Genomic DNA, 288358 nt, shown 5'->3' with positions numbered 1-288358 from the left:
ACCTGGAAGACTACCTGGTCCCAGTCATGTACACAGTCCAAAGAGAATGCTTCTTTCTGTGTCTACAGAGCTTTTCTGTCCCGTCCTTACCTGGGTCTAGGACTAATTTAACTAAACCTAAAGGATTATTGGGGAACCTTCAGGTTCCTTGAATATGGAGTGGTTCTCCACCCATCTCTGGAGGCATTAGTATAGCATAATCCTTGTGCTTCTGTTTGTCCATCCGTATAATTTTGAAGATAACTTTATTTATCCGACTGATTTTAGTTCATTCAGAAGCTGACAGAAGAGTTGTGGTTCCAACTCAACTGTTTCAATGTTAAGTAGGAATGGTCAACGTTGGCACATTTCTTCATCAAGAATTGCAGAGCTGGCCCTGTATAATGAATAATACAACAGGTAAGGAGAACTCACGCAAATTGTTGGTTTAAGTACCAGTACGCTGTCTGTTTTAAACTGTAAATACCAATACACAAGTTTTTTTGGTGTATAGAACTGTAAGTGACCAAAATGGAAATCATATTCAAAGTATACTGTATGGTATAAAACACAAGACGTTTAACAAAGTTAAACAATGGAAGAAAGGTTCATTGAGTATATTTTAAGGAAAGGCTGGACCCTCATAACATGCTTTCTTTGTTCGTAAGGATGATCTCTGCCAAGTTTTCTAATAAATTTCTTTGGTTTTACAGTCTGCCGCAGAGCCCAGACACGCAGGGTGGGGCAGGTAAGCTCTTCACTAATATACTGGGCTGGAACGCAGACCGTTCCGTGTGGAATTAAATCTACTACGTGAGAAGTGCCCTGGGAGATGTGTGCTGGAACAGTCCTCGGCCAGCCCTGGCGAAAGCGAAGAAACAATGTCAGAATGCTACGCCTGCAATGGAAACTGGCCACTGGCTGGGCATTCACAATAGAAATAGTCATCCTTGGTAAATGAATGGGCATGATGAGATGACACAACTGTCCCTACCTGGATAATATTATAATGAAAAGGACAGTTTAATGCCCCAAGCAGCCGCGACAAAGTGGAATGCCTCTCCTCCCACCGCTCCAACCCGTAATCAACGTTGCAGCTAGATTATTCTTCATCTGCCACTCTTCTGTGGCAATCGCTCCACTGGCTCCCCATACTCTTCAGAGTCAAATTCAAACTCCTGACCTACAGAGCCTTTAACAACTCTTCATCCACTTACTTCACTACCCTCCTATCCAAACACACCACTAACCTCCCTCTTCACCTCCTATCCAAACACCACTAACCTCCCTCTTCGTTTCTTTAACGACCTTTGTCTCTCTTCTGCGATCATTACTTCTTCCCGCTCCCATATTCTGGATTTCACCCATGCCAAACCGCTTCTGTGGAATTCCCTTCCTCCGCCATGTTTTTTGAGAAACGTACAACCTTTTTTCCTAACACTCTCAGCCAGCAACCTTCTCAAGGCAACAAACTCTACAAATCACCCTGACTCGACCAACTCATCCCCATCCAGTCATCTCCTATTGTTTCACTTCCCCTCAACCACCGACTAGATTGTAAGCTCACAAGAGGACCCTCTTCTCCTTTTGTACCAGTCTGTCATTGCTTGTGATTTAAAATGTATCCTACCAACTTTGATCGTAAAGCGCTATGGAATTTGCTGGCACTTTATAAATAAATGTAAAGTAATTACAATACATGCTGAAGTGAAAAGCTTCAGCTCCAGAGCTGCAGCTCCCCGTTTCCTCCATTGTACGATGAATCTTGGCACCGATTGCTTGTTTGAAGCAATCAATGGCAGGAAAACTCTACAACTGAAATCAATTGTGACATTCGCCTCTCCAGCGATGGAGCTGACGGGCAGTGAACATATCACACGTCTGAACACAACTCCTGCATGGAAATATTTGAGTTAAAAAGGGAAGGGTAATTTATGTAAAGCTACTTTGTGCGGGAAAGCAAGAGGTCAGGGTAGGCGAGTAAATACATAGATATCACGCGATTCAAGAACTGAAGGGAAACAATAACTAAAATGTCAAAGAGTGTTGAGATGTGCAATAAAGGCGTGATGAAACAGAATGCGGAGGGAATGACGGACTGTCTCGTGTCCAGATCACCACACCTTGTAATTTAGGAAGAAATTGTTCGTATGAAACGCAGGAATGTGTTGGGTGTGACCCTTTAGCGGTTTAGTAGTTCGAGTAATGTGGAGACCTTTGTTCCCACAGTGTACATTCCCAGTTACGGACTGGGCTAAGGAGAACGAGGCTGCAAGTCTGGTCCTGTCCCGGTAGAATGTTTGAAGAAAAGCTTTTCTTTCTTCTTAGGAAGTCTGCTCATGCACCCAGTGAGAACCAATGCATTTCTAAGTCATCTAGCACTCAACTGGTTAATTAGGGTGTACATCATGCAGTTCTTAGAATCCTGAGTGTTATGGGTATAAATTTTAACCTAGTAAGCCTTACAGACGTACAATATAACGCTCACAATATTTGCCGGGGGCTCTGTGAGAAATTAGCATATGATTGAGTATAATCCATTGTTCTGATTTACAAAAAAAATCACAACTTTGTCTTCTTTTAATAGTAATCTGGATAAAAGACTAGATGTATGTTGGGGTTTTCCTTTAAGATTTATGAATATGCCCCCGAGAGAAATGTTAAAACTCCTGTTTATGTTGCTCAAAAAAACCCCAAAAAACTACCAATTGTCCCAGATCTGCCTGGACAGTCCTGGATCGGGACACATCTCACCATCATGGCTAATTCTACTGATTTCTTGCTTCTTCTGGATCAGAGGAGTATTTACCTTGCCTAGGGCATCTGCAGAGCACCAGCTTATGGTGTCACAGCGATATCGGAATATGATGTGCGGTGTCTTATACAGCAGTCTATGGAAGCTGCGCCCAACTTATATTAATAATGTAAGTTGGGGAGATCTCCCTTGTAACTGGCCCATTTAGCAGCAACATAGGGGCTGATCTAGAAGACGATGTACCCCCCAGTTTTGGGTCGGGAGGACCCCCCTGGCCCGGCCACCCTAGTTATCCTAGGTCACAATACCTTGCTGTTTTTCAGGTACATATCCATGGCTTCTAACAACATTATTAGCTTCCATGCCCCAGCCCAAGCCATGCTATGGATTTGGGCTCCCAGAGGTTACAGCTACACCGGGGTAATTGTTGGCTCGATACAGGCAGGTATTATAAATATTTAGAAATGAATAGTTGGCCAGACCAGGTTTGGAATAAGACGAACACTAATGTTTAGTCAAAGGAGAAAGAAGCAGGGTAAAGAACATGGAGGACAAATGTTTATCTTGCCCCATAATATAACTAACCCGGAAAACATGACAGGACAAGTTACTGTTTATAATCTATATTGTTCTATTATGTAATCCACTTTGACCCATTCTTCCTTATATCTTGCACAACACTTGTCAACGTGGACAGAGAACGCTATGATTACGTGGCGTTGGAAAATCCCTTCAGGCTGGAGGGATGATAGGCCCAAACCCATTTTATAAAAGCTGACACTATACTATAAATGTTATATACTACATACCATAAATAATCCTATAAATATTACGATGTGCTAATTATAATCTGCAGAATGTGGCATTGCTATATAAAATCAATAAATAATAATTGTGATGAAGCAAATATTACTTTGAGAGCCTTAGGAAAATCGCCATATTGCCCATTTGTTCCTTCCGCCAGACTGGCAGCCCTAAGACAAATACACCTCTAGTTGCATTTCCTGAGTCTTTGATTCATTTTCAGGTTTAAAACATGGCCTCATATATCATAGCGTAACAATCTATCTATGACCCGTACATTGTAATGGAAGCACCAGCAGCTTCCCCATGCTGTGCTTTAATGAGGGACCAGCAGAGAGATGCTTTAGAGAGACAAAATTAACCAAAATGTGCATGACCTTCTGTTACTGTTAAAACTGCTTGTCTTCTCTTTTTTATTTACATTAAAATCCCCTTCGCATTATGACACTGCCTTCACAGTTTAGTCATTTTCAGGTTTTCCATCTGTTCAGATAGTTGGGGAGTGACATTTTCTTATCTCATTCTTTTTCTGAATTTTTACATAAAATGCAAGTTTGCAAAAAAAAAAAAAAAAAATTGTTTTGAGAGTAAACCTTTTGATTGACAGAGGAACTAATAAATTATCAGGAGGCATCGTAATTGAAAAGGTGTTGAACGTTTTTTGTAGGGTATTTGTCATATTACTGCCTGTTAAGCTCTTTAAGAAGATATTGGATGCGGATGGTGTATATAGATTCAGCTCCTAGTAATCTTAGGGTGTTATAAATACCATAATGCATAATACACATACATGGGAACTTCCCAGAGCAGGGCACCCGGAGCGCTCCCTTTTCTGGTGGGAGTGGTTTTGTGAAGGGGTGGGGTTAGTCAGGCAATCAGTATTTAAGGAGTGGGGGCAGTGGGTATGGCCAAACACCAATCCCCTGGCAGGAAAAAGAAGAAGCTCGGACACTTAGAGACCTGGTGAAACAGAGGTTCTCCAGCAGGCTCCGGGTCAAACTCCTTCCTAACTCCTCTAAGGAGCGGGGAAAGGGCAGCTCTGGGCAGACAGCCCTGTGAAGAGCGCTTTCCCTAGATACCCTCAGCTTTCTCTGTATTGTGAAGATTCCATTAACATGTAGATCTTTAATAACGGGTAAATGTGATTGTTTTTAATTGTTGAGTATTCAATCTAAATTTCTGCCTGAACTTATAATTCTATCGCTTTATCATAACGTTTAGCCCATTCCGGCCGCGTTCACATGAGTTTTAATTTACCATACATTAAATATTGAACGATGATGGGTCTCGGCATCTTAGGTACATTTAAAAAAAAAAAAGAAGTACTGCCAGATCATCGTGAAGAAAGCACCCATGCTAAATCTAACAAATCAAAGAATAGATTTGATTTCAAAAGATTAATTGCAATCATTAATCCTCTTTTGTAATTTTTCACTCCATTTAACTGATACACAGTACATTAAACGGGCATTAACAAAGTAATTAGCCGCTTTGCAATCTGGCCAAACGATCCAACTAAAATAATTTTGTACTGTATTTTGTTAAACTCAGCAGGTATTTAATTTAAATTTTTTCTATTTTTTTTAAATTATGTATCAACTGATTTAAATAATATTTAAATAATAACTGGTAGAGTATACTAATGCTTATTTTCGACTAAACATCAACAAATGTCATGAAAATTAACAGATTGTATTATTTCTGGTTTTGTTCACGACAAGGTGCACTATACCTCCATAACCATAACCCTTGTTTAATCAAATCAATTTTTATTTAAAATAATTATTTTAGAATTTGTTTACATATTTCCAATTTTTAATTGGTGTAACATATTAATTAATCTAAAGTACAAACCTCCCTTCTTTTGCCCCAGTTAGCTGCACTCCCATGAATTCCCATGACATTTTGTGTTGTATTCAAGGAGTTTGAATATGTTTTCAAAATGTCCAATTTAATTGTGTATCTTAGTGACCAGGAGATCCGGCAGAAGAGTAGTTTATGCTGGACGTGTTCTACGGATCCTTTAATTAGTTACATAGTTACATAGGCTGAGAAAAGACATGCGTCCATCAAGTTCAGCCTTTCCTATATCTGTTAATTTGTTGCTGTTGATCCAAAAGAAGGCAAAAAAAACCCAGTTTGGCTCTTTCCGATTTTGCACTACCCAGGGAAAAATTCCTTCTTGAATTTTTCTATTATCCATAATTCTTTCTGGGAACTGATAGTAATTTTTTTGTAATAAGTGCAATCCATGATGCTTCCAGAATGTAGTCATCCATGTCCATGACTACTACAACTTTTTGTTTGCTGGCTTGATTGTGATGTGATGGTTGTTCCTTAGAGTGGATCTGGCCTTCTATTCCTGGAGGTGAGATTTCTTTCTTGTATCTCTGACTAGTATTGGGTTAGTATTGGGTTCGGGGGTGGTGTCTAGTCTGAAGACGTTTTGAGCGTCTTGTGTTGTATGGAGCATTGAATGTTTGTTGAAGATTGAGCCTTTCAGACATACTCTCTTGAAGTGATCTTCTAGTAATCTCACAGCACTTTATCCATTACAGATGGTGATAGTGTTTGACCAGATGATCTTGAAGGTTTATGTATGCTCTGTGTGGGGTTCCATGGTCAGTGTTTTTTTATTAATTTATGCTTGGTATATAAGCAAAGCCATAGTTTTTAAGTGCTATGAATTTCTGATCTAAGTTGGTTTCCTGTTTCAGTTTGTTTAGTAGGTCCTGGATCTTCAAGACAAATGCTTTATTGGAGTAGATCAAATGCATAAAGGGGTTTCTTAATTGCTCATCAGACCCTTTTCCATAGGTGTTCTGCATGAGTAGGGTTATATGTTGTCCTTTGAGAGTTGTAGATTTGTACTTCTTTAGATATGACGTTCTGTCTCTTGGATAAGCCCAAAACGTAGATCACGGTCTAGCTTGGCCTCCTTTCTTTGCAGCTGGCTTACTTGCCATGTAACGTGGCAGACTGCAGTATTGTCCATCTAATTAAGGAAAAGCGATATTGCATATTAGCCCAAGAAAAAAACTTTAGTTGAACTTGATACCTTTTTTCATGTCAACAAAATGTCCCAAAAGCTTACGTACGTTTATACATTTTATGTATAAAATGTCGGCCAAATTAAAGTTACCACTATAGACTCCATTTTCTCTTGGGTAAGAGGTGGTAAGAGGAAGAATGCTCAGAGCTAAGCATCTCCTGGGACTCGCCAGAATCCAAACTAGCGAGGGACCCCTCTAATAGACCCCTGCAACAGCACAGACCTTGATTTTACAGCTCCCTGGGCCAGTGAGGGGGTATCAGAGAATGTCCCCAACTGGCCCATGATCACCACTGACCGCGGAATATAGGGACATTGTAACTGTGCTTAGAAAAATTCCATGGAAGCATGTTGAATAAATGTATTATGACCTTACTATAAAGATGTAATATTTCCTATATAATATACAGGGTAACAGCTATAACATAACTCAACTATTTCATGTTAAAAAAACAACTTATTCTGTCATTGGGCCAATTAATCGCATTAAACCTTCGGATACATTGACAGGCACTGCAGATTTCTATGGAGACCTAGACAAGTAATAAGGGATCTTACTCATTGAATCACCAACTGCTGATAAAGGTCTTCTCCAAACACGATGACAACTTTATTATTTGCCTAGTGTGTCATCCACCAAAACATTGTGTTCTCCCCAAACGACAACCATCTCTTGCTAACATATATTTATTGTGCTTGTTTTCTAGTGCAGCTTTCTGAATATAACTACATACTGAATATATGTGGGATTTCGTTTATGGAAAGTCACTGAATCTCAGATTATATCCTGATACAAAATATTCAAAGAGATTTTAGGACATATAAAAGTTGATTCGGTGCAAAGTTTAAAAAAAAGCATATATCCCAAGTGTCCCGGTTCAGGAAAGACAAGCCTCTTTGAGATCCGTATGACTCTGTCCCTCTTTCTTCCCCTGATGTCCGCCTTTTCTATTATCTCAGAACGTTATCACTGGGCTCTACGGCCATAAAAGTCACAATATTATGTGCAGAAACAGCAAACATGGTACATAAATTATATTGTGTTAATAAAACACATTAGTGTTAATCTCTTGCCATCTGTTATGTCTATGCTTAAATATGCAGGTATTCTATAACTATAATTATATAGACTAGAGTACTAATTATTGTCACGTAACGATATTTCTTTAGTTTTCGTGTTTTGAAGCCTACAGTGCAGCATAAAAACTTTATAAATCAAACCTCCCGAGAGTAAAAGGCCCTTCGGGCCTGTAGAATTTTTTTTTTTTTTTTTTTTTAAGCCGGGCTAATAAAAATAATCATACGTTTGCCTCAACTTACCAGACTGACCTACATAATTGCAAAACAATTTCTATAAATGGAAAATCTGCTAGTTTAAGAATCAAGACAGAGATTTTTTTTTACTTTGCAACATCTGCGTCCAGAGGGCAGGAAAAGCAGTGTTTGGACTGGCCTTTTTCCATACCTTTTCTTTTTAAAAGCTGTCTAAAGCAAAGCGAGTTACATAAACATGCCTCCTCCTTCCATAAATTGGCTGCAGTTCTCGAACAATAGGGTTACTGTGGAGAGCAAAACCGCAGACTTATCCCCACAAATATCGGTCAAGTTGCCAAACAGAACTAAGGAATCATTCTTTGAAAACTCCAGAAAGGAAATCCACAGTTTTAAGGCGAGACCTTTACTGCTACGCTTGGACGGGTCCTCTTGTGATTTCTTCTTCTCTGGTTTAATCCTTTCGTTGCCGTAAAGGGCAAAGCGTTGCTCATCCGTCATGGCGCACTAAGGGGTTAATGTTTAAATACGAGGGCTAATGACTCCTCGATGGACTGCTAATCCTCCTAATGGGTTCTCAGTTTAGGGCTAACTTGGAAAAAAAAGTGAACTTAATAAAATGCTACTGAACTGTTTAACTTTCTGCAAAGTGCATTAAGATCCGCACTTTCCGTAATGTTTGGCATTGCTATATCGAGAGCCTTTTCCAAAGGACCTAAATAAAAGTAGATGCTAGAGGTTTTTCTGCCGCAATACTTTTGTTTTGTTCTGCCTATTCCCACTGTGTTATCCCCCAATTTAGCCCTTTTCGTTAGATTTTTTTCTCCCTCTTCGATATATTTTTGCTTCCTTTTTTCATCATTTTTTATTCCGCAGCCTCTCTACACCAGCAGGATCTATGGATATTAATGTTAATGACACCTGTGTTTAGTTCTCATTTGTCTAACCATCAAACTAATAGCAAAAAAAAAAAAAAACATATGAATTAGGGCTGGACTGGAACCTCACCAATCTTTTTATTATTAGTGTCATAAAAAAATAGTGTGCTGTATACAGTAGACTTGTGCATTTGTTTTCATACAAACCTTTATTTTTAACAAAAACTTCCTGTTTTGTGTGTTCGCATGAATCAAAAGAGTGATCTTTGACAAGACTGACAAAAAACTGACGGGGAAACCTTTTTATTTTAAGTTTTTATAATATTGCGGTGGAAATCCAGTCCTGCTCCACGGGGCTGCGTGTGCCTATCATCTGCCAGGCCCGGTGCTCTGCTGCTGCTGCTGCTGCACTTCTTTGACCGTCCTTACTCTAGGAGAAGCTTTTTAAAACATTTCTATAATGAAAGGTGAGTCCAGAAGGTGTCGGGGATCGTCCCCTTTTGGAAAAGCCACCTGAATGTTTTTCCTAATCCAAAAAGGCCCGCAAATTTTGTCCGAGCTGAATGGCTGGGAAAGGAAATATGTTGCCCGAAAATGAATGCGGCAAAAACAAAACAAAAATGTTATCCAAAGTGACTTTTCTCATCGCGCGCAAGTCTAGTATACTATAGTGGGGTTTATGCTGGAGAATATATATATAATTTTGTTTTTCATGTTACTTTCTCTTTAAGGACAGCAGCCAATAAATGACATATGTGTGGCTGCGGGCTGGATACATGGACACACACACACGCACACTATACTCTTTCAGAGCACAGGACTGCATCTGCTACATGAGTGAGTAACGAGTGAGAAGTTACCATGTTCTGTATCGGATTGTCAATGTTTCTTACACATTGCTACATTTTAAGCAGTTTTAATCCTTTTTGTTTATTTAAGCATTACAAAACATCCAGCATTTCAAATTTGGATCCCTTATGAATCCGCGACCAACTATTTTAATCCGAAATGGAACCTCTCTTAAGAAACAACATTCTGATTACTGCTAGATGACATGGTTTTTTTTTAAAACATTTTTTATTGAAAACTTTACATGGGAAAACAATCCCGACTTTGTATTGCAGAGATATGCCTGAAGATTTGAATGGAGGCAAATGATGGCTGGCGTGTTCCTTTATATATTTATATTTGAAGAAATAATATTTCAAATAGTAGATTCATCCTAAATAAAAGGTAGTTTGGCAAAAAAACAAACCCAATATAACTGATGATTTATTGAAATCTAAATACGGGATCATTTGCTTTCCAAAAATAACCATGAATAACATTATCCTACTTTACCTCCCAAGATTGTTCAAAAACATAAAGTGTTTCCTTCAGTCGATTTGAGTCACAAAATACTAAATGCTGTTAGACATTCCAAAACAAGCTTTTCCGACTGACGAAAGGAGGCAAGAAGGGGTAGAAGCGACATGCGTCATAATGCGGTCAAAGAAAAAATGAAAATGTTATCATTACAGTAAAGAAAATTATGCGCTGGCTGTATTTTCCATTATTATTTTTAGATTTAGATTGTTTGTAGTTCTAAATAAAGCTTGTTTTGTAATGACAGCCTAGAATTAGATGTGGCCATGTCAACCAACAGAAGACACGGCAATTAACCTCCTTAAGAAGCCAGAAAAAGTTTTAAAAAAATGTTTGGTTAATATTTGCAAATGTGGCAAGCGGGAATACCCTGAAGAAAGAAGGAAAGACCCACCATATTATTATTATTTGCAAACATGTTGAAGGGTTTAGAAAATAAAACTCTAGTCTAGTGCTTGGTTCACTGAAGTCACCGGCAAGAGGACAGAAGATGCTTATCACAAAACAATATATACAAAAATGTATGGCTTATATTTAGAAAGAAGGTGCAATGTCTGAAGGATAATGTATATCAAAACGGGCTAAAAGCCATTACTATATACAAATTGGAACCTAAATCCAATACTTGTGAAATTTTCTAAAGTAAAATATAGCAGAATGCTCTCCGGTGTGTGGTAAATGCTTAATGAAGATCTTAAGCAAGAGACTGCGAGAAGACCAAGGTGAAGTTCTTCGGCAACTCCTTGGCCAACAATGGCCAAGCCTCTAGGTTGGTGGGCTTTGGATGACTCGCTTAGTCAGGCAAAGTGAGCCCAAACTATAAAAACTAGCCAGAGGACAAATTGTACTGCAAATGCTCTCCAACAATAGACATTTCAAGTTTGGTACATCATAAATAAATATCATATTTGCTGGAAGCTCCATTTATAGATAAAAAAAAGTGGAAACAAGGAGTGCCAAAGGGCGAGCATTTGGTGACCTTATGTCTCCGCCGGTGAAATGTGGGTGAAGTATGATGTGAGGTCTACAGATCCTCTGGTGTCCTGGCATCTAAAGCCATGGTAGAAGTTGGTTTATATGGCAAAAGGTAGATATGACAGACTGTAAATGCCCTGAAGTAACGGGGGGTATGGGATGCCGGGGGCATTCGGCTAATATAAGGAAACACTTTTCTAGATATGTCGGTCCATTAATCGGAATTTGATACAGTGCTGGACATTGCGAATTATATAATCATCTCCCATGTGTTTAAATGTTTTTGGCATTAGACATTTCTTGAAAACAAAAGCATGTTACACCCACATTCTAGAAGAATCCATCCCTCGGGCTATTTGACTATTACAGCTGTGTCTGGCCAAAGACGCCAACCACACCCAGGTATAACAGAAACCAGGATTTACAAAGACGATCGACAGAAAACACACGCTAAGTGGGGCTCTCCATGCGAAAAAGTGACTAATTTCCCTAAAGAGAAGCTACAAGCGGCATCATTTGGCATTCTCACAATAAGGTTCTCATGATAGAACGTACTGTGCAAACATTTTGTCAGATATAACGACTGTCTATCAGACTGTTTATCAGATTTAGATCAGAGTTTAGTGACGTATCCCGGCCTAGGCTGACTAGGCCTAATGCATTAGGGCAAGAGGAACGGAATTCCCACTGCTGCCAAATCGGGGGCAGATTGTCCTCTTGGGTGATCCTGCTGTTCCATTTACACAATGGAGGCTGCTCAGACTAAGCACAACCTCATAGACTGCATTAGGAAGCCCCGTGCGCCTTTAACACCAAACACCGAGATATGACATCATTTTTAATGTGCGACTTTTAATGTGGTGCAGATGCCGAATGAGGAGGGGGTTGCTGGGGGTTCTGGATGTATGGCTCCTAAAATGGCTTTAAAGGTATGGTGGATGGTAAAGTCAGCATGGGTTAAAATTAGTTCTGAATACCCAAAAAAAGGTGGAGTTTAGGTGACATTTCAGATTGTTGGCGCTATATAAATAAAAGAAAATAATAATAATAAGGAATGCAGCACAGCAAGCAGAACCGTTTTTGAGAACAGAATTTAGTAGTAACAGTAGTAGACGTATCATTTCACTGTAATGCAGAATCAGCCTGGATATCTCAATTCTGCACTAATACAATTACCTAAGTCCGGTCCAAGAAATATCTGTCCAAGAAACTGTGTAATCTCACATATATTCAAATATCTCAATGTGCAAAGTATTTATATCCTTACAGGAACATAAAAAGTCAATTAAGACTTTTGAAGGGGGGATTGCTCTACTGGGAAAAATATTTTTCCCAGTATTATCTGTAGGTTTTTAAATACAGACAAGCGAGAGTCTTAAAAATAAAAAAATAAAAACACTTGGTCTCCATCGTTTCATTTAGATAAAACTTTGTAACTCTATTATTCACTTGTGTATCGAGAAATATGATATGAACCACATCTGCTATTACAATTATTGTGGAAAAATGATCTCTATTATGCAAACTTGCTTCAAATATTCCCCAAAAGATCCCAGCGCCAGACAAAAGTAAGTGTCAACTCAAGTGTGCATGGAGCGCTGACAAAATAACCAAAGAGATTCTGAAAGTCCGTTTACTATGTTATGCTTCGGTTGAATGAATCAGCAATTGCATCTCTTTTGACTTATCTTTGAATGATGAGATATGGAGAGAACATCACAAGACTAGGAGAAACGCCAGGTGGATGACCTAAAAAAGTGTTCATATCTAACACATTTGATTTGTAATGGGAAGGGACTTGGAACCCAGTAGCCATGGGTGGTCTAAAATGCTAGTAATTACAATTTATGAATGGCGGTGTTAGTGGCCAACTCTCTTCCTTAGAGATAAAACAGCTTATTCTCCTAATCTAGATCTTGGGCAACCATGACAAGTTGTGTTGGTCATGATGCTAGCAGGACATCTTTTTGGCCTGAGATGTTCAGAGGAATGTTGCCAGCTCTCTTATCTAACATAGTCATACAATATACGGTACATTGACACATTAAGACTATTAAACACATATAGTGCATTAGAAGAGATTCTAACAATCAGAAGGAGATGGTGGAAATTCACTGTAGTTCCCTTGAAACAAGCAATCAAGAGGAATTTAAACAGAATGCAGGTGGATAATTATCTGGAAAAACATAATTTTTACACTGTCACGAACGATGTAGGGGTACCTTTTATTAATACATCCATTATAGTTTATGATTTATTTGGGGTTCAGAGGGACCTCTGCAGTAAGATTAACACGTGCTTTAAGTAGCTACGAAAGGTTAAGTTAGGTCCCTATATTTTTTGCTGCCAAATTTCATGCCTGCCCAAATCTTCAGTCCAGGCTCTGAGTCACCGTCTCAAATCAATACAACCAGCTGGACCTCGTAGAACCTTGCACTGTGGGAAAGTATGGATCAAAATGTCTTCCATTGTTCCAGGGTAATTTTATACCGCGTGTTTAATATCCTCAACAATTCACAGAATTCTCAGAATCATCTGTCAGCCCTGGGAAATACAAAACTAAATGTAAAATTATCATAGCAAGTGTTACAAAGGAAAGACATGAATTGACCATTGTGTACGTTGGTATCTTAGACAGAAAGGTTCTTTTTTTGTATTTGTGCCGATTTTTATTTGTCATTTGTGATAAAAAAATAAATTGCAAAAAACACTTGCGTATATCTTATACCAGAATGCATATACATATTTTACCAAGAAATTTGTTGAGCATCCTCCAAAGGAATTGTATAATTGTATTTTGTATTTCTTCTGAAAATATGTGTATAGGAGAGAATATGGCAACAGGTTATAGTTGGCTAAACCTGCTTGATTCAAAGCAGTGGAAGGAAACTTTTCCAATGCAAAAAATAGAAGTCTGGGATCTTCCTCTGAGGTCTCCTTTGCCTCGTCTATGTTGAGGACAATGGGCGCACACCCAGATTGGTAGACAGCCCTACTCATGGGCTCGGCTGGTCCTCAGTGGGAAGAAAAGTGTGACAGACCCAAATGCCACCGCTCAACTGGAGATCAAAATACTCCACTTGAGGCTCTTTAATCAACTGCGATATCCAGAATCTGCTGGGCTAATAAGGATCACATTATTTCCAAAAATCAATTTTGATGAAAACTGCTACGTGTGGGGCAATCAGCAGGAACATTCCATTGGTTTCCAACATTCCATTGCTCTAGATTAGGCACCGTGGCCCAAGAAATGTCTATTTGGCCCTGGGGCAAAAGAAATATCTTAACAAATATGGCTTATATTATTTTTTTTTTACAAATGTAGGGTGGTAACCAAGAGCTTCAATAACTCATCTAAACGTTGAATAGTGCTAACAGCGGTTAAAAGATTCCATTCCCTAAGAATCTCCAAATAATTCATGAAAAAAGCTACATTGTAATCCAGGCCTGGACTGGTCATCTGGCACCTGGGGGCAAATGCCAGCGTCAAACACTCAGCGTGCAATCAGAGACTGGATATCCTGGATATTGCTACGGTTTCAGTTTCACGTGGCCATTGGCCGCACTTATCTCATCATCAGTTTCTGTCCTTAAAGTGCCAGGGCCGACCCTGTATAGCTTCTGTCATCAATTAAACAGAAACTAAAACTATTCAATGGGGTTAGAAATAAGAACTCAGGCCAAGGGGTAGTCATTTGAATAGTTAAGCTTTGATTTCTCATTCATATAAACTTTGTTTATGATACATACTAGAGCTGTTGGCCTCCAGATATGAATTAAAGGGGTGCTGACAGTTTAATTCAAAATAGCCCCATAATCTGCTGTACTTGGAAGAACCAAAAACATATATTAAGCAAGTCTACTTCAAGCTGAGCTCTCAAATTTGAGAATGACTGACTTGTTTAACTGTTTGTGAACAAGTAAAATCATGTTTTTTAGTAAATGTCAGGGGTCTGAGGCCTGACCTCAAAGCATTAAGCACACTCGTCCTGTCCAAGGCGTCAACAGTGTCCTGGAGGGATGGTGCTGTTCTGGACTCTCAGAAAGTACTGTATTAATGTATATAGATCACTGATAAAGTATAAAGCACAGGGCTGTGGCATGAACCAGTTAAGCTCTGTATACCATAACTGAACCTACCCTTTGGGGGACAGATGGACTAAACAATGTATTGTCCTTACATCTGGAACACAAATGGTTGTTATTCAACACAGCAGAAGAATGATAAAAGAAAAAAAAGAGGCTAACACAGAAAGGGAGTTGAAACCTGCATGGGGTAGGCATACGGCTGTACTCAAGCGAAAACAAGACCAAGGACTGGTTAAGGTTTGAGTCTTTAAAGCAGGAAAAAGTGGGGAGATGAGATGGGCCGAATGGTTCTTATCTGCCGTCACGTTCCATGTGTTCGATGTTTCTAAAACGTGCAACATCCAGCTCCAATAGAACCTTTTAAAGGCTGAAGCTCACGCACTTCTTCTGAAGGAGAACTGTTGTTACTTGAAGCCGTTGGCAGGGATACCCAGTTGGTAAAAACATCTGTACAATTTCAAGTGTAAAACTCCCATTATTTTCTTTTTAACTTTTGTTTTGAGGAATTAAAAACCAGATGAATACATCTAGCAGTAAGGTGGATGCTCTAACCCCAGTTCTGAGCATGTTCTGTCTGGTCTAGGTCTTCGCCGGTCCTTCACGGGGTGTGGTGGGACATTCCAGTGGTTTAGGAGGAACTGATCTGTTCTCTGGATTCTATAAAGTAAACTTTGTTCTTCGAATGAACCATTATGTTCTGGATGCTGATTTGTTACTTTTAATGGGAAATTTATGAGCAGGTAGAAATAAGTTTACAGTTATTCCTCTGTTGAGACGTTGATGATATATGTCTAATAGTCCTGTCTATATTAAGGTGTTTACCATGTTTGCTTGGATGGTTTAATTTAAAACATGAAATTGTAATAGTGGGTAATATCCCGACGTTATTATGTTGTTTACCATAATGAGTGTTATATCTGGGGATATTTTAAATGATCTGAAACTGGCACTCTTTAAAAGATTTTATGTAAGAAATAATCATGCTAATTGGTTATAATAATATATCTTTTAAAGTAATTCTGACTTCCCTATATGACTATGGCTTCAGCTTGATGACAGGCTTTTGTGGGTTGCAGTGTTACTTAGGAATATTAATATCGGAACATAATCTGGATGAATATGTATGTATATATATATATATATATATATATATATATATATATATATATATACACACACACACATATATCTACACATATATATACATATATATAACTATAACTATTATAACAAAGCAGTTGGTGAGAATAGTGAGTCTTGAGTGAGACCTTATTTTGTGAGCATGGTTTTGGCTTTCTCCCACAGTGAGATTATCTCACATTATAACTCAACCATGTCTTAAGATGCCATTTAACCTTATCCAACATGTCTGATCCTCTTCGGGATTGACAGATTTCCACTGTGACACACTACACTCCATATTAAATTTCAGAGCAGCCTCTGCAACTTAGGTCTGGGATATTACCATGAATTATACAACGTCTGAGATATTAAGAGTATGAGTATTCTATTTTGCTGTAACGTTTGACAAATGATGAAGGTTTTTGAAAATGGAATTTTCCTGTTCCCAAGTAGGAAAATCATCTGTTCCCACAAGGTCATCCACTTTGACTCAATGGTCTAGTTCAGAGATGGGACCTGTCCTGTAGGGGAATTAAATTATTATTATTGTTATATATTATTATTATTATTATTATTTATATATGTATACAGTACTTCTAAGAGAATATTCAAAAACTAGAACTGGCAATTTACTAATATAACCTGGACAGATTATGACGCTTCCCCAATGACAGAATGTTGAAGCTGTTGGAACCTTAACAAAGAATGCTGTCCGTGCCTTCATCCATGCAGTCACCCGCGGGCATCTAAAAGCTGTACATCTGCTAGCCAGATATGGACCACCTAATCAAGCCAGTGGGGAAAACAGCTTGGGAAATAGGGGATATCCAAGGGGTTCCTCATAAGACAGTGTTTGAACCTAGAATATTGTTAACCTTTAAGGGATGAAACCATACAAGTACCCGCCATTGATGTTTCCAAAGACCCAGAGAATTTCCTTAATAAATGATTGTTTACAAAGTAACAAAACAAGGCACTGTATTTTTTTAAAGAAGGAATGCAAAATCTACAGCACTCTTCTTGGTTCTTGTAGTATAATTGAAACCAGCTTACCTTTCCGAGTATAACAAGCCATCATGGAAAATGGTATTAGAATTAGCTTTTATGCCTTTCCAAGGGTATACATACCACATTTCCTTTCACCACCCCATATCAATAATACAAAACAAATGTTAGAAAGAAGAAAGATTACAGTGGTTACCAGAAGAGTGCATCTGGTTTAAATCTTGTAATGCGAAGGATTAAATGGAACCAAGATGCTGTAATAACCGTATTAACCCCTATCGCTGCCAGAGTTATCAACAAGACATTATCCTCTTCTTTGTAAAAGCTTCCATATGCATCATGACTACATTGTAAATTGGAGTTGTACTGGAGAAATAAAAAAACCCCTTAAAGGTGAGGATGAGGTATGATACTTTTGAAAGTGTTGACATCAGAAAGAAGGGTGATGATATCATTGCATCATAACGCATCACTGAAAATGAAGACCCAGAATTCCTCACTTCACTTTCCAGGTGTTTGTTCCTTTACACAAATGACGCATTGCTTTGATAATAAACAAAACATGAATCAATAGAAAATCACTGGAAATCACAATGATTAAAGACTAATATCTGCCATGTTAGGACAGCGCATGCACAAAAGGGATAAGAACCCAGCACTTACTATGTATTTATTCTGCAATTACCAACATAGGAGTAAACTGGGGTTTCTTCTTTAGACCTACAGTGAGCTGGAGTGGAATTACATTTTATTTATATTTCCATATTTGTATTGTTTCAATATCATAAAGTCACACAAAGGTATGGTCCACTAGACTAGGCTAGACGTCATAACACATTCTCACAGTTTCCTTGCCTTGTCAGATTCTTATTTAGGTGCAAGTAGCTTCTTTTTAATGCATTTTAAACATCTGTGTAGAAAATGGATCTAAAAGTCCAATAGTCAGCAACCTCGTCCTGGGGATGCGTAAATAATGTTGGGATTGCATATGTAAGTTAAAGCTTTTTTAAGAACATGTCCTTAAATTGGCATATTATAGACAAATTTTGGCAAGGCTAATGACGTAGTCACAACCACTCATCTTGCCTAATTCCCTTAAAAGTACCACTTGGGGCCTAGCGTGCTTTATAGCAATAGTTCTCAAGCATTTTCCAACGGTACCTAATTTTGCCCATCAACTACCCATATGTGCAACTTTTCTCATCATAGGAATTGTAGTTCAACAACTGTAGAAACATTCCCCTCCCACATCGTATGCTCCTAAAGGGTTAAGACGATCATGGCCTTAGATTAAAAAGACATATGAAGAAAGGAGCTCACAACACGATTTTCTTTTATTACCGTTGCTACAGCAATACGTGGCCACGACATAAAACACCTCGAATGATTTTTCCAGATGCTTGATCCTAGTTTACCACTTTACGTGTTTTACTGGAAAAACGATCAATTTAAAGTTTACAAACAGTGAGCTAGACACCACCTTTGGAAATGAAATACAAGTTATCTGCAAGAAAAAGCAGATGAGGAAAAATAATAATCAATGACAGCATCTGAGGGAATGCGGGCAACGGATTTACCGGATTAAAGAACCCTGCAATTTATCTATAGACGCAGTAGTAGTAATGCACAAAAAAAACTAAAAACATTTATGGATTACTTAATGATTACAAAAAAAGTTCTGAGTAAGGACTGAGCATGCAATGGAATTTAGAGGATATCCACAATCTCACTCTTCCGAGACAACCCTCACCAAAATGACATCCGATCTCCCCACCACTATGATAGTCTTCAACACGGTTGACCATCCCATTCCTCTTCATTCTCACAGCATCCATGACATCTCCTTCTCTGATAATCTGTAACACCCGATGGACTCACAATACAGGAACCTGGAAGCCAGGTACAGACAGGGCCACAAGATACGTCTAGAGACCAGCAGACAAAATTGTGGTCAGAACAAGCCAGGGTCAACAACAGGAGAATCTGGGAAATATAATACGTCAGCCAAAACGTGCAAGGAACTATCTCAGGAAAATCAGAAATGTTAGAATGTTTAAATAGCGCTCCTAATCAAAAACCCCGCCTCTGCGGAACGATAGGAACGATGCGTGGAACGCATTTGGAGCCGGTCCCTTTAAGAAGGGGTTGTATGGAACCTGTGGCTGCCATATTTCATGCCACAGGAACATTAGACATGTGTATGCATGCGCCCACCGTCTTCACCATCCTCAGATGTCTTCGGGGGACACAGAGAGCTTGTCTGGCAGCGCTGGCAGTTTGGGGGGTAAGTGTAGTGACAAAATCCTGACTCGCAGTGCCTTGAACTGCACTGCACCCCAATATTTCTGCTCATATCTCCAAATACCCCCCCAACTAGCCTCTTTGCTTTTCCCACAACTGTCCCTCCTCTTCCATTCTAACCTGTTCCCACACGTGTCTTCAAGATTATACTTGTGTTGTAGTTATTTTCTGGCATCCCCTACCCCAGACTCTGAGCCTCCCCACAATGTATTCTAACAAAGTATATAATATACCTTTCCAACACCCTCAACTTTTATCCTGAAGAACCCATCGTTCCTACCACCTTCCAGATCTCCACACCACTGACTTCTCTGCATCACTCTCCCTATTATTAAAGCTGCGTCCCTCCTTCCATCTGGATCTGTTACAAAAATGATGAAAAAGAAGACAACTAGACTGGGGCGATTCAAAATAAAGCCCCTGGGTACTGAAGGTACATGTATACTGGTGGACTTTCACCCTACATCTTGTTCCTATGTTGGTCTACATGTTATGGTTCTGGTTCTTAGCAGTTTTTGTAACTGGAGATTATCTTATCAGACAAGCAAGAACATGTATAAATACACAATGGAAATTCAGAATCCTGACCCAACTGTGCTGCATAATTCTTAACCAAAACCGCCAAATTACCAGAGGTAGAGCTCCATTCATTGGATTGGACCAACTGGCTTTGAGTATAGCAGTTGGTTACCGAGGTCTTGAGGGAAGCCTTTGATTTCCAGGTTGGGGGGGAATGGTTTTAAGCTGTCCCCACCTCCCCTCTGATTCTTCTCCCTTTCTATCCCCTTTTCCCACCTACCAATCCCTCCAACTGGCTTAATGTATTGGACAATGCCAGGTATTTTTCCGTGTTTAGCCAAAGATAAGGAAATATTAGTCCTTTAATAAATAGGATGGGTGTAGGGGCCAGCATGTAAATAATATGGGCTCTGCTCCAGGCACCATAGGGTTACTCTGGTACTTGATAAAGCTATCACGGGCTATAACATTCTTCTCATTCCATGGGTGGAAATTATTGCCTTAAAAAAAGAGAAACTTTTATGAAATTGGTATGCATTTTGTTTTAATATCCCCAAAACTAGACAGTGTTTTGTATAGTGGGTCTGATTTTCTTTGTCACTGAAACAATTACTTGTCTAAAAGCCATCTTTGAAAGCTGTGTTTCTGTTAAATAGAAACCTTGAGCTTCATGTTTTCTTAAAATAAGTGTTTTTTTTTTTTGTGCATTTTGCCAAATTTTTATGCTGTGGAAGATTGATGGGTTATTTTTGCAATTTGGAGATATTTCAACGAGAAGGGCTTACAAAGCATTTTTAAAGGGGAAGTCCCATTAAATAAAAATGTTTTTCTTCTTGAGCAAAAAATATAGTTCTCTATACAGTAATTTCCATTAATGTATTAATTAATACCACTTTGATCAGCTTCATCCATGCTATGAAGTTCTGGGTTAATTCTTCCAATTCCCATTGATGGTAGCAGGAGTGATTCCCTAGGATGAATTCCGTTTGCCTCCACAGTTAAATGAAATAAACAGAACCCCCTTATGGAGGGTCTGGTCTGCAGGGCCTAGCATAACCAGGTCCGGACTGGCCATCTGGCCAACCGACAAATGCCTAGTGGGCTCTGGCTTTCAATGCCCCATACTCACCACATCTGCTGCACCAGTGGCACATAGGGTGCCGCAGCGTGTATGAGCATAAAAACGTAACATGTGGCTGTGCATATCAGGCTGTCGGCCACACTTACGCCATCCGGCAGCTTCTGATCTTAAAGTGCCAGCCTGGCCCTTACTAGAAGCAGTGCTGCTGAATTCTTGCTGACTTGAACCAAGATGGCAAATGGAGCCCCAAAAATGTATAATATCATAACATGGCTTACTAATTAAATTAGTCATTAGTTTGATTCCAAGCCATTTCAAAATCGTTTTCTTGACTATTTTACCTGCTATATACAGGACGGAAATTGGTATCAGGTTTTCGAAAGCAGCTTCGGTGCCCCTCGAAAGGCATCTTCTACTGGTAAGAAAGTTCAGTGAGAAGTGATCTTTAAACAACTAAGCTGAGCACCAACTCACTTGTGAGTCTGATTGTTGCTATTTCTTTGATTTGGGATTTTTCTCATCCTTTTCATACCGTGGGAAGAAATTGTCTGGATTTTGATTAAGAGAAAGCTATATTTTCTAATTCTTCTTGAAAGATAAAGTGCCACGACGATGCACTTCTCCATCTGTAACACATCCATCACTCTCGCTTCCAACCGTATATTGATTGCTGTTCTATGCATAAAGTTACAAAACCAAGCATTTACGTATTTAATAGGCGATGCATCCAGTAAGACGGTCATGACTCTAATTGTAGCCTTCCAGATTTATTTTGGATAACAGCAAATGTGAGAGGTGGCAATGATGTAACAAGGGAATACTCACAGGATTGACTTGTGACCGTAAGGGTTAAACGACCGAAGCCCCGGTCACCACCCAGGGAGACAGCTGCTTCCAGCTGGGGGTCATATCACAGAAATCAGATCTGGGGCCAGAATTCTGGTCTCCTGCCAGAGAAAGCTACTTCCCCTGTCCCCACTGAGACGGAATGAAAGCCAGACCACAGGGATATAATGGGAAAAGGAGCTATATTCAACCCAAAAATGCACTAACATAACCTCCTCATCTCGAAAATCTGAAACCGCAGGAGTATTTTCCACTGCGCTCACATGTTTACTTTCAATACATTTTTTTCACTGACCGTTAACTATTATTTGCCTGGTAGTCTATGTAGGAGAATACAGATGCATTTGCATTAAAATACGTTTTAGGAAATTATTTAATTTAATTAACCAGCCCAGATTTTGGTCCTCACAAATGTACTATCGGGTTACAGTTTAGTCCGGTACACCTCAAGAAGCAGAGCGGCGGGTCACTGGTATAGCGCTCTTAAGCAGTTCAAGGACCAGGTTGGTATATATATATATATATTTGTCCTGTATGTGGCTCTCCATAGCTATATACTGTATCAGGGAACTTGAGTTTCCGAAGGCTTTGTAAGTCGGGGCCGATTACCAGACCGTTGCGTCAGTTTTTTACCTTTGTTTGTGCCAACTCTACTTTCTGATCCCGCTAACTCCTGCCCATTTCAAGTCTTGGGATAACTATGGGGGTTGGAGAGGGTACTGGACTCCCAGATGGTTCACACCATTGTGACACTTCTACCTGGTGGTCTAACAGAGAGATCTATGTCTCATTTGACATAAGCTTTTCCTTATTGACACCCTATCATGGATTCACGACATCAGGTAATGACATCATAATCCAGAACCTATGTCCATAGTAATGCACCAAGACTACTAATGTTATGGAAGGAAAAAAATCACAACATAACATATAGAGCATGTAACCCCCACATTATTATGTGTGCCCAATTGTAACTCTAGGTGTGCAATTTAGTGACCCCTTTAAAATCCATACTAACCCTTTTCTGAAAAAGAAGATTGCACACTAAACTCTTTTTTTCAGAACTAAGCAATCTAATTCCTTTTGCACAAATAAAAGTGATAATTAACTGCTCAGATGCCCTCTGAAATTATAATGAATAGTGATGATGTAATGCTAGTACACTTGTAGCGTGGTTACCTTTTTTTTTACCATCATATTTGTGTTAAACGGGTCAAATTGTCACTGGTATACTGTGTTGTTACTTCCCTGTGCATAAGAATCTGCACACCCCAGTGTTTCCTATTGCTTTCCCATAGCATTTTTAGTGGTCACAGTCTGGAACCTCGGACTGCATATTTGAGTTTAGGCAGGGAGTTGAAATCTAAACGATGCATTTTCCACCATCATTAACACCAAATTATGGTTTGGATGGCTCGAGACTCACAATCACATTTAGGGGTTTAGTAAGGAAGCAACCATCATCACTTTTAACACTGATTTAGGTTTAGATGGGTCCAGTGATGTATTAACCTCTGACACTCAACCAGGGTTGAGCCTAGGGTTAGTGGCACCTAGAATGCAGTGTTTTTTTTTGGTGCGCCCCCTCCCGTAAATACCATACATTTACTCATTCATACACACACTCACTCTCCCAGGCTCATCCCTGACATCATACTTTGGCACATACACACATAATACACTAACACCATATGTTCACACAACAAACACCATGTTCACATACACACACACACACCTCCTCTTTCCCTCTGCCTCTGTTTCCTCTCTCTCCTTCTCTTCCCCTCTCCCTTCTCCAGTGCAGCTCACACAGCTCTCTCTCTGACCACATTGTGCGAGCTACTACTACTACTACTACTACTACTACTGCAGGGTCACATAACCAGCCTACTGGGTGCCTCTGTAGTCATGGCGCCTGGGTTACATGTTTCTCCTGTACCGGCTGTAGCGCATCCATCCACTCTGCCTCTTATGGCCGCTTAACCTTGGATACAGAATGCCATGGAGCCTGTGCTAGCTCGCCACAGTCCTCCATAAAATGGCTGTTTGGGGACACCGGAGATCTCCTTTGTCATAGGCCCATTGAGCAGTGGCCCGATCGTCCAATGGGTGATCTTCCCTTAGTTGTGCTGCAGAGGGATTGCCCCTGAATCTGCACCCTAGAGTCATAGTCCCATCCCTATTATGATATTGCAGCTTCAGTCCTTGCTAAACCCATCATAAGGATGTAAACATGTCTAAAAATAATTAATAGGGCTGAAAATGAGATTCCCTGGTGAAAAATAAAATGACATTTGTGCTACTTGTATTTAGCATGCTACAAATATCTCCCAGCCAATCATCTGCAAAAAAATACTTTTTATTTGAGTTAGAAAAATGGTGCATTACAATACAACGTGATTAAACAATACACCGACACAAAGAAGACGTCTCATTCAAAAGGCTTCTCCAAGAATAACGATTTTGTCAGCCGCAAATATAAAAATTTCGCATTATTACGGGTAATAGAGTTTACTTGATGAAAATTAGGCAAATTCTGAATGGTTCCTCCTGCCCAAAACAATTACCTAATCACGCTAAAGACTTTCCTCACAAATATGCAGAATGTTTTTGGTAAACAATTACACCTTAATGGGAAAAATTAGAGAATATTGTGTTACAGAGAAATAATGATGGGTCAGGAAAAAGATCCATTAAATAAAAAAAGGGCTCAATACATTTGTTGAGATGTATTATAAAGTCATGTCAAGGTTTAAGCGATAGTGTGTTGGATTGGGTTATGTATTAAAAGAGTTTCTGGCGCATCATTTAAAAAGTTGTCTTATCACCATGGCAACCAATAGAATGGTCCAATGAGCAGGAACATTCCATTGTACCAGTCTAATTTGTCATACTTAATTTAATTCAACTGAAATTGATCTATTGGTCTGATTATTATTATTATTGGACAAATGGGAAAATCTAAATGGATTAAAAATGAAAACCTATATTAAGTAAAGTTTAGAATTATGAGCCACGCATTTGTTTTATCGGTTAGTAAATGTGGAGGATAAATAAAACTACATAGCAATATTCACTTCCCCTGTATAACTGGGTACGTAGTGTGCGGCGTTTAATATCCTAAGCTTCTGATCGCCAGCAACTAAATTCAATAATAAATGGGAAAACAAGCACTCCGTATCTTCAAACGGTGCATTAATGATATTGTCATATACTACATGTTTAATACCAAACGGCACAAACGTTTGGGGCATCCTGGTCCTCTTTCATTGATTTAAGGAACTGAGTGTGTCGCATGAAAAAAATATGCTTTTACTCAGCTAATATGTCTATAGGGAAAAGAAAAGATGTCGGTGCGCTAAGCTAGTCTCAGGCTCAAATAATACAAATGTATAATATGAGGCCTACCAAACAGTGTGAGCATGCTGCAAATACAGTGTGTTGGCTGTACAATGTATACAAAAAACAAAATACTGTTTACTCCCCCAACACATTAATAAGGTTTTGGTAGCAGTATAAACTGCTTTGTGTGCCCACTATGTAGGAGGTGAGAGTAGGATCTCACCCTATTGAGAGTGCGCCTTGACGTGGCGGGTGAGCTTAATTATGCTTTGGCCAATTCATATAACCAAAACCTCTCATTTATATTATGTTTATATATTTGTTGCCAACTTTATTAGGGTGAGAAGCGCAGACAGTATTTTGTTTTTTGTATAATATGTCTATATATCTATAAGTTTTCACATGGTAACGGTTCTTCCAATAGCATCCCAATACTGTATGTCAACTAGAAGATATTAATTGGTAAATAGGTCTATATAACACATAAGCACATGTTTTTGTAAATTAAAGGGACAGTCAGGTCATCATCTGCACTTTAATGCATATTGTTACACATTTTTGTGGTGTCCTCTTTGCAAGTTATACACAGTACTTACCGCCAGGCAGCTCCAGTACTGGCAAAGTCAATGCCCCATTGGGGGTCTAATAAGACCCTCCATGCGCATTTACGGAAAGCAGCCAATCAGTGGTGTGGAATTTGTGGACACAGAAGAGGCAGAGGGCTGAAGCCTCTACTAAGTAAGGTAAGGTAAGTAATGTACATTTTTTGTTTAGGAGTCTCTCTGCGACACGGGAGTGTCCCTTTAATGTTATATTTCATCTGCCCTCTCGCAAAACAAACCACACATGTATGAAAAGAGCTTCGGGACACTAACTCAATTAATTTAATGAACCAGATAATAAAAAATACAAAATAGCAGTGATACCAAATAACATTTCATGGAAAAAAATGCTACTAGCATATAAAGTATGTATTTTTTTCTTATAAAACATATTTATTTAATACACATCTTACAAACCAAGTTGTTTTTGGAAATCACATATGCACCCGTTATGTACTTTTTAAACCACATACTTATTATTTAATGACTTACAAAGGATATCCACTTATTTTTCCTATGTATAGCAGAAGGAGACCAAATTGTAAAGCTTTATGGTTTCTGGCCACAGCCTTGTTAGATGTTTAGGCAACAGCTCTTACATTGCCATGGTTTATGGCCAAAGTTAGCAAAGCACGGTTTACCCGAGAAAATTGTCCCATAAAATCATCATCACAACGCAACATTTAAAAAGTATTTGCTCAAAATAATGTATAATGTATAATAGGCTGAGGTATATATTATTTTATATTATAATATATAATATTATATAATATTATTAATATTACCAGGGGTTTGTAATAATATAATATTAATTGTTTTATGTTCAAAATCTCACAATATTAAATGAAAAACTTAAGGTTAAGGTAAAACGGTCACTTAAATAATGCATTCATCACAATATGTCCAGCAAACATTTGGAGCTCCTAGAAAAGGAGTCATCAGAGGAGAAAAGATTGATAGAAGTATTTGGGCCCTAAATAGGGACACTGTATGTACCGGTAGTTGGGCTATATGTTCCTGATGTAATTCAAGTTATTGTAACAGAATAACAAGATGGGAATGAAAATTGTGAAAATTAAATTCCTCTGTTGAAATGTTCCAAATAATGAAAGAGTCAAGTTTAGCCATTTATAATGCATTACCTGCAAATTAGAAATGCTTTACATTTTGCCAAATATTTAAATCCATTAATCCGTCCACATATGGCAGGAACATATCTTTCTGCAGAAATTTAGCCATACATTAACTGCCGTGGGAGAAAAAAATACAAAAAGTATTTTTTGTATAAATATATTTTAAATGACTTACCGATGGACATTATTTAAAGAGACCACCTTATTTTATAGCAACTGCTTTTAGTAATTTAAAAAAAATTGTCACATGCTATAGCCATACGTGTAGATGCATGTGAGACTATCATGGAGTTAGTATTGAAAATTGTGTTGTCTGGCTTTTGGAATTTTACCTCAAATCAGCAAGGTCAAAGCTTGAACTTAATGGCTTGAAAAAATGGCAAACAAATACATAAAACAGCTTCCAAAAAATATTCCAGGAACTTTATGCAGGGCCAGAATGGGGAAGAAAAGGCCATCAGGCGCCGAATGTCATACATGCAGCCACTGGCTGGATATGCGCTGGCACACACTCCACTACGGGAAGAGACCTGTGATGGCCAGTCTGGCTTGTTTAACAATCCCCAGACTGGTGGGCAATGCTGAGAGGCATGTTCCGTAATCCATCATCACAAGGTTCCGAAACAAAGCGTGTTATTCTAATCTAAAAATTTAATGGAAAGTAGGACTCTGGAAACTGTATAAAACAAGTCGACAGAAGAACACAAACACAGGGATTAAGAGACGAAGGTTAGAAATTAACGTTTTGGCAAAGATTAAATCAGTAAACCTCTTTGTGTTCTGGGTTTAAATTGCTGATGCGAACTGAAGAGATAAACAAGATGTCCAATTGATATATTACCACTAAAATTAAAAAGCTCTTCAGCTACTGATGTATCTGTATTTGTTAACGTACATTTGTTATGTCACCAAGTACAATGCCAAGCGTCTGACCAAGTGGTGTAAAGCTCTGGAGCGGTAGAAATCCCGGTGAGTTTGGTGAGGAAGAACTTGAATTGTCACATAAAGCCCTGACCTCAACCCCGCCGAGCACCTTTCGGATGAATTGGAACGGAGATTGCGAGCCAGGCCTTCTCGTCTAACATCAGTGCCTGACCTCACAAATGCTCTACTGGATGAATGGGAAGAAAATTTCCACAGAAACTCTCCAAAATCTTGAAGAAAGCCTTCCCAGAAGAGTGGAAGCTGCTATACCTCCAAAGGGGGGGGGCTACATATTAATGTCTATTATACATCGATCAGCCATAACCACTGACAGGTGAAGTGAATAACACTGATAGTGTACATTTCGTTGATGTGTTAGAAGCAAGAAAAATGGAGGGCGGTTGGGACAACCTAGGTCTGGGGGGAAACAGTTAGTGAACCTCATACAAAATGGTTCCCCTTTATATACCTATCACTCTTAACCCCCACCCACAACAACCTGAACCAATCAATTCAAATGACTCCTTCAAGCCCACCCACTTGCTCTATCAAGGCCCTAAGCTACGCTGCTCCTTGGGCTTCATAATTTGTGATTTGGATCATAATTATTAAAATGGGTGAAAGAAAAAAATCTTATAATTTAAAACCGTTAGAGATAAAGTAGATTGGATTTACACTAGACTTGTGCCTTCGTTTTTGTATGAACTTTAGTTTTAATGAAAAATTCACTGTACCTGTACTTTGTGAACAAGTTAATTTTTCTTTATCTTTCTATCATGCCATCTATTATTATTCATTGATAAATACATATTGGTGGGAAAATAATATGTAAAATATATAATATTGGGGAAATTAGTCCTGCTCCACGGGGCTGCATGTGCCGGTGTCTGCCTGCCCAGGCCCAGTGCTCTACTACTCCTGCTGCACCTCTTTAATCGTCCTTACTCTAGGGGAACATTTTTTTTTTAAAGTTCTATAATGAAAGAGGAGTCCAGAAGGTGTCAGGGAGCTCCTCCTTTGGTAGAGCTCCCTGAATGTCGTTCCGAATCCGGAAAGGCCCCCCCGATTTTGTCCGAGCCAAACGGCTGGGAAATTAAATTCGCCGTGAAAACGAAAATGTGAAAACGAACCGACAATTTTGTCCAAAACGGTTTTGCTTGCCATGCACAAATGTAATTTACACTGGACACAAAGAACTACATCGATGTACATTATAGAAAATGTACAATATTTTAAATGTGAAAATTTGGGGAAATACAGGCTGCGTGTCAAACATTTCACTTTTGATGAATTGTTTTCTCTTGGGTTATGATACATAGATGGAGCTGGCGGAAGTCACTGGTGACGGCACAGGGTACATATAATTGGCACGCTGATTGCCGAGCATTAATCATTTGCAGGTTGATTGTTTTCCCGGCTTTAATCATATCAATAACATGAAGCGAACGGATTGCTGAACGGCAGTCATAAGCCACGCATGGAGACGTTTTTGATGGATCAGCCAGCACGGGGTTGATGCTGATTATGGCTTCACATTGCGAGGAACGTGAACAATAGGACACTCGTCCCTTGAATCTGCAGGTGCATCTGCCACCTGCTTCCAGAAAGGATCTCCATCTATTGCACGTCGCTCACACCTACGTAGTGTGTCGGAAGCAGCTAAAATCTCACATTTGTGCCTTTTTTTTTAAACACTGTAGGTGCAATAATACTCAGTCCCATAATATGCTGTCTATGCCTATGGCCCATCTGGTCCTAACTTTGGCACTTTTACCTATTGTGTAATACACCCTAACTCACTCTAGATTGTAAGCTCCTTTGAGCAGCCTCACCTGTTTCTGTATGTCATATTGTCATGTTACATACGACTGGTTATGTCTACCCATTGTACAGCGCTACGGAATTTGATGGCGCTATATAAAACAATACATAATAAAATAATAATAATAATGTAAATGCTTTCTGCATGCATATCATATGTTGTATTATACAAGAACCCATCCTATACCCAAGTTTTTACTGTATTTGCAGAATTCTGAGCTGCCTTTCTTATACCCCTTCCTCTAACATTCTAAGTCTATTGACAAACTTTCATATATGGCTGACATAAATGGAAGAAACTCTTTAATAATAATAAATACATATTTTTTCGTGATTTTAATGCGACCGAAACCAATCCTACCAAGTACTCCTTTTTTGAGGGGCAAATTTCCCTTTACTCGTATTTCATAACATGATTTTATTCTATTTCATTTGCATAATTTAATTCCTAAACTAATGTTCTGCTTTGTCTATACATATTGGTAATTTCAGGAACATTATACTTAGAAAACATTATGAGCTCCTGGAAATGATGGACCATCAAGGGAAGAAAGAGGGCTGGTCGCCATGAGATATTTATTTAAAATGTGCAATTTCTGTATTTTCTTGAAGAAAAATGAGTGCATAGATCGCAGGAAACATAGTGATCCCTGGTTATCCTACCCAAGGGTTGGCCATTAGTAAAGCCCCCATCTTTGGCTGTTTTGAAATATTGGAAGTTACATAGAAGCCACTTAGTTTAGAAAGGCATAGAAAGTTGATATGTTGGATATAGCAAGGTAATTTTCCCTCTACAAAAATAAAATGCTTGTGATTGCACATTTATATTCCTAGAGCTCGGAGCAAAATTGCCGTTCTTTCACCTAAAAAGTGTAATTTCACTCCTTAGCAAGTGACGGTATTTACTCGCTACGAGGCCTTGTGACAATCGCACCTATTCGAAAACATTTTTTTCGCATCCAAGAAGAACAGAAAAAAATATGCCAGGCTACAATGTCTTATTAATGAAAAGAATAGGGACAGTTTCATTGACCGTAAACTGTAAACAACCGACAGCCTCCTCTGATGTTTGCAGGCATCAAGTGGACTTGTTATAATTTGAGCTTTTATTTTTTTTTACTTCAAATTGTTTCATTGTATCGGGGAAACACATTTAGAGAATACTTTATCATCATTAGAAGCGGACTAGACAGGTCTGGTATGGCAGGAGTAAAGCCCAGGCCATGTCAAGTTTAGTTAGACATCCTCCTGATGACATGTTCCTCATGGCCAAAATTGGAAAAGGTGGAGGCATTTTTAACCGGCTCGGCTTGTTTCCTCTCCTTCCGATGTGTTCAGGCTCACACTAGTAAAGCCAGCTCTATAAGAGATGTGGCTGGTTAGCAAAATCCTGCCTTCCCACCAAAGCAGGGATCTCGATAAGGCACACTAAATGTATCTCAAAAGCGCCATATTCAAGGTCAAGGTGTTTCATTTAGCATAAAATGAATGGAATATAAAGGGTGTCACACTTGGAAGGGCCCTGGAACATGTGTGGAGAAACAACATTTATTGTGGGGAATAAGGGAGAGAGATGATGTCCATTGAATGCTTCTTTTTTCCTACTCGTGTATCCACTTTCTTTATCCTGTGCATTCTCTCTCCTCTATGTTCTTTTCCCTTCTTTACTTTCCCACTTTTCTCCTATCCTCTATTCTATCTCATTTGTTATTCTTCACGCCCCTCTCATTTCTCTCTTCTCTTCTTTCTCGTTTGCATGCCTCCCTTCCCACCCTGATGTCTGTCTTTTCAGAATGTTTGGTGAGTTTAAGTGTTCTACTTTCCTAAAAGTGCCACTCCATGGCCATGTGAAATGTTGTGAGGCATGTAAATTGATATATTGTAACCTGCAGGTACCAGCAGAATAAAATACACTCGTCCATATGGTCACGGCAAAACCCATTCCTGCTCTCAATTCTAAAGTCTTCAGCGTTACCAACACACCGTAAGGATTCCAGGAGGCGACCAGTAGATAATTGTCACAAAGTATTTTGCATTTTGATGCTTTACCCATTGGGCCAGTCTACCGAGACATGGTTACTTATTAATGTTTTGTATTTGTCATTTATGAACCATACTACCATCTGCTGGTAGTTAGCAGGGCAATTTTATACTATTCCTAGATTTAGGAGACATGACATCATGAAGTTTTTCATATCATGCATGCGTTATCTACTGGTGTCTGCTGCCATCAGTAACACACAGTCAATACGAGCTTGATCTTTCAGACCTGTGATGAGGAACATTTTGCCCTTAGCGTTGCTGCCTGCTGGTGTCCTGAAGATGAATTATTATTATTATATTATTATGTTTTATTAATATAGCACCAACATTTCCCACAGCACTTCTTACAGTCCATACATTTAAAGGGTCTGAAACTGCCAGACTAAAGTAAACCGATACATTAGGTGTTTATTGTAGACTTGTGCATTCGTCTTCGGGCGAACATGAAAACGAACACGAAGAGTGCGTTTTCGTGTTCGTTCCGAAGACATGAAGAAGAGAAGACAGTGCAGGTAAAACGTAGGCGAAGACGAAGACTCACACACGAAGAATCTTCGCCTTCGTCTACTAATCTACCCGGTCCCTCCCCCATCTAATTTACCTTATCTTCACAGCATCGCGGGAGTTGACTGAAGTGGAAATCAGAAGGTTCGTCGTCAGGGGTTACAGGGCAGTGTGAGTGAGCCTATTGGTCACCTGCAGGGTCTTCCTCTGGCATCAAACAATTGGTTGATGCCAGAGGAAGACCCTGCAGGTGACCAATAGGCTCACTTGCACAGCCTTTTTAATTCCTGATTTCCGCTCTCGTTAACCCCTGCAATGCTGCGTTGGATAACGGGAGCAGAAATCTGTAGGGTAAAGGGCTGTGCAAGCGACCAATAGGCTCACTCGCACGGCCCCTTACCACTAGTTGCTAGGCAGAAAAAAAAAAAAGCAACCTGGGACCCTGCTGCACCAGTTAACTTAAAAGTCCGTGCCAGTGACCAACAAAGTCACTGGTACGGACATTTAACTGACACAGCAGGGACACCAGTGGTCTCCCCACTGTGTCAGTTAAATGTCAGTGCCAGCGACCAACAAAGTCGCCGGTACGGACATTTAACTTAGCATAAATAACTTACTATAACTTCGGACAGAATGCTGCCCTCTGTTGGTTTTTCATTAAGTAGCATATGTTTGAAATCCAAAGTTATTATGCTACTCAACGTAAAACCAACAGAGGGCAGCATTCTGTCCGATGATATATCAGCCATATGTGGCAGTGTGTTCATTTTCATTTATTAATTATTTAAATAAAATATATTTCCATGATCCGCTGGTCTCCCCGCTGCAACAGTTAAATGTCCGCACTCGCGGACATTAATTTTGTCGAACTTCCAAACTCTTTTTTTCTATTTATTTTGGGGTTTTTTTGTATTAAACTGTTAGACGAAAGGATCATGGGAATAAATGCAAATGAGCACACTGCCACATATGGCTTATATATCTTTGGACAGAATGCTGCCCTCTGTTGGTTTTACGTCGAGTAGCAGAATAACTTTGGATTTCAAACATATGCTACTTAATGTAAAACCAACAGAGGGCAGCATTCTGTCCAAAGATATATAAGCCATATGGGGCCGTGTGCTCATTTGCATTTATTCCCATGATCCTTTCGTCTAACAGTTTAATACAAAAAAACCCAAAATAAATAGAAAAAAAGAGTTTGTAAGTTCGACAAAATTAATGTCCGCGAGTGCGGACATTTAACTGTTGCAGTGGGGAGACCAGCGGATCATGGAAATATATTTTATTTAAATAATTAATAAATGAAAATTAACACACTGCCACATATGGCTGATATATCATCGGACAGAATGCTGCCCTCTGTTGGTTTTACATTGAGTAGCAGAATATTCTGCCCGAGAATATATTAGCTATATATGGTACTGTGATCATTGGTCGACAGCAGGAGGCCCCCTGCTGGCGACCAATGGAGTTGCTGATAGACACATTTAAAGTACTGGCGCCAGAGCCGCGTTAACCCCGTATTAACCCCTTAACCGGAAAAAACGAAGAAAAAACGAATATTCGCCCGAAGAGAAGACAGGAACGGGCGAATATTCGCGGAATACGAAGATTTTTTTTTCCCCGAAGACGAGCACGAAGACGAACACGAAGAGCCCCCTGGTGCCCAAGTCTAGTTTATTGTTCAATACCAAACGTATTCAATGCTTTGCTCATTAAGTATGTATTTTATGCATATTTTAGATATATTAGGTGCAAATATATGTCCTCTAGCCACATGCCATAAAACAAAAGAGCCCCCCCCCCCCCCTTTGGCCACTTGAAATTTTTGGAGGTATGCACTTGATTTTCTTGTATGCATCATGAAACTAGATGAAAAGGCTAGCTGGCGAAAACTTTTGCTGGCCAGCTTGGCTGAATTGTGCAGGCGGCAGCACACATGATTTCAAAGCACATGACATATCTTGGGAATTTCCAAGTATGTTGGAAAACTGTTGATTTCTAAATTTATTATTGCATGTAATGATGATTAAAACACATTAATATTTCTGAACTACGACTAAATCAGAATTATTAGCCCAAAAAGAATGACTCTGATCATGACATCTTCTTGCAAACTGCACCATTCAGCTTGTTGCTATAGTGATAAAACAACTTTTTATAATCTCTTTTTATACTTAACCCCCAATTTTTCCCCAAGCAAAACGATCAGTCTCTGGTGGCCTCTAGTGGCAGTCCAGGGGAGTGCAGAAAAGGCCAAACTAATATAGTCTTCAGTTGAAGTTGACACCGTTTAATGGACTAAAGCAGAAAAGGTTTTTGGGACCTCAGAGGTCTTTTCTTCAAACAATGTTTATGTAACATCTGTTTCTGATACTGACCCAATAAAAGTTATTGACTTCTAAAGACTTTATCTTCTGCTGGGCTAAGAGAATGTAAGCTCCTTTGAGCAGGGCCCTCCTTACCTTTCGTTTCTGTAAAGTCCACGTTATGTGATGCTACTTGTCATGCCCTGTTTAACCATTGTCCAGCGCTACAGAATATGATGGTGCTACATGAATCTATACTGATAAATAATAATAATATGGCTATAGCCATTTTTCTTATCACAAGCTTTTTATAATATGCTCCAGAGATGTCTTTATCTTCCACGCCGGCATACCTGGGAACTCACCGGGTGTCTCCCAACCTCCATAGTGTAAACGGGCCCGGTCCAGCGGAACACCAGGGGGCCCTGATTACCTGAGAGGAAATAATAGGATTAGTAGAAAAGTAGTTTAACCTCTGGGAGAAAAGCTGCAACAAATCTATTAAATAAATAAATAAATAATAATAATAATAATAATAAAATATATATATTTATTAGCATTTACACCTCGTATATGCATCGCAGGGATATAAATGCACGCTGAAGGAGCGAATTGTCCAATCAGAAAGAGCCGGTTAGCAAATTGTTTGAAACGAACCAATCAGAAGCTGCAAGACAAGTGACCATACAGTGATTTTCAATGAATGGACTTTCACTACACATGCGGCCGCCTCTCACACAAACCTGATGCGTTGTTTACATAGTCTGAGCAGTTACCCACAGGACAAATGGCCAATCACCTGTCCCGGACAGCTCTGACGTGTCCTAAGACCAATCAGACATACAGGAGGAGGCTGGACTAAGGATCTGTGCGGGTAGGTGGCCTGCATGGAATGTGTTCTGTGATTGGAATGATCAGGATAGAGATCGATAGGGTGAAGGGAACGGGGTCTGAAAACGTTTTCCCGCCTGTGTGAATTGGTTCGGTATCCGGGACTTTCACTGCTGGGGGTGGAGAATGAAATGTGATCTATTAACCCTTATATTCCCGCTTCTAGCACTGGAATCACTGCAATGCAATGCAACAATCCTGAATGCCCGCAGAAACCCCTGTGTGATCAGTGACTAGCATATGATGTTTATATTATTATTAATAAGGGGCATTTCAGAAACCATATAATAAAGCGCAGTATACATGAATACATTATATACATTGTATCTTGTAAATCTCTCAATAAGGGGAAACATGATAAACATGGTATTTGTTTAGGAAGTATATAGAGCAGACATTATGGGTGACCACACTGACCATGTTTTTCAGTACACACATACATTTTACATGTTGCTGACCAGCACATGTAAAGAGCTTCTCTTCTGTGTGTGGAATATAAATATATATATATATACACACATACTCCAGGGCACAGCGATTTACACGTGCTGCTCAGCGATAGAAGATAAGTCCTGGAAAACATGGCTGGTGTAGACAACTTGGACCAGTGTCCTGGATAAATGGCGGAATGTTCTATGATGGCTACTTTCTGCTGTTGCTAACCACCTATAGTGCTTTCCTACAGAAGAAAATGAATTACTGAATCAAGTTTATACATCCCTCATAGCGAAGCACGTTGTAGGTGTTGGTGAGCAACCGGTCAAATGAGATGTGCCCTGGAGAACCAGTCAGTATGGCAACCCTTGCAGACATGGAGGCCGCCATTGTTCATAGTCATGTTATACATTCCCTAACCAAGCACAACGTTGTGCAGATGGTTAATGACAATTCTTGTGAAGTCCTTTCATCCGCAGACTTTAATTTGTCAAAGGGTCCTTCTGGGTGTTTTACATGGCAGGTCAGTACTTGCGGTGTTAGGCTAGTAGATTGAGATGGGGTAACAGAGCTAGTATTGTTGGTTTGTAGCTTAAATTTTGATACTAGAAATAAAAATGATGGGGGCTTATGGTATTGATGGGAGCTTATGGTATTTAAGAAAGGCTCCTCTAGTAAATGGGAATTTGTCTCGTAGCCAAGCTTGGAGGATCAGAGAGCATGGTTGTGTGGCACTGAGAGTGGAGTTACGTTTATTCTGGCTTGGCCCAAGATGGGAAGAACACAAGTTGAACCAAACTAACCCTTCACTCTTCTCCAAGATCTGGCAGGCAGGTTGGCTTGTGTGGCTTGATGAGGATGGGCCCAGTGTCCGGCCCAGTTGTGCCACATCACTTGCTGTCTTGCCCATCTCTGTGGATTTTTTCTCCATGCTACTCCTGCTGAAGAATATACCTTTACAATTGTCTGTTGTCAATTGTCGGTTCATGTTTGTTTCCCAGCCCCTGTAGAGATGTTTGAGTATCAAACCAAAGCTCATCTATGCCAAAGATGCTGTCCTTGAAGTCAAGTATGTCAGGAGACCTTCATCTGACATCATCAAAGCGGTGAAATTCGGCCAAAAATTACAAATTAAAGGTAAGATTGTTTTTAGCATATCAGTGGGGTTTCTATAAATACTGCTCCCCCGGTTTTATTGAAATATATCCGATACGTAGTGAAACGAGGCAGTTGTGCATCGTGATCTTGGCTGTAGGGCAGGTGGACAGGGCTGACGTCCCGAGGCTACCGTGTGACAGTACTTGGCAGAATAAGTAGAGACAGCTTGGGTTGCTTTGCATGCTAACAGTATAATAGGACAGGACAGCTGAATTTCAGCACTTTATTGCTCTTTGTATCATTTTTGATATAAATGGTATAGATGCGCTAAATTTTACTCTACTTCTAAGCCTCCAAATCTTCTATAAGAAGCACCCAAGGAGTGCACATACCTTAAGCCGAGGAACTCTGGTTCAGATGCATATTGTAAGGGTTAAAATTATCTATGGGAATTAAATTGCTGGTTTCTAGTCTCAATTACTTGCTTGATTTATTCTCATGGGAGTGAAGGCAGTTATATTGATGTATAGATCTGTCAGCAGTAACATGGAAAGATCTGATCACCATATACCGATCCGGTGTTGTTATGGCGGGGGGGAGTATAGGAAATTTATACATGTCACCCCTTTTAGTTACAGATGAGAGCAGCTGGTAATTTACTGAAAAATAATAACCCACAAAGCCACGGCATCAATAAGACCGATCTTAACCTTGTGCCTTTTGTTAACACACCTGTTTTTATGCCTAAAATTTGTGACATAGAGAACACACGCCACCAAAATAAGGAAAATTGAATACAAAAACCCAAATGGTTAAAGAAATAAAATAAAGAGGATTCCCTGGATGTAATAAATTGGGTAATTAAGCTGCTGGTCTCTGGGCTGCGGTGATATCACACTGAAAGGAATCAAATATCCAAAAAGACGGAGCTAGCATTACTCAATGTCACAATATATTTATATAAAAATACATTTTATTTAATACATAATAAATCAAGATCAATAAACACAATGGAGATATATACCAGAAAATAATACAATATACAGTCTATTTTATATAAATATATTGTGGCATTGAGTATTTTTTCTTTATACACCTGTTTATATATCATATATCAGCACCTGGTGATCGAGACAGGTGTAGAAACCGTACAACCACCACACAGGGTTACTAAATCTCTTATATACCTGGAAAATTAATAGGAGAGCGGAATACCTGAAAATCACGTATAGATATGGATGTACAGGGGGAAAATGATCACCTTTATTCAAATTTAGGATCCCCCCCATTTTTGTAATGAATTGTGTTATATTGTTGGATAAAGCGTCATCCTCATGCAGATTAGTGCATTACGAGAGTAATAGTTCTGCCCCATCTGGATTAAAGAAAAATGCCACAGTCATGGCAACAATGAATGCGGCCAGCGCTGGAAAAATCCCAGGAAACAGATGGTCATGGCTCACAATTTTGAGAACTTGGGAGGTAGAGTGTCACAAACCGCCAGCGCTACCGTGATCCCGAATCCAATGTTCTCAAATCCTGCGGAGGCAGAGCTCAGCGGGACAGAGTGACCAAATTGGGACCACAGAAAGCGGGGCAGTTGGAAGGCATACATATGTACTAATGTCCGTGTGAGGGCTGTGGGTATCCCTTTAATCATTTTATATTTTAACATAGCCAGAAGTGGGTGAAATTTTTAGAAATACTAATAAAAAACCCATGGTGAATATTTTCCACAAATATTTATTTTGTGTCACCCATGATACCTAAGCGTGTCTGTGTAGGGCCAGACCACAATAAGATGTTCTCTATGATCCATACCGCTTGGAGATTCCCATTCCGTGTCCAGTAATGAAAATACAAACACCATAAAGGTATACTGTATCCATGATCTCTTCTTCTCATTTATTATTATTATTTATTGTTTTATATAGCGCCATCAAATTCCGTAGCGCTTATTCCTTTAGTCTTTTTTTTTCCAAGTGGGGGATACATATCTAAGAATATTATTGAAAAAATGGAGATAAACATCCCAAAACCATTTCATTTATTCTCCATTTCTCCGCTTTATATGATTACTGTATTTATTTAGTCTGAAAGGTGCTTACAGACATCTCGACACTAGGTGGCACCAGAGAGTTATAACATCAGCAGTGATGTCAACTCATTTATATTGTAACATTTCCAAATGCTCTTAACATTTTCAGGGTTAATGACATTTATTAAAGTTCCATTAACCCCCAGAAGACACACTTAAGAGGAGTAATGTTTATTTAATTGCTGTATTATTTTAAGCACACATAGCTTTATCGGTAATTCCTACTCTCATAGTTTAGGAGCGAAAGCATTTTCTGAGCTTCAGTTTGCTGATTCAAGGGAGCTGGAGGCCTTATTTTAATCTTAAGCGTCCCTCTTTAACACAGACGGAACGTCATGGATGTAAGCGGAGGCTTAGATCTAATGTAAGTAGGTCTTACTTTACTGAGAGGGTTGTAGATAAGTGTTACAGCCTTCCAGCAGAAGTGGTAGAGGTTAATTAACAAGGACCAAGTAAGGTTTACTGCAGGAAAACAAGGAGATTAGATGGGCTGAATGGTTAAATTTCTATGTTTCTATTATATTTTCTGTGACCGTAAAAAAACCCATCAATTATCCCAGAAGGGGAGACACAGATGTCACTCCCTCTCCCGGTGAGTATTTTAGTACATTCGTTATATTCCGGCATAGGTTTTGCAGCGCTGGGCTCTTCTTATTTGTGGATCTGTTTGCTGCGTGCGAACTCTCTGTATTCCCCGCTCCGCGTGGATCGTCCGTGAGATTCTTTTCTCGTTAAGTCCGGCTGACGAACGCACCCAGCGCTGTGTGTTTACTCGTCCGATCCTTTAATGGTTTTGGAGAAGCTGCAGTAATTAGCGACTGTTTTAGATGATCAGAGCTCTCGGTGTTTGTTACTTTGCAACCAAACGTTTAAAGGGCCATTCTGTCCGCGGCAGCCTCACCAACAAAGAATGCATATCAAAAGCCTTTAAAATCATTAGAAAAAAGTACTTTAAGTGACGCCATGGCGCAAACGCCTCCTCCATTGTCTGATATTTTATGCCACTGATTGGCTGCCCAAAGCAGCATTGAAATCGGTACGAGTGCTTGCTGCGCATGCGCACTGGGGATCATAGTAGACCCCGTATAACGCTCACTGAGCCATTGCTGGAGCTGACTAGCAGTGAGTATACCACGTGGTAGGAGATGTGTTCAGCGCATGCACCTGTACTGGGGACCCCAGTTAAAGAGAGCAATCACCCGTCATTTGCTTTAAAGTGCCTCTGATGGATGGATTGTCCCTTTAATCCAAGCTAACCTTTCCCCTCCAGCACTCCCCAGCCTCATCGAAAGCCGCTTCATGTATATTCTATAAAGGGAATAAAAGAACCTCAGCCTTGACAATACTGGTATACATTCAATTACATATAATATGTACGATAACAACAAAGCAGGCACTTGGAGTACCTGCCCGTATTATTCCTACGGCCTGTCTCTGCCACGGGTGTCACCGTATCCTGAAAACTAATATCCCGTTAATTTGAAGGAAAATAAGTCTTAAATTGCCAATAAAAAGCATTAGAACGTGTAGCGCGTTGTGTAACATTTTTATTGATATAAAATATGCATTTTCCGTTCAAATGGCAAAGACCAGAGACCTTAGCAGATCTGTGATTATATTTCTATGAAGCTTTTTCAGTTTCTATGGCAACAACCTATGAGTCTCTGCCTTTGTGTCACATGATAATTCAGAGTTCCTGTCAAAAATAATAAAAGGCAAGATTTAAGATGATTGGAAAAAAAATCTCCCCACCCTTACAAAGACCGCCTGAACCAATCGGCAGCAGTCAGCGACTTTATGATGGGGTAGAGATGATGTAATAGGGAAGGACAACAGTTCCCATAGACATTAGGTTTGTTAATATATAAATATTACTTATTTTAATATGTATACACTGTTACAAGGGTATTCTTTAGAATATAGCAGGACTGTGCAAATTTGTGCAGATTTTAGGAGTCAGAAATAGGTTCACCCATGGAAATCACTATAAAATGGCACAAAGGTTAAGAGCCAGATCTAAAATCTAGGAACCATGGCCACCTGGCTCTGACTACCTGCTCCAAGATCAAATTATTATTAACATGGTAGTCACACTAATGGGTTGAGTTGGGTTAAAGTGGATCACTGTGTATGATACGCTCTACAGTGTAATAAATCCACATGGAGTTTTACTGGATCCCATGTTAGAAATAATGAACCTTTCATAAATGACTAAAGGACTTAGTGCTCTATTATAATCAGGACCTGGCATGAAACAAAACTTGATGTGGTGGTCTTATGAGAAGAGGGGAGAATGATACCCCTTTAATCCACACAGGCAGGCTGTACTCCCTTTCATGTTTCTGAACATTGTAACGGCGACATTGGCCTGACTGCAGAGACCATTTATTCTGAGTTTTTGTTTCGGCTGTGTGAAGGATGGGTCCCAGTTTTTATGTCGTGGGTCTCTTCTCACAAAATGGACATTGCCATCGGGTTGCCTGCATTTATGGGAAATTGCAAATCCTGTCACTTGGTAGTTGGTGGTATATGTTCCTCAGTCAGGACTGTCTCTGCCAGATTGGGACTGTTGGTATAGTGCGAGCCCTTGTTATGTTGACCTTGTGGGTTTTTTCTCTGTAGGCAGCAGCCAGTTGGCTAGAAGTATTTAAACGTTTCAGGGCTGCTGATGGGTACACCTGGCTTGGGAAACGGTTCCACCAGCAATGAGCATACCTGGGAACTTACCTGGAAGGTCAGCCAGAGCGCTACCTCTTCTGTGGGAGTGGCTTTGTGTGAACACATGGCTAGGTGGAGGTGGGGCTATCATACATTGAGGTTGGGCTAGCAGCACAAGTAGGCGGGGTCCTTCCTTAAATTATGGAATAGGAGGCCGCTCCCTGGCCTGGAGAAACAAGAAGGTGACCCGGAGACCTGTGGAAACAGCTCTTCACCTGGAGACTCCGGGTCAAACCCAGATGGTTCCCAGGTATGGTAATGAGTGTTAGCTGCCTCTGCCTATGACGCTATGTACCAAGGGACACTACAACAAATGTTCTTTTCCCATTGATGACATTAATAATTTGAGATTAATTTTAGCTGTTTTAATAAAAATGTTGCTTGAAGGAAGGTTGCACATCATTTATGAAAAGGAGTTCTGTTCTATTAATACCTCACACTATAATGATTCTCTTTGGCCAGGAATAACTCTTTCTAATTTGCATCTCCCTTATTTGAAACTCTCCACGAAGACCCAGCATGAGCCTCGGGAGAGATTGTGTCACTTTTCAGACCTGGATAAACCCCCCACTTACTTTATTTTCCTCTTCTATAATTCTGTTTATTTTCACTGTCACCTGCCGTATTGTGTTTCCTACCCATCAGTCCTCCTGCTGTTACATCCCACTCATGTCATCCCACTGTTTTATTCTTTATCACACCTACACATTTTTTTTCCAGTTGGTTCGTACAAATCTATAAACCTTTCCCTCGTCCCCCCCTTGCCGTCATCTTTAGCCGATTTTCCATCTTGCAGGGCAGATTCAATAACATTCAATTGCCGTTTGGTCGTTCTCTGTTTCATCCACTGGTGCAGTTTAACACCTTAGTTTCACAAAGCTGTACTCTAGAATTACACCTGCCAAATGCTATACACATCTGGAAACGCGTCAGCAGTCCAGAGGAGAGGGGTCTTTTCTTAAGATGATTGGCTGGATTGGAAGTGTGATTGGTGCCCGCCAACAAAGTTAGTAGGCTCTGCCGCCAACCAAAAAAGTTAAAAAGGCTGAGATAACATGGCGTACACCCCAGCATTTCACTTGTGCAAATCGGGACACCTGGAGGAACTGGCCCCAGAATTGGTTGGGGCCACCTCCGAAGTGGCCACCAGCATCCTTACAGAATAGCCACCATATGGTGCTCAGTGTCACCACATCAGCTTGGAGGTGCAGCAGCGCAGACCTCCATTTATTTTACACCTCCCTGGGTCAGTTAGGGAAGGTAAGACGATCTTCCAAAATAGCCCATGCTCCCCCTGCCAGCAAAATCAGGATTGTTCCGCTAAAAATGGGACTGATGGGATTAGTATCGACTTAATCCTGTGTAGAAAATAAAGCAATTTTACAATTCTAGACCAAAGACGATTATCTTTCTGTTACTTGATTTTCCCCCCAGATGCAGCCTCTACAGTATTCATGGCCGACACTAAGACTCAAAGGGGCACTCCAGCCATCGCATGCACTTTAATGCGTATGATAGATGTGTGGTCCCTTTAAATGTTTGTGTGGTTTGTTTTGCAAATGCCGAGGGGGATTTTTGCAGAATGTCTTCCAAGAAATGCATTCACTAATCACAAAAACTAGCTTCACAATCAGCAGAGGCCCACGGGTAGACTATTAATCACATGAAACATTGAAATAAACGATAAAGTTACTATTTATGAGACTTTTCCCACAAATATTTCATATATAGTCTTACACCTGTAGAACAATTACTAAAGTATATAAAGTTGTGGTTGGAAGTTCACATTAAATGTTGCTATCAAGTCTCAGGGATACAGAGTATATGTCAGGCACCTCTGGCTCTCATCTCCACTTAAATTCCAAACCATGGACCTCAGAGTATCTACCTGCAGATTATATTATTTTTGCTTCTCTCGTTGTTATGTCATCATTATAAAGATGACATATAATATGTTTCAAATATTTACACCCCTCTGCGAATCTGGGGTGCAAAATTGTAGGCAAAAGAAAACAAATCACAGCCTTGAAGAAAACCATGACCTGACATGACAGAGGCCTTCATGGTGGAAGTATTGCTTACTTTGAGCTCAGTGCCGCGGTTTTCATAGAGTTTGATGTGTTGCAATTGCCCATAGGCACGTCCAGATTTCTTCACAAAGGGCCAGTCTGACCTGGACTGGGCCAATCTCTTTGTGAGAAAATTTGGACCGGGCCAGGTGGGTGGGAAAGCAGTGGAGGAAGACAATGTTATGTGACCCTTCATTAATAGCGATGCTGCTGGTGAGATAAAGGATTTAGGTGGTGAGGGAGGAAGTAAGTATGTGTGTATGTATGTTAGAATGAGTATAAATATGTGTGTGTGTTAGCATAAATGTGTTTGTGAGAGGGAGTGTGTATTAACGAGTAAATGTAAGTGTGTGAGTGTGTAGGTTTTGTAAGTGTGAGAGTGTAAATATGAGTGTCAGTGTGTATATGAGGTATTGAGGGGGGGCAGGGGCAAATGGGGCCACTTGTCTTCACCTACCGGCCAGGGCCAAAAGGTGCCAGGCTCCCTGGTTCCTAACTTGTCACCTGTGTAACCCATTCTTGCGTAGGCCTCAGAATCAGAGATGGGTAAATTGTATGTTCCCACTTTGACTTGGTGAATGTTCTGTCATATAGTTCAGTGAATGGCTGTAACGTTGAGTTACTTTGTAACAGGTGAAAACATCATGAAAGCAGTTCGACTGTCACGTTGGGAGTTCAATATTTATCTCCTTCTTTCGATTGTGATCCATGCATATTCATTTTATGAGGTCTACCGAACCTCCCAAGGTAAGATACATTTTGTTTAATCCTTGAAGACAGGGATTTGATTTATTATATTTTAATTGTTTAGTTTACAGATTGTATGCAAAGGAGATTCGCTTAAAATAGTCAGATTGGCTCCTACATAATATCTTCCACCCAAATATGAATTGTTTACAGACTAGTGAGTCTCTTTTTGGAATCCTGATATACACCTGTCTGGCTAAACCCAGCAACATCCAGACATTTTGAACAACATCCTAAACAACATTTTAATGTTCTTACAGCTCCATAGCTGTTTATCACCAAAGCCACATACACGGCTGGTCACTCTTCTATGGACACCTCCTGCTTATTTCTGTTGAATTTGGTTAAATCTTAACACATATACTAAGACTGTTACATTTTTTTCACAGAACATGAAGAGGAGCTTGAGTCTGAATTTGATCTGGAAACGGATTCCTATTTCTGGGGCTTTAAAAAGGTGAGTCTGGGAAATTGTATCTGGTCATCATCATCAATCCATGTGTGTGTAAAACCTTCTATAACCAGCAGCCAACCTTATATTTTATATCTGAGTTTAGGCTCATCTTCTTGTATCCTACAATAGGGCATACTAATGTTAATTACCATGTAATCTCTACCTTAAGGGGACATCCCCTTACACATCTTAAAGGGAATTTCAATTCAGAAAGTGTGAGTCCTGACCACTGAAAAGGAAGACTGCCTGGGAGAGCATGTCTGGATCCTTCTCTCTCGCACGTTCTCCTTTCATTGATTGGTATCAGTTACCCCTCTCTTCTTCTCCCACCCTTACAAAAAATACTGCAGTTTTTCTGAAGTAATACTGCAGTTTTTTGGACATGAAAAAACTGCAATACTGCACTTTTACTGCATTTGTACTTCACTGTACTGCAGTTTTACTGCACATTTACTGCACTTTTTTTTTATATTGCAAACCTACAGTTGTACTTCAATGTACTGTAGCTTTATTGCATTTGTACTTCCGTACAAAAATAACTGCAGTAAAACTGCAGTACAGTGAAGTACAAATGCAGTAAATGTGCAGTAATACTGTGGTAAAAGTGCAGTATTGCAGTTTTTTCATGTCCAAAAAACTGCAGTATTACTTCAGAAAAACTGCAGTATTTTTTTTGTAAGACAGGGCTCGACAAATCCCAGACGCCAGGTCGCCAGGTCGACAGAGAATTTTGTCCTGGCACCTAGGTTTTGTCAGCCTCTTACATCCAGAAAAAATTGTGGATGTAAGAGGCTGAGTCACCACACGGGGGCGCTGCTGCTGTCTGCCCAGGAGTCTGGGCAGACAGCACAGCCACACAGAGCCCGCCCCCGAGCCTGAGATCACTCCCACGGAGTGATCCTGTAGGCTGAAAACACGGTTGCTGGAAAACCAGCAATCGTGTTTTCAGCTGCCACAGGCATCTTCAGGGAAGGGGGTTGTGTGTTGATTGGGCCCCCACACAAGTGTGGGGACCTGACCCAACACCCCCCTGCTGCCTGATCGCTCCATGAGAGCGACAGTGCAGCGTTAACCCCTTCAATGTCGCGGCATTTAGGGGTTAATTCCCGTTTTGTACGGGGCTCTGCTGCTGGTGGTCTGCCTGGAAGCCCAGGCAGACCAGCAACAGCAAAAACGAGACCCCACAAGCCCTTTGATGATTCCTGTAGGCATGGAAGCCTACAGTCGTCATCAAAGAGACTCCCCCTGCAATGGCTGGCCTATAGACCAGCAATTGAGTCCCAGCTGCCAGAGGCAGCTTCAGGGACAGGGAAGAGGCAGCTTCAGGGACAGGGGAGAGGCTTCTTCGGTCTCCACATGAGTGTGGAGAGCAGCCCCAACACCCCCCCCTGCTGCCTGATCGCTCCATGAGAGCGACAGTGCAGCGTTAACCCCTTCAATGCCACAATTGTGTATGACACATTCGTGGCATTGCAGGGGTTAACATTTGTCCCCACAAGCTTGTGGGGACTAAATATCAGTCAATGCTGTGCTCCAATGGAACATCAGCATCGAAAGAAAAAAAAATAAAAAAACAGCACTGACCTGAAAGTCCAGTGTGCTTCCAGGTCAAATGCTGTGAGTTTAGTAAGTGGGCTGATGATGATCAGATCACTCCTGACCAACTGTTGGTTTTAAAAAAATCCTGGCTCCTAACTTTTTTACCTGGCGCCTAGATTCACAACAAATTTGTCAAGCCCTGTTGTAAGGGCATAGCTCTTTGTCTCCTGCCACATTGTACCAGCCTTCCCCCCTGGCTTCATGTACCCTCCATTTAAACTTGAAGCTTTTGATCCTTACCCTGAGGTCCTTTTACACACTTCTTTTAAATATACTCTCTTCCTTTATCTTGTTTATTGACCTTTATACCCGCCAATGATGCGCTTTTTATTGGTAATATTGATTAGCCTTCATTTTTTGTTCTATTGTAAATGGGTAATCTAAGCCAAATACCTGCAGATAGCGATTGGCACGGTAAATGACATGAAGGGTTGGTAGTCAGTTGTACACTTCTCTAGATTAACCCCTGAATGTCAGCTTGTAGTACCAGCGAGGTGCTAATCGTTTAATGACAGCTCCCCTAATTAGACTTAATATACCTCTTGTGAATGAAGCCGTACACGTTTTAACTTCCCGTTACTGTACACAGCAGGGAGTTCCGCCACGCAGGCCGCACTGTGTCTGAAACAACGGCTTTATGATGAAGGTTACGGGTTACTTAGATCCATTGCCTTCTGCTAATGAAATTAAACCGGCTGAACAGTTTCCAGAATCTTATTAAACAGGTGAAATGTCAACCGCAGAGCTGCAGCTCGAAGTAATACGCTGGCAGGAGAGAATATAACATTTCCACCGTTTGTCCGTGTCGTTTGACGGGGTATGGTAATAAACTGACGAAAACTGAAAATACGTTGCCGTCAGTGGGAGTTAAAAGCTAGGGCCATGTCTGCTCAATGCAAATAAGATCTACTGTGCTTCTTGTGGTTTAAAGAGATTGTTCCTCATAGAATCCCACAACGTTCACGCTCTTCTCATCAACTCAGCTTAAAGGAGGATCGTATAGTTAGTAACTAGAATAGTAAAAAAATAAAATAAATAAATATTATTATTAATTACCCACATGGACCCTCTGACCAGTGAAGGGTCGTGTGGAGAGGGGTTTTATTAGATAACAGGACGTCGCTAGCTTTCCCTTCAGCTCGGAGTAAGTACGAGTTTGTAGTAGAGAATATCACCAAAACATCACAAATAACATAAAAAATCCTATTTTCTTGAAAACCTTGCTGTATTACATGCATTTTCCCAAGCGTTCCCTGTAAGTGATAATAAAGCTGGACATATGGTGGGTAGTTTAGGGAAACCAAGTCTTTGGACTGCAGAGCACTTGAGCTGGACATGTCTATGAGAACTCGATGCTCTCGGGTTGATACTGAGTGGGCTATATCCGTTTTCTTCCTTCCCGTTTTAAAAGGCTGTTCCACTTAATCAAAATATATTATCTTTCTAGTATATCAAGCAAATAAACCTTAGCAGATTGGTCATGTTATCCTTTGCTCTGGAGGGTTAACACACAACCTTTTCAGGTCCTATGGCAACAACCTACCAGTGCCTGCTATTGTGTCACATGACAATTAAGTGCTCCCGTCAAAAATCATTCAATTTGACGTGATTAAAGAATTATTTCTAGGTAGGGCTTGGATATTCAGCAGCACCGGAATGATGGAAATACCAGGGAATTGAGTGGGGTTGTGCGCCTTGGAATGGTCCACGCCAATCAGTGTCTTCCTGGCCATATTAGTATCTCTTTAGACTCTTCCTGCTGGTCTAGAAGCGGAAGTAGAAGTTGTTCTTCTGTGCCCATTGAAAGGAATTCTTTACTAATAAATTTGTAATTAATAATATATTTTTTGGTTTGTTCTGCGTGGTGAGCCCCGGCACTGGATTGCAGGTTTCTCATGGTGTCACGTTTTGTTTTTTTGTTCAGGATTCTACAGACTTTGAGTGGAATTTCTGGATGGAATGGGCTCGCTGGCCCTTAATATGGCTTATGTTGGGACATGTGGTGGTTTCACAGTTTGCCAGAATATACTTTAAAGAGGTAAATGCCTTTTGAGATTTCCATAGACACTTGATGTGTATCAATAGTATTTTAAATGTACAGCTTGTCGTGGCATAAGTTATAGATTAATTACCCTTTCATTTGAGTGACCCATCATCCAGTCATTCAAAGGACAATCTAGCGTGCAGACCCACCAATGAAGAATGCATGTAAGAGTACTCTACCATTGTACAGCGCTGGGGAATATGATGGGGCCATATAAAACAATAAATAAAAATAACTAAATAATAAAACTTTAATATGCATTCTTTAACCTGTGTGACAAAGTAAAAATACAATTACACAAGCATGTTTGTGTGTGGGGGTCTAATTAGACCTCCTGGACCTCTTAGGAGGGTTCTACTTATTCCTTTCATGCATTTCCAAGGGGGGAGAAAATGATAAATTAAAGGGGACACTCAACTGTCATACGCATTACAGTGACTGTAGCTGTTACACCAAACATGGCTTTCATACATACATGAACTCTCACATGTACACTTAATAATGCTAGAGTTCTTACATTAGGGGCTCAGTGATGGTTCCTGCGTACTGTTTGTGGGGCGAGACTCATTTCTGAACTGATTTCTTTTAATCTACATAAAACGTATGCATTTAGGAGCTAGGCAAGTGACATTTTCATACACTTGTACATGATTTACACCGAAAAAGGTTGGGTGCCAGTTATGGTAAATTTGTCAGCGATGACTCTAGGGAACGTTAAGTATAGAAAATTAGTTGAAGCAAGACTAAAACCTTTCATTGCAATTACTGTAAAGTAAAAAGGTATTCATGAGATAATTTTTTAGATGAAAGTAAGATTATATTTAGGAGCGCACATCTCAGATCTCTTTAAAGAATTTAAGTAAACCCAACTTTGCTAAAACAGCGGGAATAGATTTCGGTAACAGGTATGCAGCTGCGGTTTAGATTTAGCATTCGCTTTCACATGAATGGTAAACACGGAACAATTCAAAGGTTAATTGAAAACAAGAAAAAACAATTTAAAAAAAAATGAACAAGCAGAACGTAAAATAATTATTAGAGAAGACATTATTAGGAGAGAGACGGAAATATGTCGGCACAGCACCCACAGTTATCCCGGCATATGTCATTTGTCAGGTACTCATCTTTTTTAATGGGATTAGCAGACTTTAGATGCATAGTGCGGATTTGATGAGCTGCGTGATCAAGGCTTTTTAGCTTCGTCTAACACTGTGCTGGGAAGCAGCTGTGAAGACGGGACACGATTCACTCCCCTGAGGATATGTTATCATCCATTGATAAAACCTAACGCTGAGTATCCCCTGGGGAAGAGGAAAGGCACGACGGGGTCCACCTGTTCGCTTTCTCTACCTTACTTTTGTAAAACCCTTTTTTTTTATGCTGAAAATGTATTTTTGAAGCATTCACAGCTTTCACGCTTTAATGGGAAACAGCAGCCATCATGTGCAGTTTAATGCGCGTGATCGCTGAGTGGTCTCTTTGGTGCCCCCCCCTGCAAATACATGGAGGGATCTTGCATATGTTTGGCCCCAAAAAATTTTTATAATTACTTCCAGCCATCTCCAATGGATTGAGACGAGACCCCCTGTGTGCGAGCACAGAACGTGCTTCTATTAATTTAAATGGGAACACTTTCCTGCCTGTGATTGGTTGTTGCAAGCAGCCAATCAGTGGCTCAAATCATTGCACTACGGAGGAGGCAGGGAGCTGCAGTTCTGGAGCTGAAGCTTTTAACTAAGATAAGCACTTTATTATGCATTCTTGTTTGGTGAGGCTGCCCATGACATTAAACTGTCAATTTAAGTGGCAAAAGCGTGGCTTGTCACTACCTAGTGATATCATGTTTGGAACTCTCCTTAAAATATGATATGTGCTTACAATTATTATTATCATAGTCTTAAAAAATTAAATTATTAAAAAAGTAATACAATTCCTAATTTTTTGGTAATCCATTACTAGTTATTTTGGCATTGATTGGCTCGATTTATTGGATGACACTTTAAACTGCAAGATCTAATGGGAAAGTACTCAGCACTCCTGTATTCTAGAATGTGATGGATGCTATGATTACTTTAACTTTTCAACAAGGTTCCGAGGGTTGGTTATCTTCATAAGCAGCTCTTTGCCGGAGGGCAAGATTATAGAAGAGCATTTCACAGCGGTCAGAAGTTTCAGCATTTACATTGTAGTTTCTTTAAATCCTGTTTTTTGCACTTTGATGTCTTATGTATGAAAAGATCAAAGTGAAAATGAACGGAGTTCTTTGCTACGTTCCAATGAGGACTGTAGGAGTTCTGAGGTTAACCAAGAATTTAAGTAGACGTTATACCTGAGACTTAATACAGTCATAGGACTTCACTGCTTATAATGAATCTGGTGTTTTTGGAGGGTACATCCTTGGAGAACAGGCTTCTGGAATAGAAGAAGATCTGACATCCCCCAAAAAACATCTTTCCTAGTTAATAGTTACTGTAGCGGGAGACCAAGCATTAGGTAGGAAGCCGATTAGTTGACTACATGAGTGTAAGGTTTTTATTAATAAGGAACTCTTCTAGAATAGATGATTTCCGCAGATCACTTGAATGGATATATGGATTGGGTGTCCCTGTTTCTCAATTTTTTCAAGTTTTACAATTAAAGTAAGATTTTTGTTTGTTTTTCTTACAGTACCGTCCTTTTTTCTTAATGCTGTATGGGATGGCAGCCTGCTGGTTTGTTTTGGGCACCAACGGCCTGGCAATGATTCTCCTGAATATATACATATCCTACCAGGCGGCAAAGCTGAAGACCCCGCTCATAACGTGGATAAGCTCCATGTTTATGCTTTTCATTATGCATAACCAGTCTGTGGAAAATATCCAGGTAACATACACTAGGGTCAAACGGTGAAAATAAATAGTCTCTATTCTTCATGTAAGTTACACCAAATATTGTTTTGCTGTCTCAACGTTATCACTCCACTCTGCAACTTAACAATACATGAGACATAAATAGGGAAGCGTAATCATGCAGATCACCTAAACAGAAATGTATAATAGCTTTTTGTATGATATACGCATACGATGGGTTTTTGATATGAAGGAACGCTAATGGATAGAGCTTTTCCAGTGGCTGTGCTCACCGCTATTGGAGACTGACCGATATTGGTTATCACGGCTGCTGGCAAAGCCCTCTCCATCGCCATTCCATGTGTCCCAGCAGGCTGACTGAGTCTGAGTGCCGGGATATGACATCATGTCCCGATACTCCGATGCTGGCAGTGTGTCAGGCTTGCGAGGGACAGGAGAGCGGATCCCCCACCGGCCGCTGGTTCACAAGTTATGAGCCTCCTGCTGAGCCTACAAAGTTTGGGAGGGGGTCCGAAATGTAGATGTGTATGTGAGGCATGGAGTACATTTTAAATCTGTGAGTATGTACATGTATGTGCAAATGTGTGTATGTTGAAGAAATAACATATGAAGCTGGGGGTTAGGATACACAAGTACTTCACCTAAAAAATTGAGTGTAACGTCACACCTGCGTATTATTCACAGGTGCGTACTATACACAGGTGCGTACTATACACAGGTGCGTACTATACACAGGTGCGTACTATACACAGTTGTATCTTTTTCTCTCCTCCTTCCAGCGTTCCTGGTACAGCAGTGAGAATGAATACTACCTGCTTGTGTTCACCCTGACCGTCCGGTGTTTATACTACACAAGTTTCAGTCTGGAATACTGTACTCACCAGCAGAGCGAGCGCGAGAGCTACACCTTCTCCTCCATGCTGGTCTATGCCTTTTATTATCCCGTGTTTCACAACGGCCCAGTTATAACCTACAACGAATTCACTAAGCAGGTATGTAGGCCGTGGTGGATGTTTGTGTTAACGTGCATTTTTGACAATATTACTTATTACGCTGATGAAAATAGCAATTCTGTGGATTCTGCATGATAGCTCATCGTATGATGTCATGTCAGGTATCATGAAGTGCGTCACTTCCCCGGATCCTACGCACTGCAGTTCAGTACAGAGGATAATCCCATTTATATAGTATATTAAAGTCAGCGATGTATGTAATAATCCCACTTTCTAGATATAGCAATTAACAATTACAATGATTGGAAGCTATAAGGTAAGGGCAGTTGTAAAAAAAAATGTAAATGTTGACATAATAGTTCCCCTTCAAGGCCAGAAAAAGGTTTTTGAAGAGATAAATAAGCATCTTTTTGTCCTGTTAGTAACTTGGATCAGATTGATTTCCATACACAATATGAATGTGATACACGGTAGATTGGAAGGTCTCCAAAGTGTTCTTTTTCATGTTGTGTTTGCAATGTAATGTGCGTAAAACCTTCGTGCGGTTTAGAATGAAATCCATTAAAGAAATTAAAATTAAAAGTGCAGTTACGTCAAATAGCACGCCGGGTATTTGTTTGACAGTTTACCTGTAGTCTTTACTATTCAAAGTCCAAAGCGGACCATTGTTCACAGAGTAAAATATGCCTGCGTCGGCTTTCAAGACCTCATGTCCCCTCTTTAATGTGCATGTGAAGAAGGTCTCAAAGGCTTTGACTGTAGCTTACCCTACAAACCTTGGTCCTCTGAAAGATGTCCCAGTCTGCTTTGGACTCTGTTCTCAGGCGCCTTTACTGAGAGATCCATTTTTGTGCCTGCCAGTAATGCTTGTAGTATGAGACAGTTATAGGAACGTCTGTCCAAATAAATCACATCCCTTTCTTTAATAAGTCTCTTAATGATTTACGAACATCAGCCTGGGTTAGGCGTTCTGCAAATACAGAAAGTCCAACACGTTAATCGTTCCTCAGTCACGTGTTTTAGTACGCAGTATAATTACATCACCAGTAGACTTGTGCATTCAGATTCTGCCGACTGCTTTCATGTCCCCGTCTCCTCTTCCGTAGCTCTGCTTCTTCTCTCGTCCGCCTTCTTTCTTCCGCCCCGCTGTCCGCTTCACCAGAGCGCTTCCGCAAAAGGGTGGAGCCACCTCGCGCACCACGGGGGCAGCCTTTCCCCCATTCCACCAATCGGGGGGAGAGTGTGCGCGGAGGCAAGAGTGGACTTTTGCAGATCCGCTATGGGGAAGTCTGGGCGATGGAGGGGAGGGCGGGGAGAAGTAGATGAAGAAAGAAGACAGGCAGGAGGAGAAGCAGAGCTGCAGAAAAGAAGACAGGGACACCTAAGCGGTCGGCGGAGAAGGTAGGGAGACATTGAAAGTGTGAGAGAATGTATAATAAGAGAGTGAGTGAATGTATTTTGCGAAAGTCCAGATCTACATATGCAGGCGCTACATAAGTCTGGGTCCATCTGTGGCCCACGAGTATACAGACCGTATTAGCTTTTTTCTCCTATTGTAGTGACTAGGAGAGACGCCGCTATTCCGAATATCCAGCATTTGATCAGCCATACAGTTACGCTGTTAATTGCAGTCATTTTAAAATGACTTTGATACAAAGTTCGAAAGCAGATATCATTTGCCTTGTTTTATAGAAAAAAAGGATTAATCATTCCTAACTAACATGCAGCAGAGCAATTACAATACATGAGACCTTTGTGGTAACAGAAGGAATTCCATTTACATTCATAGCAAATGTTCTGTCTGAGCTCCGAGGTCTGCATATGATTTCCATGATGCAGTTTGATCCCCGGATTAGTGTTTACATAAAAAGAATTGAAATGTCATTTTTTGTGTTAATGAAGGTTATAATTATAAAACCTGCCACCCCCGTCTGAGACACAGCAGTCTTTGTTCTATATACTTTACTCCTGCAGCGTTTCGGGTTAATATATTATATTAGATATGGAAATATTCTTGTATTTATTTCTTGCAGATGTGACTGGTATAAGAGAAATATTAAAATTTATGTTTTCATGGCGTCCCATCTGCAAATCTGCAGAACCCCCCCCCCATGTGCGTTTGCCCATGAAGGAGATGAGCTCGGCTGCACAATTGGGCTCAGGGACGGCTGTGGAAATGGGGGTCTTGCTCATGCGTAGAAAATGCTCCCATCAATTTCAGTGGGAGTGCTTTCCCTCTTCTGATTGGCTGCTTCAAGCAGCCAATTGGGGGGCAAGCATCATCAGTTTGTAGAGGAGGAGGGCAGCTACGCGATCAGCCCCCCCCCAGCTTGAATGCATAGCCCACCCTGGGAAGTTCTGCATTTCTTACAATGCCGTGTAGCCCATAAGCCTTACCTTCAGAAGGAATTGTAAAATGGCCTATGTGAAGGAATTTTGATAATGCTGCCAATAATTGAAACAAGTCATGAAGGTTTTACACCTAATGATGGTGTGTGTATAATCGCTGTACGTTACACATGTAAGCACACTGCCTATTAGAAGTCGTCACACACTACGGTTATCATTAATTTATCCATTCAGCTGGCTATGTCCAAGCATATGCCATCCTTCTTCACGGTGAACAGACAGACACAAACTATAGAGAATGTTACTGAATTTAAGTTGTGCCATCACATAAATGACGGCCTGAGCCAAGCACTTCTGTATCGGCTGGCATTACTGCATGAGTTATATATTATAACATACCGGTGTTATGGTTTGTGTTTCCAGTTGCAGAATAAAGATACCAGTTGGCCAGGTCCTAATATTCTAAGATTAATCCTGGATATATTCCGCTTATTACTATGGTGGTGGCTGGCAGAGTCGATGCTTCACCTGATGTACATGCATGCGATGTTCAGCAGCTACCAGCTCCTTGAACGAGTCTCCTACTGGACCTTGGGTGAGTTTTATTCCAGTTCATTTAATTCTTACATTTTTTATGCGCAAGTAATTGTATCACAGTTTGTATCACTAGAGGTAACATGAATTACAGGGTTGGTGAAGCAGATGTGCCGCTGTGTTATATTCCATAGATTTTTCCCTTTTAAACCCCTTAATAACAATTGACGGTCCAGGCATGCAGGGCCGGCCGAAGACTTAACGCCGCCTGGGGCGAAGTTTAAAACGTCGCCCCCCCCGCCGACGCCGGGGGGGGGGGGCGGCATTTTAAACTTCGCCGACGCCATTATCTACCCCCGCCCCCCCCCCGGTACTTACCTTTAAACAGTCCTGCGGCGAGTCTCCCTGCTCTGCCACGGTGCCGGCTTGTAATGCTGAGCGCCGGAAATTGACGTCACTTCCGGCGCTCTGCATTACAAGCCGGCACCGGGACCGAACAGGGAGACTCGCCGCAGAGGAGAGAGAAAGAGGGGCGCCGAGCGGGTAAGCGAAAACTACTCGGTGCCCCTCTCTCTCTCCTCCGCTTCAAAAAAAAAAGCGCTTGGGGCGGCAAAGTGCCGCCCCTTCTAAAGTGCCGCCTGGGGCAATTGCCCCAGTCTGCCCCATTATAGGGCCGGCCCTGCAGGCATGTCACCTAAAAACAAAGGGTTAACGACAATTGATGTGCCAGGACCGTCATGACTTCAAACAGGTGCAATCTACGTAATGCCTCGAGCTTCAGCGCAGAAATGTTAAAACAGCCATTGTCACGAAGGGTACAAAAAATAAAATCAGCCATTGTCACGAAGGGGTTAAATAACGTGGAAACATTACAACGTTTCACTGAAATGATTAGGAAATAAAGGAAAAGATGGCAGCTATCCTGGACGTACTTGTATCAATCATACATCCTGCTTCTGTTGAGTAACATGACCGTGACATAAGATTCGTCAGCGCGAGGCGCTCTCACACCTAACAAAAAGGTCTACAAATGAAAAGAAAATTCAGATACGTCGGAGGTTATTTTTAAAAACGTATTTTGTTGTAAGATTTGGAACGCCGGCCTTATCACCATAGCAACCAGTGGCATTGTCCAGTCAGCTGATTCCAGTGGTCACTGTCATATTATAAAGCCATTGTTTTCAGTATTCCATCTCTAATTCACTTTTTTTAATCTGGGTGTTTTCCCAAATGTATATATTTAACCCAATTTTACTTAAATTTGCTTATACAAATGATCATTTACAAATGATGTTTTATAATTGTTACATCCCTTTATGGTGTCCTTTAATTTAAATGGGTGGTTTATTGCCCGTGGCGCCACTATGGAAAAATTCATATTAAAATACTCCGTGAGTACTTTCATTCTCCCAAAACAAAACATAACAAATTAAAGTAGTGACGGGACAAAGTAGCTGCAGCCCTGCTGCTGCAGTTGTCCTCCTCCTTTGTGGTCCCACTGTCCTCACCACTGATTGGCTGTTTAAAGCAGGGTTACATAGTCACTGACCTTCGATGACCCCAGTCACCCTCTTTTGTGACGTCTCTTGTACTAACCTGTCCTTAAAGCATCACAGATAGAGGACAAATGGTAATTTATTATAGTTTTAAAATGAATATCCTAAAGCCGGATGATTCTGGTGCCCGCTGAAAAGTAATGATGGTGTATTCATACATTAGAGACCCACTCGATCAGCGGCACTGACTCCGTAGCGTTGGGGGCTAGCTGGTAACCGCCGTAGGAAGATGCAGGACTGATTGATGCTTTAAGAAACAGGACAAAAGCCAAAGGGATCAGATGAATTGTTGACATTTTATGTTGTTGTAATCAATGCTCTTCATTCTTTCTTAGCAAGTGAAATTGATCTTGAGAATGTAATTATTTTTTTTGTGGGGGGGGTGCATCTCTGCCACTGCAGTGTCCCCTCTTTACCTAAAGGGGGCAGCAGTGTTATCAAAATGACACTCGAATACCGAATAATACACTCTCTCCGATCGTCGGCTTCTGAACGTGTGACATTTTCTGTATATTTATTATGTAGTAATGAGCTTTATTTTTTATGTGAACAATTTTATCTGAATATTATCTCGGCTTACATGATTATTCCTCCCCATCAAGTTCCCTTGTATTGAATCTTAATTAGTTAATAATTAGTTAATAATGTTTTTAAGCCAAATACCTCCCAAAGAGTTACACAGGAAGCAAGGGCTCTATAAAGTTTTAAAGAGACACTCCAGCCGTCATATGCACTTTAATGGCGAGGCTGCCAAGGGCATTAAACTGCCCCTTTAATACAGTAAATGAATGATGCTTAAGCTGAGTAGATGAGAACTCCTTTAAATCAGTATCTCATTACAAGCCGCTTAGTTCTAATGCACAGTCTACAAAGTAACAATGTGAGAATAACATAAATGACACATATTAGTGCATTGGGATTCTTACAAAGTTACCAAATGTTGGTACATTCAGTGATGCATACGAAGCCCCGAAAACTAAACCAGACCCCCCCACGAATCAGACGAAAATGAATTAGGTCTTTTTTCAACCTTATTTACTATGTTACTATGTAACGCCAACTTGCGCCCAGAACCCGATTGACCTGATTCTGGATTTAGGTTACGTTTCTGGGCTTTCCTTTGGCTTGGAGCTTGGACTGCTTCTTGCTTTGACCCGGCCTGTCCCTGACTCCTGGCTGACACCGCTCTGCATTTGAGCTGATCCACTTGACACGTAAGGCTGACATCACACATGAGCATTAACACAGAACTCACATCAGAAGAGTCACTGCAGGGCACGCGTGACTCTCCCAGTTCCTTTATTCATCATCCTTTACAACTATGTATTCCAATCATTCCTATTCTTAATCCTATACACACTGATGGAGCTTCTTGGTTGTCGGTGAACTCTAGACCGCAGTATGACTGCGTACAAACAGCATGGGACGTGGCTGTCTCTGTGTACCTGCTCCGAGCGCTCTACTACGTCAGCGAATGATTGGGTAAAGACGAGGAGACATTCCTGATTGACAAGTTGCTCGGATCCCATCAGGCACAAATTACCAAGTACTGACGAATGCAGAGGCAGCAATTAATATTCTCTGTTTCAACGTCTTTCTGATAAAAATCAAAACGGTGTAACTGAAACCAGATGCACGGCTGGGTGTGAGCAATTCTGCGTGAGCAGAACAGAATTGCTTGCTTTCTTTCTTGCAAAGCAGACAAATCTGTTGGAAATTTGTACTACTTTACTTTAGCAAGAGGGTGGTAGTTAAGCGAAACAGCCTCCCAGCAGGGGTGATAGAGGATAATACAGTGAGGAAATTTAGTCATGTGTGGCATAGGCATATGGCTTCGCTGAATATAAGACAAGACCATGGATTCATTAAGGTTTGAGTCTTAACATCAAGAAAATGGGCAGGGTAGATGGGCTGAATGGTTTTTATCTGTATGATTTTCTTTCATACCCTTGCTTTTCCCCCGAGAGACTTTGCTTGTACAAAATTTCTTTAGGGCTATTTAATAGAAAAAATATTTTAGCGTATGGGCAATGACTGTCAGATTAATCATTTTTCAGCCCTATGTAATGGATTGCCAGGGCTTTGGCAGGCTGACCACTTGTTCCTGTAATGAAGTCCTACCATCCAGTGATTAAAATCCACAATTATCTTCAGTTTTTCATGAAGTGTCACCTCTCTGTACATACCGCCCGAGTGCCACGGGCCAGAAATGTAATAGTAGTTTAGGAAGAACTACTGAAATAAATGCTGAGTCTGTAATATTATATTTTCATTCACTCACAATTGGACCCAGCATAAAAGCAACTATCTGTTGTTGTTGTATTTAATATTCTGTATGTCAGTTGTTCACATATAACACTTAATTTAATATAAGAAAAAAAACTATTAAAATGTAAACAAAAATTATGTGTGGCAATTGAATACATATAAAAAGCGACAAGTAACAAAAAGGAGTCACTCCAACCCTCCCACTTGGCCACATTAGCCCAGTTTAATGCTGTCCGCATACCCTGTGAGGACAGCTCAGTCCAAACTTGAGGATTGGACAAAAACCTTTGTCTAGCTACCTAGAAAAAATGAATAGAGAACATCTAATAGAGTCTATGGTTTTACAAATCAGGACATAATAGCAATCATATGTTCCTTAGGATGTCTAAAAATTAGGTAAATGCAACTGCAGATGAAAAACAAGAACACACGACATATTACACCATGATTTATTCAACAAACATAAAGCCAAAATGGAGAAGCCATGTGTAAAAAACTAAATACACCCTTACTGCTTCCAAAGCTTGTAGAACCACCTTAAGCAGCAATAACTTTAAGTAATTGTTTTCTGTGTGGAGGAATTTTGGCCCAACGTTGCTTAGGTTCACTGAGGTTTGCGGGCATTTGTTTATGCACAGCTCTCTTAAGTTTGCACTGCAGCATTTTAATCAGGTTGAGGTCTGGACTTTCACTCGCCCATTGCAGCACCTTGTTTTTTTATTTTTCAGCCATTCTTTTGTAAATTTTCTGGTGTATTTGGGATCATTGTTTTGTTGTATGACCCAATTTCGACCAAGCTCTACCTGTCGGACAGATGGCCTCACATTGGACTCTAGAATACTTTGGTACATGGAGGAGTTCATGGTTGACTCAATAACTGCAAGGTTCCCAGGTCCTGTAGCTGCAAAACAAGCCCAAATCATCACCCCTTCACCACCGTGCTTGACAGTTGGTATGAGGTGTGCTGATATTCTGTGGTTGGTTTTCGCCAAATGTGGGACTGTGCATTATGACCAAACATCTCCACTTGGTCTCATCTGTCAAAAGGAAACTGTTCAAGAAGTCTTTTGTAGAAGACATTGTTCCAGAAGTGGTTTGTTCAGAAGCAACTTTGCAAACCTAAGCCGCGCTGCGTGAAGGGCTGTAAGTATTGTGGATTCTTTAAAAAATAATCTGGATAGCGTTGGGCAACAAAGGATATTTAGGGATGTACATTCTCATACAAAACAATGTGGATCCAGGGTTTATGAGGTCATGAAGGCATTTTTAACACCTACTGGGCAAAACTGTCTAAAATAGTTTTTTGCCTTTATTATCTTCAATGCAAGTAGTGATACCTTGGGGGGAGTAGGGCTTCCGGATCTGGCGGTGCTTTGCGGGACCTCGCGGATGCGGAGGTAAGTCCTGACACATACTCCCCAGTATTGCCCCATCCTGAATATTAATAACCATATTAAATTCTGCGAATTAGAGTTATTTAACGGAAACAACACAAGGTCAGAAGGCTTTTAATTATACTTTTGTTGAACACTTTCCATATAAAATATAAAAACTTCACCAGTTCCAGGAGGCACATGGTTTTAATGTCGTTTTCAGCAAACTGGACAGTCTTTGCCCCGTGCGGAATCTGTTTAGAGGCTATACATGTCTTTCTCGTGTACTTTTTATCCTTTCCACTGACTCATTGCTGTCGCTAGTAGCTCTTTTTATGTGACGTTTTTCCAGACCCAGGAGTATCCTCGTTAAGGGTAACCGAGCCAACGATATAAAATGAGCTACAAATTCAATACCCTCTGATGGTAGACAGTTACAAATCTATGTTTATTTTTCAATTAACTCTAAGTGCCAAAAAGTATATTTTACCTCTTGCCAAATTTCAGAACTATGTACAACCTGGCAGGAGAATGCCATGAATTTGTATTTGGCTTAGTTAAATATCACAAGTATTAACTCTGCCAGGCAGAAATTGAAAGCAGTATTAAGAACCATAAAATGCTGCAACCTATGACCTGTCTTAATGTGAATATACGATGTTACGTACTGCGCTTCATAGGTTGAAAAAAGACCTAAGTCCATCAAGTTCAACCCTTCTACCTAACCTTTCTATTCTTGATCCAAAAGAAGGCAAAAAACCCTAATTAAGCTACTTCGAATTCTGCCATTAGGGGAAAAAAAATCCTTTTTGACTCCAAGAGGCAATCGGATTTCTCCTTGGATCAAGAAGCTCTTAAATATTAATGTTATTCTATTTATACTTTGTGGAAGTTATTTATTTTGTGTTTTTTATCACAAAAATTGCACTTCAGGTATGGATTTACAGCTCCTGGCACTGTCAAACAAGACCCCAATATGTGTTCAGCAACATCTCCCGAGTACAGTTATACCCCTCATGCATGGGTGTGTCTGGTGTTTGGGGGCTAAAAGGCCACATTTGGGAAGTGCCCTTTTTTTCCCGTTTTGGTCATTCTGTTCCTTTGCCCTATCTTTGAACCCGGCCTCTCCAATTTACCCCATCAAACCTTACATTTTTTTTTTTAAATTAGACTGTATTTCATTAATTAAGTGGGACAGATGTTATTGAGATATATATATTCTTTCTTGCTTATGTTACGAAGCCTTCTTGACATTGTCCCAACATGAGAAAAGATTAGAGACTCGATGAGCTGCAGCTGTAGCAGGAGACTATTTGGGTTGGCTTAGAAAAGAGGTGTCTAAAAGGCGATAGACGTGACAAAATAGCGTGTGCGTATCAGTCTAAAAATAAAAGTACAGCCTATCCAAGATCATGCTACTAAGAGAGCAAGGCTTGAGGTTTATTCACTAAAAGGACAGTTGGCAGGAGAGATGAGGTTTCTGCTCCCTCACTTCATTAGTCATTGTGAAGGGCCAAGTTCCTCCATTAAGAAGGGCTGAGAAAGCATAATATATAATTCAGTGGGTGATGAGACTGGAGAAATCTTACTGATTTATACATTATACAGGACCTGCTAATTGGGGTTGGCTCTTCATAATGTATAGTGAAGTCAAGGAACAGAAATTTCTTGCACGCTTGAAATGTGACACATTATATATAATAACCGACCGTTTGTAATGTTCCGTAATCGGGATTAAACTATTTTTAGTTTTTTCTATTCCGTATTTATAGGTATTATAATGTATATATTTTATATAGATATATATATATGTGTGTATGGATGTATAATTCATTTACTAATATCTCAGATTACGAGAATAAAGATTGGGGCATATAGTTGAAGAAGCCATTGTTTTATGAAGCATATTCTGAAGATCAATCTAAATGGTAATGAAATGCAAACACAGCCATTCATTTGACTTTTTATATGTTTCTTTTCTTCCAGCGTCATTATGATAAGAAGTAAATGCTAAAATGTTTGGTAGCTGATATGCTTTGATAAACCCGGGGTTCTAAACATAAATCAGAAAAACCTAATGACATTTCGCCGAACGCATACTGTGCATCTGAGCCGAGGAAGGCAAATATTAGTCTAGAACTTTGCCAACATCTTTCTAATACTGTATGCGCGGCACGCTAAACATCTGCACGCTTTCTGCGTCCTTTTTATGGTCTTTTATGGACCGTTTATACTGTAGCCTTTCAACTTTTTGTGACTTATAGGGATCCTGTTACCGTTACATTTTTTTATAAATGTAGCACAAACCTATTCCGTAAGGCTGTACAAACAGATGATAGACAAAGGATGACCTGCTCTTACAGATGTTAACGGTGCGCTCGTAGGCTGTTTTACTTGTTTTGATCTGTGTTTCACCGAGTAACGCTGCTCAATTTACTTGGTGTTGTGATGCAGGACATTTAGACGATGATGTTGTTCATGTGTCCTCAGTTGTGTCCTCATGTGTCCTTTTTCCCCTCTAGCAGCCGGGTTCAACAAAAATCAACTAAATTATAGGGAAGAGTCTAATGAAGCCAAGTTGGGTATTTAAAAACGAAACAAAACAGGGATATGATTGTGTCAGAGAAGAAGAAGTGGAATGCTCAGGCAAGGAAGAAACCCTGATCTCCTATGTACCTCTCCCGGTGCAAAAAACATGGGACGTACTCTTACGTCCTCTGTCATCTAGGGATGTTGTAGTGAAAGTAAATGGGAATACGTTCTGTACATGTGCTTGGTGGGTCTCAATAGACCCCCTGGAACTTTGTGCAGATGAGCGAACCCATCCGAGCACATGTCCTGCAAGCCTAGGAGCTGGAGGTGGGAGAAAGCGGGCAAGGTAATTAAAATCGTAATCCAAACCGGCTCTTGTACCCGTTTTTGGAAATATGTTTTTCTAGGATGATCATATTTATTTTTGTTACCAAACCATATAGTCAGTGTTCATTATACATTTTTTGTGTTCTTTGAGAGAAGTTGATCGTAATAGATGCTTGGAATAGAATGGAATACCTTTTATTGCAATAAATCTTTGTAAATCATTTGATAACGTGGAGCTACATGAAGTAATTGTGGGGGTCTTCTTTGCTTCCAGGTGGTCTCGCTTTGGCTCAAGTTTTATTTTTTTACGTCAAGTACCTTGTCTTGTATGGAGCCCCAGCTCTCGTTATGCTGTCCGATGGACTCAATCCTCCCGCATTGCCCCGGTGTGTCAGCTCCATGTACAGTTTCAGTGGGATATGGAGGTGAGTAATGCACGATCTTCTAAAAGATGCTTAAAAAAAACCCAACTTTAAAAAACAAATACAAATGAAAAAATATTCATAAAGAAAGGTCTATGAAGTGAGCTAAGGCTCCTAATCATGTTGGCTCGTAAATCTGTCTGTTTGGCTTCTATGTTCTGTACACACTGTGTATTTTACGCGCTGGGTTAGTCATAATAGGCTGTTTAAGATGATCTGTCACCTCAACATAAAAAAATAATAAAAACCCCTACATTTACCAGTTCTGCATAGCAGATAAAACCCTTTTCCTGGTGTTTGTAGGTTAAAATAGTAAAAAAAAATGAATGTGTTAGAAACCCACCCTATGTGTGTTCCATGGTCAGCTATACTAATGTTCTGTTCTCAGGTTCTGCATAATTATTCCTCCTCATTAAGTTATCAGTCCCATAGAGTTAGATTGATGCTTGCTGCTGATTGGGTGAGGGGGAGGGAGAGATCCTCGGGATAAGAAATGGATTAGGTAATGCTGGCTCTGCCACAGGCTGCTGCCGATCTCAGCGTCTTAATACCTGCAATAAACTTACACTGATTGACAGTCAGAAAGAACACTCTTAACATGAATATATTTATTACATATTTAAGGTTTTTCTTTCTGGAAGACACATTCAGATAAATACATTTTCTGCTCCTTTACTGCTGTTATTACTGAAATATAGAGATCCTGTGCATTTCATACACTGAGGGGGGCAGTGCCGGGGGGGGGTCTATAAATGGGGAATAAACAGTTGTAGCGTATCGGCAAACCGTAACCTCCCAGTAAGACATTAGTTTATAACGTCAGTGCGGTAGTTTACAAAGTTATAGTAAAGAATGTCAAGTGATCTGCAGAGTGTTCCTCCTTGAGTTGTCCTGTGCTCTGCAGAGTGTTCCTCCTTGAGTTGTCTTGTGCTCTGCAGAGTGCTGCTCCTTGAGTTGCCCTGTGTTCTGCAGAGTGTTCCTCCTTGAGTTGCTCTGTGCTCTGCAGAGTGTTCCTCCTTGAGATGTCCTGTGCTCTGCAGAGTGTTCCTCCTTGAGTTGTCCTGTGTTTTGCAGAGTGTTCCTCCTTGAGTTGTCCTGTGCTCTTGTGCTCTGCAGAGTGTTCCTCCTTGAGTTGCTCTGTGCTCTGCAGAGTGTTCCTCCTTGAGATGTCCTGTGCTCTGCAGAGTGTTCCTCCTTGAGTTGTCCTGTGTTTTGCAGAGTGTTCCTCCTTGAGTTGTCCTGTGCTCTGCAGAGTGTTCCTCCTTGAGATGTCCTGTGCTCTGCAGAGTGTTCCTCCTTGAGCTGTCCTGTGTTCTGCAGAGTGTTCCTCCTTGAGCTGTCCTGTGTTCTGCAGAGTGTTCCTACTTGAGATGTCCTATGCTCTGCAGAGTGTTCCTCTTTGAGTTGTCCTGTGTGAAGGGAGACAGGACAGTTTGTGGAAGAGTTGTGGTTTTTCACGCTATCGCTTCACTATTCATTACGATGGTCCAAACCCGGCATGTTTCTCCATTATGAAGGGCTGAACTAGCCATGTATAAAGTATTATTTAATGTTTAAAGAAACTTTGGAAGACTCACTAATTTAACTATACATTATACAGGGCCAGCGAAGCTCATCCTGCAGCAGAAGCTCCCTGGGGTTGGACCATCATAATGTATGGTGAGATGAAATGCAGCTCTCCTGTAAACTCACCTGATTAACAAGAGTGTTTAGGGACCTAACAATTCTGGATTCGTCTGTAAATCCAGTTTGATAATAGATCCATCTGTGCGTTAGGTGTTTGTATGAGTGCCACCTGCGCTTAGTCCTCATGTGTATATATATATTCTGAGCCCATTTTTGTCCTTGAGCTTCCCAGCATGGCGATCACTCTAGATGACAATTTCTGACCCTGAACCGCACCCGCTTTACAGTAAATCCTTCCCTAATTCACTTTTGTTTTCTGATGACACCGCGCTTGTAGATTCACAGACGGCCTGTATTAAAAACCGCAGTATCCTTGATTGGGAAAACTCATTAGTCTCTGAGCTCTCCAGTCCGCATGTTGTAATAAATGTAGTCTTCTGTTGGTTTGCGACCTTCCCTGACTTTACACATCAAGCTCTTCTAGTTAATTGCTCGGTTTAATGGCTCACATGAAAAAAAAACATGACATGCATCCTATAGGGAGGTCAAAGGTTAAGCACGACCGATAGGGTTACTGTTTTTGTAATTGATTGCCTATAGCAAACACCGTCAGCGTGCATATTAATTTTGCTGGGGTAAGAGTATATTTAAAATGTTTATGTTGCATGTTTTAGAAGCTTATGTGGTCCGCTGCAGACGTATATGTATATATACAGTAATGACAGGCCCACGATCAGGGAGTACACAGGGTATAGTTGTTTCGGTCCTGGGACGTATTGACCATGACATTTTGGTGCACCCTACCTGATGATCTTCCATGGCCACCTTCATTGTGTTCTACCTTTTCTCCACGGAAATTGATACCACAAGGAAGGATAGCAAGAGAACAAACAAGGACTGGGGCTGAGAGGTAAAAAAAAGTGGTAGAGGACTAACAAGAAACATGGAAGGGGGCAAGAGGCTAAAAGAGATGGAGGACAGAAGTGGACAGGTAGGGACAATTAGGACTAGGTGACAGATACAGGAAGGGATATGGGGTAAGAGGGCGAAAAAAGGAACCAGGGGGCTAAATAAAAACAATGGACGGTGGAGACATGGGGTGAAAAATGAGAAGGGTAACGGAAGGAACCTAAAGAAAGAAATGCAGCTGAACAGGTGGGGGAAGCAGGACAATATCTTTACTTGACCTTAAAATTTAACTGAGGGTTCCTCTGATGCTGTTTATAAGAATGCGGTTTGTTTCAAAATAAAGAGATGTTTCTGGCAGCGAAATGTAATTGTAAAGAATGTATACTTTATCCTAAATAAATCTTATTACTGTTAGTGCATTGAAGAAATGAATATTGTTACTCTGGGAAGTCTGCATAATAACTCAATATTAAAATAATAATCCCACATCATTCGGCACCAGTACATTCTCTCACATCACTGATATCTTGAAAACTAATAGTGACGGCCGCCTCGTATAGCCAAAAGCACTTAATGTGAATATGAAACCCTAATGGAGAGTTAATTGGATGTAATGTAATGTGAATCAACTCACAGAGGGCATCGGGGACTAGCACTTCTTCTGCATTAACCACTGAAACAGTTAATTTACCCCATATAATCAACATGGTAAGTGTAAGATGCGGTAATTAATGATTAATTTATAAAGAAAATATTTTACCGGGAAGAATACATTTTATTTTAAGTATGTTCTCGATGTGTGTGTATGTCAAGCTTTGTTAGGAACGCTCCAGGTTTGACCCAGAGTCTCCAGATGAAGCGCTTCTTCTACGGGTCACCTTCCTCTCGGCAGGGGAGCAGCGCTTGGACTCGCCCACTCCCTGCCCATCTCCCCTCCTACTCTCAGCCTAATTAAGGCTGCCTGAGCTAACCACGCCCATGTGTGTGGCTGGACCCATCCCACATGCTAGCCCCTCCCCTTTACCAAACCACTACTGCCCAAGGGAGAAGTCTGTGTGAAGTTTGCAGATATGATGTCAGATATTAATGGATAATAATTATATACGGTGACAGAGTTGTGCGCCATCATTCATGATGTAGAGCATTCTCAAGGATCTGGTTTGGAACCCTTCTTGAAGAATGTTACGCTTATTGATACATTTCCCTATGCCTTTCAATGTGAATGCATATCCTACTGCATTTGTTTTACTCCAAGTTTCCTTTATTCATGTGTCTCCTAGCGTTTAAACACACAGGTCATCGTGCAGAAGTCTTTCATAGTTAACACCAGTAATGATGCAGGATTTAGAACCTTGGCACGAGGTTTAATGTGAAGCAGGGATCTTATTAGACCACCAGCTGCCAGAATATATTCAATCTGCGTGTATTATATAGAAACTATTCAATGGTGGTGCCACTTGGTGGCTTTCAGTGTATTGGTGCAATGCTGGATGCAGAGGCGTATATAGGGTATGGCAGCCATGGCACGTGCCATGGGCGCCATCTCAAGGGGGCACCGGTGAGCGGCTTTTAAATGCCGCTCACCGGCATTTTTTTTTGACGCGGAGGAGAGAGACCGCTCGGCGCCCCTCATTCTCCTCCACGAGCCCTCTACCCCCGTCACGGTGCCGGCATTTCATGCAGAGCGCCGCAATATGCCGGCATATTGCGGCGCTCTGCATGAAATGCCGGCACCAGCGAGCGGCTTTTAAACACTGATGCGGAGGAGAGAGAGGGGCGCCTGGCAACCGCTCGGCGCCCCTCGTTCTCCCCCGCATCAAAAAAAGAAGACGGCGTTTAAAAGCCGCTCGCTGGTGCCCGCTGCTTCACTGCTGGGCGCCGAAATATGACGTCATATTACGGCGCTCAGCAGTGAAGCAGCGGGCACCAGCGAGCGGTGCAGGAAGACAGAAGCATCGTCCTCCCGTCACTGAAGGTGAGAGAGGAGGGGGGGGAGCGAGGGGTTAGAAAGTGATAAGGGAGGGAGGAAGGGAGGGTTGGGGGTTAGAAAGTGATGAGGGAGGTAGGGAGTTAAAAAGTGATGGGGAAGGGAGGGAGTTAAAAAGTGATGAGGGAGGGGGTTAAAAAGTGATGAGGGAGGGAGGGGGTTAAAAAGTGATGAGGGAGGGAGGGGGTTAAAAAGTGATGAGGGAGGGGGTTAAAAAGTAATAGGGGAGGGAGAGGGGGTAGATATAAGTAAAGAGTGTGCATTAATGTGTGGATGCATTGAGTGAATGAGGGAGAGCATGAGTTAATATGTGAATGTATTGTCTGAATGAGGGAGAGCATGAGTTAATATGTGAATGTATTGTCTGAATGAGGGAGAGCATGAGTTAATGTGTGGATGAATTGTCTGAATGAGGGAGAGCATGAGTTAATGTGTGGATGAATTGTCTGAATGAGGGAGAGCATGAGTTAATGTGTGGATGCATTGAGTGAATGAGGGAGAGCATGAGTTAATGTGTGGATGAATTGTCTGAATGAGGGAGAGCATGAGTTAATGTGTGGATGCATTGAGTGAATGAGGGAGAGCATGAGTTAATGTGTGGATGAGTTGTCTGAATTAAAGTGTGAATTAGTGAGTGACTGTAAAAGTGTTTGTGTATCATAGATGTATAATTGTGGAAGGGCAAAGATGGCACTAGCAGGAGGTTTGGGCCTTGGGGACCAAGATGGCACAGGCAGGGTGTATATGGGACAAAGATGGCACTGGCCGGACTGTTTGGGGACAAAGTTGACTTGTGCTGGGCTATTTGGGGACAAAGATTGCACATCTTATGTGTGTAATCTGGGTGCTGGTCAGGTTCTATGTGGGCAGTGTGGACTCCAGGGCTGGCTTTGGGGGGTGCAACCTGTGATCTATGCCTGTAATTTAGGGGGTTTTAAATATACCTTTAATGCCGTGTTTTAATGTGAATTCCAATTGATCTTTACCTGCAAAGCTGGGTTTTTGTGTTATTCTGCAGATATCTGCTATGCTATGTTTCCATACATTATTTATGTGTACCTGCAAATACAGGGTTAATATGTCTTATTCAGTTGATCTATACCTGCGATGCTACGTTTCATATATTATTATTGTATACCTGCAAATACAGGACTTGTATGTCTGATTCTGTTTATTTGATATATACCTTCAGTGCTGAGATCACAAGTGAATTTCAAGTGATCTGGGTTTCTGTGTTGATCTATACCCGCTATCGGCAGCAGGGACTAATATATATATATATATATATATATATATATATATATATATATATATATATATATATATATATATGGGCAGCAGGGGCTAGTAAATGGGTTTTAGATATTTGGACAGGGGCGCAATTTCAGTGCTTGCCATAGGCGCTATTTTCAGTAGATACGCCCCTGGCTGGATGTGCAAAGAACCTAACTGAGGATCTGAGATTCTTCTGAAAACTTGGCTTCTGCTTTGTCATCTATCAATTTTGTAACATTCATCAATCAACTCTTAATTACACAGTAAAAAAATATTGGGAAGAACTGAGTTTTTCCCTTGAGGAACTTGCATTCTACTGAAATTTGTCACCGGTCATTGAAATCCACCGGGAACTTTTAGAAACAAAAAATTTAGTTTACGGATAGCTACATTGTGACAGTTAATAAAATCTTATAATATTTTAGTTAATTCTTCTTGGAAACAAACAAACATGCCGTAAAAGCTGATCAAGGACACCGTAGGCCTAGCATTGGTTATTTTTACATATTATCTTGTGACTTCCCGTAACTCATTTATTTCTTTATTTATGGGTAACACTGCAAATAAAAAAATGCAGACAGAGCTGGAAGGAGACATAGAGGAGTAAAATCCAAACAACAATAAAATGAAGAATAAAGAAAAATTTTAAAATCAAAAGGCAGCTAAATTAGAATAGTCATTGAAATAGCCATCAGAATATACCAATGGCAGCGTCTCATCTGCCATAAAACAGACTGATAAAACCAAAATATACTCAATCCTTGTAAGTTTTTATTTATCTAAGCTGGGTGTGAGGGGCAATCACGACCATTTATCCAGTGACCAACGAGGCAAACCACATTTGATTCACCAATCTTTGTCTTGGTTATTCTTGGAGGATGTTCTGGTATAATAATAATAATAATAAAAAAAAAATAAGATGAGTACAATACAAACTTGCATTTATCAGAAAAAAACAAATAATAAAACCTGGTAAGGATCCCTGGTTGCGTTGACCCTTTATCTAGCTTGTAGGTTAAAGTCAGAACCGTAACTAGGGGTCTTGGCACCTGAGGCAGGGGTGGAGGTCACATCAGCTTCTCGAAGCGGAATGGGGTGCAAGAACGATGCGGCTGGGCTTCGCAAGATTACCCCTCACCTTGCGGCCACAGGGGACGTACCTCCTCTTGCCCCATGGAAATGACCTCCCGGTTAACCTCTGTGTGTGTATTTTCCTGTCCCTGCGCCTTTTTTCTTCTTCTTCAAACATTACGAGAAGCATCTGAACGGTTGTGCTAGTATAAGGTTTTGGAATGCTTTTAAACCGCGAGCGCCAATTTCCAGCTGTGTGAGATAGGAATATAAAACGTTTATGTGAGCAGCCCAGCTGTGCATCAGGTGGATGCAGCAGCTAAAAGGTAGAGCTTATTAATGGGACGATAAGGAAGTTTGTGTCAAAGTAAAATGTTCTCGAAGCAATCTATTTTACTGTCTTGATATCCCTCACAGCTGGTGCCCTTTATGAAGGCATGGAAATGCATGTGAATTTAAGTGGGAAAGGATATTTCTTGTGAACTACATTTCCCAGCATGCATAAAATTACCTCGTGTTTTACTGTACATTTGACCTGCCGTGATGCTGTTAAAATGGGTTTTAAAACAAGCAGTCGTGAAGAAGCAGGTCAGAGGCTGAGTATCTGAAATCAGTGCCACTCAATTATCTAAGTAGGCAGGAGGGGGAAGCTAAAGCGCCTCATTTTCTGCCTTGAGTAGCAGAAGAATTTGCTCACAAATTTGCACGAATGAATGCCCTGCTAGATGCGCCCCAGGCCACTTTAAGTGCTATTAGTATGGAGTGGAAGTATCAAGAAATAACAGCTCAGCCACAAAGCGCTAGATCACGAACACTCACAGAATCTGGGTTTGGCGGATGCCAGGAGAACGCTACCTACTGGAATGCATGGCGGCTGCTGTAACGTTTGCTGGAGGAGGGATAACGGTGGGTGGCTGTTTTTCAGGGTTTGGGCCCCTTACTTCCCGTGAAAGGTAATATTAATTACAAAACACAGATATTTTGGACAATGCTATGCTTCCAACTTGGTGGCACCAGGTTGGGGAAGACCCTTTTCTATTCCAGCATGACTGTGCAAAGCGAGCTCCATAAAGACATGGATAGATGTGGTTGGTGTGGAAGAAGTTTACTCGACTTAACAGTCTCCTGACATTAACCCCATCGAACACCTTTGGGATGAACTGGAACAGAGATTGTGAGGCGGGCGTCTCGTCCAACATCAGTGCCTGACCTCACAAACGCTCTACTGGATGAATGGGCAAAAATTCCCACAGAAACACCCCAAAATCTTATGGAAAGCTCATACAGGTGAAATAATGGGGGGTATGTGTTTTTTTTTTGTATTTTCACCACTATATCATGTTATGCGATGCATGGTTTTGCCCTAAACCCTAAGTGTTACCGTAGCAAAGCTAAAAAAAAAAACCCTGTCCTGACGGAGATAAATGGGATGATTGAGAAAAAAGGCCGCTTAGAGTAAAATGTGCTTAGAAACAAGCTCTGTGATGTGATAGCAGATTAATGTAGAGGTATTTAGACAATCATTTAATTGGGGACGCTTCCTAGGAGGAGAAATTGGGACAGATGGCTCATTTTCTAACTTGTTTAACTCCTTAAAACCTTCATGACTTTCTATATTGATGTTAGAATATCATGAATAAAGTAGCAGTGTGGGTTACCCACCCCAGGCCTGAGGACTCGGGCAATGACTTCCCTGTGCAGTCCTAAGAAACATGGAAAGGTTGGTGACAAAAACATTGATAATGAATGTTACGGCTCCCTTTGCCAGGGACTGGTGACCATCTAGATTTATGCTAAGTGTCCAAATGCTCCTAGTGAAATACTCTGGCTTGTCTTCTCTCCAAAATTATATACTTATTGTACTATACTATGTATTGTGAGCTGGGGGGCCGCTAAACAGTCCCAAATGAGACATAGGCGTCACAAAATAAAATAAGAACATTTCAAATTTGGTAAAAGGAAAGGACATGTTCCATTTTGTGCCCTGTGACTCCCAAAAAACATTAAAAAAAAAAACTGTTGTTTTTTTTAAAATTCAAGACTCTAACATTAATATATTTTGTGGTATTTTGGTCAACTGAACTGGTATTGAGACATTTATCATAGCAAAAAAAGTACATTTTTCCCCCCCCTCCAATTTTCATTAATTTGATGTATCTTAAATACTAAATATTTGACTATACATCTAAAAACTGTGTCAAAAGAAATTTCTATCTGTCCTTAAAAACAATATATAATTTGTTTGGATGCGTGTAAAATTTAAAAAGGAGAATCATGGCTAAAAAAAAATGCAAAAAAAAGCCCTAGGGTTTTTAGGCACAAGATCCCCTCAGTAAAGAAGGGGTTAAAGCGTATGCACCAGTTTGAAAAATGTGTGCTTTTTATTTAAGTTTGGGTCTGGAATGCTTTTTTAGAACCTAGTGGGAGGCATTGATTCCACACTTTGGTGCCGGCCTTCCCTGATCGCCCGGCGATTCATAATTCAGCGATCGGCAGCGTGCGACCAGGACATTTCCGAGCGCTTATTAGTATTCAGCAGTGTGATCAGAGCAAGAGGACGGCCGAATCCCTGTAAGGGCCGCAGGGCCGCTGTTTCATACATGTCAGCTCCTTCTTTTTTTCCCCTACTTCTAGTTGAGATCTTCTTAACCCTTTCAGCTCTTGACTTAGTGTTGCTGGCGGCACTTGAAAAAGTGTTAACGGGTTCACCGCTTTATACACCGTTACCCATTTAAAACTTGAAAAAGCATTTTTATAATACGCATGAGTGCGATACATTTTCAAATAATAAATATTTTACATCAGCGCTTCTTAGATTTACAGAGTGCCGGAGTCATCCGCGTTCTCTCTCTCTCTTGGTATGCAGATAATGCTTTCTGTGTTAACAGGCAGTTTTTAGAGCAGAAAATGACACAATTGCAAATTACGGTGAAATTACATGTGAGTCTCCAACAAATGAGTAAGAGCATTTTTGATGAATTTGTGTATGTGAGAAAAATTCTGATTATATCCAGATATTTAGAGTTAATTTTCATAGTTTTATTTCTGCAGACTGAGGAATAATTTTTTTTTTTTTTTTTTTTTTTTTTTTTACTAAATTTAATTCTGTATTTTACTTAGCCCCTCATACAAGTGCCAACGGCTTCTATAACCAGTCAATGGCCCGGATGTTTATGACTTTATCAGATCATTACAGCCATTACAGCCATTATTCCTCGGGGCTCTGAGGCAGGGCCCGAGGGGTAAAGATATGAGATGGACACCCTCTTGTGAAGGGTAGAGTGATGGGAGTGATGAAGAGCCTCTGTACGCCTATGAAGAGATTCCATTAAAAACCAGCCGTTTCCAGCTACAATAGTCATTTACAACATTAACCCCATCTGTGCTGGATTTCTGATCCATGTCATGTTATTTTAATGTTTTCTTTCAAAAACAAGGACATTTCTAAGTGACCCCAAACGGAAGTGTATTGGAGAGGGCCTAAATACATTAGTAGTGTATGTCCCATAGGATTGAGGTAGAAGCTGCAGCGTTGAACACCTGGTCTGCCCAGTAAGCATCCCCAAACAGAGAGAGAGGGCCACAGAACCCTCACAATCTTTTATAATAATAATAATTTTATCCCCCAATCCAGCTGTATGTTAAAAATGGGGCGGCTGTTGGCTGTCTTGCTTTGTTTAGTTTAATTATGATTGTAGATCTCGGTCTAGGATCATCACGTCCTACACATGGGCCCTTTGGAGGTTTGTTGACTATACATTTCATGGACTATTTTGTAGTTGTTTAGGTAAAACCCAAATACTTATTTTGTGTATTAAATATTATTCATTCAATTTTAGGCTAATCAGAAGCAAATTCTTGAAGAGCTATTAATCTGTAAGTGCATTCATATCCATGCATCTGGGGCCTTTTTTTCCAACTAAAATCATATTTTGTTTATTTGGTTCATTGCTTCAAGAGCCATCAAAGTAATAGAATATCCCTTGGCTACTTGTGAATTATGGGTCAATTTCAATTATCCTGAAAGCCTTACATATCCTTGTCTGTGCACCTTCTGAATGATGATACCTTTCTGCTCTTACATTTTAAACATATGAATCACTGGTCCCCGGGGGGCTTCTATCTTCTATTTGTGCCGTGCCGTTTATTGGACGCTTCACCACGGAGTAGATTAGGACCTTTTCTCTTAGACCTGAAAATATGACAGTCCCAGGAGTGACAAAGCAACATTTAGAATAGCAGACTATGTAACCTGCCTGCGGGAGAAGCGAGGAGAGACCACCAAAGCATTATATACTGCAGACTAACGATGCTGTGCGCCGTCATACGGACAGATCGAAATATTTACAAGAGAGGAGAAAGGTGGCATGTAGATTTATGCATTCCTAAATAAAGGGCAACTAAATATTAACTGACGGACTATAAAAACTGCTGGATAATTACCATAACGGTGATATCTATAGCCGGACTGAAGATGACAAGCGACCCTAGCTGACGTTTCAGCTAGAAATTTCCTTGTTTTCCATGAAAACAGTTAAGTGACCCTAAACTAGTGTACATCATATATGAAAGAGAAACTTCCACACTTCAGTCCCTTAGTGTATATTTAATTTTTGTAAATACTTATTTACTGAGTTATATAGTGACATCATACTCTACAACACTGCATGCATTTAATATATATATATATCTCAAATAACAGATGGAATAAGTATCTTGTGATAATACCTTTTTTATTGGACTAACAGAATTTTGGAATGACAAGCTTTCGGGAGCTCTTCTCCCTTTCTCTAAGACATTTCTGAGCCTATGATTGGTGTCGGCCAAGCAAAGCGACATTTAGGGCAGGACTCGGTTGCTAAGCAGCCCTGTTAAATGTATTTACCTTCTAATAATGTATTTATGAGACAGGGAAATAACATTTCTGCAGATTGTCCTTCTCGTGTACATGATACAGCACTTATCTAGTGATTTTTATGATGCACGCTAGGTGGGACAGCTTCTTTAACCTCTGATTCTTAATTGCAAAGACCATTGTCGCTGATAATGCCCACCAAACATAAAATTAACCCTTCAAAGGAGGACTGGCACCTTCTGACATGGGGGTATATAAAGCCCCCTGTACCTTATAATTATCGTAAACACGCCTCACTCGCTAACGTGTCTTCAGAAGCAGCTCACGCGTGTTAGAGCTTCTATGCTACCACCACAGCGGGGCCATTGCCCCTGCACCTTCTCCACCCGGGACATCCCACCCCTGAAACCACCATAGTGCTGTTAAAATGTACTCTGCATCTGCTCTTCCCTTACAATTATAAAAAGAAAAGTTTTTAAATACCTAGTTAAAATGGAGTTTAACGTTTAGCTGTACCAAGAGCAATATACAATAGAAAAGAAGGAATAGGGAATGGTGGAATGAAACTGCACTGAGCTAAAGCTGTGTCCTTTATATGTAAATATTTCACAAAAGGCTAAATATTGTTATTACTATGAATCATAAAAATTGTAATAATACTGCAAAAGCCATATTTTCAATGGAAGCGTGTAGGAGGAAATATAATGTAGGGTGATTGCTTCCAGCGGCTTTTAAAACATTTAAAGCCCAAGTGTGTGAGCCATGGAATTTTTAGACCTGCCCGATCACCCTCGCCAGTCACCGGTTATACGAAGGGCCATGAATCATCTAAATGAACCACCCCATGAAACCAGAAAACAATATAATTATTAAGGAAAAACGTTAACTTTCTGCATTCTCCATTGATGAGTATTCACGCCGCCGGACTGTCGGTAATAAAAAGATCTTGATTGTTGAAAAATGGGAGTTTTCTGATTTAACCGTCTTTGTTCTATATACAGCATAATCAACTGGTAGGATTTTAGCGGTATTAGAGGGAAATAGAAACATAGAAAGTGACGGCAGATAAGAACCAGTAGGCCCATCCAGTCTGCCCAACCTCTGAGTACTTTCCTTTAGTACTTGCCCTTATCCTATATCTAGCTTGGCCTTATGCCTATCCCATGCTTGCTTTACTGTATTAACATCTACCACTTCCGCTGGAAGGCTATTCCATGCGTCCACTACCCTTTCCGTAAAGTAATATTTTCTGATGTTACCATTAAACCTTTGCCCCTCTAGTTTATGGTTGTGCCCTCTTGTTGTGGTAGTATTTCTCCTTTTAAATAAACTCTCTTCCTTTACCTTGTTGATTCCCTTTAAGTATTTAAATGTTTCTATCATATCCCCCCTGTCCCGTCTTTTTTCCAGGCTATATAGGTTAAGATCCTTTAACCTGTCCTGGTAGGGTTTATCTTGTAATCCATAAACCATTTTAGTAGCCCTTCTCAGAACTTTCTCCAACATATCTATATCCTTCTGGAGATCCGGTCTCTGGTTCTGTACACAATACTCCAAGTGAGGTCTCACCAGTCCTCTGTACAAATGTTCTAAGGGGTGATTAGTTAGAGAGAACTCTCTAACTAATGATAAATGATATTTTATCATGATGATTTTTTTTGCAGGGTGTCTTGATCTAGACCCTTGAATGAACTTAATAAGCCCATTCATTTTTTGTCGTGTGGTTCTTATTTTATGTATCTGTAAATTGACAGCTGTTAGGGATATTAATGAGACAAAATAGGCAAAACCAATATTTTATCACACACGCAAAATAACGACGCTACCAAATATTGTAGTACCACATCCACAATATTAATTTAAGGAGATACCTTATATTTTATCTCCGATCCTAAATTCTTTCAGATCGCCGAAAATTATAATTCAAATCCGATATATATCACCAAGATAGTCAATCAAAAATATTTATTGTAAATACAATTTATAAAATCTATATATGAGTCACACAGTGCATAATATAAAACACAAAGTTCTTAAAACATGTCAAAAATGAATCAATTCAAATACAGTATATTATCGATAGTTATCAATATGAATTGGTATTTTATGAGTCTACCACATAATTAATTTCCAGTCTACTCAGCAACCAAAATTGATAGTAATCAGGGCAGTAATAAAGATATCACTATCTCTCTAATATTAGTTCAACTAATATAACAAATTAAAATAATTTAATTGTGTCTAAGAGTATTAGTGAAGTTCCTAATAGATGCAAATAATGTCAAACTTCATCTACAGGTAAAAATACCTTTTCATTATTGTCATTATCACGGGTTATAAACTGCAGTCTCACAAGCCGTCATATACAATAATGCAATATAGTACTTCCCAGAAACAGGGAATTCTATATGAAGAAGACAAAATTTATCTCTATTCAGAATAATAAAACAATTATAATTACCACCACTTGTTACTGTTGTCCCACCGATCTTTGTAGAAATTAATCCAGGTTCATTGGCAAGAAATTAAGTGGAAAGAATATCACTTGCTACAAATTATATAGGTTAGAACTCAAAGTAACTCTTAAGAGTGAAATATGGTGCCAGAATATTAAGATTCCAATTCTCTGGGGTAAATTTGGTGAATAAGTCCGTCCGGGTCTGTCTATTTCAGGGTGCGATCTTTTTAAGGTCGTTTTTTTTTTTTATTTTTTTTAAAGACATAAGCTTTTAAAGACAGGGCTTATTATCATAGCCTCCACCTCTTGATTGGAATTCTCCAATCATAACGGTGGGTTTTACCCATTATAATTAGGATTTCTACTCATATTTACACCGTTGTAATTTCTTAATTTACCTGTGAGAGACGCTCTGGTCTAAGAATTAACTTAAAACCATTACATATGTGTTTGGAATTTATCCTTGGTCACCCTAAGCGCCAAATGTTACTTCCTAGATAGTAACTCAGGTCTTGGTAGTCTTCCCATGTATCCCCCATTCCAAGTTACATTCCTAAGGATATGCAGTGTCTACTCCTTAACTTTCTCATGGAAGATAACATTAATTGTATCATATATACGCTGAAACATCATTATACGTGAATACTTCTTTGTTCTCGATTATAGAGGGAACAAGGACAAAAAGAAATAATCACTACATGATTAAGTAAAATAAAATGGCTCTGACTCCATTTTGTGCTCATGTAAAATACAGAATATATGGAATACATGTTTTCTATCATAAAATATCTGACACAGCAGAGGAATAGAAAAACTACAGATAACAAAAACAGGTTCTAGAAATTGTATTTACAGTCTTAAAAGAAAATTGTAACATAGAAAAAGCAGATCACCTGGGGGGATGGTGTGTTATTGTTCAAAAAAGAAAAGTTTAAAAGCCTATTAAAGGCAAATGTATTGATATAATTTTCTTTGAATTGCCTAAATTATCCAAAAAAAATTTCTTTAAATTGCTGAATATTTTTTTAGATCCCTAACTTTGGGGTATAGGCATGCAAGCTTGTTTGAACCTTTTTTTGAAAACTCGCTGTGTCTGTTACGATAATAATTATTTTTATTAAGAATTCTGATAAGAATATCATGTATTGAGGGAGCCATTCTAGAATACAGAATTAAACTTCATGATATTTCAAACAGAGAACTTTTCTGAGCACTCAGTGCTTGGAAGTAACTTGCTAGAAGTAGTTTATTATTTATTAGGTGAATTCACCGGCCAAAATGATGTCTCAATGCCCAGAATTATGAGTGCATTGCCGTCTCTGTAATTATTTGCCAATTGGACGGAGTTCTCAGCAACTTACTGCTTTTGTGGTTGGTTTCCAGAAGTTTTTTTTATAAACCTCCTTCTTTATAACTATGAAACAGTCGCCATGGTATTTAGTGATTGTGTTGAGGATCAGCCGTATTATTCAGGCAGTACAGTAATCTCATAAGACCTCACGTAACTACAATTAATATTCAAAAATAAAAATATATGCCGTTTTATTTTCAGTAAATCTAACATCTCCACGGCCCGCGAGTGGCAGTATTGGCGAAGGATTCAGAATGAATAAGCAGGACCAATGCCCCAGGCTAACCCAACTCCCAATTATTTGGGTATTCTTACACCCTCGAGGGTCAGACAGTTGGGTAATTTTCGTAGTTTTGTTATAGATACATTCAGATGGCAAACGGCTTACACTTTAACAAAAAAACACAATTCTCCCATTATTTCCCAATGTCAAACCAAATAGAATAAAAGTAACTTTTTCAAATACTGCCATTTTTTTTATTTATATTTTTATACTAACAGAAAGGCTGCCGTTTGGTCACAGACCGGTACGCAGGATTCTCTTTTCCCCGAACGAAGTCTTGGCATTGAACAGTAAATGCTGGGCATCAGTCTTTACACATATATTCAGGCCGGGAGGTAAGGGACGGCAGCTTGTTGGTTTAGCCCACATTGCCTGCTATGTATCACCTATGTAGGTGGCACTAAAGAGGTTAAAGAATTCATAAAGGTGTATTGACTACATGTAGGAATTTGCAGATGAGTTGACCATTTTATATTACTGAATTCGCTACTGTACTAAGAAGGGTTATCTGACTGAGCTTCTTCTACTATAAGTGCTGAGCTGGCCCTTCTTAATAAATAGTTAAATAGTTTTAGGGTCACTCAGTCTGTGTCCGATTCCTTCATATTCTACACCGCTGTGATCATATAAGACTCCCAGTTGCTGCTATGTTATGGTTGATAATGATAAGTAAAGGTTTCCATGAGGACCGCTATAAGAGCCATTTGGTTGACACTTTTGGCCAGTCACTACATAGAATCTTCATGATTGGCTATTAAAGGGTTATTATTTCTAGATTTCAGGGTCAGATCATTTAGAAAGTTCCCAATATATTTATAACCTCTTTTGTCCATATTGAAAAGTACAGAGGATCAGGGTTTAGGTAATGCCTTCAGTGGTAATATTCTACCCGTTGACGCTGTACAGAGCCGCGCAAAGGTTTTGCTGAATGGCGCTCAGTGAAGACCATTGTTTAAATGCCAGTGCACCTGTTAGATTTGTTTCAACGTTTCTAACTTTATAGCTAATATATGCAGAACTGACTCAAAACCAGAAAACACAATGATCCTAAGGGTATTCATGTTTCTTGGCAAACTGTGAGACTCTCCAGTATTACAGAAAGCCATGTTCACTAAAACTAAGCTCTAGTGCATGAAAGTAATTTCGGCGCTGGCTAACATCGTATCCTTAGAGAAATAAAGCCATATTCCGTACGTTGTTTGGAACGCCGTATAAACCGGAGCTTCAGATGTGTTGCAAAATATTTCTAGAATACAGTCTCCATATTCTGTACGATATCGTTAAATATATCTTAAAGGGTTTTATACTTCCTGGTAACGCTGTGAAAAGCGACATGGGTTTTCTGCTAGGTGCCCAGATTCCGCCGATTCCTTTGGAATGATTGTTTGGTGGTCAGTGGTATGATCAGGCCGTCTGCTGTCTAAGCTTAGCGATATTGTATTCTTTTTTTTATGCGGGGGTGTTGATATCCCCTCCTTAGAACATATTGTGTAAGATAGCTTGTGTGACAGGCATAATCTAGATCTCACTGTTTCTAGGAGTGATACTTTTTCCTCCATTTGGGATATAGGGATGCCACGCCACGCCCCGAGAATCTGGCTTTGTGTTTTTTGTTTTTTTTTACTTTTTTATATTTCACTGTTTGTATTTTATTCTCATATGATAAAGATTACATTGTATTATTTTGTTCTCTTAAGTGGAGATACAGTATTTTAAACATTTGTTAACCCTTTTTGAACATTATTTGCTTGAGTTTTTATTATTCCTGTGTTTTGTTTAATGTTTCACAGATATAGGCGTTTCTTGGGTATCCTTATTGATGTTGGTGTTAGTATGGAAGATGTTGTGTACAGTGCAAAGAAAATTTCTTTGTAACCATTCTTCTTATAAAAAAAATAAAAAGCAAACCCGTGAAAGTGGTCACTGAACCCTCTTGCAATCCAAAGTTCAACATTTTCACCTAAAGGTTCAAGAGCCTTTATTCGGGGGATTCTGAGAGACACTATTGAACAGTATGTTAAGACTCGGATCCATAGATTATTGAACATACATTCACTGTAACCGTGATAGAGTACCCAGCCATATGACCTCTGTTTTTATTAAAATTAAGGTTATATGTCAGTAGGGGTCTCCTAGTGCCAGAAGCTTTATCGTCCTACTGCGTCTCGAAACAGACAGAATTGTTTTTTTCCCAGCTAGACACAATTTATCATGTGCCTCATTGTCCTTTATCCTTAAATAGTGATTCCCTCATGTAACCTTACTATAGGAAAATAGCCATACGCCTCTCTAAACATACTCTGCAATCTCCAGTATACAGAAGACTTGTGCAAATAGGTCAAACATGATTCAGACACATTTTGGGTTTTGTTTTTGGTCCATTCATTTTCAGCCAATGAATATGATTTCCTGCCCTTTTGGCTCACATGTAAACTGTTTCTTCATATTTAATAAAAACTATGATTTAGAAAATCATAGTTTTTATTATGCATCCCTAGACTTGTCTTCCGTGCTCCAGAATCCCTGGCGTCAAGTGGGGGCAGCCGGTGGACGTCATAGACTGAGCACCGGAAAGGTCACGTCACGCCGGTGCTCCATGATAGAAGCTCTGGCAGAAGAGTCTGGTAGCAGCAGAGGCTGTCCACGCATCCCGCATACGTTCACCGGCTGCCAGAGAGGATGATCCAGGTCCCCTGCAGCGCTGTGGGGGGATCTTCTTCTCTGTGTACACAACCGCCGCTGCTGCAGGCCGGTACTTCCGCCGGGGCTTCTATGATGGAGCACCGGAAAGTTATTTCACGTCTCCGCACATCGCACAGATATCCACCGGCTGCCGGAGAGGAGGATCCAGGTCCCCTGCAGTGCTGCGGGGGATCTGGATGTCAGTCCTGTAGTCAGAGCTCTATTTCAGGTCTGATTATAAGATGACCTCTAATATAAGACAAGCAAATGCTCTGAAAAAATACGGCATATATGTATGTGTGTGTGTGTGTATATATATATATATAATCAGTTCATAGATGTGAAATGTGTCTGTATTTCTGTGTTAATCCTTAATTTGCTTTTACTCAAAGGCACTATTATTAACATCCTGGCAGTTTTAATCTGTCACTTTCTTAGTCTTTGTTTTAAAGCATCCTCACTATAACTCACGTTTCATCTATTTTAAATACGCGTGGGTCATTCATTGAGTTGTTTTGGCTTTTGGTTCAGCTGCTTAAAAAATTAGCGTGGAAAAGTATGTTTTCTGACCTGTGTCGTGCTTTCAAACTACTGAACCATCTCCAATGAAATCTGCCCTGGCTGCGTGAATCCCAGATGAAAACAAAATTTTAATTTTTTTAGGTCAATATTAATGATGTTCCAAAAATCAAAACTTTTTTTCAATGAGTTTAGTTTTAGACTTAACTTTCAACATCCATCATCAAATATAATATGTCATTAGAACCGAAGTTTTTTCACTAAAGTTTTATTATTATTTTTTTAATTGAATTATATGATGATACCATTGGTATTACCAGGATAATCAGACTCTCGTCCCATCTGTTCTTTTTGGAAACAAGTGTCTTACATACCACAAAGCGCAGCTGCCCGGCCACAGAACGTGTTTGCTTTATTTTCTGTATTCGCATTCATCAGACAAATCTCATCTGTTTGTCTAAAATATTAATGAAAGTAAGTCCTGTGACTTAGAAAACGAACAAAATTACATTAAATGCGTGTGTACGAGCATAAGCTATGATTAATGTTCAGCTGGAGTCCAATTGTAGAACAGTTGATTGCAAAGCCCCTTAGCCGTTATATATTTTTTATATGTAGCACGGTTGTCTTTTTGATTTTGTTTAAGTAGCAGTTTGAGAGTTACATTGGTAGACATTTCTGAAGTATCAGGGGACATACATCCATGTGTTAACTAGGGCGCTGTAAGCATGGCCTCCAGGATTTGAGATCCATCTAACTGTGCGTACGTACATTATATATATGTATAAATACACAAACGCTGCTGTTCAAAAGTTTGGGGTCACTTATCTGTTTTCACTGGAAAACGAGGACATTTCTGGCTGCAACATAATTGCAAAAGGGTTTTCTAACCATCAATTAGCCTTTTAAACTAAAACTTGGATCAGCGAACACAACGTGCCATTGGAACCCAGGAGTGATGGGAGTGATAAAGGGCCATTGGAACACAGGAGTGATGGGAGTGATAAAGGGCCATTGGAACCCAGGAGTGATGGGAGTGATAAAGGGCCATTGGAACACAGGAGTGATGGGAGTGATAAAGGGCCATTGGAACACAGGAGTGATCACTCTGTATGCCTATGAAGAGATTCCAGTAAAAATTTGCTGTTTTCAGCTATAATAGTCATTTTACAATATTAACACCGTCTGTGCTGGATTTCTGATCCATTTCATGTTATTTTAATGGACACAATTTGTTTTCTTCCAAATATTTCACATTTCTAAGTGACCCCGAACTTATGTAGAGTTTCTTCTGCGGTTTACAGGAAGATGACAAACTCACTTTCTGTCCTACACTTTGTCGTCACCAAAAGGGCTTCCTCATAGACCTTCATTAATCAGAAAATTCAAACTACAGCATTTGTATGTTTATCACAAAGAAGAACGATCAGCCTGGGAATGCACAACATGTATACTGAACATATACAAATCCCTAAAATACAGCAATCACAGATATGTTCTTTTATTACAACTAGCACCAACCCATGCAATACCTTACTGGTTTGTTATTAATAAAAACATTCTTTTTTATTTTATTTTTTCCCTATATGAAGTGAGGCCATTTTATTATCCAAAGGCAATTATAATCCCTACAAAGACGGCCAGTCTATCATTTACAACTCAGTAGCAGAGGACGCAGAGGGATATTAGCACCAGAGCGCGTTCCTACTTAATTCTGAAACTAAACAACGTTTCATAACATATAAACAATTACGCCTGGCTGCGCCGTCTTTTCTGCAGCTGAAAACATTATTAATGCGATAAAACCACAATTGTACCAAGAACTCTCATATTGCTAGATAATGCGACACGGAGTGGGGATTTGGAGTTGTTATTGAATCGATGGAAAGCAATTGAAATTCCAATACACTTTTATGCTGTTTGAAAGCCTGATAGGTATAAGGGTTAGGATGGCACTGATAACAAGATTACAGATTTCCCCGGTTGAAATATTTATTCAGCGGGACTTTGCAAATGAAAGGAAAAATCTTTCGATGATGTGCAGACTCTGGAAAATCAATCGACTGATGTTCTTTTGCAATGTGATGCTTACTGAAAGAAGAGTTTCACTACTTTACAGTGAGTTTGCGTTAATTAAGTGCCACCTTAATGTAAAGTTTGTTTCCTGGCTATAATTAAAGGCAAGGATATCTGCTCAACAAGACTCTCATACCTACCAGCAGTCCCGAATCTTCCGTTTTCTGGGGGGGACTGTAGGATATTAGGGTCAATAAGTAAAGCGATTAAGGGGTACCCATTAAATAGAATTAAAGGGATAACTAGATGTAAAATAAGGGACATAGTACCTTTAATAACAATTAAGTTATAGAAACATAAATGTAACAAGAATCTTTGTGTCATCCCTCCCTTATTCTCTAAGTGGCCCATTAGACCAGTGGAAGGCCCTATGAAGATGCTTAATCAGCTGTGATAGCGCCCCCTATGTAGCTGAACATTATATTTGTTATATTTAGAACAATCACTTTAAAATCACAGTTGTATATTTTCAAATACATTCATTTTTCTCTTTTTTTTCTTCTTTAGGGCATTTGATGTTGGTCTTCATCGTTTTCTTATAAGGTAAGATTTTTCACAAACTGAAAATTCCAAAACCAAAACACAGAACTTTATTCACACTTATACCCTCTGGCCACTTATTCCTCTTATTCCATTATGTCTATTGATAATGATTTGTCTAAAGTGTTTCTCATCAATCTTATTTTACTTTTGTGGGAATTAACTTTACCAATGGCATTAACACTATGTGGACAAAAGTATTTGGACACCTGAGCGTTACACCTACAGGGACTTTGATGACACTGAATTCTAAAGACACAGACATGAATATGTTGTTGGTCCCCCTTTGCAGCTTCCGCTCTCCTGGGAAGACTTTCCACAAGATTTTGTGGGAATTTTTGCCCATATTATATTATATTTTAATTTGAGGTCATTAATTGTTTCAGCACCAAGGACTTGGAAGTAAATATATATATATTACCAAAACCTGACGTTTCTTTTCTTGTAATATTCTGATTTACATTGTGCATAACTGTATACACCCCCAACTTGTACATTCCATTTATATGAACAAGGGATCAGCTTTTACTGACACAGATCTGGTCCTTCACATGTCCAGTTGGCAGCCACGTGTACACCATTTAGCGACGGCTGGCTTTAACAATCCACTTTTCATCCCCACTCTGTGTCAATTGTTTAATCGGTTAATCTACATTCAAACTAACAAAATGAGTAAAGTGTGTATGAAGTTCAAACGCAACTTTAATTGTTAATATTAAAATCATATTTGCTGACTAGTTGGTTTCCCACAGTCATAATTATCTCTGTCACCCAAGTACGATTAGTGTGATAGGCTGTAATTACAAAGGTTCCGTATATATATATATATATATATATATATATATATATATATATATATATATATATACATAACATGAGAAAGGGCCCATCATCCCTCAGAATAAGATAAAATAAGAAAAAAATGAAACGATGAAGGGCCGCCATATTTTAATCCCAAATCCCCCAAAAACTTGAATACAAGTAAAAATAAGCTCCTTATATAAAAATAGTGTAGGTGGGCACACAAAAAAATGAAGATTATGTTTGCCTCAATCAGAAAAGGGTATTGTTGGTGAGACTAAATAGTGGTTATACAATAAGTGCAAAATATGGTATATAAGGTAGTGCGACAGAAACCTCTAAAAGCCCTAAATGCCCGACGCGTTTTGCCGGTACACATGTCTTAAAACATTGAGAGATCTGGCTTCTCAAGAACACAAATCACTTTTGTTTTGCAGGGGTTCCTTGTATTTTCATAATTTGTATATTTTGGATCAGTTTCTATTTTATTACTGTAAATAAATAACCCCCTATTAGTGTGATTTTCTTTTCATCTTTTTAAGTTTGGAAATAGTCAATTAAAATTCCAATTCCTGATCTATGGCGGTATGCAAATTTCTAAAATTGGTTTCCCATCCATCACCTGTTACCTTAATGGTAAAACATTTGCGAGGCATTTTAATCAATATCCTTTTTAGAGTTTGTTGAATACAGATTAAAGCATTTTTGGAACCAGACACATTTGCATCCAAAACGGAGATTAAAATGAATTTACATTACATAAAATAAATGGAATTGCAAGAAATTACAATGTTCTTGCAAGCCCATTTTGAATATAGGGGTATATTCAAATTTGTGAATGAGTAGAAAAAAAGCCGTACCTTTAATATTTTGAATATTATTTTTCATACTAAAATTCTCACTATAATAATATTTAATATGTGTACTATATATATATCTAGATAGGGTGAAATACTTGAATAGTATAGAAAAGGGGGCTATTGAGTACGCACAATACCTAGATAGAGTCAAGGCTCAATGAACTAAGGAGGTGCAAGAGTAAAAAGAGGTGTTCTTACCTGGCTAATTAACTAATGGAATAATTGGACCTTGCTATATGACCAATGAGACTCCAGCAGTCTGAATGCACAGAGGCTCTATGTAAATTTAGCAAAGCCCATGGCACGGAGGTCTGGGAGAGAAAGCCACAGAAGGACCAAAGATAGAACCCACCATAGTGTAATGTAGCAACAGAACAATACCCAATGGTTCATTGTCTGTACAATATAGGAGATTATAGGAACACAGGCTCCTATTATTATTCTACATTCCTCCTGTCATTTCTGGGCACTACATCCAAATACCCAAAGTTAGGCTAGGTTTCCACTTGGGTTTTTGTCCGGCGTTTTTTTCTTGATGAAAAACGCCAGGAAAACTGCCAAGAAAACTGCCACTGCATTTACCTGCGTTTTGGCGTTTTTTCTGGAGTTTTTTCTGGCGTTTTAGCCTTTCTGTGGAAATTGCTTTTTTTGACCTTAGGCAGTTTTTCCAGCCTTTACAAGTTAGAAGTTTCACCCAGCTAAAAGGGATTAGGATAAATGGCAAGTATCTGCCCTCTCCTGATGTCATTTACTTGGTAGACCCTTTTTTCTCTTTTCTGTGGTTTGTAAGGCATGCTTTATTTCGAATGTCTGCTCCTCTGGGAAGATTGGCCCCAAATGATGGTGCAAATTGTTTGCTGTTGCTTTTGGCACGCAGGATCCGGTCGCGTATGTTTGTTTGTAATGGCATGTTTGTTCCAAATGGTGTAAAATTCAATATGAACCAGTCCAGGACTTTGTTTTGTGTGAAACTGTTTGTTTTCAGCCCATTTCTCGTAGGACACACAGATACTGGGTCCATCCTCTGCATTGTAACTGTGGAAAAAACGCCATAAAAAACGCCAAGACAATAAACCCACATGGCTTTTTCATGGCGTTTTTTCTCTCCCATAGACTTCTATTGGAGAAAAACGCCAAGATTTCCTTGCAAAAAACGCCAGAGTGTCAACATGCTGCGATTCTGAAAAACTGCCACAGAGCCCAAAAAAGCAGAAAAACGCCAAAAAGGACTGAAAAAACGCCAGACAGAAAAACGCCAAGTGGAAATGGCATTTTGCGATTTCCTATTGAAGAACAGCTAACATCTGGCTGCTGCGTTTTTCCACTAAAAAAAACGCCAGGTGGCGCTATTGGCGTTTTTATGGGTGTTTTTAGCAAAAAAAAACCAAGTGGAAATCTAGCCTTAGAGTCCTGTCTACTTTTTTATGACTATAGTGCTTACCAAGGAGCTAACTCAGCGGGACTGCTTTGCATTTCAACCCAAATGAGACTGTCAAGCAATTTAAACCCTTCCCTGGACACCATAAATGAGGCATCTGTGTGCTTTAACATTCTTAATAAAAAGTCTATAGAAAAGCACACTTCGGTAGCATTGCCATAAAGAATCACCTCAATGTGTGCAGGGAAAGTCCCCTAAAATATCACATGACCGAGAACAATGTCAGCCTCCAGGTCTGCAGATTTTTTGGAGCAAAGGGAGTTAAAACCAGTCTTTTGTCAAAGCCAACCTACATTGTTGTATACAGCGCTGGGTTTTATGAGCTTGGGGAAAATGTTTTTTTTTTTGTGGGACGTTCCCTTTAATGGGGCTGCTGTATGATGTTTTATCCAAACCAAATAATGCTTTTTAGCAGCTTTAACACAGTCCTCACTGTATACCTACTGACTTTTGCGCTGATAGCTACTGTCAATACTTATTTAGAGAAGAGCTTACCCCGTTTCTCAGAATTAGTGACGTATCCTAACAATTAAGCCTTAAACCTCTTATTGAAATAAAGACGAAGGTTGAAAAAAGTTAGATAAAAATAGCAGCATCATTGATCAAAAGCAGACAAATTTAATTTCGGATACGAATAGTAGTAATTAGTGGAGTGTGGGTGTAATGTAATAAAGTTGCAGATATGATTATAAAGCAATTCAGCAGTATTATTACAGTGAGGAACTACAACTTCTCTAGAAACTGCAGTACAGTATAGAAGTCTATAGTAGAGTGTAGAGACATATTTGAACTGCCGGTAGTTTACTCTAGCATAATTTTACAAAGGCCGCAGTAATGTAGGATGATAGAAGTTGATACAAGGGGACCCATTGCCCTTCAATCTTATAGAATGCTTACTGGGAACCAGTCCCTTCTAGTTGGTTGGGATGGAATGTGATGATGATGATCTCATAGGTGGGCAGAGGAGTGATGCCACACGCCACCCACATTATATGGCAGCAATCTGACATCACATCAGCTACAACAAAGGAGATGTTGGCAATGAGTGGTAAATCGTAGAGAAAGAGGCTAGGCAGCATGTGGGCCAACATCGGTTTGCTGCATAGAAACAGAGTAATTTTTGTTCTTGCCGGGGTATAGGAAGACCCCAGTTAAAGACCAGCTTGTAAATTGGGTGTAGAGGAATAAAAATGGTCACATGTCAGCTTTTTATGCTCAATGCCAATGGGCTGCAGAGAAAAAGAATAAAAGTTGTATCAGATCACCAGCATGTAGAGAGGGGACCGCCAGCATAGGCAGACCCTTCGGTAGAGTGCATCTCCTGCAAGCCAAGGAGCTGGGTGGGGGTGGGGGGGCAAATTGATCAAGGGGATTCTGGTGGCGACACTTTAAAGTTGATATGACGGCTGAAGTGTGCCCTTAATAGAACTATAGTTGGCTGGGATTCAAAAACACCATACTAAGTCATATGTCCAGACAAAGCTGAGACCTAGATCTAAGTTTCAACAATGCTATAACGCATGCGTGTATACATATTTTTATTTATTGAGCAATAACAGATATACTTAGTGCTTTACAGTTTACAATATAATTAAAAGACAGGTACAATAAGTGCAGTGGTATATAGTAAGAGATTTTGATTGGCGTACTATTGTTAAACTCTGTGGATGGGCTAGATAATGGAGATCTTTTATGGGTTTCATGTATAATCTATTGATATGATACTTAAAGCCACATTTTTTTACGCTGATGTAAGAAGTAGAACGCCATGTCTGTTAGAATCGGGCTATTATGTAACATATTATGTGAATTTTACAGATGAATAGATTAACTGTAGAATCCAACTCTCGCTTTTTTTGTCTGCAACAAAAAGTTTCTTGTAAACAAATAAATAAAATCAGGCCGTGTTCCATTTGAAAAAAAATATTCCCGAGCGTCTCAGAACCTGGGTAAACAAGATAAAAAGGCAGGACTTTAATTAGTGTGACACTTCTGTTCTGTGTAGGCTGGCTTCGCTATGATCGCGCCGCACACATGACATTTACCTTCTTAAGCACACATAGTTCTTTTCAAGTCGTTGATGCATAATTCAACTTTTTCGCCTTTGTAGAGTTTTACATACTGCAAAGCTGCCATCGCTATGGAAAAAAGAACATTTTTATTATAAAAAAAAATGGCATCTGTCTGTACCATTATATTCGCATAGTCATTATCACATTTTTTCCCCGATATGAACTTGCTATTGCAAAAAAAAAAAAAGAAGAAATAAAGCTTTGCCTCTCTGTAAGAAATAATAAAACATTCTAGTTGTATGATTAGTTTTCAAGTGTATATTTTTTTTCTTTTCCGTTTTCCTCAATCTTTAGTCAACCAACTACCTCCATTAACAGACCCCCCCCTCCCCAACTTGGTCTTTCGATTACATTTACACTTAAAATGAACTAGTTCCTTTTTTTAAGACCATGAATGAATTCTGGAATTAAGTAACTGTTAAGTGCCCCAGAATGAATGAGGATATCTTAGTTCTGCCATTACAATAGTCTTTCTTATAAAGTTTACTGAAAATGAGTCTATTAAATAAAATAGTACATACATTCCTATGAGTAGGTAAATAATATATTATAAAAGTCCTTTAAAGTCGTATTTTTGTTCTCAAATTTTTTTTTTCCATGAGGAAAAATATATCCCACTTCTTCTCCCGTAAGGATTAGAAGGCCGTGGTGGAACAGATCTTATCTTCTATAATGTATTTACTTTTCAGAAGATTTAAGCATAATTTAATTTGCCGTCGGTTCGATATACAGCTGATATAAGCTTCTCTTGTTTAAATTTTGTTCTCTAGTGGCTCTCTTACGGTGATCTATTTTCGTCGACTTGTTAATATGTCCCAAGCTGTTTTGTCTTCTGATATCTGTACGCGGATTAATGTAGCATAATTGTCTAAGAAATAGAAAACGGTGGCAGAATGTGAATTCTGGTTGGAACTGTGACAAAACTAATTACTTGTGATGTCTGCTTCATTAGGCTCCTGCTTGTTATTCATTCACACACATATACAACTATCAGACAATAGACTCCGAAGTGGAATTGAACCGTAGTAAAGGAATGCGGGGCAGCTGAGTCTGATTACTATTGATTTGAATTTTTCCTTCTTAATAATATTCATTATATTTCTAGAAGCTGCTGCATCGTTTTGATAGGATTATCTGTTTTTATTTACATCATGGAAATAGGAGGATTTTCAATGTAAAAAAAAATCCACACTGTTAATGAGAAAAAAATTGATACATAATTATTGGTGTTAAGAGGAGGGCTTTGAAAAGGGGTTAATGACCATGGTTTTTTTTGTACACTACAGGGTAGCAGTAATTTCTGTATTTTTACTATGTCTCTGCTCAGCTGTAATGTCCCTCATTCTCAGTTAGTGCACCCACACAAATTACTTTATTTGCTCAATTAGAAGGTTTTATTTCTGAAAACGTCATCAGAAAAAATGACCTTGTCTTATAAGCGAAGCCGTCTTTTATTCAGTATCAACAGTTACGTGCGGCACGGCTCACGCCAAGTATTGATCTCACCTGCATTCATTGTAGAAGACAGGAGCCGCTACAGAAGATCTACAAGGTCTGTCATGAGTAAGCGACAGTCAGGTGCGAAACGTGTTAAGCCTTCCAGTCTCTGTGTATACTCGCCTACACCGGCTAATTAATCAAACATACCTACCCGCATTGGACCCTTGTGTGCGAGGTCTTCTTTTGCTGTCCGTTGTTCTGTCTTTTATTCAGATCTCAGATCCATGCCGCTGATCCGCTGAATCGGCACACTTCCACCGCATCGGCACTTCTGCATATATACGTGTGTGTGTGTGTGTGTGTGTATATATATATATATATATATATATATTATAGGTGTGTGTATGTGAAAGCAATGCCTAGCTCAGTTTCTATGGTGCTCATAAAATGAATCACGCCTATAATCAATGGTAATTTTCTTCCGTTAACAAAAACCAAAGAATAAGAGTATCAGTACACACAGCACATAGAGAGGGTGAATATCTCATTTCTTGTGTACCCGCTGGTGCATGGTGCTATTTAAAGCAAGAGCAATAATCCATTCTGTTTCTCGTTATTAATTCCGCTTCTTGGGGATCTTAATCAAACATTCTGTAGGGAGATACACTGTAGCTCTTTAATAACCACTCTTCGCTACTTTAATGTACTTTTGAAACCCACGGATTTTAGGTATGTATTAAAAATACAAGAAAACTGCTAATGTTTATATGGGTTAATGGTGACCCCAAACCCGAAAGCTTTTCAAACTAAAGTACCCTAAGATTTATTGTTATGCCATTAACTGACCTGTTCAATTGATAAATGATTTTAGTGGAATCCAACGATTCTGCTTGGATATCATTAAATCAGACTAGAAAATAAAGAAGTAGCTCTAACATTACGGTGATCACATTGGCCATTTCTTCTGGACAGCAAAATGTAGACTTATATGTGTCCTGGAGAAGGTAGTCTATGTGGTCACTCTACCTGAGATGTTAATCGTGGGGTAAATACCCTGAGTTATTACAATTGCTTGTAATAACACTAGTGTAACTTTTAGAAAAATGCAATTTATTACATTATTTTATCTTCTATAACTGTGCGTATGCAGATCTGGTTACAGGTAATGATTCCATAGGGGCCCCAAACATCGACCTCGGCTGTAGACAGCAACTTTTAACCCTTTAAGGACAATGGGCGGTCCCAAAACCCATTGAAAACAATGCATCTTGAGCCCGTACATGTAGGGCTTTGTCATTAAGGGGTTAAGGGGCCAAGCTTTAAAGTTTTGTTGTAAAGTGGATCTCAACCAAGTGATTGAAAAATAATTATTTGTTGTGACCGATACAAAGTGCAAGATGTCATTCTGAGTCATGTCATGAATGTTTTGTGCTGCTAAACACAATAGTTGTATCAGAAAATTAATATGAAAAATGTTCTAAGCTGATATAACTATATCCTTTTAAAAAGTGCCAAAAATATTCTGTACTTTTCTAACTCTGAACCAAATTGCTTGCATAATACAAGACAAAGACGGAGAGAAACTCGTGAAATCAGGTAAATGATATGTTCCACATCATCAGTATTAGAGATCTCCTTAAATACTTCCGGTTGTTGAATTTTTATTCTGGAAATGTAGGTCAGATGCTGAGCACACGGCTGATTATAAATTTGTACTTAAATGCAGGAAATATCCCCTTTTTTCTAGGGTTTTCGGCAGTCATAACATCAAGTCTTCAAAGGAGATTTTGTTTTTGTGCTCGGTGGGAAGTTTGGATGAATATACATTACCATTCAAAAGTTTGGAGCCACTTAGGAATGTCCTTGTTTTTGAAGAAAAGCAAATTTTGTCCATAAAAATTACATGAAATTGGTCAGAAATCCAGCACAGACGGTGTTAATCCTGTAAATGACTATTGTAGCTGGAAACAGCTTACTTTAAATGGAATATTTTCATAGGCGTACAGAGGCCTTTATCACTCCCATCACTCCTGTGTTCCAGTGGCCCTTTATCACTCCCATCACTCCTGTGTTCCAATGGCCCTTTATCACTCCCATCACTCCTGTGTTCCAATTGTCCTTTATCACTCCCATCACTCCTGTGTTCCAATGGTCCTTTATCACTCCCATCACTCCTGTGTTCCAATGGCCCTTTATCACTCCCATCACTCCTGTGTTCCAATGGCCCTTTATCACTCCCATCACTCCTGTGTTCCAATGGCCCTTTATCACTCACATCACTCCTGTGTTCCAATGGCCCTTTATCACTCCCATCACTCCTGCGTTCCGGTGGTACGTTGTGTTCCCTGATCCAAGTACAAAAGGCTAATAAATCATTAGAAAACCCTTTTGCAGTTATGTCACAACTAGAAATGTCCTTATTTTCCATGAAACCACCCAAATGAGTCCAAAGTTTTGAACAGTAATGTATGTGTGGAAGAAGCCAGATACTGTCATTCTAGTGGTTAAAAAAATAACTGCTCGTATAGCCTTTTCCGGATCCAAATTGCTCCATCCCAGCTCAGGATGTTTGGTGGCAATGAGTTTATCACTGTGTTCTAAAGTGTGTATATATATATATCAGAAAATGTGTTCTTTCTAAATGTCCTACTTACATCAAATTCTAAAGAAATCAGAAATATAAGGTTTTGATGAAGTCCCATCACTAGTCTTACCTTCGACCACATCGGCTAAAAAGCGCCTCTCTTTGGCCATTTGAAATCTTGAAAGGTACGGTTGCTCCATCGCAACTTAGATGAGCTGCTCGACGCGGTTGGCGCTCTCACTCAAGCATTTTTCAGATAAGCTGCGATCCAGACACTGTGTAGTTTGGAAGTTGCCCTTTATCTCACCAGATTAAAACACCCATAAGCAATGTAGTCTACGGAATATCATATATTGTATACTGCCATGAAGCCTGCTTACAACTGTAATGTAAAAAAAAAAGTATATTATAAGTCAGTGTTTAAAGAAACAGAGGTTTACTTAAATAATTGTCCAAAAATTGTTGATTCAGATGTTAGCGATAAAATATGAAGAAATCATGATGGCGGTGTGTCCATTTTGCTTACCACTCATACCTAATCTGATTTCTGTTGAGCCAGACCACAGAATCACATCAGATTCATTCAGCTCTTCCCTATGTGATCATATAAGCAGGAAAGCGTATCACGCGTGTTAATCTGATGTATGATTTTGGTGTGAAGTGTGTGGAGTAAATGTGGATTTTTGGCTCATAATATAACATATTCTCTATTACATTTCCTGCAGATACATCTACATTCCGCTGGGAGGGTCGCACCGTGGGCTGCGTGGCATGCTGCTGTCCACCTCCTGCACCTTCATATTCGTGTGTTTCTGGCATGGCGGCCATGAATATCTCTGGTACTGGGCCGCGCTGAACTGGATTGGAATAATCACAGAACAAGGAGTGAAAAAACTACTTACAGCTTCAGGAGTTCAAACCAGAATTGTGAGTACAAACTGCTTTTATTCACACTTCCAAAAACAGTTATTAAGCTGTGCATTGTTTGTCTGAAATGCATGTTTAAATACAAAGCAATTGAAATCATTATTATTGGGGTGCGGTAGTAGTAGTAGTAGTAGAACACTGGGCCTGGGCAGGCAGATACTGGCACGATATGCGCACGCAGCCCCGTGGAGCAGGACTGGATTTCCCCAATATTATATAATATAATGCCTGGTTTTGTCACCAATATTTATTTAGCAATGAAGAATAATAGATGGTATGATAGAAAGATAATGAAAAATGAAGCTGTCCACAAATTAGAGGTTTGGCTGGCAGCATAAACGGGCGACTGTCTTAATCAACTAAACTCTACTCAGGAATGGGGAAAAAGTGTCTGCTGCAGTCCCTGTAATCACTACAGTAGTCACTACAGCTTTTCCACCCCACAACAGTACATTTTCTGCACTACTATTATTCATTAACTCGCGGTATTGTGTATGAGTATTGAGCATCAATCTCATCCTCTGCTAAGCTGTCACTGTGTCACACTATAACTCCCATCAGTCTGTAACTGCTGCTACCGACAAGTTAAAATGGCGTTGGCACACTTATATATCTAATGCTTGTCCCTCCGCTTGTAAATTCTGATTGGCCAGAGTGAGCAAAGTAAGAAAAACTCCCACAGGCTGCTGGACCCCCCAATCACAGACATTGCCATCAATGAGACTACCCCTGTTTTATGTTTTTTTTCTACCTATTTGTTATTGATATGTACCCTCCCACACACAGCCCCTCCCACGTTACCTCATCAACGAGCGCTAAAACAGCTTGTAATGGTGGCTACACGTGACAACAAATCTAACGAATCCAAATTCATTTTTGGAGCTTATGCAATTGATTTTTGTGAGTTTTGTCTGAGATTGCCCTAGTTTTCATTGATTCGTACTAATGCACGAAACAGGCAATTTTCAGTAAAACTAAATTTTCTACGAAAAACAAATGCACAAGTCTATGAAACAGGACATTTGATATACAGTAACTATCTGGCCATAATAAAGAATATTGCTGATCATAATGTATGTGTCCGTACTTTTATTCTTATTTGATTGCAGTTCTTGTACCTCTCATTTTATGCTGTTCTTTTAACCTACTAGTCGTACTAGTCACTTTTATATCTTTTAGTAAGTCTATGTAATTGTCTGTCTACGTGATGATGCTCATTAACTATTGCTTGTGTTTAGTTAAAAACAAACAGGGTTCTCATGCTGTTCTCCTCATCCTCCCAGTCAGGGTTCTCAAGCCCCCAACATCCTACGTTCAAGTCCTGCTGGTTATTAGCCGCTCTAGAACATTCTACATGAAATCGCTTTGATTTAAAGTTCCTGTTATACTTGTATGCAGACAGGGCCGGCCTTTGGGGTGTGCGACCTGTGCGACCGCACAGGGCGCCACACTCCAGGGGGCGCCGCCGCGGGGTCCGCCGCCGCCGCAGTGCGGTCCGACGCCACTGCCGCCGCGGGGTCCGCTGCCGCCAGTATAGGGGCACCCGGCACCCCTCCAGAGACGGACAGTAATGTCCGCCGCTGGAGGAGCAGGCTCGCAAGGGAGCAGTATCGGAGGTCTTTAACAGACCTCCGATACCGCTCCCTTGTGATCCCCGTGGCAACAGCTGCTGTGCGCCGGGGTTTGCTGTCAGATCCCGGCGCACAGCACTGAAGCCGCGCCCACCGGTCTCCGTGCCCTCTGACCCGGAAGAAGAGAAGACAGAAGAACTAAGAAGAAGAGCGAAGAGGAGGCAAAGAAACTGAAAGAGGAAAGGTAGGAAAGCATAGAGTGACAGTGAGAGTGGATTGGTGTATATGTGTGGATTAGTATATATGTGTGGTTTGGTATATATGTGTGGTTTGGTATATGTGTGGATTAGTATATATGTGTGGTTTGGTGTATATGTGTGGATTGGTGTATATGTGTGGATTGGTATATATGTGTGGATTGGTGTATATGTGTGGATTGGTGTATATGTGTGGATTGGTATGCGTGTGGATTGGTGTATATGTGTGGATTGGTGTATATGTGTGGATTGGTATGTGTGTGGATTGGTATATATGTGTGGATTGGTGTATATGTGTGGATTGGTGTATACGTGTGTGGATTGGTATGCGTGTGGATTGGTGTATATGTGTGAATTGGTATGCGTGTGGATTGGTGTATATGTGTGGATTGGTATGTGTGTGTGGATTGGTGTATATATGTGGATTGGTGTATATGTGTGGAGTGGATTGGTGTATATGTGTGGATTGGTGTATATGTGTGGATTGGTGTATATGTGTGGAGTGGATTGGTGTATATGTGTGGAGTGGATTGGTGTATGTGTGTGGATTGGTATATATGTGTGGATTGGTGTATGTGTGTGGATTGGTATATATGTGTGGATTGGTGTATGTGTGTGGATTGGTGTATGTGTGTGGATTGGTATATATGTGTGGATTGGTGTATATGTGTGGATTGGTGTATGTGTGTGGATTGGTAAGGGTGTGAGAGTGATGGGTGTTATGCTGTACCATTTCCAATGTATTTTTCATTATATAATTATGCTCTAAAGTACATCATAACTCCCATCACTCTATACTGTTCCATACAGTGGCAGAGCTGGGAGGCAGAGGCCTTGCACCCTCACCGCAGGACTTCTGAAAGGTAAGTGTACTTCAAAGAGGGAGAGGGTAGATAGTTAGGAGGGGGTAGATAGGGAGAATGGAGTGAGACAGGGTACATAGGGCAATCATACTCCTATCATGCCAAGTAGTCTACGAGTACATCCTGGAATCTGCGGGCATGATAAGAATGTGATTGCTGTTAATCATATATATATATATATATATATATATATAAATATTGTTATTTAATTGTTTTGTTATGTGTTATGGTGTGTGGGGGGGGTCATATTCGGTTTCGGCCAGGTAAATGCTGCATTTTTGGTTTCAGTCCAGAATTTGTTTCGGTGCATCCCTACTACTAAGCCAGACAATGAAGTGGTAGGCCTACACCACATCAATGTTTGGCGTAGTATATAGTGATTGGGGTTTTGTTACAAGTTTTGATTCCTTTCTTTTTTTGGGATGGGGGGGGCGCCAGACGAGTAGTCCGCACAGGGCGCCAGAACACCTAAGGCCGGCTCTGTATGCAGAGAATAACTAAAAACAGCAAATTAACCCTTATCTCTTTGATGCCACAATTCTCTTCCGGGCACCACAGTCGTTGTAAAGCACTATATATATAAAAATATACATAAAACTCGGGAGTCAGGGAACCTGGGTGCCTCCGCAGACATCTGCTACGCAAGCACAAATCGCCTGCTCCTCCACAGGCAGGGCAGAGTCTCTTAGACTAAGATATCGTGGGTCCCATGAGGAGGACTGACAACCACCACCTCAAGGGCAAGACCAGCCAAATGGCCCAATATATTACAGGCCCAATATACAGTTTTCTGTAAAGATACTCAATGGGAACACGCAGATTCCAAAAGGGAATGCCTGGAGTGAGGGTGTGGGTGCTTGGTGACAAAATGCTCCCTATTGCCGATATATGGTAGTGTAAGCAAGACATGGAGTAGAATCTTCTCTATGGGGAGTTATCATTCCTGCTTCTTTTGCCACGTCATCTCCACCAGTTCATCTCACGCCAGACAAGCCCCAAGAGGGGTGTCAAGTTTGGGTGCTGCCTATCTTCTGCGCCCCTTACTGCCACAGACAGTTTCATATATTCTCCAGGTGGTGTTGGGCTCCAGTTACCTTTATCCTGAGGTTAAAGTCTGCTATTTATGCTAATCCTTTGCAAAGAAAAAGGTTAAGAAACTGTAATCTTGCAGTGGCTTTTCCCTTTATCAACACAATTATGACATCTTACTTTTACATTATTACTGCTCTTTCAAATGCTTTGCTCTTCTCTTTATATAGCTTCAAATAGCTTTTGTACATTTGTAACCCCTTAATGACAAAGCCCGTACATGTACGGGCTCAAAATGCATTGTTTTCAATGGGTTTAGGGACTGCCCATTGTCCTTAAGGGCTTAATATTGTTACCGTAGAGAGAAATACTGATTTAAATTGGTTTCTTTGTTACTTGTTCGCATCCCTCTGAATAGATGAAATAGCTATGGAATGAGCCGCCTGGGATTTCCCGAATGCTTTATGAAGTCCAAAAGCACATTAGCAGATTCTGTTGTATCGATACAAACTAATTCTTTCTTTAAAACATTCATAAACCCAAGTCTCCTACTCAGTACAGCAAGAAACCTTTCTGACAGCCAAGTGTTTGATGGAAAGTGCCGGTAGAACGTGAAATCTTATATTTTAAGACAAGAGGAATGATGTGTAGCTGGAAGAAAATCCAATTGTGTTAACTTATTTTCCATTTCGTTTTCCCGTTTTTCCATATTATTATGGAATCACTGTTTCGGTATCTCGCGTTTTGTGTTTAATAACCTGCTCGGGAATAAGTAGTAGTAAAAGTGATGAGAATAAATAATACAGTGATTACATTTTATTAGTGTAAGTGGTGTTCTACTTTTAGGTTCTGATCCGGAATATTGAAGGGTTCCCTTTTAACCGTTGCATCGCTTTGTCTTATTAAGGGAAAGTCCACCTAAACCGAATAAACCTGTTTAGCCAGCACACACATTGTCTTTTATCCTCCCATCTACCCATGAAAACTCATTTCACCCTAAACTCTTTTAACCCCTACACCACACATCATCCGTTAACGAGCCCAAAAACCTCGACCTTCTCCATAATGTTTTTTTTAGCATAATGAAATTGGAAAATTTACTTATTTCTTGTTCTTTTTCTATCAAAGTATTTCTTTGGTTTAAACAAAATGTGGTTAAAGTACATATTAATAAACTCCCCCCCCCGACCCTTACAAAGTTTCCACCTGAGCAATTGTAATTTAAAAATAGGAGAGCAATTAGTTAATGGGGTGGAATAATCATCAATATCCTGTGAACAGCACAATAAGATGGATATAATACGTATATTGCTTTAAAAGCAATCTGTAAGCACTTTTACTTATATTTGCTCACACTTTAGCATAGAAACATAGAATTCGACAGCAGGTAAGAACCATTTGGCCCATTAATTCTGCCCCTCCTCCCCGACCTTCCACCCCTGACATTTCCTATTTTTCCACCCCTGACTTTTCCTATTTTTCCTTCCATGGCATTCTAGTTTCGCCCAAACATAGATGGTTAAATTGTATCGTCTGGTGTTTATGTGCACATCTGACTGCATGCACACAGCAAAAAATAAAAATAATAATAATAACGTTCGCGATGATTTACTGATGTACAGTTTTATAAGGAACTGTCCTCGTGGACCATTAAAAAGTGTTACAGCCCACTGTGCAGCAAATTGTCACAATCTCTAAGATCGATACTCGAGTTTGCGCTCTATTTTTCGCTGCAGGAAAAAAAACCTGTTTTCGAAGTGATCCTGGCCGCTGTACTTTATTTTGTATTATGTTTTTTTTTTTCCTTATCTGTGTAGAATATAATTAGAATAATCTGACACTGTAAAAATAATTATGCCGCCAAATGATATTGTTCCCTGCTAAGCATCACCGCTTCACGGTTTGAAACATAAATCCTGCATTTGTTATTGAAACCCCCCCTCTCTCTGCGGATGTGGTCTGCTAAGTAAGAGTTGATAATTTTCCTCCAAATCCACTGAAACATAAAAGACATTCTGCTGTAAATTGGCTCTTGGCAGTCCTTGGCATCGTGATGTATATACTACGGTGCAAAAGTTTTATGCAAGTGTGAAAAAGTGCTGTGAAGAAGGAACGCTTTTAAAAACAGACATGATAATAATTTATTTGAATCATTTAACAAAATGCAAAGTGAGTGAGCAGAAGAAAAATCTACATCAAGTCGATTTTTGGTGTGACCACCCTTTGGTGGGCAGTGTTTAAGGAACTTGGCCGGTAGGTTGTTTGAAACATCTTGGAGAACTAACCACCGTTCTTGTGGATTTAGGCAGACTCCGATGCTTCATGTAATCCCAGAAAGACTCGATGATGTAATCCCAGAAAGACTTGATGATGTAATCCCAGAAAGACTCTATGATTGGGGCTCTGTGGGGCCCATGCCATCTAGGACTCCTTGTTCTTCTTTACGCTGAAGATAGTTCTTAATGACTTTGGCTGTATGCTTGGGGTCGTTGTCATACTGCAGAGTAAATTTGGGGCCGATCAGATGCCTCCCTGATGGTATTGCATTATAGATAAGTATCTGCCTGAACTTCTCAGCATTAAGAAAACCATTAATTCTGACCAAATCCCCAAATCCATTTGCAGAAACCCAGCCTCAAACTTGCAAGGAATCTCCAACGTTCTTTACTTGTAGCTCTCTCCAGCCTTTCAGAGAACAAATTGCTACTGCCATATATTTCACATTTTCACTCATCAGTCCAGAGCACCTGCTGCCATTTTTCTGCACCCCGGTTCCTGTGTTTTCGTGAATAATTCTATTGGCCTTGTTTCCAAAATCAGAAAAATTGCTTTTTTAATGCAAGTCTTCCATTTCTGAGAAGTCTTCTCCAGACACTAGATGTGTGTACCAGGGTCCTGCTGCTTTTTTGCCAAGCTGACCTGATGGCACACCTGGACATCTGATTTTGAAGGGAAGGAAGCATGATGTGTCTTTAATCTGCTGCCGACCACCGGTCCTCAATATTGCCTGTTTCTTTCTGCTTCTTCAAAAGAGCGTTGGCAGAACATCTGGAAACCCTTGTCCGCCTTAAAATTTCTGTCTAGGAGAGACCTTGCCGATGCGGTATGACTTTTGACGTTAAACCGTTTTTCGGCAAACTCACCTTGTTAGTGAATTTGGCTATTAATCACCCTTTTTTATCCCCCCTACACAGCAGTTTCTGTTGATGTTTCAACTGACATGTTAAAATGGTGATCATTAGCACCTGTTTGGTATAATTGTTTAATCACACACCCAAACGTGCTTAAAATATTTACACAGTGGTGAACATGTGTTAAAACATGCCTTAAAAGTACCAAATCAACATTTTTTCTACTGAGAACTTTACCACCCTATTCTCTGTATTTTAAGTGCAAAACAAATGGTAATTGATGTAAGTAGTTACTTTTCCATGCAATAAGGGAGCTGCATTTTCTATATTCATATAGCAGAGAAGACATGTTGCTGGTTGAGAAGGTTACCTTTCATGGTAACAAAATACCCATCACATTCTAAAGATCGCGACCTTCTATCCTATAAGATTAAAGAGTTGACTATAGAACAGTAGGGGTGGCGAGCCAAGTGGAAGTCCTGCAATAATGGCATAGGTGTTTTAGGCTACCAAAAGTTTCTGTGATTAGGGGCAATTAGAGTTAATGTGCATTCATTTATGACTTTTTTGATATCCAATTGGCGCATTACACCTAAGCATAGCAGTTCGGCACAAATCTGGCGTTACGTGCACAGCTTCCAGGAAATTTGGAAACTGGTGAAAACGGATGTTTTTGGTTTGCCACTATGGCAGCGACAATGGGTTAAATGGCCACAATGATCCTCCTGCTACAGAGCATGAGCACTATACTGATTCACCCCCCCCCACACACACACACACACACACACACACACATGAATCATGCGCTGTCATGGCTGGGTAAATGAATAAGCGCCAGCCATTAATTTATCGTTCATATGTGTATCTCAAGATTATTAATTCTTCAGAATTGGTTCACAAACTAAACTCGACAAACGCTCTTAGCTCAGCTCGGTTTCCAGTAGACCCCATCAATGGTGAGAGGTTACAAGCATTTTTTGGCATTACTTAATATGGGGTTTATTTGCTACTCAAGCACCCATTTACTAAAGAAGCATCGGCTAATATAATTGACTAAGTAACTTTTTCTATGTAGTTTCCAGTTGAATACGGAACTGATTAGAAGAAACTTGCAGAACCTGGTTCTAAAAAGTGTCTCCATGTTATCTCTTCTACTTACATTTTTAGTTTAATATTCTTTTGCTGAGTTTTTTGAAATCCTTCCAAGACTTTGAAGACAAAACCGTGCTGTCTGAAAGTGAATAGTGATAAATACTGCCAAACTAATTTAAAGGAAAGTAAGCCAAACAAAAATGTTTTGGAGTGGAGTTAAATCCATTTAGTGTAACTCTGCTTTTGTCGTTTCAGAATCAATGCTTGTCACCGAGGCTGTTCCGCCAGCTTCATGCCGCCCTGGCATCTGTTTCCACGGCTTTGTTAATTTTCACCAACCTCATATTTCTCGGAGGAGAGCACGTTGGGAGAATCTACTGGAAGAGGTTGTTTGTCCAAGGTAAGCTTATTTACTAAAAAATATGAACATTTTTACCTGTATAACGTCTGCCAAGCAGCAGTCAATTAAATGTACAAGGTAAGTCATCGATTGAGATTTTTCTTTGCGATTTTATCTTTGTTTTTTTTAACTATCATTTTCCTTTGTCATGTTTAATATACCCACATAAAGAACATATATTTCTCTTCCTAAGGGCAAGTAGGGATTTTATATATATATATATATATATATATATATATATGTATATATATATATTATATATATATATATAATATATATATATATATATATATATATATATGTATATATATATATTATATATATATATATAATATATATATATATATAATATTTATCACTAAAATATGAAGAAAAAAACAGGCAAAATGTATGCAATTTTACTTTTGGGTTAGGAGCAACTGCAGAAAAAAAAACAATTTATGTTTAGCCTCCCAGCACATTGATACCTCACATACATAGACTTTTTTGTTCTGGAGGTCCAAAAAATTCTCTTACAAAGTACAAAAGCATTTTAAAAATATTTGTAAAACTTTTGGTAGTTTAAAGAGTTTCTTTTTTTTTCTAGTAAGAGAATGTATGAGGTGCTTTACACATTTTCCATTATATAATTTCACTTGTGTGTAAAATAGTTATATACTGGGGGGCACAGTGGAATTTTAAAATGTTTTTTGTAAGATGAACAATAATTAATGCCACCTCAGTCAAAAAGCCATTGACCTCCTAATTTGAATCATTACTTTAATGTTCTCTCCCCTTAGGAAACCCTCCATCCCTCTCTTCTCTCCTCCGGTTAGAGTGATGGTCCATCTTGACACTATTGAGATTATGTACTCAAAGCTACCAGCCTGCCCTGCTAGTTTATTGTACATCAATGTAGCACCAATGGAAATGATCTGTTTTAGAGGAAAAGGACGTTTGTTTTGTGAGATACCTGTTGCTCATCATGCATACTAATTAGGGTCAATTTAAGAATTCAGTTAACCTTTACTTAATCTGGTCGTTCAGTACATAATAAAGGTCAGAGCTTTTCGTTAATGTTCTCCTAGTAGGATATTTTTAATCTTTCCTGCTAATGATGACAAACCACTCATATATATATATATATATATATATATATATATATATATGCATTCCACTAAAAAGAAAAAAGAACAGGTCACTTGATAAGAAAATGTACATACACAATTATTTATTGATTGATAATTAAACATTCTTAATGTCAACATACTAATGTTCTTGAAATTTATTTTTATTTATGTATTAGGAATTTTTATTTGAAATCGTGCTCAATAATATATAAAGATTTGCCATGCCATGCACAGTTAAAGTTGTCGTCAATGTATAGATAGTGTTAATTTTCTTATTTCAAGGCTCCTTGGGCTAGTCTTCTCTATACTAGCAGTTGGCCCGACCGCGTCTCATAAAGAGATGGAGAGCTTGGGGGAGCCAGACCCAGCTATACCTATAACAGTGGACACCATGCCTGCTCAGGGTATTGATATGCGGACCCCCGTCTGCCTGACCATTGGTTTACTTTACAAAACCGGTTCTCCCAACCAATGCTCTCTCTATAACCTGTATTAGCAGCATGGCATCCACATATTTAAAATACAGAGTTTGACTGGTTCTGTGAAATAATTGAAAATATGCCTCGATAGTCTAATTAAATGTACCAGGCCTGTCGCTCTATACATCTCTATCTGCTGAATGAGCAGCATGCTAATGGCAGAATACGCTCTACCATAAAGAAATCAGAATGTCATTCATAAGCAGAGGGGGCGGCAGGAAAATAGTTAACGTTCAGCTGGGAGCGTCAGTTTATATACATATTTTTTAATAATTTATATATACGTTCATTATTATACGTGGCCTATTACTACTACAGAAGGCGCATGGAATGACCAATTTAATCTGTATACAGGTCTGTCTGTAGCTGCCTCAGATCATGCCAGTTACCGCTGTCCATCATACGTAAATAGCCTCTACACGATGGTTATTCAACCTCTTTCAGATTATCTCTGTAAAGTGTCCGGCTCTGTGTAAGACACCCGTCCTCACAGACACAATGATCAGATGTAACAAGCGTGTCGCGCTTTAACTATTCTCATATTTCAAAGGAACAGCGATCTCTACAGAAATCCGTACAGCCTTCATATAGGCTCTTTGCACCCAATGAAGACCTCGTGTTCCATTTACAAAGCCAAGTCCGTAATAACATTTAGACACCAATTCATTTGAACGGTTTATTGACTATGATCCTGGATTTCCTTTACACTTTGGATTCTTTTGTACCAATCATACTCTGATGTTCAGCATTTCTCGCTTGTATCATAAAATAGGAATGCCAATACGATTCATTTTTGCTAAAGTTTATACTCATAATACAGAGATATCTGTCTTACTTGCCAGGTACCAATATAAAACAGGAATGGCTGGCCGGTGATTCCTTATTGCGACACATAATGAAGCGGTGATGTGTTTATATACTGCATGTCTTTGTAGTTTGTAGCTCTTTTCAAAAACACCATAGAAAAATTCACTATTTGATAAGAAAAAATGAAAATGGATGAAGTTGTAATGGGACAAGAAAAAGGAGTCTCCAGTGAAAGGTGATACCTTTTGTTGGGTCCTCATAGAAGAAAATGTAGAGTTACATAAAAGCTTTCTGGACTTTGGAGGTCTCTTCTTCATCCATATTTTTCTTTGTTGGCCCAATAAAATGTAGCCCCTTTAGCTGAACACTCCATCTAACAAATTGTGCAAGTCAACAATACCTCTCCCATGGTGCTTTCTGACCGGACTTAGCTGCACACCTCAGTCCCTCTAGCTCTGGAGTATCTAGTCGAAGGTGATACCCTTTGTTGGGACAGTATGGAGGAAAACATGAAAAGCGTGAAAGCTTTTGGGACTTTTTGGTTCTCTTCTTCATTTATCTTTTTCGGTGTCGGCCAATAAAAAGTACCACCTTTGGCTGAAAATTCCAACAAGTTATCGAGATCAACAATACTATACTGGAATAAGTCTTCATGATACTAGACATAGTACCTGCGAAGCTAGACAAATAAAAATTCTCAGAAATTTAATAAATTTAATAAAGAATTGAGCAATTTGTATTTATTCCTGAGCGATTTTGAAGATAACATCATGCCAGCGCTACCTTTATCCAGAGCTCGCCACCAGCATCATAGCGTTCGCCATCTGTCTTGCTGAAGTTCTTTGAAACACCTTTGGAATATTTTGACAACGCTGTGTCAAATTTAAACAATGTAAATCCACTTAATTTAGTTGTTTTCTTTAGCAAGCTTTAATTTCATACTGCCTCCTTGTAATTATTCAAGCATGTACTTTCTTTGGTTCTCTCTTATTTTATCTAATTAACTATTGTGTATGTAAGAAGTTGCTAGTCTAATGAATTACTCTACTGCTTTACTATGCTAATTATGTTAAAATACGAAATTCAATTTTTTTTTTTCATGCTGACGTTCTTATCGTAGGACATTAAAACGGGATAATTATTCCCTGAGTCATCCACCTTCACTAATGAATTTTCTATTCTTCACGAAATGTATTGAAACACAAACAAAGCCGTTTTTTATTAGGTTTATTTTCACCGCTAAAAAGGACAAATGACGTCACTTTACCGAAAATATATCTAAACTATTTATAGGTGCGTCGGGAGCCTTTGCTTCTGCTGATGAACACATGCAGTTAACCCCGAAGCAGGGTATAGGAAACCTGAATGTATGCCGAATAATATTTCCACATATAGTCACCGAGGCATCTAGTTTAATAAGGTGGTACTAATGTCATGACGGGATCCTTTATGTGCCCTGTTTGTGGGTGTTGTATTCAGTCCCTTTGTGTGGAAGGGGTTTTGTGGGGACACCTTCAGACCACTGCCACCACTCCAAAACCATGCTGTCAAGCAAAATGCTCCACTGGAACTGTCGGAGACCATAAGTGATTAATAAAACCTGCTGTAGTCGATGTAGTTAATGTTAGTCTGTCGCCTTTCCCAAGTCTTCTTCATGACTATGAAATATTAATAAAACCCCACCTTACGTGTATACTGTATAGAAAGGTATTTTAATTTTCTGTTTGTTTGGGCTCCCCGTGGTTCTTCTTCTCGATTTTGTTATCTCTCCCTAGTTTAAGTTGCTGATTGTTATTGATTGGTTCAGGCTGCCTTCGTAAAGGTTGGATGAGGAGAAGCAAAAGAACTTCAGGACAGGGAATTAGGCAATGCTGGGGCTACCACTTTGAGACAGACCTCAGCTTCCACTTTTTTTTAAATTAAATATCTCTAAAACAATTACACTGATTAACAAACAAAAAAACCCATTACCTATGCAGTAGGTAGTTTTTATCTATGACTATCACTATATATATAATATATGATAATTCTCCTTTTGAGAAATATACTTGAGCTTAGAGAAATGCTCAGTTAGATTCCTTTTCTTTCTAAATTAGACAATTTGCCCTCTCTTAAAATGTCATTCTGCCATTGTGTTCAGGGCTGATCTCCTTATAGTCCCTGCCGGGCATCAGTTCTTGACTTCTATCATTTTCATTTTGTGAATACGCACTTATATAAAGTTAAAGGGATACTCCATGTGCATTTGCTTGCCGTCAACACCAGTGCTGGCTTGGCAAGCATTCTAGTGAGGAGGGAGAGATGGTGTCTCGTTAAACCCTTGCGCATGCTCAGAAAGTCTTTCAGTGGGCAGAATATATAGATAATAGATTATTGCAATTTTCAATAAACCTTTTTTTTATTATTTTTGTTGTTGCAGTTTTAAAGAATGTATATTTAAGTACTTCTAAAGTACATGAATGTGTATCCTTTGTTCAGGAGGCTGCCTGGGACAATGAAGTGTCCCTTTAATAATTACTCATTCATTATCCTTGCTGTGTTCATGTTCCAATGCTTTTTGTCTCTGTGAGCGTCTCTTCAGCTGCCTTGTTATGGTCTCCAGCTTTGCAGATTCCAACAGAGGCAGCCGCCATCTCTTGGCAGGTGTAGACTTGGCAAGCTTTTCCTCCAAGTTGCAAATCTCAGCAAGCGCTAACCATTGTTCCATCGGATTGTGCCAACTCCACTGTTCCTGCTTATTTGGACTTTCTGTGTGGTCTTTTAGTTTTCCTAGCAGATATATTTTTGGAATTCTTTACTTTTTTTACCACCTTAATGTGCAGAAAAATAATTACCACCTTCCCTTCAAAAGTTTCCATAGTTTAACATCCTGCTGCCCTTCACCATGTTTTATTATTTTGTTTTGTTTTAGGATCGATGTGCTATATTTTTGTACAGTAATGGGTTTTGTTTTAGTGCAGTCTCTTCAGTTTATATGAGAAACTAAGTGATGTTCTTTTGACGTAGGGTCATGCTTTTCAGTCTATTTGTTTGTCATAAGGACTTGATAGGGAAGTTATGAGTACAAATAATTGCAGCCTTATAAAAATGTTGTTGTAGAAGGAGTACCTGCGGTTTTTGTTACTGCTTCATAATGGGATTTTTTTTTTGTTTAGTGGTTATTTTTATGGAACGTATAGAACATAGTGCATTTCTGGCATGAATAACACCGAAGAGAGAGCTGGCTAGATAGATAGATATTCGCAGAAGAGCTGAGGTTTAATTTCCCTGACTTCACTTTTACATTAGTTTCCCTAGTGAGTTTCTGTGCCAAGAATGTCTATGTGGTCCTGCTTAAAGCGTATTTAAATTAGTGGGCTTTGGAGGGCCTTTTATAAAGCATACTAAATTCACGGAGAAAACACAACTTTTGTTGTAACATTATAACATAATGAAGCACTACTTTTAAACAAAGTTGTGAGCATGCCGAAAAGTTAGTAAGCTGAGACCAGGGTGACTTCAGAGGGATTGTAGAGCAGTCAGGCTTGGACATGGATAAATGTAAGGAAATGCATTTGGTAAAATGAAACAATCATTTTGCCAATGCACTAAGGGATATTAAGAAAACCCGAAGTTTTCCGCTGGATTTGCCACTGGGGAAGAGTGAAGGATGATTTCAGATGACAGCTAGTCAAAATCCAGTGACAAGGCAGCTGATTGGCTCCGACACAGGAGAGGCTTCTCAGATATGAGCTCCAGTTATCACTAGCAGACAAGTTATTGATAATGTAGTCTAGTAACTCGCTCATAAGCTGCTGTGTTCGAAGAATGCAAAGCAAAGAAAAATTAGTGCGCTTCAGTAATTTTTTGCTACGCCGTTGGTTTCACATGCATTGCTGGTGCATTTTCAAATGCTTACAAAGCTTTTTGTTTGACGTCAGCCATTCTTAAATAGCTAAATATCGTAAAGGAGCTTTAATGAGAAGCACAGCCTCAGCATATAGGTCGATATAAAGATGATTTAGGAAAATACAATATATTAAGAATATAACTGAGCAAACAAAACCCGGAGAATAATGGTTTAGAAAATGGCATTTAGCGATCTCATTGGTGCGTTTGCCTTGTGAGCTAATAATCACCAGGGTATGGCTGTACAGCACTACATGTGGAAGGCATTTGTTTGATATTTTTCCAGAGTCCGCTGCTGTTTAGTGTATTAGGATTTAGCACTTAGTGATCTTTGTTTCTCCTGATTACTCAGTTTTATAAATATATTTTGCCATATTTATAGTCTATATGATATAATGACTTATATGCCTTACAATTCTTAGTCCCGAATGAACATGAGCAGCCTGGGGAAACTACTACTTTACTACTTTGTAACCCATTGTTGGTATATCATGGACCTATAGTTATTTTTGTTGTTTATTATTTTGTGTTGTTTTTTGCAGTATGAAAGAGTGCATATTAAAGTACTTACAGAGTACATTCATATGTATTCTTTATTGAATGCCTGGGACAATAAAGTGTCCCTTTAATCATTGCTCTTTAATTGTAAAATAACATACCCAACGTAGAATTTCCTTGCCTTGTATTACTTATTACTTTGTTTCACTAATATTGGGAAAATTGTCTATGAGTTCAGTATCCATACGTGTGGTGGACCACTTGGCTTTTAAACGCCCCTGCTTTGTATTTAATTGTGTATAAATAGTGTTGGAGCAGTGGTGGTATAACCCACTTTCAATGATTTTTCTTGGTTTTCACACTTGCTGTCTCAAAATGTTTTATTTTCTCCCAAGATACAGAACTATATACACTATACTAACATTCTTTAAGCCCTCCTTGAAGGCTCTAATGGCTTCTGATATAGAAAACTACTCCTACTGATCTCTCTGTTTATTAGGGTTTTTTTCCCTAATAAACTCTGGATTTTAGTGTTATCCCCTGTCCCAGAAATTCACAAATATCTATAAAAATCATCTTTCCATTGGATAGTCGTACATTGATTAAAAATGTGTGCTACAGTTTAGATGCTTTGTGAGACCGAGCATTACTCACTTTGGCTAAAGAAAAAACTTATCATCATAACGCAGACCTTAATGGCGTCTGATTCTCCACGCTGCTCAGTCACTTGTTTTATGTAATTCTCTGAAGGATAAGAGAATGGAATGGTTTGAGTATTTCTATGTGCTTCTGTTCGCAAACAAAAATACATTTACAGCATGGCTACACAATTTCTGTTTACCATTATTACATATCAGTGTTCGGAAGCAAAGAAACAGAATGTATCAGTGCTGGTTCAGTGACAATAATACAAAATGCGTTTGTGCCTCACAAATGATACTTTAGCAACCTGGCGTATAGAATGCAATCCTAAAACTGGAAGCATTAGTCAAGAAGCAAACTTATTTACGCTTATAGCGCTATAGTACAGCGGTCACCATTTTTTTGGGAGAGGATCCTATTTACAAGCATTGTGTAGAGGATAGATCCTGATTAGGCAGTTACATACAATAAAGAGCCAGATGCAGACCAGCAGTCATTCAAAAGAAGGTAGTTTTGGAATTAGTTTTATCTTTGTGAACATAAACCACAGCGCTGCATACGGTAATATAGGTCGGCATTGGCAAAACCTTGTTTTACCTCCTCTCTTTTTCTTTTCTCTTATCTTCTCTCCTTTCCTCTTTTCTTTCTTGTTTCTCTTCAATTCCTCTCATTTCTACTTTCTGTTTTCTCTTGTCCCCTTCTTCTCTTCTGCCACTTCTCTTTCATCTCCAATCCTTTTGTTTTTTTATCTCTTATTTTCTTTGCTCCCTCTCTTTTCTCACTCATCTTTCATCCTTTTTTCTGTCTCCTTTCTCTCTAAATTATAAAACCGACCCACAAACCAAGATTATCCATGAAATGGCGTGATAAAAGCAACCGTACTCCAAAGACAATTGGTGCAAGGAAAGGGAGATGCTGTCCTGAGGGCCTGTTGGGGGGGACTGCTCTATGTGAGGCCTGCGGCAGTGGCCCCCATAAAAAGCTGAAAACTAAGTTCTGATTTGATTTGATACATATCCTCAAAAATCTTGACCTATCGTCTGTTATCTCCAGCTAATATGGGAAGCTGTGTACACTTTTCATTGTAAAACATCTGAAGCCTGGATTGGTTGCTAGTTTTATCCTTCATCAAGTGCCGATTCAACAAGCTACCGTCCATGAGAACAATGCAGTGCTTGCTGATCAAATTGCCTTATCAGGGAACAAACAATAAACTCTCTGCTATAATGTTATCAGACGGGAGCAAAGCTCTGCTTCTGTGTACAATTTCTGATCCTTGCCAGCCATTGCCCCACAGTAACCATAACCGTCCATCCGTGGCATTGCAAGATTGCCTTAAGACAGCAGGAACCCGAGCCCATAAGAAAAGAGTTTTGGCTAGTATTGGACCTTTACCCCTGATTTAATCATTTTATAATCCCTGCCCTTGATTTAACCCTTAATGTGCCCTTTTTTGGTCAGTATTTTTTATTGGTCAGTATTCTTGTCAAACTTGGTCAACCAATATTGATACACACCAGAACTTTTCACAATACACTAAAAAAACTAATGTGATGGTTTCGATTCAGTATATATATTTGTATACGTTATGTGTATACCATGTCTTAACTCTCTGGATCTGCATGATTATCCTTCCCTATTAAGTTGCTGATTGTTGTTGACTCTTAAAGATGCGAAATCTTCTGTAGCGAAAATTCACTCAATAATGCTGGCTGTGCCACGTGCTGCCCCCATCTCAGCTGCGATACGTAGACCTTTAAACTACATCTTTGAAACCAACCAAGGCATACAAGCTTTTGGAAGGTTTGACTGATTTAGTCAATCATGGTCACCGTTCCCCTTTGATTGTAAAACATCTTGTAGCAAACTTAATACCCTCTTAGACCATAACCAGGGAGTTCTCTGCCTTTCTTCCCTCATTCTTAAAGGAAACATAAACCTTGACCAGGATTGCTGAGAATAAAGAGTTCTTAATGAGAAGGAAAGCGTGTGTGTGTGAATGGCATGTGTAGTAAACCTAGGATTGCTTTATGAAAATAGGTGAACTATTGTGTCCAGAATACAAGGTTTAACAGACAATGCTCCCGTCTGATCATCTAGGACACCTTTTCTTGAGCCAGCATAGAAAGGGATGATGGACCACTGGAGAGAAACAGGGACGCAGGCATTTGGGTCCAAAGAGGGACTGCACTCCCTGAAGAGAGACACTTAGGAGTATGCAGTGAACGTTCTGAGATCTTAGGATGTCGGGGGGAGAAAAGAGAAGAAGGAGGCTTATTTAATGTAACTCCTTCTCTTAACAAGTGAATGTTTAATGGACAGAACACCGTGTATTTGTTTACACGAGTTTAATTGACACCAATAATAGGAACAGGGCTAATTTTTTATTGAAAACATGCGCGGCAACTCTGTTTATCACTTTTTATATTCCCCTTCAGGGGAAACTGAATTAAACATTAAAGCTATTCCTCTAATTTGGCACACATTTAAATCCCTCTGAATGCCTCATCAGAGTTATTAATATGACAGAGGGAATTAAGAATCTGCGTTCCTGATACGGTTCTGAGCCCGCTTTTATTTACCGTTCCGCACGCTGCGCCGATTGGCCGATGCCTGACACCGTTTTCTGTGTCTGGTTGTGAAATGCAGGATTTTACGGGTGTCTTAGAAAGTGCAGCTCCCGTTTACGGTTTTTCTCCCTCAGACTGCAAACCTATTATGCGATAGCGGAAAGGATTAAATGCCTGGTAGCGTACAGACGTTGTACGACTTATTTGCATTTGGTTGGAAGTTAAAATCATGTTTATTGAGCATTGTTTCCTGCAGATAAAAAAAACACGGAGGCTTTCATGCGTCTCACCATTTTGTCTGCGTCTTTGAACTTGGCAAGAAATTGGATAATTGTGCTTGTTAGGGAGGTGAAAGAAAATATATAACAATGGAATGGATCTCGAATTCCAGTACAATTAATGCATTAAAGACAATGAAACAAAAGACAAAAAAATACACAATGAAACAAAGCGGCTTTGGAGCAGCTGAGTTCTTCGAGTAGTTAAAGTAATAGCTTCTTGCTTTTGGGAAAGAAAACCCTATATAGCATCTTAAACGGTTTTCACACTAAACGGATCGTTTAGGGTACTGAACATCACTGAATTTATCGTTAAAAAGTCTGCTCTCACTTGCAATAGTATAAATGAGTTTTTCTGAAAGAGACACAGCCTTTTTTGTAGTCCATTGTAATTTTAAGTCATTTTATTTTTTTATCATGTGGTGTGTGTCTGCTAAAAAGTACAGCAAGACCTAAGATCTTATTTATCGCTTCACTTCTTTAAATGTTTTTAGACGGGGTGATGGCTCAAGACCTGGGACTACAAGAGTTCTGTAAGCCTAATGAGGTCCAGCCTGGGCTGGTGCGGGAGATCACGGATCTCCCCAAATCAGCCCAGTATGTGAAGTCTTAACTGAGGTTTGGAACGTCTCCAACACAAGAAATTGTGGCCAAATATCCGGTGGAGAGAAAGCAGAAGGAGACGCACACTCTCACTCCAAGGATGTTCTCTCCTCCAACAATAAAACATTTTTAATAGAGGAGACCATTGGCAATAGGTAGCTCTGGGGGAAGGCCCTAGGTAGTCCCTAGGATGAGGGTCTCCTGTACATGTAGATATTATTGGTTAAACCCACACATAGGTTGTGTCCCATTTGGTAAAAGTTATAAGCTGCCCTGGGCCTTGACAAATGTGCAACAGAGGGGAAAGACACATGAAAATATGAGTTATCCTTCCGTTACTTTGTGTTATTTGAGTCAAAAACTTGATTTTTTTGTATAATTAAGAATTGAAAGGATTGCGCTTCTACTCAATATGGAAGGATATCAGCGGAGAAAACATTCTTTACGCAGTAGATGTTGTAAAAATGTAGCGTATTCAAAAACCTAAATTCCGCTGCTAATTTTGTTCTATAAAAAGCATGATTACCAACTTTCAGTGTTTGCTTTTTTGTTGTTATGTCTTAAGGATGTGTGTAGTCTGTAGAAACATAAAATATAATGGCGGATATCACCCATTTGGCCAATCTAGTCCTGCTATAAAACATAAGCAGTCCTTGGTCTTGTCTCCGGCTCCATATGCCTCGGTAATTCCATATTGCCTTGCAGTAAAAATGAATCCATGATATGGCAACGTGATGTGCTAAGGCAGCGCAATGCCGGACCTCGAGGGACACAAACCGGCCAAGGTTGTAGCAACACATACATCTCAATAAAACAAATTATTACATGACTTGTTTTAGGCAAGTTACAAACCACTGTTCTAAAGTGAACATTTTAGAGAGGACCACGTTAAATGTTCTGAATATGTAGTGGTTGCCTCGGGCAAAATGATTGGGAACGCAGTGACTTATTATTTTGTTGGTTCAAACTGCTTTTTGTTCTTTGGTGTATAAGGACAATCTTCGAGTCAAATCACCAGCACATAGAAAACTACCTTTATACTAAACTAAAACGCAATCAGAAAAACACTTTGAATCCAATAAACACTTTCAAGTGACCTGCTTTTAAAAAGAGGGTTACATTATATATACAGAATTAAACGACTTTTATCCGTAGCACAACAATATTGGAGAGGCTCGTTTTCTTTCTTTTCTCGTCGACTGGAGGACATTTTGTTCCATTTAAAAAAAAAAAAAAAAAAAAGAAACTAAATTGTTTCACATTTTGGTCAACTAGAGGCAAAAAAAAGATAATTGCTGCAGTTCATTGATAATTAAAAATATATTAAAATGGGAAAATGGGCAAGGTTTCATTATGCACGTACTTTCTAATTTTATTTTTTTCCATTTTGATGTTGAAAGGGTTATTGTAAACGTGCTTTTGGCAGTTTTGAGCACAGTGGAAAATAGCAAAGGATACGCGTAGCTGTGCAATAGGGGTTGTATATAAAGGTGTACCTATTACAAAGGTATGAAAGTGTCAGTTTTTTGCCGTTGTGACGATCTGTAAGCCTGTCATGCATCGGCTTGGCATAATGGACGGTCAATGTGTGGATTCAATGATGCCCACGCTACCGAGCTGTTGCGGTGGAAAGTTGTCGGAATATTCTGAGCCGTCCCTGAGATTTCAACTCCGTCACTTCACTAAACATTATAAGGGCTGACACCAGTGGGGTCCTCCAGCAAGAAGGGCTGAGCAGGCCCTGTATAATGCATAATAGAGTGTGTGTACATAAAACAGGGCCAGCGCCACTCTTCTGCAGCAGGAGCTCGCTTTGTTGGCTTTTTATGATTCTTTTAGTCTCGTCAAGGAGCGCTCTCCTTTGTGAATAGACTCACCTGTACCATATATATTGATGCCCTTCCAGAAGTTACCAAGACAGCAAGTAAGTCTGCAGTCTTCACTCCTCTTCAGTGTTGCCTTTCCCAGCCAGACTTCGGAATTAACAGGGTGATCATAATAAGCACCCCGTATGTGAAGCTGCGTATTGTCGAAAATGTTCAGCAATGCATGGCTTGCGTATGGGACGTCGGACACCATTTGCAGCTTCGGTAATGTTGCGTACCATGTTGTGTGTGGCATAATTCCAGTCTACAGGAGGCTTCCAGGTTGTGCTCCACATATACAAGGGGATCATGAGTAGGTGAGTACTCTTAAGATACATTAGGTTAAGTGGAAGTTGAATAATTATGGGGGTTTCAGCCACATGATTTATAAATAAAAATATTGGACCAGATGTTGGGAGTTAACCTTTAAGAAACAAGCAAATTAATTGAGGACACTGGGGTGTGATGGGTTAATAGACAATCTAAATGTAGAAGCGTACACATTTCTCTGTACCTTGTCATTTAGGCAAATGTATCGGCTACATAGTGATGGATAGGTACCTGCGTGTGTTCTTGATTGATGCAACACCTTTGCAGCATGCGTAACACATGCAGATTAACCCTGCGTAGGGCACAAAGCTAACAGACAATAATACTGCCCTTCAGTTATCTGTTCAGGCACATGCTAGCGGTCACACGCACGGAGTAGATCGGAGGAATACATTCATGTTTGGAATTAAAAACAAACAAAAGACTGAAACGACCTTTGGATTTGCATCAACAAAGTGGAGTATTTCAGAGGGGAAACACACACATTTAAACAGATACATATTGACTTAAAATACAGAGGAGCTTGTAATATATAATTGCAGAGGATTGTGAGCGGAGTGGATAATTTTATAGAATATTTATTCTTTGATTAAATCTATAACTGCGGTCGACATACAAGCTAGTAAAATAAAACCAGCGAACAATGCATATTAAAGTACTTTGTAAGCACTTAAGTCTTATGCATTCTGTACCAATAAAAAGACTTTTCTTATTAAAACACTGCAGTGGGCAATCAGTTTTTTATTGCGATTAATAGGATTTTCATATTTGGAATAAATAATTAACGTGAACAGAATAAAGTTGGGGATCTCTTCAAGATGGAGGTACAGCACCAGAAGTTACTTCCAGAAAGACCTAAGTATTCTACATGTGCATAAAGTCACATAAATGTAAAAGAGGTAGGATTAAAAAAAAAAAGGAATCATAGAATATATTTATTCCTATAGAACAGATTATTCTTATTGAAGCTGTAGTTCAAGGTAAAGTTATAAATAATAATATTTTAATAATATATTAAATATTAAATATAATATCATTTTAATAAATAGGTTGTGGTTAAAAGCTTTTACATATTACTAATTTGTTATGTTTTCAATTCGGTTTCAAAGTTTGGATAAGATGCTCCAGGCAATGGATACAAATAAGAAAGTATTCTATTTTAAACTGATCATTGCTGTCTTTTAAGCATGCCCATGAGACAGCAACTATTTTGTAACCCGTCTGACGTATTCGAATTATTATTAATTATATTATTATTTTTTATTATTATTATTATTATTATATAAAAATATTAAAATCCCGCCAGCTCTCTGGGGTCCCATAAATCTTACATTCATTTGTGTGGGCTTCGTTATTTAAAGAAATATTTAAATACATGTGTAGTTGACGGTCACAAGTGCACTATAGAGTTATAAGATGTGGGTCGGTTTTTGCGCTTGCGCTGAAAGTCGGCTTTGCTGCTCGCATTAAATACTAATTACATTTTCTACAAAGCAAGATAGATTTCGAGATTACCGTAATCCTATGTCTAAAAAGGAAAGCACAGCACGGCGAGGTGATGGGAGATAAGGATTTACGTGTGGTTTTGTGTTTAGTCGAAGCTGATTTAAAGTAAAACGCACAAAGCAGCTCGTAATCTTACAAAAAAATCTTTATAAATGGGTTTATCACCTTTTTTTTAATTTGCCAAATTGCCAACTGCTGTTAGGTGAATTAAGTACAGGTTAAGTGTATTATTTTGGCATAAGAAACCAATATTCTCTCCAGATACTGGAACTGGTATAGAGAGGTATAGTTCCTGTGTTGAGAGGAGTAACGCTACTAATCACTGGGTTCAGATATTCCTTTGTAGGGTGGACACATGGCCCGGCAGGTCCGATTTTTCAGCACTGTCCCACGTAGACGCCTGTTGAAGGCAGTGGGAATTGTGAGCCTCTGATCTCCCCTTACCGGCCCAAGAAGATGTAAAATGAATCTCTGGGTCACATAGGCTTCAGCAGACTCCTTCCTAGTCTATACCGATGTGATCACCGAATCCGTGGATGTTATGGATGATGTCCCTGGTTGAACGCAGGTGACTCAAATTAAGCTTTCATTGAGGAACGGTATTAGGGCCACTTGGTGAGTCACTACATAGAATCTTCACAATGTGCTATTAAAGGGTTAAAAAAAAAAAGTTTCCTGTGGAAAAAAGTCCAGGCCTTATGTGTGTCCCCTGCCTAAAAACAATTAGTTTAATGGATTTTTGATTGTAATGCCTTTGCTCGAAATGGAACATCTGAAAATTGTCTTTTCGTGGCCCTCCAAGTTCTGATTTGCGCACCTGTGTATTAACTCAAAATGTTGGGAACTTTGCTCAAGTTTTGTTTTCTTCCAAACTACAAAATTTCAAAAGTTTTTTTTTTACGTCCCATAGAATCACAATCACACACATGTATTTTTAATCTCTCTAGAACCAGTAATCTTTGCTCAAGGGGTAGTTCTGCTTTTTTGGACTACAACTCCCAAGATCCCGCAATCTGCTGAGCTTCGTGGCAGTTCATTATCTGCTAGGAAGTTTACCCATACCTCCCAACTGTCCCGCCGTTTTAAACAGAACTTCGAGTTGGTGCAGATACAACCAAGGGCGTAATATTTATTCACGCCATATATTAGTTACGGCATATATGTCTGCAAAAACTCCTCATTCTTTCCAACAGGGGCTTTCGGGAGGAAGACATTGTCTGTATGTACACATTAATAAGCGATTCTCTGTCTTTATCAGTCATCTTATGAGATGACAGATAAATCTTAGCAGAACAGGAAGATAAAACCAATTATATAACAGATTACAAAATAACTTTGATAATATAAATGATTTTGTGCGACGGAAACAGATATACGTGTAGATTGCGTTTGGCATTTGTCCACTATTTGAAAGAACTAAAATTACAAATAAATAACTAAATGAAAAACAAAAGTTCTGTTTGCCCTGAGGTCCAGACATAGGCGTTTAAACCGTAAAAGATCACCGAAATAATTTAAAGAGCCAGGAGTTGGCTAGCTATCGTGGTTTTAATAATTTGGTCACTAACGACTTAATAAAGTTATAACCGTGCATTAATTGTACCTTGGCATTAATTATGCGTTGGCTTACTTATTAAACCTCTTGAGATGATCATACAGGATTGTATTTGGTCTGCACACTGTGCTGTTATATAAAACAAAATAAAAAAATAATAATAAAAAAGTGTAATTTAAAAAAATGTAAAACAAAAAAAAACATTTTTATTTTTTATTTCCAAGAAAACCCACATATTACTTAAGAAAACATTGTTTTCAAAAACTGGATTTGGGGGATTTTTGGATTCTGATTTGTTTCTGCATTCAGATTTGTGTAGCCCTGTTTATATAGCCAAGAACGGCTTTCCGTTCTACGGCTTGTTTCATGCTGGTCCCCTCTCTTACAGATCAAGGTTTGTAAACCAGAAAAAAAATAGTCGTCGTCCCCCCCCCTTCTCATATCAACTTTCCAGTTGTCATAAAATGGTGGTTAATTTAAAACATTTTGAGCAGAACTTATTTTAGAGAACGGATTGAAGGCTATTTCACACCGAGAAGTATCAGCATGTAAGAGGGAAACCTGTGTGAACGATGTTTAGAGCGGGGAGCGGATACCTGTACATATAATTCACATCGGAAGATGTTTATTCTGATACTCCGTGCGATTATCCTGAGTAACGGATGCCACTTAGTGCCTGCTGAAATCAAGGTCACGGTAGTTTCCGACGGTTGCTTGAAACAGTTTAACAAAGCAAAAATAATAGTATACAGATCGGAGGAAGCTGGAACCAGGCATTGTTTCGCTTTAATGATTTCCTGCCCCGTGGTGTGAGATTAAGGTTCTTGTATTTCGGAGGTAGAGTAATGGGTAATAGGTTTCGTATAATGCTGCAGATCAGCTACAAAAGGTCGGCGGAGAAGATGGGGACGTGGGAGTATCTAAGCGAACTAACCAACACACCACACAGATGACTTTCTGCATAGCTATTATGTATCAGCGGTTCATTCCAGCCCAATACCTGTTACAGATGGCATTTCTGTAGTCCGAGACATGCTTAAGATGTGTTATGTATTCCAGCACAGAGACTCTGCAGCCCCAGAAAGGTCATATTTTAATTATGTCATTACTTCAAACAGATTTTGGCAGCTACAGATTGATCCCTTTTATGAAACAGGGGACCAGCATAGGTAATTCAACTGTATTTCCTTGCAGAACACAGAATACGTTGGTTTTACATATCGGGACATAAAAACAATCACCTGTTCCTCAGCCGGTCTAAAACCATAGAAAATTACGGCAGATAAGAACCATTTGGCCCATCTGGTTTGCCCAAAGTAAGTAAATACAACCTAAGATGAATCACAACACATGACAAATTACACTGTGTCATGATTTACTCAACAAAAATAAAGCCAAAATAGTGAAGCTGTGTATGAAAAACTAAGTAGACCTTATAATTCAATAGCTTGTAGAACCACCTTTAGCAGCAATAACTGTATAACAATAGGTTTGGTTTTGCTACCTGAGTTTTATATAGTGAGTAATTGGTTGGTGGGTGGATAATTAGTTAGGGTCAAATGTGCAGAAATGTATAACTCCCCCCAAAATTCCAAACTCTGTCCAGGCAATGTTGCTGTACAAATTGAGAATTTTCTTCCATATTTGCACAAATTGTTGCAATTTGTATGTAGAAACTGGTTGTCAGAGTTTGGCAGTAAAAAAGTTTTATGTGGCATTCTCTTACTGATTGCTTTCAATTGGAACTGCTTATGTCACATCATTCTTCTCTTATGTATGTTTTATTTTCTCCCCTATCCGCTTTTTCTCTAGCAGATTTTGGCTGTAAGTAAAGCCGCCATTTTGAAACTTATTCAGAGTTAAGTTGTGGTGGTTTTATGTGTATGTTATACATAGTGGGGGCAAAATAATTGATTGTCTCCCCTGGACCTGCTTCTAGGTTTAATCGGCCAAGGCCAGAATATATGGTTGTATTCGGAACCTAGGAAACTAATGTTGGCAGGTATAGTAGGCACACATTAGATGGTGTCTAATAGCTTTTATTAAAAAAAAAATTGTAGTTATGACATAAGTTGCAAATTGTCTCATCGTAAATCACCGTCACTGATTTCACTTCAAGCGCTTTGGAAAGCACAAGGCCAATGTTCGCAGAAGAAAAAAGAGTTTAAAATTATTCAGCAGTGATTGAATTATTCAATTTGATTCCCTTATTTCGGAGGTTGACCTCTGAAAGCTTTTTGGTTTTGTTTGTTCTTTTTAGTTTTTTTTTTTTTTGTATTTGTTGTCTATTTTGAACTGTTTAAAACCCAAGACCTTATATCGTTCATCACGGTACCGCATCACAGTGATTCCTCAAATATAACAAGCCTTTAGCGCTTCTGCATTATGCATTGTTCCCAAGGACACAGGCGAAAGATTCGCTGAGCTTTATGTCCAACTATATCTGAAACCAGAATTTCCGGTGGAAAGGAATATATTCTTACTTTTATTCTTTCTTTGCAAGCTTTATAATCAATAAATGATTATTATTTTGCTATTTTATTCCAGTGTTAATGGATTAATTTGCTAATATCTGAACTCCTGTAGATAATTTATTTTATCCGGGGCTCGCCACAGATGCTCAGTTCTGATTTTTACTTATTTGTCTCTCATGTGTTAATAAAGATGTGTTTTTCAAAGGCAAGAACATTTTTGTGTTTTCATGTTATATGCTTCACCCTATTAACCCTTAATAGGGAGCTCAAAACAAAAAGTTTTCTTAAAAAAAACCCAGAATGACACTTTTAAGTATGGGTTATTTGGGGATCTTGGTTCAAAATGCATTACTCCAGTGGTTGTGCTGGTAATTTATACGTCTAAGATCTTGATAAAAACCCTTGAAGCCAAGCAACAAGAATCTTAAGAATTTTACTGCATTTGGGGCATCATTTAGGGCAAGGGTGGAACGTAACCCTTTGCAGGGCCAAGTGTTTGACCTTAGTAGGTAATATTATTTTTTTAAACCATTCCTGACACCACATATAGCATGATGCTTTTCCTCTTTAAGATGCTCTAACAACCCAGCTATTGGAGGAAAATATATTTCTAAGAAACAAAAATTACACAAAGAATTTTGATAGTAACAACACTTTATGTCGCACTAAAGGGGCTCTCAGTGTACATGGCTTCAGCACAAAACTGCCATACACCTTCCTATGGATATGACATCATCTGTAAAATGACATCATCTGTGATAACTTTTCTGTGGATGCCCATTGAATTGTTACCTTGCATTTTAACTCTTTTTGTACTGTTTATTCCACTGTGCAATACATTAGCTTGAAAGCAGGTCTTGTGTAGGGGGTCTTTACCCTTGAATTGGATGGGGCTGTCTTTTTTTCGTATTAATTTGGTACCTAAAACAAGCCTTTTTGACTATTCCCATTTTGCTGGATTTAGTATTGTATATTTAGATCACTATATAAATTAAACCTTTAATATAGTCAAACTGTATTTCTCTAGTCTTCATGTAGGTGGCGCTATCTCCTTGAAGCAGAAGGATGGATTGTATAAGCACCTTTAAAGATCGTTAATCCTATATACAAAAGCAGCCTTGTAATATGTTTGTTGATCAGTTATCGCCAATGTCATCTAGAATAAAATTAGTGAGGTTAATTAAATTAAGGAGGCAAAGTAGCTTATTGTAAGCCCAAATCTAAACACAAGTAAATGACACTCTGGTAAAAGCGATTTGTGCAGGGGTCGCTCTTTAATGCCGAAATCAGGCTTAAGTATTTTAAAACATTCATTTCCCGATAGCGTTTTATAAAGAGGTGGACTTCAGCTACCGGCCAGTTTGTCAGATCAATAATATTTAATATGTTCCCTAAATTTATTCATGAACACTTAGTGACCACGGCATAAATATAAATGATTAGATGCACAAAGAATCGCCACTGAGTGCTTTTAAAAGCCATCAGTAAATCCCTTAACAACCTGTGGTGTGTATATATATATATATATATATATATATATATATATATAATATATATATAGAGAGAGAGTTGGTCTAAATGCAGCTTAAAGACAAAATGCATTAAGGTGCAGGTCATTTATCAAGATAAGACAAATAAGATAAGTCTAATTTTTTATTTTATTTGAACCTTGCCAAAGTATCTCTAAAAAAAAAAAACAAAAAAAAAAAAACTAGCATTTAATCAACTTCATTATGCAGTAAGTTGGGCCAACACCAGTGAGCGTCTCCTTTATAAGAATGGCCCTGTGTAATGCATTGTTAGTTACCTTACTGATTGAATACAGGTTTAGGCAGGCTCTGCTCAGTCCTGCAGGAGAGACCTACCAAGACTGGCCAGTTATAATGTATATAATATAAGTCAATTGTGTCTATTCACTAATGAGAGAGAGTTGTAAGCTCCTTGGCTTTACTATAAATCATAAAGACCCATTCTCAATAAGCTTCTACTGCAGGAAGAGTTTGGCTGGCCCTTTATAATGCATAGTTACATTACCGAGACTTCAAAGTAGTCACCTTACACATTTAATAATGCATTATGCAGGGCCAGCTCAGTCATTGTAGCTGGAGAATCTTGCTGGTGGTGCCCATCTCTCCTTTTAGTAAGTAGACCCCAATGAGCGTCCCTTATGGGAGTCTGGTAGGAGGTCGGACTCACATTGCTCCCACAATCCGGCTTTTTTCCCGCGGTGACCCAGAGACCCAGAGAAGCGCCGGTTCACCCGGAGTCTACGGGTCTCCCAGGTATGGCAATGAGTTAAAGCTGTGAATTATTCTCATAGTTGATAGACCCGTTAGGGAGGGATAATGACAGTATACCGGAGGGTGTAAGACCAACCTGCCCCGTTCTTTCATGCTGTAGGAATCATACACGTGATGGCCACACATTTAATGTATGTCTCCAAGGACTTGAACATACAAGCTGAAAACACGTTACCTGCTCATTTAATTAACGTCTGACCAGCCTCCAGTTTATGGCAGTCTTGTTGCTAATTATGTTTCTAGAATAAATCCTTTTTATGTGAATGGATTAGACGGAGTTGTCTGTGAAAATATTTTCCTTTGTTAAATGCATTGAATCCTCCGAATGTCCTCAGCCTCTGTATCTAGTAGTCAGATTTTGAGATGAAATAATATCTGGGATTCGAGAAGACACTCGTTGCTGGGTGTTCAAACCTAATGCATTTTGGATCCAATTTAAACTGTGATCACTTCTGATAGAAGAGATAAATCGGTGTCCTGATTTTGTACATTTGTAAAGTTAATAGCTTTATACGAGGGTATTATTCTCTGCGGTATTTTTAATTAGCTACGGAAAGGGCCACAGTTGCACCTTCGATCACAGAACTCTCCACTGATTTGTCTAGTTTTGGAGTAATAATATACATGGCTGTTCTTTCAGTCTGATGTATTTTTTTCTTGTTTTGTTTGATTTTAGTATAAATCAGGGTATAGTTAGGGGAGTAAATGGAAGTACTTTTTTAAAATGCTCTACCTTTCTGTTATATGATATAGTATTATGTACTAATGAGACAAGCTGGATTCTGTAAGGGCCTGTGACGTCTGCCATGTAATGTATATGATAACTGAGGGGTCCCTTTAAATGTACATGGTGTCCCAGTTTGCATGGGGAGAGTCTGCGGACTCTTTCCATATTCATTTGCCCCTCTCTCTTCCCCTTGCTAGTTGGTGAGCTGAAAACATGGCATATACTTACTGCCAGTCAGCACCGGTTCTGGCTCGGCTAATAATGCTGGGCGTTTAATGAGATCCCCCCATTTGAATGCCTGGAAAGCTCCTATTAATTCCAATGGCAGCGCTTTCCTGCCACTGATAGGCTGCTTTACACAGTCTCAAGAATCATTGGACCACGGAGGAGGAAACGTACTTTAATATGCGTTCTTCTATGATGAGGCTCCCTGGGTCATTTAAACTCCCGCTATATTCTTTTTACTAGTAGTTAAAAATACGTTTTCAAAAATATTGCTGGTTTCTTTGTGAAAACAGTTCTAATTTTTGCATAATATAATGTTTTCAGGCAGCTGCAAATTAGCCATTTGTTTGAGTTTTCGCTATGTTATCTGAGCCCCAATCTACTAGAGAAACCCCCCCGACTCCTTATCATACTGCCCGTGGGAAACAATATCATGGTATCCAAAACACTCTGCTATTGAACGTGTATGGAGGAAGGGACTTCATTAGCTTTGCCATAAAGAATCAGCTCAGTGTGGTGATTGTGCAGGAAAGTCACCCAAAATATCACATCTTTATTATATCTTTTATCGCAGATAAAAGGGAGTTTATTGGAGCAAAATGAGAGAAAATGGGTTTTTGTCACTTCTAACCTACGTTACTGTATACAGCGCTGGGGGTTATGCTTATAGAGGGAAATATTTGTTTCATGGGACTTCCTCTTTAACGTTAAATCTGTGTTTGCTTTTCCGAACGTCCCGTAACTCGTCTTCATGTTCCCCTTTATCAATGCAAAGAGTCACTTTAAATTCTCATCACATTTACGTCTTTCATGAGGATTGTCGCCCTTGGTCACGGAGATAATTGACTCATTGCGCCATTTAGCTGCAGTTTCGACCTGCTTGTAACTGAATTGTTCTACTCGTGCCTGCTCACAAAAGCCACTTTTATCTTTTGCAAGTGAATTACTCAAAGTCTATAACTTTCTGCTCCGTGTAATCAATTACTTGACATCCTTTGTATATTGTGTTCTTCCCTTGTGTTTCCTACCCAGAGGGTTTTTGGGAGTAGAATTTTCTGCACTGTAGGTTCCGTCCGTGTCAAAAAAACAAAAGGAATCCCTCCACTCGATCTACAGCACCGGCCGAGGATAATCATCTATACATTATAAAATAGAAATAGAATGTGAAGTAGTGAACTCAGGATAGGATTCACTTAGTGATAATAAATATGGGGAAAGAGGGGCAATGCCTGCAATACCAATGGGTCTGTCTGTCTGTCTGTCTATCTATCTATCTATCTATCTATCTATCTATCTATCTATCTATCTATCTATCTACTGTATATGGATTGGCATGTATATATATATATATATATATAAACTTTTGCACGCACACATGTATGTATATTTTTGGTAAAGACAGACATGTCATCGCACCCATTGCCTGCAAGCATTCTTATTAATGTACAAATCATCACAAATTATTAGTTTTCTTCTTTTTTTCCCAACAGAGCGGTGTGCATGTTTTACACAATATTCCGTCCGTTCTTCATTACTTTGGCAGTTTTTTTTCTAAATAAATTGTTTTCCACTAATAGCTCAGCTCCACTCAAGGATGGAGAATAAGATAGGGAGCGTTCCAACAAAACGGGCCATAATGTGCCTTGGGAAGCCATGTTGCCTGCTAACAGAGTGCAGATGGTGTTTGTGGCAAAGCGACAGGCTATCAGTCACTGGCAGAACGCCGGTACAATGGAAGGCGGCACCGGAACAGCACAGGGGTACGTCCAAAAAGCCCATCCAGGAGCTGAATTCTACGTGTGAACAAAAGCTCGATGGGCAAGTGTATAAGGAGCTGACAGCGCCGTTGGCATATGATCCATGCCTGCGATCCAATGATACAAAGAAACCTTGGCAAGTCCGTGTAGGCTTACAAAGTTTTATGTAGATTAATTTGCCTTTGTATGACAACATGACATTACGGTATAAAGTGGATAGCTGTTCATTTTTACTGTATAGCAATTAATTCACTGTATACTTACCTGTTGCTTAGCAACAGCACAGATGCACCTTTACCTGTAATTTAACTGCAAGAAAGTATCTCAGTTGTGTGGAGATTAAAGGGGGTTTTTGTCCCCTAAATGGAGAGTTGGCAGCAGAGTCTGCAGACTGTGATTTCAGGTCCCTCACATCACTATTCACTATGAAAGGCCAACAGTGCCAGGTTTCTGCAGATAGGGCTGAGCTCGCCCCGGATACAGCGTAATTCAATATGTAAGGAGAGTGAGGAAATCCCACTGAATTAACTATACATTATACAGGGCCAGCCAAGCCCTTCCTGCAGCAGAACTTCATTGGGGATTTGCCTTCATAATGAATAGGGAAGCGAATGACCACAAACTCTAATGCCAATCCCTTTAGTAAATAAATTCTAAATGTTCAACATTAAAAGGCAGACCATCGTATGGCGCCATATCTGGCCGAACCATATATTTGAGGCGTGCATCGCTTTCTATTGAGGTCATGCTGAGCCGGCACGGCCTCCGTATTGTAACCGGCTCATTGTGCAGCGGGGCATCGTTTTTGTGGCAGGGGAATGCCACCCCCTAGACCTGCCACCCTAGGCCGAGATAGTCACTGGTTACAACCTGCTGTATGGTCTGTGGGTTTTTAGTTTGTAGCAATTAAAAAGCTTAGCAGCTATCAGAAAATGCATATTGGTATATGATGTGTAACTGGTTTGGATACACCATCGAAAAGAAAAATGAAAGAAGACAAAACATACGCGCATTTTTAATTTGTAACAGATAATAGTCATATAAAATTTTAATAAATATTTTACATTTACAAAGGCCCCTTCCCTCCGTCGGTCCCCATAGGTCCTTGAGCAACCCCTGATGGAGAGTTAATATTGTGAGAGACACGATACTTTCTTAATGTTATAAGAAGATATGCACCCAGCCTCTCAAAAAGCTTGCAGGTGGTACATGAGATACCACCATACCTGGGAACTTCTGGGCTCAGGCGTCCCCCTGACGGCAGCGGGAAACACCCCCGTTTAAAGGAAAAATGGGGGGGGGGACGTGTCAAGACCCCGCGACCCGGAGGATTTGGGTCTTGACCCGGAGAACTGGAGAAGCAGTGCTTCACCCAGCAATCTCCGGGTCAAACACGGAGAGATCCCAGGTATGGATACACCCCTAAAATGTGTGTGCGAAAGGTTGTAGAATCCGTTCCAACTTTGTGTCTGTGTGTCAGTGTTAGCTGATCCCCTTTGTGTCCTTCATCCCATTCAGTTTCCATCCGTCCACAGACGCAATCAAGAAACCTCACTCCAAAACAAGATCAAATAAGCCGAGTTCATTAAATACTGAAAATTCAGAGAAAAAAAACCCTGAAAAAAAAAGCATTTATAATCTGCCACATTTCGTAGTCTGCATTTCTCGCATTTAGGACCAGCTGAGTCCCCACTTCTTTGCGGAATTGCCTTTTAATGTATGTATCAGTTTATTCATTTTTCGACTTATTTTCTGCCTACTTTGAAACTGATATTCATTAAACACTCCAAACTCTCACATGCAAATCCAGAGCTTGATTCACGGCATATGTTTTGCAAATATTCTTATCTGCTGCGAAACATCTGCTTCTCCCATGAAATGTTTAATACATGTCATTTTACTTTCCTTGAGTTTTTTTATGTCTCGAGAAGTCACTGTCTACCTGTTTTCTTTTTCTTAGATGAATAAGAAATGCATCTGGCTTTATTATATTTGGTGTTACTGCTTAATTGCCAAGGAAATGATAAGTATTTTCGTTATAAGTTGCACATTATGTATTGATTATCTCCCTTGCTTCATTTAGATAGGAGAGGCCACAGTGCCAGCGTACTGGTGCATTAAAGTGAGCGTTGCTATATTATTTCATGTGTTCTGTGATCAATTAGCCAAAACTGTTTAGTCCTCGTTGTGCCTTCAACAGAAATCGAGAACCTGGTGTTTTAAGGATTTGTTCCGCTTTGCTGAATATAACCTATAACTAATTAGAGTTGGGACACAAGCTTAATCTGTCAGTTGAGAGTCAGCTCTATGGCCAAGGAAATCTCCTTGCCGAGAAAAAAAGAAAAGCCAAGGACATAGTAGTATGTCTTCTGTCCTCAAGGGTCAGTTTTTAAGGACATACTATTGTATACTAGGTTATAAAGGGCTTAATATGCTTTTGTTCAGTTTCTATGGCAACAACATGCATGCTTTTTTTGTCAGGTTACCTGCAAAAATTGTGAATGTGACAAAGGCTTACACAATTAAAGAATTACTCCTGGCAAAAGTTTGGTGTTAGGTATATAATGTTTAATTCAGCAGAGTAGGTGGAACAGCATCTTTTTAACCACTTTGTGACTGGTGAAATACCAGATACATCACAATAAAACTGGTCCTAAAAGACTAGTGATGTTCCTCGTACATCAAAGAGTAAAATCACCCCGGGGATCACAGGGAGAAAGCTGTGAAGACAACTGTTTCTTAACAACAGCCCGCGTTACTGATAGGGTTCCGAAATGGAAGTTTATGCGGATCCTGTTGTCTCTGTTGACTTGCTGCTGTGTATGCATATATATATATATATATATATATATATATATATACAGACATATATATACACACAAATATATATATATATATATATATATATATATATATATATATATATATATATATATATACTGTCGTATGAAAAAGAAAGTACACCTTCTTTGAATTCTATGGTTTTACATATCGGGACATAACAGCCATCTGTTCCTTAGCAGGTCTAAACATAAGGGAAATACAACCTCAGATGAAAACCAGCACATGACCTATTACACCATGTCAGTAGGCCAATGGGCTTTGCGAACAACATACATGGAAACTCTCTGAGGCTTGATCCAGAGTCTCCGGATGAAGCCCGGTTTCTCAGAGTCTCCGGGTCGGCTTCTTCGTTCACTCCCATAGGCAAGAACCATGAGGACCATGGGCAACAATGCACCTTCTGGTTAAAATGCTGGTTGTATCATCATACCAGCCGTCTCCTTCCTTCCTCCTTAAGCACGTGGCAGTCTTTTTTGCTCTTCCTGTTACATTTTTAATGTGAGGTTATTTTAAAGCGTTCAAGTTACTTTTCCCCTTGGTTTCTTGTGTAGATGCATTAAGCTGAAGTCCCATTGGGGTTCCATTACTAAGGTTCTAATAGTGCACTTGGTGGTCACTGTGCATAATATATGAATGCCTCTAATGCACCCGCATGCACGTCTTATTCCAGTACTTTCTGCGGCCTTTCCGAATACAATGGCGGCTAAAGGGAATCTGCTTCTATGCCGGCCAAAATGTTTTCATTTTCCATGTATTGAAGATTTCTTTTCTAGATTTTACCTATTAATACTGTCTGGCTCACAGATGGAGTTGTTGGCAAACATCTTTATTTCAATTAAAACCTAATGAGTTGCTTTTAGTTGGGCATATTTTTAATTAAGGCACGCCGTGCTTAATTATCTTCATTAATGCTATTATGTGGGATGTAAGTGAAATCTGACGCGTTTCAAATGCCGACAGAGGAATGAGTAATATATATTTTATGTAAAAATCGCAGAGTAATATACAATGTAATAGGGACAGCTGTGCGCTTTTGGCACCATCGAGGCATAACATGCACAACGTTTCTAGGCTTGTTTGCAAAATGTTTTAAATGGTAATATTTGGGTAATATTTGCAGTTTTCCATGTTTGCTCATTTTCAAAACAGCTGATTCATTTTTATTTTCAGCCAGCAGTCACAGCGAGTAGATAAAGGAAGCTTATTTGGAAGAAAATGAGATAAAACCAGGTTTTTGTCTCTTCTCACCTACATTGCTGCCTACAGAGTGCTGAAGGTTTATGCTTAAGGAGAAAAATATTTTTTTTTCTATAAAGCTTCCCCTTTAACAGCTTATATTTTCTGAATCCTAACCTTTTTTGGAATGTTCACACATTTTTGGGGCCGTGGGTGAAAACAATAAAATTGATTATTAATATGGTGAAAGCCAAGGTACATCTCTGCATGCATGGTTATTGCAGCCTGGGACCGGGGTATTTAGTGTAATTCCACTGGGGACCTGAGTGGAGCGTATTATCTGCCCCAATAACAAATGGGGAATACGGTCCCCACACATCATTTTAAACAAAAGGCAATAAACAGGCACATTGATATCTTAAATGTATTTAAACCCTAAAGGCCCCGCTGCCTCCCCCAAGAGCCCTCTGTCTCACGCTTCATTTAAAATCCTGAGTGCCACCTAGAAAGGTCCAGGGCACCACCGGTTGGCCATGCACCACGTGTCTACCAAAGCATGGCGGACCAGCTGGCAGCCTTCAATATTTTTTGTGCAGCCCTCCTGCTGTCTGGTGGAAAAACACAGACTTTACTCTATTCCGTCATTACTTTGTGTCTGTCTCGTCTCCGAGGTTTCTGAATGCTATGCAACCGTCCACATGAAGTTCACAGTTCTAGATCTCCCAAGCCATTTGAGAATTTTCCAAATCATCTTAAAAGGATAAGTTCATTAGCAAACCAATACCTTGTGTATAATGAAATGCATGCATTTGTTGGGTTTCTTTCTATTGCGTTTAGTGTTAATTCAACACAGATGATAAAATAAACCAAATCCCACAATAAGCTTCAAGATTTGGTTTAGAAAAATTTGTACTTTAATACTATTGAAAACAAAAGTTGCAATTAAATGTGACTTTGCTTAAATCATCTATCCAGTAGGAGTGACAACGATAATTACACATCATGACATCAATTCTATTATTGTAAAAAAAAAAGTAATTTGTTCCGTAGGAGTCACCTTGAAACAAGAGTGTATTTGAATCTTTTCATATGCTTGGATATTACTTAGTAATGAGCTTAACCAGGCTTTTAAATAATTAAATTTCTGCGTGGCCTTGAGAACAACATTTGACAAAGCTTAGAAAAATACACTGCTGGAAAAAGAGTAACTTCTGTGTTCAAGGAGAGCACGCATATGCGTTAAGAGATTAAGTTTTAATATTATGCAATAATATTAACTGCATGGCCATTTTGACTCTTTAAAGAATGAGACGTAATGTAACACAGATATCACTAATAACTAAATTTAATTAAGATATAATCCGAAACCTTGCACGTGTAGCCATAATCCAAAAATCCTTTTTAAGAGATCCTGATTACGGGATTAGCATTTTTTTTTGTACATGATATATTAACTCATGAATTAACCGTCATCTACTTGTCAAATGAGATCACCTTCAGGTGTTAAAAATACAACTATGATATCAGAAACTCACAAAAAATGCTGGAATCCTAGTTTAGAGATAAGCTTTACACCTTATTGGTTATTCAGTTTAGCGCTCGTTGTTTACTTTGCCCAGTTTCATTAAATGATGTTGCTAGACCCATATAGTCTTTAGTGGAAGGGAAGTGAGTGATGACTTGTATAGAAGTGAGTGATCACTGGGAGAGAAGTAGGCAGGGAGTGCTCATGGCTAAACAGTTTCTGTCGGAGACTCCGGGTTAAACTTGGCGTTCCCAAGTATGGTTATTAGATCTGCCTCTCCATAGTCATATGAACTCTTGTTGACTTGTCCTTATTGGACATGTTAGAGGGGTTGGTACAATATTCTACATGTATTGTGCACACGTTACCTGTTATATTACATGTAAGCCTGTTTCTGTGATACGTGTTGTCAGTAAGGCTTTATTGCTTTATCTCCCCCATGGCCTTATCTAATCCATATGTGTTGCCGTATCATACCTGTAATTGGTGAGGGCAAAGTCGGTGACACAGGGTCACAATGACCAGACCATTCATTGTCATTTTTTCTCTGTGATTTTCCATATGATGAGCCCATATGCTGCCTCTGTGAAATTATTATTAGAAGAAATTACTGTTTCTGGTTTAGTTTCGATCTCTGCAAGCCTTCCTAAGGTAATAAATGACTAGACTGTTTCTAATAAGTCACCCTGTGACAAATTAATCAATCAGTCATATGGATTGTGCTGAGTTTTGTGTATATTTAACCATAGAAGTGTCATTATTTAACCAGAAACCTGTATTTTTACTTTTTCCCCTCCATTTTGCAGGTTGGCCGTGGGTCCCTCTCACAGTTTTTGGCTGCCTCTTTTGCTTCTCTCAGATTGGAATAGAATGGAACACATTCCACTTCCCAAACTATAAATGGGGCTTCCCGACCTGCTCACGGACAAAAGTACCCTGAAGCTGCAATACCGTGCTTTAAATCACTTCATCTTCCCGCAGCCACCAGCCATGGTGAAGAAACTTCTCTGAGGTGGGAGATCTCAGCTGGCCTCTCTGCAGACATCAATGTAGTCTGTCGACGATTACGATTCCCATTATCCCCCCTCCAGTGGACATGTAAAAAACTATTATTACTTGTGTCATCATGTTGAGTGTGATGGTCCACCTCAGAAAATGAGCAAGAAGTTTACTTCATTGATTGTTAAAAGAGAACTTTTAAAATTTAGTATTTTACCTGATTCCTTCAAGTGTCCATATCCATGAAAAGGTTGGAAAAAGTGACTTAGCAACATTATATATATAAATATATATATATATATATATATACACACACACACACACATAAATGTAAGTTAACAGCTGTGTATTCCTTAAGCTCTTTACAGTTTGAGTATCTTCTACAAAATGTTGGCTCTTGCAAACAACTTGGCAAAGTGCAGCAGCCTGAATTCATGAACAAAAGAAGTATTGGTCGACACATAAAATGTCATTTTAAAAACACAAATTCATGGCAAAGTGAAGTACGTGGAACATTTAGTAACGGCATGATCTAAAACACGAACCTTAATCTTGAAACGAAAAGTCAGTGACAAGCACAGTTGCACGCCACCACCACTAGATGGCATACTTTGCAAATAGTGTGAAAATCAAAGTCTCTCTATTGTAAGCACTCTATAATTTTAGGATATACAATGTATGTTTCGTAAGGTGAATGCGATAAAATAATCATCAAGGATCATCAAGCATCGGCGTGCTTTCACACCACATTCAGTGGACATGATTTTGGTGTATATTTGGTATAAATGAGAATGTGAATATTTTATCTTTAACTTTAAAGCTACTGTTCCACTTGCACTCTCTAGAATGCTAGCCCAAAAAAGAACTTTGTGGATCTGTCATTTTCTCCTGAAGGTTTAATCACATAGGAACGCGTAAAAAGCCTTTTCGATGGAAACAATGTTACAAAACGATTACATTCAGCAAAGCAGGTGAAACGATGAAAGTCCGATAAATGTTTGCTTCAGATGTGTTAAAAGTTCAAATAGTGTTTTATATTAATAATGGAATTATAAGTGCGCTTATTTCGAAGGGCTTACGTTTTTATGCATGGTTAGGGCGTTGGAATCTAAGTTCCACGTATCTGACCTGCAATATGTTATTGCATTAAACGCTTGTGTGACATTTTGAAAACGCTAGTGTTGCTATTTTCCACCGGTTTTTGTGATAAAAAGCGTATTGAGACATGTTATTATTTTCTGCTAATGTCATCCAACGTGAAATACAAAAATAAAAAATTGTAGAAAGTACGCTTTTGTTAAATTCTTTTATCCACCTACTTTACTGACATTTCCATAACCCGTTAATCCTTTTTTTTCAGAAATCAATTACTCATCCTTACAACTATTATTAAAAAAAAACCTGCAAATTAATTTTTACGTTTTAAGCTTGTACAATCTCCATTAGGTCAGAATTTCTTGGGCTTCAAATGCCCTCATCTCCGAGGGTTTTCTGTGTTTTATGTGACTCTTTGTTGGCGCACTTAATGACCCACCTCATCAGACAACATCCTCACGATGCGCATTGTTAAAAGGATCCAAAATAAAGGTTTATAATAGTTACTAAAGTATACGTTAACGTTTCTAAACCTCGAGTGAATGTCCAATATCCTAAAACATGTTACTGCTTAACCCAAGAGGACTAGGATGTATTTTGAAGTTCAGTAAATTTCAGGGCAGATATGCTTTTCTGTTTAGAGAGCTGACAATGTGTATTTTGTAAATCCCTCGCAAGTTGTGCCTTTTTTATTTTATTTTATTGTTTTTTTTTCAGAATTTTCCAAACAGCCTCATAGTTGTCCAACTAGGCTTGATGCTTAATAAAAAACGTAAGCGAGGCTTGTAAATAGAGTTGCATTTCAGGATGAGCCAAACATCTCGGACGTCTACCTAAATCATCGAGACGTTAAGCGAAGGAGAGCTCTTCAAGTGGAACTGAAGCCATCACTTAAGGAATACATTCATTGAGTGGTTTCTTTAATATTCTAATTACAGTGAAGGTGAGCAGAGGATGCCTGGCGGAAGCTGCCGGCACACTTCTCAGATTAAATGTTCCATCTTCTCCATTATTGGGGATTTACGGAAGGTATAAACGGGTAAAGCCATACCTGGTATTTCTTTCATTTGCATGTGCGCCTTGCACCTCGAACATGTTATATATTGTCAGTTCTTTTATTCCTTATTATTTAATCAATTGTTTGTAGTTGTTTTGTGGTCCAAGCTCTCCTTTTTTCAGCATTTTGTTACAAAACAAAAAAAAGCAGATATGATGCAGATCACAGTATCCGTTCTATATAATCAGTTATATTGATCATTTTATTATTATATCTGTGTCATTATTAACAAAAGAAGGATCCAGCTTTTACTTTTAATCTCGCTATTGGAATTGAATGTAGAAATTATGAAACCTTCCATGTGCCTCGAGGACCGGGTTGGGAACCACTGGTCTACGAATTGATTTTCTTTAATGACTAATAGGAAGAAGAAACAACGTTCCATCATATAAGCTCTTATAATAACACGCTTATGTTTCTGACATAGTGCCGGATTAAATGTGATTGCAAAGACGTTAAACTGGAAAGATAAAACCAGAAGAGGAACCGTTATATACGGACTCTTGTCAGCTGCGCGGCATAATTAATAATACACATGTACACGTGCCTTGTGATAACCCAGCCAAATAGCAAGTTATCTGCCGTTCGGCTTTTCTCCTGCGATTGTGTGTAGTGGAAGTTGCCAAAACTGCGTGACCGCCAGAGAGGTAATGGAAGCGGAAACGCGTGGGGTAACGCTACTGCGGTGCAGCTGGTACAATGCTGCTGGCGCGAGACTCGGAGAGCTAATATCACTCAAATCTAACGCTTTCCAACGCATGGGGGCAGCTCTGTGCCTCATTGTGTTGGGGGGGGTAGAGAGCAGCTTTGATGAGCAAAACAAAAAGGTTGGAGGGCAACAGAAAGGCAGGAGGCCAGAGGAGGCCAGAAACATCCTTCCGCTGGGGTCTCCCATAGTTTTATTCCACCCCTGAAACCATATGTAAAAGGCCAGTGAGCTTAGTAAAGCAGATTATATATTGTGTATTTATTATATATTTTATATACTGTAGCAGTTGTATGAGAAATGATTATGCAGGAATGTCGGTTTCTGACCACATTTCCGGATTGTTTTAATTGTTGATATACTGACATGATCCTAAACTTCTGGTCACAGTCACTCCTCCTATCCGTGGTCTATCCCCATGAATCGCACAAGTGCCAGGGCCTTCCATCTGGCCCCATCCTCTTTCTGGAAGCGTTCGCCCCGGCTTCGTCTATAATGCTCCTGTGTGTCGCTCAGCTTGCAGGCCAACATTTCAACGATCGCTGCGTCTCGGGCTTTGGCCATTGAACCTGACGCGTTGGCCTCTTGCTCGCCCATGTAGCGAGTCGGCCTGATGAGGTTTACGGCGCGTTCTATCATTTACCATTTTCTGTTGACCTGATTTTCCTTTCTGTCCCAACTCATTGAGTCACTGGAGGCTTAACCAGAGGGGTATATGTCTCCCCTCAGAATATCAGCCTATCAAAATGAGGGTGCTGCTCCTTTAAATTAAGCCTTGGGATGATAGGGGTTGCGATATACCTTATGCTACTTAGTACCATATTTTTAAAAACGGAAGATTTTTGTATGTGTGATTAACCCCGAGCTTAGTCCCCTTCCAGAGAATACTGGACTACAACTCCTATCACGCTGTCAGCGTATACGGCAGGGGTTTGAATGTCTGCATTAATGTGCGCCTCTTCCTTTAAAGCATCCCGTTTAATACATAGTTAGTGTTTTTTGTTTTTCTTTTTATAATAACATTTGTGTCATTATTTTTCATTTCTTTTCCTCTATTATAAATGAGCGTATTTTTATGTCACTGTATTTTAAATTAAAATGTACAGTTTCTAATATTAACTTTGTGAATTTCTTTGGAGAATTCTAGTTCCCGTTGGAAACATTTAATATGACTATGTTTTTTTTTATATATATATAAATGTATTATTCATCCTTTCATTATTTCTCGAGGGGTTATATTATCCCACCGGATACATTTATTCTAAAAGTAATTTGCATCACTGCGTTATAATGTGTTTCTTTTATTGAATATCATGATTATTAACCAGGGAGTTAAAGCATATTTGATAGTAAATCTCATTAGGAGTATCGGAGATGCTGCTGGGACCGGAATGGTGCTTTTTATTAAAGAATAACCGTACCTGAGTCCAAGTGAACTAACGGGCCATACTAATAAAGGCCAAAGCGGGCAAATTCTGGCTAAACGGCACAATTTGGATCCTCTGTATTTATACCAATGAAATATTGCTGCTGAATTTATAAACCTGGCCCAATTTCCAGAGGAATTTCAAGAAAAATTCATATATCCATATCAGCCTAAGAGAAAAATCAGTCTTCGGTTGAAGTCGATGAGGATTATTGGACCGACATAGAAAAATACATTGTTACCTAAGGTTCCTGGACCTTAGAAGTCTCTTCTTCAGATGGAATCAATTCTTTTTAATATAGCATCTGAAAAAAGACCTCTGAGGTCCAGAACTTTTTATTGTAATCCTTCTCGTTTCACCCTTCGGTTGCCCGCGGGCCGACGTATTCCTGAGCTGTGTTGTTTATTGTTATCCATGTCATTCTCCATGGCATCAGTTCGGTGATTTTCAATGATTTATTGACTGAAGAGCCGGACCCCACCATGCAGTCGGTGGAATCCTTCGTATGCGTTGATGAGGAATTGAAAACATATTTTCTATATAAGCTTGCACTTATATCACATAAGCGTTGGTCCCGCTGTGCACGTTGCGGTGGGCCTTCACAGATAAAAGCGAGGGATACCGAATTGTGCCGCCGATGGAATGTTACTTAACATAAATCTGAGTTACAGCATGGGGTGAAATTACAAAGTATCGTCCAGAGAAAAGATAAAGTCTGACCTTACATGCAAAAGAACAAAGTGGGATGACGTTACAAAGAAAGGGCACAGAGTGTAACTGTATTCAGCCGGCACCTGCCGAGAGTCCGTACCTTTTACAGGAAGTCTCTTTGAACCGACGTCCGCCTGTGTGTGGTATGCTTTTCAGTTTAACTATTATTACATAAGTAATAAAAAGGTATCTTTCTGAAGTGTATCAAAAAAAACCATCTTGGCATAGGTGAGATGGGATGAATGACCAAAAAATTACCAAAAATATGATATAATCCAGATCGTCCGTCCACAACTTCAGTATCTAAATTAGAAACATCACTATTTTATCCTTAGGTTGAGGCGGTAAAAAATATTTGTGGTGTAGGTTTAGGCTCAACACCCGGCTCGGTCTGGTTTGTAAGGAGAAGATAAGTGTACACCAAAGCCTCATTTGCCAACATGTTTGGTCCTTCCACGTTCTCAAGGATGCCCATGATGACCCTACGTACCCAGCATTCGAGTTCAGGCCGGACCACGTGAAGCTTAGGTTGTGCCGTATAACAGCTTTCCTCTGATGTGTAGATAACAAAACCTGTAAATGTGGATTAAACGACATAAAATGCAGATAAACCCTGATTAATGTGTCCATCCTTCCACCAGACCCCAGATTTAAATGTCTGAAAAGAGGTCCATTATAGAAGACCTGGATTTGTGAACGGTTGTATTCCCTCTCTCTCTATATTTTTTTACACCATTTGGTGGGGACTTCATAATTTTTTATTTTGGTTTTTTTTAGCGCACTTTTACACTTTTTCCCCCCACTATATTGTATTTTCTGGTAATTTAGGGTTATTACGGTATTTGTTGCTGCTCCACACTTAGTCCGCGTACTTAAATCTATTTGTTGAAGAGATACTTTTCTCATATTACATCTAAGCCTTTCATTCTGTAGTTTTAGACCTTCGAATACCTCCTTGTTTAACCTAATTTTCAAAATCTAGTTTATTAGAATGAACTATAACCCCCACCGAATATGTAAAAGAATGCGTTTGCACAAAAATCGCAATGTCATTCACAGTCACAGGTTGGAAATACTTACCTTTTTGAAACAATTAAAAAGTTGTTATTATGACCGTTTGTAAAGTTGAGGGATCCTCCGTGAGAAAGTTTGCATTATGATGTTGATTGAGGTAAAGAATGAATCTGCAGAATGTCTTATAAACAAATCCAAAAACTTTTCCTGAAAAGGGTAAAATTTGGATACCCTTCGTTTAAACCAATGGAATATTGTTGCTAATTGCTGCAAACTGAGATTTTTACCCAACTGCTGGATTTCAAAGCATTGCCCAATATATAGCCGTACTAACCTAAGAGAAAGCTGAGTCTTTAGTAGACGTTGCTTCCTTTTGGACCAACATGTAAAATATGAAGTTATGTAAGTTTCCAGAACCTCAGAGGTCTCTTCTTTAGATGGAATAGAAGTAATGATGCAAGGTGTTGCAGAGTACGGCAGCCGTCCAATCAGCATTGAGTTTCATGGCATTCGGCATGGTTTTTAGGTACAAGGAATGGGAAACTCAATGAAAACACTAACGCTGTGAAAGTGCTGAGCTGTACTTTAGAGCTTGGAAGCCTGGAGTGTCGGGAGCTTTCGAGGACAAGACTCTCAGTATCCCCGAACTAATTACACAATCAAAGGACCGACATTGATTGCACTTCATACAACCAGCCCTGTCAACATCCATAAAGGGATTCTTGGACTGAATGAAAGCCAGTTTCATCATAAATGGAGAACCGATAGTCTGACTTGGCATTTGAGAGCAGAACACTTAATCTGATAGATGTTTTCTGAAGGCTGAAGAGCCATTAACGTTACATTTGTCATCCTGCTGAGGTTTAGAAGAAGTGGATGTACGGTAGGCAAGCACGGAACACGCAAAAACGGAAAAACACGCAAAAACCGAAAAACACGCAAAAACTGAAAAACACGCAAAAACGGGAGAACGCGCAAAAACGTGAAGCCATTTTAAAAGCTTGAAATATCTCCATAGCAATTACTATTATTTGAAAAGCTAAACCTATAGGTGGTTTATTTAAATTAATAGCACATTTCTATACGACAGTCCTAGTTGGTTGTCCCTATTTTACTCGTTATTTCACCAATGCTTTCACCCAGGGACCTATGATGTCTCTTTAGGACAGGTTTTGGAGGCTTTTTTGGCCAGACACAAAGTCCATGGTGTAAACTGGAATATTATATCTCTATTGGGCTCTAGGACCCCTGGGGCTGAACATGCGACTGCATAAAATATCAGACAGCAATGTGACGTCTCCCTGTCACTTTCATTATGTACATATAAATATACATTACAGATTCTCTGAGAGTTAGACAGCTCTTTGATGTATTGGACTATCAAGAAAAATATCAATTTTAGTATTAAACTCGCCATATATGATCAAATATGAACTTTTTAATTCCTTCAGCACTCCAGGGACTGCCGTCTCTCATATTGTAGGAATACATTTATCATTTCAGATTAAGGGTCAACTATTTTAGGAGAGCAGAAGGTGCAGTTCACAAACCCATCTGCATCTGCACCGGGGACTCAGGATCTGCCCCAGGAGCTCGAGGCGCGGCAACTCATACCCAGAGCTAGATGTATAATTCCACTCCTGTCCAGTAGGGGGAGATCTCCAGCACAGCTTACCTGGGACGTTTCTGGCTTGCCTTAACTTCTACGATATAAGCATTGATTAAAGGGACCCCAATTAAGAAAAGATTGGAAAACATCTTAAAAACACATGTTTTTTAGTTTGTAAAAAAAATAAATAGGGGAATCTATTATTTTATAATATAGACATGTATTAAAGACTTTAGAACTTTATTTCCAACTGCCTAAATTCTTGTTTATTTAACTGTGATTTTAGTTATTTAGTTATTCCTATTTCTTTTATTGCTGGACTGATAGGATTACTGTAACTCAGACAGTGCCAATAATTCTACATGGATCTGTACTTTTGCTCTGGCTATAATAATCAGCGGCACGTTCTTAGTAAATATTAACTGCCTGTTATTCACTGATATAAAAACCCAAGTAGGTCTATAGTAGCGTGTTTTATAATATAATAATATAATATTTTTATAAATTCTTTTCTCCATGACATTTCATTGGGATGGTGCATTGCACCTGCCTTGCATGGAAAAATGTAATTTCACGGGCTATTGCACGTTCTCCCTTTCTGCGATATACGCGATCTTTAAGTTGTTCATTCAAATCAACTGTTACTTTAAGAACATTTTGTAAATATAATATTGTGGAGCAATAATTCTGAATTTTTAGTAACCCAGACATAGTGTTTTTCGAGGTCGAATCATGATGGGTAACCTGTTCTATTTAACAAACTATTATCTTTTTTATTGATTTAATGTTCAGATTCATTATTGCATAACTATTTTCTCTGTACGTCTAACTGCCCACAAAGAGTGACACTCTATGGCACCAGCAAGAGTTTATAATGTTGCAATAAAACAGCAATGGTATGTACTTATGGGCACTAAGAGTGAATTTAAATTTACAAACAACCTTATAGAATGTAAAAAAGGTGAGGTAAGGGCCCGTTACTACCAGTCTCAGGTAATAAACACACAACAGGTTTGTATAATGATTAGAGCTTATGGCTGGAGTAGCGCTATTACCAATACCGATAAGGATACTTTGTATAGAGAAGCCTGTTCTTCACATCATTTCATACAATGTGAGGCGGTCTGTCTGACAGCTTAAGCTTGGCCGAAATTGGATCAACCAACAGGACAATGATCCCAAGTACACCAGCAAATCTACAACAGAATGGCTGGGAAAAAAAAGAATCAAGTTGAAACCTCATCTCGATTGAAATGCTGTGACGTGACCTTAAGAGAGCTGTGCATTAACAAATGCCCGCAAACCTCATCGAACTTAAGCAGCGTTGTAAAGATTAGTGGGCCAAAATTCATCCACAATGATGTGAGGGACTGATAAAGTCATACAGGAAAGGATTACTTCAAGTTATTGTTGCTAAAGGTGGTTCAACAAGCTATTGAATCATAAGGTGTACTTAGTGTTTAATACACAGCTTCTCCATTTTGGCTTTATTTTGTTGAATGCATCTTGACATGGTGGTGTTGTTCATCTGAGGTTGTATTTACCTAATTTTTAGACTTGTTAAGGAACAGGTGATTGATATGTCCTGATGTAAACCATAGAATTCAAAGAGTGTACTTTTTTGCATGACTGTATATCATAGATTGATTGCATAAAGAGCATCATTAGGGATTTGTTGTGTAACAATTATGTACAGTTTAGAACCATAATGCAGACCATTGTGTTAAGTGCCAGTCTGTTGTTAACACACTCTCTTTAGTAGTAAAATTGTGAAATTAACTTATTTGTGTACATCAACATTATGAGCAACCCATTCTGTATAACCCTGTGTTGCCAGTCCGCTGAGTTTTAGTACTATTGCTGTATAATTTGGTTTGGAATCTGGAGCAGTTAAAATTCCTGTCATTGTTCTTAATATCAAAATATCTTGAGCACTCCATGCAACATTACCCATTCTTTCAAACTGCCAAAACTGCAAGTATTGATCTAAAGCCTTATACGACTCTGTGCTTTGAAATGCAAAAGGCAGTTGGAAAATCTCCAGTAATAGTTTTTTTCCTCTAATCCTGTTGTGTTTCTGTTTCAAAACTTTGAGTGCCCTGGGGATAAACTTGCTCTTGTATGCTATTATTTTGATTTATTCACAACCCAAGAACATATTCCAGAGAGAGGCGCAGAGCGCATAGAGGTGGGCGACCCGAGTCAGGCAACTCAGTATCTGTACTCACTGTACCTACAGGACCAACTGTCTACGGATGGGAGACATTAAAGCTAGATCTAGTTCTGGTTCTCCTCCATCTTCAACACCCAAATGGCAAAACTTGTGGCAAGAGGAACTCTAACCCTGTTGTTTTTTTTTTGAAGATGCAATTCCCATATTCAGGCATTAATCATTCTCAACTTTATTAGGCAGTTTTTCTTACCCAACTATAGCCTGTTGGAGTGTTTATTGAGCATGTTGGAGCAGGTTATGCTCTTAATCGGGTTATTATCAGCATTACTGCTGGTCCTTGAGTGTTGCGCAATGCATGGGACCAGTTGTAATGTATGCGTGATTTTTATGTAAGATTTATAATGTGACCGAGTAGAATACACAGGAGACATCTCCAGACTGTTTGAGAATCTGCCCAATAACCAGGAACTTTCCATTTGGTTTTCACAGGGACCAATTCATTTTAACCCACAAACTCTGTATAAGTATAATCATTAACCCTTTACCAGTGGCAGCCTGTGATACACCCATTTATTTTGTTTGTCCCCATAGATTTCACAAATAAAAAATAAGTGTATACGAAAATAAGGCAGACAAAGCATTAATGTATAAAATATTTTATTACTATCATAAATAAAATTTCACTTTTCTTTATTTTACAAATATTTTTTGTGCTTATTTAAAAATACCATCATGGAAACGTAACACATGTTAACATTCAGAAACGTATGACATAACAGCTGATGTGATGGCCACTGCCAGCTACTTCACTGACCATAGAAACAGTGTTAAAACCCACCCGATCTTTTCTGTTCATGAAAAAAAATATTTGGTGGTCTTTAAAAAAAAAAGAAAGAAAGTCATTGATACATACACAAATCAGCCAAGGAAACTGCATTAGAATAAAAGGTCCGTGAAGAAATGGCTAAACACTTGTTACAGAGTGAAGAAACGTACGGAGAGAACGGACAATACATTTATAAAAGACATTCAACGCTATTCCTGTCAGGCCTTACACTAAAACCTGCTCTGCGTTAGGATCATTGGAATCAAGGTTCCAAATTATTTTAATTTCTTTTAATGAAACAAGCCTCGGGTTGTCCGTTCATTAAGGTAACCGTCTGAGGCTGGCTGGCTCGTAACTGTGCCAAGAAACGTTTTATTGGTGGCTGTCATGTTTCCATTGCGTATGAAAGCGTTACAGAAAAAACCCTGTCCACTCATAATATTTCAGGATCTTTATAAATAAATTAATTTACTTATTGCGAAGTCCAGTGGCAGATCCTAGCTACCCCAAGTGGCAAAAATTCAGGTGCTTCTCTTATGCCCTCAAAAATCTAGGGGCAGGATGGGGCTCGGGAAATGTGTAAGAGATCCCTTTTCACCCATCCACCAGTGACATTCCACATTTACACGTCTCCCAACACCTTGTTATATTATAGAGCTCATGAGACACGGCAGAATTCCTTATGCCTAGGGGCCCCCAAGATGTATATTCATCCCTGCATGCCTAGTAGGTAATTAATCCCTTGTAAATCCTACTGTGAGATACCGGTGTAAAACGTGAAGGATCGGTAACATGCAGGAGATACATTGTATTCAGACTGTTGCAGGAGTCTTTGTGGAAGACCAGAGAGTTCCTCTGGTGTCCCAAATCTTTACACTGACAAAGACCGGTCATCTTTGGCCGCCAGATATAGCCTTTACTCGTTAAATGGGGGCCATCAATATAGTATTCTTAACCAGAGTGATGGCTGGCTTACAAGTAATAGCTCTGTAATGTAACGTGAGATACAGTACAGAAGAGCTTCAGCAGTATTCACAAGGAGGTGTCCCAATTTGTACAGATATAACAGAGATACAAACCCTGCAAGTATAGTATATAAAAGTTTGTGACGTACCGTAATCATAACATATTGAGACAATTGTCATATATCGGCCATTTTTAAATACCTCTGGTTCCATAGAAAAATGAAATGCAGAAATTCCATTTTATACCATTTCATACTAGTTTCAGAATATAATTATTATTTTTAAATAATTTTTTTTATTTAAAAGCACCTCTCTGGAAATAACACCCGTTGGAGTGTTGAACATGCCCTCCTCATCTATACCTATGTGTGGGGTTTTATCTATATCTTATGATTGGTCATCCGTGTGGTTTCTATAGCAACCAAGAATCATCTATATGGGAGGCTTTACGAGCAAAAGCCAGGTTAGTCTCTCTGCCACACAGCATGCAAATGCTACAATAACGAGACGATTCACCTTCACATGCAAATGCTTTCCCGCGACTCTACAAGACACTCTCGCCTTTATCTTCTCCTCGAGACGTTATAAATACTACGGTAGCTACAAAAACAAACATAAAAACAGGTGCCAGGATCCCACCAATGATGTTTTTGATCTGTTTTTGATCTGATTTAGGACTAATTAATTAATAATCTAAGTACAAACAGAGCATGGAGTAACTGCTAGAAAACCCACAGGATTCTTCATCTTCTTAACCCCTTAATGACAAAGCCCGTACAAAATGCATTGTTTTCAATGGGTTTAGGGACCGCCCATTGTCCTTAAGGGGTTAATTCTGTGTCTAAAGCCTCGGTAACGGTATTCTCTCAACGCACCATCATTTATCTGAGCGCTCGAGACATCTCTTGAAGAAGTAACAGCTATTTCTCCAGGCAAAGACTGTAAATAGTGAGACAACTTTCCAAGAAGTCAATAAACGAATCGCAGTCTTCAACCCATCGCTCAGAAGGAATCTTAAGGCAAAACGCTGCATTTCTTATTGCAAAAGTATTTTCTGCTGAAATAATGGAATTTATTATATCAGCAAAGGCTTTCTGTGTAATAAATAAGATTATGTCTACGGTATTAGGCATTCCTGGTTCTTGTCTTGGTCGTTGATGGGTTACTTTAAATTTCGAGGGAAACAAGCAAATATTGTCCAATTAACCAAACTGTCACTAATAGCGATGTTTGCTGTTAGTTAAAATGTTTTTTTTTTGCCATCCAAAACTGCATTACTCTATTATTACTCTATACATTGAGACAATTACCTAATTTATCTATTTTGTCTGTTATATGACTTAAAACAATCATTGCGTGTCCCCGGGTTGAAGTGCAAATCTGTTTTGGAAGTAGGGTGTATTTCTGCCTTGCATAAAGAACAACATGCGCGAATCCAAAGCCACTTATGCTAACCTTAGCGGCTTTCTACAGCACCTTGCCACAAAGGGCTTTATTCTTTAAAGCGGGAGTTGGGAATTCACTATGCATTATAAAGGGACATACCCGGCTAATTCCCCTGCGCGAATGTCTTTGCCAAGCCAAGCCATTTTTGGGGTTGACCCTTTATCTAAAGTCATGTCAAGTCAGGCAGATGAAACTGCAACTTCCCTGCAAACTCTCCAGCCAACTCCTCCTTTAGTGGATATCCCCCCAGTCATCTATAAAGATGCACTACACCGAAAAAACAACAGCATTAATATATGCAAATTAATATAGTCTAATAGTATAGCGGCAATACTGTTGTCCCTTATCGCGCTTCGAACTTTCAAGAGTTTACAGAATAAAGGTTGCAGAATATTTTGCAAAGTTTCAGTACAAAAAGTTGCATTTAATTAATGTGAAACTGCCTTAGGTACAAGTACGCAGGATAATTAGGAGATTCAATAAAGGTCACTCAAATCCTTTTTAAAAGTCCATTACACACACACAAAAATGTTGGGTTTATAAGAAAACTCATAAAATAATTAAAGATTAGTGATACGGTCGCTCGGTGGAAGGAAACACAATACGTTTCATATACATTTAAAATTGTCTAGAAGGAGCCTTCAGTTTGATGGAACCCCCATGTAACCCAGAAGCTACACCGACTGATTGATATAAAACTCTTTTAATTGCCATATATTATTCACTATTTGGGCTTCTAAGCGTAGACCTGCGCAAGGCAGAAACCATCTTTTATGCTTATGATTAAACAGATTTTTTTAACTAATATATAATATATAAAACATTAGTGTTGATTTTAAGGCGGTATCTGGAATAGCGGTATGTTATACATCGCACACATGGAGGCTGGTTGTCAGAGTTTTGCCGAGTGTTTAAATCTGTAGAGATAAACTTCAAATGGAAAAGTTTGGCCGAATCACTTATCTTTTATCATTAATTTGCCTCTAATTTATACCCAATGGCTGCCCTTTCATTGCCTCCACTGTGATGGAGTCGTCACCATAACATCTACAGAAATCGGGGGCAGAACAGTATCTGTACCCCGACACACGGTAACGGCTTCCAGAACTTGATTCAAATACCATCTGGGGGTCCTACAGGGGTGAGCAGCCGACATGGGATTTCACATAAGGCACACAAGGCTTTTGCTTTTTATCAGGGCGCCATCTTTTCCGAAAGGGAAATGTGAGTGTGGCTAAGTACCCCCTTGGTCCATGATGCCCCCACTCCACCCACACAGGAGCTACCGACCTTGTTTTCATATTAAAGGACTGGTTAATTCACCCACAGCGTATGTACTTATGGTCACTTAATTCCGGTTCATTTTAATGAGAAATTCTTCAACCTTTTATCCTGGGGCTCCACTTCGTAAGGATGCTTGGTATGCTTTGGAGGTCATTGAGCCAGTAGGGTTACTTCGCATGAAAAATGCATTTTATAAGAAAAAAAACCCCACACACTTCAGGTTTTCAGTAATCCACAAAGGACAGTTTTTAAAAAACGCAACTTGCCATATACTCTACTCATAAACCTATTTTTACCCTCCTGATTTAATTAGAACTAAACATCCCAAATAATACGTTTTGCATAAGCAATTTAATCAAAGCATTTTTAAAGCTGTTACTTTATTGGAAAATGGTTTAATTTGCAATCAAACCAATCTCCATTAATTGCTGGAGCGGCATGAGAAGAATTTTGGCATCAGCGTGGAAGGCGCTTTAATGGAGAACGGGTTCGAGGTCAGCTACTGAGTGCCGGTTACACACGGAGGATTTCGCTACGGCCGAGTAAGCGACAAGCGACAAGCGGCACACAGAAAGTAACGGGAGCCGATAACAACTCCGCACATTTCTCATTGGCATCAACAGGCAATTTGAAAGCAGAGCAGCCAACGTAACGATATACATACAAACGTAACATTAAAATAAAAGAAATGATGGATGTGTTTCATCACCGTATCATAATTTAGTTTGGTATTCAGACAAAGGTGTCTTTAAAGTCCCTGCACTTCAGGACGTATTGCAAGTTAAGACAGAAACGTCAGTAGCAGAATTCAATTTCTTAATAAATATAAGTTCATACCCCTATATATATACAGTTTTTATATATACATATATATAAAGTGTTTCTATTATAATTTTCTTCTTTATATAGTGCTGTAACAAAATCTCTTCAGGCACTGGTGAGTTCCTGTTCTGTGGAGCTTACAATCTAATATTTGGTGCCTGATGCACATGGAGATAAAGTGACTTGCCCGAGACAAGAGACAGATCAAGGTTTCAGGAATCCCTGTATCAGACAATGATTAGCTTATTATGTTTCAAGTGTATGTCTCACAATATATAATAAGTGTATATGTGTGTGTAGCTGGGGAGCAGAAACCTAAATTATATATCTATGGTGCTAATCTTCCAAAAGCTAACATTACACATTATTCAAATATTTGGTATACCTTAATTTAATTTAAACATGCCCGGGACAGAGATAATGAATATAAGACTGAATATACTGAATATAAGACAAGATGAAGCACAGACGTGCAGACTAGAACATATTTATTAGTAGTTCTATGTCTAGGTCTACATGCATTCAGCTTTGACCTGGAGCCTTGTGATATTCTGTGCAAGAGTGAGTGAAGGCTCCATGATATGAAGTCATACCGGCTTCTGCATCTACTGCTAAACTTCAGGAGACGTGGAAGCCAGGTAAGAGACATCTCCCTATGTCCTCCCATGAGACCACCATGAAATGGGACAGCAGGGAACAGCTACTGGCTGACTTTTGAGGGTTGGTCTACTGGCATCTGCCCATGGTTCCACCAACACCCCGAGCCAGGCAACAATCGACAGCCCTGCTGCTGTGAATGAAACCAGGTGGCGTGAGGCTTGCAGGTTGTGGGGGAGAGTAAGTCATAAAGTAGGTCTTTCTTTTCTATAGGTCCTTACAAGCCATGGCATATATATATCAGGATCTGCCATATCCTTGCCTTGGAGAATAACTTATTAAAGCTGTGCAATGGCTATTGTCAAGACTTCCATATAAAAAGGCCATAGACTATAGCAGCTGTTTGAGAAAAGGGAATGTAGTCACCAGGCTGGATCATCAGAGGTGGCCTATTCCTACCTTCTCATGGGGGAAAAAAATGTTGGTTGCATAAGATTCTATATCACGGGATACATAATCTTCCTGCTAATAGAAAGTCTTATTCTGGAAGGCAAAGATAATAGAAAATTGTATTCTGGAGAGGAGAGAGGCTGCTGTCAGAGAAAAGTAATTCCGCTGATTGAAAGCCAACGGGTAAGCTTCTCTCTCTCAGTAAAAGAAAACCACTTGCCAAACACAATAAACCTCAACATTCGTTGTGTATCATTCTTCACAGACCTGAAGCTACGTCGGACAGTGGATACAATTTATAAAAGGAGAACTTTTTCTCTTCCCGTCTCGCTATTTGTCACGCTGCACTGTCAGGTCAAATACTTTACGTGATGATTAATATTTTACAGTACTCTGTAACCTGAAAGGAATGGCTCTCCAAATCCCCGCCACGCCGCCAAATGGAACACTATATAAACAGTTTTTTTCTAGCACACTCTCTCAATGTGTTCTTCTGTCATTAAATAGAATGCATTCTTGTATAAAAAATAAAAAGACATCTAATTTAGGTCGGATTTCCCCTTAGGAACACTTAAGCAGCAAGTAGACCGCAGTAAGCAAACATGGGTAATTGAGTATGAATTCAACCCATGTCCAGCGCATTTCTGCTCTGTTCCGATTATTTTAATATTTTGCTGGCAATGTCTGGGATTAAGATCTTTCTGTTAATTAAACACAAGTATTATACTATATATCCCATTGTATCTGATAAATAAATGTATAGGAAAATGAACTTGTTATGTTATAAGTTCTTGATCCATACACGGAACAGTCATGCGATGTGCAAACAATTGATTAGTTATTATGAAGGCGGATGCTGAAATAACGTGAAAATACAGCCTGAACGTCACAGTTCACCGGGATTCAAATCCCAAAAATATATCATTCTGCTATATTGTGGGAGTCAGAAGAGCCTAAAAAATCTAGATATATCTTTTAACACGAATTGTGTACGAAAATAAATTATTCTGTGGGTTAAGTAAATGTTATTTCCTTTGGAAGACTTCTTGGTGGGACCAAAGTCAGATGTCACCCTGAAAACAGAAGTAAATGTTCATAAGTAATCTATAAATATTTTAGTTGCCAGTGGACGTGGTGATTGTAATACATCTAGTAAGTGTTAAATCTGTATTTTTTTCTAAAAAAAAATCTATATTTTGTTCCTATACCACACTCCACGTTCCCCAGCGGTTTCTGTGATCCTGTAAAGTGGAAAATATATTGTGATATTCAGCTCATGTTTCACAAACCGTTCGTGAAGGCTGCCGTAGCAGAGATTGTTTGATACAGTTCCGCACCTTTTTTTTTTTCTAGTTTGAACAACGGGTTCAAACTAGACAAGCGTCGTAAGGCATGCTTCTGGAGAAAGATAATAAGACTGACAAACAATTAGCATGGAAAAGAAAGAAAATCTACCCGCATTCCAATTTTCCGTTTCGAAGGTGCAGTCACTTTATAAAAATGGTCTAATTGTTTAGCGTAAAATATGATACATTTTTTAAAAGCATCTAATGTTTGAAATGTAGGCCACTTGCCACTGATTTTGCTGGCTCGGCTATTTTTTTAATAAAAGCTACATTAATATTTTATTTAGAGTGACTGCACCTTTAAACTTCCCAGTGAGGCACTGAGAGACAGAGCTAAACGACTAAACGTTCTATAAACTTTCTTTATTTCAGTATCTGTTTCCTCTCAAGCTGCTCGTTAGTGGTGGAGACACGACCCACTTCCGCCACACGTAACATGGCGACTCTTGACTGGGTAATGGTCTTGAATCATGTTGCCGTTTTAGAACACTGAGTTCTAGACTGTCTACCGAACCCGTTATATACTTTTTTCATTACAAACTCTATTCTCAAAGTACATCTTAGCTTGAGCCAAATATGTCCCTTTCTGATTCAGGCGACTGAGGCCTTGATATTTCAAATATTTCTTGTGGTGATTGAGAGCACCTTCTCGACGCTAATATCCTTAGTATCTCTGCGAGCTGTTTTTCGATATTTGTCATTTTTGAGTTCAAGGCTTTAATATCTTCTTTTAACTCATGCTTCACTTCTAACACCGTGGCATGGAGAGTCTGTTCTGGAATAGGATAAAAAGTGTGTTTAACCTCTGTCTGCACAGGACTTCGATCCTGAGGACTTCTAGTTTCCCCAATACTGTCTAATCGTAAATCACTTTTGGTAATGCCGCTGTCACATGAATCTGTCTTCTTTAACGTAACCTCTCCTGGGGGTTTAGTTCTTTCGGGTAATATCTCCATGGACTCGGCTTTGGACACCTTGTTCCAGTCCTCCCCTTTCCCACATGCATCTCTAAACCTGGCCCACCCTTTTCTTTTAACAAATTCCCCGGGCACTTTACCTCCAGTGCTTTCTAATACTGGAGCGTGCAGCTTGGCACGGTCTGACACCCCAGAGGTCGAAGCTGTCTGGAATGATATTGGAGTAGCGGGGCTTTCTGTTACCGTGACAAGGCTGGCTTTGATTGTATTCCGAGCAGAATGTTCTACCAGGATGTTTCCTTTCTCTATATCTCGGAAGTTGGGGTCTCTTACGCCCCTCTCTGCTGCCAGTCGGGCTTCTTTTTGCTGTCTAAACCTCTGAAAGAGCCGTCGGACTGGATGGTCCGGTGGAAGAATCAAGGGTGCTTCATTTTTGCTTTTCATCCATTCTTCTTCCTCGCGTTTCACATCACTTATCTTCCTGAACACAATCTGCAAAATGCAAGACATTTATCTCGTTACAAATCTCAAATTTATTATAAATGTATAAAATTTATATATAGTGATTTTCTCTCTTCTCTATTAGTTGAAATGTGACTAGTACATGCTTCTATTCTTCTGAAATAATAGTAAGGCCTTGGTTCATGGTAAAACCTCTTTAAAGCTTTTATACACACTTTAGTACTTCTGTATTATGCATCTCTATGGGAATATGTCTGAGTAATCAAGTAATCATACTGGTCACTGTAAAGTAGCAAAAAGTATCCTCACATAACAATGACAAAGATAGACGTGTTAAAATGTGTTTATTAATAGCACAGATTGGAAATAGAACTGCTCCGTCTTAACCACCCATCTGGACACTCTGCTATTGAGTCTATGGAGGAACAGACTTCATTGGCATTGCCATAAAGGATTGGCTCAGTGTGGTGATTGTGCAGGGAAAGTCACCCAAAATATCACATGACTGACAACAATGGCCGCCCCTGCACTGTAATATATTGTTTATAATTATAAATATATGTTTATTAGATTACCTTCTCTCTTTTGCGGTGCACGAATGCATAGGTTTGCATAAATATGAGTATTATGAGTGATTCATATCAACGTGACCCTGTCACTACCCAGATCCTGCATTTACAGTCCATTCTGCTTAATAAACCCCAATAAATCTATTTAATGACTGCCATAAACAATTCAGTGGGGTCGGTAATGGGGTCCCACTAGTACTGCATACCTTGCATTATGGTAAAACCTTGGCCATTTGCATACAAATGACTCACACGTGCTGGTCTGCATGCATATTAATGAGGCCATTTAACAGAGAGAACATAATGTGCGTTTATGACATGGTTACACACAAGTTATAAGTGGATGATCTGTCTCGAGTACAAATAGCATGGTGTCTCACATGCACTGTATCATCTGATCCGGTATTCACTGGGGTTTCAGGACTGCTAATGGATCCTTATTATTAGGCAATCAAAGCTACTGAACTATGAAAAATCCCAGCCTTACTGTAATGGTGACATAATAAAAAAGAGACAAAAGAAGTAATTGCACCACTGATTTATTAAATTCATATTTTCTGTGCTGTTAGCCAATAACAAATATAGCAAATATTTAACCTTGTAAATAAAATCTTTGTCTCATCATTAAGGACATTCCCTGCCGAGCTTGCATTTGGGCTTGGTCAAATTTATACCACCACCCTGCTCTGAACGCTTATCGGTGAGATATAAGGGCAGCCCAAACACAATCTCCATCCACTCAAATTAAGTCTAGGAGGCTGCACCCATATCTTGCCCCAATCTGACCACTCTTTACTAAGAATGGGTCCAAAAAGCTCCAACCACATCCTGCTTGAGTCTGACTCCCTACCCAGAGTAACCTCAGCACGCCATGCCTCAACTCCATTACTGCGCATGTACTATTACAGTACTCACTGTCTATAATAAAGGGTTCAGATACATCACAGAACAGACATCTTATATCATTCCATCCCAGCGACCAAGGGACTGCTTGGTTCTCGAAGCATGGCTTTTTACTATTGTGTAAGCACCTACCTATGGGAACTCCATAACAGATACCAAATCACACACATCACACACATCACACACATCACACACATCACACACATCACACACATCACACACATCACACACATCGCATCACATCAAAGTTTTCTGTTTTTGCTCCTCATTGTAAAGTCATAGACAGCTGATATTCCCAATTAGATAGTCTAAGGATTGTCCTCGAAGGGCTAATTTTTGGAGGAAGCCAAGGGGAGCATTTGAGGAAACATCTCATATCCATGTCCAATCCTAGTTTGTCAAATCCAGCTCTTGTTAGAATCGTGTTTCCGGAGTTTCCCTTCTCAAAGGGGAACAACCAAAATCTGGTGGTTCTACCGGCTGTCTTTGACAAACAAAAGATGCCTCAACTCCTCCAAAACCCGCATTAATATATCAGCAAGACGTCTATTATTTCTATATATATATCAAACACATCAACAAGATATATGCTTTCCTCTAATCCTTTCAATACCCCTCCAATCGGCCTTAGGTTAAATTACACAACACATTCACCATTCAATACAAAGTAAGAATAACACATAAACAGTGACATTAAAATTGAATGATTTTTTTACAGATAAAAGGGCATATTTGCTCATTACACAGTAGAGAAGACTAAAGAACTGAAAGAATAGAAGACTAATTGTGGAGCGAGGCAGCTATGCAATTTGCCGGCTAATAATCTAGTAACTATTGCTGAGGGGGATTCTTTAGTGTCAGGGCTACAACAACACAATCACAGCGGTAATAGGTTCCATTCCCACGAGGCATGGAAAGAGAAAGACAGAGGAGAACCGGCAGCTGCACATTCTCAAATTATTAAAATGAAGATTTTGCTTATAATAGGTGAATATCACAAGTCTTATTGTCGAGCTTTAACAGCAGCTTTTATCCAGATAAGTAGGAAAACAATAATAATCCATTGTGATCATAACAGCCTAAAAAAAAACAAGTTGTAATACAACATTTTTCTTATTTAAGTAATAACTGTTTTCTCTGTGTGGGCAGAGAGAGTATACCTCATTCTCTAGCTGCGTTTAGACAAACATAGGCCAACTTGTCTGTCCCTGCATGTGAACTGAAATATTGGCTCCGAGTTGTCTCCATGTTGTCCTTACAAAGTACCTTATTGTTTTCATAGTAGACTTGGCTTAGGAGCTCAGGAGCTGACGACACGAGTAATGGAAATGGATACGGGTGTCTCCAAGACAAGGCGAAGTCAAAAGTGATACCTTTTATTGGGCCACCATAATTATTCCAATGAAGTTGAGCTTGTCAGTATCCATGACAAGGGACTTGTCAAATTTATGTGGTGATGATCTTACAGAATTGAAATGATTATCCTCAGGAATGATCATCTCATATTTTACATCATGAGAGGGAAGGACCTTGGTGCGCAATAAAATTAGGGGTTATATTAAAGAATTGCTGAACAATATCCTCTGTCACATAATGACTATGTTGGCGCAGAGCTCCACTGGACAATGACCTTGCAATACAGAGAGAAGTCGAGTGTCCCACGCAGTCCATTAAGCAAAGAATGCATATGATTGGATGCATGAAATAATTGGGCGCGCTTACTGGGCATGTGTACAGGGTTCTAATCCCTGCAGCACTCGCGGGCATTCAGAGAGCCAGCTCTGGAGCTGACTGGTAGTAAGTTTATCACGAAAGGGCAAATGAGGACTTCCATGAAAATTAGACGAGACCACTGAGCTATCATATGCATTAACCCCTTAATGACAAAGCCCGTACATGTACGGGCTCAAAATGCATTGTTTTCAATGGGTTTAGGGACCGCCCATGGTCCTTAAGGGGTTAAAGTGCATGCCATAGCTGGAGTGTTCCTTTAATGACTGCCCTTGGTGGGTATAACATCACAGATGGAATAGGTCTATATAGGACGCCATGTTTGTTTCTTGCCACAATGCAAACATCTTAAAGAAAAGAGGCTGCAGGTGGGGAGAAATAAAAGGCTGCACCAGACAGAAAGAAAAAAAAAGATGTAGAGGGGGCTTGAATAAAGGGAGTTAAAGAAAATTCAAAATGGGGAAAAAATAACATTTATAGCCGTGAAGAAATCCATTTATTTACTTTTTTCAATATCTCTTAGTTAAGAAGTTTGTAAGGATGGTTTTTTTCGTTGCTTTTGGTTAACAGTAAATATTTAAGAGAAGCGACCTACCTGAAGGGTCAGACGGGAACGGCGTGTTTGATGTGAAAGCTCTAATAACATTCGGCTTCTGTGAGTTCTCCCACGTAACACCTTTTTCTTTTAAATGATCTCAGACGCTGAACGCGGTCTGCGGCAAACTTACTGTTTGATCTGGATAGTTCATTGAGCCTTCAGAAAATGAGTCTAATAAATAGAAGATGACTGAAACACAGAATTTAATTTTTTGACAGTAACGGGGTATGTAATAGTATAAAAATATGGAGAATACCTATTCTGTTATAAATGACTATAAGGGTATGATGTACATTATACTAGTATAGCGAGCTCAGACTCATTTTGAACATATAGTTGTTATCGCAACATAAAATGTTGGCACCCCGAAAACAAAGCTTGATGTTTTATAGCAGATCATTTTTTTAAAGAATTTCAATGAAAAAGAACTCTATAACTTTAAGGATTGTCATAATATTTTCAGGCAGCTGCATATTAGTGATTTGGATGTGTCGCAGCTCTGTTATCTGTGCCCAGTCTACTAGACAAACACCTTTATTCTGTGCATAATTAGCTATTTAATTTTCTATAGAAGATATAGTTAATCATCAAAGCAGGACTTCATTAGCACTGCCATAAAGTGTGGCGTTTAAGTCACCCAAGATACCACATGGCTGACAACAATGGCGGCCATCTGCAGGTAAAGAAGGTTTATTGGAGAAAATGAGAAAAAATAGACGTTTTTGACAATGCCGACCTGCATTACTGTATCAAAGAAGTAAAGTATTTAAAGCTTGCTTGGACCAGCTGACTATGTGATCCATCCGTGTAGACTTAGATCTCCAAGTTGGGGCTGGATCCTCCTATCGCAGACTAGAAGTGTGTCCAGAGTGCCGCTTTCTTTTTAACAGACTATGTGATTGACAGACGTTGCCCAACTTGAAGATGTAAAACATTTTCTGAAATATGATCACTTCTTGAGAAAGTAAAAAAAACTAAAAAAAAATGTCTATATTAAAAAAGTATTTGATTCTTGATTTTTTTTAACATTTTTTTTTTGTGTTCTAAATATCATAAGTAAGTCATGAATTTGTTTTACAATAACACCTTCGGGATATGGCTTTTCCTAAAACGCAAACAAGGCAGTGTGTTTCACCAAAGCAATCATGACCCAATGTATCAATCCCCTTGTATTTTGATGAGTTCTACAAACTATATTACCTTGGGTTAAATACGTAGTCTAGTTTACTTGGAAAGAGTAGCGGATGTAAATATTAATCACAAAAATAAAGTATTTCTTCCAGAAGCAAGAAACGTCAATGTTGTTGTTCCTGTTTCTTCAAGGAGGTCGATTTACATGCAGGAACTGTTCAAGGGCGATGAGGATGCGCGCCATTACTGGAGTTGGGAAATATGTCTCGTACACTCTGATGTTGTTTTCTACACTGTCAATAAAAGTCTATCCCATTAGTAATCATTTCCAAACGTGCGCTATAAGTGATTATTAATGTGATGGGCAGTAGAGTGAGAGAATGGAACGTCTTAACTGGCTTGCAAACATAATGCAGCAATTCAGATATCAAAGCTGCACCGTGATCGCATTCATATCAGAGGCGAGCGAATGGGAACCCCCTACCGCCGAGACGATTTCACGGTAATGGCGCCTTGTAACGTTCCTTTTGTTCTGTAACACGGTAGGGAAATGTATTAGAAAATATATGTGTTCTGTGAAAGCCTGTGCTCTGTGTAAATATCATATCGCAGTTAAATCTTTACTGCCTTATCGCATACGATGAACGAGATGAATCAGATACTGGACCATCTTTATAGAAACTATTTCAAATGAGTTGTTGGCACCCACACTGTACTGGTGGCTGGTCCAGTTGCTAGTCATATGGGTTAGTCCCATGAAAAAAAATATATCTTGGTATAAAACCAAGCTCTGTATACAGTAATGTAGGTTAGAAATGACAAAAACCTGGTTTTCTCTCATTTTATTCCAATAAACTCCCTTTATTTCCAGACCTGGAGGCCGCCATTGTTGTCGGTCATGTGATATTTTGAGAGACGTTTCCTGCTCAACCACCACACTGAGCTGATGCTTTATGCTAATGAAGTCCATTCTTCCATAGACTTTCATTAGTCAGAGTATCCTGCTGAGTGATTGAGACTGAGCCATTCTACCACAGACAGTATGAGACGGGTCAGGAGTCTACTTGTCTAGTAGACATGGATATCTGCAGAATATTTTTCAGTGTAGGGGGCATAATTGTAATCTCCTCTATGCTCTGACCTGGACAAATGTAATGGCCACATTAAATCTGTTACCCCATAGAAAAAAAAAACATTCTCTATATAACGGCAATATATTAATAGCTGTTTTGAAATTACATCGATTTATATATGTGTTATCCCCAAACTGATACCTTGCTTAGTCAATGTACTTATATTGTACTGTCTCTTCCCTCACTGGATTAGCCTCTATCACCTCTGCTGGGAGGCTGCTCCACTTATCTAGCACCCTCTAAGTAGAACTTCCTCGCTTTACATCTAAAAGGATTTCATTTGTGGTAAAGCTGTGCGTGTACGTATTATTGTTTTCTCAAATGATATGGTATAAAGTGAATAGGAACCCCCCAAAATTTACACACCGTCATCATCTAGAAACTACAGTCTAATCATTCAAAAGCCAAGTCCCAGAATCATCCGTTTTGTCAGAGAAACCCGAGAGTGGATTTTGCGAAAGTACTTTTCAACCGGCTGACATTACTCATCATCCCATGATTGACTGCGTGTTGCTCCAGTTCTGTCTGTTCTTGCTTTGATTTATTTTTATTCAAAGAAGTGGAAACAGTATCACTCTTGGCAGTGACTCTACCTCTTGTCATTGATTTACTATTATTTTTGGATCGCAGCCCTGCCAACAGCTGAGCGCCCGCGCAGAAGCTTCAATGGCACCAGATTTCACTGTTATTTCACTGCCTCGGCATGGTGGACGTTTTAAAAACAGATTTGGCAGGAAAAGATTACAGTCAGCTGAATATGGAATAATAATTGTTGGTGAGAACTGTGATTTTAGTGGGAAAAAGCAAAAAAAAAAACAACCAACGGGTTGTGTGGCACGTGAATGCAGAACTTAAACTTGGTTATACTTTTCATTGGTCCATTTCATCTCGTTCGTAAGCAGTACGTGATATAGAAATGTGTATGTCTGTTTATATTCCTTGAGCCCAGAGGCTCTATTGGGCATTTTATTTCCAGGAAAGATATCCATATGATGTAACGAGCGCATGTACAAGTACTCCCTGTAGTATGAGAGATGGAGATGCTCACGGTAGGTGGTCAGTTGCTGATCACGCGTGCATACATGTCTCGCTTTGGGCAACAAAAACACTTTATGGTTATTTTACAGTGAAATATAATCCTGTAGAGTGGGGACATCGGCAGTGTAAAGTGTTGGCCTCAACTTGTATTAAATAGATTTACATTAATAGATAACGTTTGCCCTGTCATGGCACCGGTGGGGTGCAGCTTATTAAAGGCTCTACAGACTACAAACTGCTAACCGTATATTCATGATCAGAGTCTTCAAACCCCTGTTGTCTCGTTTAATATCAGTATTTGTATCACCATTGGAGGTGTGTGTTATGTGCTGCTCTCCACTATGGTGTTTAATGCTGTGAACTATAGAGTGGTGTGTTTTGGCTGGGTGCTGTTCTAGGCTTGACCCAGAATGAAGCCCGCGGGCTATCATGACATCTCAGCTGCATCCCACCACTCACCTTCATGTCCACTAGCTTTCATACTGAGTGTCGGGACAATGTCACGTACCACTCTGCATGTGAAGGATGTTAAAAGCCAAATAAGTTTAGTATGACGGCTCCATAGTTACAAGGGAGATCTCCCCAACTGGCCCATGGAGAAGTGGCACACTTAGGAGCCTCATTGCCCAACAGGGTGATCTACCCTAGTTACGCTGCAGAGGGGCTACTGCCCCCCCTGGAACTGTCTGTCTACAAAATACCCTTGGCTGTGTGATTTTGCTGTGTTGTTTTATTTTTTCTTGTAATGGTGTTGACCAGTATTGTGTATTATGTTTGTTTGGTGTGATGGTGGGTGGCATGGACCTCTGGCTTGTGTAGTGATGTGAGGTATAGAATGTAGTGTGATATTGTCTTGTAATGTACTTTTGTTGCAATGTTTCTTTGAATAGTTGTGTAGTTCTGTATAATGTATGTGATGTGTTGTTCTGTCTACTCTTTGAAGTTTAACAATATTGTGATGTGCGGCATATAGTATAGTGTCGTGCGCCGCTTAATGATGATTTATTGTGTGTTGTGTATGGTTGTGATGTTTTGCTGTTTAATGTGCTGTGAGGTAGCAAAGTGTTTATTCAGCAGAATCCGCTGTTCCCGGCTTGTAATGAGGTTTAAAGCTTTTATGCCGCGTTTTATAAACACGTCTTCTCTCTCCTTTTTTTGCTTGTCTGTCTTTTAAATTTTCCAATCTATTAACTTCTATCAGACACCGTGAATCTGTCTGAGCGAGTGAATTGTTTAACTTTCCGCACAGTCTCCCATCGCTTATGTTGCCATCATTAGGCGAGATGATTTTTTTTTTCTCTTAAACCGACAGCACGGAGGGAATTTACTTCTGTTACATGATGAGGTTATCACAAGATATGATAACGATGAAAAATATGCCTAGCGATTTGCTTCATGCTTCTTGTAGCTACCTGAAAGCAGCCATCTACACAAGTCGCTTATCGGGAGCGCAGAAATTCACTGCAACGGAACATCTCGGTGAAGGAATCTCACGCGCATGTCTGAAACCGATGATATGAGAAACTCTTGGTTTAGTGGCTAATGACGTGTATTTTTTCATTAACATGCATGCAGAAGGTATTAGCTGCTATACTTTTGACTAACTTTTGTGAAAAAAAGATATATTTCATGTATCGGCTCCATATAATATAACTTTCCTGTTTGGTCGTTTTGGATAGTGTAAGGGAGAGTTGTGGTGTCAGTTGACTAAGCATTTTCTGGGGCCAAACATAGCACGTCGCTCCTGCAAGATAGCTGAACCGGCCTTGCATAATGTATAGTTCAGTGAGGTCACTGCATCAATTATATTGATTTAACTATACATTCTACAGGGCCAGCAAAGCTCTTCTTACAGCAGAAATTACTAGATCTCCATAGGGGAAATCAATGAGTTCAAAAGGCAACTTTTGCCTGCTCTACTCTTTCTGTTACGACAACGAGTAACAGGCCATAAATGTTACTCTCAAGGGTGTCGCGGGTATCAGTATGTAAAACCGGGCGTACGCTATAAGTATTTATCAACGGAGAGCAAGGGAACTCTGTAAGGCCTTTATTAGACAGCAGAGATGAAGAAAGAGCACAAACCTATATTAAAGAGAGCACTATTGTTTATTATAAAAGTAATTAATTACATTATATATATATATATATACATACAAAAATTTTAAAGGCATTTTCAATGTGAAAGCTGTAATACCCCCCTCCCCCCTTCATAATTCATAATCAATAATCAAGTCATGTCAGATGACCGTTGGTGAGAGAGCGTTGTCCCAGTAATGTTTATTGCGTGTTCTGCGTGTGGCGTGTGCGCTATGACCGCTGTTTGGGGATGCATTATTCTGAAAATTCTCAAGCATCCAATTTGATCAGAGAAAGACATTTGCATTCCGCCTTCAGTCCTGGATAGGCTTCTCTGACCAATTGAATTTCCAAATCTTAAATGAGTGCTGCGTGAAGCCATGCATTAAATTACCATAATAACAGGCCTGGCCAGGGGCATGCGCAACATTTTTTTTTAAGTCATGCTTAGGAAGCTATCACTTAATAACCAAACTAGATGTTAGTCTCCAATGAACGTACACTTATTGCTGCCAGGACATGCACAATTTTCACTATTAGAAGGTTATTTCCTTCTTATCATATTTTGTTTACTGGGATATTGACTGCAAGGTTGTACAAGAACTACTTTATGTATGATGATTATATGCCTGTTTATCTAAAAAACAAACAATTCCTGAAAAATTAAAATAGAATGTACGTGCTTAGGCTGCCATCAGTATTCTAGGCTACCCCCATTGCAGGAACTTGGGCCACAGTACTTTTTATATATATATATATATATATATATATATGTGTAGTAGAAGTATTATTAAACACTCATCTACAGACACCAGACAAGCCAGCAGGCTTGCTTTTCCCTCAGAAATCTCATGGCACTCCCGGCAAGAAGCATCGCGGAACCGACGGCGTACCAAACCAGGGTACAAGGTGTGCCCAAGTTTTGTGTAAAGGCTGTCCTGTACAGCGGGTAATTACTTTCATGGGATCCATGTATAAAGGGGATACAGAGGCAAAGGTGATAATTGTTAACCCTGTTTGCATGCGCCTACCCAGAATCCCTTGTGGTTGTGGCAGTACCATGAGATTTCTGAGGGAAAAACAAGCCTTCTGATCCTACCCAAAACACCAAGCAGCAATAGGCAGCTGTGATACCGATACTGGCCAAACGACCCAAAAATACACCAACAAATAAAACATATCCAGAAACATAAATCTAACTTTAGACATCTAATTTTACACCAAGCAGGTAGAGGAGCCACAGCTCCATCTAGTCAGACTAGAGAACGGCATCCAGTGGTCCCTTCAGACCCTTGAACCTGCTAGTCCTCAACCATCTCAACCAGGAAGATGCAGCCCAGCAAGACTTCTCAGCCATGGGAGGTATAAGCAGGATTAACAGCCCTACCTCACCTTAGAAAAAGAACCAAGCTGAATGGGTCATTAGAAGCCCCTGCAGACTTATGTCCATCTCTCACAAATACTCACTTGATCTTAACCAAAAGCCCAAGAGGCAAAAGCCAGCTGTTTCACCCTTAACAAGATTCATCAGCATAAGGTTGTGATGCTGGCTTAACAGTTGAGGCTTGGGGTAACCAAGAAATACCATTTCATAAATTATGGTGAGTAAAGGTGATGGAAAACCCTTCCACTAAAATTTAGGGGTATGTAGAAGCATTATTAAACAGGGATTCTGGGTAGGCGCATGCAAATAGGGTCAACAATTATCTATAGAGGCAAAAGGTGATAATTGTTGACCTTATTTGCATGCGCCTACCCAGAATCCATTGTGGTTGTGGCAGCACCATAAGATTTCTGAGGGGAAAAACAAGCCTTCTGGCTTGTTTGGTGTCTGTAATTGAGTGTTTAATAATACTTCTACTATTCCTTAAATATAAGTGGAAGGGTTTCCATCACCTTTACCGACCATAACTTATGTAATGGTATTTCTTGGTTACCCTTCCCGAGTTTTATCTAAAGGCTGTCCTGTACAGCGGGCAATTACTTTTAAGAGATCAATGTATAAAGTGGCTATAGAGGCAAAGATTATAATTGTTAACTTTATATGCATGCATCTACCCAGAGTCCCATGTGTTTGTGGCAGCACCATGAGATTTCTGGTGTCTGTAGTTGAATGTTTAATACATATATACACATATACACACTGTATATAATTTAATGTATTTAATATCAATATAAATTATAAATTTTGGCTAGTTTGAGATAAAACCATAATTGTGCCCACCAGTGAAAATCATCAGTTGTTATTTTTATTTAAATTGTTTAGATTTATATTTTTCAGCACCCATCCTGATTTAACGCATACTTTTTGCCTTTTAATCCCTTAATCTGTCGGCGAGGGTTGCATTGAAATCATCGTGTCAGCCATTACCTGCATTGTTTTATCAGACGTGCATCGACGCCTTATGCTGCTACTGTCTGGTTCTCTGTGAAGCTATCGCCATAAATATTTTATGGTAAAGCAGCAATTTATAATGTACTGCGACAGCAAGATGGCCGATCTCCTATACAGCACAGCCGTAAATATCAGGTAATTATTATACTAACACTTGGAAATACATAAAAACTATTTGAGTTTCCTGGGCAAATGTGAGCAACCTCGACAGCTCATCCTGACTCGACCAACTCATCCCCATCCAGGCAGTCCCTTACTATTTCACTTCCCCCTCAACCGACTAGATTGTAAGTTCACAAGAACAGGGCCCTCTTCTCTTTTTGTACCAGTGGGTTATTGTTCGTGATTTTATCATACTGACAATGATTGTAAACTGCAACGGATTCTGCTGCTGCTATGCAAATATAATATAATGTATGAATGCCTGTTTTTGATACATGTGACAATTAAGCGTTGCTTTAAAAAATGATGCAAACTTTTACTTAATTAATAAATGATTTCTGGTAAGGGTTTGGGCATTTCAACTTTACCAACGATTATGTTTTAAGCAGCATTTAGCTGTAAAGGAAGTACATTAAGTAAAAAGAAAAGAAAAGAAAAGAAAAATGATTAAAATGCAGTATATAGGAGAATTAGAATAAACCAGCCCAGAATGTGACAGTTCCTCTTGAGAATTGTACCCTGTAACTATCGGCTGTATTTGACATATTGTCCTATAAACATAATTAAAATCCAAATAAGCTGTATTTTTTTTTTAACAAAAACTGCACAACTTTGGAACAAAACATTTCTCAGTAATTACCTTGGTTATGATTCCGTGGACACTACAGAAAATACATAAAGTCATAAAATCTACATGTGGCTCCCAACCCAGTCTTTGAAGCAAACCAAAGGTCCAGGTTGTATGAATCTCCCTAATGGAGAAGAATGCGGTGATTATTGAGTACTGGGTTGGGAACCACTGATCTATCCTGGCCTATACCAACTAGGCATATGGTGGCAGCTCAAAGGGATGGAAGCACTGGCGGGCAGTAGACTTTCAGACTCAAAACCAGGGCCAATTGCTATTGGTGCACTACTTACTTCCACGACTAGTGGGGAAGAGCAGCTGTCCATCTTGTAATGAGCCTATTTATGCTATGGCCTACCTCCCAGCACATATCCCAACAGTCAGCTGTGCAGATATAAGTGCTAGGCACAAGTGGAGAAATGCCCCGGGTCAGGCTTAGAACTAAATCCATACTAAATCACCCCCTACTTTGTATATTTATCTTCACAGTAATGTTTTACCTAGAATGAACTGTAACGCCCCAAGGACTTATCCACCCCAAACCATCCTCCAAACGTTATGTTTTAAAGTAGAGATACGGGAAGCAGTGTTTCACCCAGAGAGTTCCATTAGAGCCATGTTTTCAAACGCAAAAATAAAGCCTGCCACTAACTCCCTAACAGGTCTTTGCATAATTCCAAAAGTGTCCACCTGTTGTACTGTTACCATAGTTTATATGTTTACAGGAGATATTTTCTTGGCATTTTTATCTTTTCTCAAAAACAGAACCAAAAACATTCCATCCGTGTCTAAGAGGAGGACCTCACTAACGAAGGCCAATGGATTTCTGTGCCCACGTAACGCCTTACAATGTTTATAAATTGATCATTGAAGATAATTCAAAGGGTTAAAAACTAAAGACCACTTTTTCACAGCATTCTTTGCTCATATCTACCAACGGTGCCAATATTAGTGGAGGATACTCTATAACACATTGTCTAGGAGGCTATTTTTGTTAATGTTAAAATTCGCTTTGCGCACACCTTGATACTGTAAAATAAATATAATATACATTCTACATATACAAGGCATTTCACAGCTGTACTTGGCTACCAGGCTCTACAGAAATAGAAATACTATTCTGAATTGAATCTGGTGCAGGGCAGCTCGATATGAATATTATTCCCATCACACATTATTTTTACTAGACCGGTAATGGATAATATGCATCCAACCATAACTATCAGCTGTAAGGAGAGGGAAACTAGAATGGCTGAGCAAAGAGGGCTGGAGCACAATGAATATCTCAAAAAGTGCTGTATGATTAATAAAATCGGCACGTTATCTGATATCATGGAAAAACAGTAACGGCTAATGAGCTTAAACAACATCATTATGTATTAATTATTATTAGTTTAATTCTATTGGGTCACGTTAGGATCATTGTTGCTTTATGGAATGATTTCCAATATTCTTGTGTATGCGGATTAAACAATAGTAATTGTGATGTTAAAAACAATACATACCTTTACCGGAATCTGAAAAGTCTACATTTTGTACCCTGCTTGGTAATTTATTTTTGAATTTCTAACCTTGAGAGGTTTGAAAAAAATTTAATTTCTACAGAGTGCAATAGAATTGTGCGCTTCGTTGCAAAAGGCTCCCTACTAGCTGAAAAGCTTTGTGTCTGCAATGGAGCAGCAAAGCCATTAATTAAGACCTATTGAAATTATTTTCTTGAGATTATCGAGTTCGTAAACCCTTAAGTGAAATGTCAACCTCCACATCAGCTGAAAGACAGTTCGATTCAGAAATAAAACCAAAATCGGTGTTTGTGAAGTTACGCTTGAGCGATTCTGGTGACCTTCTCAAACTTTTGTCCAAAATAACAAAAGTAGATGGCTATAAGCCTACACATGAAGCTACATGGTGACTAGAAACCATTCTGAGATAGTACAAAGGCTGCTTTTGGTTAAATCAGGCATTAGATGTGTGAGGATTGTAAAGCATGGGGTCACTTCTCAAGGTCCTACAAAGATCCAACCTTCCAAAAACCCAGTGCCCTCATGACATCCAAAGCAATTCTGAAGTAAAATCTGTATGATGTGACAATTTCTTGCCTGTGTTTTAATAAAAAATTTAGAGTAAGGAAGAAATTATTCTGACTAAGACTACTTCATAAAATACCATTATATAAGTTATGTATGGTGGGAAAACCCTTCCATTAAAATTTAGGTAGAAGTATTATTAAACACTCATCTATAGACACCAGACAAACCAGAATGCTTGTTGTTCCCTCAGAAATCTCATGGTGCTGCCACAACCACAAGGGATTCTGGGTAGGCGCATGCAAATAATATCAACAATTATCACTTTGCCTCTATATCCACTTTATACATGGATAACTTGAAAGTAATTGCCTGCTGTACAAGACAGCCTTTAGAAGAAACTCAGGAAGAGGTGGAATAGCACCACTCATGGACAGCTTTTTTTTTTTGGAAGCCCGAGGTGTCGTGCTTCTCAGGTGCATGCGTTCTGTGCTTAAGAGCAGCACAAGCCTGAAACTTTCTCAGTCTTCGTCTCACAAATCCTCGTAAGGAAACGTCAAACACAATTCCTCCCCTCCCTGGCCATAAGACCTGCAGGAGGGTCGGATCTTCTGGTCCACCTCCGAAGAGGAGAACCACTGTATGGGAGATGTAGGGAGCCATAAGGCATCGCACTACCTCTACCCATCAGGACAAAAAAGCAGGGGTGCAGTGCTCAAACGAAGTGCAAAGTCCGTGATTCAAAATCAAATCCTCGCTGTGTTACAAAATGTGAAGTAGAGGCCCAATTAATTGGCACACGTGCCTTCAGTGCTTCATCGTGCAGTTCACATCCACAGGTGGGGAGTGCAGACCGCGGAGAGAGACGCCAGCATACTACAAGCTGGAGCTCAATTTCGCACCTTGGGCTCCATGCTACCTCGGCCTTAAGGCCAGAGGATCAACTTTCCTCTTCGGAGGAAACCATGAAGATCCGACCCTCCTGCAGGCCATCTGGCCGGGGTGGGAAGGAAAGGCTCTGGCATATCCCATGGGGGGTTGGCGAGCAAACAGTTTATCAACGGATTTGAGCTTCGCTGCGATCTCTCACAGGATTCACGGAGCACACAACGAGTGCCTATGTTGTTTTAGTGTTTCCTAAACCTGTCCTCAAGTGTCAGTAACAATTCAAGAACATCCATGGCAAAGAGAGAGGAGAGGTTAGATTTAGCATTACCTTGAAATAGGTTTGTGAAATCTTACTTAATCCAGGGAGAAAAACTGATGCTGAACCTAAATCTTATCACCATCAACAGGAACATTTCATTGGTAACTAAGGTGATCAGATAACTTTTAGCGGTCACGTTTTATATATTGTATAAACCCAGTGTTTCATATATGTTTAATATCTTGGGTAATTCTTACAACGCTGACCTAAAACATGTATATCCAGCATTCTAGTATGTGCTAGAGTATCACGTACCAACCTTCAGCAAGCTGGATAGTCTGCTGTCTGGCCATACTCAGAATCAAACAGACGTACTCCACTTATTTACGGCATTCCAAATACCAAAGCTAGCATCCTGAAATACAGTTCACTAAACCAAGAATTATGTGACATTAAATCAAAGGTTGTACATTCTAAACCTTTTACTCTAACAGAATCCTTAAATCACTAAGCTACTGGTGTTCTCCGCCAGACGGATGAAAATATATCGGTGCACCATCCGCTGTAATGTGCAGTGCTATGGTCGACTTGTCTGTAAGGATTGATTACATATTGATTGCATATAGACAGACATATTTACATAAGGGCCAGCTCTCCATAGTTGCTTTTAAAGATTTTTTTTTTCTACTATGTCTTTTGTCAATACAATTAGCATTAACAAAATGTAGCTATTTTTTTCCTTTCTATTTAAATGTCACAGTAAATTATAGATAGTAGTTTCAATATAATCTAATACTTTGTACCAAAGGGATTTTACACATAATGTTACCCAACGGACTTCCTAATATAAATAATTAATTACCCTACATGCTATTTCTGCCTACTAGCTGCCTTGTCTTTCTTTTAGGACAACTAAGCTTCCGACAAACCTTTCAACTATATGACTTTCTTTTTGTTGTTGGAGACACAATTAATAATGGGTAGACCACCCCTACATCGGGGTCTGTGTGCTCACCTGTAAAAAGGATGATAGACTCACAAAGAAGCCATACTTGGTGCTCCTGCCTCTTTAATTCGCTCTAGCCTTCTTTCCTCCAAGAGACAAAGCAATTTTGAATTCCTGTACTAACAGCAAAACATTTACCTTGGGACTTAGCAAGAAGAAGATAATTTGGTTTGTAGTTAATAAGAGGGATAAACAGTTTCAGTAACAAAAGAACACACGTTTCCGTAGAAAAGGCTCTCTCAAAATCTCTGTTTCCTTACAAAATATGCTTTTTATTTTAGAATCTCCGAGGTTCTTCTGACAGAGGGTGCATTGGGACATGTCTTTTTCAAACGGATGTGAATGAATATCTCTTTAATGTAAACACAATGGCCAGAGATACAGTTGCTTTCAGTTTACTTATTGACTATTCCTTATCATGAGCTGGTAAACAATTCCAAGCTGCCCATATTTACATAATAATAGAAACATGGAGTTTGACGGCAAGTATGCCCCATTCGGCTCATCTAGTCTGCCATTTTTTCCTAATGTAGAGACTTGGACCTTAATCACTTCTCGATCTTGCATTAGATTCAGGAGCGATACGCCTATCCCATGAAAAATCATAGACATATGAAGATTATGATACAGACGGCTTGTCATAGTGCTGCTCAACTTTCACAAATGTTGATCCAATTGAGATTGACGGGGGTGGGGGTGTTAATGTCAATTTCCTTATCCCACCTATTTTTAATTGATTCACACCATTACTCCTCCTGTTCATTTGTTCCATCCATTTAGTAGGCAGTTTTAGAAGGAGGCATAAAAAGAGAGATGAGCTCAAGATAATTGCCAAAAATTGTGGCTTTTTCGCTAAAATAAGTAAAAAAAAAATAGACATTTAATGGCCTTACGACTATTACTGAGGATAAAGCAAGAAGTATTATTATGTAACAAAGGCAAATATAAAAAGAAAACTACCCCAAAGACGAGAGGTTGACTTCATTAGATTGTTTTAATGGGTTCTGCCGATAGGTCAAGGCATCATACTTACCGTCATCCCCCAAAATCCTTATCAAAGCAATAATTTCTAAATCCAAACAATATGGACTTTAGAACTCAGAGCACACAATAGAGTCTTGCAAACGAAAAGGGATATTTAAATACCAGTTTCCCAACTGTGATTACAATGATTGGTGTTCAGCTCCCTGCTCCGTGAAACTGGCAGAACACATTTTCGTTCAACTTAGAATAAGGTCTATTTAAAGTTCTGTCAGCGGAAAAATGGATTGTGCCTCCAGGTTTCAGAACACAAAAACCGCAACAACACAACCGATGACGGAAAAGCCAACCTTTCAAAAGAGTGGATTTCCCAAATTTTTGTTGCCACTTAGTGTTCGTAGAGAAGCCAACTTTACAGACAACCAGTAAAGCTCATCTTCGTAAAAGCTAGAGCGCTGTATGGTGTCCATGCAGGGCAAAAGGGGTCGTTTACTGTCCCAAAACGCCTCACCAAACATTGCTTGGAGTGCTTATTAACCCCTTATTTACAGCAGAGTGTTCCCTAAATCCTGGAGCTTTTTGCATTTTGCCATGTGCTTGTTCAATCGTGGTTCCACTTTTTCCAATGTATACGCTATTTTACAGACAGGCACTTTATAGAAAAAGCCCCAGCACCCCTTAATAAATATATAAGATATATGTATGTGTACATACATGTAGGTAGCATACGCAACCCATCAAGGAGACAGCATACAGTAAGTTAAATGCAATAAGTACACTACAGGAACACAAAGTAATTCCACAACCATAGCACCATTTTGTATCTGCTTTTCTGGACTATCATTTGACGATTTTCTTGTAATTTGGGGGTAAAACGACATATGTGAAGTGGGAAGTTTCTTGCATTAAAGCTTCGTTGCACACACATGTCCAGAAAAGCAGTATCTTTTACAAAGTGCTCCAGCCAGCAACATCCTTCATACGTTATTGGATTTGACTTTCAATTAAAGCCCGCTGTTCTATGAATAACGGGCTGACGTAACTATACAGAGCGATGCTTGAAGGTGATTGGAACTACATGATTTATCAACAAAAGAACAGAATTAAGACGTTTCAAGATGACCTACCTACACTAAATGAAACACAGCTTTCAATGCATTTTAATATGTAAAAGCTGAAGCAATACACGTGGATTCAACAAATCTGACTTCATACATGGACAGAATGCACTCACATCACATATATCCTTTGAAGCAGTCGATCGTATTGATAAAAAAAAATAGAATAATAACACCAAAATAACAAAATAAGTGGCTTCAAGGGCCAGTGAAACATTATCATGTAGATGAAACTTAAGACTCCTTGCTTGGTACTCTCCATTCCCTGAGCGTGGGATGTAAGTTACCTGGCGCTCAGGTGCAAGCAGCACGTGAGGACTGGAAGGGAGCAGGTAGCAGAAGGGCTGTCAGTGCAGGTGGACTTCCTCCTGCCAAGCTAACAAAGGCACAAAAAGAAAAGTGTGTATAAGTATGTTAGTATGTGTGGTTGTTAGCATGTGTGTGTAAGTATGTGTGGAAATATGTTAGTATGCATGTGTGTGTTAGTTTGTAAGCATGTATGTTACTGTATGTGTCAGTATGTGTGTGTAAGCATGTTAGTATGTGTGTTTGTAAGTACGTAACTATAAGTACAGTATGTTAGTATGTGTGGAAATATGTTCGTCCATGTGTTAGTATGTAAGTGTGTGTAAGTATGTATGTTAGTATCATTGAGAAAAAATCTGGCACCTACATTTTGTGGCTGGCTCTTAAATCCAAACCAAATTTGCCAACCCATGTTTAATATGCATTCACTAAACTAATCGTCATACTTTATTTTCTCTGAGGTCAGCACTGCAATATCTATATTCTGGTAACAGCAATGACAAAGATCCAATCCACTGTACCTAAAACAGTGTAACACGGCACAGGCCCATTTAACCAACGGTATGAAATCTGTCACCTCTTAAATATTGACAGTCTACAAAAAGCACTGTCTATTCTCAGAAAATCAATGCACATGAGTCTCATAATTAAGCCAACAGGGAGACCTGCCATATCTCTGTAAATAATTGCATTTTAAGCTATGCCTAATTTACATTTATACCGTATTGGCTCGGATTTTTTCTTTAAAAAAGCACCAAAAAAACATGCTGCCACTCTGCCCCCCCCCCGAGATATGCTACCACTGTCCTCCTCTGCCCCCCCCCCCCGACTTACCGGAGCAGACTCCCGGGTGTCTTGCGGGGCCGGCGGGGGACATCTACGCAATACAACTTCCGGTGCCGGCACTGGATGTGCCGGCACCGGTAGTTGTATACGCGTATTGCGTAGATGTCACTCGCCGGGACACCCGGGAGTCCGCTCCGGTAAGTCCGGGGGGGGGTGTGCGCTTAGACAACCTCCGATGCACTTAGACAACCTCCCGTGCCGGCACCCCCCCCGTGGGAAGTGCTGGCAGGGGAGGCTGTCTGAGCGTATCGGGGAGTAGGATGCAGGTCCCCCCTGCACCGCATCTGTATCTGTATCCTTACCCCGCTGCCTGCCCGGGCGTCGGGCGCTAGACCCCGAATATAGGCCGCACCCCCACTTTAAAGTGCGGCCTATATTCGAGCCAATACGGTACGTCTTAACTCCGCTACAGAGTTTCGTGCGGCTCCATGACTCGCAGCGGATCTGTAAAGGCCGTGTTTGGAGGGCTGCGTCATTACTGCGATTCACTCCAAGCGTTATTTCATAATCCGGCACAAAAGGATATAGATGCTCTTCCATAGGCTTATTATTTGAGAAGGCAATTACAAGTAGAGGCAGACTTAGGTGTTTTGTAAACTGACTGTCAGTAATAAGTCATGATTTATAGATGTCTGCAGAAGAAGGGCATTTACCGCAGAGGTGGAATTACAGAAATAATTCTTCAGCAGGATGCCGTTATATGTTAACTGAGCCGCACAGAAATGATGTATGTAAAACGCATCTCCCGGTACGAGGTGTCATTGAAAGATGGGGTTCTGCGAAGGCAGGTGACGTTTGTTATACGTGCAGGAATATATTAAATATAATACATAAAATAAGAAATAACTCTTTGTGACTACATTATTTCCAGTTCCACAAGTCTATTTGGATATGATGCTACACAATGATATTACAAACAAATGTAACATTAACCTGCAATTCACCGTGTTTATACCCCTAATTCTGTATACATTCTATATGTGTGGTATGTCTTAGAATTATGGAGATAGAATAAATACATAGAATAGATTTAATAGAAATAAATAGAATAGAGAAAATCAACATAGCATTGTTCATTTACTTTAATATCCCGCATACTGTATTTATATTTTTTTCACCTAAAGATAAAGATTCATATATTTGTTTCCTTATCTGTTTGGTAGGTGGATCATATATTATATATTGCTTTGAGTATTGATGCCCTGTTGGTATTAGGGGATATTTGTGGGATATTGTTACAGGACGTTTTTGTTTTTTTTACCGGAATGAAATGTATATGATAGTTGTAATATTCCCTAAGATACGATACGTATTTATATTGATTACATTATTAAATTAACAAACACATTACTCAAGATATTGCTGTGGCTTTAATGCACCTTTCACCTACTAATATAATAGACTGAAACTGAAGATGATGTCAGGAGACATTTACTATAAAGGAGATTGGATGTGGGGGGAATTACGAGGCAGTGAGCTGAGCTGCAGCTGATGGAGGGGTTAAACATAAAAAGCGATTTTGATTGATGTATAGCATTCAATGGACAGATCTGGAAACCTCCCAGGAGAGGCTTCCCAGAAGGTGTCCCCCTCTGGGGGAGTGGCTTCACAAAGGGGTGGGCTAGGACTAGCCATGTATGGGGTGGGGCTAGCTGATGATCACCTTAAATGGGCAGGGAGTTCAGAGGGGAAGTGGGCGTGACCAAACACCGCTCCCTGATTTGGAGAAAGAGGGGAGTGACTCCAAGACCCCAGGCAGCAGGGCTTTACCTGGAGACTCCAGGACAAACCTGGAGAGTTCCAAGGTATGCCTATGGAATGCTAACTGGGCCATTTCATTGGTTTCTATGGTGATGAGGACACTTTATAAAGACTTTACACAAGAATCATTTTTATACATAATCCCATAACTTCCAAAGAAACCTTTTTCATGGCAGAGTTGGTTAAATTTGGTGTCCTATTCACCTAAAACATGGATGTCAAACCTAACAGACATTAATTACAATCTGTTATCCAACTGCAAGTGGTGGAAACATCCACTTAAAGAGAAGGCACCCTTCACATGTGACATGTGATTGAAAATAGGTAATTATTGCATAAAATTCACTGTAAATATCCTCAAGGAATACATTCAGAAAAAGTTCATCCAAGCAGATATAATGGGTGTCATTTATTTTTAATGATCCTAATCATTTATTTCTCGCAAGTGCTACATCTACATTAAATTATAATAACTCACATCTAATAGTAATTATGCAAACATGAGGTTTTAAATTAAACAATGCAGCCCTAGTGCTCAGTTACACTGAATATGAAAGGTTCACAGATACATCACATTTCAATTTCCCTTTTTATTTTAAAATTACTAAAATTAAGTAAACACATAAACTTTAACTTCAATATGAAAATGGCACTTGGCGTGTTGATTCATACATGGTGCTGTCCAACGGCTTGTGAATATATTAATATGATACATATGATACATACGGTAAGATACAGGGCTGGTCCAAAACCAAATGGCAACCCAGACAAAAATACCCTCTAAGGTTGCCCCCCAACATAGAAGCAATATGGGTATATAAGCGGAAACTTTGTGAGTTTGTTAGTGTACTTGATTTACATGATAATAAAATATATAATTTAAGATATCTATCATTGTGGGAAACAATGGAAAGGAGATGCTACTATAAATATCCAAAAATTTATGTAAAAATGTAAAATGATGTGCTGTGAGATCTAAAATACCTTAAAATGACAGGAATGAATTAAAACACTGTAGAGGAATCAAAGTAAATGTGATAAAATATGTAACTAGCTATATAGGGTATGAGAGTATTGTATAGGGTATGAGGGCCTATTTATTGAAAAAAATTTAACATGGTAAGGTTATCACTATGCAAAGCCCAAAAAGTTGACCCCTCTACATGTCGTAGGCAACTGTCTCCCTCTCGCAAGCAGTCACTAGAAATGGTGGTTCAGGTGATGTCACGTTACATGACGCGAGCGTTTTCTAGGAAATAGAGCGGGTCTCTATTCAGTTTGACTGAATCACTGCTACCTCTAGAAAGCTGGCCCATTATTACCATCTGATTCTATCTGAGACCTTGTTGGTAGACTGTGAGGTTTAAGCAAAGCTGCCAGGTTCAGAGACATGGCTGATGTTGCCTATTTCTGGCTGAGAGTCACAGGCATTAGAATTTAAACTCCTGGAATATAATGGGAATTATGGTCTCGTTTTGATGCCAGTGGCTGTTCCTATGCCTTTATTATTACGCCACCTCCTGCAGTGAGATATATATATCATATTAAATCATAATGGGATTATGGACCGTCAAGAATTATTATAAGAAATCTGGAAAAAAAATGAAACAATTATCTTTCTCTGAGCTTTCTTTGAATAGGCAGCTTATCTGTTTGAATAGTTTGATTTTTTCCCTGCTGTTCTCTATTCCTACTTAGTATGTATATCTGCTGGCTGACCTACAGTGATTCCTCTGCTCTCTAGATAACCCTCTTAATTAAAAATGTGGTATGGTAACCGATGCCTTGGGGTAACAGGGGACATATCCCCATTATATTACTAATTAAATAGAATATTACCTGATCCTTGGTTATATATAATGTGTCATAATCAAAACTCTATACAATGCAGAGACAAGACAACAAGATGTTGTAACTATAAACCAATAGTTTATCCTTACACCCAGGAACTCACAGGGTCTGCCCCACAGTCAATGGGTTTTACCCCAATCCCAGAGAAACAGGGTAAGTGGGTAGATTTTCAGGGTCACTCAGTCTGGAGTTGACTTCTTCATTTTCTGCTCTACTAAGTGAAATCTGAGCATCCCAGCTGTGCTTTCCAGACTGGCATATTACAGTTGAACTACCTGCTTGAATATAGGTGACCCATATCTTTACTGGACACATAGCCAGGAATCCAAACACACTGATCACTTTTAAGCAGAATTATGCAAAATCAAAAACACTGACCAATTTTAACCAAACTGATCACACATAGACCCACACCAAACTCACACTGATCAACGTCAGCAAAACAGACACAGACTCGAACACACTCTTAAATACAAATGTGGCGCATTTAATTATGATGTCAACTTCAAGCCTTCAAATTTACAGGAAGCTGATATTGAAAGCATAACAACTTGCGCATGTAAAAATCCGACTTGTGTCAAGTTGAAGAGTGGCTCTAAATGGGCAAATTAAGTTGAAAACAGTAAATATGATTGCCCACCTCAATGGCCATCTCCACCAACAGACCTTGATGATGATTTGATTGAGAGACAGACTGACCACTGGCACAACCAACTTGGCAGATGGACTCATTTGAAGTCACCAGCAACTCAGCAATAACTTAACCTAGCTCGGCAGTACTCAACCCAACTTTGTGGAGCAGAGGAGTTACTAAACTATTCGAGTTATCATGGTGGCATCCTGTTGAGTTAATTGAGTCCAGTCACTGACGACATAAACTTTAGTGAATTGACCTGCAAGATATTTCAGTGGCCTGAAATGTATTATAAGATTATTTAAGATTATCAATTATAGTCATGCTCATCCCCTGTGACCCATGTGTTAAAAGTGATGGGAATTGTAAAGCTACTAATGCAAAACCTACCTTGCCCATTAAGATGATACCAAAATTGTAAGCAGCCAATGGGATTATCACACTGGAAAACTCAAGGTTTTATTCACTAAGCCACAATTTTTCAGAAGGTCAATGGCAAAGAGAAAGCTGAAATGTCTGAGTATGAACAGTGTGGAAACATGAAGGGTCAGGCCACCCATCGAAAGCTGCAGCTGGCCCACCACTGATGTACTTGATATAGTCTAAGAACTTGAGACAGAATGTAAATGAAGATATATTATTTGCAACATCTTACAGTTCCAGAGCTGTTTTACATAACATTAAGGAGGTTTTTTAAGGTCAGCACACTGTCCTTTAAATGAATAAACATTTTGCACAAGAAGTGTGTAGAGGTGCGTAGGGTCCATCACCCATTGGCTGTATGTAGTTCTTTCAGTCTTATAACAGTGATTCTTTCTGACACTTCTCCAGCCAGCAGCAACATCATCTACTGAAGCCCTAATCGCTCCTCTCAACTTCGACCATGATAATTCTCGGTTTACTATCACAGCAGTTGGACTTGGTCTCCCATACCCCTCTCATGGAAGCCCTTGCTTCTTAACATAAGAAAAAAGCTGGTGCTGGTGCCTCTTAGAAGAGGATTGTCCTTTGCAGTCTGATAGCGGGGCTATCGGGGCTATAGCATGTGACGCTTTATTTCTACTTGGATCATATGTGCTCCCACCTGAAATCATGCAGCACTCATTATTTTAAAAAGTGAGAACATTATACTATATTAATGTCGCAGATAAGGAATGAGGAATTGTTTGGCTAAAGGAATAAATATGTTCTTGGAGTTCTACACTTAGATTCATTTCTGAGAAATAATATTTCATACAAATCTAAGTAGAAATCGTCACTTGAATATCTTTGTAATATATATTATTACTGAGAAAAAAAGAGAACAAAGTCAGTGTTATTTTTGTGGCTTCTCTAAAGTCGTTTTAGAGCTGAGTGGTATTTACACTCTCTTACGAATTGTGTTTATTATCTTAATTATTCATATGGAAAATTATAACATCTCATTAACCTATTTCAAGGGTTCGTAAACCATCTGAAATGTGTGATTTAAGAGCAGGGCTACGAGAAATTAGCTTGGGGAAATAGATGTGAAACCTCCTTTACTAGATACGTATTAATCTGTAAATTAGGTTGTAATACGTGGGCATCCTTTTTCCCAGCAGAGAATACCTGGGAACTTTTTGGGTTTGACCCGATCTACTTGGTCAGGTTCTACTTTCCCCCTCCGACATTCTGCCTATTCTCTGTCCACTTTCCCCAGCTCCCTGCGTAATTCCATCCTACTAAAGGCTTTTTGGGACTCGCCCCAGCCTACGAGTGGCCAGTCTTTGCCCCTATACAAAGCACCCCGCTCCAAAAGCGAGGGAGCACTCGGGGTAGCTAGTGTGAGTGATTCTGTTGGCCAGTGGTAAATAAGAATGCTACGGGTAAAGGGAAATATCTCCTATATGGCGCTGAAATCCTAAATCGGTTCTTGCTAAAAATTTCTTTTAATCCTGAAATTCAGTTTGCATCTCCTGCCACTTTCCACGGACGAGGAATTAAGACAGCCAAACGTATTCTTTACTTAATTACAAAAAATGGATGAAGTGTGAATAAAGGCTAAAAAATATGATTTTAATATAATGTAACGATTTCTTATTGCATGTCGAGGAAGTGATTAACGTTAAAATTAAAAAGAGGAAATAAAACGTTGAATATTGCTGTTCCAGAAGGCATTAATCTTGCTCGATACTCAATGAGTATGATTCAGCAACCAGGATCATGTCTCAGCATAATTAACGGCAGCAGAACCGCGCTATAATTCCCTGTTTTCATACAGTGTGACATTGTATCCACGTTTATATTTTTTCTTCACAGTTTTTTTATTTAAGTAATGTTATACAGCAGCTTTTTGTCATCTGCTCTTATTTCTATGTCATATAAATGTGGTGTTACTGCTACAGAGGGGACAGCAGAAAACAAGCCGCCCCATACCCAACACCCCCCCTCCGCATCCTGAACTACTGTAATATCACAGAAAAATGTAACAATTACAAATGCACACCAAATAGATCAAATAAGCAAATAAAGGGTGCCATCTGAGCATAAACATATGCAATTTAAAGCAGGCACACCAAAAATCGAATATTTGTATTTACCGTATTATGTTTACGTAAATCTAAAAAAATAGCAAAATAAATATAATATATATATATATATATATATATATATATATATATATATATATATATATATATAAATATAAGGCAAAAAGCACACACCAAATAAATAAAGCAGAAAGGATCACACTATTACAGAATAAGCTGAAGCCCTTGTCTGAGATCCCCCAACATTTTGGCAAACTTGTCTGTGTCGAGCCGCACTCGTTGGGCAAAATGCATCTCAAATGTTGGACTGGAGCCAAAATACTTCTTGTTTGTGTAACGGACATTGACAGAATCTCATACCTAATAAGAAGAGTGTACTGCTATACCAAGGACTGAAATGAGACACTAAACTTCAATAAAAGTATGCAAAATCTACACTTCTTCTGAAAAATCTATCTTAAAGTTACCTTTGATCTGCTCTATCTGCGAGTGCAACACTATAAACACAAAATGTAAGCACTTTGTCACACAGTATACACTACAGAATGTTAGGATTTTCTGTCTTTTTCTTTAAATAATATTGGTCATTAACTCTCAATTCAAGCAAAAAAAAAAACTATTTATTTTACACTTGGTGCTGGGTTTTACAATATCCTTATCTATAATTTCTAGTAGCGCATAGCAAACCTGTGAGATCACAATAATTAACAATAATTTACATATGGGGCAGATTAAGCTCTTATACCATAATATTTTATTTGCTTTTGCAGCTGCCACCTGACATTGTGTATTTCAATTGGACTCTTTGTCCAAGGCTTTCTCCAACAATGACTTCCTCACTAAATGAAAAGTCCTACTTATATTTTGCTTGGGTATTTTTTCCAATGATTATAGTTTTAAGAGTAATCTACTAAAGTAATATTAGAGTGACAGCGGAACCCATTTTATATAATTTTAACAAATTTCTTATTTCTGATGGGTGCTACAATAACAACTGGAAAATTATTTTTAAGAGAAAATTCATGGTGGTTTTTTTCGGTTACAAAATGAAAATTCCATTAACAAAGCTGTGAAGAAAAGTAACTTGTAACTATTGTGACATTGTAATAACATTTGCAGAAAGTTAAAATAATTTCACAAAATCAAAAGTTAAGCACGTTAATATTTTTAGGAGCTCTTAATCTGGAGATTGCATAAAATTGGGTCATGGGTAGGTGATCATTTGTCTATGTTTTTTGGGGAACATGCTCTTGATTTACTGTTTTCTTTCCAAGGATCAGGGTTATAGGAATAGAGAATAGAAGGAGTATTCTGGAATAATACCTACTTGCGCACGTCACAATGTATATGACGACTTCATGAAACATTGCGTGAAACGGTTTTAATGCTTTCACTGATTGTGACCTGGTAACAAAGTATTTCTCACATTATTGGATTATAAAATATTTGATTCCTTGTGTTTCTGTTCCCGTGATTAGATGGAAAAACAGCCTTACAATAAGATATATTATATTTAGTGTTATTCTGTTATCACTGTGTTAACTCTTGATCCTTCTTTTGGATCAAGAATAGGAAGGTTAGGTAGAACAGTTAGGTAGAACTTGATGGACTTAGGTCTTTTTTCAAGCTTATGTTCTATGTAACTATGTATATCGGGGGCTGGGGGCAGCCTAGTGGAATTTCTCACAAGGATTAATGTTTTCAGAACTGTGACGCATGATGAGGGGGCTCATCGCCAGTAAATATTGTATGTTAAAAAGACATATGGCAACTCCTGTGATTGACTTTTTTTTATGGGCTATTTCCTAGAGAAAGGCTGAATTATAGGGAAGTAATATAGCAGCGCTAATAAGGAACTGAGCTGGATGGCATATATCACAGTTGGCTGAGCTTTGGTTCAGTGGTTTACATCAGCATAAAATGAAATTCATGCTGACTCTTACTTTTTTCCATTGTGAGGAAAAGGGCAACCTTTTTCCCGCGGCGGTATGGAAATCAATCAGCGTCCTGTATACGGGCACTAGTAAGTGCTGACGTGTTAAGTATTATTTGCACATACATGAGGAGGAGCAGAGATGCGATCAGAAATACTGGCTTTTCGGCCAATGCATTTGTTCCGATCACAGCATAAAAAGGCAAAGACTGAAAACCAACTAATGAACCCCTCAGCTGCCTATTCCCCTCCCGTATAAACAGATTAAGCAACAGCTTAGGGTCCCCAGAGCCTCATCAAAAGGAAACCTTTGTGTATATGTCACAGATTTGTTATAACGCACACCTCCCAAGTGTCCTAGTTTTTGCAGGCCAGTCTAGATATTCAGGCTCTGTCCTGTGCAGCGGCCCCACTGTCCCTCTTTTGTGGGCAGTGGGGATCATGGGTCAGTTGGACGGGTACATTGTAAAACCCTACAAAACCTAGAGCAGTCGCTGTGTTTTTCTGTTTACTGTCTTTCACTTTTTTCAGGTAAATTTTGAATTCCTTCCTTAGTACCAGAACTTACTCAACTAGATGGGCCCTCTACCCTTCAGATCTCTTCTGCATCAAAACAGATATTGCTGACATTTTGTGATACCATTGAGTGGATCAACACCCACAGAGAAGACGAAATCTGATGTCAGTGTGTGCAGATCATGGTATTGATCAGTATTGATTACACTATATTTTGCTCATCGCTAAACCTCCCAGATTCTGTATCTTGGCACTTCTCTCGAAGCTGACTTTAATATGCAACAAGAAATACCAAAACGGAAACACAACGTCAAATATAACTAAATAATTTTATTAAATATTCCATAATTTAAACAAATGTAGAAATAAAAAAGAAACGCTCAAAAGGATGATTCCAAACTTACATATACTCTAAAATAGGTCAGCCATGCTCCAAATATTTGTAAAACTATGACGTGGTTTGGACAGAAAAAAAACCTCTATGAAGTTTTGGGGTAACCAGCCCTCAATTCAATTAAGAAGAACTGTTTTTCTGGAATTCATTCAAATACATGACATCTTGCCCGTGGTTAGTAACTAGTCCAGTGCGTAGTGATTATAGGAACTGTAGCTTCGCTGGCCCAATGCGCCCAATAAAACGCACGCCGTAAAACAATGCCATATCTCGATGTTTAAACGCGACTGTGTTTCATCATGTATTGTTTTGTAGAATCATAAGGAAATTGTTATTTATGAAGGTCATAAAGCACAGCTGTCAAAGCTAAATAATCAACTTAATACGAGAGGCCCATCAGAAAGCTCTCAATGGCTAATGGTATGTCACGCTTTTCAAAGGACTTACTCGCAAAAGCTTTCAACTAATCCGTCTACCTGACATTTATTGACATTTAATTAAAGTGAAAAAGAGCAAAATTAAATAGTTGAGACATAGAGCCCACAGTCTTGGTTTTCATCTAAGTATTTCTCTTAAAACTGTTTTATATGCTTTTCAGAGATTTTGGAGGTTATATGTTCCTCAAAAAAAAACAAAACAAAAAAACGAGAAGTTGCCGTTTTAATGTCTCTGCGACATATCAATCAGTCCATATACATCAGCAAAAAGACATTAAAAAAGCCACCGCCAGGGCCGGTTGGTTTTGTTCTCACAATATTTATAACACCTTCCTGAAATAGGATAGTATACAGGCCGGTTATTGTTCTCACACATAAAGGAAGGAAAGTCTCTTTCATGGTTGTATAGGCAAGGGTGACTATGTTGATAATTTGTCACATGGAGCATATATGTTTAACATGTGGCTGACTAACACACGAACAGCTGCCAGTGGTGGATGCATAGTGTCTGAGAAGAGAGAGACGAGCTGAGGGTGTTTACATTTAGATTAGATGGGTCCCTGGAGCAAGGGTCCCCTTCCAGAACAATATATACATATACATATACAAACACACACACACCACATGGTCTTAGGAGGAGAGAAGAGAATCAGGAGGGTCTGTCCAGAACCTGCAGGAAACTCTAAAGACCCCCTGCTGGCTGATCATACACAATGCAATCAGCAACGCAGGGCCTATGGATCACAGCAGCGGAGATTAGAGGGAGAAACCAAGTCTCTTCTTCCAAAAAACAAAAAATTGATGCAATGTCGAACATTGCTATTCGGGTGCGATGCTACCATGTTTTCTTGAAAAAAACTGACAAATGTTTATACATGAGATGCAGCACTTAATATGGCTTTTTGTTACCCTGGGCCCTGGATGGTCTCAGTCCGTCCCTGGAAGCAGCACTTAATATGGCTTGTGTGCCTTTTAATCCACAGATCAACAGTTTTTGATGTGAATCCGTAATATCTGAGTGTGAGGTGAAACCTTACATTATTTAGAACATGTTGAAAAATGAACATTCCCATCCATATACAATGCTCCGGCGTGCGCTACCCTTAAATCTCACTCTGACGCACATAGAAATGGTTTTCTTATCCGGCCGGCAGTTAGTGCCGCACTCCAGACGTCCACTTAGTGACACGCTTGCTATTTTTTTATTGCTAGGTAAAAATAACCCCAAAAGACAAATGTACCTTTTTAAAACAAGAAACATAGGATTTGTCACAAAACAAAACGAGTGAGTCACTGTGTAAAAGCCGAATGCGCTTCTTTTACTGACTACAAAACAAAGTTGTGGCCAAAATGGATATAAAGAAATAAAGACTAGATATAAAATGTGAAATCCAGAACTACAAAACATTACAATGTCTTTCTTTATACATAATAACACTGATATCTGTATAGAAACATGTCTTTAAACGGTTAAAAGCATTCTATTACTCTTAAAACTAAGCATTACTATTATTGACCCTTTTACTAGCAGAATATAAACTCCCACTACTCCAGATTATTTATGTATTAGTTATCATCTTCAAGTGCCAACTCCTATCATCCTCATCCAAAGGCTGGCTGCGTATGATTGGAGTTCTGGTCCAAATAAACACTGAAAAAAAAGTACCGTGACGTTATAATTAATTATGATGTCACTGAAAAGGAAAATAATTAAGAAAAAGGCGTAATCGTTAAACAAGAAGGCGCGTGGTTCAAAACAATCCAAAAAGAAGTTACGTTACCCTTTTCCGCAGGTTATAGGTGAGGATCAGGTTTCGGGAAAACGAGTGCGAGAAAGCAGTGTAGAACTCCAAGACTTTCTGTAAAGCGTCCCTTTTGATGACGTGGAGATCACAGTAAGTCAAGGCCCTAACGTTTGCACAGGACGGAGCCAGGGTGGTCTCTTTCCAGAATACGTCCCCAAATACATCACCTTTACCTGCAAAACAAAAAGTAATCGGCACGTTAGCAGGTTGGAAACCCCTTAACCCCGTTCATTGCTGGACTCCTGTGAGTTACATCATGTCATTTACTAGCAACCTGTGGCACGCCAGCTGCTGTTGATTACAACTCCCAGCATGCTTATATATATAAATATATATATATATATATATATATATATATATACACACACACACATTCTCTACCGTTCAAAAGTTTGGGGTCACTTAGAAATGTCCTTGTTTTTGAAAGAAAAGCTAATTTTGTCCATTAAAATAAAATGAAATGGATCAGAAACCAGCGCAGACGGTGTTAATATTGTAAGATGACTATTGTAGCTGGAAACGGCTGATTTATAATGGAATATCTTTATAGGCGGAGGTCCTTTATCACTCCCATCACTCCTGTGTTCCAATGGCACCTTGTGTTTGCTAATCCAAGTTCAAGTTTCAAAGGCTAATTACGAGCCATTACGAACCTGGAAGCCAAAGAAAGGATAACACACAGGTACGCAAGTAGGCGTCAGTATTTTATGACCCATAATCAATGACGAGAAGTTGATTTTCTGAACACACGCGTACAACTGCTAGTGTTTCTTAACACAAACCCCATGATTCTTTTTCTGAAAATCAGGCTGGTGAGACAGGAGAAACGGATTTATGTGTTTTTTAAACGATATCTTTGGCTTTCTGAAGAGAAGCACTAGAGATATATCAGATTGCAATGACAAGCGTAATCTAATTCCAAGAGCTGGATGACCCTCATGTACTTTGCATTTAAATGCCGTCTTGGATACACACCAATTGTCAATTGCACACAGATCTAGCATATTAGATCAGTGCTTTCATATACTTGAATTTGATGTACAACGGCATGGACACGAGTTTATATAGGTATTTAAAAGTAATTAGACTCGGCCACTTTTTATTGTATTGTGATATTATTATTGTAAACAATATACGGTAATTATTATTATTTATTGTTTTATTAAAGAGAAATTGCATGGAAATTGACAATATGGAAAAAAAGGGGTGACGTGGCAGAATTGTGGTTTCAACTTCTAATCTTCATTATACATTATAAAAGACCATCTCCAGCGAACATTTGCTGCAGTAGAGCCCTGTATAATGCATACTTAAATCAGGGAGATTTCTCCAAACTCTCCCCACCCATTAGAATATGCATTATACTGGACAACCCTTCTTGCTGGAGAATCCTGGCACTGTTGGACCTTCATAACGAATAGCGGGGGAATTGAAACTGCAACTCTCCTGCAAACTGTCACTTTAGTGAATGCGCTTCCACGAATTCTCATAGCGTTTGCCGGAAATCCCATTATTGCACCTTCAAAAGAAATCTTGCCCGCCACTAACCTAGTTATTATGAAGTTGCATTTCTTTTAGATTTTTTTTTTATCGGATCACACTGTGAAATATAAATCCAATTTCACTTCTGCAATCCCACAAAACTTTCGTAATCTCGCAGCTAACATATTCTTCTTCTTGTCTGTCGGCACCTGTACAGACCACCTCCGGGCTGATACATCACCTGCCCACCCGGTTAACATGACATAATGGAAAGAAGAGGTTGGTGGAAGACAATATTTTTAACCCCTTAAGGACAATGGGCGGTCCCTAAACCCATTGAAAACAATGCATTCTGAGCCCGTACATGTACAGGCTTTGTCATTAAGGGGTTAAAGCCTCTTTCATCTCCTCGACATGTTAACCATGGAGGGAGTGATTCTGTCAGCAAAGATAATCAAGCCTATTATGTTTCGCCTATTTTTTATTTTCTTTTTGACAAAAATGCATTTGCAATTTTATTTTCTGCTTCCCTGGAAAATGTAGATGTGTTCTCCGCAGTACATTAAATTGTAAAGTATGGCACTGAAATGGAATCTTAAAGTAGAGCAGCGGGTAACCATCTAATTATAGGAAATTATTAAAAATACCTGTAGAAGCGCAGAACTAATATTATGAGTTTACTGAAAGGGAACATTCTTTAACAAACATTGTTCAGGAAAAGTACAGAAAATGAAGGGATTTAAAATAGAGGAGTCTATTTAAAAAATAAAATAAAAAAAAATCCACTCATCCACACGTAAAGGTCTTATTTATCACAGCTTGTGTTACATTTCATTCTGCTAATTACCATTAAAGCATACGAGAAAAGTCGGCGTGCAGAGCAATGCGTCTCCAGCCGTACCCACGAACGATGTATTGCTGCTACACGCCGTCATTTCCCGCTGCAAAAATCTATTTCTGTTACAATGGCTTGCTTGAAAAATGATGCTTGCTTGACAAAAGTGATAAAAAAAATCTGATCTTTTACTTATCAGTAATGTTATTAAAAAAAAAACCCACAAAAACCCTTTGTAAGCGATATTATGGATCTCCGTGTCGGAGCGTCTTTGAATGCAGCGTAGGTGCCGGTGTCGCAATTCCGTAAAACAAGGGCTTAAGTGGCTCGATGTCTTTTGAGATATTTAAGGCTATTTAAACATGCACAGGGTAGGCATTAACTTATCCGGAGTCTAGGACAAGATCAAGGACCGATTGGTCTTTAAAACGGGAAAAATGGACACCCAAGATGGGACAAATGGTTATACCGTCAAATTCTATGTTTCTATATAGACACAGGGGCCAGTCAAAAACCGCCACCCATCAAGAAAGGAAATATTATGTTTTTGGGCTCCTTTTGGCCTCCAGTATTCAGACAGTATTCATATTCAATCAGCTAACTCCTTCCCTCCCTTTATAAGTCTGCTGTTTCCCACACCCCGGTCATTCGTCTCCTGTGGGTACGTTCCTTGTTCCCGAGTTGTCAGTGTCCCCGAGTCCACGTGCCGTTCTGCGCCTTTGTTCTGGTTTCCCTTTGCTGTTGCGTTCCCTTTTCTTGTGTTATCCAGGTGTTCCCCTGTTCACTGAGTTCCATGATGGACTATTGTGGTGGTTTCTGACCTCAGCCTGTCGATGGTTGTGACCAACCTGCATGGTTCCCAATAACTGAAATCCTGACCTGAATGTCAGGGCTCCCTCCTGTCAGAAGTCTCTCCACCCATTCTCACGTGCTTAGGTCCCATCCTTTGGATTCCACCTCAATATTCCACCTTGGTGGCTTCATTCATGGCAGCTTTTCAGTCAAAAAACTAAAAACAAAAAAGGCTTTGACCAAAATGGCTAACATTACAATGACGTTAAAGTAGCCCAATAGTACATGGTTTGAGCACATATCCCGCTAAGCATTCGTTTAGTTTTTTTTCTTAGTCTGTAGTAACCCATTTCTTTCATTCTATTGATCACATTTTCCCTTATATAGACATTGGAACAAGTCAAGTTCAATTTTCTTTCTAATTCCAGGTATTTGCGCAGCTGCCTTTTTTCATTAGTCTGTGAGAGTTGTGGAGTCTCATTTCACTTTACTGTGATCACTTATTGATTCTTTTATGTATGTTCTGCTCAATTCTATTTCACTCTTATATATTTATTTACACGCCCTCCATTCTTCCGAAAGAAACTCAAACATCATTTGAATGGTGCGTTTAAAAAGCTTTACATACAGAGCGGATTTGAGAATGCAAAATGGGCAAATTCATTAAAATTTACAAAATACAAAATTGACAAAACCATTAAGACATGTTAATATAATACTGGAAGGAAAAGATGGCCTTCTCGAATTTACATTCCCTCCTAACAATTCTTATTGCCCAAGAGGGGCAGTTGCTTAAACATATGGCAGGGGGCATGACAATGGGATAGGGCTTTAAGGTTCCCATAAGTTTATAATGTGAATGTGTGACCTGTATATGGTTTATACCTTCTAGATTATAAATACATAAAAAAATCACATAAAAGGTCAGGCTAATACCCTAGCGACATCGCTAAGGCAAACATGTCCCCCTTTGGTCATTTAAAAATATGGGGGGGTATGATAATGGGGAGTGCAGAGTACCTACTGACATGCGTCCTCTGCTTCCTATGGCCTACACCAAGGGCAACATATTAAACAAAAACAAATCTAAAATACATTATAAAAATAAAATGAATAAAAGCAAAGACACACATAAAATCAACAACGTTCCATTCTGGTAATCAGTGGCTCTATGTGGCTCCTGATGCAGGAAGAAGATGTAATCATTGGACCCAGGAATATTTTTCAAGCATTATTTTGCTGCAGTGAGAATATAACCATAAGTGAAAAAAATGCAGTTTTCTAAAAATAATATTTATCAGTCTCATCTAAAACTACTCAAGGTAAAAAAAAAAAAACAAAAGGAGCAGCACTCACCCTTTACTCACCATATCTAGACACATTGTAGTAGTTTAGATCCAATGCTAAATGTGATACATCTTATTTATCAGTTAACTGCTAACCGTGAGAAAACCGTAATGTTATCAAATCAAGGGAGCTGGTAATCGGTTACAATCCTGAGTCAGCGGACATATCCTCGAGATGAATATATAAGTAGCAAGCGGAATTAGAGCCAGGGATGAGCACTCTGCGGATCTCCTGCTGTCCAAATGTCTTAAAATAACGGATATCTAAACACACAAAGAATAAATATTCACAAAACAACCCAAAAAGTTGCTAGATGCTCAATAAAGAGAGGACTAGGATTAGCTGGCTGTGGCAATTTATGGTACCCACTCAAGAACATCTGAAATAAGTTTTGAATAAACTAAGAATAGAAAGTCTAGATTATCCCTGCCAGAAAGCACTGAATGAAGAGACATGTCATAGAAACATGAATTTAACTGCAGATAAGAACCATTTGACCCATCGAATCTGCCTATATTTCCTGATGTAAAGACTCAATCCTTAATAAGTAGAGGTCTGTCACTCCAGCAATTGATGTCGGGACATGATGTCATATCCCGGCGCTCTGCATCAATTGCTGGTGCATAGTGATTAGGGAGCACCAAAGCAAAGATCTGAAGCGATAGACCTTGTGCTCCCATGACAGGATAGAAGAAAGAAGATAGAAAAAAGAAGAGGAGAAAGGTAAGAGGTGGGGAGAAAGGGGATAGGGAGAAAAGGGGGGTAGATGACGGGGAGAAAAGGGGGTAGGGCAAACGTGTATACTGGCAGTGTAGATGTGTGTATATGGGTAGTATATATGTGTATGGGCAGTGTATATGTGTATATGGGTAGTAAAATGTGTGTATATGGATAGTGTATGTGTGTAAGGGCAGTATATGTGTATCTATGGGCAGGCGTGTGTATAGGGGATGTTTATGTGTATCTGTATGGGCGTAAGGCTGTAGCCTTAAAACCAGGTGGAGGGGCACGGAAATGTATTCCGCTCCGGGCGACTGTAACTCTAGATACACCACTAATCGTGACCTTGAGTTACGGACATCCACGGAAATTCTCGTTCTTTTGTTCTTCTGATAAATGTGTCTTCGTTGGCTGCACAGAACAGTGACACTGCGGTGTACGTCTTACATTCAGAGGTCATTTTTAGCGTCTGCTAGTCATTAGGAGTTCTTAATATAATGAAATTAGACATGGAGACAGCTTTTATTATAGATCAGATACATGTATAATGGTAAAGAGGATGAATATTTATGAGCGCTTGTTAAATGTAAGTTAAAATAATGCATTATTTTATATTTTATCGATGGCATGAGTTCGGGCCGTGTGTCAAAGTACACACAGTAAAGAAATATGGAAATGAACTGATTTCCAAGAAGCAAATCAAATTAATATAGTATGTTAAATGACTTGGATGTTTATCTTTGCCATTACTTTAGTATAAATATTAAATATATCACAATGAGGTCCGCAAGAGCAGCACTGAGGGCGTAGTGGATACACAATCTAATCTTACAGATGGTTTGCCTTTGTTGTGCTGATACTATTAATAAACTCATGTATTGGTTGGGTTATTTATATCAGAGTTAATCAAGAATAATGTTTTGCAGAAATGGTGAGATGTTATACACAGTGGCGTCTCCAGCTTTCATATTTAGGGGGGGCACATGGGGGGCCAGGGACCAAAGTAGGGGGGCCAATTATAAAACAGTACATATACACTATATATATATATATATATATATATACATACACACGTTAGACGTGCATTTTTAACTACATAACATGTATTTATCTATTTGAAGTAAAGACTGTGATTAAAATATGATTTCAAAATTTCAAAACAGCTAAAGTGACAGTTATTTTTCATTCTTTAATATTAGCCCCTGCTGACAATATATAAAATATTAGACCCTGCTTCCGATATAGAAATATTACACCCTGCTTCCGATATATATTAATATTAACCCCTGCTGCGGATATATACTTATATTATACCCTGCTGCCGATATACATAGAAATTATACCCTGCTGCCAACATATATTAATATTAGCCCATACTGCCGATATATTATTAGTCCCTGCAGCCAATATATATAAATATTAGCCCCTGCTGCCGATATATATAAATATTAGTCCCAGCTTCCGATATATATTAATATTAGCCCCTGCAGCCAATATATATTAATATTAGACCCTGCTGCCAATATATATTAATATTAGACCCTGCTGCCAATATATATTAATATTAGACCCTGCTGCCAATATATTTGCCACACTGACTGCAGATCAGGGGAAGACAGTGAGAGTCAGTGCAGTGTCCCCTCCTTCTGACTGCACCGTGACATTGAGAGGTCCTCTCCCCTGTAATCATCCCCACAGTCCCTTTGTCCCCTCATTCACTAAACCACACCGCTCTTTTACTTACACCCTGTAGTTCAGGTATAGATCAAATAAACAACACATGGAAACAGCACACGCAACTGAATGAGATAAAAAAAAACCTGTATTTGCAGGTATACATAAATAATGTATGGAAACTTAGCCAATACAGATCAACAGAATTTGACACACTATTTGACATCCAAACAACTATAAATCATTCTTTTTTATCACATTATTAAAATCCCAGAAATCAAAAAAGTTAAAAGGCCCAAATAAATGAACGAGATTAGACATAAGGGAAACTTCAACAAAACTTTTAGCCATTAATGCATCACAACCATCTTAGCGCTGCGTCACCAAATGAACGCCTCATTACAGATAACAAAATGCATACAGCTGCATATAACTAAGCTGAGTACCACTTGGTCTGTGAAGGCTGTGAAACCAAAGGGGAATAGCGTCCTGTATAATGAAATCAAGAATTTAGTTCCACAAACTCTGAACCAACATCTAACTTTTAATAATATATTCAGATTGAAATAAGAGTAAATTACACAAAACCTTTACTTTTCCTCTCACTGATTTCTAGGCCTAGAAAGTTTTGTCCTCTGAAGTGACCACAAAATCTGGATAAATAAAAATTATAAAGTTCTATTTAACCCTCTACAGCAAGTAAAGTGCCAGGAAACAGATGACCAAACACATATCAGGACAGGCTCTGCCACACTGACACCCAAATACACACCCCAGGGCAGGCTCTGCTGCCACATGGACCCCCACATCAGGATGGGATAATTATTAATTATATACTACTACTAGTAGTATAAAAATGCTTTCCACATTGCTCTGTTGTTTGTGTGTATTGCCCCTTGTGTATTTGTGCCCCCCCAGCCACCCTCCTTTGTGCATTTTTGCTATACACCCTTGTGTATTGATTTATTTGATGCCACCAGCCAGCCTCCCTCCCTTGTGTATTGATTTATTTGATGCCACCAGCCAGCCCCCCTCCCTTGTGTATTGATTTATTTGATGCCACCAGCCAGCCTCCCTCCCTTGTGTATTGATTTATTTGATGCCACCAGCCAGCCCCCCTCCCTTGTGTATTGATTTATTTGATGCCCCCAGCCAGCCCCCCTCCCTTGTGTATTGATTTATTTGATGCCCCCAGCCAGCCCCCTCCCTTGTGTATTGATTTATTTGATGCCACCAGCCAGCCCCCTCCCTTGTGTATTGATTTATTTGATGCCCCCAGCCAGCCCCCCTCCCTTGTGTATTGATTTATTTGATGCCACCAGCCAGCCCCCCTCCCTTGTGTATTGATTTATTTGATGCCCTCAGCCAGCCCCCCTCCCTTGTGTATTGATTTATTTGATGCCCCCAGCCAGCCTCCCTCCCTTGTGTATTGATTTATTTGATGCCCCCAGCCAGCCCCCCTCCCTTGTGTATTGATTTATTTGATGTCCCCAGCCAGCCCCCCTCCCTTGTGTATTGATTTATTTGATGCCCCCAGCCAGCCCCCCTCCCTTGTGTATTGATTTATTTGATGCCCCCAGCCAGCCCCCCTCCCTTGTGTATTGATGCACCAACCCCTTGTAATGGTTATTATAATGGCCCCCATACAAATGTGTATTAACCCCCCCCGATGTGTAATTATGTCCCCAGCCTGCCAGCCACTATCTTTTTGTATTTAATTTTCCCAAGGCAGCCCCCCCCTTGTTAATGTGCCACCTCCAGTGAGATCTGGTGTACTTACTCTAGTGCATTACTTCTAATAACACATTACATTTGAAGACCCTTCTGCTTATCAACTATTTTTTTTAATTAAATAATTACTTTTTTGAAGGTCTTCGTTTCTCTGCCTCAACACCGCTGCTCTCTTGCTCTTCTACAGCGTGCTCTCTGTCACAGGATCTGTTCCGTAAATGCCCGCCCCCTTGAGCATCTTCAAAGGGGCGGGACGAAGAGCCTCAATGATTGGCATGCCGGCAAGCCATTAAGCGGCCAGCGGCTGACAGTTTCAAAGCTTTGAAACTTTGAAACGGTTTCAAAGCTTTGAAACTGTCAGCCGCATCGGCTGCAATTTCAACTGAATGTGCCGGCACGCCGGGAAATGTCCCGGTTTCCCGGCGGTGAGCCGGGTTAATTGGGGGGGCACACTGGGGGGCACAGCATAATGTAGGGGCGGCCCTACGTAAAGTTGATGCATGTGAAGCTGTGACCAATGACATTGTCAAAATTGTGTTAGAAAGATTAACCATGGCAGATGATGAGTTTGATGCAGAAAGGGAAAGGAGCCGTCTACGTGAACTTTCAGCTCATAGCTATGTTCGCTCTATATACGATTCTAATGCTTCACAAGCAAGTGTCAGCAGCTATTCTAAATCTTCTGGTGCAACAAGCAAACGAGCAGATGCTGTGGCAGAGCTTGCTGCAAAAGAGGCTGCATACAAGATGATGCATTCAGAAAGACAGCAAAGGGAGAAAATAAAAACTCTAGAAGAGCAACTCAAAAAAGAGCTAGAAATTCAAAAGTTTGAATTAGAACGGCTGCAGTTAGAAAAGGACTTGGAAGTTGCACGTGCCAGAGTAAAATCATATGATGAAGTAATAAAACAAGAAGCGAAAGGTCAATTGAACTTGATACAAAATGAACATGAAAGTGAGAGAAACGAAATCTCTTCTACAACACATCCACAATACAATGTTGTTCAGTCAACAAATCTCAGTGAAGTGGCTCTCCTTGCTCAAGCAGTTCAGGACAGCATTGCCATCAACAGGTTACCCACACCTGTACCTACAGTCTTCAACGGAGACCCAATTCAGTTTGTGAACTGGAAAGCCTCATTTATGTCACTTATAGATAGAAAGGGCATCTCTGCAGCTGACAAACTTTATTATTTGAAAAGGTACGTGAGTGGCTCAGCACACAGATGTCTTGAAGGCACCTTTTATCGAAATGATGAGGAATCCTACAAAGATGCTTGGAACAAGCTTAACCAAAGATACGGGCAGCCCTTTATCATTCAAAGAGCATTCCGGGAGAAGCTATCAAAGTGGCCTAGAATACAGTCCAAAGATGCAGAAGGTCTGAGAGCATTTTCAGACTTCTTAAATGCCTGTCTGCAAGCCATACCTCATGTTAAAGGCCTGGAAATATTAAATGACTGTGAAGAGAACCAAAAGCTGGTACAGAAACTTCCTGACTGGGCAGCCTCCAGGTGGAACCGCCAGGTCACAATATTCCTTATGGATAGCAAAGAATTTCCAACCTTTAAAGACTTTGTAAAATTCATGTCAATGGAAGCAGAGATTATGTGTAATCCTATTACTTCCTTTCAAGCTCTGCAATTACGTGAGTCTCAAAAGGAAACCAAAAGAAACAAAGCAACTGTCTTTAAAATTCAAACAGCTTTAAACAATGATAAACAGACAAAAGCAAAGGGACAGTTAAAAACACCATGCATGTTGTGTCAAGATGACAATCATCCACTTTGTAAGTGCCCAGAATTCATGCAAAAGTCTCTGAAAGACAGAAGAGCATATGTCAAAGATAATAAACTTTGTTATGGTTGTATAAAACCAGGTCACTGCGCCAAAGAATGTCGTCGTCGCCACACATGTGACGTATGCAAGTTACGTCATCCCACATGTCTTCACGATTACAGCTATAAGGCTAACGAAGATAGGAAACAATCACTGTCCATGGTAAGCAATGCGCATGTACAGAATGGTGAAACTATTAATGCCATGTCACTTAACATCACAAGCACAAGTCATTCAGTCATGACATCTATGATAGTACCTGTATGGGTGTCGTCTGTTAAAAATCCATTCGATGAAAAGCTTGTCTATGCTTTGTTAGACACTCAGAGTGACAGTACTTTTATTGACGAAGAAATAAGTAACGTACTTCAAGTAGATACTCACCCAATAAAACTTAAACTTACCACCATGATAGGAGACAATATGGTCATCAAAAGTAAAAGAGTGTCTAATCTTCGTGTAAGAGGGTACAATTCCTCAGTGTATATCAATCTTCCTCCAGTATACACAAAGGAGTGTATTCCTATTAATCATGATCACATACCAACGCAAGAAACAGCAAATAACTGGGCTCACTTGAAGGTAATTACGAACGAAATGCCACCTCTTCTCAATTGCGAAGTAGGTTTACTGATCGGCTACAACTGCCCTAGAGTGCTAGCTCCCAGGCAAGTCATACTAGGTAAAGAAGATGAACCTTATGCTATTCTGACAGACTTAGGATGGAGTATTGTGGGCTGCTCCACACCACGCATCAACGTATCATCAGCAGTCAGTCTTTGTCACAGATTAACCACAAAGGAGATACCAGCTTTGACACCTGTGGATGCAATCCGTATACTAGAGTCCGACTTTAAGGACGTCACAGCAGATGACCAGACAATCTCGCAAGATGTTATTGCGTTCCTAGACAAACTGAAGGGCAACATAAAGAAAAATGCTGAAGGACATGAAATGCCCGTTCCGTTTGAACAACGTCCATACTTACCTCACAACAGAGAACTTGTTAAAGTCAGACTTAATCAGTTGCACAAGAAGTTCTGTAAAAATGAAAAATACAAGACGGACTATATTGCTTACATGAAGGACATAATTGAAAGAGGTGATGTAGAAACAGCAAATGAGGATGAAAACCCAGCAGACAATGCTTCTAGAGGAAGAATAACAAATGAGTTACTCTCATCTAACTGGTTCTCTGGTCCCTCATTCTTATGGAAAAAGGAAATACCAACCTCAAATGTTGTATTGGAACTTACAGTAGGAGACCCAGAAGTAAGAAAAATTCAGACATTACAAACAAAGACCATAGAAAGTAAAGATCTTGTAGACCATTTGTCCAAATTTTCATCTTGGTCTAAGGCTGTCAAGGCCATTGCACGCCTTCTGAGGCGGATTAAGAAAGATAAAACCCATTCACCTGCATCCGTAAGTGAACAAGATGATGCAAAACGCTTGATTTTTAAGGGTGTCCAAAAACAAATATATCAGAAAGAAATAGATGCTCTGAGTCAAGGAAAACAACTTCCAGGTCATAATAAACTTCATCACCTGGACTCCTTCTTAGATACAGATGGTATAATCAAGGTGGGAGGGAGATTAAACCACTCGTCGTGCATTCACTCATTCAAGCACCCACTGATTCTTCCTAAAGATCATCATATAACAAGGTTGATAATTGCACACTATCACGAAAGTGTAAAGCATCAAGGAAAAGGATTCACAATTAATGAAATCAGATTTAGCGGATATTGGATACCTGGAATAAACAGAGCTGTCACATCTTACATTCGCAATTGTGTAACTTGTAGAAAACTGAGAAAATCTGTTGAAGGCCAGAGGATGAGTGATCTCCCCAAAGAACGCGTGGAGCCTTCTCCACCGTTTGTGTATTGCGGTATGGATTGCTTTGGTCCTTTCATGACTAAAGAAGGAAGGAAACAGCACAAAAGGTATGGTCTGCTTCTAACTTGCTTTTGTTCAAGAGCCATTCATATAGAAATGCTAGAAGATATGTCCACGGATGCTTTTATCAACAGTTTACGCTGCTTTATTGCAATTCGAGGCACGGTACGGCAGATCAGATGTGACCAAGGTTCCAATTTCATCGGCGCAAAGAATGAACTTAACTTAGCATTACAGGAGCTTGACTCAAAAAGGCTCACTGCTTTTCTTGCAGATAAACAGTGTGATTTTGTTATGAATGTCCCTCATTCCAGTCATGCAGGTGGTGTATGGGAGCGTCAAATCAAAACTGTACGGAGTGTTCTTAATGCTACAGTTTCCCTCTCATCGGGCAGACTCAATGATGCTTTACTACGCACTTTGTTTTATGAAGCCATTGCTATAGTCAATAGTCGCCCCCTTACAGTGGACAACCTAAATGACCCCAAGAGCTTAGAACCACTTACACCTAGCCATCTGATTACCATGAAATCCACCACAGCCCTTCCACCACCAGGAGAATTCACAAGAGAAGATTTATATGGGAAAAAGAGATGGAGACGAGTACAGTATCTTACTGAACAGTTTTGGAGCAGATGGAAAAAGGAGTATCTTCTCAACATCGCTACTAGGCAGTGTTGGCATGCTTCCAAGAGGAATTTTCAAATTGGTGATGTGGTCATGGATGCAGATGATAATTTGCCAAGAAATGAATGGAGACTTGGACGGATTATAGACACCATAATCAGCCCAGATGGACTAGTAAGGACGGCCACAATAGCACTTGGTGATAAAACACTAAACAAGAAAGGAGAACGGATAAACAAGATCTCAGCAGTAGAGAGACCAGCACAGAAGTTGATCTTATTATTGGAAGCTGAATGACTGAATGTTCTAAAGGACTTCACTATAATTTATTATAGTTATTAATGTGTTATTAAGTGGAAATTACTCATGTTTGGAAAACATGTATAATTTGGTGGGAGTGTAACAGACTTAACTCTGTCATTTATGTTATAATTTGTTGTATTCATATTCTCATAGTTTTTGCAAGTTTTAAATGTGGATAGGGTTTACACTGTCCATGTTGCAGGGGGAATGTGTTTGGGGTAGGACTGTTACTCAGAAGGAAATGGTCTTGGGATATACTGGTCATAACAGTAATACTGGTCATAACTGTAATACAAGAGAGCCAGCATATCAACAAGAGTTATCAGAGTCCATCCTCATATACAAGGTTGTTTAGCAAACCCCTGAAAAGGCATAAGGTCTGTATATTTTTTACTTTGTATTAGTAATATGCAAAAGATAGATAATTTAGGGATAAGTCATTAATGCATATTATTTGTATTTTGTTTAGCTCTTACGGTGAATTTTTGGAGTTAAAGGAAAGTTTACAATAAAGCTTTTAAAAATCATCAGTAAAGTTTTGGCCATCATTCAGACGGGGTCTGCTACAGACGCCACTGGTTATACATGTTTAATTGGAACAGCAGTCGGGAGTCCAACGTTACCCCAAGCTTACATTAGAATTGAGGGACCGGTGGGTGGAATCGATGCATGAAGCGGATGGGCAGAGGTAATAATTGGGGGGCGAATGTGGGTGAAGCTACTTATCAGTAGGGTAACAATTTTTCATGCATCTGGTTTTAACATGTTGTTACCCTGCAGTATGTTTCATGTAGATAATCTTACTAGTTAATCGGGTTCATACATCCCCCATAATGCAGGGGAGCATCTGATAAGTGGTGGTCAACAACATATAAAGATGTGATGCGTCCCCAACCCTTCCTTATAATGCTTCCTCACTTGTGGCGCATCACCTGCTGGAGCAGAACAATGGAATATGATGTCATATTTTGGCTTCCAGCAACAGGCTGCACACAGACTGCAAATGATGATGCGTTAGTGGAGAGACCTCCCTATCCACTACTGGGGAGAACATTGAGGAAAAGCCTATTAGGTAGAAAGATGGCCCTGCTCTGGAGATGTGACAATAACAATTTTTAGCAAAGGAGTGGGTCGGAAAATGTCCGCTGCTGTGAAAAGGTGGTGGTGGTGGTGGTGGTGGTGGTGGTGGTGGTGGTGGTGGTGGTGGTGGTGGGGGGGGGGGTAGCAAGGGCAAGTCTTTAATGCACCAACACTGTATCCTCGCCTTGTCCTATACTTGAGCAGGCATGGGCCAAAAGTCATTTCGACCACCTTGGGTACACAGGAGGCTGCCTTCCATTCCATGAAAGCAAATTCCCTGAATATCTATTGGAGTCGGTAGCGGATAAAATTAGGACAGATGAATAACTTGCGGACGCCCAAGATGTGGTTTTAAGGTGCCTTTACATTGATTAAAATGTTATAACAATCCCACGTCACAATCAAAGACCTAACTTTAAGAGTAAAAGTCAACTTTCACATTGCTGCGGTGCTGCAATAAGTTTACCAAACTCTGAAATCCGCGTGGTTTCTTTCTGTGTGTGCTGGTGAAAATGAAATGAATAAATTGCAAGAGACTAGTGAATAAGAAAGTATTACGCTTAGAACATTGCAATCAAACAAAATTAAATCAGCAGGGGTGTCCCTGTCTTCTCCGCAACAGGACCATTCAGGCAGATAATGGCTCTGAATTGTCACCAAATGTAAAATGGTTCCGAATAAGATCCTATTTCCACATATAAAAGCTACATTTCACTCGCACATTGCCAGGTGTCTGAGCCTAAGAGACCAACGTTAACACAATATCAGACTTTTATATATATATATATAGACTTTTTTTCTGAATTAATCAAGAATTTTTGAACACAACACACAACAGTGGTGTCTTGTCCACTAGAATAGTGTAGTCATGATGATAGGCCACGGTTTCTTAAAAATAGCAGAAATGTGGACATCATGGAATAACCCGGGGAGCGTATGAGGTGCATGGCGCTGATGAGTAATTTCAAACATTACTTATTGAGCCGCCTTTCCGATTGTTACTTTATAGGTAGGTCTAGTTGCCATAGAAACATCAACCGCATTACCGCTTTGGTCCTAATCTGATCGAATCGTCTTACTTCTCTAATGTAAAGTTCATTTGCCAATACGCTATGCGTCCTCGAAACTGGTTTGTTCAGAAACCAATTTTTATAGCGGATTTAAAAATAGACCCTGCGATCAATAACAGGACGAGTGGTGGGCAAACGGTAACTTAATAATAAAGCAGAGATCGTGCATATTCATTTAAAATATGAACTGTGCTGAGCGACTGACGGATGGAATACTAGCATTTGCTTTCCTATATTTACGTGAACTCGAAAAGTAACGGATCCCCATAAAACACTTTAGGAAAGCACAGTGAGCTCAGCGGGTTAATAATAAATGGAAATAGTTATGGGATAGCGATAACGTTATTTGATTGATGCATTTCTCGAGTGACGTAGAGTCTTTACTTAATTTAACCTTCTTTCTCGGACACCCCTGACATAGAGCACTTAGTATTGGAAGGGCTCCAGCGTTGGCGTATTATAGATCCAAGTTCCTCTTAAGGAATGAGTTTACTTGAAACCTGATGAGCTTTCCAACGGAGATCAATTTTGTTCAATCAAGATTTCCCAGGCATTCCACAACATCCCAGTATTTGGAGGCAGCTCTAATGGCTTTAAGAGCAATCCGCTACGGTATTATTATACTTGATTTAACCAAATTCCAGGACCATGACTGGGAATACACGTGTGAAATGTAGAAAGCTGATATTTAAAGTCACGTGTGTCGTCAATAAAAATTGCATGCCCTTTTATTAAATGGGGATATAACTTAAATATTACTACGAATTATTAGTGAACAGCTGATGAGCAGGTCTTACTAAAATAATTTTTAAATGGAAGTCTGTGTAAAAATTACACAATTCACAACAAATGTAAGTAGGGTACAAAAGCATGAGATGTCTAAGGAGCCGTCCTTATGGTGCTGCTTTGGACATGTAGAAGGTCCGGGGGGGGAATGCATTGGTGTTTGCCAAGGTTAGTATTGGTTTCTATTCACTAAAAGGGGGAGATGCAGAAGAGGTTTTGGTTTTGAAAGAAAAACACATTTTGTCCATTAAAATAACATCCTATTGGTCAGAAATACCTTGTTAGTGTTGTGAATGGCTATTGGAGCTGGAAAAAGCCGATTGCTTAAAAACCTCCTCAATCATTCAATTACGTATACAAGCAGATCACTGATAAGTTCTGTTTTCCTGCAAAGAGCCCGTTTAGTGAATAGAGCCTGTTATGTCGGAGTCGGATATGAAATGAACCGAACCATAAATATTAATAAAACGATTCGGCATTACCATGTTAAGCTAAAAAAAACAGCAATTAACATGAGTTAAGAACAGCCATTAGACTTACCCAAAATAGCAACAACTTCATCATCCTGGATTACTTCCAAAGAGCCAGAAACCACAAAGCACAGAGTGTCTATACTCTCCCCCGCGTGGTAAATTAAATCCCCTGGGGCACAGTGAACGGTTTGAAATTCCATCGCCAGAGCTCGTAGGCATCCATCACTAGCTAATCGAAAAGCCGGGTGCTCTTTGAAAACTTTGCGGTTTAGGTGCACACAGATGTCTGCTCGCATGTCTTTGGGGCAAATCTGCAGAACCTAAGGAAATACGGATACTTTTCATTAACAGGACTGTGGGAAGAGACAGCATTCCATGTAACGTATTTACTTAAAGAAATGAACATTTGAGGCTCGTGAGAAGTCACACTGACCGATAAGTTACCGCGAAGGAAAAACAACAGCTTTAGAGATAGATATTTCAAAGTGAATAGGTTCTAGAATTTGATGCCAACCCATCCATTGAACTAATAATCCCTCTAGATATATGATTCAGGGACATTGTACCTTAAATCCAGAACCTTTAATGGTCATCTGCCATCCCTACCGCTGAGCAGACCATAATCAGTCATTGGTCTCTCGTCTTACATTCAGGATAGCTTTATGCATGCATGTTTAAATTCCCCCACTGTATTAGTCTCTACCACTTCTGCTGGTAGGTTGTTCCATTTATCTACCACCCTCTCAGTGATGTAAAACCTCCTTACATTACATTTAAGCCTCTGGCCCTCTTGTTTGGGATTATGACCTCTTTTTCTAACATTTCTCCTCTATTGAAATATAACGTGTCATCATCATTCTGGAGATAGGGTCTCCAGAACTATACCTCAATTTGAAGCCTGACCAGAATCTGGAAAGTGGCAGAACCACCTCCCTCTTCTGGGTACTGACTCAGGACCCTTCTTTTTTTATTGCATTGTCTGCTTACCTTTAAGTCATTAAAAATAATGACTCAGAAGGCCCTCTATTCCATTGTCACTGACAGAACAGTGTCCTTTTTTACATCCCAAGTGCATTATTTGACATTTATCAACATTAAACTGCAGCTGACACACTCTTGGACATACTTCTAATTTACTTAGGTCATTTGCCATTTGGCTAGTTCTACCTGAAAGGTCTATCCTGTTGCAGACCTTTGCATTTTCTCCAAAAAAGTCATACCTTATCATATCAGTCCCAATACTGATCCCTGAGGTACCCCACTAGTGACTAGTCCTTCCTCTGCATTATACACCATTAACTACAACCACTTGTTTCCTATCAACCAGCGTGTTATACATTCATCTATTTTGACAGCCAAACCCAAACACTGCACTTTATGTATGAGTTTTCTACGAGGGACAGTGTTGAATGCCTTACTGAGATTATAGGTTTTATCTACTGCTTCTCCCTGGCCTATTATCTTAGTTACCCAGTCAAATAAATTAAGTTCGTTTGACAAGATGTCCCTGTTGTAAACCCAAGTTATTTCTGATCATGCAAACCATGTACTTCCAGAATCCTATCCTTTAGCATGCTATATTCTCCAAACAAAATGTATCTCCCAAAAGATCCGGAGTTTAAACTGCATCTTAAAGCCGACTGTGTTTTTTGTTACATTGTAACTAGCAGAATATGTGTTTTTAGTTCATAAAAATGCAATAAAATATCTTAAAGGAGAAGGCCAATTATTGTTGTTATGCACATACTCCAGAGATTCATTATTTACCCATTAGTGGTAACAGATAGTATGGCACTTTACCAACGTCACTCTTAGAAACAGATTCAAAAAGATAAGTCAATATACTACAATCTCGGAGGCTTTGAACGCATCACCTTTTACAGAATGTGACATTAGCTTCCGGGAAACATATACCGATTTTATACAGGATAATACATGTAAAAACAGGAAGGAACTCACTAACGCTAAGTTAATAATCAGAGATAAATATACAGTATATAGGCTCTGCTAAATATAGAGAGATTCTGCTAAATTAGTTCCTAAACCGTCAAAATTAGAACAATCCAAGCGCTTAACAAAAAATTAAAATAAAAACAATCCTTAATCCTTAAAAGTCCATTATATTGAACCTCATTGGTGTTTCTTCTTTTATATGGATCCACTCACAAAGATACCAACTCCCTACCTCTTACTGGTACTTCCCATGCATCTTTAATATCCCTACACGGCATCTATTGTCCTAGGGGTAGATTGGTGAAGAGTTCTTCCCGGCATGTGACGTTAATGTTCCCTTCTTACTTTTAACAATCAATAATTGATACTGATTGGTGGATAATGGCCCCAAATTAATGCTGTTTGATGTCGCCATTTTTTAACAGCTTTGGCAAGACAACATTTATTTTGGTAACTTGTGATGTGCGATCGTTGTTGGGATTCCTAGTAGAATGTTCATTTTTACACCAAAAGGGGGTTTTGTGCCAAGAACAATTAGTGGATGGGATAGAATTCACTTTAATGAATTACTATTTCTGGTTCGAAGACAATTTTTATTGACGTTTAAGGTAAGTATTGGAGTTGTACCAAGTTATCCCAACCTTTTTATGGCCCACTTAGAAGACATGGGACAAATGTGTTGCTATATCGATAATACATAGAAGATTAGTTTTTTTATGTCGAGCTTCACAGCAGACAATTTACAAGTCTTTCTGACATAATTAAATAGGATCAATGGGGTATCAAATTAGACACCACTTTTGGTAAATCCAGTATTAATTTCCTGGATTTACATATAGAAACTGCAAGACAAACATATTAAACTAGTATGATAATATAATATAGTAATGTAAAATAATGGAATAATTCAATTAAATACGAAGTGCAGCGATCCCGCTGTTTATGAACAACAGGCAGATGTAATAATAGACAGATTTAGAGAGACTACGAGGAACAACAATTAAAACCTGTGAAAGCAAACGTAGATTGTAAACAGAAAGGAAATTACCAATAAAAAACAGGGTCAGGCTTTTAATCAGGATGGTTTATGGATTTCAATATAAAATATACATAAATATAAAGCTAGAAAATTTAACAAAATATTGGGATGGTTTAAAAATAAAAAATAGTGCATTAAGGCGCAAGAAAAGTTTTAAAGTAATGTGAGATTTATGACAAAAACAAGCTTTTTTCAAAAAGTAAAAGCTTCTTCAGGTGTGATAATTGTAAAATTCAGTTATCTGGAGAGGAATGGAACATTCAATAATTGATTACTTGTTGAAGTAGAAATGTTCTATATCGTTTAGTGTGCCCATGTGCCCTCCATGTTGGCTGAACAATTAGACCATTAAAACATAAAACAAGGGACTGGGAATATTAAAAAACTCCTTTTTAAGTTATAGTTTTTACTGATGATTTTTCAAAATACTAGGTGTCAAAAATTGTATGGGGGGGCACTTTATTAAAAGCATAGGTAGCTATAGATTCAACGTGATGTGATGATGTCATTCTTTATTATGTATATATTTGTGCTTTTGTAGTTGATACTTGTTAAATCATTACTATTGTAAATGGGAGAACACAATATTTGATGTAGAGAGAGTTGAAACCCTTATGAGGTGTCGATTAATCCAGGGTTTGAAAAACCCTGTGTGCCGGGGTGCCTTGGCCACTAGAAACCCCTTCCTGACAACCAGGGTTTAGCAGTACAAAGGGGTAAAAACTGGCCAGGACTGCCATTGTGCCCAGCACCCTAAGCTTTCCCTTCCGAAAAAATTACTGCAGTTTTTCTGAAGTAATACTGTAGTTTTTTGGACGTGAAAAAACTGTAATACTGCACTTTTACGGCACTTTTTTTTTATATTGCAAACCTACAGTTGTACTTCAATGTACTGCAGCTTTATTGCATTTGTACTTCCGTACAAAAATAACTGCAGTACAACTGCAGTACAGTGAAGTACAAATGCAGTAAAACTGCAGTAAATGTGCAGTAATACTGCAGTAAAAGTGCAGTATTGCAGTTTTTTCATGTCCAAAAAACTGCAGTATTACTTCAGAAAAACTGCAGTAATTTTTTCGTAAGGGTTACTGCGGAGAGCGTTATGTGACCCCGCTGGACTCCTCACCTCGCCACCGCAGGAAAGCGTAGGGTGCCGGGTTCACAATGGCAGCAGCATGGCAGGTCTCTGCAAGGTGAGTGGGGGGCTAGTGTATGTGGGTGTATACTGTTGTGTCAGAGTCAGTGTGTGCACGTGTATATGTATAGTGTCAGAGTCAGTGTGTGCACGTGTATATGTATAGTGTCAGGGTCAGTGTGTGCATGTGTATATGTATAGTCAGTATGTCTACTGTATTGTAGTGCCAGATTTGGTGTGCATAGTGTTAGAGTGTGTCTTTATATATGTATAGTGTTATTCCTTTTATTGCCTGGAGTTCTTTAGTTTTGTCTTTCTCCTCACGGACTTTTAACCTTCCCTCGTCATCCTCATTGCCGTTGTTCTCCCGATCCATCCTCTCTTCGCTCTCTCTCTCTCTCTCTTGTGAATCCTCCATCATCCTCCATACTATCCAACAACATACACCCTAGTCAGTGGGTGTATGTTGTTGGATAGTATCTACATGTGTATAAGAGCGTGGTGTTAGCACGTATGGTGTTGTGTATGTTATACAATGGTATTGGCATGAGTGTGTATGTCTGTATATAGTGTGAGTATTAGTGTATAGTGTACATGAGTGTAGAATGTTAGCGTGTGTCAGTTACTGTATGGTGTTAGCGCGTGTAAGTGTGAGAATAATGGTTAACCGTACAAGCTTGAGTCTTTATGGTGTAAAATACCCCTTGTCCTGAACTGCACTGTACATAGCAGTGCAGCACTGAAGAAAGTGTTTTATGTCGTATTTCCCCAATTAACATCCTTTAACTGCAGATCAGGGGGTAATATATGAAAATATAAACATTATTATTGTAGCTGGCTCCTGTATTCTTTAGTTGGCTCCTAGATCCAAACCAAATTTGTTGACCCTTGGATTAATCAGCATCGCTTAAGGACCATGATCCACTAATCGGTTTCAATCAGGAACATATTTATGTGAGTGAAAGAACATCTGAGAAGGGGCACCAAGAACAATCAATATTATGGTTTTTAAGGACTGTTTTTTTCCCCCCGGTTATTTATTGGTTTAGCATTTGGAGCCGGTCTGTATTTCATTTCACCATCGTTTAGCAAAGAAGTAATGCACCCAGCTTCGTAATATATATAATGCTACATATATCTCTGCTGTTCCACCTAAACTTCTGAATATAACATTTTTAGTAAATGGACCTTTAGAAACATTATTTCCAGTACTGTCGCGTGTTCAAACCCTTTCTAAATATAATCAATCAAGTACATTTTTCTCACGTGTCTTATTGTGTCGCAAACATTTAATTGTCATGTGACGCAAAAGTTGCCACTTCCTGTGTCATTTTTTTGTGATTAAGAGGAAAAGTTAAAAGGACAGATCTGCTAAGGTTTATTTGCATTCTGCAACATACTCGAGATTACAGTTAGTAAGTGGAACAGCACCTTCAAATCAATTGTTCTTTCTATAAAGATTTATTATTGGGTACAATAAAGGAGCACTTACTCTTTCTGTATCAATTCCTCTCGACATCGACCACGTTGACACAATATAATCCATGACGCGTTCGCTCAGCCCTTTGGGAACCTGGTAGAGTTTAAGGAAATCCCGAACGCTGTTTAACATTTCGTGGTACCGATTGGTGTTGGCGTACATTTGTTGGAAGATGGTTGTCACGTTACCAAAAATGGTTGCATATAGAAGTGCTACAAAAAAACAAAAGATTAAAAAAAAACAAATTTTATTACAGTATATCATTACATTTTTTCATTTAAGAATATTATTATATTGTAAAAATTGTCCAAAACTACATTTTCCGAAGTCTGTATTAAAGGACTGGTATACGATCTGCAGTTAACCCTTTCTTTGGCCCATTCATTATGGCAAAGGTATTTGTGTTTAAAAAATGTTACGCTTGAACAATGTCCTAATGTAAAAAGAAAGGAGGATTCCTGCATCAAAATGTCTTGATATGAAATGTAAATGTTTTCATTTCTCCAGTCATTCATTTTAATAGAAGGCTACATACCTGTGATAAATTAATTAATCTTAAAACCATTTTTCATCGTTATCGCATTTGCTTGCATTTCCGCTAGCACAACTTATAGGGTGTTCTAAGACGTATTTACAGAAACATTTAATTCTAGTACCTTGGGCCGCCAGTTAGCATCTCACTGTCAATTCCATAACAAGCAATGATTATTATAATGTCCTCTATGTATTTCTATTAGCTGTTGCTTCCGGGTATCCATCAATAATGGCAGAGAACCAAGGAGCGCACAGAAGCCAGGACCTTTTATAAACCAATTAAAATGCCATTACATAAGAAGAGTCCAACCGAACAATCTGAAGATAAGGTTTGACAGCTGTTCTCTGTCCCAGGGCATTTGTTAAATCGCTACAAGAAGGATCAGACAAAGAAAATGGTGATCAACGGAGACCTCGGTCAATTGCTCATCCTGGGCGATCAGGTAGCCATAGTAAACGCCACTGATCTCTGATTGGCTGCTCGGTTTTTCACGGTTATTTTGTGATTTTCCAAAAGATGAAGAATAATAATATTTATTGGGAGCTCTCCTATGCAGAGCACCTTACCTAAAGTGCAATCAGCTCTGGACATTTTTAAAATAAAGAAAACTGAAGTATTTTGGTGTAGATAATAGCTTTTGAGTTAACTTTTTTTTTAAACAGTTTAATCTTCTTTTACCAGGGCCCTCTTTACCTTTCTGTGTCCGTAAGTCCAAAGTTGTATGTGATGCACTACTTATGTCCTGATTACCCACTGAGCACTGCTGCGGAACATGTTGGCGCTATATAAATCATTAATTACTAATAATAATAGTAGTGATGATACATCTAAAAATTCCTCCAGAATGAATGGGAAGTGCATTTTTACTCAAAACAACTTCACTGGTGGCCACGCGGGATAAAATGTTGTGATAATCAGTTACACAATAGCATATATCCACCTCTATCACTAAAAAGAGGTAAATTAATTACAGTTTTAGTACCCTTTTAAGAGCTGTCTCTGCTGACGATAGATCTCTAAATTATTATTCCATCATTACTTTGTGTTTGAATGTTCTATTGCTTCAAATAACGTCTTGTTTATAATGGGTTACCAAGCATTTGTATTACTGATTGATCGTCTTCCTTAAATAACTTCATTACTAAATGACATCATCATTCTGGAATGGGTTTATTCACTAAAGGGAGAGTTGGCAGCATTGTTTGTTTCTTGACTTGTGGATTCAGCTCCCGGCCAACACTGGAAGCCAAAAGGGCTGAGCTGGCCCTGTATAATGTATAAATCAGTGTGTAAGGAGACTTACACGTTGCAGCAGAAGCTTAGTAGAGTCGGGTCTTCATAATGTATAGTCAAGTTCAGGAGTTGACACCGCAACTTTTCTGCAAACCCTCTCTTTTGTGAGTAGACCATTTTATAATTCCCTGACCTTGAACCTGGATAGGAACAGTCAATTAACATCTTTACTCAAATCGACATATTGGGGTATAGAATATACCCAAATATTATGCAAATGAAAGGGGTAAATGTTTCCCCCCCACTATACTTGGCAGCAAAAACCCAGTTCTAGATAAGTTCTCCATATTTCCACATCAGATCTCACTGGTTGGAATGAACGAGTGATGGCAGAAGTGCCACCAAACACATGTATTGCCACCATAACCACAAACATTTTGGGAGCTGGTGCTACTTTTTCAACGTTCTGCTTCTACTATCTTAAATGTGATATACATATAGATATACCGTATATCTTCAACAAGCACAAGTATGGGTTTTACAGTTTATTTAAAAAAGAAAGATGAGTGACATCTCACTGCATTTATCGGTTATGAAAGACAAGCGACAAGAGCGTCTTCTGTAAAAAGGGCTGAGATGGGATAAAACAAGATTCTTGTTCTCATCACGACTCATTGTTTTGTCAATTCTGTTAAAGAATCTAACATTAGGAAGCAAGATATGCTTTAATAAAGCAGAGATAATCAACCGCCGTACTATCAGTCTAGAAATCATCAATCTAACAAGAGATAAAGAAATACTTTTTATTATTAGTTATTATTACCATTAAGCCTTGATGGCTTTAGAAAAAAAAGTGCTATTGTTTCTAAAGAGCAACTGCCAGATAATCCCCAAATCAAATCATTTCATCTATATGCTACGCTGGTGATAAGTTTTTCTTACTTTTACTTAAACAGTTACAAATTAGCCCTATTATTGTCTGTTCTATGTAAAAGCTCACAATTGCTATCCCATCTTGTATCTAAAGTTCCTCCTTTGCTGTAAGATATTTGTGCTAGAAGCTTCCAGCAGATATGGTAGAGGTTTATACAGTAAGGGACTTTAAACATATACGTGATAGGTATAAAACTACTCTGAACCTAAAAAGAGATGAAGGACTGATGGAAAAACAGGCTAGATGGGTCAACTTGTTCTTATCTGCCATGAAATCCTATGTCTAGAACTAGAGGTTCATGTGTAGTATCCTAAATGTAGAATGTAGGAAGCCTGTTACAAATTCCTGCTTGACCTTTCAAAAGTGCAAAATATAAACCTGTACAAATTAAAAAGCTTCTGTAACTTTTCATCTTTTTAATGCTGCCCCTATATTATATAAAATTACATTTGATAACTTGGTTCTTTTGATTAACCCCTTAAGGACAATGGACGGTCCCTAAACCTATTGAAAACAATGCATTTTGAGCCCTTACATGTATGGGCTTTGTCATTAAGGGGTTAATGTCTATGATGTATATATTTTAAGTCGAGCAATTGTCCCCATAAACACAAATACTCACAGTAAAGGGTAAGTGCGAATCGCTTTAAAAGAGCAGAAGTGTTCACGGGATTACTTTGGATGACTTGGGGGAGTTTATGCAGATGAATGCCACTGTGTAATGTAATAAAAGAAAAGAGCATATGGGAGATCAGCAAGGACCATCTGTCTGTGCACAGTAGAATAAAACTGATTGTTTGATACAATAGAAAATAAACCCACCAATAGAAATAGAAAAATATGGACATCACTAAAATGACTCATCTCACAAACCTAAGCAAGTTTCATGAATACACTAACAATCAGCGTCTCATTGTCTATCATTTTCTTTACAATATCCAGTAAATGTTTGTTTTTTTTAATTATTGAAGTGCTTTGTTTCATTTTTTTAGGGTTTCTAATTTTGTTCTAAATAATGATAGTTTTATTGTTGCTATTTTGTAATTTGAGTTTCTTGCAGTTTATTGTTGCTAGTCATAGGGTAAAAAAAAAACCACAGAAGCACCTGTTTGGGGTATTTAGGAGTGACGTAATTTGTCTCTGTCCACATATTTAAAAATGATTTGCATCTCAGATAGGGGTATCACCAAAATAATGCATACTTTTTTTACATTACAAGTACAAAGTACAAAGAGGAAAAAAAAAAGTTTCCTTTAGGAGAAGCTGCAACTCCAGAGCTGCAGCATAACACTTCAACCTGGTCTGAGAATTCTCACCACTTATTGGCTGTTTGAAATCAACTGGAGCACTTCACAGGTATGCCCACACTACAGGGATGCTGGGCCAGCACTGGAGCTGACTGGCTATAAGTACAGTATATCATGTGTCACAAGGTATGTTCAGCTGAACATATCACCTGCACGATATGTAGATGGGGGGTGCAGTCGAGGGGCAATAAAAATCCCTTTGGTTTAATGTAGATAGTTGGCCATCCTGTTTGGATAGGTTAATGTTGACATAATTGACAGATGTGTGCTGAGACGCTGCCCCATGAACAATTCAAGTGTACCATTCACATGACACTTGGAGCATTCCAGTGCTTTTACTGGGGAGAGGGATGAGGGGCGCTGGGGGAAAACGAGTAGGCTTTTTTTAAAAAATATGGGTACCTATGATGATGCTAGGTCCAAACATATCAGTTGGGGCCCTACTTTGAGATTATTTTTACTTGGTACCACCATGCCAGACAGCCTACGACATATCATTGTCCATGGTGGCACCAGCCAGAAGGAGGACAGCTTCCACTGGAAAGCTAAACGATACGTGGCTTTACTGAGCTCTCCTGCTGGCCCTTTAAATGCGTCTCACACAATAGCCCACTTTACAGTCTAGACCTGCAACTTATTCTGATTTAGTTAACGCTTTCCAGTGTTGTATATCTGGCACGGTGTACTTACATGGCAGCAATACTGATTCTTTCCTCTGATATAACTAATTTTGTCTGAATTCTCCAGACATAAGTTCATCCGTCAAATGTTCTCAGATTTATGTTTGGGTTTCTTTCGTCTTGTCATCTTTCAAATCCTAAAATACTTGTGCTTTTCTTCTGTGCCTCTAGCCCTCCCCCCAGCCCTCCCCGATAATGAAACAGTTAATTATGTTCTGGACAGGAAAAAAAACCGGTATGTTCTGTAAGCAGGAACATATTAATGAGCTCAGATTAAAGTTTTACCGACGCTTCCTGACACTTCCTGTTGGATTTAAACAAATAATTGCTCTTCCTATACCATCTGTAATCATGGTACATCAAAGATTGGGAAACAATGTTTTAATAAAAATGCTTTATATATTATTTCGAATGATTCGAACCATAAAGATCATCTAACCACACACCTACACACACATGTGTGTGCGGAAGAGAAGGAGTGTGTGTTAGCATGTGTATAAGTGTGTGTTAACATGAGTGTGTAACTGTGTGTTAGTGAATGTGTTGGAGAGAGAGTGTGTATCTGTACAGATATGCCCCATGTAGGAAACCTTAACATAAAATGATTGCAAAATGTATATTTAATTTACTTTTTAAAGCAAAGCCATTTGCTCAAAGATCGTTCTTTATTCACGTATATAATTAATAACTGAGACAATTCCTATTAGTCTCACTCCGAACAACAGCAAAGTTTTGACTTTTCCTCGGAAGTCTATTTAGCTTTGTCCCTTGTTGATTTTCTCAATTGACGTGTTTTCATTAATCATTTAACTGCAAAGTACAGAAAACGCAGAAAAAAATAAAATCCATTCTTTCATAAATGTAGGCCTTGGGTCTTGGTTTGGATGAAAAGAAATGGAATTGAATGATTTTGTTTTCCTGTTAAATATCAGTAAATGTAATGAAACCTCACAAAGGAGTTTACACTCTTACTGAAATATTATAGATAAAGGGATGTTAACCCTTTAGAGTACCAGGTTAAAGGACAATGGGTTATTCTAGACCAGAAATGTAATTATTTTCATTTAGTACAGCACCATAAAAAAAGAGAAAAAAAATGGATTACTGCCAAAGCATTTATAATTGTTAGATTTGTAGCAGCAATTCATTTAAGCCTATTTGATATGATTTTATTAAATGACAGCTGATGCATTTTTGTTAAGAAGTCCAGAATTTGTTTAAAACCACAGGTGGGAGAAAAAAATAACTAATAATGAAAAATAACCAATAAATTAGTGTTTTTTGTCCTCTTGATTTTATGTCCAAAGGTAGGCAGCGATCAAATTGCCAAGGATCATAGTTGCAGGCGAACCAAATGTAGGAAAGAATCCAAGGTCATCAACAGAAGACAAGCAGATCCCACGAACCCCATGGAGACCACATGGGGAAAGAACAACCAACAACAACCAAGTACAGAATAATGGGAGGAGGTTTAAAAACTGTGCCAAACACTGGTCCCTAGGTGTTGCCACATGGCGGTGGCCGTTTGGAGTTTTTCCCACTGATGGCAGAATCTGAAGTAGCTTAATTAGGTTTTTTTTGCCGTCTTTTGTATCAAAAGTAGGAAGCTAAGGTAGAAGGGTTGAAGTTGATTGACTTAGGCCTTATTTTCAACCTTATGTACTATGTAACTATGTAACAAAGAGAAACGTAACACATGTAACATACAAACATAAAATGGTGTAGGGTGGTCCTAGCCACAGAACATACATCTTTAGATCATTATGCAACAGAGTAAAATTTGATGTCTTTATGTGTAAAATGCATAATCATGCTGAAGTTGTGTGTAATATGAGTTGAAGCCTTGTGCAGACTCAAAAAATCATTATATAAGCGGTATATCTGCAGCAAAGCTTTAATTGTGGGAGGAAGGAGATGCTGTGGACACCAGCTGGGAATCTATCATCTCATCACTTAGCAAGGTATTATCCCGCACCCACACAAAAAAGAGAATTGTCACGTCTGGGAGATTTCACCGTAACACCTGGCTAGACAAACACGCCTATTGAGAGGCTATCCCTGTAGTTCTGAGAAAACAAAGAAATGGGAAATAACCTCATTTCTCCCAGCAGTACATGAGCTAATTACACAGAGTGATATTTATTCAGAGTACCTGTGGAGCTGAAAGACATAATAGTACTTCCATTCTTCATTTGGGTATGTGTAAACTCTTGGCTAAATAGCGTCTAAATTTTATCATGTATTTTTTTAAATGGCTCTTAAAAATATATTATCATGTCTTAAATACATATATATATATAGGAATATACAGTAGTGTGCAAAAAGTGGGTGTAAAAAATACTGTAAACTAAGAATGCTTTTAAAAATAGACATGTTAATAGTTAATTTTTTTTAAACAAAATGTGAAAAGTGAGCGAACAGAAGAAAAATCAATGTTTGGCGTCACCTGATAAAAATAAACTATTATTATGTCTATTTTTGAAAGCATTCTTACTTTACAGCACTTTTTCACATCTGTCTAAAACTTTTGCACAATACTGTATATATAGAATATACAGTATTAATATATATCTATATCTATATATATATAAATGAACATTTTGGAATGACCTGGTTTTCTGCAATGTTTATCCATAAAATGTTATCTCATCTGCATCTCAGCCACACGTATAGACAAACACAATGTGCTTAAGCTACTAACAAAAAAACAGTGTTAAGCGTTAATGTCTTTATTGAACATTTCCATTAACCATTCACAGTATACCTTTAGATTTAATAAATAGTCTAACCTTCTTTGGCAGCGATAACCTCAACAACAATACGCTTCTGGTAGCCGCGGATCAGACCTGCACAAAGTTCAGAAGGATTTTTAAGACCTTCCTTGCAGAACTGCTTAAGCTCAGCCATATTTTAGGATGTCTGGTGTGAATGGCTTTCTTTGGGTCATTCCACAGCATTTCTAATGGGTTTGGGTCTGGGTTCTGACCGGGTCACTCCAAAAGGTGGATTTTCTTTTTTTAAGCCATGATTTACTTTGATGTTTAGGGTCAATGTCCTGCTTTATCAACCCTGACGTTATCCTGTTTGATACCCTAATAAACTTGGGAACTCATTGTCCCCTCAATGATGACAAGCAAAGCAGCCCCAAAGTCATGATGCTCTCTCCACCTTACTTCACCATTGGGATGATGACTCAATGTGGGTATTCAGTAACTTTTTACGCCATTTGTAGTGCTGCGCATTTATCATGAATAATTAAACCTTACTTTCCACCAAATGTTTTTCCGGTAGCGTTATGGAGAGTCAAGGGCAGATTCTCTTTTGGAGAGCAAAACTGTCATTGAGCCAGTACTGTGACAGCCTCAGTGTATACATCAGTGTATATATCCTAGCAAAGTCCAAATAGATGACATCCACTGCCACCCAGATCTATATTTTCACTAACTTCGTCATAGAATGCTGTTAGGTTGCGTTGACAGGACCTGTCTTTCACAAAACCTACTAATTATATTACACATATAATATAAAATATTATCATGGCTTTAACGGATACACTTGACAATTAATCCACGGATCATATAATACTTTTAGGTTGCACTTGTCTTATGATGAATAATTATGTAAATCAGACAAGTCATTGGATGAACCTAAACTGAATAAAGTGAATATTACTGTTAAAGTAAATATTACTATATTACAATAAATCTGTTCCATTGACTGAATCTGTTCACAGTATTGTTAACTAACACTGCTCTGCACATTTGTTTTTTATGGGTTTGAACAATTAACATGGAAACATTTCCAAAGTGAAGCCCAGCAGGACCTGTCCACAATTCTTCAAACAGGACCATTCTGTCTTAGACCGGCCTACTTGCTGAGGTGGGAACATGTAAAATGTAAAATGATCCCGTGATAATAGTGTGGCTGCTCACATACAGTACACAAGCAGCTATAAAAAAAAAGGTTCAGGAAAAGGTGTGATGATTGTGAGGTTGGTGTGATGATAGAGTGAGTCTGTTTACGTCAATGTGTAGGTGTTTGTGGTGGCATGAATGTGTGTGTTAGTATGGATATGTGTGTGTTACACACTTTTTTTGGAGTCAGTAAATTAAAGGTCCCATTGGTCTGGAATGTGAGGGTCTGCCAGATATTATTAGTTTAATAGACAGCTATGATATCTTTTCCAAAATTCTGTTATAAGCATTTGGAGAAGAATGCGGCTGTAACATCATTGTTAGGGCAATCCTTGACATTACATCATGCTCCAGCCACATTCCATGGCAAAGAGTGACATCATATAATGCTCTGTCCAACAGCACATGGGTGCCGAGAATGCAGTGGATTTGGTTGGGGCAACACAAGTTCTGCTGCCAGTACTATCCTGGCAAGATTGGGACAGTTGGCAACCATATCATGAACCTCTAGCTTGTAAGCTTGCGTGAGTTGTAAGAAGCTCTGTGAAAATCATTGGCACTATAGAAATAAAGGATTGTTTGCTATAGCCTGTAGTAGAGGTGATCAGATTGCCATAAAAATTGCCACTATTTGTTACTGAGCCAAAAAGGTTTTTTCATTGCCATTTATAAATGTGAATACAGGCAAATTCTTCTTTTTATTTTATCAAATTACCATGAGCCAGATTAGTTCTTCCCATTTCAAACCTCACTATTAAGGATCACAGGATCTCTTGAATCAGGGATGCCAGTCTGTATTGCAGGGGGTGAAATTTTTAGCGCTGTTACGTTTTATACGGTTGTACATATTTTACCAAACCTATTTAAACAGATGCAGCTACAATGGCAGCTTTAATGTTTTATATTGAATGTAAAATACATCCAATTGACCACTCTATTTTGCATCAAGTTTATTCTGAAAACAGATAACTACTCAAGTAATGACATACTGGAAACAAAGATAATTATTTTTCAATATTCTCATTCCTAAATATATTCCATTCTAAAGCTATACTGTGGGCACTGACAAGCTGGGGGACAAAGATGGCACAAGCAGGATGTTTGGGGGTTAGAGCAAATGTGGGGCAATTTTGCCTTGCAATCTCTATACAGTACCTGTAGGAAAGGTGTTTCAGCATCACAAACAACTAAAAAGCGGCACCTACATAAATACTATCTGAGCGTGAATAGAGTTCAATCAAACCCATAAAAAAAGTTTACTAAACAAGTGATTTGGGGAAGCTGAAGAGAAAGCAAAAGCCTAACACGTTTCACATTTCTGCTGATTAAACGCTTGCTGAAGCATGAAACGCGTTAGGCTGCACTGGTTTCTCTTCATCTACCCCTTGCCATTTATTTTGTGTAAACTTTTTATGGAGCTTAATAAATTGTATTAATCCTCAGTGGTTTCGTTAACATTAACACAACATCCTCTGCAAAACTCGGCACAAATTTGCAAGCAGCCCTCTCAAATGTGGGGACTGGTTGGGACATCTACCCCAGAGGTATATACGCTCTAATGTCAACAGGAAGTAATCCATATTGGGACAGCTGGCAGCTATGTGAGGTTGCCATTTTGTAAGTTTTTAGGAGGCCCATATACATTTCACATGTTGCTGACATGTATATGCGTCCCTTATAAAAACGGCCAATATGGCAGCCCTATGCATTGTTACTTTACATACGCAGTTCAAAAAGCATTTGAGTCTTTAAGCCAACAAGAAAGCTCTCTGACTTTGAACTTCAAAACACAGAACCAAACACAATGCTTGTTCATGGATTGACGGCCATACATATACATTTTTATTTGTTGGATTTAGTATTTATTACTCTGATAGACGCAGCGCGTGACAAAATAGTGGGAACCAGGAAATAAACGCATTGGTTTTACCAGCTGCACTGGTATCGGCACGGGATCCATAGGGGGGGGCAGACGGGCCAAGATACTCAACGCATTCTTCTCTGCCGCTATCCGCCATGCAGTGACCACACGGAAAAGTACATCTATAAAACAAGCTCGCAGAGCATCCTAAGGTCCTTGTTTTCATTTGGAACTGCAAGAAAAAACACACCTGGACTATTCTGGACTAAATTCTTCAAATCAAAGCAACCCAAGGGCAAGCCTGACAACGATCCAGACTCACCCGATCTGCCGCTCCGGTGTGTCGTTTCTTTGGCTTAAATCTACTAAGGGGAGAGAAGTATCTCCAATTAGAGAAACCTCCACACTTCTATGAAGCACTAACATGCCTCCAACTCGAAAAAAAAAGCGTCTCCATGGACTAAAACAAGAATTGCTATAAGTGAGAGAATGTGTCATTCCCTGTGACCCCTCTTACGAGGCTGAACTGAAAACCATTTTCCTTTGATCCGAAACGGAATGTAAATGAGGAGGAATATGTCAAATTTTATTTTCCCACTAATAACGGGTGATGATATCTTTGCCGCAACTTGTTTTCAGCGAGATCGCTTGCTTATTGAAGGAGTCATTTGTAAGGAGCTGTTTTGCTTAGAAGCACATCATGCATTCCGCCAGTGCTGGTTCCATTAACATTCGGGAAAACGATGAACATCGCAAGCAAGTTATATCTTTTCTTCACCAGACCCAAAGCAGGGAATATAATATAAAAACGTCTAGCGATAATGCTAGTAAATGCAAAGAAAAAAGGAACATGCAATATTAAAGAACGCTGAAACAGCAAATTATAACCTGGATTCCGGAGAAAAGGAATTTAAAATGATATTAAATGTGATTCATGCCGTATAAAATAAACCACTCCTGACAACTTGGCAGATATTGTGGCTCAAAAAAAAAGCTAGATATGGAAAAATATGGAAGAACAGAGCCGTCCACTAATATTGGCACCCTTGGTAAATAATTATGCGACATATATTTAATATATATTTATATATATTTTTTTTTTTGGATAAACCTGTTGTGTTTGCAATTGATATCCATGAGAGCAGAGTATTTTTGTGTATTTTGTAAAGAAATTAATCAAAAGATTAAACAATAAAGGCATATTTACTGAGGGTCTCAATATTAGCAGAGGGCGCTGTATGTATCAGAAAAAAAGATGAATTGCAAAATTAAATTGCACAGTATGTCGCCCACTTCCGGTTTATGAAAACACTTATAAAAATATATTTCTGCCCACATTTTTGGTACAATAGCACAAGGTCCCAAATCTAAATTCTATGATATGTGATCCTTGGTAAACTATAGAAGCCATATCGTAAAATGATAACATGATTTAATATATTGAATAATTGCACATTCAATGTGTTCATTATATAAACTTTTATGGTAAAAAAATGTATAAGGGCGCCTATAGAGGGATCATCTCCTAATGATTTGATATTATATTTTAATTTGTTGCTGTTTGTACTTTTTCCTTTAATTTTCATCAGTTTCAATAAAAAAAAAAGTTTCTATCCAGCCCTGTTCAACACAAACTCATGTACAGAACTGTACTGAAAACTATTTGGCTATATGTGATATCCGGCCTGGAACGGCCATCTGACACACCCGGTGGGCCACTGGCCAAAATCGCTCCATACACACCCCTGTACATCCCCCAGTCTGGCCCTGTATGCCACATACAGCTTGGAGGAGACATAATGGAGAGGGGTCTGATAGAAGCATTTAAATAGATAAAGGAATTTAGCGAAGTACAAGAGGAAAGTTTATTCAAAAAGCAGGCGATAGGCCATGATCCAAATATTATAGACAGAATACTCAAAATGCATAAATAAGGAATGTTATACAGGTTTTTATCCCGTTTCACACTAGAGGAATTAAAATTCAGTCAAGATAGCAGGCGAAAAAATCACCGACATCAGACGGGGTTCTGTTACACGCGCGGCGTTTGTCTGCCGTAATCATTCGCGATATCGCCTCTGATTTATTCATGCTTAGCCTTTAAAGACCACCGCAGTCCATAAACACACAACCCAAACTTTTATACAGAGGTGACAAATACACTTTCATGAAACACTCCAGGGATGGCATTAAAAAGAAAACCTTGACAAAGAAAGGGGAGAGGAAGGATATCAGAAGACAACGTTAGGCCTCGGAATAAGGAAAACGTGGTGTCAGACAGAGTCTGTAGAGAATAAGCTGCGTGGAGGGGTAAAAATGGAAAGCGATGTCAAAACGGTGTCAAAACAAAATGTCAGTGAAAGTTTACAGGACAGACAGGTTTGGGAAACACTGAGCAATGTGAGTTTTGGTCTGTAGAGATGCGGCTGCAGTGTGCAAATGGAAAAATAAGACCAGTGGAATAAATGTTACCCGCGAAAGAAAAACAAACATTTATAATCCCTTACAAAAAATTACTGCAGTTTTTCTGAAGTAATACTGCAGTTTTTTGGACATGAAAAAAACTGCAATACTGCACTTTTACTGCATTTGTACTTCACTGTACTGCAGTTTTACTGCACATTTACTGCACTTTTTTTATATTGCAAACCTACAGTTGTACTTCAATGTACTGCAGCTTTATTGCATTTGTACTTCCGTACAAAAATAACTGTTTTGGCTAAGATCAAGTGAGTATTTGTGTGAGATGGACAGCTTGGTTCTCTGGTTTTGGGGCCAGGAATGCATAAAGCCCTGAGGCTGTTTTTAGGTTCCCAGTCTTTAGTCCAGGACTGGGTGCTCAGCACTGGGTATACGTGTGAGGTAAAGCACACTGTACCCTTTCATGTGTCACATGCCAGTAAGCACCTTTAGCATTCTATGTGCACTTTTTATTTTTGTATGCACTAGCCCCAGCCTTTTGGCTCGGTGTGTGGTGCATACGGATAATTTTTTATTACACCATCTGGTAAGGCTGGGGCTTCTGCTGGGGGCATTTTGTATATAGTTTTCTCACATGATTGCACTGTTTTCCTCACAGTGCACATGTTTTTACTTTTTGATATATTTTTTACTGAAAGTTTATTGATGCAGGACACGACACTGAAAAGCCACGGTGGAGCCGGGTCCCCTAAAGGTTTGGTTTTTCTGGTGAGGAGGGGAGTTAGGTAGCTCTTCTGAGCAGCCCCTTCCTCCAAACGACGATTTCAGGGGGAGTGCGACCCCCGAAGAAAACAAAGAAGGGGACCTGGTGTCTACTGTGGCCTTATGGCACTTTGGCACTGGCACTTTTTTCGTTTTTTTTTTCCACAACGAAGCACGAACCTCGGGGCTTCAATAAAAAAAAAACAGCTGTCCAGGAGTGGTGATCTGGCCTTTACAGCAGGCAATTACTTTCAAGGGATCCATGGACAAAGTGGATATAGAGGCAAAGGTGATTATTGTTAACCTTATTCTGGATGCGCCTACCCAGAACCCCTTGTGGTTGTGGCAGCACCATGAGATTTCTGAGGGAAAAACAAGCCTTCTGGTTTGTCTGGTGTCTGTAGATGAGTGTTTAATAATACTCATATATATTTATATATATATATATATATATATATATCTGCATCTATATGGTAATGCAGATATATTTTTTTAGATAATTGTGTTAATCTGTTGCATGGGCAACCATTTACATTTCTTAAATCAACATAAACTCTGATTAAATTATAAAAAAGCTTCGTTTTCCTTTTTTTACTTCTGCCTCTGCCAAGCAATACATTTTTCATAGAGTACGACAAACTTAGTTTGAATCATTTATGATGTAGAGACAATCGATGAAAAATATGACTAGGCTAATAATGTCTCTGGCTGCACCACTCTATTAACCTCTCCGTGTATCGTACCGGAAGATCAATGAAGCCAGTGGAAGTATTTGAAATACACAGTCATATCTTTGTGTACATACGAAACGTCTTACCCCCGAATCCCTCGCTGGTCCACATTGCAAATCCAAGTAGGGGATGGCTGACTGGTAAGTACTCTCAATGGAATCTCAACTTTACAATGTCATGGCCGACACTGCATGTTACATGTAATAACACACAGTATCATATCAATGGAGCACAGACCTCCATTGATTTTACTGCTCCCTGCACCACCAAAACTGGACAGTGCCCAAAAATCGAGACTGTCCAAAGAAAACTGGGACACTTGGGAGGAATTGGGTCCCGCAGGTGTTTTACGGCAACAACAAATGCACAGCTGCTAGATATAGTACTGATTATACATTTTGGGGTATAATTTGCCCTTTAATACATATATAATAGTAAGCTGTGTGCCTCTAAGCCCTGCTATTTTACTCTTATAAACAGTGGTTAAAAGGTACTAGTTTTCTGCTCCACGGCATTGGTATTCACTGCAGCTGCTAGAATCGTTCTGCATGGTTGCGATGTCATTATGGCGATCAGCTGTCAACCAAATAAAAGCCGTGAGCCAAGGCGAAATAAAAATAAAAAATATACACTGTGCAGGGCAAAAGATAAAACGAAAAGAATTTGGCTTTCTTGAAGTTAAACATTGTCCTAAGTGATCAAAATAACATGAATAAATCATTAATGAGGAATACATTTTGCATGAACAGCCATGGCCAGACATACTTTTAGAAATATGGCAGTGAAGAAGAAAGCTCAGTGATCAGTAAAGTTATGTAAGAGAGGGATTTAATGTAGGGCATTTTATAAATATTAATATTTATAAATAATTAACTATTTTTGGTAGGCATCTGATTGTTAGGTCTCCTATGGTCTAGGGTAGGGGTTCGGTATTTACCTACATCCACACCCCAGATCCCTGTGCCATAATCCCCCCATTTTCCTGCCACCATGTGGTCTCTAACTCTTCCCAGCCAAGTTTTTGGGGCTCTGAGAGTGAGAATTATTGTAATTTTTGAATTAAGTTCAATGTACACATATACCATGAAGCAAACTTTGCTATTTGCATATTTTGTAAAAAAGATATTGGAGGAACCGAGCGCAGCTGAACCATATTGTGGGCATGAAATATTTATACACCCTAAGAAAACGCTACTCTAATATTCAGAGCATTCAATTAGAAAACCCTGCCATGAGAGCGGAAGTAACTTTGTTTCAAGTTAAGGTTTTAATCCTTTGTGGGATAGTTGGCTTTGGTAAAGTTGGTCTAAAAATAGAAGCCCCCAAGCTTATTTCAGGGTCATTCCGATACTTTTGGGTCAGAGTTTCACATTTCAAAAATCACCAGAATGATCTTCATGCTGCTTTTTTAATTACATTTCTTCACAACAATCTACAGTAGGGCAGCTTTTCATGTCACGTTTCCCTATGGGAGCTGTATGTTTAACCTGCGTTTTAGCAGTAAAATCACCCAAGAAATCCAGCAGAGGTGAGTGTGACATCCCCATAGACTCGTGAGCCATAAAGTTCTTTATTTAGTTGTGGGCAAACGAACAGATAAGCTGTTTATTATTTTTTTTGAGTAGAAAGTCCCTCTTTGCTTCCCTGCTTTCCAGGCCCCAACTGACAATCAGGCAAATGCCTTGTTGACCAGGGGCCAGTTGGGCCCCTATACTTACCAATACTGCGGCTCCAACAGATTATGCAGTGTGCAGAAGCCAGCTGGATACAAATCGCCGCAAGCTGTATAAATATAAAAATGTATTGTCCGGCCACACATATCCGGCTGGCAGCCACATGTATGTCATTAGGCAAAGTACCCAGTCATTCCCAGTCCGGTAATGCTTCTATAAAAAACACTATGCAGAGCTCCTATACCTAGTTATATAACTATTAAACTATAACCCCAAGAACACCACCGTCAAACATGGAGGTGGAAACATTATGCTTTGGGGGACAGGAGGGTGAGAACCTCCTTCCCTCAGGGCATTGAAAATGGGTCGTGGATGGGTGTTCCAGCATGACAATGACCCAAAACACAGGGCCAAGGCAACAAAAGAGTGGCTCAAGAAGAAGCACATTATGGTCCTGGAGTGACCTAGCCAGTCTCCAGACCTTAATCCCATAGAAAATCTGTGGAGGGAGCTGAAGGCTCGAGTGGCCAAACATCAGCCTCGAAACCTTAATGACTTGGAGAGGATCTGCAAAGAGGAGTGGGACGAAATCCCTCCTTATATGTGTGCAAACCTGGTGGCCAACTACAAGAAGTCTGACCTGTGAATGAAATCAATTTATAATTTATTTGAAATGTGTTATTGTAGATTATTTTGTTGTTATTCTGTCTGTTCAAATAAACCTGCCATTAACATTATAGACTGATCACGTCTTTGTCAGCGGGCAAATGTACAAAATCAGCAGGGGATCAAATAATTTTTCCTTCACTGTAAAGGATCAGCTCAGTGTAGTGTTTGAGCAGGGAAAGTTACCCAAAATAACACATGACTGACAACAATGGCGGCCTCCAGAAGTTTTTTGGAACACAATTAGGTAAAACCAGGTTTCAGAAAGAAAATTATTTTCCCGTTTTAAGAAAGATTTTTTTCTGTGAAAACAAATTTCTCTAGCATATCAAATAACTGAAAATATAGAAGTGCAAACAATTTGAAAAATTGAATCCTCGGGAAAGTAAATACATGCCAATAGGCATCAGAATAGAAACAAATCGCCTAAGTTCCTTTAAAACTGAAAGCTCAATAAGATGTATTGAATATATTAAGAATCACTGCCTCATCAGGACGCGATTAACAAAGTATATTTACGTGTCACAGAACCTCTCCATAGATGGTTAATCTACATTAGAGGGACTACAAACTAACTAATGTTTAATGTTAAGTTTAATTCGATTTATGCTATGGCATCTGAGATCATTATTCTAATGATCTGGCTCTCAAATAAAGGCACAATTTTGCAATCAGCCATGTTTGTTCAAAGACATGTTTATTAAGATACCCGGGCTTGGGAGAATGTGTGCATCATTAATTTCTGAACTGTTAATTTTGGTGTCTCTTGCAACAGAACATAATTAGATCCTATTTGCAGCTCATTAAGGCTGACAATACAACACTGCGGGATAGATCATTTGTCAAAGTTCCCTAAGAAAAAACCCTGAGTATACAAAATCCCTGTGTAAGAATTTAAACATATCCATCACGTTGTTCTATTACTTTTTTTAAGGATGATTCCATTATGAAACCTGTCACCTAAAGAAATAAGCTTGGTATTAATGGGGCAGTAGAGTCTATACGTTTGCCAACAATGATACTAACTTTACAGTAGTCTTTCTGCAAACCAGGTAGCTATAGCGGGATGAGCTGGATTGGCCTCAAACGCTCGGGCTCATCAGGAGTGGGGGAGGCAGATCCGGCTCTGACTCTTGCTCATGTTCATTCCTAACAAAGTAACATTTAGTATGGAGAACGACAGAAAAAGGGGGTAAATTTAAGTGACAGTTATGTAAAGAAAAATGATGTCACCGTTTCGTTACTTCTTTTTTTTTTTGGAGCCCGAAGGTGCGTGCTCCTGGGTGCTACAACTGTGCCATGGGCAGCAGAAGCCAGAATACGATACTGAGTTCCCTCACGGGAAACCCAGACAAATCCCCCCCCCCCATGGGAGGGTCGGATCTCGAGTCTCACCCCGAAGGGTGAGACTCCTTTGCTGTCCTTTTTTGAAGAGAGGAAGGGGCCAGAAGGCTCCCAATCCTCCTCCAGCAAAGTCCAGGCTTCACCGCCTCTAAAAAGAAAACAGTGTCCAAAAACAAAGGTGACCAAATCATGTGCCAAATCGTGATGAGGGCCTCGCCGTGAATTAAAAAAACCGTGAAATCAAATAAGGGGAAATTAATAGGCACTGGTGAAAAACAAGGTGATATATAAATTAAGAAAAAATATTTAGGGGCAGACCATTGCTGGCCTGCCAGGTTCAAAAATAAATCATCTTAACCCCAGGACCTGATGGTACGAGGGGAAAAGGAAGTGAAAGAAGACCGCCAGTGAGATCGTGCGCTCACCGTGTGCAGTGGCGTGCAATACCGCACACGATGACTCCAGCAGTTCTGCCGGGGCAAATCAGCACCTCGGGCTCCAGTGCTTTCCCAGCCCTAAGGCCAGAGGATCAGTGATTTGGTCCAAAACCTTAGATTCAGGGGCCATGTATATACACCTGTATAATTGTGCCTGCATCTTTCACTTGGTAAAATGTCAGCACTCACTTTACCAGAATACACTGTAGTAAAACCATTATTCAAAATCTGCAGGTACATTTCCATTTAAACAACTCTAACAAATGATTTCAATCTAATATGTTGCAGAATTAAGTTAACCACTATTGGGGCAGAATGTAACAATTGCCCTACGGCAAACAAGCATATCTCTGCCCGATTATACACTGAACATTTGTTACATAATTGTGTATGAATGGCAACTGGTTCTCCATGCCCGAGGCACATGCACACGAGCCAGAGAATGTACTTCTATCCGTGCACAAAGAAGGCACATTTAGTAATCTGCGTTCTGTAAATAGCACATTTTATAACCCGTATAAAATGATTTTAAAGTCTGAAATGCAAATTGCAAAAAATAAATCTGGCCTAATTGACTAGAACTCACTGCTTGCTCCTAATGAAGCGTGCAATATTTTGCAGAAAGCAATAATAATGACAAATATTTTATGAATTCCACATGCACACATAGCAGTGAATTTATTGTGGGGTTTTAGATAATATGATAAAAAAAATAGGAATATAGAAAACACTAATGTTTTGAAACAGTGGCAGACCATCAAAGCTCTAGAAGGGATCTGCCATCTTTTTATATACCGTATATGCAACTCTTAAAACTACCTAGTAACGGTTTTGGGAATAATTGTTTTAAAAGTAGGGACAATCAGGGGCCCCCAGGCCTCCTAGACATGCATTACGTGACCCCAGGGTAGTAGAGACACTGGTGTGGCACCTAAAATCATCTCCACCAACCCCTCCCCAGCCATACCGCTAGGCTGGAGCTTACTCAGTCCCAACATGCTAAGTGAGAAGCTTGAGGGAGCAAGCCTAACTGTGTAAGTGTGTGTTGGTGTATGGTGTTAGCATGGCTGTATGTGTTTAATGTGTATGTGTTTAACACGGGTGGGTGTCAGCGTATGATGTTATCGTGAGTTTGTGTGTCAACGCATGGCGTTAAAGGGTCAGGGTTGAGAATAGGGTTCGTGGTGACACTAATGGTAAGCTAGGCCCTGTTCTCAAAAGGTGTGCTTATGGGAGGATGTTAAAGTGGGGAGATGGGTGGAACAATAGGTGGGGCAGTGGGATGGGCATGGGGCAGGCTGATGGGAGGGGCATGGGGGCCCAGGTGTTAAGCATGTGCCAACATTTGTGATGTATGAAATGTGAAAAGTGGCACCAAAATATTTGATGAATTATAATCTAAAATACTGTTTGTTGTTTAATTTTATTCCTGATCTAGTAAATGTTTTTAGTAAATGGATCTAGTTTTAACTGCATGCTATCAGGCCTCTCTACATTCTTACGATGTTACACACGCCTCACAATAACATACAACTACATCTTTTACACAAATCGGAATGTCTTCCTATAATTAAGCCTTGAAAAGACTTTAACGTCTTAAAATTGACAACCGCTGCGTAAAGCACCAAGATTTGCTGACTGGTTTATCTTTGCACTGAATTTGTAAATTACTAGCAAGAATAATAAAGATGGAAATAACATTAAAAGCAAAATATTAAATATAAAGTTGGCAATTTAGATAAGGCTCTGCTCTACTTCCTTCTGATGTGTCATCTGAAGATCTTTCCATAGACCTGGAATTGTCCTAGAATATATTTTCCAACCAGTAGGATTTTACTTTGTTACATACAAGTAGAATTCGATATGAATTATATGAACTATAAGGGTGGATAAAATCCCTACGGAGGCAGAATCCATATGACATCGTAAGGATTTTAGACGGTAGGATTGAAGGAAGAGTATAACAGCACAAACCACTATAGAAAGTATTACAATCCTTACAGAAACTAGCAAGGTCACATTGATTAAACCGGTGGCATGCATTAATGTTCTGTGACATTTCCAGTAACAATATGTGCCGTTTCCTCTTCTATGGCAAACGCTTTATTCTCGAATTTATCATTCTACATTAACTAGCATGAACGGAAAGGCATTAACCTCTCGAGCAAAGACCATCATTTCCTATTTTCACCTTCGGTAGTCCATTTTTGTCTATCATTTCTGGTTTTTTTAAACACCGGACTCGTATTTGAAGAATTTGGACCACTGGGTCACAATTACATGTACCGTCTTTTCAACCTGCAAGTCCACATATGTGTAATGGAACATGTTTAGAATAAGATGTGGCGAATGCTGTTGCCAATATTTAGTGCTAAAAGCTGTACAGAGTCCAGAATCTGATTATCTTATTTAGTTACTGGTTGTCTTCTTATTCTCATAGAAGATGAAGTGATCTTCCGGTTATCTCTACATGATTAGAGTTCTTCTTTGGTCCGGAATAATTTTTGGTCTTTTTGGTGCATTTGGTGCTTTTTTAATACAAAGTATCAACATTCCTACAAGGCAAACAATGATACTGCTAAATAGCAAGATACGCTTATTCATAAATTAAAGCATGTTATAGTTTGATAAATCCCCTCCTCTTTGAGTGTTTTTGGCTTTCTTTGAGTTTTCTGTTTAGTTTTTTTCCCATATTCTACTAATGTTGTTATTTGAGGAAACGATTGGAACAAAGCTAATATTTAGCTAGCAAACTGCGTAACTGAATTCTGGTTGTTTCATGCAAGCAGCATTTACGTACGTGAATATAAATATGTAAAGTGCCGCATTGCACTAGTCCACTTGATTCTGTACGATATGATTACGTTCATAATCAAGCAGAAAGCATTGCTCCTCAGAGGAATATAGATGAGGCCGCATGATCTAGTTAACATAGCAATGATTATGACAGCGGGGAACTGGGCAGTGTGACTTATTATTTGGCCCACTGGTGTTTCTGATGTAAATGTTTTCCAGGACATATAGTTTGTACACATTGCTGACCAGCCCAGATAAAATGCTGCCTTCCAGTATGTGGGGAGTAAACTGACTAATTGCTTACCACCCTTAGAGCCTTAGTCATAAATTTAGACACAATGGACAATTTTATTTGCAGCCGCTGTGAGCATATGCAATTTTTCATATTAATCCTTATTCAGACATATGTAATAATATATTTTTATACTTTGTCACAAGGTTCCCTTACTTGTAGCTTCTTCAAACAATATGGAAATATATACGAAGAATCTGTTCGCCATCATTATGTTTGTTCAAGTCAAGTTTCAAGTGTCAGATAATGTTTAGCTAATAATTAGATAATTAGTAATCTAGATATATTTTTCAGGTCTTAGCCATTGGCCACTGCTTGAGCTTAAGGTTAAATATAAGGAGATATTCCTGGGCTTACATAAAGCTACTGCTTTCTCTAGAAACATAGAATTTGACAGCAGATGACAACCATTTGGCCCATCTAGTCTGCCATTTTGTCCTGATGTTAAGATGAAGTTCCCAAGAAGCTGCCACCACATTAATATCAATGAAGACTCCATTGACTTGAACACAGCTTACTTATGTTTGCCGAGTTTTGTCGAGTGTCGACCACAGGCTAGATTTTAGCTTTCAGACAGCAATGTTAATTGCCAAATGTAGGTCTGAAGGTAGCATCACTCACGTAGTTGGCAAGTACTATGATATCCTACTTTCAGGGTTAGAAAGATCAAAATGCAGCCTGGTTTAGGTTGGCATGAGAGCCTGCTCTTAATTGACTATTTTAAACCACACTATTTCATTTTGACTTGAAATTCCACTTCTTGAATAACAAAGATACAAATTCTGAACCCCTTTTTTTGTTTCCTCTATAACAGTTTTGTAAGCCATTACTGGCCATTGTCAGTGGTTGGGCATATTGGCCGGGCTACGTTGTTGCCTCTGTATGCCAACTGAGTGACATGAAAAAAATAACTACATGTAAAATTTGCATTAATATAAAAAAAATAGGCTTGGCCATTTCCAAATGGTAGACTATTTGCTATGTACCATAAACTAAGATGAAACATAAAAAAATAATAAAGTAAAGATAAACATATAAATAAATAGAAAAAAAAAACATGTACATTACAAATGCCAAAATGATAAATCTCAGAGGGAAAGGCTTTCCCCAGACTAAATAAATGGCTGTGACCCATAACATCTAGTATTATGGAGGAATGAGAGAGAAAAGATTACAATGAGTATGACTGATGAGACTGTTCAATTCCCCAACCCTATCACTGCTGGATGGATGTACAGCACAGAGCTCTCATGGGTTAATACTTTGTTCTGACCCTGCACCCCCTCTTCAAGAATTCAAGGTCCACTAAAAGCGAAACTCCTCTTGGTCTCCAAGATATTGTAATGCCCATCAATGCCACAAATATATTCAAAGGCATACAGAAGCCCAAACATCTGGACTAAACTAATCCAGTTTAATTAGAAAACCCTTTTTAAAATGATGTTACAACTAGATACTTTTTTGTGAGGTGACCCCATAGATTATATATATATATGTATATATATATATATATATAATTTTATATTATATATATTAATTATTTATTTATATATATATATATATATATATATTATATATATTAATTATTTAATATTGCAACATATACATATATATATATATATATATAATAAGATTTAATATTGCAACATATATATATATATATATATATATAATATTATTTAATATTGCAATATATATATATATATATAATGGGTATTGCAATATAAAATAATATTTTTTTTATTGGACTAGCAAGCTTTCGAGAATATCAACCTCCCTTTATTGCAATCCTCATCTTGGTTTTTTTTTTTTCCAACTTACACTACTGGACTAACACAGCTATAAATACCTGTTTTTCAAGCATTTCCCAAGCACAGTCATCATTGTATCTGCCCTATTTGTGTCATATAAAATAACTTTCCAACTAAGCCAGTTATTCTTGGCAACGTTATTTTTCTTTTATTTTATTCATATGTACTCAGTTTTTACTCAAAATGTTGGTAGCAGGGAACTTTCCACATTTTATAAAGGTAATAATGACAAATTTTATTCTAAAAAGCACAAATGACATTGGAAATATTTATAATAAAAACAATAATCCAGGTGCTGGTGAGTAGTTTCCAGTTGTTCTAAACGTTGTACACAGAAATACAAAAAGGGAAACAAATGAATCCCTAAAACGTCGATGACGTTAGAACATTTCTTTCTACATTGACAAAAAAATAAATTGAAACACTTGTGTGACCAGCATAGTCATAGAAATTGGATTTTGGCTGGGAAATGCTTTTTCCTAAGAGGTTTTATGGAACGGATGAAACAAAAGTTAGAAAAATACTAAACTAAAATAATCCTTAAAGAAATGTAACAGTATAACAATGAGGCAAGTCCAGCCAAATGTTAGAGGCCACAAACGCTTTTGGTACTTACTGCCTTTTTTATGCATTTTATCAATGCCTGGAGCACATTTACTATAGTAGACTGCACAGAACGCACAGAAAGGATCCAGTCATGGTAGTGTTGCTGTGTTATGCCCCTAGTGGATATCCATGGTATTGTAAGTGAAGGTCTTGTTAGTAGTAGTAGTATGTAAAATAATAAAATATATTTTTAATATTACATAAAAAAACTAACAAATACCAGCTAAAAATTATAATTGCATGTTTACAATGCAATCGAAAATAAAACTATGTATTTCATAGTTGTACAATGTTGCATGACTCCCATACAGCTACCAAACAACTGTCCTAACCAATCTGTTAAAATGTTAGTGCGACGTACTTATTGAAAAGGTTAAACTATTGAAAAATGATTGAACAATTATCTCAATTCCGTCGCAGGAGTCCATTCATTGTTTCAGCTTTAATAACTCCCATCTAGGAAGAAAGATGAGGTTTGAGCAAGAACCATAACTCATTCATAAAACTGGGATTTACATTTTATAGGCTTTTTTTTACTATTCATATCGGGTGAGGTGGTACAGAACTTTAATGGAGTATTAATTATTTCAATTTTACTTTTAGGGAATATTTGTCAAAATTAGTACAGAAAAGTTTTGATGATATCACGATGTATTACTGGCAGTAAAAATGTGACCTTTAAAGATTGTACTGATCCATATCAATGGGAGCTATCAGGCTCTGTGCCCGGGTCCCACAGTTTTTACACCAGTCCCAGGGGTAATGGACAGAGTCCCAGGGGCACCCAGTGTAAGGATTTCACAATATGTTCCGATTTAATGGCATCCAAGCATCTGCGCTGTTAATTTTCTCACTGGTATGTCACATTTCAAATCACTTCTTAAATATAGGCAATACCCCCAGAGAAGTTATTGATTACACAGCTATTCTTCACTTTCAGTTAATTTAAAAAGTTTCCAGATAATGCCAAACCCTGTAAAATACAATTGATGAGATTTGCACATCTGGCCCCAATTTGAATGCTGGCAACAAAACCACTTCTAGGACCTGGATTTCAGTAATGTAAGTAAGTTTATTCTCTTTAAACTCTCACTCACATAGTTACAGAAATAGAAATCAGCGATCCTATCACATAACTGATGAATAATCCATCCCACATCAAAGGCCTTCGGTTTCTTTAAAAGGTCCGTGTAAACCTCAGTCATACTGCACTTGTGTGGAAATATCATCTACGCAAAGTTAAGGCGCAATATACATTTAAGGGGCTCCCCTGGTTAAATGGGTCACCAATGTATACATTTATAAGATTTATATCGTTGCGGATAATGATGCTAGCACATAAAATACAAAATATAAACAAATTCCCTTACAGAAAATTACTGCAGTTTTTTCTGAAGTAATACTGCAGTTTTTTGGACATGAAAAAACTGCAATACTTCACTTTTACTGCAGTATTACTGCACATTTACTGCACTTTTTTTTGTATTGCAAACCTACAGTTGTACTTCAATGTACCGCAGCTTTATTGCATTTGTACTTCCGTACAAAAATAACTTTTTTTTGTATTGCAAACCTACAGTTGTACTTCAATGTACCGCAGCTTTATTGCATTTGTACTTCCGTACAAAAATAACTGCAGTAAAACTGCAGTACAGTGAAGTACAAATGCAGTAAAAGTGCAGTAAATGTGCAGTAATACTGCAGTAAAAGTGAAGTATTGCAGTTTTTTCATGTCCACAAAACTGCAGTATTACTTCAGAAAAACTGCAGTATTTTTTTTGTAAGGGATATGCATTTGATAACTGTAAGCGGCTGCGTACATTTTTCATTGGTGACGGGTACATGTTGAGGGTAACGAAGAAGTCCTAGTGCAAAAGGGGAAGCTATGGAGTAGCCAACAGGAATATTCCATTAGTTGCTATGGAGACAGCACTACTATTACTACCATTACCAGCGTTTGCTCCTCAGAGATAATTCCTATTCATCTAATCAGTGGCACTCTTTCATGTCAGCGGCTGCATCGAGTAGGGAAAGTATCATTATTAATTGATTATTTTAATTATTTTAAATAAATGTGATACATTTGCATATCGATGCGCTGAGGTCTTGCTAGGAAATGGGTTATAAATGGACTAAACCAGACCCAATTACCCACATATTTTCCTAACAAGATTAAAACAATAAACATACTGACCGCATTCAATAAAAAGAACAGGTAATCAGTTATATTCCCTTTTCTGCCGTATTGTCTGCCTTACATAACATGCCTTTTTTTTTCTTCATAAATAATATTCTGTACATTTTTGTGAAACAATATCTGTTAAAAAAAACTAGAACTACGGGATACACAAAAGAAGATTCAAACTTTACTTTGGTTAATGTATAAAACAAGGAAAAGAAGTAGATGTCTGGCTTCTTGCTGTTGCGCTCTTCGTGGTTATTTAACCCCTTAAGGACAATGGGCGGTCCCTAAACCCATTGAAAACAATGCATTTTGAGCCCGTGCATGTACGGGCTTTGTCATTAAGGGGTTAAATTCCCTTTGGACACACAGTTTAGATATTGAGCACCAGCCGATAGTCTCGCCCCACACTTCGGCTGAAGCAGGCGTGTGATCTGCATTTTTAATGCGGAGTGGAGACATATAAAGAAGATTTATACTCGTGGTTGCAGTGATTTAAGGGTAGAAATCTCGATTTCTTGCCATGGCATTAGTTAGGGACTGTCTCCTGAATAACTCCTGGTACTTCAGTTTTAGTATGTGCCTTTCTTCGTTTTATTTTAACAAATAATGTAATAATAATACTTAACTATATGTCACTAAAATTGAAAATTCTGGATGTTCCAGCAAAGGTCACATGATGTGCCTGAAGACTCTTCCCATAATCACGAGGGTTTAACCTGCACCTTCCCATGCCCCGATTCGTATTGACCTTGGATAAAGGAGCAGATAGACTGACGAGCCTCGTTTGTCAAGCTGCGATGGCTGAGGAGGAGCACTGGAGCATGAAGAAATGCCGTATCCTGGTGTCTTTAGTCTCTAGGGGTATATTTACTCAGGCAGGAGTTGGCAGGTGATTTGCTTGAGAGCTGCGGTTGCAATTCACAAACGCCACTATATGAAGGGCCAACTAGTGGCCCTGTGTAATGCATAGCTTAAAAGGACACCCCAGCATCTCAGGGTGCCCCCTGAACAATGAATGCATATAAAAGACTTTTGTAAATTTAATTGACTTCTTACAGGAGAAATTCATTATTGTTGACCCTTCATAATGTGAAATCCGTGGTCTGAAACAGGGATAAAGCCTCATGTCATTCCAACTAGGGCATGTATGCAAAGAGAGTTAGGGGTAGAAAGGTGGAAGGAAGTTGTGTCCTATCGAATCCGTCTGCTTCCATTCCTTAAAACCATCCAAGATCAGGTAGGACTGCCACGTTTTCAGACCCAAGTCTCAAAATTCCGAATTCCCCTGTTTTTCTGGGATACCAGGGAAAATTCAGAAAAGCTATAGCTTGTGTACTAATATCTGATAGAGCGCCCTCTGCAGGGACAGAAGCATATCACAGGGGATGAGCTGTTGTGGCATAGGAACAGAAGACAGGTATGTAATCTCTGGGCACACTGTGATGAAGGATGATCGCCGCACATCGTGGGCCCCTATCGGACAGGTGAGAGGTATGGACCCATTAGAACGCAGGAACCCTGGAGCAATTGCTCCATGTGTTCTGCAGTTTATCCGGCCCTGGTGGTGAGCAATGGGTGGCATCATATTATCTAGTAAACTGACAAATATTCAGAAATAAAGAAAAGCATGCCTGCACACAACATCCAAGTGTGAAAAACTAAAGCTTATATCATAAATCATAAAGCGTTTAATCCAGTAAAATGTTCCATACAGCACAGTCATACCTGCAAGCTTGATATCAGGAGCCTGGAATATTTGCACTCAAACAATTATACTGCACGATTAAGTAAAACGGGGAAGTTAAGAGGCAAGAAGAGCCCCGCAGCCTCTGTGTCTGTGTGGGCATGGGGAGGCAAAAGCGTCCGTAGGGAGACCCTTGTTGTTGTGGACACCAATTCAATTTTCTGGTAATGAAACCTTTAGCTATTTTTACATACATGTAAGGTGTGTATCATTCCACCGGTTTATATTTGCGCAAAACTGGCACATGACATAATTGCGCATTTGTGATGGCTTCCAGATCTACGAAATGTACCCAATAAACTCTTATTTACAATTTGTTCATGGCTATACATTAGCTTTTTAATGAGATTAAAAGATTACATAAAAAAAAGTTTGGACTCAGGAGTCAAATGGAACCAACGTTAATGATCTCGACACACATGTTATTTTCTGAGACTGGAAAAAAGTTGCGTACTTACATCCAATCATCATCATGGCCACGGCAAAGATTTTCTCTCCATCTGTCGTAGGTGCAATATTTCCAAATCCAACACTGGTGAGACTAGTCATGGTAAAATACAATGAAGAAATGTAAACAGAATCCTTGCTGGGTCCTCCTTCCCATTTCCCAGAACCCGACAAGTTGAAGCGATAAGGAGCTCCAATGGACATTCCTAACTGAAAGAGCCAGCTTTCGTTTCTTATGGTGTCCTCATTAATGACCTCATAATCTCCAATGCTGTACCAGATGCAAGCCAACCAATGTGCTGCCAGACCAAACACGCAGACCAACAGGACCAAGACGGCTGCTCCATACTCAATGTAATGATCCAGTTTTCGAGCCACGCGTCCTAGTCGGAGGAGTCTCACTACCTTCAATGAACTGAAAAGGCTGCTAATACCCTGGGAAAATAAGGGGCAATATTAGTGCCAACAGCCAAGAAACAAAAACCATACAATATAACCCAAAAAGTTTGGAAGCATGCTTTACCTTCTTTACACCCAGCTCTTGTCTTATAACAGTGTATTGTGGCAGGGTGAAAACTACAACAGGGTGCCACAGTTTTGGAAAAGAATACAGAATTAAATATTAACCTAATCACCAAATATCAGAAAAGGAAAATGTATAACTTAGCTTGTATTTATCATTCCTAAAAGTAAATAGGCAATTATTAAGTTACACCGATCACTAACAAGGTGACAGCTTCTTTCCAGGACTTACCTTCATGGGGCCTGAGAACAATGAATAGACAAAATGTGTCCGCATCCAATGATATTACCCAACTGCTAAAAGCAATATGTGCTGATAGATAAGGTGATAGATAAATGTTAATTCAATTGTCAAACATAATAGTATATGTTATGAGTATTAGCAAAAAAAGTGCCTCATTTGATTATAAATGCACAGCTTAACCCTTTTCATACCAAGGTTTTCTAGTACCCTGCGTTTTTTGCATTTTGTTTTTCCATATGAGGGTTTAATTAAGAAGGCGGTATTCCCGTGTTTGAGTTACCCAAACTATACAGCTATTTTTCAGAAAAATAGGGTTTTCGTTTGAAACCATAGAAACATGCAAAAAGTAATAACTGTGAGTGCTAATTTGTAAAAAAAAAAACATATACATTTTTGCAAAGAAGTTCTTCTACACAGTATGTGTCACTGATAAACAACCGAATTTATGTTTAGCAACATCCCCTGATTACAGACCCCGCATATATATGTTCTAGCTGGTCACATCCATCCCTTACATAGTACCTTATAGGGTAGTATTTTTAATACTTCTGGCTTAAGGGGCTTGGGGGTAATAAATAGGCAGAAGATATAATTTTTACGTGTAGTGCCAGGGTAATAAGATGTCAGAGCGTTTTTTATAAATTTAAATTTTTCAAAATTTCGAAAATATTTTATTTGCAGTTAGTGCAATATGAATATAGATCGTACATCTCATATATGCCAGTGATGTCACAATGATACCACTGAACTCACTGTATTATTTATTTTTCATTTTTTATCTTTTTTCATTAAAAAATTTAAAAAATAATAACTTTTTTCTTCTTTTTTTTAACATTTCCCTTTTGGGAAGAGGAAGAAACTTTGTTTCTCGCTCTCTTCCTTCCGATCTCCCCTGCACTGATCACACTGTGATCAGCAAGGCAGGGCTCCTTGGCCTCCTATTGCTGATCGCAATACATGCGATCAGCCAGCGGGGGCAAGAACCTGTTATATCCCAGCAGGGTCTATATACTGTATATGTATATAAACATAACAGAGCCACAGTGCCACTTTAAGGCCAGCAACCAACAAATAACATATGTGTGGCCGACTGGACAGTTGGATACGCACACAGCTGCACTTAAAGTATTTATACAGCGGGGACCTGTGCGCATGCAACCAGTGACCACACATTACAGGACGGGATGCTATTGGCCAGTGGCCCACTAGGAATTTGACCAGTATGTCATATGGACAGTCTGGGTCAATAAAGCCATACAATAAATTCAAACAAAACATAGCAGTGGCTTTTTAAGTAGCATTACAGACATATCTAAGACAGAACTCATAACTTAACGTTCATTTTTGTCAAACCTCTCAAGTGTCCCTGTTTAGGTCCCTCTTTCATAACCTAGAATTTCAGGTGTCCAAATCGGGACACCTGTGTTAAGTGTGTGGCAAAAGGACAGGAAGGGGTGGGGTCAATGTCAGGAGTGGGTGGGGCCAGATGCATAGCTCCTCTCCTCTTACCCAAAGAGCCACCTCACAGCAACGAGCTGCACGATGGCCACATGGAGGCTACAGTGCAGGTATTTGCTTCAACAACAGAGACCTCCATTTGGCCCATGAACCCTACTGCCCATGGGACATGCCTATGTGAAAAAAAAAGAGTTTGAACAAAATTCAAGTAAAGAGTCTTTACAATATGTAAATGTATATATATATATATATATATATATATATATATATATATAGTGCAAATAGGTTTTTATGCCCCTTTAAAAATAGCCACAAAACTCTGCCGTATCCTTGAGGAGATTTCCCAGCCTCGCTTGTCTTTAATCTTTAATACCCTGTTACATTATGTTGAATGTCCCAGTAGGTGTTTTACCATAATCTGTCCATTGATTGATTACACAAGGTCAGCCTTTAACATTCTCATTCACTTTCCTCTTCTATAAATTATTCTTCCTGTCGATGAGTTTCTACAAACAAATACTGTACACTGTAATAGACTGTGGATCAAAGGAGCTACGATTTCCCTTATTAGCAGCAGCAAAGTTCAAAACCAGACAGCTGTACTGTACTATCGGTTCTGTAAAAGGAACCCCCACCACCACCTTTATGGCACTTAGAGAGGTTGCGTGTATTAAAATAAGTTTAAAATAACATGGCCGCTATATATGTGTCCTGAACAATGAAGAATGTGTGTTACAGAGACATAACTCAGGCTCTAGACACCCCTGGGGCAGGGAAGGAGATTCTGCCTGGTGCTGACAACATATCCACCTCTAGAAGCCAAAATGGGGTGCAGGGGCATTGCCGTCAGATGGCTCAAGTCACCCCTCACCTTTTGGCACATGCCTCTCTTGCCCAATGGGAGTAACAGCCATTGGGTATCATACCTGTTATACCCACAATTTTGCAATATGTAGACTGGACGCTGTGCACTTTTAAATAGTACTGATTATAAACAGTTCTATTAAAATCCAACAACCCAAGATTTACTACATCTATTTTCAAAATGGTACACAAAAATAACACTTTAATGTATAGCAATATCTTATTTATTAACTGATAAGAAGGATTAATATGGTGCCTTTAGCAAGGAAAATGTTGGGGCTTTATTAAAAATACAAGCAAAAAGTATATACAAAAAGTGTACACTATTATTATTATTATTATTATTATTAATAAAAATCCCACATCCCAATTCCTTTTTACGGATGGATTATTTACATTTTTAAAAAAATAACAGCTTCAAAAAACAAAACATCATTTGATACATTGGTACTATGTTAATTGAAACGAGGTATCTTATAATGAGACGTTTATGTCCTATGGATGATAAAGTGTAGTATTCAACTACACTACATGGCGCGTAGAGAGGGCAGCGCTGTTTAAAGCATCACACACTCCTTTTTCTAGAAGACCGGAAGGAAGGAGCTGTCTAAACTATAGAAATTCCTTGCTTTAAACAGGAGCTGGAAGAGAAATGAATTAAATAACTCATAAAGGCGAGTGTTTGCCTTTCTATTCTTTTCTGTTAAGTGGGGTGTTTTTGGAGGCAGAGATCTTTCTGTTCACAATCAAGACCAACAGATCAAAAGGTCGATGTAGCGGGTACCGGAGATGGACGCCTACTGATGCTGTATTAATATTAACCATTTTTAGGGCACACATCTTCCTTTAAACATTTGTCCAAAAAAGAAAAATAGGTGACACATTTTTAGCCTATTTGTGGATATACCGGCTTATCCTCTCCTGTGTGAAGTCAAAGTAGAATGAGAATTCAATTGAATTAGTGTCGCTTTTGACAACATAACAGAAATCCTTTATTTTTTCTGTGTTTTGGATTTGAAGGTGTGGGCATGGCAATGATGACCCCAACAATTACCCAGAATATGCTGGGAATGCTTCCCTTACGTTCATTCCGGGTTTCCACGATGCGCCTGGCTGCCAGTAATCATTAACAAGCCTAATGTAAAGAGCCACGGCAAAGCGTTAATCAGTAGGATGAAAGCACCGTAAACAATGATATCTTTACTGGTGCCAAAAGACAACACCTGCCATCTCGATTGTCAGCCGGTTTGGCAGCTCGGAACATCGCAGCACCTTGACTGCACAGCAGCTGATCGTACATCTGTTAACAAAGAGGTGACTCATTGGAAAATCAGCAAATTGTTAGAGATCATAAATTATAGTCTAATAAATATAAATTACAACCTTCTAGGACATTTCCAAGCCTGCTGAAGGACACTGGCCACACGCGTATATAGTGCCCTCGGCTAATATTGGCACCTTCGGTAAATGTGAGCAAAGAAGGCTATGAAAAAATGTATTTATCGTTTAACCTTTTGATCTTTTCTTTAAACAATACAAAAATTTACTCCGCTCTCATGGATAGCAAACAATTGCAAACACAACACAGGTTTATCAAAATAAAAAAATGTTAAGTATATGTGTGCCTCAATTATTGGCACCCCTATGAATTCATATGTTTTATTTATTATTTAATTGGGTAACTGAGCTGAGCCCGGCCCGTGGGTCGAAGCTACATCTGTATATATATATATATATATATATATATATATATATATATATATATATGCCACCTCTATGAATTCATATCAGAAAAGTATATTCCCAGTATATGAATACATAAATTATATTCCCATTGACATTTTACATTTTTTAGTACACCTGGGTGATTAGGAGCAGAAAATTGTTGAACCCTGACTTCCTGTTTCACAGGGGTATAAATATTAGGTAACACATAGGCCAAATTCCCTTAGTCATTCATCACAATGGGTAAGACCAAGGAATATAGCTGTGATGTGCGACAAAAGGTTGTTGAGCTTCACAACGTGGGAAGTGGCTATAAGAAAATAGCAAAAACATTGAAAATGTGCATTTCCACCATCAGGCCAATAATTAAGAAGTTCCATGAATTATGAATTAACTTGGAAGAGGACGAGTGTCTATATTGTCTCAACACATCGTGCAGAGGATAGTTCAAAAGGCCAGAAAATCCCCAAGAATCATAGCTGGAGAATTGTAGTTGCGTCTTGGGGTCAGAAAGTCTCCAAAACTGTAACCCAACATCACCACAAGTTGTTTGGAAGGGCTTCTAGAAAAAGGCATCTACTCCCATCTACAAAACAAACTGAGCCGTCTCAGACACTGCTGGAACTTCCAGTGGGATCGGGTGCTATAGTCAGATTAAACCAAAATAGAGTCTTTTGGCAATAAACACACAGAGAGGTAGCCATATCTCATGGCCACAGTTAAATATGGTGGTGCCTCTTTAATGAGGACCTGGACATTTATTAGGCTACATGACTCTATCATATAATAACAACATAAGTATAATACATGGTGAATATAATGTTTAGAACTGCCATTTGGATTTTAACTGAATGTTTGCAGAGAGGTGGAAACCAATGGAGGTCCTCAGTCAAGAAATCTATAATATAAGTATGTATATGTAATTATGATGGGCTCTTAAAAAATCCAACGCATTTTATTAATAAATTGTTCCAAATACTAGGTACATAATGGATTTTATTATGGACCGAACAATAGGTCAGAAAGGAATATTGGAACAGAAATGTTCTATCGCATGATACATTGGGAAGAAAATCCATTAAATGAAGCCCTGCTTTCTGGTCATTACATGTAATTATCTAACTTATTCCTATCGTACTCTCTTTCCTATAAACACAGTCTGAACTCATCTCCATTCACACTCACAACCTGACATGAATGGAATAACGTAAAGAACGATGTCAAGCAATTAATAAGGATTAATAATCAAGCTTTTAACCGGCTTACAGATAAAGTGCACTTTAGATTGCAGCATAAACTATAAATTGTAGGATTTAGGAGATAACAGACTCAGGTCGGTAATGCAGGTCGGGGGACTTTATAGAAACACTGGTTGTCACCTTGACTGACGTTGTATGTTTTCTTAACACCCCAATCTGTATGATAATAATCACGTTATTGCAGACACGCTATTGGGAGCCATTCAGATTAAGGATTCCCTGCGCTGCTTGGGGGCCGCTGTCCATGGTGCTGCTGGTTACTAATGGAAATCGCCCATTGAAAAGGAAGCTTATCTGGAGTCAGCACATTCTATATTTAGGTTGTCATTCACACACACACACATATATATATATATATATATATATATTATGCAGTTGCAGGTTACAGTCGAAAAATAAATACAAACACCTGCTCCCTATTAATATTTTCACGTACGGCTCTAATGAATAATATCTGTCCACTGGCAGGTACAATGCACAAAACATGGTAACACGGTTACTAAAGGACAAACATTCATCTGTGATGTCATTTTATGATGGGGTAATATATATATATATATATATAAATGCAAGCGTTCACGCACACCTGAAATAAAAAAAATGTAAATAGAATGTAAATATAATAGAAAATCGCCCAGGTGCTAACATCCACAGCTCAAAAAAAAGCAACGTTTCGGTTCGCACCTTGATAAAAGTCCCTGTGTGGACCGAAACGTTGCTTTTTTAACATGCTAAACTAAACTTTCATAAGTTTTAAACTTTAAGTCCTAGTGTGCACCTACTCATCTTTTTGTATATATATATATATATATATATATATATAATGTAGATTTACTGCTATATATACTGTATGTATCTGTATATATATATATATATATATATATATAAATATATATACACACTTCTACCTTCTGTAGGATATGTAATTAAGCTATTCTTACATCTGAAAGTCATGTTACGTTAAGGGAAATCTCCATTATTCCTCTACAAATGACTTAACGCGTCATTTGAATTTATGTATCAGAGCATACCTCAGAACCAGGCAATAAGAAAAAAAAAATCTGATCGCTGCAAATAAGGTCATTGCATTAAACGCATATAGTATGTAATAGTTATTCATGCGGGTGCGGATTTGCATTCGTTTTCATTACACATCTATTAAAGTTCCATTAAAATCCGAATACAAAATGTTAAGACCCTGCCTGGGGATACAGTGTGTTCTTCCTCATTCACCTCTCCGTTCTGATATCCAATTGAAGGGACGTGATCATTTTGCACATTTCTGATTATTATATGATAATGTGGAGCACAAAAGGTCACATGATTGTCGGAATTCTTTTGGGACAAATTTAACATTTTAAAAAAGCCAACTCGTTTATAGATGTAAAACATTCATTATTAGAAAGAAGCCATGGCGTCTGTAGAGTTGTGAGCTAGAACTGATCCGTATGTGGAATCCACTGGGATCACCTAGTAAGGGCATGTTAACCCCTTAGATCCACACTAAATTCCCATAATGACTTTGTAATGAGTTGTAATTAAAATTTTCATTTTCTAGGAAATTGGTCTCTTAAGGGTTCAACTACTCATGCGAAGTTCCTTCAGCAACTTGATGGGACTACCTTGAGCAGCTTCTCTTGCGAGAAAGGCTGACCTGAACTTCATGACAGAGACCTTTAAATTATTATATTGTTAGCTGAGACAATATGGATTTATTGGCACAATGGCCCCTTTTATTGACATATTGATACCAGGAGATATTATTATAGTCTCAATCTTTATTCTACAAAGGTTACTAAGAATATGATCAAAGAAAGTTTATTAATTCAAGAAATTTAAAACGCATTTACTATTTTAAAATTCCAAAGTTATCTCATGTCTTTACACGTGATCAGTGTGCTAATACGACCTGCACCGTTAACACGTGAATGTTAGCTGTATAACCGGCAACACGGGACAGAATTTATATCAAATATTCTTAAAAATGAATAACGCGCAATGCTCTTCATATAACCCCAAATACAAAAATGCATCAATTTATAAAGTTATAAAGTAATATACCGTAAATGCCACCAAAACAACGTGTAAAATGGTAAATTTCCCATATTGTGCTAAAAATCTGAGAACTTACATTTTAGACTTTATTTTTGTGAATTTTTAGACTTTCTTTTTAAGAACAAATTACTATAGTAATTATCTCCATCCACATTCCTTCTGACTGAATGATTTTTTTCTTGAAATGTTGCTAAATTGAATATTTACTTTTAAATGTCCTCTGGATATTCCCTTTTAATTCCTCCTATTATCCATATTATTATGGGACCTGACACTGCTTTTGCAGACATGACTTCAGGTTAAATTGATGCAAATCACTACAGAAATGCCTTCCTATAAACAGGAGCTGCAAGAGAAATTAATCTAAAAAAACATATATTGGTGAGATGTATTCTGGGAAAAAGCCATTAGAAGAATGTCACTTGCAATTGTCACTATTATTTTTTATTGCACTTTTTTGGTTATAAAATGCAAAGAGAATTCAAAATCAATTTCACTCAGACACTGAAAAGAAAGAGATCTTAAAAAAAAAAAAGATTTTCATATGAGGACAGTGCTTGGATATTTTAACATATCAGAAAGGGTGGTGGATAAGTGGAACAGCCTTCCAGCAGACATGATGAAGGCTAATGTTGGAAGTTAAGTCTCTACAGCAGGAAAATGGGCAGACTAGATGTGCGGAGAGGTTCTTATCTGCCGTCAAAGTCTATATTCAAGTAGTACTTCATCAAAGACAAATGGATAAAGTAAACGCCATATACGTGGCAGATCGTGAATGGATTAAGGCAGAGGGATTGTACAGGAAAGATACAATTTCAATTTATTAACTTCACTGTGCGTTATGAAACTCTACGAAGTTTCTCCTGCCCAGAGCATGAACTTGTAAGCTCCAGACTTCAGCCACAGCAGAAGCTCATTGGAGTTGGCCCACCGTAACACATAATAGGGTTTCCTGCAGTCTGACCTGAAAACTCCCATTTAGCGAATAAAACACTCAATGTGTTAGAAAAATGTATTGAAAATATTTAGGCAGTCCCAAGAGCAGGGCCCTCTTCTCTTTCTGTACCAGTGTGTGGTTGCTTGTGATTTTAATTGATTTTACTGACACTATCGTAAAGCGCTATGGAATCTGCTGGCGCTATATAAATAAATGTAATGTAATGTAGATAAAGAGGGTGCCGCTCACATGCTTACACTGTAGTGCTAGAAAAATATGTTGATTTTTTTTTTTATTTGTAGAATTTATACTATACATTTATCATTGCATGCATGTCCATTGCCCGTGATCATATTGTCTATAAGGCTACCATACTTCTTATACAACTGCACATATTTGACGGCGCTATATAAAACAATAAGTAATAATAATATTATTATTATATCTCCTCTTTTTTTATACTGTGAAGTGTAACGAGATAAGTACATAAAGCACCGCAGTAACACTGGTCCTCAGCACCATGGGCAGCGCCAGATGGACACGCAATCTACCACGTACCCAAACTCTGCGGCTTGAGGCATGTTTGGGATTAAATGTAAACATTTGTCAATTTAGTGCTACTTAAAAATGTGCCATTTCATAAACACAAGTTCCGGCAGCACTAATGCCAGCGATGAAAATGTGTATTATTGATCCAATGATATCAATAAAGTGCAGGTGCTGGGTTATATCACACTCCACTGGATATAATGACGGGCTGTCAAACTGTCAAATATCAGCTGGGATATTGATACATGTTGTAAAAATGGCATATTCTCAGAACAGAGAAAATATTATATAGCCGCATCAAGCTTCTTTGTAGCTTTACATCAAACCCTAAGCATTATTTAACCATCTCTACGGTTTTAGATTTACCGGATCCAATGAATATATATGATGATTGACTGCAGGGTTCTTACAGAATAAATGGAGGAGGAAGACGAAGCAGCAAGTTTGGTACTACCACAGAATCTCAATGATAGTTGTGACTCAATCACTCAATTGATAACCCAATGGACGAGGGTAACTTTACAGACAACTGACCTTCACTGACTCTCATGGTCCACGGAAGCCATTTCTCATGCCTGCTGCATCAGCTTATAAAACCGATGCATCCTCCTGCAGGTAATGCGATCAGAGAGCATTCCCAGTCCTAGCACTGAAAGAATAGGCAATATTTCTAATGCGAGACCTGGTGCCTTAACTAAAGATCACATCCTTCGATACAATGAGTCTGTAAATAACGCTTGTTTCATCCAGCGCTCCCCATTAAATGCTTGGAGCTACCGTGCTGTTCCTGCCTGTCCAAGGTTCTTTACTATGTAGGAGGCATTAATCTAAAGCATGGACTGACTGTGCTCAGTCGTGATGTAGATTACAATTATTTATTGCCTTGATCTTTGCTTGAGACATTTATTCACGATCCTGCCGCTCTTGACACCTGCCCTGACTCTTGACTGTGCCCCAGAATCCTTTACCACATCAACTACATCAAGTCCATATCCATGTGCCTTCTTATCCACAATCGCTGTCTCTTTAGCTGTGGCTGCAGACAATCCACCAAAATGACGAGCTATATCTTTAATATGATAATCATAGAATATTTAGAACGTGTCCTTAAAATGTGTAATGATTAGCAGCTTATAATGACCTCTGACAAGCTACTCGAAACAAAGAATAGTAAATATGGAACCTAGCATTCTAAAACTAGAATTGTTCTTTCTTCCGACATGGACAAACAAATCACTTGGGTAACACATCCAGTGATAGATAGATAGATAGATAGATAGATAGATAGATAGATAGATAGATAGATAGATGGATAGATAGAGAGATAGATAGATAGATAGATAGATAGATAGATAGATAGATAGATAGATGGATAGATAGAGAGATAGATGGATATATAGAGAGATAGATGGATATATAGATATATAGATGGATAGATAATGATAGATAGATAGATAGATAGATAGATAGATAGATAGATGGATAGATGGATATATAGATATATAGATGGATAGATAGATAATGATAGATAGATAGATAGATAGATAGATAGATAGATAGATAGATAGATAGATAGATAGATAATGATAGATAGAGAGATAGATGGATATATAGATATATAGATGGATAGATAATGATAGATAGATAGATAGATAGATAGATAGATAGATAGATAGATAGATAGATAGATAGATAATGATAGATAGATAGATAGATAGATAGATAGATAGATAGATAGATAGATAGATAGATAGATAGATAATGATAGATAGATAGATAGATAGATAGATAGATAGATAGATAGATAGATAGATAGATAGATAGATAATGATAGATAGATAGAGAGATAGATGGATATATAGATATATAGATGGATAGATAATGATAGATAGATAGAGAGATAGATGGATATATAGATATATAGATGGATAGATAATGATAGATAGATAGAGAGATAGATGGATATATAGATATATAGATGGATAGATAATGATAGATAGATAGATAGATAGATAGATAGATAGATAGATAGATAGATAGATAGATATATAGATATATAGATGGATAGATAGATAATGATAGATAGATAGAGAGATAGATAGATAGATAGATAGATAGATAGATAGATAGATAATGATGATAGATAGATAGATAGATAGATAGATAGATAGATAGATAGATAGATGGATAGATAGATATATAGATGGATGGATAGATAGATATATAGATGGATAGATAGATAATGATATATAGATAGATAGATGATAGATAGATAGATAGATAGATAGATAGATAGATAGATAGATAGATAGATATTCTGATTGTTTCATGGATTGTAATAAGATATCAGCATATTACAGACCTGATCAAGACTGTGAACAACTATTCGGGTTGACAATAAATCACACATAAAGGTTAGGTCTCCTTGGTGTATCATAACTCATGTTCTATATGTGGACTGCAACATATATTTTATCTTGTTTATTCCAATAACTGCTGATGCAACAAAACTGAACGTCAAAAAATGCAATTTGTTCCAAAGGGGCCAGAAAGCTAACTCGGCCCCAGTGCTGTTTTATCATAAGGCAGCGTATCGCTCACTCCCTTCTCTCTTTCGTGATGATAACACGCAAATGTATTCCAGGCAGCCACTTTAAAAAACATTATACATCAAAAAAATCACTACAGCATCAGCAAGAATGGCTATTCTATCACGACACAATCTATGTAACGGGCTGTCATACAGAAGGAAAGCAAATTCCAAGTCACCTGTAAGAGATGACATGATCTTTACACGGAATGGTACATTTGGGGAATGTTATAAATTATAGTAGGGGTGTCAGAGCCTGACATCGAGGGCTATAAATAAACCTGCGTATAAGGATTTACCTAATTAAAATGTAATCAAGGTGAAAGCTAATTCCAAGTCACCTGTAAGAGATTACATGATCTTTACAATGAATGACACATTGAAAATGTTGGCGGAATGTTATTAATTATAGTAGGGGTGTCAGAGCCTGACATTGAGGGCTATAACCAAACCCGAGTATAAGGATTTACCTAATTAAAATGTAATCAAGGTGAATTAAGCAAGGAACCTGCTGATTCATTAATTTAGTTCTAACGCACAACCTCGCATCCCCGGGGACTCAGAATTGACCCGAGCATGCAAGGGCATTCAACCTCACTGATTAGTCAGGTTAACCCTTAATGACTCAACTGAATTAAGAGTGGCAATGTAGAGTAGTATATAACTGATCTATATATGTAGAGTAGTATATAACTGATCTATATATATTATTTTTCTTAAGGAAAATATTAATTTAATATTGAGTGTTATTGCTACTTATTTTTCATGGATAGTAATTTTACAGTAATTATTGTATATCTTACATTAAGAGATATTTTGCTGTTCAGCTTTCATCGTAGTAAAGAAAAAAAAAGAAAAAAAGACCGCATTTATCGTTAATCTTTCAAGTACAGCTAAAGAGTTACACATTTTGACATAATGATGCTTTACACCTGCAAAAATATCACTGTAAAGCTCTTTATTTTGTAATACTCCACATCTGCTTAGTAGCCCCTTTCAATGTAAATGACTCCAAAAAAAGCATCAATGAATTTAAAGGATTTTGTTATTTTGATCTAGCATCAAAAGAAATTCCCACCTGACACGTGTTCCAGTTTCTTTGTGATGTGTCACATTTCACGGTTGAAAGAGAAAGACTACTAACCTCATCCACATTTTCAAAGGCGTTGATGACATCATAGGGTAAACAGGACAAGAGGTCAATCACAAACCACGTTTTCAGGTAGTTCATGCGAATAAGTTTTGGGTCCGATATCACTTCCCCAGCAGGTCCAACGAAGGTAGTGTGAAAATTAAGGACAATGTCCACCAGAAAAATTACATCCACAATGCTGTCCACCACAAGCCAGGCTACGTTGTTCTGTTTGGTCTTGAATGACACATTATAAGGAACCAAGATGGCAGTATAGAAGGTTAATATTAAAATAACCCAATCCCAGGTGGTCTTGAAAACACAGTAATGTAAAATGATATGTGGCGGGGTCTTAGGTGCCTCTTGTTTGTATTGTGGAAGAATCTCAGAGCCGAGTTGCAACACCTGAAACATAAAAACAACTAAATTATTCTCGACAGAAGAATACACATCTACATCAAACGTTGCAGCAAAGCCTAATAAAGAATGGTTTTCCAACGCGGTTACTTTACAATAAAGGTTTGAGATTAACTCAATGTGGATGGACAGTCACTTAATAACCTGTCCTACGGGGCATCCCCTCTCAGGAGCGTCTCCAATTTTAGCTCTCTTGTGCCATTAGAGAGGCAAACTCTCCATCTCAGTCTGATCCTTCTAGAAGGGCATCCTACTGAAATGCGAGGCAACTAACAACCCCAGACGTAAGTCTTAGCCTTAACCGGTCTCATCAGTATCCCTCTAGGCACAAGAGAGCAAGGAAGTCTACGTCCGGACTCAGCTTCCCACTTGGGGTGAACCCTAAGAGATTCCTGAAGGAGAACATGACGCTCTCTTTGTTCTTCTAGCAGGGTTTATCGCTGATTAGATTGGAATAAAATGTTACGCTATTTTGAAAAATTGAAGATCATATAAAATATAATCTCTTAAATTTGTTGCAGAGGGGGCCATATATATAATGCATTTCTGTGATAAATCAACAGTAGCATTCCATCAGGTTCTGTGAGAATTGTTATCCAGATTGCTTCAAGAAATCACTTAGCCAACAAACATGCGAGGGGATCGATTGTATAATTAATCAAGTCAATGAAGGGCGTTGATTTATTGCGTGTTCTGCTTTCTCTCATTTCAATGAAGCTGACGGGTTCAATATCTACAAAGCCATGTTTTAATCCAAGAGATCTAGGTCTAGAACTCTGTGGACAACTTTAGATTCCATTGACTGGCGGCCGTCAGGGAAGGTCTGGTGTCTTCCCAGCTGAATGGCTTCATTTGTCCCATTGTGCTGCACAGGCAATAAAGCAGAACTTTCACAAAGATACGCGGCAAGATTTCGTAAATCTGATATCAGTAAGCGTTTAGTCTGAGCTGTAGCCCCGTGTGCACGAGATCCCACAATGACCTCTCTGAATCAGAGGCCTGCATTTGTGCGTAATTGGTAATAAAGTCACTCCAGCACAGAACTGGCTCTGTACTTTTTCCCTGCTGGGTTTTACAAGTCGCCAAGCAACAGAAAATATGTTTAAACATTGCTTTAAAGTATGAGAAAAAAAAAATCAGCTTCAAATGTGGTGTTTCTTTCATTACAATCTTAAATAGAAGCAGAGATGCTGACTTTCAGATCATTGTTATGCCAAGTGACATGGCAGAAAGTTTTGTGGGTTACGGGGTGGCAAAAAAACCTGAACAAAAGAAGGCTTCCTTATTTTTTATGGTTATTAGCAAACTGCTTCCCAAACTGTGAATAAGTCAATTTAAAACAACACTAAAAGGGTTGTATTTCACCCCATAAATGACCCTCTTCCCATACATCCTCAATGTCCCGTTTCCGATTTTTGGGGAACTGCCCCCTGTACCCCGCGGCCCAGGGATCAGTAAAATTAATGAAGAGCAGACCTCCATTGCAGCTCCTACGTGGCCTCCTCTCAATGCAGGTGAATGCCACAAGGTGGCTTTTCAGGTAGAGTGGGCAGGTGGCCCCGCCCCAGCCCTGCCCCTTCCTGGGACTAGCCTTGCCCCTCCACACCTCTAGCCACACCCCCAACAATGGTGCTTTGATGTGGACACCTGCACTGTTGGGGTGCATGCTTAGGGTGTGCTGAATACTATGATTTTTTTTTTACCCAGTGGACGCGTGATCGTCCATCCACATACTATGTATTTTATCTATGTGCTGTACTATGTACTGTGTGTATAACACACGCTATACTTTACTTACAAGTATACTAAACAAACTGACAGCTCCTAATAACACTAATCACTAATCACCGTCACTGGGAATGGTCAATAAATTCACCTTGGTGATCATTCTATAGACAATTCACTTCTACTGATAAAAGGTAATATCGCATTCATACAAATAAAGCCACTATTTAGAAGTTACAGCACTTAGAGAAGCCTGTGGGGAGTAGGCTTCATCATTAGCACGGTAATAAAATATATTTGTTTACCGAGTGGGGTCATTTATTTGCATCATAAGGCAAGATATCCACGGGAAGGTAAATTGGGTAAAGCTTATGGAAATATGATATGGTGCATACATAGGGGTTGGTGAGGCCACCAGGAGGCCCATCTTCCTTTTGTTCTTGACCTGTTGTCATAGGTATACATCTAGTAAACCTAATTGAAAATCGAGCCGTTAAACCATGGGAAGAATTGCCCACGCGACAAGTTTAGGGTGTAGACGCCCAACGGATCAGGAGGCAGGGAGGTGAATACTAGAATGCTAAATGTTTTCACGACAAAATATCCTTTTATGTAAAAAAAAAGCAGCAAGGTTTCATTAAAAACACAGAAACAGGCGGCGATTGACAGGAGCTTCCATAAAGAGTCTTCTGAGAGCTAAACACATGTCATTCTGAGTGCATTCTAGAGCATTAATGGAACCTTCACCAGAAGACAAGGTCCATCAGACACTCTACAAGACATCTTCAGCAGAGCAACGGAGGTAATACAGCTGAGGGGACATTTAAACATTAAACTGTGCTTATAATGCATCATTTAGGGAGAAATGATCATTGGAGCTATTTTAGGTTCACTCTTTATAAAAAAAAAAAAAAAAAACCACAGTAAAAGGAATCAGCCGCAGAATATTACACACCGCATTAACCGAATCCTTTTATTCATCAAAAACACTGGCTCTTGCTTGTTTAGCTTAGCCGGGGATTTTTCGCTAGCCACATGGATCATAAATTCATGGAGGGGAAGGCTATTAAAAAGCATTCAATTAATTGACTGCGTGGTGTCATTCTGTTATTTACACAAAGATAACATGTTCCTCCATTAACTCGCTATTACTTCCACCCAGAGCTTTTGTTCATTTTTAGAAGCACAATCCCGATTTTGTATTTTGCGAGCTTCTCTTTATATTTGTCAATTCCGAGAAACTGCAAATTTTGACAAATAGCTAAAAAAAACCAACAGGCTTAGTGAGCGGAAATATACTGCGTGGGACCCGATACGCTGCAGGAGTCCTCTACGGATTCTCCATCAAAAAGAATTAGGAGTGAAATGTTTCTAAAGGTGTAATTAGTTGACATGTGACACAAAAGCAAGCATGACGCGACCTACCTCCACCTCTAATTTCATTGGAAATGCATATCGGAGTACATTTTGCTGGGGTTGCTTTTTAGAACCTTGACTGTCAATAATTCTAAAGCCCTAATGACTTTTCCTTCACAAATCAATCATTGATTAGCCAGGCCAACTACTATATATCTAAAGTAATTTATTTTTGTATCTTTAGTACATTCAGCTTTGCAGTTTTATTGTAATTTTTTTTTTTAGCAGAAATCTAGCTTTAAAAACATATAAACAATGCTTTATAGGGATTCATGTGTTGGCGGTTAAAGGGGCTGTTCCTCCTGCTCTTCTAAATGTAACTACATTTGGCATTTGAAACATCATTACTAATTCATTCCATTTCTCTCTGGTCTGTTGGGGCTACCTCTACATCCCTGCCTCAGCCCTGACCACTCATGCGTTCCATAAGGACCGGGAGAGGTCCAGGAGTTCCAGCCCTTTGGTATTCCCAGGGATGTTCATTCTGGTTTTCACACCAGCCAGTCGTTCAGGATTACCTCTGCAAGCCGCGAGTGCTTATGAACATTCTCTCCTTTGTGGACGGTGGGCGCGAGCTGCTGGAGGACACCTCGACTACTTGTTAGTGCTCTTGTTAATCTTGCCAACTTTCCCCAGCCTTTAAAAAAAACCAAAATAAAGGTTACACATTGTAGTAAATCGCAGCTGTATTATAAGCATTATTAATAAATACATCTGTATATAGAACATCTTGTCCATGGTATATATATAAATATATATATATATATATATAATCAGAAAAGGAAAGTTAACAAAAAAGGAAAATTAACAGCTCACCATTTATAATAATATGATATAAAGATTGGTTGGGAAGACTATAGTTACTGTATGTGTAGGTGATATTAGGTAGGTTGAGTATATAGCGGTACCTTTACTAGTGTTATCTGTCAAATCATTAGCAGCTCATTGTCTTATTTCGCCAAATTGCTTTTCTTTGCCCACTAATAAAATATGCATTACAGGCCTTGAAGTATATTGACCCTGTGAAGCCTAATGTCTTGGTACTAGGTTCATGGAGATAATTGCCAATGATGGTATTATTCAAGAATTACCGACATCTATTTTTTCTTTAAAGATCAAATCACATCTATAACAAGTATATAGAGAACAAGATTCAATTCCTATGCACTTGTCTGCTAAGGACAACAACGTCATTCCTCCTTTCTCAAAGTACAGATATTTTAACTTATTTCTGGATGATCCACATAACCTTATGCGTCAGCTGTAGTTTCTTGGTTATTAAGTTCTATTCACTGTTTCAACATATGAAGCATGCAGCTTCTCTCTAACTTACCATGAGGTTAGAATTTAATGTGTTTAAAGGACGAAATACAAATAAATAGAACAATTTGCCTTTTCATAGTAGAAAATTAGTTAAATTATGTAATGTAATTACATTTTTATGGGTAATTTTAAGTTAAGGTAATTTCCTCAGGTGAAAGAGCAGTTAATGGAACACCACCATGTTGATTTATCTTCCATGAATTATAGCATTTCCGTGAAGAACGGTAACGAAACCTTGGTTTGCCCCATTAGTAATATCATCATGAAAATCAGTCTGCGTATTCTGTAGGATGCCGCAGGATTTAGTGCTGGATGAGCTATGGTTGGAATACATGTTTCTACACGTGCTTTAAACCGGTTCAGAATTCTTAGGCTTAGTCGTTGATCCAGTGACGTTAGGAGGATAAAAATATATAAAAAAAGAACAAGATCTCTCAGCCGAGAAATCTGTAATATCTGAAACTTTAAAAACATGCCCAATAATGAGTCTACATAACTCAACATATTCACCACAAGGACTGTCTATAACCAAAACGCAAGGCAAATGTTCTTTGCTTGAGGGAACCTACAATCCTAGATGAACATTATGGCTTCCAAATGATGGATATCGTCAGTGGGGTACAGGTGGAATCTCTCTAGGCATTGTGAGCCAGGTGGTTCATTTCTGTTGGACTCCCCTTTTATGAGCGATGAGCTCAGCTGAGAACATCATGCGGATCCTCACACTTTAGACATTAGGTGGCATTAGGTCAATGAACTAGAAATAGTGATAGGTTTTAAAGCATCCTTTAGTATAAAGAATATTTGGGACCAGGGTTCAGTTGCCCTCGGATCTGATTTCCGTATTCTCATTGTTTTCCTCTACATGGTATTTACAGACCAGGCCTGGACTGGCCATCTAGCACACCGGCAAATGCATGGAGGGCTGCTGGCCGACAGAGCCACGTACTTCCACGATTTGCCCCTCCAGAGGATGATCGGATGGTCCAGCTAGAAGCCAGAGATGAATATGCTTGAATGTTAGCTTAAAAACGTAGCGTTGTCCATATCCAGATGCCGGCCACACGTCTGAATATGAATATGTTTGTTTTATTATAATTTCATCCATTTTAATGTCTTGGTTTTAACTGTAAGTTTCCTACAAAATATCTACAGTATATTTATATAAACTGTAGGTGTTCATTGGCTATTATATAACTTTGACTCCTACTGATGACAGAACATTGATATTAGCTGTCGGAAGGCAAAGCTTAACCTTCTGGAAACAACAGCAAAACCTGCATCCCTTGCTCAAAAAAATGTGAAGGGAGGTTAGATTTAGCGAAGCTCACAAGATGTCACCAGGATGCAAATGTCTCTTTTTATTTAAATAATGAATTAAGTAAATAATACAGTGCATGATCGAAATAAACACGCTTTGTGGTTCTAAATTGAGACATAAAAATAACAGAGAGAGAGACAGAAAGCATTAAAGGATGCGATGGGTACCTGCTTCAATTTTCTCTTTCCCAAAATAAATCACTGTATAGGAACCGTTTATAGAATTCCAGGAGGCGAAGAAGGTCTTCATAGCATGCATATCCCTACTGTGTCTACAAGCGGTAACTTGAAACATTTGAGGGTATCGTTGTGTTTTACAGCCATAAATGTTGAAATAATGTGTAGAGAGAGAAATGCTATTCTTCTTTTCAGTTCATAAAGTCAAATAAAAAGTCATGGCTATCTACTCCTCCAGCCATCAATAAATCGAGTGTCCATCTTTGGCCTTTTAAAACGTTGAGAGGTGGCCATGGCCGGATTGAAGATTAAAATGAACCTCTGCACTTCAAGGTTGATGATGATGTCACTGGATACATGTGACCACAAGCTAGGCCCCGTGCCCGGACTGGCCATCTGGGACACCAGTGGGCCAACAAAGCCATGCACCCAGGGGAAGATTGAGTGCTCAGATGCATGCCACAAGAGCATAAAAACATAGTGCCAGGGCCGACCTGTCATCTCCAGTCTGGTCCTGGTACGTTCTTACACCCTTGCAGTGTTACATATACATAGTTACATAGTTCATAAGGTTGAAAATAGACCTAAGTCCATCAAGTTCAACCCTTCTACCTAACCTTCCTATTCTGGATCCAAAAGAAGGCAAGAAAACCCCTAATTAATCTACTTCCAATTCTGCCATCAGGGGCAAAAAATTCCTTCTTGACTCCAAGAGGCAATCGGATTTCTCCTTGTATTCAACTGGTGGATACAGGCGGAGGTACCGGATCTACTGTGTGGCCCGGCCCACCGGCATTTGCCTGATCTGCTAGCTGGCTAGTCCAGGACCGGAGGTAGTTATTCCAACCCCCCTTAATAACCTGAAATATCCTAAGTGATGACCATGTCTTTTAAGAGATTTCCTTAATCCAGTTTACATCGTGTGCCATAAATTATTCAATTTCTTCAGCAGCAGGGATATTGCCGATGCAAATATTTGTCTGTTTCATTTTTTTATAACAAAGAAATATTTCCTGAATTATACATTTTCTTTAGAAATCCCGAAATCAGAGTAACGCAGAAATGATCCAGTTTCATTCATCAAATGCATATTCATTGAGTCGTCATGCTTCGGGAAAAGGGGATACGGTTATCTGCTTACAGATGCCAGAACGATGATTTATGTTTAAATATTGAGATGAAATCCTGCTGTGTTTTATATTGGCTAACTGATACGATCGTCTTTGTTAGCAAACAAGCGTTTGATTAACTTCATTAAAAATTGCATGATTTTTTTTTCTTCTCGTGCGGATAATAAGAATCGTCGGCTACGCACAAAACAAAAACAAAATTATCATCCAAACCCTTTTCTAAAAGTACCAGCCACTTTAGGAATCTCATTAGCACAAGAGATAAAAGACGCAAGCGCTTTTAGAAATACAATGGAGGCCGCGGCTTGGCAGCTCACTGAAATAGAATTATTTTTTGGAAGCCTGATACAGTCGTGTGTCACATTTAAAATGGACAGAATGCGGCCTTCCGTGTCTCCCCTGTGTTTTAAATAATTTAATTTAATCTGGAAAATCACATTGAAGTCAAACTATACCATTTTGGGGTTTCTGGTTTTAGTGTTCCTCTTTATCATGTAAATGAGAGGACAGAAGAAGAGAATTATTAGGGCATAATAATAATTGGATTTATTTCAACTCTTTTTTTTGATGATACCTGGATAATAGACAATTGCGTGGATCCTGGCTGGCAGCAGACCGGTCCTTCCTATAGGAAATTGGACCTTGTCGATGGTTGGCCTTTGCAAAAGCATTAACCCCACGAGGATGGTTTGCGGGAGATGTGGAGGGACTAAATCAGAGGGGCGCTGGGAACATTTGGCCCGGGGGGGTGGGGGGCAAGAAGATCCGAGAGGCCAAAGAAGCCGAAAACACAACTGGCAACACAGTTGACAAGCGATATCCCTCCCTGTCCAAAGGACATTTACAGAATGCATCGAAAACCAATGAAGGGTCCTGTATGGATGTACATTTCTACCCAAAACCCCTGTTAGTGTGGGTGCCCTGCTGGCTGTATGGACTTGTATACCTGTTTTAGTATACCTGCCAAAGGACCTGTTTTTGTGGGACAGTCCCAATTTTGTCCAATCATAAGCCACCAGCTGCCAGAAAGTAATCCTCAACAGCATGTAATTTAGTGGACTTTAGTAATGAAAACTAATATTAATAATAATAATATAATAATAATAATGTCATAATAATCATAACAATTAAATTAAAAAAGGTGTATTTTATTGATAATATATATACATTTAATGCTGTTTTCTCAAACAATTTGGGGAAGCCAACATTTCACCTTTTCCTTCTGTTTTGTTTGGTCAACCGAAGTTCATTGAGAAAGCAAAAAAAGAGATGTCGGACATGTATAGAAGTACGACCTTTCTGGGCAAATCCTGAAAAATGCGTTGGCAGATAAGTTTTCCCCAGTCCCAAGCATAACTTTGATGCAATAACGTCAAGCTAAGTGTCCCTGAACGGCACTTAGGAAACGTGGTCACCTTAGTTGGGGGATCTACACGACTTTTCCTTGTTTTGTACATTAATACATACATTAATGTACCATCGAGCAGTTTTGGGGAAAACTACAGGCATTGATCTTAGTTTGTACTTAGCTAAGGATGACGGGAATGGCAGTCCTGAAACACCTTTCAAACACATTTATATTATGTCTGGAGCAGCAATTAATTCTAAGAAGTGCTAGGCTGCAGAATCATTAAAAAATTGAAAGAAACAAGAAGCTGGACTTAAAGGGAGTGTTGAAAGGGTAAATTAGGGCAATGTTTGCAATTTGGGAATTATTCGTAATAATAAAGTTACGGTGAGTCATGTACTTTCATCTGATTTAAACACCTGAGAGAAGAGACATTGTGCACATACCCTTTGTTGCATCATCCTCGATCGGTTGTTTGAAAGCAGTGATGTCACTGAAAGTGCAAAGAAATAATACCACTTTGTCCTGTTCGTTTCGAATCGGAGCAATTTTGACAAAGAACCACACCGGCGTCCCTAGGAATTAGAAAACAAAGAGTAGCAGTTCCAAGAATTCTTTTTTTAAAATAAATTATACGAGCTATGGTATCATTTCATGTCTTTTGATAACGCTGAGAACATTAAAGCTGGTGATACATAAAGGGCTTTGTCTGCTCGCTATATAAAGAGTTATTCTACGGCAAAGTTTGAAAAGCGGTTTTATCACTGCCAATACAATGCTGAAATCGGCAGAAACCAGGCCCAGACATGACTCCTGGGCCAGTGCCCAATAACCCCTTCCACCCATCGCCAATACGTTGGAAGCCACAAGGGCAGGCGATACAGTTCTACAGCTTAAAGCCACTGGTATATCCGGTACAGGCAGCTGTAACATTGTAGCAGCTAGCCAAACGTATGCAGCATGTGGCCCCATGCCTGTCATTTCTTGGGCATTGGGTTTAAAGTGGCTAGCGCGGAAAGAAGAAACTGACTCTGAGACCGAGGGAAACTGGGCTTCATCTGGAAAGTTCCATAGCGTTTTAAAAATATTTATGAACGACCAGCAACTTTCTGGACACGAGCTGCGTAGGATGCTTCTCATCATATATTGTTTGGAAAAGTTAATGTGAACTTTTGCACCGGTAATGCTCAGTCATTGGCCATTGTTGAGTGTCATGGGAGACGTACGACACGGTAAACGGACTGCTGGGAATGTCTTATCTCTGCACTAAAATAGAAATATTAACATAAATTCATGGAACACTGTTACTTAAATGATAGATTGTGAACCAATGCTAGTCCTAAGGGCTATAAACTGTGATTAGGTCTATGCCTTTTATTTTTGATAGCTTCAGATGGCATGGAATAGGATGCTGGCTTCTGGTCGCTTCTAAAAGTGTTTTCCCCAAAATAGATGGTTAACAACCACTGGTCTAGACTGCCTTTCAAAGTAAATCTCTAATACAATGGACCCGCATTTGGCAGGCAAGCAGAAACTTCCATCTTTGTATCTAATTGCAGATAAAATAAACATCGGCGCTTCTTTAAGTAAATCCCAGCCATGCTTCATAAATAATTCATTTAATGCTGTAAGTGATATAGCGCCCTTGCCCCAACAATGTGAACACTCTTTAAACCGGAACGATTCCTATATATAGACATTTCAACAATCCTACATAATTATAATCCTACATGACATGATGTAGCCGTTCACATAAAGATTTTAATATACGTAGGTAGTCGGTAAAGGGCCACAATCTGTAGTGCAAAGTTTTAGACCTCAGGGATATAGATGCTCCTCATATTCTTTAGTGTCTGCGTGTTTTTACCTATACATTGTGCAGCCATTAAGCTAGTAAATGTATAGTTCATGCCTGTTTTATTTCTTTTTTTTTTTTAACTGTTCTAGACATAATGCAAATGATGTTTTCTAAAGCGAGAAGTAAAATGTAAAAAAATATGACACCTTAACATACCAGGATATGGTTATATAGCTCTGGATATACAGCGGAGGCTTCCAGGTAACAGCTGATTACGGTGCATAGAGGCAAACCTGTGGTCGGGGTCATGGTGTGATCTTCCACCCACTCCCTGCCCAGTTATACCCACTCCCTGCCCAGTTCTACCCACTCCCTGCCCAGTTCCACCCACTCCCTGCCCAGTTCTACCCACTCCCTGCCCAGTTCCACCCACTCCCTGCCCAGTTCCACCTACTTCCCGCCCAGTTCCACCCACTCCCTGCCCAGTTCCACCCACTTCCCACCCAGTTCCAGTCTCATAGCAAACTGAATTTAAGGTAAATTAATCCCAGAACACTTACTGTTTTTTTTGTACATTAGAATTTCAAAAGAATTCATTTCGTAGTTCTCAAACGTCTGCCGAACTTTGTCGATGGTGTCTTTGTCTGTCAGCTCCCCGTACATAAAGCTGGAAAAAGACCAATACATGATATGGGTGCGCAGCTTTCTCCAAAATGAATAATATATACTTAAACCGGAACTCCCACCAAATATTCTTATTACAAGTATCAGAATTATTCGGAAGTTTCCTTTTTTAAAACTCTTCCACTGCATGAAACTGCATTGTTCCTGATAGGTTGGTTAGCACAAGAGAGACCAATCAGGACACCCGCTGTGTCACTCGCTCTCCGGGTTCCTACACAGCCCATCTACCATAGAAGAGGACCAGGGCACAGGTACCGGGGGCCGGAGGACCATCATACATAGTCGGTGGCTGTGGGGGAGGGGCAGTGGCTGGGGAAGCCACCTGTCTTAAATATATATATATATATATTGTATATATATATATATATATATATATATATATAAGAAAGTGTTCAGGAAACAGTTATGTGTTTTGTGTTTTCTAGATAAGATTTATTATGGACTTAATATGTTTGTTCTTAAAAAAAATTATAAATATTTTACACCTTACCTATTATCGTACAATTGTACAATCAAAACTGTGGCTGGTTGTTTGAATGTATAAAAAAAATGGTAAAAATATAAAAAACTATACTCAATAAACATAACTAATTTGTTTTTGGTGAAGGCTTATTTTACATGTTAACATAATGTTTATATTTAATTCCAGTATATATATGCAGGTCTGCGCAATTAATATTTTATGAATTACCAATTCTGGGTGTTTTTATCTTTACGGTAAATGTTTACATTACACTTTTTTTATATAGCGCCAGCAGATTCTGTGGGGCTGAAATAATAAGTAAAAACATGTTTTCCGTCACATGGACTCTTATAAGATGCGGCACACGCAGTGCATTAGTAATTAATGTGAAATTGTGAAATATTCATTACCTGCATGTGCTACTTTTTTGCATAACTTCTGCTCTGTGGTATCCAGAAAGCTTGCAGAACCCATCATTGCTGTAGACGATAGGCCAATCCACAATCTGGGCATTACCCAGGACAAAATTGGTATCTGTCACAAAGAAACAATACAAAACATAATTGAGTAATAGAAGCAATGGAAGTAATAATAAATCCCAATATCTCAACATGGTTGCAGAAAAAATAAAAAAAATAATGAAAAAAAAATCACTTGTTATGCTAGACGCATTAGACAGTTAAATGCATATTTAGCATGGCAAAACACAATAAAGGGGCGAGGAGTTAAATTAGAATCACTCAATGGAAGCATTCTGTTGGTTGCCATGACAATAGCTATGCATTAACCCCTTAGCCCTATAAAAATTCTGGGTTGGTTGTAATTGTCCAGCCATTATATAGTTAGATGTATAACGCCAAGGAAAAACTATTTGGGTAAGATTGGCATGCGCTGTTATGTACGTTCAGAACTGTTGGGGGTTTTTTTTACAATAAAAACTCAAATTAAAAATATTTTACTATGAACCTGTTTAAAAATCAGTTTTTTTCCGACCATGTTAAATCATGAAAATGCCCGTTTATATGTATGTGCCCGAGTTATATGGAATGCTTTCGGAATCAGGTGGAACCCTTCAAATCCTTCTTTGAAACTGATGTGATGTAGTTCTGGGCATTAAGTAACAAATGCATTGTTACGATGAAGTTCATAAACTAGTACCCTGAACCCGATGGTTGACTTACTGTCCTATGTGTGATATCTGAAGAAGTGATATTAACTTTTGCTTGACTTCTATCTATTTAAATGATTTTTTCGGTTATGTTTTGCCACGTCCATAGCTCTCGGAAAATATAACTTATGAAAAAAATTTGAGTTCGAGGAACACTCGGGAGAATTTGCAGGAAAGTTGTGGATTCAACTCCATTGCATCACTATTGATTAGGAAGGGCCAAAACTAGCACGTTTCTCCAGCAAGAAGGCCCTGTATAATGTGTAATTCAATGGGCGAGGAGACTCTCATTTAACTAACCATTATACAGGGCCAGCCAAGGTCTTCCTACAGCAGAAGCTCGCTGTGGCAGAACCTTCATAATAGAAATGAACGGGAGAGGCTGAAGCCCAACTCTCCTGCAAATGTTCCTAATGACTCTCTCTTGAAGAGTCCCAAATGACAACTTCTCATATTTTTGGGGTAGGACACACTATTTTTCACAAATGTTGTAAAACAAAAGGAATTCTCAGGCTGCAATACTGATGAGAGTTTTTAGTTATCATCGGACACTAAAGTGGCCACATTGTCCATCGTTTTTTTAGTTTTTTGTTTTTTTGGGGGTTTTTTTTGTGTTTTTTTTTTGTCCATTGTTTTAAAGGGACGCCTATACATTTCACATGCTGCTGACCAGCCCATGAAAAGTGCTACCCTGGAGTATGTGGGGTGTATAACTTAGTTTTCCCTTCTGTGAGTTTATACTCTCCGCATACTGAAGGGGGCAGCGCGTTACAGGGGCAGCAACACGTGACATTTAGAAGTGTCCTGGAAAAATGGGTGATGAGGTCACCATATAGGACAGAGGTATCATTACTGCCAATCCATAAAGCTATTATACACGTTAATACTTTACACATGGCTTGGCACTAAGCACTGCTTCGTTCTTCCATTTCTAAGACACCACTAAGTTCATAAAACACTTAGTCGACTGCAATAAAACCAACATATATACCAATACAGACACATAAAAAATGAAAGCATTTCACATTGAGTCTATTCAACAGAAATCTCCCCGGGGGCCAAATCCACAAGGATAATATATAGCGAGCAATGTTGGATGTTTGTGTAGATTAAGCAATTACATCTAAATGTTTAGAATTGACCTATTATGGATATTTTGACCCAGTCGTTGATAAAATGGGCTTTAAGAACAGATGGCCCCCATTTTCAAAGATGCTGCCTGCGGGTTTAACCCTTTTAGGAACAGAGATTCCTGTGACGTATTATTAAATATTGTTAAATAATAGAAAAAAAAGAATTTATACACCTGCTCAGACAACCAGCGTCATAAATGATTTAACTCTTTCAGGTTAAATTGCTAACTACTGATAGGGAGAAGTGTCGTTTTAGTAATTTAAATGTAATTATATTTCTTTCCAGTGAAATTACTTCTATACATGTTACTTGGCAGGTATTCGCTGATGTAATTGATGGGTGCTTATATGTGATACTACAATAGTAAACTAAGGATATATGTAAAAACATAGGCGGTTTTAGCACCCGGTTGATATATGATGTTAGATACTCATTGGTTTGCAGACATGTAACATGATTTTAGGTGACATGTATGGGTCACCTAACATACTCTACGTGTTACTTGATCCCAGTGACAGCCAGATATGTTTAAATGTGTTACAATAAACCCACATATCGGCTTCAATGGGAATTTCCACTACCTGTATTTGAGGAGAACGTAGCAGCTGCCACTTCGAACATCTAGAATGACAGCTGAGAAGTGACTGGAAACACAACGAGCTCCCTTTGTCTCTTTCGAGCGATAAGTATTGGGAGGCTTCTGGATGACGGGGAGAGACAGGTGCATCCAGCGAGACACGCAAGCACGTATGCAGATGTGCGCATGAGAAAGAGACAGCTTAAAGCATTGAATACAAGAACTTCACATTAAAAGAGGATTACGCCGTCATCGCCAGTCTACTTTGTGCTGTCATTAAAAAGTGTTGGGTTCCACTCTTTTGGCACATCCAACCCCCGTTTTGTTTATTAACATATATGCCATATGTTAAGACGATGTACAAAACATACTCTTATTTTTTTTTTTAAACTCCCCTTTCTGATGTTTCGGAGTTTTTGTTGAATAGACTCAACCTATTGATTATATAGGGGACACAGGGTGGGTTTGGGTAGAACATAGATAAGGTCATTTTACTCAATGCAGACTTTACACATAGTATTAGTTCTATGCCAACATGTGTTATTTTACAAGTATTCATGTATATCACAATATACACACAGATGCACTTAAAGAAGCAGCATAGTCTTTAACAGTGTGAGTGCTGAGCCCATCGGACGCTGCACCCGAAAGGGTTAACAGCGTTGCAATATCATATTAAACAAGGTTTTTATTACATGAAAACCCGATGTGAAGTCTGTTTTAATCTCTTCTTTTATGTATATGCACGTTTTTGTAAATTAACATAAATTGGTACAGAACAGCTAGGGATGGAATCAAGGGGATGGCTTTGCGGATACGTTGTAACTGCTAAGCACCATTTCTGTACCTGTCTGTTTATGGGATAATGTCCAAACTGAAAATCAAACAGAAAATATATTAATGCACATAACATTATGAAAAGTCACAGTAAATTTCCATTGACCCTCTACCATGTAAACGTAGACGCGCCTCATTGTGAACTGTTTGGACGATAATAAAGAAATACGTCAAGCAGCCTGTTTTTGGATATTGAGTTTCCTTTTTGGGAATCCCGCAACATTTGTCAATTTGCATTTGGATAAATTCACAGTAAACGAGATGAAGAAATGTTTCTAATGAAATTTGTATTTTGTAACGTGATACAAAGGACCCACAATAAACGCATGCGTTATATGTGTTCAGAATCGGGAATTGTGTTATGAACGTCATTTGTAAAGTAATTTAGGAGTGAAAGAGTTACAATAAATGGAAAGATATACTAAATTAGCAAAACCAGGCTTTAATGGCTGTAGTTAGGCCTACAACGTCTTCTTGTAACTCCACATATTTTATTGTATTACCTCATAATTGTAATAGAGCCAACCACAACAGCACATTCATTTTAAGGGGAACTACCACCATTTTTTTGTTAGTATCCCAAAAAAATATGTTTTGCACTGTTTTATTTTAAAGCTGCTCTAGTTTTTGTATAATATAATGTTTTCAGACAGCTAGATATTGCTTGTGAGTGTTCTAGTTCTCATAGCGTAAGTCACCAAACCTTAACCCCCTTCTCTTAATACCTTGTTGTAAAAAAAGAATGACTCGCTATTAATTACCCGGCCAGACACTGACTAATGGAAGTTTATGGAGAAATGGACTTCATTAGCATTGCCATAAAGAATCAGCACAGTGTGGTGTTTGAGCCATGAAAGTCATTCAAATATCACATGACTGACAACAATGGCGGCCTCCAGGTCTGCAGATTAAGAAAGTATATTTGGACAAAATAAATTACCGTATCTAACATTGTATTGTTTGCTCAAGAAGATTTTTTTTTCCATGAGACTTCCCATTTAAAGATCCAATATCAGTAATTCAAATGGGATTATATATACTCGTTGCTCCCACAGCCTTGACAATGTACCTAGTCCCAAAATATAATTTTATCTGTGATCTATGACCTATTTCAGGCAGCTGGAGTATAATATACATCTTTACATCTGTAGTAATGCAATCTTTTCTATCGGCAGAATATATTATATTTTATTTCTTGTCCTCATCTTTTGTACCTCTCTTTTATAAGTTGGTGTTTTGGTTTAAAGTGGGCTCCATTTAAACCATTGAGTGTAAAGGACTGATCACTGGACAACGGACAACCAATCTCAATAACTGTATAGCATCACTAAACATATTTCCCTTTTATAAATTCTTTGTGTTTCTTGAGCTTTTGTAATAGAAGTGACATCAAAGGACAATTTTGACAGTATGCATAAGGTCTTTTGTGTAAAAAATAAGTAGTCTCTAATCCATAAGAATCGTTTAGAATCAATTTTCATAGTACTTTGCCTCTTTATCGTTACATAGACGATAGTTTATCTCTATGATTGTCCTATGGAAAATAAAAAGATATTTACATAACAAGCATCAGCATCGCAGAGGAAGTAGAATCCTTTATCGTTACTATATTTGCCCTCACTTCGAATTGAGCTGTTATCATAGAATAACAACTATGTTAAGTGAGTGTTTGATTCCTGTAGTAATAAGTCCTTATGGAATTATATCATTATTTGCTGAGTTGAGTACTTTGCTCCGGCTGATCTATGTCGATTGTAGCTGGAAGAAGTAAAATGGACATTTCCTTATTACTTCTGGCTGTTGTCACATTGAATTGTAGTTCTCTATTCCGACTTCTAGTGCCAAATAATAACATTTATTGCTGATATAAAAAATAAAAAGTGAGGCTTTTCTTCAAGTAAAATCACTAAGGAGTGTTTCCTCCGACTCTCACACACTTGGACAATTGGAACATAAACAAGGGAGCCGGGGCATAACAATCATGGTCTCACCACCCTCAACTGCCCCTTAAAAAGCTGCTAGCTGCGGAGAGTGTAGAGATCATCCAATCTGATGATTGGATGGTCTCTCCCTGCACGCTGTCTGATCTAACATTCCAGGAAGTGACATCATATCTGTTACCCGCATGCTGCATCAGTCTGCAAAGAGGAAGAGAGACACAGACAAGCTGTTTGGAGGCTAAGATGGCACAGGCAAGCTGTTTGGTGACAAAGATGGCTCAGGTAAGCTGAGGACAAAGACGGCACAGACAAGCTGTTTGGGGCTGAAATGGCACTGACAAACTGTTTGGTGGCAAAGCTGACACTGTGGGACATGTTGCTTGGTAAAGTTGGGGGGGGGCAATTTTAGCACAGGGCCCTGTGGTTTCTAGTTATGCCCCTGCACAGAAGGGGTAGATCTCCAAGGAAATTCCCAATACAATATGAATATAATGTACAAAGTACTTCTGGCACAAAACCTTAGTATTTAGTCATTAGTTAAAATAGTATTAGCTGGTTGATAAGGAAATACATGGTCCAGTATATGTAGAGACTTCTGTTCTATGAAACCTATTTTTACTTGAATGATGTGCCATTAAATAATGCTGACATTGCATAAATAAATTAGAAGTAATGGTGCATTTGGCATAAGATTGATCACAACTCAGTGTCATTGAAATTCACTCCTAAAAATAGCACATTATCCAATAAATCAAAATACGGTATGTCTTTAAAAACAAAGTCTAATTTTAATCAACTAAGTGGTTTCCTTCTAACTACTCATTGAGTCAAAGTCTATAAAGCTAGGTGTACGGCAAAAAAAAAAGATTTTCATTATTGGATCCAAATGATGCATCACAGTGAGACGTTGGGGTATAATACAATGTATAAAATTCAAACTGATACCAGCGAGTAAAGAAGCAGAACTAGAAAGAGTAATTAGTTATGTAGAGTTGGCATTATTAAAAAATAAATATATATGCAAAGAAGCAAAATCAATGATTAATAAATACTGGGGGATATGTTGTTTAAAAAAAATCATCATTATGTTGTTTTAAAAAAATTATACCCTTTAAAGCCTTGCCTGACACTGAAAAGGAGTTTGTAATTTGTGCCATTTAGAGGATAAGCCTTTTTTTTGTATATACTGAACACTTTCCAGTCGGGTCATAACAGCTCCAAGCATTCAAGTTCTCACCGTAGGAGCCTGTGATCTCAGTGTATCATCACACATCAGATCTCCAGCTCTCTACAGAAGCCAATAGGAAATATTTCACTAAAAGCACCTTCAGAGGTAAAGCCTTAGCTTCGCACCGTTACCATGATCCTTTTTTTTTTTTTTTAACGGTAAAAGGCTTTTCTTTTAAGTATACACAAGAAAAGGCACTCAAACTCGCGTGGATGTTGCCACAGCTGATGAAGGAAACGCAGCTCGTCCTGTGAGGCATCCTTTATGTATATCCGTTTATCCTGGCCAGGTGGACAACACCAGAGAAAACGGTTTGCTTTTATAGTTTATTGGTCCTTTTTGACTTTTTTTTATCTTTATTTATTCTATTTTTTTTTTTTACATCTAGAGATGTGTTTGTTTATTTTTCGTTAACCATTTGGCGTTCGTATTCCATTTTCTTTAGTTTAGTTTTGGTGTGCGCGCTTTATCACTGAGTAGAATTCAGCAATTCTGATGTTTAACCCTTTCATGGTCAGTAGTGGTTTGTAAATTTAAGATGAGATGACATCACTTCCTCGAATGAAAACAAAGATGTAAAAATTATCCACATGCCTGCGTCTTTGTAAGATGCAAACCACGCGGTTAGATTCATGAGACATGCACATGCTCAGAAAAGCGCATGCGCCAAAAATGCTTATATTTTCAGGCAACATAAAACAACAGTTTCGCAGTTTTGCAGAATTTGAGACAGAAAAAGTTGTCGTTAATCACCATTAATTTGTTAATAATTCATTTGTTTCTTACAACACAGAACATTTTACCCATCTATGGTTTTTTTAACCACCCCACTGTCACTTAAAGGGATATGCATCTGAATAAAATTACTTGCCCATTCCAGGTACCTAAGCGAAAATATATACATTAATGTAGCTGTTTGGTATTGATTTATCCCAGCCCCCCATCTCCTATTAACCACGTGTCCGTGGCACTTGCAGAAACACGCATATCAAGAAACGCAAATTCCGGGAACCAGGATAAAAAAAGAATACTATAAAGGAAATTTACTACGCATTCAACAAACACAGACATCAAAGCAGACAAAAGTGCGTTTCCATTAAATACAGTCGTCAGGGTAGAGGCATTGCGCACACAATGAGATTTGATAGAAAATGATCTGCTCTCGCTGGTCTTTTATTGATTGTGACCTATAAGTGAATTCAATGTAGATTTTGCTCAATTTCATTTGTCAGCCTTAATCTTCCTGAAAGCCGGTGGCACATGCACCCCGTGCGAACATCACGGCAAGACAGACGCTCGGAATCTGCTGGGGATATCTACAGCTGGGACTCTTCTTCTTAAACACTTTCAGAGCAGAGGTTTCGTCTTATTATAGAAATGTTCTATTTTTATTCACTGTCTCACCCTGCTCCCTCGCTTGCCATTTTCACCCCAAATGGACAGAAAACAAGCAATAAATAGATTATAAATCCAAATCCAAAAAATCAATTTTGTAAATGGACAGAATATATACATATGTATATATATGCATATATTGTATATATATATCAAAAGCACATTGCAGCATTGCACATTGAGAAATAGAATTGCTTGTGTCTAGAATTTACATTTCAATTATTTCATTCCATATCACAAAAACGAACCAATGTCAAAATTGCCTGTGATAATTATTAAAATCACATTGTTGTCACTATCCGTACTTTATAATGCGTCAAAACCAGGAGGCAGAAGAGGGGAGGAATTGCTATGTGGGCTAAAATCATGATGTATTTGGGTTGCGTACATTTTTTCCAGACTATCTATTGAGTTCCGTTTCCACTTATCGACTACCCTCTATAGCAGTGGTTCTCAACCCTGTCTTCAGTGGGTCGCGGAGGGTCAGGGCCGGACTGGGGGCATACTGGGAAAATTTCACTTTCCTGGGGGTGCCTTACACATTCTAGCGGCAATCTGCAAGCAGCAGGCTGTCAGGACCTCGGCCGCAACAATCAGGGCCATCAGGCAGCCTCCGGTCCGGCATGTACTTTAGTATTACTCCCCGACCACAAAGCAAGTTGCTTGATTGGTTTGCGGTCGCTGTCTGCTCCTAGTGGGAGCTGAATAAAGTTTTTCTCTGATTGCTCCTCCCCTCTTCCTGCTGCAGCCCGCGGGCAGCCTTTCCACTCCCTCATCTTTTCTGAGGTAATTTTTGGGTTGCGACTTAATGACCAAAGACAAATGTGGGTCCTGAGGATACACGGGTTGAGAACCACTGCTCTATAGAATGTGGAATAAAATGGAACAGCATCCCAGTAGAAGTGGTCGAGGCTAATACAGTAGGGGAGTTTAAACATGCATGGGACAGGCGTATGGCTACTGAATCTAAGACAAGATCAAGGATTGATTAAGGGTTGGGCCGAATGGGTCTAATGTGCTTTTAAATTCCATGTTTCTATGTGCTCCGCATGGTAAACGTGTGTTGGGCAAGACTGAATAATGGGTAATTATTTGATACGGGTAATTATTGGGTAATTATTTGATATCTTGAGTTTAACTCCTTTTATGTTCTTTTTCCCAAATTCAGTCATTAAAACACACAAACCAGGCATTCTTACTATATCAGGTAGAACATTTTCTATTGCCCTTCATAATCCTCTTGTTTGCTCTGTGGCAGCAAAGTCATATTTTACACGCTGCTCTCTGAAGCCAGACAACAATAAAGCGGAGAGATGGAATGTGTAATATAATACGTTTTATTGAACCATCATGTAGTCGAAACTCGAATTTACAATTTTTCAAACCTCAAGGGGGTTTTTATGTTCTAGAAATAGCAAAAGTACAAAAAAAAGTCATATATATATATATATACAGTATGTGCATTAATAAAGGAACGGCTAATACTGAGTCAAGTTGTATAGAAGAGGAAGACCTGGGAAGTTAATAATATGCAGATTAATACTGTGTACACGGCGGCATGAAACCATTATCAGGATGAGAAGGATTCTATTCATATTAGTGGCGAACCACTGGAAGTCAGTAGCCTTCATAGTGTAGCATTCATAGTGTGATTATAATTAAAGGAAAAAATGAGATTCAACTGCAATATAGAGAAAGTTTGGTTGGTCCTTAAAACTTGAGGGTCAGGGGTTTAGATGTAATGGAAGCACTTTAAGAGAGAGTGGTAGATAAATGAAACAGCCTCCCAACATAAGTGGGAGAGTCTACTATAGTGAGGGAATTTAAACATGCATGGGATAGGCATACGGCTCCTGAATCTAAAACGAGACCAACGACTGATTGAGGTTTGAGTCTCTACAGCAGGAAAAGGGCAGACTGGATGGCCGATTGGGTCTGACCTTCCGTCACATTCTATGTTTCAGATGTGCCACACAGGACAGACTACAGAGAGTGGTAATGAGTGGAAGTGAGTGGTAATGAGTGGAAGTGAGTGGTAATGAGTGGTAATGAGTGGTAATGAGTGGAAGTGAGTGGTAATGAGTGGAAGTGAGTGGTAATGAGTGGTAATGAGTGGTAATGAGTGGAAGTGAGTGGTAATGAGTGTTATTCCCTGTAGTTTGCTGAAAATTAGGGCTCTACCTCATCCCTGAAAACCCAAGAGAGTCCTGCAGAAGCTGATTCTCCCATCCTCTCAGGTAAAGATGGAGAAATGACTGGAAAAGAGGGTTTAAAGAACCTGATGCGTTTCACTGAACATCAGCTTCATCAGGGTATTGGATATTTGGTTCTTAACACAAACGCTATCATATTTCACAGAGCCATCAATTCAGAATTCCAGGGGATATCACTGATTTTTTTTAAATAATCTGCATGTTTTTTTGTAAAACATTCCCATATATGTGCATATTTGGCAACGTAGTATTGAAGCAGTTTATTGTGACATCATCACCTACCAAAGTTCCATTGCCGGAATTTAGCTATGATATTTTGGAACGGATTCACATGGAGTGGATATTGACCCAAAAATCAAATGATAAACTCTCCTTGGGAGAATCTTGCGTCTGCAGTTTTGAACTTTCTCATCGCTATGTACTCAGTCTTTTGTTACTGTATATGACGTTATTACATTGAAAATGCTTTCTCAACACCAGCAATGCCGTCTGCAGCGAAATCAAACACTGCTTTGAAAAAGTGTTCCTTTCAAGGTCCATTACGCTCTCAGCTGCTAAATAGCAACGCCAACTACATGAAACATCCATTAGTAAAACCTATTAATATATCAAAAGTTAAAAAAAAAAAACAACCCTACAGTATTGATTGACAGATATACTAATTTCATCTAGTTTAAAGTTCAACGTGTTTGCCATAAATCACAAATCTTCTAATGCATATTTATTTGAGTGTCGGAAATCCGCCCTGTTGCTGGGAATCCATCCGTTACTCCATTTTTACCTAATTCTGCCGTCTTTGGTTGTGAAACCATCTTGTTATAATTCTGGTGAGATCTGGCCATCAAGTAAGCAATTGGCGTCATAAAAAAAAATAGCCAGCATCGTTATGGGTCTTTTCTGGGAAATCGGAGGGACAGTACCTATAGGATGCCCAGTATATGAAAATAAACCTGGAGAAACCAGGAGCTGTTATGACTGCATTATACATAGAACTACTAACTATATTCCGTTCAAATTACCAGAAATGTTTATATCAAACGCTACCTATATAACTTTCTGTTTTTGAAATATCGTCATAATTTTACCATAGTGGCCACTTTCCTCGGGGGGTCGTTCAGGAAATCCTACATGATTACTAAGTCACCTGCCCTGGCCTGCCTTCACTTTTTCCTAATTTCTTCTGAAGTTACCAGCAGGGTCGGATTAATGGCAGAGCACACGGAAAAACCGTTCCAGGGCCCCAGGGGTCCGTACCTCTCATTTCTTCCAGAAATCGGTGACCTGATCAGGTCCCACAACGTGCGACCATCCCCTTACAAAAAAAATACTGCAGTTTTTCTGAAGTAATACTGCAGTTTTTTGGACATGAAAAAACTGCAATACTGTACATTTACTGCAGTTTTACTGCATTTGTACTTCACTGTACTGCAGTTTTACTGCGGTTATTTTTGTACGGAAGTACAAATGCAATAAAGCTGCAGTACATTGAATTACAACTGTAGGTTTGCAATATAAAAAAAAAGTGCAGTAAATGTGCAGTAATACTGCAGTAAAAGTGCAGTATTGCAGAAAAAACTGCAGTCATTTTTTGTAAGGGTCATATATATATATATGTATATATCCGCTACCGTTCAAAAGTTTGGGTTCAGTTAGAAATGTCCTTGTTTTTGAAAGAAAAGCAGATTTTGTCCATTAAAATAACGTGAAATGGATCAGAAATCCAGCGCAGACGGGGTTAATGTTGTAAATGACTATTCTAGCTGGAAACGGATGATTTCTAATGGAATCTCTTCATACAGAGGCCCTTTATCACTCCCAACGGCACGCGGTGGTCACTAATCCAAGTTTAAAGAGTTGACTGATTATTAGAAAACATTTTTGGAATTACGTTACAGCCAGAAATGCCCTTGTTTTACATGAACAGCTAAGTGACCCCAAACTTTTGAACGGTAGTATGTATGTGTATATGTATATCTGTGCATGTGTGTGTATGTATGTATGAGTTGGAGGGGGGGTAGTAGCTAGAAAGAGGTTGAAAACTGTAAAAAGTAGGCAAGAAAGATAAAAGTAAAAGGGGGGATTAAATTTCTATTAAAAGGGGCAACGTTCATCAGGGAGAAATATTTATGCGAGGTATGCCAGGTAAGATTTATTAAAGGTTAGGGTTGCTTTAAAGCATTAAGGGAAAGAGAACTTTTCAATTAACCCTATTGAGGCAGATTAAAGAAAAACAAAGATGTAACACAGCCCTGAAAAAGCGTTATCATTTCTGCAACTACCTGGGTGGGGGGATTACTACCCCCCTATAGGACAGGTGCATCATCATAGAGCAATTCAGAAACAAACAGTATATTGGATGCAGTGGTTATACTTTTTTCATAGTTGGAAGAATATTGGACTGAGTGGGTAAACGTGGCTTTACGGGGTCTTATTTATCATAGCGTGGACACGGCGGATAGTTTGGGATTAGCAGAGGTGGACAGACCAGCTGTATCACCCATCCGACTACTAGAAGGTATCTTATGGAACATTTTATATTTCTAAAAATTATTATTCTGTAACTGTTCATCTTTCAACAAAAATGAGTTTCAGTGGTCGACAACCTTCCCATGCAGTTGCTTGTTGCGTGCATCATGTCACTGGGAGTTCATAGAGTTCATCTTTTAAGTATCTCACCCGTCAGTTGTAAACTACAATTATAGTTAAATCTCTATTCTAGCCAACTATGTATAAAGCTGGGATACCCAAGCGCTCCGTCTGCTGTGGACTACAACGCCTATGATACCCAGTGATGCCAAAGAGTGCTTATCCCAGGTCTAAAGTTACATTTACTATACAAATCAAGGTTCAAGGTGGCTCTTAATGTATCTCTGCTGAAACTTCCAAGATATCAACTACACTGAGTCCAGACGCATTAAGGGGGTCCATAGAACTATAGGGGGGGGAATTCCAGGTGGAGAGGAAAGGTCAAGTCCAACTCTGGCCCTACCATACAGATGTTTACAATAGTGAGCTTGCCTTTGGGTATAATAAACTTCTTTAGCCATTGTCGTAATTTACCATTACAAATAGAGTCTGTCTTAATTATACCATCTCTGCACAATGTATCAACCTGTAATGATCTATATCACGTCCATAGGCAATTGAAAATTCAAACATTTTTGAAATGGGGACCACAAAGCCTCTTACTGTCTCTAAACATGAAGCGCAAATATCCTGGTGAGCGGCGTTGCCTTCTCGTTCCTTCCAAACATTGTTCAGGATTTATAGGTAAACCAAAATAATCAGAGGTGCAAATGGAACATGCGCTTTCTAAGTCTTCAAAGTAACCAACAACTGTATAAAGCTCCATGCTGTTCTGACTTTTTCCATGAACAAAGTGGAAGTTTCATTCATTTAGTTGAAAAAGAGAATGTATCAGGGGATTTGTTGTGCATTTATTTATCCTTATTACTAGACGAACTTGAAAGGTCTGTTTTTACAGTTGTAAGCCTATTATTCCCCATGAGAATTTTATCAGAAAAAGCTAACTTTTCCTGCTGTCTGTAAAAATGAGTCAAACAGAGGTCCATGGTCCCATGAAGGTTGCTGGGTGGAGAGGGGTTGATATAAACACCACTTCCCCAACCCAGAGATCTAAAGACTGCTCTGGATATCTAGAAGCCACCTGAGATGCCAATACTGTTTTGAACAGTTTTGAGAGTTCCTAGGTCATTCTCCTATTTACAACCCAACACTCGCTTATCACTAACCTTCTAATAATTCAATTTAATGAAATAACCAATTAGAAAGATGAGGCAACAAAGCAATAGGAACACAATGATTTTATTCAGGGCCAGCCCTACCTGCCCAGTGGCTGGTAGGGGACACCACCATAATGTCCTTTCCTATGTTACCAAATAACTACATGCGAGACGGGACACAAGAGACATGGCTTGCCCAGAGTGCTAGAAATTCTTGAGATGGACCAGATTTAAATAATCCAAACATAATGTTGGGCATGTGAATAACATACAGGTCCCCAGGGAAGATCACAACCTCTAGGCCTTTGATTGTCCAAGTCTACGTACAGGAAACGAAAAACTGTTGATTCTACAACTTCTTTGCAAAGTAATCAAAGGGGCAAAAGACTAAATGTATCCCATCAAGCACAACATGAATGAGCAACAGTGCATAGTTGTAACAGAATATGTTGCTCCTCATTGAAAATATTGGGGCAAGTGCTAAATATGAAGCAGTCACCCTGGAGGCCAAAGGAATGTTCTTGCTCATTGCTCCACCTTTGGCCTCGGAATTGCTCTATATAAATATGGTCCACTGACTGTGACTGACGGCTAAAGTACAAGCACTTCACTTCTATATGAAACTTTTTATTCTCTGTGCTCCATAAGCAAACTAAGAAGGATTGGCAAAATTAGATGATTCTTGCAAAAACATAATTAATCTCAAGAATTCCAACCATCCTGCTTAAAAACCAACATGTATTGTGAATTAAGATCTAAAATTCTAATTAAAAAAATGTAGGAAAACTGTAACATTTTATTTAGAGGAGTTTGTGTAAGCCCCATAAAAAAGTGAGGTCAACAGCTCTCTGTTTTCCATAATAATTGTGCCCAAAACATTAGCCAAGAGGATGAACAATCCATCGTGAAGCTTTGCGCACCCTCAATCAATAAAATGTTAATACATTTTGTTTAATATTTAACTCTATAAATAAAAGGTGAATTGAGAAAAAATGTTTAACTTCTACATTAAGATACTATCATAAACATCATGATGACACTGATGTGATGAAAATATCAGTTATTCTAAATTACTATAAATTGATACTTCTTGAAATTCTAAAAGAAGTGAAAAAATCTATGGCAATCATCATATAAGTATCCATTAAGCAGTAGTAGATGCTGATAGAACATGAATTCAAATGACACTATAGCCACTTTATTATCAAGTACTGTTATCCTAAAATTATAGCTTTTCTGGAGAATGACTCTGGAGTTCACCTAGCAAGACTGATTGACATGCAAACGATATAATGCTGCAAGGTTGTACAACACATATATGCATACAGGGGCACCTATTAGCATGGCATTGATGACACGAGGGGTTTCTGGTGCTGGGTACTCAGAAATAATGAAATGATTTAAAAAACACCAAATACAAATCAAGAAAAAAGCCATGACATAAAGGAATTCTTTTAGTAGCCTCTCAAAAACATCACAATATAGAAAACAAATCCCAGCACACTCTGTATGAGAATAAGCCAATGCACTTTTATTTATGACATTGTACCAAATGACATGCCAGCTACATTTCCACCCTTTAAAAATGGGTCTTCATGGGGGGGGTGAAAAAGCAGGTTCTCAGAAGACTGGTATATTCACGCTAATAGTGTTCATGCAATCACAGTTTTATACTTAACCATTTCAGTAGCAGAGGCTGTAGCACATGGAATTGTATTTGTTCTAAGGGGTCATAGAGACAAATGCAGGGCAAGATTGGGCTCTATAGCTCTGGAGACTACATACATAGAATAAGTGTCAACAAGGACATTGGCAAATCTGGGAATTTTCTGAATGCGCTTCTTTTTCATAAACACTTTAATTATAAATCCTTTATAATCCCATCCCAAAGATTTAATTGTAGTGAGTTGCTAATGATGCCAAGTTGCCAACCCATCTCAAAAAAATGTTAATGAAATTGTCATTATGAAAACCAGAAGGTAAAGATGTTCTAAATTAAAGCACCTCAGTTGAAGCAGGGATTGCAATGTGGTTATCCCAATGACAAAAGCACCAGTATGGATGTTCACATATCATATGAAGACTATGAAGAAGCCAGCTCCAGGCTGCTTTATTGGGAAGCTTCCCATTCACCCTGAGACCATGAGGTTGGACAAAAACCCTAAGGTTCATGAGTCTTCAGGCATTGAAAAGATAAACTAGGTATAAAGGCACCTAATAAAGTATTATGACAACTGCAGGATTAACAATGCCATCAGAACTAGTAATAAAGAAATCAGTTAAAAAGATGAATGTTCCTCCATGACCCTAACCTTGTATAATTGAAGCCTCCTAGACTGACCTCCTCATTTCCACCTAATTTTCTGCCTCCAACAGTAAAGCTGATGAAATATAAATGAGAGAGGATGTATACACTAGTAATGATTCACGATTACTACTTCCCAAAGAGTATTTTGTATTCAGCTCTCTTCTGCAACACAGAATCAAGCAGAGGAAGCCAGAGAAAACAGAAAACTTCTTCAAACACAAACTCATTCACTCTCCTTTTCCAAACAACACATCAAGTTTAATGGAAACCCTGTGCAGGTTTTTGGAGTCTAATCAGACAGTAGGATAGGGAAAGCACAATAGAAAAGTTGGGAAACAATCATAGCCATCTTAATAAGAGGTCACATAAAGAAACTCAGGCAGAAAAATCCCAGCAGGGTATATAGGGTTAAAACGATCAAGTCAAGGTATTGTCTAAAAGACCAGAAGGAAAGATCATTCCAAATGTAAACCCTATATTCCAAATGTAAACCCTAACATCTGAAGGCAATCCTGTCTCTTGTATAAACACCCAACAGCCCTTGTAATGCTTGAAGAGTTAATTTAATTTGGCTTTTTGTTCTTCACTTGGGGGCATTTAACCTGCAGCATTGATTTCCATTAACCATAACAGCTATGGTTTAATTGCAAAGTTAAACAAGTAAGTCCAGCCTAGTGAGGTGTAAGATTAATGAGGTGCAGAATGCCAGGGATTTCTTCACCAGCTAAATTGCCCGCATCAATTACTCCTTCCAGGTTGCAGTATCCTAAAGACATACAAGCTCTGTCCTGGGCAAACGGGTGAAGGAAATGATTTTAAACGGTATCCAGGTCCTTACCATTAGATCTCCGGACAATGTTCTCCAAAAATGTATTTTGAGGAGCAACCAGCCCTCTCCGACCCCCTGCCATGGTCCTTGCAGATGAGGTCCTGCGCTGGTGGGACTCAAGGTAGTGGTGTGACGGGGAGAAGAAGGGCTCCTCTTGTTTCCCAATGTGAGGTCCTCATGGTCCTGCCTGGGGTCCAGCAGCTATTGCATTGGAAGAAGCGGTGGCTGTGGGAACAGCTTTCCCAACCATCCTCTCCAGCACTTCTCATCCACCTCATTTACTCCTCCTCTGCCCCCACTCATTCCCTTTACTCGCCTCCCACTCTGTCTGCTCCCCTGCTCAGATGAGTGTCTCTGGAGCTCGGGAGCGCGCAGGTCTCTGCTCTCCATGGTCCTGAAAAAGACATCTCCACCGGCAAGAATTCGGACAGTCGCTGCTTTCCTATCTGGAAGTGATGCTAAAAATTAACCCCCAACTCCCCGCTTGACTCTGAATATAAGTGGAACTCAGAGTGTAACGTGTATCTCAACTGAAACACTCGATCCATCTCTCTGTGCTTTTGGTCTAACAGCATTATCTCTACCCCTCCATAGTTTTTCTCCAAAAAATCCGAATTTCAGTGCCAATTTAAGCGGCATGTTATGACATCATACTCACTGTGGTATATTGATACTGTCATAGTATAGAAACAGAAATGTGAGATATGTGCAAAGCATTAAGCATCATTCCCTTGGTTTCCCATTTATCACCCACTGGGGAAGGTGCTGTTTAACTGGTTTTCACTTGTAGATGTAACCCTTTCAGTGACTGATATGAACAAGGCATACTGTATTCATTTTAGTGTTAAAACTAAAAATAATATGTAGTGTAAGGGTGTTCATAATTTGTATACCTCCCTCTCACGCACACAGGGCTCTCCCCCCACCTAATTTGCTCTTAAATGGTTATGTAATAATTCTGTAATAGCAAAAGACAAAGCTTGGGTACAGCTTTATAATGTAAAATAAAAGGGATACATCATGTACAATAAAAAGAACCAGTTTTATGTTTCACTTACAAAAAGATTGCCCTGGAGGTGAAGGTGATGATAGTTGACTTGAATGATACAAAAACTGCAGACACTTACGTTGCTGAATGTTGAACTCCTGATGGAGGTTAGGGGGCACATTTGTTGATGTTTAGCCATTATGTCATTAATGAGCTGATTGCAGATTTGCAATTGATAAGAGAGCCAAGAGACCCATAAATTAACAGAAATTCTTTGAACTCTTTTTTTCTTTATTTCAGCGCCACGGAGAGCTCCCTGCGCGCTCCCTGCGCGCTCCCTGCGCGCTCCCGAGCACTGGGGGAAACTAGCCTGTACAAGCAAATAGGCTTCACACTGGCATCCTATCCCAGAACTGTCTGCACAGCGCCCTCTGCAGGAAACGAGCCTCATCTGCCATTGAGTAGCATTACAGAGAGCACGGAGCGGATGGTGAAGCGCCCCCCCCCCCAAAGGACCTAGTAGACGCCTTTTTGCTTATACCATATCGCCATCTAGTGGTGAAAGGTGGGAATTTGTCAGTGTGTACCAGTATGTCAACGCACGTTAATGTTATTGCCCATTTTGTATATTGTTATTGTTAATGTTGTTGTTAGTCTTCACTTCCCTTTTGCAACAATGTTATGGGTGCAATATAAATACAATATATAATAAAAAAAAAGTAACAGGTAGGAACATGAAAGGCCAGCTTCATTAATTGTACTGCCATGCACTAGTACTGCATTCAATCTAATGCAGTGTAATAATTAATTCTATAGTAAACAGACTGACAGCCAACCAGGCACAGAGGTAGATGTAGGGACAAACACCATTAATGGAAACCCATTCATTCACTCCCCAAAATGACTTCTACCCGATCCCCCAACCTCCATTTCTGATTTATTCTCTATGGTCACAGAAAAATAAAGTTTCCATGTTACTTTCCTCCTCATTACTCACCACCTATTCCTCTAATCCTATACCCTTCCCACATTTTTCACCCTCAACCGTTTTCCAAAGATTCAATAATATCAACAGGAAGAATACATTAGACTTCATATACCTTCCCAACATACTATTTGCCTCTGCACCTCATGAGAATTCAGTCCATTATCTCCTACTATACAGTTACCAAGTAATATGTTATCTTGGAATACATGTTTCCATCAAACCTTTTCCAGGAATCTGTATTTGTTATATACAAACAACTCAACTGCATTTCCTCTTTCATTACGGGTACCCAGGGGTTCTGTTATGGGACCCTTCTGTCTGTACACTTTTTCCCTGGGTCACCTTCTAACATTAACCACTTCTTCACAGCTGACACTCAAATGTATCCTTCCACATCCTCACTTTCACCTAGAAGATTGCTGCATACGTCACCGCTGTCTCTTCTTGGATGGTTTATCGACGTTTAAATTTAATATGTCAAAGACTGAGCTGCGTATCTTTCCATCTAACCCTCCCCCAACATTTCACTTGACTGTGGATGGCTTCATTGTTTACCATGTGAAGACCGTACGTTTTCTATGGGAATTCTGTAATCTGCTTTAAGGAAGTCGCTTATTTCTACAAAAGTCCCTCAATTACTCTCTTAGGCTACACCAAAACCACCTATGCATGCGCTAATCCTTTCCACCAAAACAACCATAACTCCTTGCTCATTGGTCTCCCTACTTCTAAGATCTCTTCTCTACAATCTGTTTTCAACTCACCTCCCAGGATATTCTGTGTTCCCTCCAGAGCCCCACTTACCTTTATACTAAAATGTATATGCTGGCTCCCTTTTAAGTAGCTTTAAAATCCTCCTTCTTACCTTCAAGGTTCTTTCATTTTTCATCCCCATCTTATATTTCATCTCTGATATACGACCGTTACCTGCAAACACTCTGTGCATTCTACATCTCTCTGTTCCATTGACATCTACCGCGTTGCATTCTCTCTCACTGCTCCCGATCTCTTTAACTCTCTATCACAAGACATTTACCAAGCTTCAACTCCCCACATCTTCAAAATCAAACTAAAGGAACACATTTTTGCTTTCGCACTACAACAACATGTATGCCTTGGCATGCACTAAATCAGAACTCTCAACATTATTCAATATTGCCTTCTCCTAATTGTATTTGTCTGCTCACTCCCTACTACCATCTAAACTATAAGCTTGATTGGGCAGAGATTTCCATTCCTTCTGTATGCATACCTATTGCACCAAGATCATACGCCTGTACGACTACCGTACTTCTTATATGAGTGCACTTATTGTACGGTTAACTGTATAGAGCTAAATACCTCCGTTAGAGTTAACCAAAAATATACATACTTACCTCCAAACATAAATAGACAAAGTCACAAACTCAACCATATAAACAGAAAGGGACAGCAGGACACAAAGAGGATATATGATAGATTGATAGTTTAACCTTGTCCTGTACACCTAATGCAACCATAATTAGCTTCACTATGGTATTAATTTACTATGGCTAGTGTTGGCTCAAGTCCCGTCCCCAAGAGAACCCTTTTCATTGTTTTCAACTATAAAGGAGACCCAGATCCAGCTTGTGGGAACAGATTCAGAGTGTATAGTATTTGGGCAGTGGATGTTACTGTATGTTACATAAAATATATATCGAGTATTATTCTTTACAAAGATCATTGATTGGACATCAAGCCGTAACAAGTGAATCAGGAGAAATCTAGATCATTCATGGAAATTGGGAAAGGAGACACTGAGTGCCTAGAATGTAGAGTAGTAAACAGTGCTGCAAAACCCCACTGCTTGAGAGACACCAAGTGGTAACTGCGCTGAAACGTAATGTAGCTAGGGAAAAATAAGCATACGTTGCAGGGGTAGTAAGACTTCGCTGCCCCTGCCCCTGCCTGACACCTGAGGAGCTTTTTCAGTGAATTAACTGGGTATTAATGTAAACGTACATCAGCGGCCACACACCAGGAGTGCATTTGCTAGTCTGAGCAGGGTCCTCCTCATCTGTTGTTTCTATAAGTCAAATTCTTATGTTACAAACTACTTGTTATGTCCGGTTTACTCATTGTACAGCGCTACAGAATATGACGGCACTATATAAAATATATATGTGTCCAGCTGGAACCCAATAGCTCCCTGTCCATGACACTGGCAGAAGCCTGTTTGACAACCTTTAATTGCTAACCTAGAAAAGAACAGGAGCTTCGCAGTGTTTCTAACTATTCACTATTAGAAACACAAATTACATAAGGGGCATACTTAATAAAATACAAAATACCTAAACATACCTGTTCTCTTAACAGAACTAAGGGGAGGTGTAATACAGAGTTTGCTCCAGTGAAAGAAGCCTCTCAGGTCGCGTGGAAGTCTGTAAAGAGATGGCATTTATATAAAACAAATCCCTACACTCTTCCAATATCAGGATGGCACTGAGGGATTTTGTTAATGAACCAACTATCCAAAATTCTACCAATTTGTATCGTCTATTATTATTGTATCCAGTGTCCTGGAAAAAAAACCACACACACACACACATACCTCTCCTATTTGAAAATATGTTGCCTACAAACAAAGTTGTGTATAAGCAACCCATTTAATTAACCCCTTAAGGACAGAGCTGTTTTAAAAAAAAAATTGTACCCTTCGTTACAATAACATTTCTGCAGTGCTTGTGTTTAGCTGCAATTTTCTTCTTGTCTCATTTAGTGAACTTACACAAATTACATATTGCTTTTTTTAGGGAAGGCTTTGTTTGGATACCATTATTTTGATCATAATATAATTACTATTAAAAAAAAGTACTTTTTCTGACTTTTACTTGAAAAACGTTTTACTCATCTACAAAAGCTAATGGAAAAATCTGCTAAATAGATTCTAATATGTGTCCTGAGTTTAGAAATAGCCAATGTTTTTATGCTTTTTTGCAAGCCATAGGGCAATAAGTACCAGTAGCAGATTGCTATTTCAAATCTGGTCATACTGGTCCTTTTTGGGACATCTTTGAAGCCAGTTAGTTCAATTACCCCCCATCAAACCATATATGTTTGAAAACTAGACACCCCAGGGTATTTCAAATGCTGATATTTTAACTCTTTCCATGCACAGATTTTGCCACCAGTATTTGTCAAAGATTTGTGTTTTTTTTCACATACATTCTACTTTAGGTATAAATTTACAGCTCCTGGTATATGTCACTGTCAAACAACACCTTAGTGTGTGTTCGGCGACATCTCCTGAGTACAGCGATACCACCCATGCATGGGGTTGCCAGGTTCTTTGGAGGGTAATAGGCTACATTTGGGGCATGCTCAACTCACTTCGGCGTCCCTGGAAGAGACCTAAACACATTTTGCGCATGAAAGAACTCCGTAAGAGCTGTCATATAAAACATCAAAAATACTTACCTTAGGGAGAAGCTGCAGATGCCGAGCATAAGCTTCCCATCCCCTCTGAAGTCCAAGGATTCTGCTTGAAGCAGCCAAAATGTGGCAGTAGAATGATTCCATTGAATCATCGGAGCACTTTCTGTGCATGGAGGTCTCAATTGACCCCTGCCCGCAGTGTTTGCTGAGCCATTGACTGGCGGTAAGTATATCACACGTGTGTAGGGGTGTTCAGCTGAACATATCTCCTACACTGATAATATCTGGGGAATGGGGAAAGGGGCAAATGCATATGGGGGATTCTTCATAATACCCGCATGCATTTGGAAGGGGGACATAACATAAATTCAAAGGGACCTCTCAGATATCATATGCATTCGAGTGCATTTGATGGCTTCAGTGTCAATTTAATGAGGGGCCCAGAACCTCATCTGGATATAATGCATCCATAGGATCATAGACAGACCATCCCCCCAGTACTTTTAATGGATGGCAAAAGGGTTCTGGTAAGTAATAGAACATGTGTAAAGTTCTGCATCGAAAATGTAACATTTTGACATGTTTGCAGGTCTATACCCACATCCATACATTTATGCTTGTTACTTCCACAAACTTTATTTTCACCTTAAAAAAAAAACTCCTAAATTTCTTTGATTACAGCATCCAGTGTAAGTTAGCAAATCATTTGGTGGTTTCATTATTTTATGTGTCATAAAGTTGCATGAATATGCAGACAGAGAGAGTTATACCCTCGGGTTTATATGAAGTTATGATGTCTCTCAACAATGACTAATGAATTTAATTTCTTCCAGCACAACGAGGCAGCTTTTTATTGCTAGGAGCCCAGTGACTCAACAAAGTAATCACACAGTGGAGCATTTTTCATCCATTCGGGTTGATATTATACAGAGCCAGTCACTGACTGTTTATGTGCATCATGTGGAGGCACCTTCTTATAAGCTGGGGTAGGCAGCAACATTGTTTGTGAAGAATATGTGACTAAATGCCTCATAAGCAGGCCCAGTGGGCCTCAGGCGGACAGCGCCACACACTCACCTGATGTGCCCGGACGCACACTACATGAACAGAACAATATAGCGTGGAGTCACACATACAGTGAAGGAAAAAATTATTTGATCTCCTGCTGATTTTGTACGTTTGCCCGCTGACAAAGACATGATGAGTCTATAATTTTAATGGTAAATTTATTTGAACAGAGAGATACAGAATAACAACAAAAAATCCAGAATAACGCATTTCAAATAAGTTATAAATTGATTTGCATTTTACTCAGTGAAATAAGTATTTGATCCTCTATCAATCAGCAAGATGTATAGCTCACAGGTGTCTTTTATACAGGTAACTAGATGAGATTAGGAGCACTCTCTCTAGTATAGTCTGCCCATTTTTCTTGATGTAAAGACTCCGACCTCGATCAGTCTTTTGTCTTAGACACGGGATACCTTTATGCCCATTGCTGACGGACGGTCCCGTGACGTTGGTGGGAGTTCTCCTGATGTCGGAGGGAGGTCCCCCTGACGTCGGTGGGATGTCACACTGACGACAGTTGGAGTTCCCGCTGACATCGGGGAAGTTCCTGCTGACGGCAGCGAGAAACACCCCCATTTAAAGGGAAAATGGGCAGGGAGCGGGCGTGTAAAGACCCAGCTCTCGTGACCTGTAGGATTTTGATCTTGACCCGGAGAACCGTTGCTTCACCCGGCAATCTCCAGGTCAAACCCGGAGAGTTCCCAGGTATGGTTAAATGTTTCTATCACATCTCTCCTCTCTCTCTTTTCTCCCCCCAAGCTGTTCATATTGAGTTCCTTTAATCTTTCCTGATAATTTTTATCCAGCAAACCACCTTTGTAGCCCTCTGAACTCCCACCAATGTGTCATTATCTTCTGGAGATGGGGCACTCAGTAATCTACCCATACTCTAGGTGAGATCTAACCAGAGATCTGTATAGTGGAAGAACCACTTTTCTCTTCCTGCCACTAATGCCTCTAACTAGTCAACCCCAGCTTTACTGCAATGCATGAATATGTTGTTTAGCAACTGCAAGTATTATTATTCATTTTATATAATTTATTCCTCTAATATTATATAAAAGTAAATTAAGTAGGAGAGAAAACGTAACCACTTCTTTGCCATCGGCCGCCCCCCCCCCCCCGGTAATTACCACACACACTGCCACATCTTTTACACACTCTCACACTAACACATACACAGCCATGCTACAAACATACATACACTAACACACACTTACATTTACACATATACACCAATGCTATTCACATGCACTCATGGTAACACGAATTCATGCCAATACACACACTTACACATATATACTCATGCTAAGACACATACTTACACACAGGGCCGGCCGAAGACTTAACGCCGCCTGGGGCGAAGTTTAAAATGCGGCATTTTAAACTTCGCCGACGCCATAATCTACCCCCCCCGGTACTTACCTTTAAACAGTCCTGCGGCGAGTCTCCCTGCTCTGCCACAGTGCCGGCTTGTAAAGCTGAGCGCCGGAAATTGACGTCACTTCCGGCGTTCTGCATTACAAGCCGGCACCGAGACCGAACAGGGAGACTCGCCGCAGAGGAGAGAGAGAGAGGGGCGCCGAGCGGGTAAGCGAAAACCACTCGGTGCCCCTCTCTCTCTCCTCCGCTTCAAAAAAAAAAAAAAAAAAAAAGCGCTTGCGGCGGCAAAGTGCCGCCCCTTCTAACGTGCCGCCTGGGGCAATTGCCCCAGTCGGCTCCATTGTAGGGCCGGCCCTGCTTACACGGTTATACTCACACTCCAACACATGTACATTCACTGTAACACAAATGCATGCATACTCACTCCCTCTCTTAACTCCCTTATCACCTCTCTCACTCTCTCCCTGCCTGCTTCCCTTATTCTTATTATTTATTGTTTTATATAGCACCATTCCCTTAACTTCTGGAGGCTTTCTGGAGCCTTTATCCTCAGTGTGTGCCAGCAGCCACGTGTTCACGGCAGGGTCACATTGTGTTACGTGACCCCCTTGCGTTCCTTTTTTGATAATTTTGGAGTGGCCCAGGGGCAATTGCCCCCCTGCTTCCTGCCCCAGCATTTATGATATTGGATGTGTACACTAGCATGGCAACTAGAGCCATAGAATGACTTTTCTTGTTCTCTGGCTATAGTACTTAAATGATGTGTGGATTTCATTGTGTATTAGGGCTCATTACGTTTATCATAATGAATGACATCTTCAAATAGCAACTCTACCATTCTTCCTTTGCCACAGTTTTCACTTAAACAATCAAAAAATAATTAAGAATAATGCTAAGCTTAATAATGCAGAGCTTAAAGGGACACCCTAGCCTTTATATGCATTGTAGTGTATAGGATAACTGAGAGGACGCAGGGTTGTAGGCCAGGGGTTCTTACTGTATGGGTGGGAGTTTTACAGGGCATTCCATATGAAGTGTGTATTTGAGGAGATCCAGCCTGTTTTACTCGGTTTCAAACAATCACCACAAGGCGTCGCAAAAGCCATTGGTGCCAGGAAGTCTGAGTGGATTGTTTGTTTTGGAGGAGCTGAGGGCTGTTTCAGCAGGAACGCAAGGGGTTACGGGAGGAGGACCTGATGGGGAACTGCATTTACTGTTGTATGTTAACGTCCCATGTCTGGCTGCAATAAAGGCATTTTCTCTGATTTAGACCCTACATGCAGTTTCAGCTCATGGCGTGGGGGGGCGGCTATAATCGCTTTCTATATTCACTGCTATGATCGCTGGCTACAGTTCAACTTTAAACGCAGATGCCCCCAAAACAATGCATGTGTAAATACTTTCCAATGCAATGTTGGGGGGGGGGGGGAAACATCAACTTCATATTCTCTCTCTCTCTCTCTGTGGTCCATAGATTCTCTCCACTGATTGGCTACCTGAAGAAGCCAATCAATGGAAGGAAAGTGATCTCATCTGAAACCAATGGGAGCACTTTGTGCATACTGGGATGCCATTAGATCCCTGCCCATGTCTATCGGTTAGTATATTAAGTGCATGGAGGCATATTCTGTTGAACACAACTCCTAAACAGAAAATAGCTGGGGGTGGGGGAAGGGCACAATTTGCAGGAACAGGGCCATTCATTCCTCTTGTATCTGTATGTCAATTGCTGTATTGTACTTGTCGTTATTTGTAACATTTTCATCTTTGTACGGTGCTGCAGAATCCGTCGGCGCTTTATAAAGTATAATAATAATAAATAATTTCCATTGGCCGGGGTGTCCCTTTAATCACTTTTGCTAATCTATGAGGGGCACCAAGCAGGAATTATTTTTTGAATGGGTGAAAGAAATGTGTAACCTCCATCAGTAACACAACCAGACCATACAAGGCAGATTGTGCTGCAGCACAGAGTACGGTGGCAATTTGCTGGCTTGGGGTGCAATGGGGAGAGCCGCACCAGTCTTTTATACAGATAGATAGATAGATATAGATACATATACCGTATATAAAACTATATTGAAAGGCAGTGAATACCAAGGATGCCATTAAATCACTTTAAGGGGCCATTCTTCCTCTCGTTGCCTCGGTTACTGGTGCTATTCACCCTGGTAATGGCAGCTGGGGTTCCAGGGGCCTCTCCTGTGCGCACAGCGGGTGTCAGACACTTAGTTAGGGGGGCTGCCCCCGAGCACACACCGCTCGGGTGCCCATCTAGCCCAGGCGGGCACGTCACTCGCAGCCGTGTCACAACGTAGCAGGACTCCTCACAGCGGCCGCTTCCACCAGGTCAAAGAGTTCAGCGGCGACCCGACACGCCCGCCCCGCTAACCTATTCCCCGGGTTCGCGCGCCAAGACCGGGAATTCGGGCCACCTTTTGGCGAAGACGAGCCAGCAGCCCTTGCCTCACCCGTGACCCGGCCGCTTAACCTGAGTTGCCGGGCCCGGCGCAGGAATATCCTGTGTCTGGCGGCGGCCG

At 39.1% G+C, this 288358-nt stretch overlaps 3 protein-coding genes across 4 annotated transcripts in view; 2 read left to right on the top strand and 1 right to left on the bottom strand.

The window, feature by feature from the left end:
* The first annotated feature begins 35565 nt into the window (after positions 1-35565).
* On the top strand, positions 35566-134233 carry HHAT (hedgehog acyltransferase). Its single transcript, XM_053460966.1, has 14 exons — positions 35566-35595; positions 37049-37184; positions 38930-39019; positions 44664-44777; positions 45167-45234; positions 48755-48868; positions 51542-51736; positions 52503-52715; positions 55449-55620; positions 63890-64040; positions 85637-85672; positions 95590-95791; positions 103990-104134; positions 134099-134233. Exons 4-14 carry the CDS (start codon positions 44675-44677, stop codon positions 134230-134232), a joined length of 1533 nt encoding a protein of 510 aa, XP_053316941.1. The 5' UTR covers positions 35566-35595; positions 37049-37184; positions 38930-39019; positions 44664-44674; the 3' UTR covers position 134233.
* Positions 134234-152096: 17863 nt separating this feature from the next.
* Positions 152097-278216, bottom strand: KCNH1 (potassium voltage-gated channel subfamily H member 1). Its single transcript, XM_053458666.1, has 11 exons — positions 278002-278216; positions 261031-261154; positions 260034-260140; positions 258122-258250; positions 252896-253014; positions 248832-249224; positions 235496-235919; positions 207118-207317; positions 201566-201818; positions 184814-185010; positions 152097-153228 (listed from the first exon to the last, which is right to left on the bottom strand). The coding sequence occupies exons 1-11, from the start codon at positions 278072-278074 to the stop codon at positions 152380-152382; spliced, it is 2868 nt and encodes a 955-aa protein (XP_053314641.1). The 5' UTR covers positions 278075-278216; the 3' UTR covers positions 152097-152379.
* Positions 278217-288204: 9988 nt separating this feature from the next.
* Positions 288205-288358, top strand: part of RCOR3 (REST corepressor 3) — a 17099-nt gene continuing 16945 nt past the window's right edge. The window contains exon 1 of one of the 2 annotated variants that reach the window (XM_053458667.1): positions 288205-288358. This exon is cut by the window's right edge and continues 236 nt beyond it. The gene's annotated coding sequence lies outside the window, so the exon portion shown is untranslated. The other variant, XM_053458669.1, reaches the window with a different exon arrangement.

This window comes from Spea bombifrons, chromosome 3 (assembly GCF_027358695.1).
Source record: "Spea bombifrons isolate aSpeBom1 chromosome 3, aSpeBom1.2.pri, whole genome shotgun sequence".
NCBI lineage: Eukaryota > Metazoa > Chordata > Amphibia > Anura > Pelobatidae > Spea > Spea bombifrons.
Note: the sequence above shows the minus strand (reverse complement) of the source record. Positions and strands in the feature narration are given on the sequence as shown.

Excerpts from the sequence above, each read along its gene's own strand:
- HHAT (XM_053460966.1), top strand. The coding sequence starts at position 44,675 with ATGAAAGCAGTTCGACTGTCACGTTGGGAGTTCAATATTTATCTCCTT. Across the intron at positions 44,778-45,166 it reads GGTCTACCGAACCTCCCAAG|AACATGAAGAGGAGCTTGAG; the intron begins GTAAGATACATT and ends TTTTTTTCACAG. Across the intron at positions 85,673-95,589 it reads CTTCATCGTTTTCTTATAAG|ATACATCTACATTCCGCTGG; the intron begins GTAAGATTTTTC and ends CATTTCCTGCAG.
- KCNH1 (XM_053458666.1), bottom strand. The coding sequence starts at position 278,074 with ATGGCAGGGGGTCGGAGAGGGCTGGTTGCTCCTCAAAATACATTTTTG. Across the intron at positions 261,155-278,001 it reads CATTGTCCGGAGATCTAATG|ATACCAATTTTGTCCTGGGT; the intron begins GTAAGGACCTGG and ends TCTTTGTGACAG. Across the intron at positions 260,141-261,030 it reads CAAAAAAGTAGCACATGCAG|CTTTATGTACGGGGAGCTGA; the intron begins GTAATGAATATT and ends GTCTTTTTCCAG.